A 262,919-nucleotide genomic window follows, 5' to 3' on the forward strand; every position below is an offset into this window, starting at 1 on the left:
CGCCGCTCTGGCTGTGTGCAGTCTCCCCGGGGCAGGACCTGGCGGTGGATCACCTGATGCAGTCACCTGACGCATCAGCTGATCGTAATTCTCGCGGTGTCGCCCGGCCGGCTATCAGCTGATCCTGCCGTCAGGAGACTTCATCAGCTGATTACCGGCAGCTCCGGCAGCGATGGGACAGGATCAGACTCTCATCCGATCGCTCCAGGAGCTGCCGGTAATCAGCACATAAGTGAGTATATATTTTTTTTTTTTATTTATTTATTTTTTTTTTTTGCACCGATGCATCAGCTGATTGTATAATCGGCTTTTATACAATCAGCTGATGTGTGATGTGCTTCAGCCCCTTGAACCTGACACATCATCTGATCGCTTTGCCTTCCAGCAAACCGATCAGATGATATTGGATCCGGATTGGAAGGCGCGGGACCCTTGACCCAGGATTACTGCGGAGGGGGGTTCTATATTTTAATAAAGATGGAGTCACTAATTGTGTTGTGTTGTATTTAAAATAAAAATATTTTTCTGTGTTGTGTTTTTTTTTTATCTTTACTAGAAATTCATGGTGGCCATGTCTAAAATTGGCGTGACACCATGAATTTCGGGCTTAGGGCCAGCTATTCAGCTAGCCCTAACCCCATTATTACCCAGCGAGCCACCCGGCATCAGGGCAGCTGGAAGAGTTGGATACAGCGCCAGAAGATGGCGCTTCTATGAAAGCGCCATTTTCTGGGGTGGCTGCGGGACTGCAATTCACAGCGGGGGTGCCCAGAAAGCATGGGCACCCTGCACTGTGGATTCCAATCCCCAGCTGTCTAGTTGTACCTGGCTGGACTCAAAAATTGGGCGAAGCTCACGTCATTTTTTTTTTTAAATTATTTCATGAAATTCATGAAATAATTAAAAAAAAAGGGCTTCCCTATATTTTTGGTTCCCAGCCGGGTACAAATAGGCAGCTGGGGGTTGGGGCAGCCCGTACCTGCCTGCTGTACCCGGCTAGCATACAAAAATGTGGCGAAGCCCACGTCATTTTTTTTGTTTGGGGGGGGGCAAAGAAATCCTGCATACAGTCCTGGAAGGAGGATGCTGAGCCTTGTAGTTCTGCAGCTGCTGTCTGCTCTCCTGCATACACTAGTTCTGCAGCTGTCTGCTCTCCTGCATACAATGAACATTTTGAAGAAGGAAATGACATCAGAGCTTTTTTTTTTTCATCAACAATCTTTAATGGCATTGTGCACTGATTAAAAACGCAGTGAGCAAAAACGCAGCAAAAAACGCACCAAATCGCGGTAAAAACGCATTCGTTTTTTAGCCGCGGGTGCGTTTTTTTTAGCCGCGGGTGCGTTTTTTGAGACAAAAACGCACATAAAAACGCAGCGTGAAAAAAACGCCTAGTGCGCACATACCCTAAAGCCACAACTGGACTGAAACAATGGTAATTAGCAGTAAAAAAATCAAATAAATAACTTACATTGTGAACTTGCGATGCATGACATCAGTCCAGCAGTCTGGCTTCTTCTTTTTCCTGCGCATGACTGGAAGCTGGCATTCTTCCCACCTGATGTTGAGAGAATGCCAGCTTTGAGGCATTCGCAGAAGAAAGAAGCTGGAATATTGGACATGTCACACAACGCATTGTCAGTTATGTCAATTATCTATTTTATTATTTTACAGCGAATTATTGTTTAGGTCCAGCGGTGGCTTAGTGCAGCAGAGAGGAACACTCCTTTGTGTACTAAGTGACCGCTGGAGCAATTGTATCTGTCAGTGGCCCAGACACCCTGCTTCCCATACAGCCTGCACCCCCCATATCACACACACACACTGCTCCCCATACAGCCTGCACCCCCCATATCCCACACACTACACCCCCATATGTCGCATACCCTGCTCCCCATACAGCCTGCACCCCCCATATCACACACACACACTGCTCCCCATACAGCCTGCACCCCCCATATCCCACACACTACACCCCCATATGTCGCATACCCTGCTCCCCATACAGCCTGCACCCCCCATATCCCACACACTACACCCCCATATGTCGCATACCCTGCTCCCCATACAGCCTGCACCCCCCATATCACACACACACACACACTGCTCCCCATACGGCCTGCACCCCCCATATCACACACAATACACCCCCATATCTCACACACCCTGCTCACATATCTCACCCTGCCTGTACCCCAACTTACCCCTTTCAAACACTCTGCACCCCTTCACATGCTTCTGTCACAGTCTGCAGCCCTCATATGCCCCTCACCCTGCAGCCCCCCTCACCCTCATGTCCCCTCTTTTCTTATTACCAGTCATGTGTCCAAATCTCCTTCAGGATTCAGTTCTCTTGCTTTCTGCCGGCCTCCTGTGTCTCCTCCCACACAGTCATATGGGCGTGACATCATCACAGGTCCTGCAGGATGGAGATTCCGTCTGCTGTGCAGGTCAGGACTAGCACTCCTGCAGCTCAGACATGGCTGGTGGCCTCTCCAGGTCAGGGGCCCCTCTACTGACACTGGGCTCCCCTGACTCACAGTTCGGCCACTACACAGCAGCACTACACATAGACGCAGAGCGGCTGCCGGGCCCCTATGTGTACTAGTGCCGCTGTGTAGTGGCCGGCCTGTGAGTCAGGGGAGCCCAGTGTCAGTAGAGGGGCGGCTCACTTCTCGTTCCCCCGCTGATCCGGTCTCCTCGGCGCATCGTCCATTACTGTCGCTCGCTGACCTCTCAGCAGGCGCGCAGTGATGACGTCACCGCGCTCGCTGCAGAGCTGTCAGAAGAACGCCGACAGTCACAGCGGGGAGAATGATAAGAGAGAGAGCGCGCCGCTCACTCTCATCATTGCTCTCAATTGTATCGGCACCTGCGATGCCGATGCAATTGAAAGCTCGATCCTCGGCGGGGGGCGGTGACAGCGCGGCCACCGGGCCCCCCTGAGTAGCGGTGCGCCACTCCTGCCACCGCGAGTGGGCCCCCCCGGCAGCTGACCGGGTTTGCCGGGTGCTGGCGCCGGCCCTGATCCTTCCCATAGACAGGTAGGAGCCCTGTCTGCGAGCCAGATACGGCCATCAAAAGAGCCATATCTGGCTCGCGAGCCATAGGTTCCCGACCCCTGTCTTGGTGCCTCCATAGGATTCAGAGGTGCTTAGCTGGCTCCAGTTCCTTTTCTTCAATCGTTCCTCCTGACTAGTGGATCCCGGTAGGAATCATTGTACTAAACTACATATTTGTGTTAGAATATGTGTACAGTTGTTATGTAGGCACTGTGAAGTAACAGTGGCTCTACTCAGATTACATAGGCTGTGATACATGCAGAGCAGGTGCAGGACAGCATCAGCAGTGTAAGGCTATGTGCGCACGTCGCGTAAAAACATGCAGTTACGCTGCGCTTTGTAGCGCAGCGTAACTGCATGCGTCCTGCCTCCCCTGCACAGTCTATGGAGATTGTGCAGGGGCCGTGCGCACGTGGCATTTAAGAGCGCAGCGCTTCGGCTACTGCCGAAGCGCTGCGCAAAAAGAAGTGACATGTCACTTCTTTCCTGCGCTTTGCCGGCAGCTCCTACTCTGTCTATGGCAGGAGCTGCAGGCAGAGCGCATGGAATCGGCGCTCACTACGGACATTTCTGCAGCGATCTAAAGCGCACATGCGCAACGTGCGCACATAGCCTTAATGTTGTATTCAGTCATATGCATTGCTCTCTATGTTATGCAGATTCTGTAAATACCAGTACTACTATGTATGTCATTCTGTTATTTGTGATATGCCTGTACTGATTTGGATTTGTATCCTTTGTTATAGTTTTTACCAATCAATCATCCATTTCTTATGATCATCCACCTATCCATCATCATTTAATAAATAAAGACTTAAAGGCAACACAGTCTGTTTATTGAAACATTGGATGAAGGTTAGCTGTATGCCGGAGTCCACACAGCTCACACGTGGACGAAGGCAGAACACCGCTCATCACTAGTTACCAGTACTGAGTACCCGAGCATGGTAGTGCCCACTCATCACTAGTTACCAGTACTGAGCACCCGAGCATGGTAGTGCCCACTCATCACTAGTTACCAGTACTGAGCACCCGAGCATGGTAGTGCCCACTCATCACTAGTTACCAGTACTGAGCACTCGAGCATGGTAGTGCCCGCTCATCACTAGTTACCAGTACTGAGTACCCGAGCATGGTAGTGCCCGCTCATCACTAGTTACCAGTACTGAGCACCCGAGCATGGTAGTGCCCGCTCATCACTAGTTACCAGTACTGAGTACCCAAGCATGGTAGTGCCCACTCATCACTAGTTACCAGTACTGAGCACCCGAGCATGGTAGAGCCCACTCATCACTAGTTACCAGTACTGAGTACCCGAGCATGGTAGTGCCCGCTCATCACTAGTTACCAGTACTGAGCACCCGAGCATGGTAGTGCCCGCTCATCACTAGTTACCAGTACTGAGTACCCGAGCATGGTAGTGCCCGCTCATCACTAGTTACCAGTACTGAGCACCCGAGCATGGTAGTGCCCGCTCATCACTAGTTACCAGTACTGAGTACCCGAGCATGGTAGTGCCCGCTCATCACTAGTTACCAGTACTGAGCACCCGAGCATGGTAGTGCCCGCTCATCACTAGTTACCAGTACTGAGTACCCGAGCATGGTAGTGCCCACTCATCACTAGTTACCAGTACTGAGTACCCGAGCATGGTAGTGCCCACTCATCACTAGTTACCAGTACTGAGTACCCGAGCATGGTAGTGCCCACTCATCACTAGTTACCACTACTGAGCACCCGAGCATGGTAGTGCCCGCTCATCACTAGTTACCAGTACTGAGTACCCGAGCATGGTAGTGCCCGCTCATCACTAGTTACCAGTACTGAGCACCCGAGCATGGTAGTGCCCGCTCATCACTAGTTACCAGTACTGAGCACCCGAGCATGGTAGTGCCCGCTCATCACTAGTTACCAGTACTGAGCACCCGAGCATGGTAGTGCCCGCTCATCACTAGTTACCAGTACCGAACACCTGAGCATAAGATTATGTCAGCACAGGAACATTTTTTTTTTAACACATCCAATTGTGATTATTATTTTTACAAACTCTATTGATTAAAATTAACTTTGCTTGTATGAAAACCTCTTTAATAATGCACAAAGTTTATTCACAGTCAGTGTTGTTGACTTTGGCATATAATCGTATCTATACTTTATTGAAAAATCATCATGAACACACAAAGCAGGTACAAGATACCAGAAAGTACAATGCACAGAGAACGAGACTCTTAATTCACCGGTAAGTGAGATATTTCTATTACTGTAATATAGTACAATTAAGCACTTTAGTAGAGTTTACAGCTCCTACGCAGATCTTTGTGTCTCCAAGGTTGTATGCTACAAGCAAATTACCATTGTCGTCAACTTTCTTTGGGACATTTAATTCTCAACCCCTTTAGTGATCCCCCCCCCCTCCACCCCTCCCAGGATTACCTTCGGCCATCCCAGGGTATACGTAATTCGTGGCCCATGTGTCCCGGTAAATGCAAGTAATATGGTAGGAAGCTATAAATTTATAATCTGAAGACTTTTCCTGGAATTGATTTTTTTCTAACTGCATAAAGGGAATTTGTCAGCAGGTTTTATGGTGTAATTTGAGAGCAGCATGATGTAGAGGCTGAGAGCCTGATTCCAGCCATGTGTCACTTACTGAGCTGTTTGCTGTCATTTTGGTACAATCACTATTTTCTCTGCTGCAGATCTAGCAAAATGTATAATGCCAAGCTCTGTATCACTCCGGGAAGCTGATAATCAGTGGTTTGGCTGAGGTTACACAGAGTAGGAGGGCTAGGAGGCAGGAGAGACTAAAGGGGGCTTTACACGCTACGACATCGCTAATGCGGAGTCGTTGGGGTCACGGAATTTGTGACGCACATCCGGCCGCATTAGCGATGTTGCTGCGTGTGACACCGATGAGCGATTTTGCATCGTTGCAAAAACGTGCAAAATCGCTCATTGGTGACATGGGGGTCCATTCTCGATTATCGTTACTGCAGCAGTAACGATATAGTTCGTCGCTCCTGCGGCAGCACACATCGCTATGTGAGACGCCGCAGGAACGAGGAAGCTCTCCTTACCTGGCTCCCGGCCGCTATGAGGAAGGAAGGAGGTGGGCGGGATGTTACGTCCCGCTCATCTCCGCCCCTCCGCTGCTATTGGGCGGCCGCTCAGTGACGTCGCTGTGACGCCGCACGGACCTCCCCCTTAGAAAGGAGGCGGATCGCCGGTCACAGGGACGTCGCCGGGCAGGTAAGTACGTGTGACGGGTCTGGGCGATGTTGTGCGGCACGGGCAGCGATTTGCCCGTGTCGCGCAACAGATGGGGGCGGGTACCCACACTAGCGATATCGGGACAGATATCGCAGTGTGTAAAGTAGCCTTTAGTCCTGTAGTGATAATCTCCTGATAAAATACTGATTTTATTGAAACAACAAAACAATGCGCAGTAATTGACACTGCTGGAATCAGGGTCTCTTTCCCTATATTATGCAGTTCTCTGATTACTCATCGAAAACCCACAGATTCCCTTACGGTAAAAAAAAATGCCCCAAGGGTGTCCAGATCTTTGTAAATATTTTGTGAAAGATGCCGGGGAAATTTATTTTGATCTAGTTAGTATGTATTGATGCGTTTTCTTTTCTTGATGTAAGTGCCTTTATCTTCCCAATTGCTTTCCTTTTAATCTCGCTTGCCACCCCCCTGAGTTTAGAATTACTTCTAATAAGTACAATCCCAAATATCGGTGCGTATAATCGAGAAAGAACCTCACAGAGAACTGAGCCGAGATCTCCTGCGGGAAACACCTCCTTCACAATGATAATGGATGTCACAAAGTGCATAAGGATTAACGCGAGTAAAGACAGGACTGTATAGGTGGTACGTCGGTGGGCTTCTAGAAGGACGCCATGCTTGTTCTCCATGGTACTTCGCATCCTCTTCATGTGCTTCACAAGAGATGTTAATATACAACAAGCCGAAAGTAAACTCATCATCACAGGACATGTATACCCAAAGGACATAATAAACATTTTATATACTTCAAAATATGATTCTATTCGTATCTCATACAAGTTGGAGGAATCACTTATGTTAAGGGACATAGCGTCTGAGCCGGTGGATGGTTCCAGCCTTTTAATCCAGAATAGTGGTAACCCCAAGACGAGGCATAAAACAAGGAAGCGACAGGTGATAAATCTGTACGATTGACCATATATTCGTCTTACAATCTGCATTAGCCAGTTGTTGAACATCACAATTTTGGAACAAAAAAACACACACATGGCCCCAGACAATATGAGGCTAAAATGAGTGGAAATCATCGTCAAGACAAAGTTTATGCGGCAAAAGTTGTCGTAATGCCAGTCGTTATCACAGAGCCAAGCGAATCCCAACCACAACTGGAGAGAGAGATTGGATAAGGCAATACTGCATATAAAATAATCGGAGGCTTTCAGATCACCTCCAAATTTCCAGTCCCGTAGATTGACTCCAATGGCAAAACCATTAATGGATATTCCCCAGAAAGAGGCAGCAGAAAGAATGAAATGAAGAGCTGCATGCATCATGGAGATTGGTGTGAAAATGGAGTCAAAGTAGGTAGAAGATGGATTGATGGATGCAAAGTACCGGAGCATTGAGTTACCTCTGTCACCAATTGCTTTACATGACAATTTTAAAAGAGGGAGGGTAAAGGAGAAAAAAAAAATCACTATGGTGATAAGCTTGTTTCCTTAGAAAAGTCATACATACCTTATAAAAGTATAAGAAATTGATCTGGAAAACTCAAAGTTCTAATGCTAGCAAACGTAGCAAAATTAATAGGCTGTGATAACATTGCTACTCAACTTTAGACACCATCGTTGTGCCAATGTAATGGTGCAATTTGTGGAAAGCTTAAAGATGTATTCCTATTCCCATCGTCAAGATCCAATCCCAATATGTTGTATTAAGGGGAAAAAAATCTGCGATGCAAATCATTCAAGTGAAGTAAAGCGCTGACGACAACAGCGGCGGTCCCGTGTACCGGCCACAAAAACACTGAGGGGTCTATGTGCCTGTGGTCTGCAAGAAGTAGGTAAGAGAGCACCGTGGGAATGGAGGACAGGCGCATATTGGTCAGATGTATGGGCCTTTGTAGCAAGCTACAGTCCTGCTCATCATTATTGGTACCCATGAAGTTTAACTGCATAATGTGGAATATCTCCTGAAAAAAATGAATCCAGTGAAACCGCTTTTCTGTATAGAGCACTCGTGTTAAATATAAAAGAGCAAATGATAAACAACAATTTTAAACAAAAATAAAAAAATATAAAAACCTAAAGCTGCGGTGACTTTGGTATTGGCACCCTTTACATTACATTAGTATGGAAAATTAACAAGAGATGTCTTTGATGATTGGTGCGAATAGCGTAAAAAAACGAACGTCAAACATCCAAAAACCTGAAGGCGAACCTGGAACAGTCTGAGGCCATGTTTTCAACCGCACACTAAACCAAGCAGAGCTTTATGGGCAAAAGCCAAGAAAGAAATCATTGCTGAAGAAAGGGCATAACAAGGAACAACTGATCTTTGCCAAAGAGTACTTGACAAACCACAATCCTAGGAAAATGTTCTGCAGACAGATGAAACAAAAATAGACCTTTCTGGCAATGCTAAGCAACAGTTTGTTTACAGACGGCGTAATGAAGCTTATAAGTAAAAGAATACCCTACCAACAGTTAAGCATGGTGGAGGATCCATAATGCTGGTGGGGTTGCTTTGTTGCATCCGGTACTGAAGGAACTTTCCTGTATCACAAGAATCATGAAATCAGAGAATTATCAAGAGATTTTAGAGCAAAATGTCCTACCAAGTGTCAGAAAACTTGGTTTGAGTCAAAGATCATGGGTCTTCAAGCAAGACAATGACCCAAAGCACACCTCCAAAAGTACAAAGGAATGGTAGGCCAGAAATGAGTCCTGATCTCAATGAGCTGAAATTTGCCATTGGAAAAAAGAATCCTGCAAACATTCAAGAGCGGAAACAATCTGCAACGGAACAGTGGGAGAAAATACCAGCGGCGAAGTGCAAGAAGCTTATAGATGGCTACAAGAAACGTTTGGAGGCAGTCATCAATGCCAAAGGGTGTGCAACCAAGTATTAATTAGGGGCCTTTATTGCTGCACATGCTGTTTATTTAGTTTCTTCTTTGAAATTGTGACATGTAAGTTAACAAACAGTGTTTTATTGTTGTATAACTTTGGAACACAAATTAAAAGAGGGTCCTGAGTATATAACTTTGGTACATTTCCATTTATTTCTGAAGCTATGGTATAATCCATAAAAAAACTGAAGGGTTGTCAATAATGGTGGGCAACACTGTAAATCCTATTAAGACATACGAGTTGTCCCCTCCCCCTTTGTTATCTAGTAATATCTTCCATGATGTACTAATGTCCCCCATCCTACGCCACTTCCTGGTAAATATGTCCCTAATCCTGATTTTTGTCCCCATCCTGGTATTATGCCCTGCATCCTGGTAAATAAATTTCTGATCCTGGTATATATGTCACCCATCATGTTCCCCGTCCTGTTATATATGTTCCCTATCTCGGTATATACTTTATGCCTCCCTTCATGGTATATATATCCTTTATTATCCTGATATATACAGTATGTCCCCCATCCTGGTATATATGTTATACTTGGGTACTCAAGTTGCACTCATCCGAGCATTACCTGCTCTTTACGATTACAGAGTACCCGACCATGGGTTGTAGTGCTCGCTCATCAATCTTTTGGAAAAATGCTTGAGTTCCTCATTAACTTCAAATATATTTGAGTCTTGACCATCCGAGCATTGACTGCTTGTTAGGACTATCAAGCACCTGAGCATGGTAGTGCTCGCTCATCACTGGATGTCAGCACCGCTGGCAGCACATGTAGACCGGTAGGGACTCCACTTTTTGCTACTTTACCAGCTTCCACTCATTCTGGGAAGTCTTTCTACAACATTTTGGGTATCTTGAGGAATTTGCACAACTTTTGTTTTAGTCAGACCCTGATGTTTGCGATTTGACCCAAAATGTCATTTATAATTTCTTTATTACAGTTTTACTGCGTTTTCCACACAAAATCCCCATATAAACGACACTGAAAACCACACATTTTAAAATAGGTTTACTGCTGTTGTTTCTCATTAATAAGATAATGCATAAAAAACGCTACATGTGAACATATTTTATTCTCGTGAAAAATATATTTGTAATTAAAGGGATTTTCCCACAAAGTTAATTTTAATCCATAGATTTTATAAAAATAATAATAATTTTCACAATTGGATAGGTTTAAAAATGTTCTTGTGCTGAGATAATCGTATATATGTGTCCCTGCTGTGTACTGTGTAATGGCCGTGTCTGACCATACAGGGACATGGTCTGATCATACCATATCTCCTGGGTCGATGAGGAAGGAAAAGAGTATATAGACATTACAGATTAAAGCATGGGATAATAGGTAATTGTTTTTGTGAGGTAAAACATTTCCCTTTCTGTTTTCTTTTTAAATATTTTACCTCAAAGCAGGGCTGAGGAGTCGGTAAGCCAAACCTCTGACTCCTCAATTTCCCTAATTCCGACTCCCTCATATGTGACTCATGTTTGTGATAAATTTACTGTAGTAAAATGGTAACATCAGGCGTTTAATCATTATTATGATACAATAATCAAGCTGTTTAGATAGAACATAAAATATATTTATTGGAATACAAGTTTAGAACACAAAAAACCTTAATAAATTGTAACTGCAATACACTATGCAGTAAGTGGGGAAAAAACAAAAATGTACGGAATAACGTTTGTGCAGTCTATCAATTTGTTCGGAGAAATAGTATCACCTCCATCAGAGCCTCCTTCATAGATGACCTAAAATCTGACCTAATTATTTTAAAGCTAGAGAACAACCTCTCTACAGTAACTTGGGTTGGTGGTAAAGCGATGACCACATGGACAACATCTCTAACAATCTCAGGATATAAAGGAATTGCCTCATGCAGTCAGTTTTAATGAGCGGTTGAACTCTTCTACTTCTTTGAGAGCAAGTGACCAGATTTCAGCAAAATTTTTCAATCTGTTTGCTATGGGAGTGGAATATTTTTCCCTGCAGCAACACTTTGCCTACTCCTTGTCATCCAAATACTTTTCGAAATTAAACTCCTCATCTGATGAGGCTGAAGATACAGCAGCAGTAGCATTGGCAGGATCCAAGTCCTTTTTGCTCTTGGCTGTCCTGTAGCCACTTATCCTAACTGCTACCTTTTATCAGTGCTTCTTTTCTATTACTAAGCTTGATCAACAATTGCTCCTTTTCCAGCACGTCTCCAAGATGGAATCAATTTTGGGGGTTCTGGCAGCAATAACCAATTTCCTCACTTTGCCAATCAGAGTTCCAGCAGTTCTCTCTTGCAGACTATCTCTTATTGCCAGCTGCAGCGTGTGCACAACACATGTGATAAATAGGAGAGAGATGTGAAGCTTCTTCAACAATATCATCTAATTGTAAAAGATGATTTTGCTTTTTTATTGAAAGCTTAGCCTTGCTTTAATAAATACTTACCTTAATCCTACTTTCCTGTTCACTCTAGAGTCTCTAGCATGTAACTGAAGTGCATAACAGATTAATCTCAACTGAAAGCCTAGATTCTTTGATAAGGATTAGAACAGAAATTTATATGACATTAAATAACTTTCACAAATTCTTATTAAGAAATATTAATCACATACTGCACTGAATTGCTGTTCACAATTTATTATATATTTTAGGAGTCGTAGTCTGTCTATTTTATACCGACTCCACAGCCCTGCCTCAAAGTAATAATAATTTCTGATCCCATGCTGTATTATCTTCGTACTGTTTTGTGTCCTCCCCGTCCCAGGAGACGTGGTATGATCAGACCATGTCCCTGTACGGTCAGACACGGCCATTACACAGTACATAGCAGGGGCACATATATAAGATTATCTCAGCACAGGAACATTTTTTTAAACACATCGAGTTGTGGAAATTATTATTCCAAGAGCTATTGATTAAAATCAACTTTGCTTGTAGGATAACCTCTTTAATAATGCACAAAGTTTATTCACATTCAATGTTATTGATGTTCATAAAATAGTATTTGTCCTTTATTGAAAAATCATCATGAACACACAAGGTACAAGATATTCCAGAAAGTACAATACACAGAGATCGAGTCTCCTTAATTCACCGGTAAGTAATATATTTCTAGTACTCTAATGTAGTACAGTTAAGAACTTTAGCAGTGTTTACAGCTCCTATACAGATTTATGTGTCTCCAAGGTTGTATACTACAAGCAAATTACCATAATTGTCAACTTTCTTTTGAGACTTTTAATAATCTCAACCCCTCTAGTGATCATCCTCACCTCTCCCAGGATTACTCCTGGTCGACCCAGGGTATACGTAATTATTGGCCCATGTGTCCCGGTAAATGCAAGTATGTAATATAGTAGGAATGTAGAAATTTATAATTTGAAGACTTTTCCAGGAGTTGTTTTTTTCTAACTGTCCAAATACATAACTAATTATTAGCTTAAAGTTCATACACATAAAGAGAATCTATCAGCAGGTTTTATGGTGTAATCTGAGAGGCTGAGAGCCTTATTCCAGTGATGTCACTAGCTGTCATTTTGATACAATCACTGTTTTCTCTGCTGCACATCTAGCAAAACACATAATGCCAAGCTCTGTATAACTCTGGGAAGCTGATAGTGGTTTTGTCAGGGTTACACAGAGCAGGAGGACTTGGAAGCACACCTAGTTCTGTAGTGATAATCTGCTGCTGATAAAATACTGATTTTATTGAAACAACAAAATAATGTGGAGTAATTGGGTCTCTTCCCCTGTATTATGCTGCTCTTACATAGCAAAAACCTGCAGAAAGATTCCCATAAAGTAAAAATAAATCCCTAAAGGTGTCCAGATCTTGTAACTAACAAGCCAGCAAAGTTTATTTTTATCTAATTAATATGTATTGACGCGTTTTCTCTTCTTGATGTAAGTGCTTTTATCTTCTCAATTGCTTTAGTTTTAATCTCGCCTGCCACCCCCCTGAGTTTAGAATTACTTCTAATAAGTACAATCCCAAATATCGGTGGGTATAATCGAGACAGAACCTCACAGAGAACTGAGCCGAGATCTCCTGCAGGAAACACCTCCTTCACAATGATAATGGATGTCACAAAGTGCATAAGGATTAACGCGAGTAAAGACAGGACTGTATAGGCGGTACGTCGGTGGGCTTCTAGAAGGACGCCATGCTTGTTCTCCATGGTGCTTCGCATCCTCTTCATGTGCTTCACAAGAGATGTTAATATACAACAAGCCGAAACTAAACTCATCATCACAGGACATGTATACCCAAAGGACATAATAAACATTTTATAAACCTCAAAATATGTTTCTATTTGTATCTCATACAAGTTGGAGGAATCACTTATGTTAAGGGACATAAAGTCTGAGCCGGTGGATGGTTCCAGCCTTTTAATCCAGAATAACGGTAACCCCAAGACGAGGCATAAAACAAAGATGCGACAGGTGACAAATTTGTACGATTTACCGTGCATTTGTCTTAATATCTGCATTACCCAGTTGTTGAACATCACAATTTTGGAACAAAAAAACACACACATGGCCCCAGACAATACAAGGCTAAAATGAGTGGAAATCATCGTCAAGACAAAGTTTATGCGGCAAAAGGTGTCGTAATGCCAGTCGTTATCACAGAGCCAAGCGAATCCCAACCACAACTGGAGAGAGAGATTGGATAAGGCAATGCTACAGATATAATAATCGGGGGCTTTCAGATCATCTCCATATTTCCATTCCCATAGATTGACTCCAACGGCAAAACCATTAATGGATATTCCCCCGAAAGAGGCAGCGGAAAGAATGAAATGAAGAGCTGCATGCATCATGGAGATTGGTGTGAAAATGGAGTCAAAGTAGGTAGAAGATGGATTGATGGATGCAAAGTACTGTAGCATTGAGTTACGTCTGCCACCAGTTGCTTAACATGACAATTTTAGAAGAGGGAGGGTGAAGTAGGAAAAAAAAATCTGTGCCACAAATCTTTCAAGTGAAGTAAACCGCTGATTACAACAGTGGCGGTCCCGTGTACCAGCCATGAACACCGAGGGGTCTATGTGCCTGAGGGCCGCAAGACATAGTAAGAGGGCACTGTGGGAACGGAGGACAGTGAGAATAATTTTTGTGGGACCCTCATTCAAGTATAAACCGATGGGACGTTTTCAGTATAAAAAAAGGGCCTGAAAAACTCAGCTTTACTCGAGTATATACGGTAAAGGGGGTTTTACACGCAGTGACATCGCTAGCGATGTCGCTCGTGAAGGCACCCGCCCCCGTCGTTCGTGTGTCATGGGCAAATCGCTGGCCGTGGCGCACAATATCGCTAGTCCCCGTCACACATACTTACCTGCCTAACGATGTCGCTGTGGCTGGCGAACTGCCTCTTTTCTAAGGGGGCGGTTCGTGCGGCGTCACAGCGACGTCACACGGCAGCCGTCCAATTGAAGTGGAGGGGCGGAGAGCAGCCACAGGAAAGTGACGCCCACCTTGTTGCCGGAGGACGCAGGTACGGTGTTGTTCGTCGTTCCCGAGGTGTCACACGTAGTGATGTGTGCTGCCTCAGGAACGACGAACAACCTACGTCCAGCACCATCAACGATATTTGGGATTTGAACGACATGTCAACGATTAGGTGAGTATTTGTGATCGTTAGCGGTTGTTCGTACGTGTCACACGCAACGACGTCGCTAATGAGGCCGGATGTGCGTCACGAATTCCATGACCCCGACGACATCTCGTTAGTGATGTTGTTGCGTGTAACAGGGCCTTAAAGCCTGCTTTACATGGTACGATCGATTGTGCGATTTCACAATCAATCGTACCCGCCCCCGTCATTTCTGCGTCACGGGAAAATCGCTGCCCGTGTCGCACAAAGTCAGTAACCCCCGTCACACATACTTACCTCTCGTGCGACCTCGCTGTGGGCGGCGAACGTCCACTTCCTGAAGTGGGAGGGACGTTCGGCGTCACAGCGACGTCACACGGCCGCCGGCCAATAGAAGCGGAGGGGCGGAGATGAGCAGGATGTAAACATCCCGCCCACCTCCTTCCTTCCACATAGAGCCGGCGGTGGCCGCGGGAGGCAGGTGAGCTGGTCATCGTTCCCGTGGTGTCACACGGAGCGGCGTGTGCTACCACGGAAACGATGATCAACCAAATTAAACCATATTATGGAACCTAGCGAGCAGTACCCGACTCACGATTTGTGAGCGATACTGCGTCGCTAGGAGGTGTCACACAGGCCGGCATCGCCAGCGATGCCGGATGTGCGTCACAAAAACCGTGACCCCCGACGATCTATCGCACGATAGATTGTCTGTTGTAAAGCAGCCTTTAGTTCACGTTGAGTTTCGCTGCCTGTTCATTAGCTTCAGTCAGATTACCAGAGAAAAGCGATTGATTTTAACCTCTTCACGACATATGAGGTACTGGGTATGTCATGGATCGTGTGAGGTTAATCCCTGCAGGCTGCCGTGGGCAGTCCGTGGCGATCCACACACATATCAGCTGATTTCAGCGGCTGACATGTGAGCGTGCCAGGCGCGAGTGCAATCACGTTCCACCCACACCTATAAACCCCTTACATCTCGCTGTCAAATTCTGACAGTGAGATGTATCAGCGCGCCGGCATAAGGATAATTTACCCACCCCTACGGAAGTCACGTGACGGTGGTTGCAATGATAGCACAGGGTCATGTTATGACTCCTGTAGCTATCATAGGTCACTTTCTCTCACTGCCGGCAGACTGCCGTGTGTGAGAGAAAAGCAGCTTCTCTCCAGATCTCAGCTGTGCAGCTCTGATCTGGAGAAATGGAAGAGCGATCAGACTGCTGATCGTTATAGTCCCCTAGGGGAACTAGTAAAATAAAAAAAAATGTTGAAAAAAATTAAACAAAACTAAAAAAACTTAAAGTTCAAATCACCCCCCATTTGGCCCATTGAAAATTAAAGGGTTAAAAAAATAAAAAATATACACATTTGGTATTGCCACGTTCAGAAACACCCAATCTATCAAAATATAAAATCCATTAATCCGATCAGTAAACAGTGTAGCAGCAAAAAAAATTCCAAACGCCAAAATTATGTTTTTTGGTCACCGCAAATTTTACGCAAAATGCAATAACAGGCGATGAAAACGTAGCATCTGTGCAAAAATGGTATTGTTAAAAACGTCAGCCTGAGACGCAAAAAATAAGCCATCACTGAGCCATAGATCCCGAAAAATGAGAACGGTACGAGTTTCGGAAAATGGCACAAAAAATCCGCCACTTGTTTTGGACAAACGTGTGAATTTTTTTTAACCCCTTAGATAAAAGTAATCAATTATGTGCCTTTATTGCTGCACATGCTGTTTATTTGGTTTGTTCTTTGAAATTTCCACATGTTTGGTGTCTACAAACTCGTGCCGACCTGAGGCATCACACTGACACATCAGTTTTATCATATAGTGAACATGGTGAATAAAATATCCCAAAAACTATTGTGCGATCACACTTTTTTGCTATTTTTTTATCCTTGAAATTGTTTTGCTTTTTTCCAGTACACTATATGGTAAAACTTATCATATCATTTAAAAGTACAGCTCGTCCCGCAAAAAAAAAGCCCTTATATGGCATGATTGACAGAAAAATAAAAACGCTTCGGCTCTCGGAGGAAGGGGAGCAAAAAAACCCCCAAAAAACTGAAAATCGCTCGGAGTTGAAGGGATTAATGAAACAAGGAGAGTGCAAAATATGGAACCTTGAACTCTGCTTGACCATCTTTCCATCCAGTGGCGTAACTAGAGCCTGATGGGCCCCGGTGTAATATTTGGGCCCTGGGTTCCGCCCTGCATATTGGGCAGATTTATGGGCCCTTGTAGCAATCTACAGTCCTGCTCATCATTATTGGGACCCATGAAGTTTAAGTACATAATGTGGAATATCTCCTGAAAAAAATGAATCAAGTGAAACAGCGTTTCTGTATAGAGCACTCATGTTAAATAAAAAAGAGCAAATGATAAACAACAATTTTATCCAAAAATAGAAAAACCCAAAGCTGCGGTGACGCTTGTATTGGCCCTTTTACATTACATTAGTATGGAAACGCATTTTAACTCACTTGTGGTAAGTAACAAATGAAAATCACTTGTGATAAATTGTCAGTGCCCATGTGACATGAATTTGCCAATGAATGTTGACTTTAGAGTTTTAAAAACCACATGGTTGTCACAATGGTGAATACAAAGGAGGTGTTTGAGGACATCAGAATTGCAATTAGTAGTAAACCCAAGACTGCCAAAGGGTATTGGGCCATCTCCAAAGACCTTGGTATCCCAGTTTCAACAGTGTGCAAAGAAGTTTGCCAAGCATGGAACTGTCAAGAACCTCCCTGGTTGTGAGGGAATGAGGAAAATTGACAAGAGATGTCTTTGATGATTGGTGCGAATGGTGTAAAAAAACACCACGTCAAACATCCAAAGAGCTGTAGGCCAACCTGGAACAGTCTGAGGTCATAGTTTCAACAAGTACCATACATCACAGACTAAGGCTACTTTCACACTTGCGTTGGACGGCTTCCGTTGCTATCCGCAGCCTTGAGGAATTACGGTAACCATTGCAGGAATCCGTTATATTCCTCATAGACTTCTATTAGCTACGGATAGCAACGGATGGTCTTGCATTGCATCCGTCCCGCGGCGCATCAGTTGTTTTGACGCTGACCGCGAGTGACCGTCGGGCGGATGGAACGCTGCATGTAGCGTTTTTCTGTTCTTGGCGGAGTGTCAAAAAAACGCAACCTGCAGGAATCCGTTGGTGTCCGTTGTTTTTATAATGGATGCCTATGGTGGCGGATTCCGTTAGAATCCGTCATTTGATGGATTCCGTTAACGCAACCATCTTTACACAACAGCGCATGCTCAGATGTGTAAAGTCAAGGAAAAAAAACCTATAGCGGATTGCGTTATTTTGTACGATCTGTAGCATCCATTATGCCACTATATGCAACGCATCCGTTGCATCCATCACAACGCAATGCAACGGATGCCGTTCAACGCAAGTGTGAAAGTAGCCTAAATTAAGCAGAGCTTTATGAGCAAAGGCCAAGGAAAAAAACGTTGCTGAAGAAAAGACATAACAAGAAACAACTGATCTTTGCCCAAGAGTACTTCACAAACCATAAAACGTCTGTGAAAATGTCCTGTGGACAGATGAAACAAAAATAGACTTTTCTAGCAATGCAAAGCAACAGTTTTTTTACAGATGGCGTAATGAAGCTTATAAGGAAAAGAACACCATACCAACAGTTAAGCATGGTAGAGGATCCATAATGCTCAGGGGTTGCTTTACTGTGTCCGGCACTGGAGGACTTGCCAGTATCACAGGAATAATGAAATGAGAGAATTATCAAGAGATTTTGAAGCGAAATGTCCTACCCAGCGTAAGAAAACTTTGTTTGAGTCGAAGATCATGGGTCCTCCAGCAAGACAATGACCCAAAGTAGACATCCAAAAATAAACAGGAATGGTTGAAATGGTTGAAAAAGAAAACATGAACTATTTTGAAATGGCCAACAATGAGTCCTGACTTCAATCCCATTGAAAATCTTTGGGGTGAGCGGAAATCTGCCATTGGGAAAAAGAATCCTGTAAACATTCAAGAGCTTGAACAAACCGCAAAGGAAGAGTGGGAGAAAATACCAGCGGAGAAGAGCAAGAAGCTTATAGATGGCTACAAGAAACGTTTGGAGTCTGTCATCAGTGCAAAAGGGTGCGCAACCAAGTATTAATTAGGTGTGCAAACAAGTATTAATTAGGGGGGCAACAAAGTATCAATTAGGTGCCTTTATTGATGTACATGCTGTTTGTTTGGTTTGTTCTTTGAAATTTCCATATGTAAGTTGACAAACAATGTTTTATTGTTGTATTACATTGGACCACTAATTAACAAGTCCTCAGTATATAACTTTGGTACATTTTCAGTTCTTTCTGAAGATATTGTACAATCCATGAGAAAAAAAAATGGGTGCCAATAATGGTGAGCAACACTGTAAATCCTATAAACACATACGAGTTGCCCCCTCCCCCGTTCGTAATATAGTAATGTCTTCAATCCTGTACTAATGTCCCCCATCCTAGGCCAATCCTTATAAATATCTTCCTCATCTTGATATATTTGTCCCCATACTGGTATTATGTCCCCCATCCTGGTATATAAATTTCCAATCCTGATATACAGTGCCTTGCGAAAGTATTCTGCCCCCTTGAATTTTTCAACATTTTCCCACATTTCAGGCATCAAACATAAAGATAAAAATTTTAATGTTATGGTGAGGAATCAACAACAAGTGGGACACAATTGTGAAATTGAACGAAATTTATTGTTAATTTTATACTTTTGTAAAAAATAACTGAAAATTGGGGCGTGTAATATTATTCATCCCCTTTAAGTTAATACTTTGTAGTGCCACCTTTTGCTGCGATTACAGCTGCAGGTCGCTTGGGGTATGTCTCTATCAGTTTTGCACATCAAGAGACTGAAATTCTCGCCCATTCTTCCTTTGTAAACAGCTGGAGCTGAGTGAGGTTGGATGGAGGCGTTTGTGAACAGCAGTTTTCAGCTCTTTCCACAGATTCTTGATTGGGTTCAGGTCTGGACTGTGACTTGGCCATTCTAATATCTGGATAGATTTATTTTTGAACCATTCCATTGTAGATTTTGCTTTATATTTTGGATCATTGTCTTGTTGAAAGACAAATCTCTGTCCCAGTCTCAGTTCTTTTGCAGAATCCAACAGGTTTTCTTCAAGAATGGTCCTGTATTTGGCTCCATCCATCCATCCATCTTCCCATCAATATTAACCACCTTCCCTGTCCCTGCTGTCCCTGCTGAAGAAAAGCAGGCCCAAACCATGATTCTGCCGCCACCATGTTTGACAGTTGGGATGGTATGTTCAGGGTGATGAGCTGTGTTGCTTTTACGGCAAACATATTATTTGGCATTGTGCCCAAAAAGTTCGATTTTGGTTTCATCTGACCAGAGCACCTTCTTCCACATGTTTGGTGTCTCCCAGGTGGCTTTAAACAACACCTTTTTGTGGATATCTTTGAGAAATGGCTTTCTTCTTGCCACTCTTCCATAAAGGCCAGATTTGTGCAGTGTACGACTGATTGTTGTCCTATGGACAGACTCTCCCACCTCAGCTGTAGATCTCTGCAGATCATCCAGAGTGATCATGGGCCTCTTGGCTGCATCTCTGATCAGTCTTCTCCTTGTCTGAGATGAAAGTTTGGATAGACGGTCGGGTCTTGGTAGATTTGCAGTGGTATGATACTCCTTCCATTTCAATATGATCGCTTGCACAGGGCTTCTTGGGATGGTTAAAGTTTTGGAAATCGTTTTGTAACCAAATCCGGCTTTAAACTTCCCCACAACAGTATCACGGACCTGCCTGTTGTGTTCCTTGGTCTTCATGATGCTCTCTGTGCTTTATACAGAAGACTGAGACTATCACAGAGCAGGGGCATTATACGGAGACTTGATTACACACAGGGGATTATATTTATCATCATCAGTAATTTAGGACAACATTGCATTATTCAGAGATCCTCAATCAACCTCTGGAGTGAGTTTGCTGCACTGAAAGTAAAGAGGATGAATAATTTTGCACGTCCCACTTTTCAGGGGTTTTTTTATAAACATTTAAAATAAGCAATACATTTTGTTCAACTTTACAATTGTGTCCACTTGTTGATTCTTCACCATAAAATGTAATTTTTTTTATCTTTATATTTGAAGCCTGGTATGTGGGAAAAGGTTAAGAAATTCAAGGGGGCCAAATACTTTTGCAAGGCACTGTATATGTCACCCATCCTTGTCCCCATCCTGGTAAATATGTTCACCATCTTGGTATAAATGCTCCCCGTCCTGGTATATATATTCTCCATCGTGGTATATATGTCCCTATCCTGGTATATACTGCCCCCCTTCCTGGTAAATATATCCCTTGTCCTCACATATATGTCCCCCATCCTGGTACATATCTTAATGCTCGGATAGGTGCGACTTGAGTAACCAAGCATAACTGCTCTTTAAGAGTACTGAGCACTTGACCATGAGTTGTAGTGCTTGCTTATCAATCTTTTGGGAAAATGCTTGAGTTTCCCATTAACTTCAATTATACTCGACCATCCAAGCATTAACTGCTTGTTACAACTTTCGAGAACCTGAGCATAGTAGTGCTCACTCATCACTGGACGTCAGCACTGCAGCCAGCCCACATAGACCGATAGGGACTCCAGTTTTTGCTTCTTTACCAGCTTCCACTCATTCGGGGAGGTCTTTCTACAACATTTCAGGTGTCTTGAGGAATTTGCACAACTTTTTTTTAAAGTCAGACCCTGATGTTTCAGGAGATGTGACCAAAAATGTAATTTCTTCTTTATTGCAGTTTTACTGCGTTTTCCCACACAAAATCCCCATATGAAAACCACACATTTTAAAATCGGTTTACTGCTCTTATTTCTCATCAATAAGATATTGCATCAAAAACGCTACATGTGAACATACTCTTATTATCTGTGGTTTGATCAGACATGTCCCTGCACGGTTTGATACGGTCATTACAAGTACAGAGCAGGGACACATATGTAAGATTATCTCAGCACAGGAAAAAAAATTAAGCACATCCAATTGTGGAAATTATTATTATAAGATCTATTAATTAAAATGTACTTTGCTTGTGGGAAAACCCTTTTAATAGTGCACAAAGTTTATTCACATTCAATGTTGTTGACTTTCGCATATAATCATATCTGTACTTTATTGAATAATCATCATGAATACACAAAGCAGGTACAAGATATTCCAGAAAGTACAATGCACCGAGAACGAGTCTCTTAATTCACCGGTAAGTGAGATATTTCTATTACTGTAATGTAGTAAAATTAGGCACTTTAGCAGTGTTTACAGCTCCTACGCAGATTTATGTGTCTCCAAGGTTGTATGCTACAAGCAAATTACCATAGTTGTCAACTTTCTTTGGGACATTTAATTACTTCTGAACCCCTTCAGGGATCACCCCTTCACCTCTCCCAGAATTACCCCTGGCCAACCCAGAGTATACATAATTCTTGGTCCAGGTGTCCCAGTAAATGCAAGAATGTAATATATATTTTCCAGGAGTTGATTTTTTTTTTTTAACTGTTCAAATGCTTAACTAATTATTAGACTAAAGTACAATGAACATAAAGAGAATCTGTCAGCAGGTTTCATGGTGTAATCTGAGAGCATTAAGATATAGGGGCTGAGAGCCTGATTACAGCGATGTACCACTTGCTGTGATTTTGATACAGTCACTGTTTTCTCTGCTGCAGATCTAGCAGAACCTGTAATTCTGAGCTGTGTATAACTCCGGGAAGCTGGGAGTTACACAGAGCAGGAGGACTAGGAGGCACGAGACACCTAGTCCTGTAGTGAGAATCTCCTGCTGATAATAAAATACTGATTTTATTGAAACAACAAAACACTGCGGAGTACGTGACACAGCACTGGAATCTGGATCTCGTCCCCTATGTTATGCTGCTTTCAGATTACAATACAAAAACCAGCAGAAAAGATTCCAGTAAAGTAAAAAAAAAAAATGCCCTAACGGTGTCCACATCCTGTAAATATTTTCTGAAACATGCCGGGGAAGTTTTTTATTTAATTAATAGGGCCTGACACATTTTCTCTACTCGATGTAAGTGCCTTTATCTTTCCAATTGCCTTGCTTTTAATCTCGCTTGCCACCCCCCTGAGTTTAGCATTACTTCTAATAAGTACAATTCCAAACATCGGTGTATATAATCGAGAAAGAACCTCACAGAGAACTGAGCCGAGATCTCCTGAGGGAAACACTTCCTTCACAATGATAATGGATGTCACAAAGTGCATAAGGATTAACGCGAGTAAAGACAGGACTGTATAGGTGGTACGTCGGTGGGCTTCTAGAAGGACGCCATGCTTGTCCTCCATGGTGCTTCGCATCCTCTTCATGTGCTTCAGAAGAGATGTTAATATACAACAAGCCGCAACTAAACTCATCATCACAGGAAATGTATACCCACAGGACAAAATAAACATTTTATAACCTTCCAAATATGTTTCTATTTGTATCTCATTCAAGTTGGAGGAATCACTTATGTTAAGGGACATAAAGTCTGAGCCGGTGGATGGTTCTAGCTTTTTAATCCAAAATAACGGTAACCCCAAGATGAAGCAGAGAATGAAGACACGACAGATGATAACTCTGTATGATTTACTGTATAATCTCCTTACAATCTGCATTGCCCAGTTGTTGAACATCACAATTTTGGAAAAAATAAACACACACATGGACCCAGACAATACGAGGCTAAAATGAGTGGAAATCATCGTCAAGACAAAGTTTATGCGGCAAAAGGTGTCGTAATGCCAGGCGTTATCACAGAGCCAAGCAAATCCCAACCACAACTGGAGAGAGAGATTGGATAAGGCAATGCTACATATAAAATAATCAGAGGCTTTCAGATCATCTCCATATTTCCAGTCCCATAGATTAACTCCAATGGAAAAACCATTAATGGATATTCCCCAGAAAGAGGCAGCCGAAAGAATGAAATAAAGAGCTGCATGCATCATGGAGATTGGTGTGAAAATGGAGTCAAAGTAGGTAGAAGATGGATTGATGGATGCAAAGTACCATAGCATTGAGTTACCTCAGCCAACGATTGCTTTACATGCCAATTTTAAAAGAGGGAGGGTAAAGGAGAAAAAAAAATCTGCGCCACAAATCATTCAGGTGACAACAGTGGTGGCCCTGTGTACTGGTCGTGATCATCGAGGGGGTCTATGTGCCTGCGGTCTGCTAGAAGTAGGTAAGAGGGCACCGCGGGAATGGAGGGCAGGTGAGAATAATTTTTGTGGGACCCGCACTCGAGTATAAGACGATGGGGACATTTTCAGCATAAAAAAATGGCCTTAAAAACTCGTTTTATACTCAAGTATACACAGTAAGTTCACATTGGGTTTCGCTGCCTGTTCATAAGCTTCAATCTGATTACCAGAGAAAAGCCATTGATTTTAATGAAACAAGAGAATCCAAAATATGGAACCTTGGACTCTGCTTGACCTTCTTTCTGTCAAGTGGGACCCCAGTGTAATTTTTGGGCCTTGGGTTCCCCCGTGCATGTTGGTCAGATATATTGGCCCTTATAGCAATCTAAAGCCTGCTTTACACGATCTCGTATGCGATGTGACACGCCCCCATCGTATGTGCGGCACTGTCAATTTGTTGACCGTGTCTCTCAAACGATTATTTCCCATCACACGTACTTACCCTTCCATATGACCTCGATGTGGGCGTCGAACATCCACTTCCTGGAGTGGGAGGGACGTTCGGCGTCACAGCGACGTCACACGGCAGCCGGCCAATAGAAGCGGAGGGGCGGAGATGAGCGGGACGTAAACATCCCGCCCACCTTCTTCCTTCCGCATTGCTGGCGGGATCCGCGGGACGCAGGTAAGCTGCTGTTCATCGTTCCCGGGGTGTCACACACAGCGATGTATGCTACCCTGGGTACAATGAACAACCAATTTTTAGTAATTGAACGACGTGCGTGCGATCAACGTTTTTGCGTTCAATCGCACGTAGGTTTCACATGCTACAATATCACTAACGATGCCGGATGTGCGTCACGACGTGACCCCGCCGACACATCGTTAGATTTATTGTAGTGTGTAAAGCCTGCTTAAGTCTTATAAATACAGTGCTGGCCAAAAAAATTGGCACCCTTGCAATTCTGTCAGATAATACTCATTTTCTTCTTGAAAATGATTGCAATCACAAATTCTTTGGTATTATTATCTTCATTTAATTTGTCTTCAATGAAAAAAAAAGAAAAAATTTGTCATAAAGCCAAATTGGATATAATTCCACACCAAACATAAAAAGGGGGGTGGACAAAAGTATTGGCACTGTTTGAAAAATCATGTGATGCTTCTCTAATTTGTGTAACTAACAGCACCTGTAACTTACCTGTGGCACCTAACAGGTGTTGGCAATAAGTAAATCACACTTGCAGCAGTTGACATGGATTAAAGTTGACTCAACCTCTGTCCTGTGTCCTTGTGTGCACCACATTGAGCATGGAGAAAAGAAAGAAGACCAAAGAACTGTCTGAGGACTTAAGACTCCAAATTGTGAGGAAGCATGAGCAATGTCAAGGCTACAAGTCCATCTCCAAAGACCTGAAAGTTCCTGTGTCTACGGTGTGCAGTGTCATCAAGAGGTTTAAAGCCCATGGCACTGTGGCTAACCTCCCTAGATGTGGAAGGAAAAGAAAAATTGACGAAAGATTTCAATGCAAGATTGTGCGGATGGTGGATAAAGAACCTCGACTAACATCCAAACAAATTCAAGCTGCCCTGCAGTCCAAGGATACAACAGTGTCGCCAGGTGACTAGTCGCAAAGGTGTTACTACCCTTGGCTAGTCGGCCCCCTTAGCATGTAAGCATGCTCCTGTGGGCGTGCTAACATGCTAATGAATGCACAGCATCATAGGCATGGTCGCTCTCACCTCTCTGCTGCCACCGGTGGTTTTCAGATCAGTGCGGTTGATCAGAAATTCCCCAGGTGTACGCGTCCTGGCTTCAAACTGGTATAGTGCCCTGGGTTCCACCCTGCATGTTAGTCAGATGTATGGGTCCTTGTAGCAATCAAAATCCTATAAAGACATACAAGTTGCCCCCCTCCCCCTTCATTATAGTGTAATATCTTTCATCCTGTACTAATGGTCCCCATCCTAGGCAACTTCCTGGTAAATACATTTCCGATCCTGGTATATATGTCACCCATCCTAGTCCCCATCTTGGTAAATCTGTTTGGCATCCTGGTATAAATGTTCCCCATCCTAGTATAAATGTTCCCTATCTTGGTATATATGTCCCCATCCTGGTATATACTGCCCCCCTTCCTGGTGTATATGTCCCTCATCTTGGGCCCAGCCTGGTATACACACATGGTCAAAATTGTTGGTACCAATTGTTTAATGAAAGAAAACCCCCACAATGGTCACAGAAATAACTTGAATCTGACAAAAGTAATAATAATTAAATAATCTATGAAAATGAAAGTCAGACATTGCTGCTTTTCTGCTTCCACAGAATTTTTTAAAAAATGCAACTCATGAAATCAGCCTGGAAAGAAATGATGGCGCCCTCCTCCTCCTTCACTTAATATTTTGTTGCACAAGCTTTTCAGGCAATCACTACAATCAAACGATTCCTGTAACTGTCAATGAGACTTCTGCTCCTCTCGACAGGTATTTTGGCCGCTCCTCAAGAGCAAACTGCTCCAGTTGTCTCTTGTTTGAAGGTTGCCTTTTCCAGATGGCATGTGTCAGCTCTTTCCAAAGATGCTCAATAGGATTTAGGTCAGGGCTCATAGATGGCCACTTCAGAATAATCCAATATTTTCCTCTTAGCCATTCTTGGGTGTTTTTAGCTGTGTGTTTTGGATCAATATCCTGTTGCAAGACCCATGATCAGCAATTGAGACCAAGCTTTCTGACACTGGGCAGCTCATTTCTCCCTAGAATCTATTGATAGTCTTCAGATTTCATTGTACCCTGCACAGATTCAGACACCCTGTGCCGGATGCAGCAAAGCAGCCCCAGAACATAACAGAGCCTCCTCCATGTTTCACAGTAGGGACAGTGTTCTTTTCTTGATATACTTCATATTTCCGTCTGTGAACATAGAGCTGATGTGCCTTGCTAAAAAGTTCCATTTTTGTCTCATCTGTCTATAGGACATTCTGCCAGAAGCTTTGTGGCTTGTCAACATGTAGTTTGACAAATTCCAGTCTGGCTTTTTTATGATTTTTTTTCAACAATGGTGTCCTTCTTGGTCGTCTCCCATGAAGTCTATTTTGGCTCAAACAACGATGGATGGTGCGATCTGACACTCATGTTCCTTGAGATCGAAGTTCACCTTTAATCTCTTTAGAAGTTTTTCTGGGCTCTTTTTTTTATCATTCATATTATCCGTCTCTTTGATTTGTCATCAATTTTCCTCCTGTGGCCACGTCCAGGGAAGTTGGCTACAGTCCCATGGATCTTAAATTTCTGAATAATATGTGCAGCTGTAGTCACAGGAACATCAAGCTGCTTGGAGTTGGTCTAATAACCATTACCTTTAACATGCTTGTCTATAATTTTCTTTCCAATCTCCTGAGACACCTTTTTCCTTTGCTTCCTCTGGTCCATGTTGAGTGTGATACACATCATGTCACCAAACAGCACAGCACTCTATACAGGCCCACTGACTGATTACAAGATTGTAGACACCTGTGATGCTACTTATTGGAACACCTTGATTTAACAAGTCCCTTTTGTCACATTATTTTCAGGGGTGCCATCATTCCTGTCCAGGCCTGTTTCATTTTCAGTTTTATTTATTTATTTATTTATTTATTTATTTATTTTAAAATTCTGTGGAAGCATGGTTGAAAAGTAATGTCTGACTTTCATTTGTACATTTTCATAGATTTTTAATTTATTATTACTTTTGTCAGACTCAAGTTATTTCTGTAAATATTGTGGGTTTTTCTTTCATTAAACACGTGGCACCAACGATTTTGACCACATGTGTAAATGTTCCCCATCTATATATAGTACAGACCAAACGTTTGGACACACCTTTTCATTCAAAGAGTTTTCTTTATTTTCATTACTCTGAAAATTGTAGATTCACATTGAAGGCATCAAAACTATGAATTAACACATGTGGAGTGAAATACTTAATTTCAGTTGTTTCACACTTTTTTGTTATGTCTTATATTCTAGGTTCTTGACAGTAGCCACCTTTTGATTTGATTACTGCTTTGCACACTCTTGGCATTCTCTTGATGAGCTTCAAGAGGTAGTCACCGGAAATGGTCTTCCAATAGTCTTGAAGGAGTTCCCAGAGATGCTTAGCACTTGGCCCTTTTGCCTTCACTCTGCGGTCCAGATCACCCCATACCGTCTCGATTGGGTTCAGGTCTGGTGACTGTGGAGGCCAGGTTATCTGGTGTAGCACCCCATCATTCTCCTTCTTAGTCAAATAGCCCTTACACAAATTGGAGGTGTGTTTGGGGTCATTGTCCTGTTGAAAAATAAATGATGGTCCAACAATCCGGATAGAATGGCATGCTGCTGCAGGATGCTGTGGTAGCCATGCTGGTTCAGTATGCCTTTAATTTTGAATAAATCCCCAAGTATCACCAGCAAAGCACCCCCACACCATCACCACCATCACACCTCCTCCTCCATGCTTCACGGTGGGAACCAAGCATGTAAAGTCCATTTGTTCACCTTTTCTGCATCGCACAAAGACACAGTGGTTGGATCCAAAGATCTCAAATTTGGACTCAAAGCACAGATTTCCACTGGTCTATTGTTCATTCTATGTGTTCTTTAGCTCAAACAAGTCTCTTCTGCATGTTGCCTGTCCTTAGCAGTGGTTTCCTAGCAGCTATTTTACCATGAAGCCTGCTGCACAAAGTCTCCTCTTAACAGTAGTTCTAGAGATGTGTCTGCTGCTAGAACTCTGTGTGGCATTGACCTGGTCTCTAATCTGAACTGCTGTTAACCTGCGATTTCTGAGGCTGGTGACTCGGATAAACTTATCCTCCGCAGCAGAGGTGACTCTTGGTCTTCCTTTTCTGGGGCGGTCCTCATGTGAGCCAGTTTCTTTGTAGTGTTTGATGGTTTTTGCCACTGCACTTGGGGACACTTTCAAAGTTTTCCCAATTTTTGTTCGGACTGACTGCCCTTTATTTCTTAAAGTAATGATGGCCACTCGTTTTTCTTTACTTAGCTGCTTTTTTCTTGCCATAATACAAATTCTAACAGTCTATTCAGTAGGACTATCAGCTGTGTATCCACCAGACGTTTGCACAACACAACTGATGGTCCCAACCCCATTTATAAGGCAAGAAATCCCACGTATTAAACCTGACAGGGCACACCTGTGAAGTGAGAACCATTTCCGGTGACTACCTCTTGAAGCTCATCAAGAGAATGGCAAGAGTGCGCAAAGCAGTAATCAAAGCAAAAGGTGGCGACTGAAGAACCTAGAATATAAGACATTTTCAGTTGTTTCACACTTTTTTGTTAAGTATTTCATTCCACATGTGTTAATTCATAGTTTTGATGCCTTCAATGTGAAGCTACAATTTCCAGAGTCATGAAAATAAAGAAAACTCTTTGAATGAGAAGATGTGTCCAAACTTTTGAATAATTAAACCAAAATATCCCAATAAAGCTATAGATTTATTAAAAAAGTTTCTTTATTGATGGCATATTAAAAACATAAATTCTTATTTTATTCACGTCCATTATCACTGTGGTCACTTGCTTGTAATTTGTACATCCCTTTTTATATTAATTGTTGATTCACATTCACTCCCCTACTTTTGTGAAGATAATAATTTTTACACAATAATAATAAAATTGTTCACTTTCTTTTATATATATATATATATATGTATATATATATATATATTCTGTATTAATTATTCATTTTTATTATATGTTCATATATAATTGTGTAAAATTTTAATTCTGTGTGTATGTGATTTGTTGTTCTGCTTGTATGGATATATGGTGTGGTATGGTTGTGTAAATGGTTTTGTGAGGTATAGTTATGTATGTTCCATGTATTTTGCCCCTTGGACTTTGTCATCTGCCATATGTTAAGTGCTCTCCATCTGACGTCCTGTGGTTTGCTGGGGGGCGCTTCCCCCCCGTTCATGTCATCATGTGCCTGTGTATTTGGTGGCGTGGATCGGGGCGGCGCGCCTCTTTGTTTCCTTTCAGGGCGGGCTTACAATGCGATCATGTGACCTGACTAAACATGTGATTTACCTCATACCGTGCGCCGCTTGTTTGCGTCCTGGCGGTTGCTAGGGGACGCGTCTCCCTCGCGTCATCGCATGCCTTGCTCGCATGCGCAGTGACGTGATTGACGGTGATGCGGTCCCGGACTTCCGGTCGGGGCACTTGCATGGTGGCGCCACATAGGAAAGTATGGGGAATTTAATTAAACAACAAGTGTGTCAGTCTTATATAAGAATGCTCACTGCTTACCTCCACATCACTCCCTGAGGAAGCGATGTGAAACGCGCGTTGGAGTGGTTGGCGGGGGAACAGTACTACACCACTAATATGGCAGCAGGTCTGATATCCAATATATGAGCAGAGTGATATAGTGGGCATTCATTTATGCAGGTTATTGCTGGTATTTTACCAATATAGGGACATTGTAAACTGCATGTGTGTTTTATATGCTCTTGGTAACTCTAATATATATTATTGGGTTTGTTATTTGGCCTGCCAGGACTTAGAAATTTCATTTGTAATGAGTTTTATGATACATGCTCTGATATATATGGTGTAATACGTGCTACCCTTGCCTCTATTTTTGGCTAATTAATTTTAATCTGTTTGTGTTTATGTTTTTAATATGCCATCAATAAAGAAACTTTTTTAATAAATCTATAGCTTTATTGGGATATTTTGGTTTAATTAACTTGTTGGTATATCCCAGGAGGATATTTTTTGGTGACTTATGGTCAAGTCTTCTAATTTTGGGTTTATATGTCCAAACTTTTGGTCTGTACTGTATATATGTCCCCCATCCTGATATACAGCTCTGGCAAAAATTAAGAGACCATTGCAAAATTTTCATTTATTTTTTATTTTTCTCTTTATATGTATATTTTTGAGTGAAATGCAATTGTTCTTTTATTCTATAAACTACTGACAATGTCTCCGAATTTCCAAGCAATAAATTTTGTATTTATTGTCTAAAAATGAGAAATGTTCAAAATAACAAAACAATGCATAGTGCTTTCATACCTCAATTAAAGCAAAAAGAAAACAAGTTCATAATCATTTAGAAACAACAATACTAATGTTTTAACTCAAGAAGAGTTCAGAAATCAATATTTTGTGGAATAACCATGATTTTTAATTACAGCTTTCATGCATCGTGGCATGCTTTCCTCCAGTCTTTCACACTGCTTTTGGGTGACCTTATGCCACTTCTGGTGCAAAAATTAAAGCAGTTCTTCTTTGTCTGATGGCTTGTGACTATCCATCTTCTTCTTGATTACATTCCAGAGGTTTTTAATGGGGTTCAGGTCTGGAGATTGGGCTTGCCATGACAGGGTTTTGATGTGGTGGTTCTTCATCCACACACTGATTGACCTAGTTGTGTGGCATGGCACATTGTCCTGCTGTAAAAACCAGTCCTCAGAGTTGGGGAACATTTCCTGAGCAGACGGAAACAGCAGTTTTTCCAGAATAACCTTGTATGCAGCTTGATTCATACATCCTTCGCAAAGTTTAATCTGCCCATTCCAGCCTTGCTGAAGCATCCCCAGATTATCACTGATCCTTCACCAAATTTCACAGTGAGTGCAAGACATTGTGGCTTTTATGCCTCTCCAGGTCTCCGTCTAACCATTAGACAACCAGGTGTTGGGCAAAGCTGAAAATTAGACTCATCAGAGAAGATTACCTTACTCCAGTCCTCTATGGTCCAATCCGTATGGTTTTTGGCAAACTTCAGCCTGGCTCTCCTTTGCTTTTCATTGATGAAAGGGTTTTTTTCTAGCTTTACATGACTTGAGCCCTGCCTCTAGGAGCCTGTTACCAACTGTTCTTGCCGTGAACTTCACCCCAGCTGCCATCTGCCATTCCTTTTGTAGGTCACTTGATGTCATCCTGAGGTTGCTGAGTGACATTCGAATAAGATGACGGTCATCCCGGTTAGTGAGAGTTGCTTAGTGCCCTCTGCCAGTCTGCACTCTGGTTGGAATTCAACTGACACGGAAATGGAATCGCTGCCAGACATGTAGAGAAGCTGATTATTATAAAAATGAGCTGTATATGTTATACTCAGGTACTCAAGTCATGTCTATCCGAGCATTAATTGCTCTTAACGAGTACTGAGTACCTGCGCATGGGTCGTAGTGTTCACTCATCAGTCTTTCGGAAAAATGCTTGAGTTTCCCATTAGCTACAATTATACTCAATTTATGACCATCCAAGCATTAACTGCTCGTTAGGACTATCAAGCACCCGAGCATGGTAGTGCTCGCTCATCAGTGGACGGCAGCACACAAGACCGGTAGGGACTCCACTTTTTGCTCCTTTACCAGCTTCCGCTCATTCTGGGAATTCTTTCTACAACATTTCGGGTATCTTGAGGAATTTGCATGACTTTTTTTTTTAGTCAGACCCTGATGTTTGAGATTTGACCCAAAATGTCATTTATAATAATAATAATAATTTTTTATTACAATTTTACTGCGTTTTTCACACAAAATCACCACATAAACTGCACTGAAAACCACACATTTTAAAATAGGTTTACTGCTGTTGTTTCTCATCGATAAGATAATGCATAAAAAATGCTACATGTGAACATACTTTTATTCTCTTGAAAGCTATACTTGTAATTAAAGGGATTTTCCCACAAAGTTGATTTTAATCAATAGATTTTATAATAATAATTTCCACAATTGGATGTGTTTAAAAATGTTCCTGTGCTGATATAATCTTATATATGTGTCCCTGCTATGTACCGTGTTATAGTCGTGTCTGACCGTACAGGGGCATGGTCATACCACATCTCTTGGGCCGGGGAGGAAGGAAAAGAAACTATTCAGACATTAGATCATTGGATCATAGATGATTGCTTTTGTGAGGTATAACATTTCCCTTTCTCTTTTCTTTTTAAATATTTTAAAAGCAGGGCTGAGTAGTCAGTAAACCAAACCTCCGACTCCTCAATTTCCCTGATTCCGACTCTGACTCCCTCATACGTGACTCATGTTTGTGATAAATTTTCTGTAGTAAAATGCTAACATCAGGCTTTTAATCATTATTATGATGCAATAATCAAGTTGTTTCGATAGAACATGAAACATATTTATTGGAATATAAGTTTAGAACAAAAAAAAACTAATGAATTGTAAATATTCAGTAAGTGGGGAAAAAACAGTTTTCAACAAAAATGTACGGAATAACATTTGTGCATCTATCAGTTTGTTCTGAGAAATAGTATCCCCTCCATCAGATCCTCCTTCATAGATTACCTCAATTTACTTCAAATATTAAAATGTTTAATCCTTGATGAGAGTTATTTGTCTAGTTTTAGGGGTAATATAGATGAATTCTTCTGTTTATTTATTTTGAGATTATATTTTGCCGTTTTAGAGTTAGACAAGTTGTATGTACAAAAATACAAGCGAATTTGAGAACTCCTTTTTCTACACAATTCTCCTCCCTTTTTGTTTTTTTGTTTTCTTTCCTTTCCTCGCCTCATCCTTCACGCTCCCTAGTTAAAATGTTAAACTTATATAGCCTCGACTATAATTTGTTACTTATTTTGCATGTTGTCAGCATAACTTGTAAAAACTGTATTTCACTTTGTTATAAAAATCAATACAGTATACATAGATGACCTCAAATCTGACCTAATAAGGCTAAAGAATGATCTCTCTATACAAACTTGGGTTGGTGGTAAAGCGATGACAATACTGGCAGCATCTCTAACAATTTCAGAGTATAAAGGAATTGCCTCATGCAGTCAGTTTTGATGAACAGTTGAACTCTTCTACTTCTTTGAGAGCAAGTGAAAAATTTTGCTGAAATCTGGTCAATCTGTTTGCTATGGGAGTGGAATCTTTTTCCCTGCAGCAATGCTTTGCCTGCTCCTTGTCCAAATACTTTTCAAAAGTTAACTCCTCATCTGTTGAGGCTGAAGATACGGCAGCAGTAGCACTGGCAGGATCCAAGTCCTCTTGCTTTTGGCCTCCTTGTAGCTGCTTATCCTAACTGCCACCTGTTTCAGAGCTTCTTTTCCTTTACTAAGCTTGATCAACAATTGCCCCTTTTCCAGCACGTCTCGTCAAGATGGAATCAATTTTGGGGGTTCTGGCAGCAATAACCAATTTCCTCACTTTGCCAATCAGAGTTCCAGCAGGTCTCTCTTGCAGACTTTAGGGTGCTTTACAAGCTGCTACATTGCTAGCACCCGCCCCTGTCGTTCATGCAACATGTGATCGCTGCCGTAACGAACAATATCGCTACGGCAGCATCACACGCACATACCTGTTCAGCGGCGTCGCTGTGGCCGTTGAACAATCCGTCCTTCAAGGAGGAGGTGCGTTCGGCATCACAGCGGCGTCACAAAACAGCCGCCCAATAGAAGAGGAGGGGAGGAGATGAGCGGCCGGAACATGCCGCCCACCTCCTTCCTTCCTCCTTTCCAGTGGACACAGGTAGGATGATGTTCATCGTTCCTGCGGTGTCACACACAGCGATGTGTGGTACCACAGGAACGACGAACAACCTGCGGAATGAAACACCAATGACATTATGATTAGGAGCGACGTGTCAACGATCAACGATTTTTGCCTTTTTGCGATCGTTGCTCCTAGCTGTCACATGCTGCGATGTTGCTAACGACGCCGGATGTGCGTCACAAACACCGTGACCCCGACGATATATCGTTAGCGATGTCGTAGCGTGTAAAGCAGCCTTATCTCTTATTGCCAGCTGCAGCATGTGCACAAGACAGCACATGTGATAAATCGGAGAGAGATGTGAAGCAGCATCAACAAGATCATCTAATTGTAAAGGATGATTTTGCTGTTTATTGAAAACTTAGCCTTACTTTAATAAATAGTCACTTATTTATTAAAAATTATTTATTTTATATATTTGTGTCTTTGTATTTACCCTGTAGAGGAAGAGCTACACTACTTATATCATGTAGCTGAAGTGCAGAACAGATTCATCTCAACTAAAAACCTAGATTCTTTGATCAGGAATAGAACCAACATTTATAGGACATTTCATAACTTTCCCAAATTCTTATGGAAAAATATTCACATACTGCACTGAATCGCTGTTCCCAATTTATTATATAGTTTTGAAGTCGGAGTCTGTCCATTTTATACCGACTTCATGACTCCGACTCCACTGCCCTGCATCAAAGTAAGAATAATTTGTGATCCCGTGCTGTAATATCTTCATACTGTTTTGTGTCCTCCCCATCCCAGGAGCTGTGGTATGATCAGAAAATGTCCCTATATAGTCAGACACGGCCATTACACAGTACACAGCAGGGGCACATATATAAGATTATCTCAGCACAAGAACATTTTTTTAAACACATCCAATTGTGGAAATTATTAATATTCCAAGCTCTATTGATTAAAATCAACTTTGCTCGTGGGAAAACTCCTTTAATAATGCATAAAGTTTATTCATTTAATGTTGTTGATGTTCACCAAATAACATTTGTACGTGATTGAAAAATCTTCATGAACACACAAAGCAGGTACAAGATATTCCAGAAAGTACGATACACAGAGATAGAGTCTCCCTAATTCACTGGTGAGATATTTCTATTACTATAATATAGTACAATTAAGCACTTTAGCAGTGTTTACCGCCTCTACGCAGATTTATGTGTCTCCAAGGTTGTATGCTACAAGCAAATTACCATAGTCGTCAACTTTCTTTGGGACATTTATTTCTCAACCCCACTAGTGATCATTTTCCCCCTCCTACCTCTCCCAGAATTACCCTCGGCCAACCCAGGGTATACGTAATGCTTGACCCATGTGTCCCGGTAAATGCAAGTATGTCATATAGGAGGAAGCTATGAATTTATAATCTAAAGGCTTTTCCAGTAGTTGATTTTTTTTAACTGTCCAACTTCATAATTAATTTGTTAGCCTAAAGTACATGCACATCAAGGGAATCTGTCAGCAGGTTTTATGGTATAATCTCAGAGCAGTATGACATTGAGACTGAGAGCCTGATTCCAGCCATGTGTCAGTTACTGAGCTGTTTGCTGTCATTTTGGTACAATCACTGTTTTGTCTGCTACAGATCTAGCAAAACTCGTAATGCCAAGCTCTGTATAACTCTGGGGAGCTGATGATCAGTGGTATAGCCAGGGTTACACAGAGCAGGAGGACTAGGAGGCAGGAGACAACTAGTCCTGTAGTGATAATCTCCTGCTGATAAGATACTGATTTTATTAAAACAACAAAACAATGCAGAGTAATTGACACTGCTGGAATCAGGGTCTCTTCCCCTATATTATGCTGTTCTGATTACATAGCAAAAACCTGCAGAAAGAATCCCTTAAAGTAAAAACAAAAAAATGCCCCAAAGGTGTCCAGATCCTGTAAATATTTTGAAAAACATGCCGGGGAAATTTATTTTTATCTAATATGTACTGGCGCGTTTTGTCTACTTGATGTAAGTGCTTTTATCTTCCCAATTGCTTTCCTTTTAATCTCGCTTGCCACCCTCCTGAGTTTAGAATTACTTCTAATAAGTACAATCCCAAACATTGGTGGGTATAATTGAGAGAGAGCCTCACAGAAAACTGAGCCGAGATCTCCCGCGGGAAACACCTCCTTCACAATGATAATGGATGTCACAAAGTGCATAAGGATTAACGATAGTAAAGACAGGACTGTACAGGCGGTACGTCGGTGGGCTTCTAGAAGGACCCCATGCTTGTTCTCCATGGTGCTTTGCATCCTCTTCACGTGCTTCACAAGAGATATTATTATACAACAAGCCGCAATTAAACTCATCATCACAGGACATGTATACCCAAAGTACAAAATAAACATTTTATAACCTTCCAAATATGTTTCTATTCGTATCTCATACATATTGGAGGAATTACTTTTATTAAGTGACATAAAGTCTGATCCGGTAGATGGCTCCAGCCTTTTAATCCAGAATAGCGGTAACCCCAAGATGATGCAGAAAACGAAGACGCGACAGATGATAATTGTGTACTGTATACTGTACATTTGTCTTACAATCTGCATTAACAAGTTGTTGAACGTCACGATTTTGGAATAAAAAAACATACACATGACCCCAGACAATACGAGACTAAAATGAGTAGAAATCATCGTCAAGACAAAGTTTATGCGGCAAAAGGTGTCATAATGCCAGTCGTTATCACAGAGCCAAGCAAATCCCAACCACAACTGGAGAGAGAGATTGGATAAGGCAATACTGCATATAAAATAATCAGAGGCTTTCAGATCACCTCCAAACTTCCAGTCCCATAGGTTGACTCCAACGGCAAAACCATTAATGGATATTCCCCAGATAGAGGCAGCAGAAAGAATGAAATGAAGAGCTGCATGCATCATGGAGATTGATGTGAAAATGGAGTCAAAGTAGGTAGAAAATGGACTGATGGATGCAAAGTACCAGAGCATTGCGTTACGTCTGCCACCAATTGCTTTACATGCTAATTTTAGAAAAGGGAGGGTAAAGGAGAAAAAAAATCACTGTGGTGATAAGCTTGTTTCCTTAGAAAAGTCAGACATACTTTATAAAAGTATTAGAAATTGCTCTGGAAAACTCAAAGTTCTAATGCTAGCAAAAGAAGTAGCAAAATTAGTAGGCTGTGATAACATTACAACTACTCAACTTTAGACACCACCGTTGTGCCAATGTAATGGTGCAATTTGTGAAAAGCATAAAGGGGTATTCGTATTCCCATCATCAAGGTCCGATCCCAATATGTTATAATCAAGTATATACGGTACCTTAACCCCTTAATGACCTTTGACGTACTGAGTACGTCATGGTGACATGGTGCTAAACGACCCATGACGTACTCAGTACGTCATGGCGAAATCGCGGTCCCGGAGCCCCGGGGAGTGAAATTTGTTTACTTAAACGGTAGATTCGGGAAGGAGGGGACCTCTGCCTGACCTCAGGAGGGGTGGTGCCTCCTCCCCGAACCTACAGAGGCTGTGATTGGCTGACGAACGCCGCTCAGCCAATTACAGCCACTGTAATGTTCCAGCCATTGAAAATGGCTGGAACATTGAAATCCAGCCCTGATCAGTGCTGCTGTAGCACTGGCCATTGGCTAGAGCTGGGTGATCGATGCTTCACCCACCCCCAGCTCTGATTGGAGAGACCGGTCTTGTGACCGCTCTCTCCAATCAATGTGGATCTGCGGCCTGTGACCGTCCCTGGAAGCCGAGGAGAGCGGTAAGTTGCTGTCCCCGCCGCCCGCCCCTGTCCCCGATCGCCCCGCCGCTGCTCCCGATCCACCGCTGTCCCCGGCGCCACGCTCCTGATCCACCGCTGTCCCCGGCGTCATGCTCCCGCTCCACCGCTGTCCCCGCCTCTGCTCCCGATGCACCGCTGTCCCCGCCTCTGTCTCCGATCGCCCCGCCATGCTCCCGCTCCACCGCTGTCCCCGCCGCTGTCTCCGATCGCCCCGGCGCCATGCTCCCGCTCCACCACTGTCCCCGCCGCTGTCTCCGATCGCCCCGGCGCCATGCTCCCGCTCCACCGCTGTCCCCGCCGCTGTCTCCGATCGCCCCGGCGCCATGCTCCCGCTCCACCGCTGTCCCCGCCGCTGTCTCCGATCGCCCCGCCATGCTCCCGCTCCACCGCTGTCCCCGCCGCTGTCTCCGTTCGCCCCGGCGCCATGCTCCCGCTCCACCGCTGTCCCCGCCGCTGCTCCCGATGCACCGCTGTCCCTGCCGCTGTCTCCGATCGCCCCGCCGCTGCTCCCGCTCCACCGCTGTCCCCGCCGCCGCTCCTGATCCACCGCTGTCCCCGGCACCATGCTCCCGCTCCACCGCTGTCCCCGCCGCCACTCCCGATCCACCGCTGTCCACGCCGTCATGCTCGCCACTGTCCCCGCCGCCGTCGCACCCACCTTTTTCAGCTGCTGCTGCCCACGAATCGGCCCCCACTGTTCCCGATCGGCAGCCGCCGCCGCCTCCTTCATCGGCTGCCCCTTCTCCATCGCCACACCTCCTATCCCTCCATGTGCTGCAAGCCACCCTCCCCCAACGTGGGGGGAGGGTGGCTTGCAGCACATGTGGGGGGAGGGTGGCTTGCAGCACATGTGGGGGGAGGGTGGCTGGCTTGCAGCACATGTGGGGGGAGGGTGGCTGGCTTGCAGCACATGTGGGGGGAGGGTGGCTGGCTTGCAGCACATGTGCTGCAAGCCACCCTCCCCCCACATGTGCTGCAAGCCAGCCACCCTCCCCCCACATGTGCTGCAAGCCAGCCACCCTCCCCCCACATGTGCTGCAAGCCACCCTCCCCCTACATGTGTTGCAAGCCACCCTCCCCCTACATGTGCTGCAAGCCACCCTCCCCCCGGGGCCCCCCCTCCTCCATGTGCCATCTCTCTCCCATCAGACTCTGCCCCCCTCCCCGATCTGCTGCCTGCTCTCTCCCATTTTCCATCTACTGCCCCCTCTCACCCTCCTCGATCTGTTGCCTCCTTCATCTGCTGCCTCTTCTGTCTGCTGTGATCCTGCTGCCTAGATCCATCCTGTAAGGTAGGTATCCCCATCTCACCTCCCCCCCCCCATCCTCTGCCGCTCCTCCATCCGCTGTGCCATTTCCCATCCATCCGCTGCGCCATTTCCCATCATCCATCCTCTGCGCCCTTTCCCATCCTCTGCCGCTCCTCCACTCGCTGCGCCCTTTCCCATCTTCCATCCGCTGCGCCCTTTCTCATCTGCCGCCCCGCCCTCTCGCATCGCATTATCCAGCGCAGTTGCTCGCTTCCAGACTGCAGTGGATGATGCGATGCGAGACTCGTGCATTGCTCTCACGTTTGGCACTGGTCTTAGTGGCAGGCGCTCATTTTTTATTTTTTTTTTCTTACTGATGTCTGTATTTTTTATTTCGCCAAACTAATTTTTTTTGTATGGGGGGGTCTAGTTTCCAAAATGGGATCACATGTGGGGGAGCTCCATTGTTTAGGCACCTCAGGTGGTCTCCAAATGAAACATGGCGTCTGCTAATAATTCCAATCAATTTTACTGTGAAATGGCGCTCCTTCTCTTCTGAGCCCCGCCGTACGCCCAAACAATTGATTTCCACCACATATGAGGTATCGTCGTACTCAGGAGAAATTGCACAATACATTTTATGGTGCATTTTTTCCTGATACCCTTGTGGAAAAAAAAGCTACCTGTTTGAAAAAACAATTTTGTGGTAAAAAAAAGAATAAAATATTTTCACGGCTGAACATTACAAACGTTTGTGAAGCCTCCAGGGGTTCAAAGTGCTCACTAAACAGCTAGATAAATTCCATGAGGGGTCTAGTTTCCAAAATGGGGTCAATTGTGGGGGAGCTCCATTGTTTAGGCACTTCATGGGGGTCTCCAAACGCAACATGGCGTCTGCTAATAATTCCAACCAATTTTGCTGTGAAATGGCGCTCCTTGCCTTCCGAGTCCTGCCGTGCGCCCAAACATTTGATTTCCACCACATATGGGGTATCTGCGTACTCAGGAGAAAATGCACAATACATTTTATGGTGCATTTTTTCCTGATACCCTTGTGATAAAAAAAGCTACCTGGTTGAAGCAACAGTTTTGTGGTAAAAAAAAATTTTTTTCTTTTCACGGCTCAACGTTATAAACTTCTGTGAAGCCCCCAGGGGTTCAAAGTGCACATCAAACATCTAGAAAAAATATTTGAGGGCTCTAGTTTCCAAAATGGGGTCACTTATGGGGGAGCTCCATTGTTTAGGCACCTCGGGGAGTCTTCAAACCCGACATGGCGTCCGCTAATGAGTGCAGCTAATTTTGCACTCAAAAATTCAAATGGCGCTCCTTGCCTTCCGAGTCCTGCTGTGTGCCCAAACATTTGATTACCACCACATATGGGGTATCTGCGTACTCAGGAGAAAATGCACAATACATTTTATGGTGCATTTTTTCCTGATACCCTTGTGATAAAAAAAGCTACCTGGTTGAAGCAACAGTTTTGTGGTAAAAAAAATTTTTTTTCTTTTCACGGCTCAACGTTATAAACTTCTGTGAAGCCCCCAGGGGTTCAAAGTGCACATCAAACATCTAGAAAAAATATTTGAGGGCTCTAGTTTCCAAAATGGGGTCATTTGTGGGGGAGCTCCATTGTTTAGGCACCTCAGGGAGTCTTCAAACCCGACATGGTGTTCGCTAATGAGTGCAGCTAATTTTGCACTCAAAAATTCAAATGGCGCTCCTTGCCTTCCGAGTCCTGCTGTGTGCCCAAACATTTGATTACCACCACTTATGGGGTATCTGTGTACTCAGGAGAAAATGCACGATACATTTTATGATGCATTTTTCCTGATACCCTTGTGAAAATACTAATTTTTATGGCTAAAGTAACATTTTTGTGTTAAAAAAGTAAAATTTTCATTTTTTCGTCTACATTGCTTTGGTTGCTGTGAAGCTCCTAAAGGGTTAATAAACTTCTTGGATGTGGTTTTGAGCAGAGTGAGGGGTGCCGATTTTAGAATTGGGTCACTTTTGGGTATTTTCTGTCGCCTAGGTTTCTCACATCACTCCAAATGTGATGTGGTACCTAAAAAAATTTTTTTTGTAAATTTTGTTGGAAAAATGAGAAATTGGTGATGAACTTTGAACCCTTCTAACTTCCTAACGGAATTTTTTTTTTTTCAAAAATTGCGCTGGTGTAAAGTAGACATGTGGGAAATGTTATTTAGTAACTTTTTTGTGTGACATATCTCTCAGATTTATGGGCATAAAATTTCAAATTTTGAAAATTGCAAAATTTTCAAAATTTTCGCCAAATTTCCGAAATTTTCACAAATAAACGCAAAACATATCGGCCTAAATTTACCACTGACATGAAGTACAATATGTCACGAAAAAACAATCTCAGAATCGCCAGGATCCGTTGAAGTGTTCCAGGGTTATAACCTGTCAAAGTGACACTGGTCAAAATTGCAAAAAATGGCCGGGTCTTTAAGGTGAAAACAGGCTGGGGGCTGAAGGGGTTAATCTATAAGTCTACCTGCGTATAAGCTGAGGCACCTAATTTTACCACAAAAAAACTGTGAAGACTTATTGACTTGAGTATAAGCCTAGGGTGGCAAATGCAGCAGCTACAGGTTGCATACCTCCCAACCGTCCTTTATTCAACGGGATTGTCCTGATTTGAGGGCTCCCACAGTACCACTGATAACAGCTATTGTCTTGAGCCTGCAGTGCTTTGGACGCGTTTGATTGTCTTAATAAATGCTTCGCATCAGCTCCAGTACTTATACAACCCGACGTGTCGCTTCCTTTTACTGTGGAGGTGGACGTGTTTGGGTTAGGGGCTGTATTGTCTCTGGGTCCGTCACTTGGTAAACTCTGTCCTTGTGCCTTTTTTTCTAGGAAGTTGTCGTCAGCTGAATGAAACTACGATATTGGTAATAGGGAGTTACTTGCCATCAAGTTGGTGTTTGAGGAATGGGGGCACGTCCTGGAGGGGGCTGTCCACCCGGTTGTTGTCATCACAAACCATAAGTACTTTTTGTATCTTGAGTCAGCCAAGCAACTGTCTCTGAGACAGGCTCGGTGGTCCTTGTTTTTCAATAGGTTTAACGTTAACATCACCTACCACCTTGGGTCTAACAGCACCAAAACGGATGCATTATCCAGGTGTTTTCAGGGTGGAGAACCCCAGGAAGAAACGGTGCCCATCCTGCAGAAAGGAGTTGTAGTGTTGGCTCTCAGAACTGAGGTGGAGTCTGAGATTGCTGAGGCTCAGGATAAGGCACCATCCAGGGTTCTTGCTAATAAGTCATTTGTTCCTTTGAACCTTCTTCTTAAGGTGTTGAGGGAGAATCATGATTCAGTTATGGCTGTACATCCATGGGTGAAGAGTACTCTGGACCTCCTGTTGTGTCGTTTTTGGTGGCCTAAGATATGTAAGGATGTTGTCTCTTATGTATTTGCATGTACCATCTGTGTGCGATCTAAACCATCGCTCTCCTGTCCTTCTGGGTGTTTGCTATCACTGTCCATTCCTAGCAAACCATGGACAGATATCTCGATATATTTAATTACTGATCTGCCCTCCTCTGCTGGTAATATGGTGATTTTAGTGGTGTTTGACAGATTTTGCAAAATGACCCATTTTGTTGCTTTGCCTTCTCTGCTTAATGCCGAAACATTAGCTCAGGTATTCATACGGGAGGTTGTCGTCAGGATCCATGGTGTTCTGTCTGATATTGTCTCTGATAGGGTTACACAATTCATTGCAAATTTTTGGAAGGCATTCTGCTCTCTGCTCTCACTTGGACACTAAATTGTCGCATTCATCTGCTTTCCACCCACAATCTAATGGTCAGACGGAACATATGAATCAAAATCTGGAACAATATTTACATTGCTTTGACTCGGACAATCAGGAGGAGTGGTCAGCATTCCTTCCTCTGGCTGAGTTTGCCATTAACAACCGCCATCATGAGTCCTCCAGTGTGTCACCGTTTTTCTGTGTTTATGGTGAACATCCTCATTTTTGTACATTACGTAAGGGTCACTCTTCAGGATACCGAAGGAGGATCACCTAGGATCTGTACTGGCGTCCACTTGGAGTAATGTTCAGCGACATTTGCTTAGCATGGGGACTAAATATAATCATGTGGCTGACTGTGGATGTGTGCTAGGCCGGGACCTGTGTGTTGGTGATTGGGTGTGTCTGTCCACTAGAAACATCAAGCTTAAATTACGTTTGTTGAAGCTGGGACCGCGTTTCAGCGATCCTTTTCAGATTTCTGCCATCATCAATCCGCTTGATTTGCGGTTAGTGTTACTGGATGTCTACAAGATCCATAATGTATTCCATAAATCGCTTTTAAAGAGATTTATGGGTTCGGTAACCTCTTTCCCCTCCCCTCAACTTCCGGTTTTGGTTTGGTTTTTCGGTTCCTGTGGTTATCCAGGTCTATGGTGATCTACAAGTTGCGGTTCTGTGTGGTGTGTGTGAGTTCTCTAGTTGTTCATTTAGACCCCTTTAAATTTTTCACTCTTTGTTTCATTGCAGCGATTAGGTAAATTTAAAAAAGTTACATTTTTTCTTATTAATGTACACTTTGCACCCACGGAAAAAAAAACAAAAATGTAGACATTTTTGCAACTTTTTCAACTAAGTATTCAGACCCTTTGCATACTCACTGTATGTCCCCATCCTGGTATACACACGTGGTCAAAATTGTTGGTACCCCTCGTTTAATGAAAAACCCACAATGGTCACAGAAATAACTTGAATCTGAGGAAAGTACTAATAAATAAAAAACCTATGAAAATGAACAAGTGAAAGTCAGACATTGCTTTTCAACCATGCTTCCACAGAATTTTTTAAAAAATTAAACAGGCCTGGACAGAAATGCTGGTACCCTTTAAAATAATGTGACAAAAGGGACATGTTAAATCAAGGTGTGTCCACTAATTAGCATCACAGGTGTATACAATCTTGTAATCAGTCAGTGGGCCTGTATATAGGGCTACAGAACTCACTGTGCTGTTTGGTGACATGGTGTGTACCACACTCAACATGGACCACAGGAAGCAAAGGAAAGAAAGAGTTTTCTCAGGAGATTAGAAATTTAAGATCCATGGGACTGTAGCCAACCTCCCTGGACGTGGGCGCAGGTGGAAAATTGATGACAAATCAAAGAGACTGATAATACAAATGGTAGCAAAAGATCCCAGAAAACTTCTAAAGAGATTAAAGGTGAACTTCAAGCTCAAGGAACATCAGTGTCAGATCGCACCATCCGTCGTTGTTTGAACCAAATTGGACTTCATGGGAAATAACCAAGAAGGACACCATTGTTGAAAAAGAAAAAAAAAACAGACTGCAGGAAACACCTCCTTCATAATGATAATGGATGTCACAAAGTGCATAAAGATTAACGCGAGTAAAGACAGCACTGTATAGGCGGTTGTTGGTGGGCTTCTAGAAGGACGCCATGCTTGTTCTCCATGGTGCTTCGCATCCTCTTCACATGCTTCAGAAGACATGTTAATATACAACAAGCCAAAACTAAACTCATCATCACAGGAAATGTATACCCAAAGTACAAAATAAACATTTTATAACATTCGAGATATGTTTCTATTTGTATCTCATACAAGTTGGAGGAATCACTGATGTTAAGGGGCATAGCGTCTGAGCCGGTGGATGGTTCCAGCCTTTTAATCCAGAGAAGTGGTGACCCCAAGATGATGCAGAAAACGAAGAAGCGACAAATAAATCTGAACAATTAATCGTACATTCGTCTTCCAATCTGCCTTAAGCAGTTGTTGAATATTACAATTTTGGGAGAAAAAAAACACACACATGGACCCAGATAATAAGAAGAGGCTAAAATGTGTAGAAATCATCATCAAGACACAGTTTATGCGGCAATAGATAGCGTAAAGACATACGATTTGCCTCCCTCCCCCTTCGTTACAAAACAATGAGAGTCCAAAATATGGAACCTTACACTCCGCTTGACCATCTTTCCATCCACTGGCGTAATTAGAACCAGATCGGCCTCGGTGTAGTTTTTGGGCCCTGGGTTCCCCCTGCATGTTGGTCAGATGTATGAGCCCTTATAGCAATCTAAATCTTATAAAGACATACAACTCCTCTTCTTTATATAGTAATATCTTCCATCCTGTACTAATGTCCCCCATCCTAGGCAACTTCCTGGTAACTATGTCCCTAATCCTGGTATATTTGGTATTGTATCCCCCATCCTGATATATAAATTTCCGATCGTGATATATATGTCACTCATCCTAGTCTCCATCCTGGTAAACATGTTTGCCATCCTGGTATAAATTTTTCCCCATCATGGTATATACAGTGCCTACAGGTAGTATTCAACCCCCTGCAGATTTAGCAGGTTTACACATTCGGAATTAACTTGGCATTGTGACATTTGGACTGTAGATCAGCCTGGAAGTGGGAAATGCACTGCAGCAAAAAAGAATGTTATTTATTTTTTTATTTTTTTTTAAATTGTGAAAAGTTTATTCAGAGGGTCATTTATTATTCAACCCCTCAAACCACAAGAATTCTGTTTGGTTCCCCTAAAGTATTAAGAAGTATTTCAGGCACAAAGAACAATGAGCTTCACATGTTTGGATTAATTATCTCTTTTTCCAGCCTTTTCTGACTAATTAAGACCCTCCCCAAACTTGTGAACAGCACTCATACTTGGTCAACATGGGAAAGACAAAGGAGCATTCCAAGGCCATCAGAGACAAGATCGTGGAGGGTCACAAGGCTGGCAAGGGGTACAAAACCCTTTCCAAGGAGTTGGGCCTACCTGTCTCCACTGTTGGGAGCATCATCCGGAAGTGGAAGGCTTATGGAACTACTGTTAGCCTTCCACGGCCTGGACAGCCTTTGAAAGTTTCCACCCGTGCCGAGGCCAGGCTTGTCCGAAGAGTCAAGGCTAACCCAAGGACAACAAGGAAGGAGCTCCGGGAAGATCTCATGGCAGTGGGGACATTGGTTTCAGTCAATACCATAAGTAACGTACTCCACCACAATGGTCTCCGTTCCAGACGAGCCCATAAGGTACCTTTACTTTCAAAGCGTCATGTCAAGGCTCGTCTACAGTTTGCTCATGATCACTTGGAGGACTCTGAGACAGACTGGTTCAAGGTTCTCTGGTCTGATGAGACCAAGATCGAGATCTTTGGTGCCAACCACACACGTGACGTTTGGAGACTGGATGGCACTGCATACGACCCCAAGAATACCATCCCTACAGTCAAGCATGGTGGTGGCAGCATCATGCTGTGGGGCTGTTTCTCAGCCAAGGGGCCTGGCCATCTGGTCCGCATCCATGGGAAGATGGATAACACAGCCTACCTGGAGATTTTGGCCAAGAACCTCCGCTCCTCCATCAAGGATCTTAAGATGGGTCGTCATTTCATCTTCCAACAAGACAACAACCCAAAGCACACAGCCAAGAAAACCAAGGCCTGGTTCAAGAGGGAAAAAATCAAGGTGTTGCAGTGGCCTAGTCAGTCTCCTGACCTTAACCCAATTGAAAACTTGTGGAAGGAGCTCAAGATTAAAGTCCACATGAGACACCCAAAGAACCTAGATAACTTGGAGAAGATCTGCATGGAGGAGTGGGCCAAGATAACTCCGGAGACCTGTGCCGGCCTGATCAGGTCTTATAAAAGACAATTATTAGCTGTAATTGCAAACAAGGGTTATTCCACAACATATTAAACCTAGGGGTTGAATAATAATTGACCCACACTTTTATGTTGAAAATGTATTAAAATTTAACTGAGCAACATAACTTGTTGGTTTGTAAGATTTATGCATCTGTTAATAAATCCTGCTCTTGTTTGAAGTTTGCAGGCTCTAACTTATTTGCATCTTATCAAACCTGCTAAATCTGCAGGGGGTTGAATACTACTTGTAGGCACTGTATGTTCCCTGTCGTGGTATATATGTCCCCATTCTGTTATATACTGCTCTCCTCCTAGTATATATATATCCCTCATCCTCATATATCCGCAATCCTAGTATATATGTTATACTTGGGTACTCAAGTCGCACCCAGTATTAACTGCTGTTTGCAAGTAATGAGTACCCGAGCATGGGTCTTAGTGCTCACTCATCAATCTTTTGGAATAGTGCTCAAGTTCTGCATTAACTTCAGTTACACTGGAGTCGTGACCATCCGAGCAGTAACTGCTTGTTAGGACTATTGAGCACCTGAGTGTGGTAGTGCTCGCTCTTCAACGTCAGCGCTGCAGCCAGCACACATAAACCGGCAGGGTCTGTGGAGGTGGCCTGAGCTATAGCTTGTTTGTTCAAACATAATAAGAGTATCTGTGTATGTAAATAATCAAAATATAGATGTAGTTGCATAATTATCTGTATGTCTATATAGCAATTGCACAGATCTATAAAATGATTCTAAGCTATATAGTCAGGAAGCGGTTACCAAGAATAAGTGAACAGATGTACAAACAATAGAAGTTTTCATAATGATGAGTACAAGTCTTATCAGTAGTTTTCACACAGAAAGAATGTATAACGAACAGAGATGTATTTCATAACATGCTGGGAGAAATTGGGGAGTGGAATACTCTCTAGACTCTGTGTACTAGTGTCAAGGTTAAAGATGCATACTGTATAATTGAATCTATCCAATACACGAGGTTCAGTTGGTGACGCTGGCTCAAAGAGAGAACATGTCTCATATGTTCATTGTCTGATTCATTAATATCTGCACTGATATACAGCTAATACGGCATCGGTCTCTGGATACCTTGTATGATGACTCCATTAGCAATCTTACCCAAATTTCTCCCTTTACAGTTTGGCGCACCAGCATGGAGCCCTTCCAAGGACGCATTGCCGACCTGGAAATACCGATGGTTTGGAAGTCACGGACTGAGACCTCCCTCCGCTCCAATTAGACTGATCATTTCCAGCCGGGTAAGTGTTACATACTGTGTATTCACTGCTGTTGTGGTTGGTTTGGAGAGGAGGGAGTGACGGGCTGTGTATCCTTATCGGTGTTAAAAGGTACCTGATTGTGACTCAGGGGTGATGCCCGCTGGGGCTCAGTAGCACGATGTCAGCCCTGAGGTGTGGATCGAGAGTGTCACACGGGATCCAGAGGGTGGTTGTTAGGGCAGGAAAGACAGTGGTGGCCGGATATAGCTAGTTAGACTGACCCGGTCTGTAATTAAAGACCCGGGGGGGTTCCCGTGACCGAAGATAGGGATTAGAACTGGTACAGACCAGTGGGACAGACCATACTTGAGAACTGGTACAGACCGATGGGACAGACCAACTGGGAAGAGTTGGTACAGACCACTGGGACAGACCAGTTAGGACGTTAAAATTGGTACAGCTGACCAAGTCCGGAGGCCGGGACATTCTTGTATATGCATGTACATTTTTGTACGTCCTCCTTTCATGAGACAGATCCTCAGTGAAAGAAGATAGGGATTAGTACAATAAAAAATATTGGAGCAGCTGATCAAGTCCGGAGGGAATACATTTTGTACCCCTCCTCCGTGACACCGGGATACCCTTATTATTACTATATAGCTGAGGAAGCGGCTAGTATAGAGGTGGAGCCTTAGGTGCCAAAGAAAAGTGGGGTAACTCCGGCACACTACTAATTTCCCGTAAGAATCAAGGAGACATAGTAAATTGAAAAAACCTTTTTTCTTTTATTTTGCTTGTGAGATAGTGAAAGAAGTGCTGTACATAAAGCTGGGTTCACACATAGCGACAATGACATCGCTGTTACGTCACCATTTTCTGTGACGTGACAGCGACCTTGTAAGTCGCTGTTATGATCGCTGCTTAGCTGTCAAACACAGCGACGCAGCAGCGATCATAACATCGCTACATGTGCAGAGAGCAGGGAGCCGCACACACTGCTTAGCGCTGGCTCCTTGCTCTCCTAGCTACAGTACACATCGGGTTAATTAACCCGATGTGTACTGCAGCTACATGTCACAGTGCAGAGAGCAGGGAGCCGCGCACACTGCTTAGCGCTGGCTCCTTGCTCTCCTAGCTACAGTACACATCGGGTTAATTAACCCGATGTGTACTGCAGCTACATGTCACAGTGCAGAGAGCAGGGATCCGCGCACACTGCTTAGCGCTGGCTCCTTGCTCTCCTAGCTACAGTACACATAGGGTTAATTACCCGCTGCGTACTGCAGCTACATGTGCACAGAGCAGGAGCCGGCACTAGCAGCAAGAGCGGCGGAGGCTGGTAACGAAGGTAAATATCGGTTAACCAGGGAAAGGTCTTCCCTTGGTTACCCGATGTTTACAGTGGTTACAGCTTTCCGCAGCTGCCAGACGCCGGCTCCCGCTCCCTGCTCACTTAATTTCGTCGCTCTCTCGCTGTCACACACAGCGATGTGTGCTTCACAGCGGGAGAGCGACGACGAAAAAATGAAGCAGGACATTCAGCAACGAGCAACGACCTCACAGCAGGGGCCAGCTCGTTGCTGGATGTCACACACAGCGACAGCGACGGGACGTCACTGCAACGTCATAGAAAATGGTGACGTAGCAGCGACGTCGTTGTCGTCGTCGCTGTGTGTGACACCACCTTAAGTCCGCCGACGTTTCGGCCAATCGGCCTTCTTCAGGTCGGACAAACTGGAGAGCAGCAGGAGATGAAGGAGTAGAAATAAAAGTAGATGTACTAGACCATATGTTTAAACAGCGGGGTGAATGCTGATATACACAGGAAAACCTATGTAGTACTAGTGTTGAGTAGTGGGTCACTCTCTTGTCAGGAGGGCAAAATGAATATAATGTTCCTCTGGTAGCCGCAATGTGACAACCGGAAATTAGATGTAGGGGGTCACTAAGTTTCGTCAATCATGACAAAGGACCTGTGTTGAGGCAAGCTTCCAGCACGCTTTAGTGTACAGAGATAATTATGCTTCCATATTCTATGTATACCGTCAGTACTCTTAAGTGCTCAGGAATCCTGTTATTCCAAGGCGGCTGTAGCTCCAGTGATTGTTCTAGGACAGGAGCTGGAGAACAAAATGTGGTCAAGGGGTATGTAGAACAAGGCAGGACCTGACCCAGGTAGTAGCCTATGGCTCCAGTGGTTAAGCATAGGAGAAGATCCAGGAAGGTGAAGGGAGTCCGGGCGACTACTGGCGGGTATCAGAGGTGCTGGGAGACTGAACCGCGCGTCCTGTTATTTAACCCACGGATATGTTCAGTTGCTTGCTACGCCTGGAGGGGCTCAGATTTTGTTTAGGATAGGGACAGGAAATTTGTTGACACAGGAGACAGGGGTGTATGTTAATCCGGCTAATTCAAATTTGCATCATGCTTGGGGCGTGGCCCGGCAAATGGTTTTGCAGGGTGGTCAGATAATTCAGGAAGAATCGGATGAATATGTCAGACAGCATGGTTGTGTTGAACCTGATCATATTGGTGTAACTCGAGGAAGTGCCCTTCCGGCAGCCTATATTGTTCATGCTGTAGGCCCTCGGTTTGATCCCAATGCTTCCCCAGGATTCTGAAAATGTTCTCAGGGACTGTGTAAACCGTTCAATTGTTTATGTCTCTAATCTGGATGTTACCTTGCTGACCCGAAGAAGTGTTTCATTGCCTTTGATATCTGCTGGTTTATTTGGTTTTTCTGTAGAGAGGACTGCAAGGGTGATTGTTGAAAGCATCATGTCTACAATCAGAGGATGTAATCTGCATCTGGAGGTGGTCAGGTTAGTGTTGGACGGAGAACTTTCTGTCTATCATGCAGTAGCAACAGCTCAACGGGAGGACTCGGTTCCCTTGCCAACAGCACCTCATGTGTCAGTCAAGACTGACACAGAAAGCCGTTTGGAGTATTCAGTAGACTCCGAACCTGACGAGGAAAAGCTCACACCCAAATATGTCCCCTTCAACCCCACCCAGTCAGCGGCATTAATCCACTGCCTGCCAGATCCTGAAATTAACCCTATGCAATTTTATAGGGAAATGCTACAGGTCCACCAGTTATATTCAGCTGCTCAAAAGGACCTGGTTAATCTCACCAAGGTAAAAGCAGGAGACAGTTTTTAGCCCTTAATGGAACCCCATCTCACAATTCCCCCAGTCACTGATGACACCACTTTCCACAGTGGACAACAGTATTGTGCAGCTTTAAAAAGATGGGCTCAAGATCAATTGTTGGAACAAGCCACTAATCTGAAGGATGTTGTGCAGGAGAAAGGGGAATCCGCTGAAACATATTATGCCAGGCTCCAACGAGTCTTTTTAGATCTCGGGTTCACTACGACCAATAAGTTACAAGCCACCCTTCTAACCACCTCCTTTATTGAAGGTCTGCAAACAGATCTTAAGGACATGGTGATGTCCACTCGACCCGAGATCATAAATCTTCCTGCCAAAGATGCTATCCTGGTTGTTAAAAGTTTCCAGAAAAGTCTGGTAAAGCATCCAGCCCCTAAATCCAAAAGGAACACCCCAGTATTGGTGCAGCCCCCACCACAGCCCATGCCCCAATAGGGCCCAAACCCTGTATACGTAGCTTCCAATCAACAAAACCAGCAGAGCCAGCGATGTAATTGTTGGCGTTGTGGTCAGCCCGGGCATTTCCGGAGAGGATGCCGTGTCCAACCATCCCAGTCTCCTGTCCAAAGCCCCAAAACCAAAGCCAACCTTCCCTAATGAAACAGAGGGGAGCCCCGGACTGCTTGCTTTTTTTGTTGCAGTGATTTCCAGTCCCAAGCCACCTAATGATGCTTTCCATTCCACCCCATCAATCTTAAAGCTTCTGTAATATATGTTTCTGTAGTGGTTTTATCTCTACTGGCTAACACAGTACAAAGATATATTTTATATGTTTCTGTAATGAAAGTTCTGTCCATGGCCCCTCTTGTATCTGTTTCTCCCCACCAGCCATTCTGATACCCCCGCCACTGCTCTGGCTGCCTGCAGCCAGACGTAGGAGTGACAGGGAAAGGTGGGGGCTAAGTCTACTCCAAAAAAAAAAAAAAACTGACGAAGTAGAGAAAAGAAAAAAAAATGGCTTCTGCAGAAATTTGCAGAACTGCATGTGTTTCATTCCTTACTGATAAGTACTTTTCGCGGCTGGTAGGGTGGGTTTTGTTTAACCCTCAGAGTTCAAAATTTCACAGGAGATTACCAATAGTATCCTGCTAATACCTAAATAATTAAATTAATTTTGCAGGGAAAATTATATTTCTTAAAATATACAAATTAGTTTTTTGGGTTTTTTTATGGTTAGTTTTTGTTTTGTATTTTTGCATATAGACTGTCAATATTTTATTAATTAGTTTTTTATTTCTTTTGTAGATACAGAATACATACGAACCGTGTTGTTTATTGTAAAGTTTCAAAATTCCCCAGTAGTGTATACGTTTTATTCATTAGTTAATAATATTGTTTAATCATATCGTCTGCTGTTATAAAACTATAAATTTTGCCAAAGTAGTACATAAAAACAAAAATAAGGGGGGGAAGATGATATCTATTATATTTTTCCAGTATTAGAAGGTGCAGCAGACATATTGGATAGGCTTTAAAGATAGCCTTTCTTTTGCAACAGTCATGTCATGTCTATTAGGCTACTACTATAAAATATGTCTGTTATAATAATGATCTAATGCATATTTCTTTTAGTTTTTGTTTTTATAGATTAAATCAGATGCTGGGCGATTCTACACTGGATATGCTAAGGTTTGCACAATATGAGGTAGTCTAAATTTGAACCACTCCCTCCCCTCCTATCGGTACAGGAGGAAGTGACGTATTAATGCCTCTCTAAATGGGTGGAGCAGTAGTAGGTAAGAGTCAAAATGTGTATGTAGGAGGTGGATCTTTCCCGGTGTCAAATGAGTTAGGTATGCTGAAGAGAGAGTCTAGATCTGAGCTGACGGAATCGGATGGAGATCCCCGCACAGGTGCAGCTGACCAAGAAGCAGTGAACGGGCCTAGAGTTGAGGATTCCTTTACCAATGCAAACCAGGAACATACCTCGGCGGCACCTGTCACGTCAGTGACTTCTGCCACTCCTTGTGTTCTTAAATCCCTACAGGAACAAGCGAATCAACAAGGAGTGGAGTGTGAAACGCAGGGAGCCAGCTGACTGAGGAAGGTCTGTGGATAAAGGGCGGTAAGCTTTCTCTGCCATGAGATCTCTTCTAAATGATGGCCCAAGTAACATGGACTAAAATCTGTGAAAGCCGGATATCAGTGTGCACTTTGGTGACACCAAGGTTCAGTACCCAGGTAGGCAAACTCACCCAGTCTTGTAAAACACGTTCTTGAAACAATGAATCAAAACTGTAAAGAGTCCGCAGAAACACTCTGCACCTGCTCTACCCATTTTTAGAGACTGAAAACTGATTATAGATGTATATCATGAGCACGTTGTATGCAAGTCTGTGCGTGTTGTGTAGATTAATTTCCAAGTTTGGTCAGAGGCATTCCAGTGCGCAAAAAGGACGTCATTGCTGAAAATCCGCATAATGCAAGTGGTATGTAAAAAAAAAATAAATAACAAGTTGTGAACCAATGTGTGTTTTGTTTTTCTTTAGCAACAAACAGGTCTCTATGTAAAATGTTTTTTTTTGGTCTAGCACTAAGCACGTACAATTTTTATTTGATTAACTAAATAGTGAAATAAACAAGTGTATTTTCTAATTCCAGATCCTAAATCAGAGTTAGTAGTATATGGTTTTCAGTCAGGAGACTGATTGATCCTAAAAGGACAAGCGAGAAAAAGCCACGAATCAAGATTAGATGAGCTGATCCAGCTTCTCCCAACCACAGAAAGTTCGATAACTGCTCAACAGCAGACCAACATGGATTCATGCCTCGCATTGCAGAAGGGTCGATCCACCGGAGCTGCACTGAGCGTCCTGCTCATATTTATCTTCTTCAAAAAAAGACCTGTACAGTCTCAGACCATCATTGCCAAAACAGAAGATAGGACTTAAGGCCCTGTCACACACACAGATAAATCTTTGGCAGATCTGTGGTTGCAGTGAAATCATGGACATATTGTTCTATTTGTACACAGCCACAAACCTGGCACTGATTGTCCACAATTTCACTGCAACTAAAGATCTGCCGCAGCTTTATCTGTGTGTGTGACAGGGCCTTTAGAGAGCCTTGAGACATGGAAAAGTCCAACTACAAAGGGTAAGGACCTAGGGGTCCTTGGTCTCAAATCGGTGAAGAAACCCCTTTCCCCTCTCCACCCATGCCTCAATGTTCAGTTAGGTAGGATTTCCCAACAGATCTTTCTTCCTCTTTTCCTAAGGGAACACAGTACCCTTAGTATTTGGAAATGGCAGAAGTGAGTCTAAGGGGGGGACTGTTGAGGGTACGAATTGAGTAATCTAAAATACTTAATTCAGCCATTTCATAGACCCAAAAATGGGGTTTAGTTAATGTAGCCTAACAATTTATAAATGTTTTTGTCTCCTACTAACTCATATATGAATATATTCAGTGATTTTCCTTAATACAAAATGGTAGCTATGGACTCTCTTATCTTGGGAAAAGTTTTGGAGGAGCCTATCCCATCAGGCTGATATCTCCATAGCCTAGTCTGCTGAGCACTGGCAGTGACACGCGAGTTAACGTCACATCTCAGAAACCAACAGACCTGAAACAACCGAAGCAGAAAGCGGCTGCTATTCTACCCATTATTCCAGAAGGTTTTTCCAAGTCAGCGCCACAAAATGTTTACATGAAGTCTCATCATGTTTTGTTTTGTTTTTTTTTATCAAAAACAGATTATCCAGGTTCACAAAGTGGCCCCAACTAGACTAGCACTGACCAAGCATCCTTCTTTTTGTTTCATATCCAGAAAGAAAAACCATAGACAATTTGTAGCAAATGGTTTGGTTTTTTTTTGGTTATGTGCTGATTTTAGGATAAAGTCTAGATTCAATTTTCTTTAGTCAAGATAATGTACCCTAATAAAAGTAATAACGCCAATTCTAATAGCCCCGATAAATTATAAAGTTATTTTTAATAAATAGAATAAGTACTTAAGGGGGGAGCTAAAGCCTGTAGTGTTAAATTAAACAATAATCTAATGGAAGGCCCATATACACATATATATATATATATATACATATATATTTATATATTTTGTAACGATGTGGGGCCCCGAGTGTATGGGGGCCACACGTCAGGTATCGGGATTAACGCACACCAGAACAATTTGTCTCTTTAACAGACCATATGGTTTATTAACAGCTCAAATAAACCATGCTGGGTCCCATAACAGAAAGATGCCATGCCTTGGCTTTATCCTCAAAGTCCAACACATAACATAAAGTCCACACGCTCTTGGACTTCCTCACACGTGTCACTGACCCTTGTCAGTACTTGGCTTTATCCTTAAAGTCCAAACACGTGTCACTGACCCTTGTCAGTACTTGGCTTTATCCTCAAAGTCCAACATATAATATACAGTCCACACACTCTTGGACTTCCTCACACGTGTCACTGACCCTTGTCAGTACTTGGCTTTATCCTTAAACTCCAAACACGTGTCACTGACCCTTGTCAGTACTTGGCTTTATCCTCAAAGTCCAACATATAATATACAGTCCACACACTCTTGGACTTCCTCACACGTGTCACTGACCCTTGTCAGTACTTGGCTTTATCCTTAAAGTCCAATCCGGGTTACCTTCCTCTGAAGGCGGCTAGTGTCCTTACCAAGTTCCCCCTGGCTCCAGCCAGGCTTTGCACATGGACCTAAAAGCACCTTCCTTCAGGAGAAGGTGTCCTGAGCAGAGCAAAACACCCTGCTTCTGCTCTCCCCGTTTCCAGCACACACACTGGAAGTCTAGAGCCAGTCTCTATCTAGACTGCCCTAGACACACTCCACCTAGGTTCAGAGACAGGATTGCTTTAACCCCTGGAGCCACACCCACAGGTGGTAAGGAGTGTGTAATCAGCATCACACACCCTTCCATGGCTCTGCATGTAATGCAATCCTGTGGAACCACAGGTCCCAGCCAACTTCACATTGCAGAGCACCCATACTTCTGCAAAACAGACTGGCCCTTTGTAATACAGCCGGTTGATACGTCACAATATATATATATATATATATATATAATCTGCAATTAGAGTCCCAAAGGGAGTAGGTCGCAAATAAGTTTCAAATAAAATATATCTAAATGGGGAAAATTTTAAAATTTATGTTGACAACATTCACAGATATCTTATTAAGGGGGGGGACTGTGGATGTTCCCTGAGCTATAGCTTGTTTGTTCAAACGTAATAAGAATATCTGTGTATGCAAATAATCAAAATATAGATGTAGTTGCATAATTATCTGTATGTCTATATAGCAATTGCACAGATCTATAATATGATTCTAAGCTATATAGTCATGAAGGGGTTACCAAGAATAAGTGAACAGATGTACAAACAATAGAAGTTTTCATAATGATGAGTACAAGTCTTATCAGTAGTTTTCACACAGAAAGAATGTATAACGAACAGAGATGTATTTCATAACATGCTGGGAGAAATTGGGGAGTGGAATACTCCCTATACTCTGTGTTCTAGTTTCAAGGTTAAAGATGCATACTGTATAATTGAATCTATCCAATAACACGAGGTTCATTTGGTGACGCTGGCTCAAAGAGAGAACATGTCTCATCTGTTCATTGTCTGATTCATTAATATCGGCACTGATATACAGCTAATATGGCACCGGTCTCTGGATACCCTGTATGAAGACTCCATTAGCAGTCTTACCCAAATTTCTCCCTTGACAGGCCTCCACTTTTTGCTGCCTTACCAGCTGCCACTCATTCTGGGAAGTCTTTCTACAACATTTCAGATGTCTTGAGTAATTTGCACAACTTTTTTTTTTTTAACGCAGACCCTGATGTTTGAGGAGATGTGACCAAAAATCTAATTTATAATAATAGTAATTATTTCTTCTTTACTGCAGTTTTACTGCATTTTCCACACAAAATCCCCATATAAACTGCATTGAAAACCACACATTTTAAAATAGGTTTACTGCTCTTATTTCTCATCGATAAGATAATGCATCAAAAATGCTACATGGGAACATACTCGTATTCTCGTGGAAGATATACTTGTAATTAAAGAGATTTTCCCTCAAAGTTAACTTTAATCAATAGATTTCATAATAATAATTTCCACAATTGGATATGTTTAAAAATGTTCCTGTGCTGAGATAATATTATATTAATATGTGCCCCTGCTGTGTACTGTGTAATGGCCGTGTCTGCCAATACAGGGACATGGTCTGTTCGTACCACAGTTCCTGGGGAGGGGAGAAAGTAAAAGAGTATACAGATAATACAGCATCGGATCATCGATAATTGTTTTTGTGAGGTAAAACATTTCTCTTTCTGTTTTCTTTTTAAATATTTTACCTCAAAGCAGGGCTGAGGAGTCAGTAAGCCAAACCTCCGACTCCTCGATTTCCCTGATTCCGACTCTGACTCCCTCACACATGACTCGTGTTTGTGATAAATTTACTGTAGTAACATGGTAACATCAGGCTTTTAATCATTATTATGATACAATAATCAAGCTGTTTAGATAGAACACAAAATATATTTATTGGAATACAAGTTTAAAACACAAACAACTTTAATAACTACAAGGAATGGAGGCGCCCGTATGATGAGAGGTTGAAAAAGTTAGATATGTTTAGCTTAGAAAAAAGACGTCTCAGAGGAGATCTCATTTATATGTATAAATACATGTGTGGTCAATATAAAGGACTGGCACATGACTTATTTCTTCCAAACACAATACTAAGGACCAGTGGGCATATACTGCGAGGGCAAGAAAAGCGATTACGGCAGCTAAATAGGAAAGGGTTCTTTACAGTTAGAGCAGTCAGACTGTGGAATACCCTACCACAAAAGGTAGTAATGGCAGATAGTATAACAGCTTTAAAAAAAAAGGCTGGATGATTTCCTCAGTACACATAACATTGTTGGTTATAAGTGACTTAAGGGCGCTTTACACGCTACAATATATCTTACGATGTGTCGGCGGGGTCACGTCGTAAGTAACGCACATCCGGCATCGTAAGTTACATTGTAGCATGTAACAGCTACGTGCGATTGCGATTGAACGGTAAAACGTTCATCGCATGCACGTTGTTCAATTCCTAAAAATTGAACGTCAGGTTGTTCATCGTACCCGGGGTAGCACACATCTCAGTGTGACACACCCTGGGAACGATGAACAGATCTTACCTGCGTCCCGCGGCTCCCGCCAGCAATGTGGAAGGAAGGAGGTGGGCGGGATGTTTACGTCCCGCTCATCTCCGCCCCTCCGCTTCTATTGGCCGGCTGCCGCGTGACGTCGATGTGACGCCGAACGTCCCTCCCACTCCAGGAAGTGGATGTTTGCCGCCCACATCGAGGTCGTATGGAAGGTAAGTACATGTGACGGGGGTTACTCGTTTGTGCGACACGTTTAACAAATTGAACGTGCCGCACATACGATGGGGGCGGTTACAATCGCATAAGATATCGTATGCTAAATCGTAACATGTAAAGCAAGCTTTAGTGACAAAATGTAGAATTGGTGGAGGAAGGTTGAACTAGAGGGACCTAGGTCTTTTTTCAACCTATGTAACTATGTAAATTGTAAATATGCAATAAACTGTGCAGTAAGTGGGGAAAAAACAGTTTTGAACAAAAATGTACGGAATAACATTTGTGCAGTCTATGAATTTGTTCTGAGAAATAGTATCGCCCCCTTCAGATCATTCTTCATAGATGACCTCAAATCTGGCCTAATTATTTTAAGGCCGGATAACAACGTCTCTACACAAACCTTGGCTTGGTGGCAAAGCGGTGACCACATTGGCAGCATCTTTATAACAATTTCAGGGTATAAAGGAATTGCCTCATGCAGTCAGTTTTGATGAACAATTTTGCTGAAATCTAGTCAATCTGTTTGCTATGGGAGTGGAATATTTTTCCATGCAGCAATGCATTGCCTATTCCTTGTTGTCCTAATACTTTTTAAAATGAAATTCCTAATCTGATGAGGCTGAAGATACGGCAGCAGTAGCACTGGCAGGATCCATGTCCTCTTGCTCTTGGCAGTCCTGCAGCCGCTTATCCTAACTTCTACGTCTGTCAGAGCTTGTTTACTTTAAGTTAGCTTGATCAACAATTTCCCCTTTTCCAGCACGTCTCTTCAAGATGAAATCAATTTTGGGGGCTCTGGCAGCAATAGCCAATTTCCTGACTTTGCAATTAGAGTTCCAGCAGTTCTCTCTTGCAGACTATCTCTTATTGCCAACAACACAGCACATGTGATAAATAGGAGAGAGATGTGAAGCAGCTTCAACAATATCATCTAATTGTAAAGGATGATTATACTGTTTATTGAAAGTTTAGCCTTGCTTTAATAAATATTTACCTTAATCCTACTTTCCTGTTCACTGTAGAGTCTCTAGCAGGTCTGAGATGATTGCAGGCATTCTTTGTGTCTTTGTTTTATCCCTTATCTGTAGAGGAAGAGCTACACTACTTATATCATGTAGCTGAAGTGCAGAACAGATTTATCTCAACTAAAAGCCTAGATTCTTTGATTAGGAATAGAACCGACATTTATAGGATATTTCATAACTTTCCCAAATTCTTCTGAAAAAATATTAATCATATACTGCACTGAATTGCCGTTGCTAATTTAGGATATATTTAAGGAGTCAGAGTCTGTCCGTTTTATACCAACCACATCAAAATGGACAATGACACTGACTCCACAGCCCTGCCTCAAAGTAAGAATAATTTGTGATCCCGTGCTGTAAAATCTTCATACTGTTTTGTGTCCTCCCCGTCCCAGGAACTGTGGTATGATCAGACCATGTCCCTGTACTGTCAGACACAGCCATTACACAGTACACAGCAGGGGCACATATATAAGATTATCTCAACACAGGGACATTTTTTTTAAACACATCCAATTGTGGAAATTATTATTCCCAGATCTATTGATTAAAATCATCTTTGCTCGTGGTAAAACCTCTTTAATAATGAACAAAGTTTATTCACATTCAATGTTGTTGATGTTCACAAAATAATATCTGTACTTTATTGAAAAATCATCATGAACACACAAAGCAGAAAATACGATACACAGAGATCGAGTCTCCTTATTTCACCGGTAAGTGAGATATTTCTATTACTATAATGTAGTACAATTAAACATTTTAGCAGTGTTTACAGCTCCTATGCAGATTTATGCGTCTCCAAGGTTGTATGCTACAAACAAATTACCATAATTGTCAACTTTCTTTGCAACATTTAATTCTCAACCTCTCTAGATATCACCCACCTCCTCCTACCGCTCCCAGAATTACCCTCGGTCAACCCAGGGTATAATTAATGCTTGGCCCATATGTCCCGGTAAATGCAAGTATGTAATATAGGAGGAAGCTATAAATTTATAATCTGAAGGCTTTTCCAGGAGTTGATTTTTTTTTTAACTGTACAAATGCATAAATAATTATTAGCCTAAAGAACATACACATAAAGTGAATCTATCATATCAGCAGGTTTTATGGTGTAATCTGAGAGCAGCATAATGTAGAGGCGGAGAGCCTGATTCCAGCGATGTGTCACTTACTGAGCTGTTTGTTGACATTTTGGTACAATCACTGTTTTTTCTGCTACAGATCTAGCAAAACTCGTAATGCCAAGCTCCGTATAACTTCGGGGAGCTGATAATCAGTGGTTTAGCCGGCGTTACACAGAGCAGGAGGACTAGTCCTGTAGTGATAATCTCCTGCGGATAAAATACTGACTTTATTGAAACAACAAAACAATGCAGAGTAATTGACACTGCTGGAATCAGGGTCTTTTCCCCTATATTATGCCGTTCTCTAATTACATAGCAAAAACCTGCAGAAAGATTCCCTTTAAAGGAAACAAAATGCCCCAAGGGTGTCCAGATCCTGTAAATATTTTGTGAAACATGCCGGGGACATTTATTTTTATCTAATATGTACTGACGCGTTTTCTCTTCTTGATGTAAGTGCTTTTATCTTCCCAATTACTTTCCTTCTAATCTCGCTTGCCACCCTCCTGAGTTTAGAATTACTTCTAATAAGTACAATCCCAAACATTGATGGGTATAATTGAGAGAAAACCTCACAGAGAACTGAGCCGAGATCTCCCGCGGGAAACACCTCCTTCACAATGATAATGGATGTCGCAAAGTGCATAAGGATTAACAATAGTAAAGACAGGACTGTATAGGTGGTACGTCGGTGGGCTTCTAGAAGGACGCCATGCTTGTCCTCCATGGTGCTTCGCATCCTCTTCACGTGCTTCACAAGAGATATTATTATACAACAAGCCGCAACGAAACTTATCATCACAGGATATGTATACCCAAAGTACAAAATAAACATTTTATAACCTTCCAAATATGTTTCTATTCGTATCTCATACAAGTTGGAGGAACCACTTTTATTAAGCGACATAAAGTCTGAGCCGGTGGATGGCTCCAGCCTTTTAATCCAGAATAGGGGTAACCCGAAGATGATGCAGAAAACGAAGACACGACAGATGATAACTCTGTACGATTTACTGTGCAGTTGTCTTACAATCTGCATTAACCCATTGTTGATCATCACAATTTTGGAATAAAAAAACATACACATGGACCCAGACAATACGAGGCTAAAATGAGTGGAAATCATGGTCAAGACAAAATTTATGCAGCAAAAGGTGTCGTAATGCCAGGCGTTATCACAGAGCCAAGCGAATCCCAACCACAACTGGAGAGAGAGATTAGATAAGGCAATGCTACAGATATAATAATCGGGGGCTTTCAGATCACCTCCAAACTTCCAGTCCCATAGATTGACTCCAACGGCAAAACCATTAATGGATATTCCCCAGAAAGAGGCAGCAGAAAGAATGAAATGAAGAGCTGCGTGCATCATGGAGATTGGTGTGAAAATGGAGTCAAAGTAGGTAGAAGATGGATTGATGGATGCAAAGTGCCGGAGCATTGCGTTACGTCTGCCACCAATTGCTTTACATGCCAATTTTAGAAGAGGGAGGGTAGAAGAAAAAAATTCACTGTGGTGATAAGCTTGTTTCCTTAGAAAAGTCATACATACCTTATAAAAGTATAAGAAATTGGTCTGGAAAACTCAAAGTTCTAATGCTAGCAAACGAAGGAGCAAAATTAATAGGCTGTGATAACATTGCTACTCAACTTTAGACACCACCGTTGTGCCAATGTAATGGTGCAATTTGTCAAAAACATAAAGGGGTATTTGTATTCCCATCATCAAAAAAATGCTAAAAAAAGGCAGCAAAAACGCCCTGTGTGAACATAGACTTATTATTCCAAGAAGTATTTATTCAAATGAACTTTGCTTGTGGGAAAACCCATTTAAAAATGCACAAAGTTTATTCACATTAAATGTTGTTGACGTTCACGTGAAACCATATCTTTACTTTATTGAATAATCATCATGAAGAAACAAAGCAGGTACAAGATATTCCAGAAAGTACAATGCACAGAGATTGAGTCTCTTAATTCACCGGTAAGTGAGATATTTCTATTACTGTAATGTAGTAGAATTAAGCACTTTAGCAGTGTATACAGCCTCTATGCAGATCTATGTGTCTCCAAGGTTGTATGCTACAAGCAAATTACCGTAGTTATCAACTTTCTTTTGGACATTTAATTCTCAACCCCTCTAGTGATCACCCCCTCCTACCGCTCCCAGGATTACCCTCATCCAACCCAGGGTATATGTAATTCTTGGCCCATGTGTCCCAGTAAATGCAAGTATGTAATATAGGAGAAAACTATACATTTCTAATCTGAAGGCTTTTCCAGGAGTTGATTTTTTTTTTTAACTGTCCAAATGCATAACTGATTACCCTAAAGTACATGCACATACAGGGAATCTGGGGCTGAGAGCCTGATTTCAGCCTTGTGTCACTTTCTGAGCTGTTTGCTGTCATTTTGGTACAGTCACTGTTTTTTCTGCTGGAGATCTAGCAAAACTCGTAATGCCAAGCTGTGTATTACTCCGGGGAGCTGATAATCAGTGGTTTGGCCGGGGTTACATAGAGCATAAGGACTAGGAGGCCAGAGAGACTTAAGGAGGCTTTACACGCTACGAAAGCGATCTCGTTGGGGTCACGGATTTTGTGACGCACATCCGGCCGCATTAGCGATGTCGTTGCGTGTAACACCTATTAGCGATTTTGAATCGTTGCAAAAACGTTCAAAATCGCTAATCGGTGACATGCCCCCCTGATATCGATTATCGTTGCTGCTGCAGTAACGATGTAGTTCGTCGTTCCTGCGGCAGCACACATCGCTACGTGTGACACCGCAGGAACGAGGAATCTCTCCTTACCTGCGTCCCGCCCGCAATGAGGAAGGAAGAAGGTGGGTGGGATGTTACGTCCCGATCATCTCCGCCCCTCCGCTTCTATTGGGCGGCCGCTTAGTGACATCGCTGTGAGAAAGGAGGCAGTTCGCCGGTCACAGCGACGTCGCTAGGCAGGTAAGTAGTGTGACGGTTCTGAGCGATGTGGTGCGCCACGGGCAGCGATTTGCCCGTGTTGCACAACCGATGGGGGCGGGTACGCACGCTAGCGACATCGGTAACGATATCACAGCTTGTAAAGCGGCCTTTAGTCCTGTAGTGATAATCTCCTGCTAATGATAAAATACTGATTTTATTGAAACAACAAAACACTGCGGAGTAATTGACACTGCTGGAATCTCTTTCCCCTATATTATGCTGCTCTCAGATTACATAGGAAAAAACTATAGAAAGATCCCCTGCAAAAAAAAAATGCCCCAAAGGTGTCCAGGTTCACTAACAGTTTGTGAAACATCCCGGGGAAGTTCATTTTTATCTAATTAATATGTACTGACGCGTTTTCTCTACTCAATGTAAGTGCCTTTATCTTCCCAATTGCTTTCCTTATAATCTCGCTTGCCACCCTCCTGAGTTTAGAATTACTTCTAAAATGTACAATCCCAAATATCGGTGGGTATAATCGAGAGAGAACCTCACAGAGGACTGAGCCGAGATCTCCTGCGGGAAACACCTCATTTACAATGATAATGAATGTCACAAAGTGCATAAGGATTAACGCGAGTAAAGACAGGACTGTATAGGTGGTACGTCGGTGGGCTTCTAGAAGGACGCCATGCTTGTTCTCCATGGTGCTTCGCATCCTCTTCATGTGCTTCACAAGAGATGTTATTATACAACAAGCCGAAACCAAACTCATCATCACAGGAAATGTATACCCAAAGGACAAAATAAATATTTTATAACATTCGAGATATGTTTCTATTTGTATCTCATAAAAGTTGGAGGAATCACTTATGTTAAGGGACATAGCGTCTGAGCCGGTGGATGGTCCCAGCCTTTTAATCCAGAATAGTGGTAACCCGAAGACGAAGCATAAAACAAAGAAGCGACAGGTGATAAATCTGTACGATTGACTGTACGTTCGTCTTACAATCTGCATTAACCTGTTGTTGAACATCACAATTTTGGAACAAAAAAAAGCACACATGGCTGCAGACAATAAGAGGCTAAAATGAGTGGAAAGCATCGTCAAGACAAAGTTTATGCGGCAAAAGGTGTCGTAATGCCAGGCGTTATCACAGAGCCAAGCAAATCCCAACCACAACTGGAGAGAGAGATTGGATAAGGCAATACTGCATATATAATAATCAGGGGCTTTCAGATCACCTCCGTATTTCCAGTCCCATAGATTGACTCCAGCGGCAAAACCATTAATGGATATTCCCCAGAAAGAGGCAGCAGAAAGAATGAAATGAAGAGCTGCGTGCATCATGGAGATTGGTGTGAAAATGGAGTCAAAGTCGGTAGAAGATGGGTTGATGGATGCAAAGTACCGGAGCATTGAATTACCTCTGCCACCAATTGCTTTACATGACAATTTTAGAAGAGGGATGTGGTGATGAGCTTGTTTTTTTTTTTTAGAAAATTCATTCATACATACGTATAAGAAATTAGTCTGGAAAACTCAAAGTTCTAATACTAGCAAAAAAACTAGCATATTAGTAGGCTGTGATATACTACATTTCTAATTTAAGATATTTTCTAACATTTTTATTATTACACCTACCACATATTGGGATAAGATCTTTAGATGTGAATCATAAAGGTAAGTTTACATTGAGTTTGGCTGCCCATTCATAAGCTTCATGAATGAGCAACCAGGGAAAGAGGTGCCAGAGAAAAGCCATTTTCTTTAATGAAACAAAGTTCAAAATATGAAACCTCAGACTCCGCTTGACCATATTTCTGTCCAGTGGCATATCTAGAACCTGGTGCAAAGTTTGGGCCCAACTTGTTGGTCAGATATATGGGCCCTTGTAGCAATGTAAATCCTATAAAGACATACAAGGTTCCCCCCTCCCCCTTACTTATGGTACATATGTCCCCATCCTGGTATGTATGTCCCCATACTGGTGTATACTCACTCCCATCCTGGGCCCATCATGGTATAAATGTCCCCATCCTGGTGTATATGTTCTCATCCGAGGCCCATCTTGATATGTTTGTCACCCATCCTGATATATATGTCTTCATCCTGGGCCCTTCCTGGTATATCTGTCCTCGTCCCATCCTGATATATACGTTCCCAACCTGGGTCGATCCTGATATGTATATCCTTATCCTGACTCCTGGTCTATACAGTCCCCGTCTCTAATGCATAAAAAAACAACTAAAATACATTCTCACCTCCCATATCACATCGCGTCCTTTGTAGCAAAAGTTCAGTGCCAGCAACTAACATCGCCATGCGCACCATGGCAAATGACGTCACTGTCATGCACCCCCAGAGACGTGCACGTCGATATCACTGTTTGGCTGGTAGCTTGTATTTCAGCACAGGGGCCTAACGAATCTCTGTGCTGCAATTCAATTCAGCTGGATATGTGCCCTCGAACAAACATCCAGCAGGTGCTGGAGCCGGTGGGCCGCTGTACCTCCACTCGCGTTGGCGACCTCTGTGACCGTGATTGTTACGCTCCTGTTTCTGTCAATGATTGGCCGTTTAGTTGGAAACAAAACATAGTCTTCCTGATAGGGTTATCAAGGCGGAACCAAGATGTGTGATGTGTAGCCAGCCTAAGAAGGTGTGTAGTAGCAATATCGGACATTGATTTGAAACCAGCTAAATCCTGACCACGTACCATAACTGGAAAAATCTTAGCGGTAAACACATCACTGCAGAACGATCCCGTAGATCCACCACTGGTGGCTAAACCGAAGAAGTCTGTACAGAAGTAAGAGCTCAGGCAATGGCTGAATTTGCGATGGAAAAACATGAGAAAATAAGGTCAAAATAGACTATGTGAGCACATACAGTTTGTTTATAGTAACAACAATTTAAGAGGAAGAAAGGAGGACCTGCTTTATTACAATTTTTTTCTCATCTTCCACAAAAGGTGATAAAATAAAATAAATAAATAAGAAATGGAATAAATAAAATAAAATCAGAAAATACTTTGGCCAAAGAAGTCGTAGTTTCCAACAACATCAAAGAACCAAAAGAATCGTGATCGCAACGGAAAACAGATTTGATAAGGCAGCAGTTTGTATTTGATAGCCAGTAGTGGACATAGATTGCTTTATTTCTAGTTCCGTAGTTTGACCATCACTACAAAGTCACCATCAAAGACTACAGAATGAGAATACATAATGGAGACGAATATGGAAAAAAAGAGTAGAGGCAAACAGATGCAAAGTATAAGAGCATTGGGTTACCTTCTCCACCAGAGTTTCCATGGCCTTCACACGTCAGCTTTAGACAATTCAGGGTGGAGAGCATGACATCCATATTTGTTTTATAGGTGTTGTGTAAGAAAATTGAATGCTCTAATATACAGGTATGTCTTAATTATAATCACTGCCAACTTCTTTATGAGGGCTCTTGCTGCCTTTCGTAGTTTAATGTTTCCTTTAATCATTATAAAACCATGTACAGTGGAGTAGAGCATTGGTGCTAAATAAGAAGCGTGTAAGAATGGACTGTCCTGAGGAACCACGTCTGTTAAAAGCAATACAGATATCACAAAGTATACACTAAACAAGAGGAGCAAAGACAGCACTGTGCATCCGGCTTGTATGTGGGCCTCCATGCGAATTTCATGTCCCTTTCTCATATTCATGTGCATTCGTCTTATATGATGTACCAGCGACCAAAGTATAAGACCAGCCGACAGTATGACATAAAAAAGTGGAATTGCGTACCCAAAAAGCATTATTACTGAGCGATATATCAATGTGTAAGACGGTTCGTTGAGCGTTTGGTTACATGGAGCTGATGATATAATGCATGATGTGTTTTTGTACACATCAGTGGTCCATGCCAAAGGTAGACCCATCGCTACGCAAAAAAGAACCGACACTATGATCAGATATTGGTACTTGTGGATGACGTGTTTTTGCACCCATCGAAAAAAACAGCACCGGAAGACGACAATCCTGCTGCAGTAGAACATACACAGAGACGCGGTCAACAGTAGACTGCAAGAACTGGAGGTCATCTTAAGGGCGTTCCTTAAGCTGCAGATGAAGTCGTTCTCTTGGCCATTGTTACATATCCATTTGGCTGTAGTCCAGATATGGAGAGAAAGGTTGGTTATTGCCAAATAGCACATGTAGAAGTCTGATTTAGTCAAAGGGACTGATTGTTTTTGGTTCCAAATGTTGACTCCAAGGACAAAACCATTGGTGATCAATCCGCAGAGGAAAGCCAAGATGTGGACTGCACTAAAAACCCTTATAATAGTAGAAGACATGGTGATACTGAGCGAGAAAGGTGTAAAATGTAGATATGTAATCAGAGGACGATGCAAATATGACAGGGATTGCTTTACCTTTTTGAAGACAATCCCCATTCCTAGTGACGTATAACTACTGTACCTCTTAGGTAATTTGAGCAATACATGCGTTTTCAAGCTCAATACCATAGGAAGTCATCTAAATTAAGGGAAAAGACAAAAGTACAAGTCTACTGTAACACCTGTATAATTGCATATGGTGGGCTGTCCTGTCTAATGGACATCTCATTACATGATTATATGGATACAAAACGTTTTAGCTGTCCATGGAACTATTTTGGATCTTCACTATTGATCAAGTTATTGGCGATGAGTGAATTTTGATGCCCAAGTACGGTTTCACGAGTCGTGCCTCGGCTTAAAGTTTTGCTACCCATAAGAATGTATTACCAGAACAAGAAGTTATGACTAAGATCCTCTTTTGGAAATTGTAGTTATATAATAGACACCATGGTATTCTAAAGTTGGCATATGTCTGCATTAAAGGGAATCTGTCAGCAGGTTTTCCTATGTAATTTGATGTCAGCATGATGAAGGCTGAGACCCTGATTACAGAGATGTCTTATTTGCTGGGCTGTATTCTGATATTTTGATACAATCATTGTTTTTCTCTGTTGCAGATCGATAAGTGCTCAGAATACTGAGCCCTATCACCCCACCCACACCACTAATTTGTAGCTTTTTGTGTACACTGTGCGTGAGCAGAAATCTGCCAATCACTGGTGGTGGCAGGGTTACACAGAGCAGTTGAATAGGATGCACGAGACACCAAGTCCTGAAGTGAAAATGTCCTGCTGATTAAAACACTGATTTTATTGAAATAGCAGTACACAGCCTAGTAACTGATACATCACTGAAATCAGGGTCTGAGCCACTGCATCATGCTGCTTTCAGATTAGATAGCAAAAATCTGGTGATAGATTCCCTTTTACCAGGGGGGGGAGTTGTAACAATGTAGAGTCAGTATGGGTAAATGTACATGTGGAGGGGATAAATGGAAAGCTACTAATTGGAGTTTGCTATAAGAATCCTAACATACCTGTAGAGGTAGAGGGTGAAATGCTGCAACAAATTGAAAAGTCAGCAAATAATAATCAGGTTCTTATTATGGGAGATTTCAAGTATCCAGACATTCAGTGGGACATAGAATCTTCTGGTTGTGCTAAACGTTGTAAGTTCTTACCTACTATTCAAGACAATTACCTCTCTCAGATTGTAGATGAACCGATGAGGGGAGATAATTTGCTAGATCTGGTCCTGTCAAATAGACCAGATACAATTTCAGATCTACAGGTCCGGGAGCACTTGGACACCAGCGATCATAATATGGTAAGCTTCAAAGTAATATTCAATAGAACATTTAAAAGAGGAAATGCTAAAATCTGGAATTTTAGGAAAGCTGATTTCAACAAATTAAGGGAAAAACTTAATTGTGTAGATTGGGACAATGTCATGTAACTGGGGATACCGAACATAAATGGGGTAAGTTTAAGGATTTTCTCATAGAGTCCTGTAAAAAAACGTATACCCTCTGGTAATAAAATGTCCAGGAATAAAAAGAAACCACTATGGATAAATAAGACTGTACAAAGTATAATAAAACAAAAACAAAGAGTGTTCAAAATCTTGAAGGCTGAGAATACAGAAATAGCATTTCAGAAGTATAAAGATCGCAATAGGAAATGTAAAAAGAAATCAAGCAAGCAAAATTAGCTACTGAAACAAAAATCATCAAAGACCTTAAAATAAATCCCAAAACTTTTTATAAATACATTAATGTGAAAAGGAAAACAAAGAATGGTATCGGCCCCTTAAAATATAATAAGTTAATTATAGAGGACAAAGAAAAGGCTGAGATATTAAACATGCACTTCTCATCCGTGTTCGGTCCTCTTGTAACAGGGCTAGTACCTCAGGATTGGAGAATGGCTGACGTGCTATCGATATTTAAGAAAGATAAAAGGGTGGATCTAGGCAACTACCATCCAGTAAATCTGACATTACAGGTGTGCAAAGTTTTTGAGGACATTTTAAGAGCTTACATGCAAAAATATATTGCAGGAATAATACAACTGACAGGCAGCATGGAAACGAAAGATAAGTTATGTCTAACCAACATGTTGGGGCTCTATGAGGAGGTAAGTGCAAACCTGGATATTGGTAATGCAGCTGATGTTATTTATTTGGACTTTGCAAAGGCATTTGATACTGTACCACATAATAGCCTTATACTGAAGCTCCAGAAGCAAGGACTAGGGGAAACTATATGCAACTGGGTAAGGAATTAGCTAAAAGATAGGAAACAAAGTCTAGTCATAAATAGTATATTCTCTAAATGGGCTATAGTCAGCAGTGGGCGGGGATCTGTATTGGGAGCAGTGGGGACCGCAGGGATCTGTACTAGGACTTATTCTTTTTATTCTCTTAATTAGTGACCTTGTGGATGGGATTGATAGTAAAGTGTCAGTCTTTGCTAATGATATCAAACTATGTAGGGTATTAAAAACTGACCTTGATAGTACAATATTACAAAACGATCCAGATAAGATGTCAGAATGGGCGGATACTTGGCAAATGAGATATAGTGTTCATAAATGTGAAGTAATGCACCTAGGACGGAATAATCCTATTGCGAAATATAAATTAAATAGAAGTAAACTCGGAACTACAGAACAGGAGAAGGACCGGGGGATTCTGGTTACAAACAAGCTAAGAAGCAACACTCAATGTCAATATTTTATGGTGTATTAAAAGGGAGATTAAATCCCATGAGCCAAACGTATTGTTACCCCTCTATAAGTCACTTGTGAGGCCCCATCTAGAATACGGGATCCAGTTTTGGGCTCCACATTTTAAAAAGGAAATTCAGAAGTTAGAGTCAGTTCAAAGGCGGCAGCTAGATTATTACAAGGAATGGAGGCGCCCGTATGATAAGAGGTTGAAAAAAGTTGAATGTTTAGCTTACAAAAAAAGACGTCTCAGAAGAGATCTCATTTATATGTATAAATACATGTGTGGTCAAAACAAAGGACTTGAACATGACTTATTCCTTCCAAGGACAAAACTAAGGACCTGGGGGCATTCACTGCAAGTGGAAGAAAGGCGATTTCGGCAGCTAAAAAGGAAAGGGTTCTTTACAGTTAGAGCAGTCAGACTGTAGAATGCCAACCACAAGAGGCTGGATGATTTTCTCAGTACAGTAATAACTCGGTTTTCGTTGACATTGGTTATCGCCGATTTCGGATTTCATAGATTTTTTTTGGGTGGAACATTTGTCTCGCTTATCGTCGGTGACGTCGGATTTAGTCTGCATGCCCACGTGACCACGCTGCTAAGTTTACTACTGCAAAGGGCTAATCGTGCGTTGTCCTGCTCGGAGAGGCGTTGTGTGAGCATCATCCTGCATTTCAAAATGTAAGTAACGTCCCTGTATTTGTGTCCCTTGCTAATCAGTTGGCTAATTATTTAACGCCTTTCTTGTACTGTAGCTCCATCATGGGACCAAAGAAAGTCTTCAGGGCCAGCAGCCCTTTGAAGAAGGAGGCCAGGAACACCAAAGAGTTGAAGAAAGAAATTATTGGAAAATATGAGAGTGGTATTAAGATTGCTGAACTAGGCCGCATGTATGGGAAGCAATAAAGGAGGCTAATGTAGCGAAAGGCGTGAATATGCTACCAAAACAGAGATTACAAACAATTGAAGAGGTTGAACAGTTATTATTAATCTGGATCAATCAAAAATAGTGAGATGGCAATTCTGTTTTGCAGGCCATCATACGAGAAAAGGCCAGACTGTTATATGCTGATCTTATTAAGAAAAAGCCTGGGACAAGTGCTAGTGCACTTAGTGATTTTAAGGCCAGCAGAGGCTGGTTCGATATATGTGTGACGCCCATTGCCTATCAGGTCGTCACAGGGTATTGTGCAATCTGCCCTTCTGCATATTATCCGCATCCTCCTTGGTTACGGATCCCTGTTCTTTGGTGTTGCTAAGATCAGAGCCAGTCAAAACCCTAGGAACACTTTGCACCACACCCACCATTGGGTGGCCTGAAGGGAATAGGGCCACCCACTTGGGGGGTTGGAAAAGGGAAAGGGAGAAGTGTCAGTAGAAGAGAAGTGTGAGGAGAAGAGAAGAGAGAGGAGGTCAGGAGCAGGGCTCCTTGTAGAATACTAGGTGTCAGACATTGGTCTGGGCCTGGTAGGAGCTGGAACCCCGGTCGCAGGAGATCATGTCAAGGGGTACAGATCTGCCAAGGAGGGCAGCCGGCGGCCTTGAGCCATCTCCGCGCAGGGGCCAGGGCACGACGGGGCACGTGGACCCTACGCCGGGAAGTAGCTTCAAACGTCCTGGTAATTTACCCAACGGGGGTGAAGTCTTTAAGATTCATTCCTCACTCGCTCCAAAATTGGGGTACTAGCGCACCAAACACAGTACAGAAAATCCCAAGCGTGAACCCTGAGAGCAAGCTCACTCCGTTAGCCATACAGGTGAGCGGGACCCGACTAGTTCCACACTACAGGGTCCTAATAGTGAAGAAGGTGTCACGGAAAAGGTCACAGGCTAACAAGCAACACCAGGGCACGGAACCAAGCGTGCCCCCCCTCCTTGCTGCAGAGGTGCTCAGAATTCTGTTTTACAAGCTGTCGGTGTCAGTATTCTTGGGGAGGAAAGGGTTTTTGCGTACTCAGTCCAACGGCACCCCTTCACCACCATCACCGGGCCCCTGCGGCAAAACCCCCTACCCACGGAGGGGTTAAACACCTTGCTGCCATACCACCGCCACCGGGCACTCCCAAAAGCAGCGGTGATACACCATCTTAACACGCACCGTGGGTGGCATCACGAACTTCCAATCCCCCTTGTACATATCTTCCCCTTTTCAATTCGAGCGTCCGCGCGACCCCCAACACCCGGGTCCGGAGACCCCTCGAGCCACTGCGGTTCCGGATCCGAGCGGCTTGGCCGCTGACACTGGGGCGGTACATGTGCAAGAGGTGCACTGGCATACACAGTTTTACTAGGCATGGCAAAGCTGCGAGTTAGAACAAGTCTGGGGCAGAAAAATTTGTGACTGGATTCAAATATTACATAGAGGATGAAGGATTCATCCCTCAACAAGTCTTCAACTGGGATGAAACTGGCCTCTTTTGGAAAAAATGCCAAAGATGACGTTCTTTACACAGGAGGAAAAAGCACTGCCAGGGCATAAGCCTATGAAAGATAGGCTAACTCTTCTGTGTTGTGCTAATGCTAGTGGTGATTGCAAAGTGAAGCCATTACTGGTGTACCATTCAGAAACTCCTAGAGTATTTAGCAGAAACAATATGATTAAAAGTAAATTGTGTGTGATGTGGAGGGCAAACAAGAAGGCATGGGTCACAAGGGCAATTTTCATTGAGTAAGTGTTTGGCCCAAGTGTGAAAAATACCTCCAGGATAATCAGTTGCCCCTTAAGTGCCTCCTGCTCATGGACAATGCTCCTGCTCATCCTCCTGGTTTGGAAGACACATTGTTGGAGGAATACAGTTTCATCACAGTGAAGTTCTTGCCCCCTGATACCACACCTCTCATCCAGCCCATGGACCAGAATGTTATTTCAAATTTCAAGAAACTGTACACAAAAGCAATGTTTCAAAGGTGCTTTGAGGTGACATCAGATACAAAATTCGGGGGTTCTGGAAAAAAAAACCATTTCAACATTCTCAACTGCATTAGCCTCATACATAAGGCTTGGCAGGGAGTGACATCAAGGACCTTGAGATCTGCCTGGAAGAAGTTATGGCCAGGATGTGTCCCTGAGAGAGATTTTGAAGTGTTTGAGCCTTCCTCTGATGACCCTACACATGTGGTGCAGTCAGTTGTTGATTTGGGGACATCCATGAGTTTTGAGGTAAAGGGTGAGGATGTGGAAGAGTTAGTGAATGACCACAGTGAAGAACTCACCACTGAAGAGCTTCAAGACCTTCAACTAGAAGTGCAACAGACAGCAGATGAAGAAGTTGCTTCAGATGAAGAGGGAGAGACAGGGAGAATGTGCCTTCTTCAGAGATTAAGGACATCTTCTCCATGTGAAGCACGGTTCAGGGGTTTGGGGAGAAAAATCACCCTCACAAAGTTGTTGCAGGCCGTGTCTGAAATTTGTTTAATGATAATGTCTTGCCCCCTTTTAGGCAAATCTTAAAGACGCATAGAGAAAAAAGATTCCGGTCTTTGTGAGCGCTAGTAATAGATCTTTGGTCTTTGATCTTTTAAGAAATTTGGCTTTATTATTAATAACATAAAGCTCTTGTATTAACACAACGCGTTTCAGCAAGATACACTTGCCATCCTCAGGTGTAAAAATACCTTTTACACCTGAGGATGGCAAGTGTATCTTGCTGAAACGCGTTGTGTTAATACAAGAGCTTTATGTTATTAATAATAAAGCCAAATTTCTTAAAAGATCAAAGACCAAAGATCTATTACTAGCGCTCACAAAGACCGGAATCTTTTTTCTATATGCCTACTCCCATAAGGGAATCCGGGTAGAGCTGCTGTGAGTAATAGAATCCATCAGATCATTTGAACTAACAGCGGGAGGACACAGGTCCGCACAGAGCTCCAGGATTCAAAAAGTCAGTCAATCTGAAGCCAGCAGCGGCAACAAACCTGGATCCACCCAGCAAAACAACGGATAACGCCAGCTGAGACAGTCCCTCATCCCCCAGAGGAATTATACATCTAACACCGGGGTTGTGCGAGGGCGCACAACCTAACCAGGTGAGCAATTCTATAATATAAATATACAGAAATCACTCCACGGGTGCTTCTCATATGCACTATATTTTTATCTCTACAGTAATCTTAAAGACGCGGCAGAGACAGACTTATTTGGACAGCTTTCTTGTGCATCGGAGGTCCACTGACTCTGAATCTGGTCCTAGTGCCCCAAAACATTGTTACCAGTTTGCTCTTCAGTATATATCCCAGTCATTCTCAGATTTTTTTTTTTTGTGACACATTGTACTTTATTTTAGTCTTAAATTTAGGTATATATGATTTGCGTTTATTTATAAAAAATATCTAAAATTAGACATGAAAATGAAATTTTTTTAACTTTTAATTTTTATGATCTTAAAATAGACAGTCATTTCTCACAAAATAGTTAATAACACTTACCATGCCTATGTTATGTCAGCATCATTTTTCTAAAAACATCTTTTCATTAGGTTAGCATGTTAGAAGGATTAAAACTTTAAATATTGCTTTAGCCCCAAGTGTTTCATTTTCACAGGGGTAACCGGAGCAAATGGATGTCACAATTTGATGTGCAATATCCCCAGAGTACAACGATACAATATATGTGGTCACAAACTACTGAATTAGCAAACTGTGCAGTCCGGAAGGGAAGAAGTGCTATTGACTTTTGGGTTGCTATTTTGGCTGAACCAGATAATGGACACAATGTCACATGTAAAAAGCCCCTGAGGGGTCAAAAGACGCACAAGTGACCACGTTTTGGAAATTGCACTGTGCCGCCCCCATGCCAGCAGCCAGTGCTGCTTGGATCCGGATCAACGGTACGGCTCGAGGGGTTCTCCGGACCCGGGGGTCGCGCGGACACTCTGAATAAAGGGGGACGTATTTATACGGAATTGGTTGTAAAATGTCTGTGACACCACCCACGGTGTGTGGTGAGATGCAGCACCACCGCTGCCGTTGCGGGGCTCCCGGGGACGCTGAGCTGGCAGCTGGATGTTAACCCCTCCGTGGGTAGGGATGGATGTCCCGGGGCCCAGTGTCTCTATGCTGAGGATGGTGATTGCAGGGGCCGGCGCACCCGGCCAGGCCGGGGATGTTACGGTCGAATAAAGCACACAAGTCTTGTGGTAAATAAAGGTGATGGTTTTCCGGCTGCCGCAGACGGGTGTATCAGGTCCCACATCTGGGCTGGTAGTCAAAGTCTCTCTCCTCTGCACTCAGTGTGTTGTAGGTAGGACTTCCCGGTTTGAAACACGGGAGTCCGCTTCCAGTCCTTTGGTTGGTAGCCGTGCCCGTCTGACGCTGACCCTTGGGATCTACGGGCCCTGGCGGTTGCCCTATCCCTCTCGGTGGGTGGTTGTCTACTTTTCGGGACTTAGGTTGGGACAGGACCTAAAATCCTGCCCTCAATTGATTAATTAGCTAGGCCGTTGGTGCTGGTCCTGGCTTCAGGGTCCAAGTACCCCCTATGTGCACACGGTTTCTGGGTCGGTTCTCCGGTGTCGGTACCGGCGGGCTCCAACCCTGCCCCGGTCCACCTCGGATCTCCGGCAGCCGTCTTCCCGTCTCCTGCAGACTCTGGCTACCGTCTGCCACCTAGCCAAGGTGTCAGGGCTCCGACCCTGGCACCTCCACTCCAACTTCAACGTGGATGTAAACTCCACTGACTGTTTTCCCGCCCCGGGCTCTCTAGATCCCTAGGTGGGCGTTCCCTATCCACCTGGTCCCACCCACTGGTGTGTCTGTCCTTCCCTGGGGGGTGACTAGGGTTTCAGGTCGGCTGATTTAACCCTATGTGGGATAGGTGTTATGCGGGGGCCTATGTGTACATCTACCTGGTTTTCCAGGGCACTACAGCACCCTTTAAAGAATTCACTAACTAGCGAGGTACTTAACATATTGTAACCACAGGTGCTTCACAAAGCAGTGGACCATGAAAATTAAACATATTTTTTCCATTAAAATGTACTTTAGGCTCAATTTTTTTTCACGAAGGGTAGTAGGAAAAATTGCATTACCACATATATTGTCAGAAACAGCTCTTCAGACTTACTGCAAACCTCAGAAGGGAAGGAGCCCCATTTTGGAGTTTTAGGTCACAGTTGCAGAAGCCCTGAGATGCCAGAACGGCAAAACCCCAGCAGAAGGGACCCCAAAAGTGAGCCCTCTGTGTGGCTGCAGGAGCAAAATTCTCAAGGTGATCACACCTGGCAGCTCCTGTGCCCACACAATCAGCTGGACATTCCCATATGACCATTTGCATGAGCGCCATGGAAAGTAAGATGTACCGGTAGGTCCAGTGTTAGGGTCAGGAAAGGTATAAAAAACAGATTCCAGTGTTAGGGTCAGGAAAGGTATAACAACCAGATTCCAGTGTTAGGGTCAGGAAAGGGATAGCAACCAGATTCCAGTGTTAGGGTCAGGAAAGGGATAACAACCAGATTCCAGTGTTAGGGTCAGGAAAGGTATAACAACCAGATTCCAGTGTTAGGGTCAGGAAAGGTATAACAATCAGATTCCAGTGTTAGGGTCAGGAAAGGTATAACAACCAGATTCCAGTGTTAGGGTCAGGAAAGGGATAGCAACCAGATTCCAGTGTTAGGGTCAGGAAAGGGATAGCAACCAGATTCCAGTGTTCGGGTCAGGAAAGGTATAACAACCAGATTCCAGTGTCAGGGTCAGGAAAGGGATAACAACCAGATTCCAGTGTCAGGGTCAGGAAAGGGCTAACAACCAGATTTCAGTGTCAGGGTCAGGAAAGGTATAATAACCAGATTCCAGTTTCAGGGTCAGGAAAGGTATAACAACCAGATTTCAGGGTCAGGAAAGGGATAACAACCAGATTCCAGTGTCAGGGTCAGGAAAGGGATAACAACCAGATTCCAGTGTCAGGGTCAGGAAAGGGATAACAACCAGATTCCAGTGTCAGGGTCAGGAAAGGGATAACAACCAGAATCCAGTGTCAGGGTCAGGAGAGGGATAACAACCAGAATCCAGTGTTAGGGTCAGGAAAGGGATAACAACCAGATTCCAGTGTCAGGGTCAGGAAAGGGATAACAACCAGATTCCAGTGTCAGGGTCAGGAAAGGGATAACAACCAGATTCCAGTGTCAGGGTCAGGAAAGGGATAACAACCAGATTCCAGGGTCAGGAAAGGGATAACAACCAGATTCCAGTGTCAGGGTCAGGAAAGCTATAACAACCAGATTCCAGTGTCAGGGTCAGGAAAGGGATAACAACCAGATTCCAGTGTCAGGGTCAGGAAAGGGATAACAACCAGATTCCAGTTTCAGGGTCAGGAAAGGGATAACAACCAGATTCCAGTGTCAGGGTCAGGAAAGGTATAACAACCAGATTCCAGTGTTAGGGTCAGGAAAGGGATAACAACCAGATTCCAGTGTCAGGGTCAGGAAAGGTATAACAACCAGATTCCAGTGTCAGGGTCAGGAAAGGTATAACAACCAGATTCCAGTGTCAGGGTCAGGAAAGGTATAATAACCAGATTCCAGTGTTAGGGTCAGGAAAGGTATAATAACCAGATTCCAGTGTTAGGGTCAGGAAAGGTATAATAGCCAGATTCCAGTGTCAGGGTCAGGAAAGGGATAGCAACCATATTCCAGTGTCAGGGTCAGGAAAGGTATAACAACCATATTCCAGTGTCAGGGTCAGGAAAGGTATAACAACCAGATTCCAGTGTCAGGGTCAGGAAAGGTATAATAACCAGATTCCAGTGTTAGGGTCAGGAAAGGTATAATAGCCAGATTCCAGTGTCAGGGTCAGGAAAGGTATAACAACCAGATTCCAGTGTCAGGGTCAGGAAAGGTATAACAACCAGATTCCAGTGTCCGGGTCAGGAAAGGTATAATAGCCAGATTCCAGTGTCAGGGTCAGGAAAGGGATAACAACCAGATTCCAGTGTCAGGGTCAGGAAAGGGATAACAACCAGATTCCAGTGTCAGGGTCAGGAAAGGGATAGCAACCAGATTCCAGTGTCAGGGTCAGGAAAGGTATAACAACCAGATTCCAGTGTCCGGGTCAGGAAAGGTATAATAGCCAGATTCCAGTGTCAGGATCAGGAAAGGGATAACCATATTCCAGTGTCAGGGTCAGGAAAGGTATAACAACCAGATTCCTGTGTCAGGGTCAGGAAAGGGATAACAACCAGATTCCAGTGTCAGGGTCAGGAAAGGGATAACAACCAGATTCCAGTGTCAGGGTCAGGAAAGGTATAACAACCAGATTCCAGTGTCAGGGTCAGGAAAGGTATAACAACCAGATTCCAGTGTCAGGGTCAGGAAAGGGATAACAACCAGATTCCAGTGTCAGGGTCAGGAAAGGGATAACAACCAGATTCCAGTGTCAGGGTCAGGAAAGGTATAACAACCAGATTCCAGTGTCAGGGTCAGGAAAGGTATAACAACCAGATTCCGCTGCAGCATTTCCACAACAGAAATGTTGCTTGTGCAGCATTTTTTCCGCAAGGGTCTGCACCAAAATATGCCATAGTTATCTGCACTGTTTATTGCATTTTTATTGGATGTTTCCTCTTTTTTGATACTTTTTTGGGGTGCTTAATACTTCAGACGCACTGTAATTTTGCAAATAAAAATGCAATTTTAAATGGCCCTTTGTAGAACTGTATGGGAAAAAAATCCACAGTTCTGCAAACTCTTTTATTGCAGATTTTTTTAGCCACTGGAATTCATTATTACTTTTATGACAGTGGGTTTTTATTCACAATGGAAATTTGTAAGATACCTTACAATGAAAGTGAATGAGATTTCTCTAAGCCCTGGAATGTCTTCTTATCCATCGCCGATTTCCAACACAAAAATAAGAATCTCATTGCAACTCTTTGTGACAAGGTGGATGAGAAGAGCTTGGAGCATCGAGCTGTTATACTACAGTATCAACTTCTTCAGACCAAAAGGTCCCGGATGTTACATGTTTAATATTGTGTAGTCAGTGATGGAATGGAAGCGTCATCTCCTGTCACACACCCCATATAACATAATGGATGTGTAATCCAATGCCAAAAGTGGAAGTTGTCAAATGCCATATCTAAGGTCCCCAAAATATGGTAGGTGGAGAATGACTGTCCTAGATTTATGCTGTGTACCTCCACATACAGTATAAACACATTTAGAAATAGTGCACGGAAATTATTTTCTTGGGGGAAGGACCATATGATTAACCCCCTAAAAACTGGGTATTTTTTCATTTTTGTACTTTCATTTTTTTCTGCCCTTTATTCCAAAAGCCATAACTTTTTTTTTTCCAGTTAATATAGCCATGTGAGGGCTTATATTTTGCGGGTTGAGTTTTACTTTTGAATCACACTATTAATTTTATCATAAGATATAATGGTAAGCGGGATAAAAATTCCAATTGTGGCGAATAGCAAAAAAAGTGAAATTCTGAAATTGTTTTTGGGGACTTTATTTACAGCATTCATTTTACCATAAAACTGACCTGGCAGTATGATTCTCCAGGTCAGTATGATTATTGACACTGGATGTGAGGGGATAACAGGGGACAGTGGCTCATAGACTGACCCTCAGGCTAGGGGACCCTCGCAATCCCTAATCCCAAAGTTACCTCTGATGGTGAGGATATCTGAGCCACCTTCCTTGCCCTGCTCCTGACCAGCCCTGATCTTATACCCCCAACCCCCAACCACTGGGGAAGGAGTGATAAAACTAACAGAAAAAGACAAACAGGGGAAACCAAAACTCTATCTCACAGAACACACACAGAGGTATAAAACAAAAAGAGCTTAGGAGGCAACTTAGAGCGGGGAGGAAACAACAAGTCAACGGAAGAACTCCACGCAGAAAGTACTACAATCACCAGCAAGACTGGGCTACAATAGCTCACAAACTGGTTTAGAAAAAGCTATAGTCGACATGGGAAGACAGACTCCACCATCTTAAAAAGGCAAGGAGTGACTGTGATAGGTCTCCCACAACATGTGATCCAAGAGGTAACCATCAGGCTAGCAGAGATTAACTCCTGTAAACCCAGTCACTAATGAGATCACAGCTAGTTGTTGCCTGAGCCTGCCTGTCTGTAATGAAGAAGCATAGTGGAGGCATAGTGAGGAGTGTCAGATGCTGCCATGACAATCAGAGAGTTTAGAGCCAAACACCGTGAGACAATTATGTAGATATCAAACGTATAGTTTTTGTTTTATTTATGCTGTGAAAAAAAATCTGCAATTTTGAAAAACATTTTTTAAAATCTTGCTTGTGTCACAACTTTCCAAGAGCCGTAACGTTTTACATTTTTGGCATATGGAGCTGCATGGGGGCTTATTTATTATTTGCGCCCGTGCTGATATCTTTAGTTAGATTATTTTGGGGTATATATGATATTTTGAACTTCTGGTATTCCATTTCTTTCTTTTATTGCGGTAGCCTAAAAACTGCAATTCTGGCATTTTTATTTCTTCTCATTATGCTGTTTACTGATCGAATTAATTCATTCTGTATTTTGATAGATCAGAATTTTACAAGCACAACGATATGAAATATGTGTATTTTTATTTATTTATTTTATTTATTAATTTTTAATGTGGTTAAAGGTGGGTGATTTTAACTTTTATAAATACTTTTCCATCCAGAAGACAACAACAGCGCAGAAAAACATGTCACCCCCCCACGCCCTTTTTTAAGAATGATTCAGCCTTCATCTGCAGGTAAAGATGCAGACTTGGCCTCTGAGCCTGCATCAAAGGCAGGGAAACGACATATGATGTGCATAGATGTAAAGGCGCTAAAATGCAATTTTAATGGCTTTGTATTGATGACTTTTCAGAACTGATGTAGAATGTATGGACACAAGTATTGGTACATCTACACATTGCACGTCTAGAAGCTTTTCTGACCTCCTATTCTACATCTATAGAACTTAATATAGAGTCATCCTCTGCAGATATAACGGCTTCCGCTCTTCTGGGAAGGATTTCTAGAAGATTTTGGCGGTATCTGTTGGCATTTTTGCCTCTTCATCCAGAAGAGTCTTTGTGAGGTGACACTGATGTTGTGGGAGGCCGGGCTCACAGTCTATAGTATAGGTGTAGGATGGGGCTGGGGTCCGGGCTTTGTGCGGCTTGCCATGTTCTCGCCCCTCTATGTCTGTATGGCCCTTGTGTACTGGGCACAGTCATGTTGAACAGAAAATGCCCCCTCCCCCAAGTCTGATCCGTCACTGCATAGAACATGTCTCCTCCAGAGTCCAGTGGTGACGGCTTTACATGGCTCCATCCAACGCGAATTTTGTGCTTGGTGATGTACGGCTCGAAATTGTGCTTGGTGATGTATGGAGGCAGTACCTGCTCAGCCATGAAGATCCTGGCAAACCCAGTATTTGCGCTGATGTTACCAGAGGTCTGGACTCTACAATTACAGTATCTTGAAAAATTATTCATACCCTGTGAACTTTTTCACATTTTTTTTACATTACAGCCACAAACGTAAATGTATTTTATTGGCATTTTATGTGATTTACCAACACTAAGTAGCAACTATTTGTGATGTGCAAAGGAAATGGTACATTGTTTTCTAAATATTTTTAAAAAAAAATAAATCTGAAAATTGTGATTTGCATTTATATTCAGTTCCCCTTATTCGATATTTTGTAGAACCAACTTTTGCTGCCTTTAATGCCTCAGTCTTTTGGAGTTTGTCTTCACCAGCTTTGCACATTTAGAGGTGACAGTTTCCCCTTCCTCTTTGCATGAGTTCCGGATCAGTGAGATTGGATGGAGACTGTCAGATATCATCCGAGTGCTGCCCAATGATTTGCACGCACCCATAGACTTGAATGGGTGTGCACCGTCCAATTTGCTCGGCCACTCGCAGCATGCGTGGCTATTTTTTCTCATACTGAATCTGCATGAAAATCCCCCGCTGATCAGCACAGCTCCATAGACTAACAATAGTCCAAGTGCTCAAGGATACAACATTGGACAGTGCTCGTCTGAGTTATACGGTGGTGTGAGCGAGCTGTAATAGTCGTCCTGTGGACAAATTCTCCCCCCTGAGCTGTGATCTCTGCGGCTCCTCCAATGACTCTGGGCCTCTCTCCTTGCCACTGATGCCAGTCCCGGATCTCTTCTGCAGGCGTCCTCTCACCCCACATTGTGATCCTGTCACCCCTTCACCCACGAGCATACCCTGCAAAAACGTGTGGAACCTTGCCATTATTTGCAAACCCCCGGTTGTCCTTCGAGACCCGTGGTTCCTTACTCTGACCAGTGATGCAACAACCTTGAGAAAGGCTCTATGCCGAAACGTTGGTGCTGTTGCTCTGGTTAGGTTCCTTTTGCAGTGTATCAATAAATTCACTTTTGCATAATTACCCCCTTGTCTTCAATTTGAGTGCTGGGATTCTCTTTACTATATGGGCCGGATATTATACACTGGGAGCAAGGGGGCCGGATATTATACACTAGTGGGCGAGGGGCCGGATGTTATACATCGGGAGCGATGGGCCAGATATTATACACTGGGGGTGACGAGAAGGATGTTATACATCAGGGAGTGAGGTTCCAGATGTTATACACCGGGGGGCGAGGGATCGACTGTTATAGTCCAGGGGCGAGGGGTCGGGTATTATATTCCAGGGGTGAGGGGCTGTAGGTTATACACTAGGGGTGAGGGACGGAGGTTATACACCGGGGGCAAGGGGCTAGATGTTATACACCAGGGGGTGAGTGGCCGGATGTTATACTCTGGGAGCGCAGGGCCAGATGTTGTGCACCAGAGGCGATGGGCAGGATGCTATACACCAGGAGTGAAGGGGCCGATGTTATACACACTTTGGGGGGCGAAGAGTTCGATGTTATACACCGGGAAGCGAGGGGCCAGATGTTTTACATCGGGGAAAGAGAGGATTGATGTGGTACACCGGGGGGGGAGGGGGGGGGCTGGAGACGGCTGTTATAGTCCGGGTGCAAGAGGCCGGAGGTTATACACAGGGAGGGGAACAAGGGGCTAGAGGTTATACACCGGGGGAGCGAGGGGCCGAAGGTTATATACCACGGCGAGATACTGAAGGGAAAAATTGTAATTTTTCTCCCTATAGTGTATATTATCTTAACATTATATTCTTCCAGACAGTCCTTGCAAGTATGGTATATACACCAATTAAGAGGAAACACACGTCACCTTGATTTCCATATATCAACCATAATTTATTTCTTCAGAACCTTATTATAAACTTGCCCAGGGGCTGGCATGGGAAAAGGATCTCATATGAAGCCTAAAATGATCTGTTACCCAGGTGATTTTATGGAGATTGTCAAGGTCATGTACATCAAGGACATATTAAGATTTACTGCCAGACTATTAACACCAGACATGAGCAGAATGAAAAACTGTCACTTTTTTTTTTTAATTATCTTATGTTTTTTTCAGTTCCTTCACGGGAATGTTTTTTTTTTTTTACTCAAATAATACATTTTTGGTTAAAAATAATTTTTGCAATTGGATTTCATTGAAAAAGCTGCACTATTTTTTTTTATTCTTTGTATTGCAAAGGATAGAACATGCAGAAGCATCTGCAGCATAGACATGCTCCGGATCTCAAAACCTAACCTCCTGTCCAGTTTTCAGTGCAGATATATTTCTTAAAGCGCACCGATCACCAGGATTTTCCCATATAACCTAATGCCAGTGCTATACTGGCACTATCAGGCTGAGTTTATACATACCTTTAGTTGTCAGCTAGAATGTATAGGTTTTGAAACACAAGCAAGTAACGTTTGTAAAATGCGCAGCTTTTTGATTGGAAGCAGCTGCCGATCAGCTGATAGCTGGGGTTTGACAGTGATTCCCACCCTTCTGCTTGTTGTTCCTCCCCGTTATTTATGCCAATTCTATTATAAAATCATTTTACTAAGTGGCTAGAAGGACCTGTGCTGATGTCATACCCATGTGACCAGAAGGGGCAGGACCTCAGCCAACAGAAAAATAATGTTGCTTCCTGGTATCAGCTATGTTGGCTGAGGCCCTGCCCCTTCTGGTCACATGGGTATCCCATCAGCACAGGTCCTTCTAGCCACTTAATAAGACGATTCTATAATAGAATTAGCATAAATAACGGATGGGGAGGAACAACAGGCAGGGGGGAAGGCATCACTATAAATACCCGCCCCAGCTATCAGTTGATCAGCGACTCTGCCATTCAAAAAGCTGCTCATTTTACAAAGTTTACTTGCTTATGTTTCAAAACCTATACATCCGAGCTGACCACTACAGGTATGTATAGAATCAACCCGATAGTGCCAGTATAGCACTGACTTTAGGTTATATAGGAAAATCCTCATGATTGGTGCCCTTTAATATCTCATGCACGATGCCTGCGCTGTTAAATGCAGCGGATTTTCCACAAGCGGAAAAACTGCTGTGTTCTCGCACCGTAGGAGCGAAGCCTCACCTTCCTTTTTGTGGGCTCCTCATAACCGATTTATGGCCACCAAATTCAAATTTCTTTTTTGGGCATTCACATGAGCTATCAATAACTTGATCATTTCATTTCTTGGGTTATTTGAAACGGGTTTTTTTTTTCTTTACTCCCCAAAACCATAACATTTTTGTTTTTTAGCAATGCTGGTAAATAAGAGCTTGTTTTCGCATTTTAAACACACTTGGCGGGGACCAAATCAAATCAATTGATCGCAAATTTAAAGTTACGTGGGGAGGACTACAGAAAGGGAAAAATTAATGACAATAATAAAAATATATTAACCCCTTAAAGACCGCCGATACGCCTTTTAACGGCGACAAATTAGGGTACTTCTTCCAAACCGCCGCTTTTTAACGGCGGTCGGAAAAAAGGGTCTAGCGCCCCCCAGAGTCAGAAAATTTCCGGGGTCTCAGCTGCCGGGGGTAGCTGAGACCCTGGAGATCATGATTCTGGCCGTTGTTTACGGTCCCCGCTCACCTGATGACCGGTATACACCGTATATCGATGATCAGGTTACAGTAAATGACCGCGCCGGTAAAAAATCATTTATCTCCCATCTGGCATGATCAAACATGCCAGAAGGGAGATAAATCTCTTTCCCGGTTCCCTCCGGTCCCCTCGGTATCCCCAAAGTGCCCCCTCCGACCCCCAACCCCCTCCCGAAAATCCAAGATGGCCGCGCGCACCGGCGAGCACAGCAGCGCGCCGGCCGCATTTACACTGTTCCTATGGTTTCTGTCGTATGTGCCATAACACATGCGACAGAAACCTGCTCCCTAGGCCCTGCCGGGTCCCCCCCCTATCCCCCCAGGTGTTCCCCGGTGTCATACATACCTGTCGGAGCGCTGATCCCCCGCGGCCCCCTCCTCCGGTTCCTTCACAGCAGACGCCGGTCACATGTGCAGAGCGCGGCTGTCAGCTTCCTGTGTTCAGGACGCTGGCTGCTGCTGCTGCTCGGCACACTGCAGCTGTGACCCAGGGAGGGTGGGTGCAGATTCTTTGCACCCACTCTCCTCAAATGGAGGGTCTGCCCTCCTAGAAAATGGGGGATACGTTCCCTGAACGTGTCCCCCATATTCTAGAAGGTCCAGAGTCGACGTGGGACGTCCAAATGGATTACAGTGGATTTTTTTTTTCTTTTCTTTTCAATAAATTGGTCAATCAGGGAATGTTTTGGGGAGTGTTTTTTCAAATAAATTTTTTTTTGTTGTCAATTTTTTTTTTTATTACTGTCAATTAGTTATGTCGGGTATCTGATAGACGCCGTGACATAACTAATTGCTGGGCTTGATGCCAGGTGACATTACACACCTGGTATCAACCCCATTCATTACCCCGTTAGCCAACGCACCAGGGCGCGGGATGAGCTGGGGCGAAGCGCCAGAATTGGCGCATCTAATGGATGCGCCACTTCTGGGGCGGCTGCGGCCTGCTATTTTTAGGCTGGGAAGAATCCAATAACCATGGCTCTTCCCACCCTGAGAATACCAGACCCCAGCTGTCAGCTTCACCTTGGCTGGTGATCTAATTTGGGGGGACCCTATGTTTGTTTTTTTTTTTTAATTATTTAGTTATAAATAATTAAAAAAAAAAAAACAGCTTGGGGAGCCCTCCAAATTGATTACCAGCCAAGGTGAAGCTGTCAGCTGTGGTTTGCAGGCTACAGCTGTCTGCTTTACCCTAGCTGGCTATCAAAAATAGGGGGGACCCCACGTCATTTATTTTAATTATTTTTTTTTTCTTTTTGGGCTAAATACAAGGCTAGGCACCCTTTAGTGCCACATGAAAGGCACTAAAGGGCGCCAGCTTAGAATATGCAGGGGGGTGGCACGTTATATATGTTTGACATCTATCCATTCATCCATTGTAGCATTTTAGGCTATGTGCCCACAATCAGGGTTTGCAGCATTTTGGGCGCAGAGTGTTTTCCCTGCGTCCATAACGCTGCGTTGTGCAGTAGAAGCACAGTTGAAGGATTTTTAGAAATCCCGTGCCTACTGTGCTTCTTTTCTCCGCAGCATAAACCGACCTGTGGCGCAGCTTCCCGAGCCTCAGCATGTCAATTTATGCTGCGGAGATGAGTGTGCTCTGCAGGTAGCATAGAGCTCCACAGCAGCCTGAACCCAAATTGTGGGCATGGGCAGCTGCGTTCTCCCGTGGACAACACTCACATCTCTGCAGGAAGGCTGACACTGTGTACTAGACGCCGTGTCGCTGGATCACGGCCACATAGCCTAACAGTGAGAATATTGTTGCTACAGCAACATTTTGGGTGAAGTAGCTGTGGATTCAAAATGCTTACTATACTCCTTAATAAAATCCTTGAGGGGTCCAGTTTCCAAAATGGAGTCACTTGTGGGGGGTTTCTAATATATAGGTACCCAACAGGCCCTGCTAATGTGACATGGGGCGCGCAATTTATTTCAACTTTTCCAAAATTCAAATGGTGCTCCTTCCATTCCAAGCCCTGCCATATATCCAAACAGAGGTTTTTGGCCACATATGGGGTATCCCTGCGCTCACAAGAAATTGGATAACAACCTGTGGGGTCCACGTTTTGTTGTTGCCTCTTGAAAAAGTGAGAAATGTGATGCTAAAGAAACATTTTTGTGAAAAAAAATGAAAATTTTCAATATGGCAACCTAAGCTTATCAAATTCTGTGAAGTATTCGTGGATTCAAAATGTTCAATATACACCTACATAAAAGCCTTGAGGTTTCTTGATTCCAGAATGGGGTCACTTGTGGGAAACCTCCACTGTTTAGGCACTTTAGGGGCTTTCCAAATGCGACATAGCGTCCACTAATTATTCCAGCCAAATGTTCAGTCAAATTGCACTCCTTCCCTTCCAAGACCTGCCGTGTGCCCAAACAGTTGATTTCCACCACATATAAGATATCACCAAACTCAGGAGAAATTGCAGAATACATTTCATGGTGATTTTTTTCCTGTTACCCCTGTGAAAAAAAAAGCTACCTGGTTGAAGTAACAATTTTGTGGTAAAATTTTATTTTTTTATTTTCATGGCTCAACGTTATAAACTTCTGTGAAGCACCTGGGGGTTCAGGGTACTCACCAAACATCAAGATAAATTCCTTGAGAGGCCTAGTTTCCAATATGGGGTCACTTGTGGTGGTTTTTTGCTGTTTACGTACCTTAGGGGTCCTCCAAATGCAACATGGTGCCCGCAATCTTTTTCAGCCAAATTTACTTTGCAAAATTCAAATATTGCTCCTTTCGTTCCAAGCCCTCCCATTTGTCCAAACAAAGGTTTCAGACCACATGTGATGTATCACCGCGCTCATAAAAAAGTGGGTAACAAACATTTGGGTCAAATTTTTGGAATTACCTCTTGAAAAAGTGAGAGAATTGATGCTAAAGCAACATTTTTGAGAAAAAAAATTACAATTTTCAATATGACAAAGTAACGTTATCAAAATCTGTGAAGTACCTGTGGGTCCAAAATGCTCAGTATACCCCTCGATAGAAGCCTTAAGGGGTCTAGTTTCCAAAATGGGGTCACTTGAGGGGGGTTCCTGCTGTTTAGGTACCTTAGGGGATCTGTAAAAGCAACATGGTGCCCGCAATCTGTTTCAGCCAACTTTGCTTTCCAAAATTCAAATATTGCTCCTTTCATTCCGAGCTCTCCCATTTACGCAAACAAAGGTTTCTGACCACATGTGGAGTTTCGGCGCACTCATAAGAAAGTGGGTAACAAAGTGTGAGGTCCAATTTTTGGTGTTACCTCTTGAAAAAGTAAGAAAATTAGTGCTAAAGTAACATTTTTAGGTAAAATGTTAATTTTTATTTTTTTTCATTCCATATTACTTTAGTTCCTGTGAAGCACCTGAAGGGTTAATAAACTTCTTGAATGTGGTTTTGAGTACCTTGAGGGGTGCAGGTTTTAGAATAGTGTCACTTTTGGGTATTTTCTGTCACCCAGGCCTCTCAAAGTCACATCAAATGTGATGTGGTCCCTGAAAAAATGGGAAATTGCTGATGAACTTTGAACCCTTCTAACTTCCTAACCCCAAAAAATTTTGTTTCAAAAATTGCGCTGATCTAAAGTAGACAAGTGGGAAATGTTATTTATTAACTATTTTGTGTGACATAACTCTCCGGTTTATGGGCATAAAAATTAAAAGTTTGAAACTTGCAAAATTTTTAATTTTTTTGTCAAATTTCAGATTTTTTCACAAATAAAATAAAAAAATATCATCCTAAATTTACCTCTAACATGAAGCCCAATATGTCACGAAAAAACAATCTCAGAATCACCGGGATCCATTGAAGCGTTCCAGAGTTATAACCTTATAAAGTGACACTGGTCAAAATTGCAAAAAATGGCCTGGGCATTAAGTACAAATCTAGCTTCGTCCTTAAGGGGTTAAATTACATCACATTTAATTAAAAAGTCAAGAAATTTAAAAAAGGTAAACAGATTTGGTATTTCCATATCCTAAAAAGTCCAATCAAATTTTAAAATGTTAAAAAGTCGACAAGAAAAAAAAGAAAATGTTTTTTTTTCTATATTGCTGCACTCCTTTCAGAAAGTGCAAGAAAAAGCAGAGAAACCGCTAATAAAAACAGCAGCTCACCGCATAAAACACGAACCCCCATACAGCTCCACAGGAAAAAAAACCATTGATTTTCAGGCTGTGTATACACGGTGTGTTTTTGAGGCTTTTTTGTGCATTTTGTGGCCCAAATCTGCATGTCTATCCTTATGCCAGCAGTCACAATGTATTCTGAAGTGCTGTGTGCGCACGTTGCTTCTTTTTTTACTTGCAGATTTGGTGCAGAAAATAATCTGCAGCATGTGAATTGTTGGTGCATTTTTTCCTGCGTGTTTTTGGTTTTTTTAGCCCTTCCACCCATTGATTTCATTAAAAAAAAAAAAAAAAAAAAAGCACATGGCACAAAAATGCACTTTGTTTTTCTGCCAGAAGGTGCAGATTTCATGCAAAAAATTTTTGTACCAAATCTGCCGCATGTGCACATAGCCTCACAAATCAGGTTTTTTTCTTTTACAAAGTCATGATTTTTTTTTAACCGGTACTGCTAATAAAAATAATTATAAAGGCAATGTGTGCACACTTTTGGTTGCAGAAATTTATGCACCAAATCTGCATTTCTTGGCAGAAAAAAAAAAAAAAAAAAGTGCATTTTTGCCACTATTTGATGCATTTTTCCCATGTGTTTTCTATGCATTCTGGGGTGGAAAAATGCTGCAACGACGCTGAAAGAATTCACATGCAGCAGATTTATTTCTGCACCAAATCTACAAAGGGCAAAAAAAAAAAAGTAACGTGCACAAAACTTCAGAATGCTCAGATATTGCTGGCATAAGGACTTTCTTGCAGTTTTGTGACAAAACTGCACTAAAAAAAAAACATAATAAGGCTGTGTTCACACACTGCGTTTTTGGTCCGTTTTTGCTGCAGAAATTTCTTGAGAAATTCTTGTAACCTTTCTGCAGACATTCCCCAGCAAAACCTATGGCAAAAAAATTAGCTGTGCACACTGCGTTTTTTTCTTAAGAAAATCTACTGAAAGAATTTTCTTAAGAAAAAGAATGAGCATGTCACTTCTTTTCTGCAGCTAACTGCGTTTTTTGCCATATATAATTGGCACAATAACGCAGGGAGCAACCAGTGGTAAAAACGCACCGAAAACGCGGCAAAAACGCAGGTGCGTTTTTTAACACAGGTGCACTCTTAAGAAATTTCTTCAGAAATTTTCTTAAGAAAAATCATTTTTCTAGTGTGAACATAGCCTAAAAATGCACTGCGTGCACACAGCCTAAAAGTCTGGTATCACCATAATCGGACTGACTTGGAGAATCATTTCTTCAGGTTATTACCGCACAAATGAAACCTTAAAAACCAATTGCAGAATTTTATTTTTTTTCCACCATTTCACATCATTTGGATTTTTTTCCCCCATTTTTCAGGACATTATAAGGTAAACAGAATAGTCATTAAAAACTACAAATAGTCCAGGGAAAAAAAAAAAAAAAAAGCCTTATTTTCTATGTGCGCTTGTTGCGTTTTTTTTTCCATGTGTTTAAAACTGCAGCGTAAATGCATGCATTCTGCGTCCCCAACAAAGTGTATGAGAACTTAGCAAATTCCATGCGCACATTGCGTTTTAAAACACCGCGATTTGCATGCCAAATTTTTTACAAAATCGATGCGTTCTAAAAAGCAACATGTCACTTTGTCGCGTTTTGGATGCTTTTTCCACTCTGTCTATGGTAAAGCAAGCATCCAGAGCGCATGAATTCTGCATTCAATATACATCAAAAACGCACATGCAGGGACAAAACGCTGCAGAATATTTGTCACAGCAGAACGCAGACGTGCGCATAGCCTTCTAGCTCTTGAAAAGAGGAAAAAAGTAAACCACAAAAAAAAATGTCCTGGTCTTGAGATAGTTAAGGGTTAGGCTAGCGTTTTGGATGTATTTTGAATGCAGAATAGGTGCAGAATTCGTGCGTTCTGGAAAAAAAATTGGCATTTAAAACGCAACGTGCGCATGGAATTTGCTAAATTGTCAGACTCTGCTGGGGACACAGAACAAATGCATTTACGCTGCAGTTTAAAAACTGCGTAAATGCATGAAAACACGCAACGTGCGCACACAGCCTTAATCTGGAAAGGGTCAGTCTCATCGATGTGTTTGGCTTCACAAATCGGTCAGCCATACAGTGAAGAGTGGCCGCATCACAGAAACCACAGCCTTATTACCAGCGACCGGCACACATACTGGGATGAGAAATCATTTCCTCCCAGTATGCTCCTCTCAACATGTCAGGGGCTTCCATAGCAACAGTCTGGAGGTAGCTGATAACAGGCGTGACATGAGGCAGACAGGTTGCTAAGGACATCCTGCCCGACAACCACATACATAAGGCCTACATGTAGATGTTCACTTGTCTCCATAGCAACTAGTCTGTCCCGAAGGACCAGCGCTCAGGCCCTGCCGTCACTAGATTTCTGTTTCTTGTCACAAATGCACATCTCTATCCGGTTTTAAACCCAAATTGAGTCCGGACGGCAGCCGCTCCCAAACATTTAGCTTGCGGGCAGCAATGGCTGATTTTGGGGTACAGATACAGCAGTTGTGCCTCAGAATCTGCTTTCTGTCACGAACATGGAGCAGGATCCTATAGTTATAAATATCAAGAAAACGTGACACTCTGGAGCAACCTAAAATCCTACAACGCCGATCCAAGGGAGGGCAAAACCCCAACGAGCAGACATCACAACCAGTACTATAAATCACCTCATGTGTAGCCTCTCTCCTGGTCAGATAAAGTCAGGACCAGGTTCATGAGAACCATGTAAAATGCTGACAGCGAGAGCGACAGGACCCTGCACATTACAGGCAGAGGGTCAGCAGGGAGAGCAACCGGACCCCCGCACATTACAGGTGGAGCGACAGGACCCTGCACATTACAGGTGGAGGGTCAGCAGGGAGAGCGACAGGACCCCGCACATTACAGGCAGAGGGTCAGCAGGGAGAGAGCGACAGGACCCCGCACATTACAGGCAGAGGGTCAGCAGGGAGAGCGACAGGACCCCGCACATTACAGGCAGAGGGTCAGCAGGGAGAGAGCGACAGGACCCCGCACATTACAGGCAGAGGGTCAGCAGGGAGAGCAACCGGACCCCCGCACATTACACGTGGAGCGACAGGACCCTGCACATTACAGGCAGAGGGTCAGCAGGAAAGAGGATCCCTCACATCACAGATGGAGGGTCAGTAGGGAGAGAGCGACAGGACCCCGCACATTACAGGCAGAGGGTCAGCAGGAAAGAGGATCCCTCACATCACAGATGGAGGGTCAGTAGGGAGAGAGCGACAGGACCCCGCACATTATAGGCGGAGGGTCAGCAGGGAGAGAGCGACAGGACCCCGCACATTACAGGCAGAGGGTCAGCAGGGAGAGAGCGACAGGACCCCGCACATTACAGGCAGAGGGTCAGCAGGGAGAGCAACCGGACCCCCGCACATTACACGTGGAGCGACAGGACCCTGCACATTACAGGCAGAGGGTCAGCAGGAAAGAGGATCCCTCACATCACAGATGGAGGGTCAGTAGGGAGAGAGCGACAGGACCCCGCACATTACAGGCAGAGGGTCAGCAGGAAAGAGGATCCCTCACATCACAGATGGAGGGTCAGTAGGGAGAGAGCGACAGGACCCCGCACATTATAGGCGGAGGGTCAGCAGGGAGAGAGCGACAGGACCCCGCACATTACAGGCAGAGGGTCAGCAGGGAGAGAGCGACAGAACCCCGCACATTACAGGCAGAGGGTCAGCAGGGAGAGCGACAGGACCCCGCACATTACAGGCAGAGTGTCAGCAGAGAGAGCGACAGGACCCCGCACATTACAGGCGGAGGGTCAGCAGGGAGAGAGCGACAGGACCCCGCACATTACAGGCGGAGGGTCAGCAGGGAGAGAGCGACAGGACCCTGCACATTACAGGTAGAGGGTCAGCAGGGAGAGCGACAGGACCCCCACACATTACAGGCAGAGGGTCAGCAGGGAGAGCGACAGAATCCTACACATTACAGGCAGAGGGTCAGCAGGGAGAAAGACAGGATCCCGCACATTACAGGCAGAGGGTCAGCAGGGAGAGCGCGACAGGACCCCGCACATTACAGGCAGAGGGTCAGCAGGGAGAGCGAGACAGGACCCCGCACATTACAGGTGGAGGGTCAGCAGGGACAAAGACAGGACCCTGCACATTACAGGTGGAGGGTCAGCAGGGAGAGCGACAGGATCCCGCACATTACAGGTGGAGGGTCAGCAGGGAGAGAGCGACAGGACCCCGCACATTACAGGCAGAGGGTCAGCAGGGAGAGAGCGACAGGACCCCGCACATTACAGGTGGAGGGTCAGCAGGGAGAGCGACAGGATCCCGCACATCACAGATGGAGGGTCAGCAGGGACAAAGACAGGATCCCGCACATTACAGGTGGAGGGTCAGCAGGGACAAAGACAGGACCCTGCACATTACAGGTGGAGCGACAGGACCCCACCCAGTATATTCAGAGCTCAGGCGTTTCTCTCCTATTTCTGTAGTGCGGACACAGGACATGAGCTGAGGGCAGTTGGAGGAGAAAATATGTAGCTATTAATATCCCTCCATACTGCATTATGTCATGTATTATTAGGATTGTGGTTACATTATATATGTATAGAACATATGAAAGACCATCTGCGTTCTCTTTAGCTGCAGAGCTACAGTTCCCAAAATGCAAAGTAAATAGGACATGCTCTCACGTATGGTTCCACAACAGAAGTAGTTAGATTAAAGAGTTGTGATGAGCGGGCACTACCATGCTCGTAACTAGTGATGAGTGAGCACTACTATGGCCGGCTGCTGGGTACACATAATGAGCAGTCGGATGCTCGGACGATAGACTCAAGCACCGAAGTATAATGGAAGCCAATGGGAAATCTTCAGAAATAATGCTCAAGTTCCCCATTAATTTCCATTATACTTGGGTACTCGAGTCACTCCCACCCAGGCTTCTAACTGCTCATTACAAGTACCCGAGCATGGTAGTGCCCGCTCATCACTAGTTACGAGTACTGAGCACCCGAGCATGGTATCACTAGTTACGAGTACCGAGCATGGTAGTGCCCGCTCATCACGACTAGTCACAAAACCTCTGAGTGCAATCACCATTTTGGCTGGGATGTTATGGATAAAGTTGGAGTCGGCAGTATAGAGGTAATGTACTTGTATGGACCGGCTGCTCACGGATTTCCGGCTGTCATGCATGAGCAGACTAATGCCCAATATCCAATTGAGAAGTTGAGACCTGGATGAAATCCTCTATTTCCATCATCGGACCAAGTCTACATGTAAACACATCAGCCCAGTATTGGGAGAGGTGATGAGAAGAACATGGCACTATTACATGGCATTATTTCAACAATCTCCTTTGTCATTAAGAAGAATTTACAGCCTCTGCATAATGCAACAAGAGAAAACCAAAATAAAAAAAAAACAAAAAAAAAAAAAACACCTAACGACAGAGGACAGAAATGTCGCCATTTTATTACAGATCAGCCACCTGGGGAGAGGCGGCTGACACCAAGGACTACCGGACATGTACATGGGGACGCACAGCACTGCTAAACCGTTAATGAGATGTGAATAGTGGGAGGACGGGATGGATTAACATTTAGCATTGATGATTTCAATGAATTCAGGCTTCAGGGACGCTCCTCCGACCAGGAAGCCATCAATATCTTGCTGTGATGCCAGCTCCTTGCAGGTACCGCCAGTGACTGACCCTAAAAAACAGAAATTCCGTAAGAAAGGAGCAGGGGTGCGGCAACCCAAAAGTATTATACTCCAGAGCTGCACTCACTATTCTGCTGGTGCAGGCACTGTGTACATACATTACTGATCCTGTGTTACATCCTGTATTATACTCCAGAGCTGCACTCACTATTCCTCTGGTGGAGTCACTGTGTGCATACATTACTGATCTTGTACTGATCCTGAGTTACCTCCTGTATTATACTCCAGAGCTGCACTCACTATTCCTCTGGTGGAGTCACTGTGTGCATATATTACTGATCTTGTACTGATCCTGAGTTACCTCCTGTATTATACTCCAGAGCTGCACTCACTATTCCTCTGGTGCAGGCACTGTGTACATACATTACTGATCCTGTGTTACATCCTGTATTATACTCCAGAGCTGCACTCACTATTCCTCTGGTGGAGTCACTGTGTGCATACATTACTGATCTTGTACTGATCCTGAGTTACCTCCTGTATTATACTCCAGAGCTGCACTCACTATTCTGCTAGTAGTAACTGGAAACCGTCAGCAAGGCTTATCAATCACTCCGCTATCAGAACACGTGCTTTTCCTGGTAAGACTTTACCTCCATAGATGATGCGGACGGACTGGGCGACCTGTTCAGAGACGTTGCTCTTTATCCAGTCGCGGAGCTTTATATGAACCTCCTGAGCCTGGATAAAAGACAGATTAAGACATGTGAGGAATGTTCTATTATGGGGCCCTCATATTCAGGGAATTATTAGAAGAGAAGAAGCAATGGCCAGAATTAAACAAAGTCACAGAACATACAAGTTTTGCACAGAAGAGCAGAATCTGCACCGGGTCCCCGACACCCACCATGTGCGGTTTATCATCCTGGGGGCTCGTGTGACCCGGGCACTGGTGCACCTGGTAGCGCTGCTCCTCCAGTGGCTTCACCCCTGATTCTATGTATATACGGCAGCAGATTTTTCTATTTAATGAACATGCTGTCGAGACGCTGCTGGTCCTTACTTTGCAGTTCACTTGACAGCTCAAGGTCCAGACAGAGCTCAGACCTCCAACTGGAGACCCCAAAACAAGAGCCACAATGCAGGAATTTCCAGGGAGCACACAACTCCCACTGAATGAGAGTAACCCCACTACTGCACTGAGACCCTGTAATCATCTGCGAGCCCCCAACTGTACAGCCGACCCAATAAGACTGGGTCAGCAGAACATTTTTCTGGCAGCCATCTTTTACCTATTAATAGACAAGGATCTGCACCTGCTAGTGGGGGGCAGTACTCACTTGTTGGGGTGTTGCAGTCTTTCCAGTGCCAATGGCCCAGACGGGTTCATACGCCAGGACAACCTTGCTCCAGTCCTTCACGTTATCTGCCGAGGAGAAGGGTTTACATCGATTATCAATCCCAATGACAACTGGGGTCGGTTAGATTTCCATCATTTTTAAAGAAGATTAGTGCCGCTATGACCACACAGTAAATACACACAGTACACAGTGAGGGGGAATAAAGGGACCCCCCCAATCCAGATCATTGGGACCCAAATTGTTGGGACCCCAAATTGCAAGAACCCTTCTGCCAATTGTAGGGACTCCCAAATTGCAAGGACCCTTCTTCCAATTGTAGGGACCCCCAAATTGCAAGGACCCTTCTTCCAATTGTAGGGACCCCCAAAATGCAAGGACCCTTCTTCCAATTGTAGGGACCCCCAAATTGCAAGGACCCTTCTTCCAATTGTAGGGACCCCCAAATTGCAAGGACCCTTCTTCCAATTGTAGGGACCCCCAAATTGCAAGGACCCTTCTTCCAATTGTAGGGACCCCCAAATTGCAAGGACCCTTCTTCCAATTGTAGGGACCCCCAAATTGCAAGGACCCTTCTTCCAATTGTAGGACCCCCAAATTGCTAGGACCCTTAACCCAATTGTAGGACCCCCAAATTGCAAGGACCTTTAACCCAATTGTAGGACCCCCAAATTGCAAGGACCTTTAACCCAATTGTAGGGACCCCCAATTGCAAGGACCCTTAACCCAATTGTAGGGACCCCCAATTGCAAGGACCCTTAACCCAATTGTAGGGACCCCCAATTGCAAGGACCCTTAACCCAATTGTAGGGACCCCCAATTGCAAGGACCCCTATCACATTATAGGGACCCCAATCATAAGGAGCCCAATTGTAGAGACCCTGATCCCAATCGTAGGGACCCCTGATTGTGCAGAACACCCACCTGCGATGAATTTCGTCTGCTCAAACACGACCTTCTCTGTAATTCCAGCCTCGCGCTGATCCAGCTTCTCTCCGATGCAGGCGATCACCCCGATGTTCTCAGACAGCGCGTGCGCCACCTTCTGGCCGATCAGCTGCAGAGCAGAGAATGCAGAATAGAAACTCGAACTACAACAGTCACCCGGCCCTCGTATCAAATGGGAGGGAAAAAGCATAAACCGGGAACAAAACCCTCCCAGAAATGATGGGAATGTTACTCCATAACTGCAAGCGAGTCACAGGACTAAGTTCATCAATACCGGGCGAGGATCTCACCTCGTCAGATTCCCCGAAAACATGTCGCCTCTCGGAATGTCCCAAGATCACCCAGGTGACGCCAATGTCTTTGATCATGGCAGGGCTGGAAGATAAGACAGTGTTACAGACTGGTGCAGCCCCGTATACAGCGTACGGAGGCATCAGAGAGACGCCCGCACCTGATCTCTCCGGTGAACGCTCCCTTCGACACTTTGTAACAATTCTGTGCGGCGACTGCAAATTTGGCGTCAAGTTTCTGCCGGGCAAAGTCCAGGTAAATGGAGGGAGCGCCGCAGATAACCTCTAGAAGAAAAGGAAAAGTGTTTGAGTCATATGAAATGCAATTAAAGGAGACCATCACAAAACATCCACAGAGTGAGGAGGCCGCTAAATAACACAACATCCAGTGAGGAGGCCGCTAAATAACACAACATCCACAGTGAGGAGGCCGCTATATAACACCACATCCACAGTGAGGAGGCCGCTATATAACACCACATCCACAGTGAGGAGGCCGCTAAATAACACAACATCCACAGTGAGGAGGCCGCTATATAACACCACATCCACAGTGAGGAGGCCGCTAAATAACACAACATCCACAGTGAGGAGGCCGCTATATAACACCACATCCACAGTGAGGAGGCCGCTAAATAACACCACATCCACAGTGAGGAGGCCGCTAAATAACACCACATCCACAGTGAGGAGGCCGCTAAATAACACAACATCCACAGTGAGGAGGCCGCTAAATAACACAACATCCACAGTGAGGAGGCCGCTATATAACACCACATCCACAGTGAGGAGGCCGCTAAATAACACAACATCCACAGTGAGGAGGCCGCTAAATAACAACATCCACAGTGAGGAGGCCGCTAAATAACAACATCCACAGTGAGGAGGCCGCTATATAACACCACATCCACAGTGAGGAGGCCGCTAAATAACACCACATCCACAGTGAGGAGGCCGCTAAATAACACATCCACAGTGAGGAGGCCGCTAAATAACACACAACATCCACAGTGAGGAGGCCGCTATATAACACCACATCCACAGTGAGGAGGCCGCTAAATAACACCACATCCACAGTGAGGAGGCCGCTAAATAACACCACATCCACAGTGAGGAGGCCGCTAAATAACACCACATCCACAGTGAGGAGGCCGCTAAATAACACCACATCCACAGTGAGGAGGCCGCTAAATAACACAACATCCACAGTGAGGAGGCCGCTATATAACACCACATCCACAGTGAGGAGGCCGCTAAATAACACCACATCCACAGTGAGGAGGCCGCTAAATAACACCACATCCACAGTGAGGAGGCCGCTAAATAACACCACATCCACAGTGAGGAGGCCGCTAAATAACACCACATCCACAGTGAGGAGGCCGCTAAATAACACCACATCCACAGTGAGGAGGCCGCTAAATAACACCACATCCACAGTGAGGAGGCCGCTAAATAACACAACATCCACAGTGAGGAGGCCGCTAAATAACACAACATCCACAGTGAGGAGGCCGCTAAATAACACCGCATCCACAGTGAGGAGGCCGCTAAATAACACACAACATCCACAGTGAGGAGGCCGCTATATAACACAACATCCACAGTGAGGAGACCGCTAAATAACACAACATCCACAGTGAGGAGGCCGCTAAATAACACAACATCCACAGTGAGGAGGCCGCTAAATAACACACAACATCCACAGTGAGGAGGCCGCTATATAACACCACATCCACAGTGAGGAGGCCGCTAAATAACACAACATCCACAGTGAGGAGGCCGCTAAATAACACACAACATCCACAGTGAGGAGGCCGCTATATAACACCACATCCACAGTGAGGAGGCCGCTAAATAACACCACATCCACAGTGAGGAGACCGCTATATAACACCACATCCACAGTGAGGGGGCCGCTATATAAACACCACATCCACAGTGAGGAGACCGCTATATAACAACATCCACAGTGAGGAGGCCGCTAAATAACACACAACATCCACAGTGAGGAGGCCGCTATATAACAACATCCACAGTGAGGAGGCCGCTAAATAACACACAACATCCACAGTGAGGAGGCCGCTATATAACACCACATCCACAGTGAGGAGGCCGCTATATAAACACCACATCCACAGTGAGGAGGCCGCTATATAAACACCACATCCACAGTGAGGAGGCCGCTATATAAACACCACATCCACAGTGAGGAGGCCGCTAAATAACACCACATCCACAGTGAGGAGGCCGCTATATAACACCACATCCACAGTGAGGAGGCCGCTAAATAACACCACATCCACAGTGAGGAGGCCGCTATATAAACACCACATCCACAGTGAGGAGGCCGCTATATAACACCACATCCACAGTGAGGAGGCCGCTAAATAACACCACATCCACAGTGAGGAGGCCGCTAAATAACACATCCACAGTGAGGAGGCCGCTAAATAACACCACATCCACAGTGAGGAGGCCGCTAAATAACACCACATCCACAGTGAGGAGGCCGTGATAGCAAAAACTGTTCCAAACATTTCTGTCAGGTGAAAAATTACTTTTAGAGTAGGGATGGGTGAACCCGGACTGTAAAAGTCTGGATCCATACGGGTCAAAAAGAACCAAAGGACTGACCTCGGGCCCAGAGTTCTCAGGGAAATCTGGGTAATGGTCTAGATTTGGAAACATGTTAACCCCTTCAGCCCCGGGGCACTTTCCGTTTTTTGCTCCCCTTCTTCCGAGAGCCGTAACTTTTTTATTTTTCCGTCAATCTTGCCATATGAGGGCTAGTTTTTTGCGGGACAAGTTGTACTTTTAAATGAAACCATAAGTTTTACCATATGGTGTACTGGAAAGCAGCAAAAAAATTCCAAGTGTGGAAAAATTGCAAAAAAAGTGTGATGGCACAATAGTTTTTGGGATGTTTTATTCACGGTGTTCACTATATGGTAAAACTGATGTGTGGGTATGATGCCTGAGGTCGGTGCGAGTTTGTAGACACCAAACATGTATAGGTTTACTTGTATTTAAGGGGTTAAAAAAATTCACAAGCTTGTCCAATAAAAGTGGCATACGTTTTGCGCCATTTTCCGAAACCCGTAGAGTTCTCATTTTTTGGGATCTATGGCTCAGTGACTGCTTATTTTTTGCGTCTCGAGCTGATGTTTCTAATGGTAGCATTTTTGCGCAGATGCTAAGTTTTGATCGCCTGTTATTGCATTTTGCGTAAAACTTGCGGCGACCAAAAAACGTAATTTTGGCGTTTGGAATTTTTTTGCCACTACGCCGTTTACCAATCAGATTAATTGATTTTATATTTTGATAGATCGGGCATTTCTGAACGCGGCGATACCAAATATGTGTATATTTTATTTTTTTTTAACCCTTTAATTTTCAATGGGGGGAAAGGGGGGTGATTTGAACTTTTAGGTTTTGGTTTTTTTTTAAAAAATTTTTAAAACTTTTTTCTACTTTTATTTTATTTTATTTTACTAGTCCCCCTAGGGGGCTATAGCGATCAGCAATCCGATCGCTGATCGCTATCTGCTGATCACAGCTATACCGCTGTAAACAGCAGAAATAGTCACTTTCTTTTTTCCTCTGCTCCGTGCCGAGGAAAAAGGAAAGTGAAACTTCTTAGCAGCAGGCGTCATCACATGACCCTGTGCTACGATGGCAACCACCGAACGTCACGTGATCACTCATGTGACGTCCGGAGGGGGCGGCGGTAAGTAGAAAACATGGCCGCGCGCATATAGATCTCGCTGCCAGACTTTGGCAGCGAGATCTAAGGGGTTAATGTTCCGGGTGGAATGCGATTCCACTCGGAACATGTAGGCACACGTCAGCTGTTGAAAACAGCTGATGTGTGCCGATCCACGCCACCTGCCCGCGGCAGGGCTTACCGGGACACGATCCATGACAGAAAGATCCGTCCATGGTCGTGAAGGGGTAAAAAAAAAAAAAAAAAAAAAAAAAGGATAAGCATGTGTCTTATACTTACCGGTCTCCTGCGCAGCTGTAACTGCTTCTGGGGCCTCTTAATCTACTTCTGAGGCTGCTCATTACCCTAATGCATATTCACTGCTTTCCCCGCCCACCGGCGGTCCTGGTGTCGCTGATTGGCTGCAGTCACAGTGCCCCCAGCCTGTCTGACTGCAACCAATCACAAACACATTGTATGCCTCTATATTGGTGTAAAAATACATTTAAAAATCTGGCGTAGAGTCCCCCTATATGATTATTATTACACCATGATGATAGGGACACAGAGCACTTGTGATTGCAAGCAGTCAGATACGCTGTCACACAGGCTGGGGGCGCTGTCTGACTGCAGCCAATCACAGGCACCGGGACTGTCGGTGGGCAGGGAAAGCAGTGCATATGTATGAAGTATAATGAGCGGCCCCGGAAGTAAAGTTAAAGTTGTGAAGAAGACTTGAGTATAACGTGCCTGCTCCAATCCCCCTTTCCCTTCTACCACCATTTTAAAGCGTCAGATTTGAGTCCTCAGACTCATGGGAATCTGCATCCGGGCAGATATCCGGGATCAATACCGGGCCCAATTTGTTTTTTTGTTTTTTAAAAAAAACCTGGTTGGACTCGCCGATCCTTGATATCTGCAAGTCCGCCCATCCCTACAATTATCTGCTTCACCTCACACCCTGTGACTTGCCGGTACCATGCGGCACAGACAGGAGAATAAGGTTATCAGATCTTGGCTCCAGTCTTTGTACTAGTAATGTACTTACTGTAATTACATGGCTAGCAATCAGAGCTAGGTGGAAAGAGGACACCACTAACCACATCAGTGCTGGGCCCAAAATAGTCAGATCGATCATTTTTGATACTAAACCCATTGTTGACTCCTGGCTGCCATGTCTGGTCTACTTGTTCCTGTTCGAAATAGCAGAAAGGAACTGTGGAAAGGAAGGGAAAGCATCCAAAGCTTCAGGGAGGGCAGATCACAGTGTGGAGAGGGAGGGAAGCATCCAAAGCTTCAGGGAAGGCAGATCACAGTATAGAGAGGGAGGGAAGCATCCAAAGCTTCAGGGAGGGCAGATCACAGTGTGGAGAGGGAGGGAAGCATCCAAAGCTTCAGGGAGGGCAGATCACAGTGTGGAGAGGGAGGGAAGCATCCAAAGCTTCAGGGAGGGCAGATCACAGTGTGGAGAGGGAGGGAAGCATCCAAAGCTTCAGGGAGGGCAGATCACAGTGTGGAGAGGGAGGGAAGCATCCAAAGCTTCAGGGAGGGCAGATCACAGTGTGGAGAGGGAGGGAAGCATCCAAAGCTTCAGGGAGTATGCAAATCATAAAAGGTCCTTTGAGCCTCTGTTAGGAGTCTCGACACAGAAAATAGCCAGATATCCCTCTGGGAAGGACCTAGCCAAGGAGTGGCTCTTTTTAAGGAGACCACCATAACCACTACATTAAGTGGCCCTGTTAGTCAATATCCAACTCTTTGACGAGTTTAAACCTATGACAATGGAAATACCAAGACCAGGTATCCATCCAGTGGGGCAATGCACCTAGGATTTCACTGTGTTGAGCGCCTTTGCTGGCTGCCGGCAGTGTTTTCTCTGGCTGGTCTCCCTGAGATCAGCGATTGTTTTGTCTTGCTGGTCTACTAGGCATTGCTCCCACCTAGCCAGAATCCTACTCCACACTGTTGAGGGGCAATACCCCGGAACAGCTGTCTGGATGGATACCTGGCCTTGGTATTTCCCTTGTCATTTCTTTAAACTCAAAGAGTTGGATATTGACTAAAAGGGCCACTTAATATGGGGGTTATGGTGGTCTCCTTAAAAAGAGCCACTCCTTGGCTGGATCCTTCCCGGAGGGATATCTGGCTATTTTCTGTGTTGAGACTCCTAACAGAGGCTCCACTGACCTTTTTTGATTTGCATAGTTCCCAGGGGGAAAATTTAACTGTGTTGAGCGCCTTTGCTGGCAGTGTTTTCTCTGGCTGGTCTCCCCGAAATCAGTGATTGTTTTGTCAAAGCTTCAGGGAGGGCAGATCACTGTGTGGAGAGGAAGGAAAGCATCCAAAGCTTCAGGGAGGGCAGATCACAATGTGGAGCGGGAGGACACCTCCAAAGCTTTAGGGAGAGTTGCACACAAGCTGACCAGTATCACAGTGTAGTACATAGGGAAGTGGACATGGCAGTCTGCTGAGGGCGAGAACCACAAGATGAAACAAATAAGTATAGATAAGGAATCATACCAAAGCAATCAACAGGGACCAAATCAGACAAGCTGTACAGTATGGGTATGGACAGGGAGGAAAAAGACTGGTCTGCAGGGGTTGAAAAATAAAAAGTATTCAGAGAAATAGACGCTACAGGAGGAGGAAGAGGAGAAACTACACTCCTGTGAGTTCAAGCAAGATATGCGAGCCTTTGTTATCTGTGGAAGGAGGAAATCAGTCCAGGAACGAAGCTGTACTGATAGAGGAGAACTAGTGAAAACAGCAGCATCCCGGACACATCCAGCATGTATTACTGAGAGAGACAATCACAAAAGGAAAGATTGAAACTAAGACTTCAAATTTCATATCAGGGACTGAAATGAAGGAATGAAGCTTGTAAATAGAAAAGTAGAAGGTATGGACTTATGTAAAAATAATTTAAAAAGGTGTCCATTGCCTTTATATCTGATCGTAGATTTGGCAGCATCGGGCAAGAGGCCTTTTATTTGGCCATTACAGGAGGATCCCACCCGAAATCCGCATCTTAGACGAGTAAGGCTACTTTCACACTTGCGTTGAACGGTATCCGTTGCATTGCGTTGTGTAACGGATGCAACGGATGTGTTGCATATAGTGACACAACGGATGCAACGGATGCTGCAAAACAACGCAATTCGTTTTGATTTTTTTTTTTTTTTTTCCCGGTTTTACCAGCGGCAGACTATAGTGAACGATCAGCTGATTGCTCCCAGTAGCCGGCCGCCGGGTGATCAGCTGATCGCTCCCTGCAGCCGGCCGCCGGGTGATCAGCTGATCGCTCCCTGCAGCCGGCCGCCGGGTGATCAGCTGATCGCTCCCTGCAGCCGGCCGCCGGGTGATCAGCTGATCGCTCCCTGCAGCCGGCCGCCGGGTGATCAGCTGATCGCTCCCTGCAGCCGGCCGCCGGGTGATCAGCTGATCGCTCCCTGCAGCCGGCCGCCGGGTGATCAGCTGATCGCTCCCTGCAGCCGGCCGCCGGGTGATCAGCTGATCGCTGTCACTTGCCGGCGCCCGGGCATGCCGGCCGCCGGGTGATCAGCTGATCGCTGTCACTTGCCGGCGCCCGGGCATGCCGGCGGGCGGGCGCTCAGCTGAGCGCTGTGACTTGCCGGCGGCCGGGCATGCTGGTGGCCGGTCATTCAGCTGAGCGCTGTCGCTTGCCGACGGCCGGGCGCTCAGCTGAACGTTCGGCCACCGCGAGCCAAAATAAAGTTTGATTTAAAAAAAAAAAAAAAAAAAAAAAAAAAAAAAAAAGAGCATGCGCAGTGAAATCCAGAGGATTCCGCTGCTCAAAATAACGTTACATGCTGCGTTCCTCCCGCTGGGCGGAAGCAACGGAGCGTCGCCCAGCGGAAGCAACGCAGCTCCTTTTGGTACAATCCGTCAACCATACAAGTCTATGGGAAACAGCGGAATCCGTTAACGGATTCCGCTGTTTCCCAAAAGGGCGGATTGTAACGGAAGGAAAATAACGCAAGTGTGAAAGTACCCTAAGTGAATTCACACAGTGTGTATTGGTGTGAATCTACATGGAATTACCTGCAGAAAATCTGTTTCAGCGAAGTAGAAAACATTGTAAGATTTTTTTCCTGCACATTGCAGATATTTTCAGCCTGTAAATCCATCTGCAGAATTACAAAACCAGAAGAGACTTCATTCTGATGATTTTGCGTTACAAATTCAGCCTTTTGGAAAGTAGAAGGTGAAATGACAAATCTGCAGCAATGCATAGATTCTGCTGCGGAAAATATGTATTAAATCCGCAAAGTGTGCAAGTATATACCGTATTTTTCGGACTATAAGTCGCACCCTGGTTTTAGAGGAGGAAAATAGGAAAATAAAATTAAGCAAAAATTGTGGTCATGACACTGTTATGGGGCGAGGATCTGCTGCTGACACTGTTATGGGGGTAATGTCCCCAAATTCTCTACTAATGTACCCGATCCTGGTAATAATCCTCCTGCCTTGTGTATAATCCCCATCCTTCTATATCTATATAGCCCCATCCTGCTATATACCGTACTCCCCAAAAACGGCATCATCAGGGTCTAGAAGCCTCAATATGTCAGACGATGGGGTCCGGTGGGTTTGCCTTTAAGAGGGAAAATCATCGGAGATAGAAATAAGGAGCATTCTAGATCTGTATTTGCAGAAAGCGCATAAGGGATACAGTTTGGAAACTTTACTGTAAAAGTATCCGGACATTAGCGGCGCTGACCTATACAGCGGGGTAACCTGAGGTGGGGCAGCAGGTGCCAGCTCCGCACACTGCCAGCTGGCTCCACACAGGGCCCTGAAGGCCGGCTCAGGTCTTACTGATATCCAAACAGCTCCTTGGCCACATGAATGCTATTCATGCAATTCTCTTATGATCCTGAGTAAATGGCCACCATTTTTTTTTTAATCTTTTTGTATAGTGTACCAGCATTGTCCTCCGCAGGCAGACTTGTAAAGTTACATTATGCGCAATGGCACCACTAGGTGGCGATCTATTTATAAGCTTTCTATGGCTCCTAGTGGTGTGAGCTGCAGATATACTGCCACCTAGTGGCCACAATGAATTGGAGAATTTTACAAGTTAGTGATGGCCAGTGCTGAACAAATGGAAGTGCACAGTTAGGCCATGTTCACACTTCCGTTGTTTTAAATCCGTCAGGTCCGTCATTGCAATGACGGATCCGTCATTTTTTAGATGTCAACGGATGTGTTATTTCACAGGATTCCGTTCACAGGAATCCTGTGCAAAAAACTGATCCGTCGCATCCGTTACATCCGCTGTGCGTCCGTTTAACGGATCTGTCGTGATCAGTTTATGTTTGGGACAGCCCAATGGGTGTGCCAGGCACACTGGGCATGCTCAGTAGAGCATGACGGAATCCAGCACCATAGACAGCCATTATAGCTCTTGATTGATTGCGACAGAATCCTGCGGAGTGCGGTTTTTTTTTTGCAGCTCCAAAAAACATTACATTGTGCGTTCATACCGCCCGATGGTCAATCACTCCACGACTGATCCGTTGCACAGCGGATGCAACGCAAGACCATCCATCGTTAAAACAAGGTAATATGGGGAAAAAACGGATTCCTGCAAAATATTATGCAGGATACCGCAATTGCTCAAGGTGAAAGATGCAAAACAGCGGAAGTGTGAAAGCAGCCTTAAAGGAAACCGCTAAAATCAATGAAATGAAGCCATTCATCTGCTCCTTATTGTATTGATGTTTCCAATCTCATGGAATAAAGCTTAGGCTAGTTTCACACTTTCGTTGAACAGTATCCGTTGCATTGCGTTGTCTGACGGATGCAACGGATGTGTTGCATATAGTGGCACAACGGACGCTACGGATCGTACAAAACAACGGAATCTGCTTTTTGTTTTCTTTACAGTTTTACCGGCGGCAGACTATTGTGAACGATCAGCTGATCAGCCGGCCGCCGGGTGATCAGCTGATCGCTCACAGCAGCCGGCCGCCGGGTGATCAGCTGATCGCTCACAGCAGCCGGCCGCCGGGTGATCAGCTGATCGCTCACAGCAGCCGGGTGATCAGCTGATCATTCGGCCGCCGAGAATGTGTGCGGGGGCGGAGTGCGGGGTGGGTGGAGCAGAGCGGGGCCATGGCGCTGAGGACGTGAGTGCCAGGAACATGTACGCGTGCGTGTGTGCGCGCCCCCGTGTGTGTGCATACATGCGGAGTGGAGTGCGGGAGGGGGCGGAGCCGAGCGGGGAAGTGTCAGGCTCCCTGCACACGTAGCCAGGGTAAATATCGGGTAACTAAGCAAAGCACTTTGCTTTGTTACCCGATATTTACCTTGGTTACCAGGGTACACCGCTTAGCGCTGGCTCCTTGCACACGTAGCCAGGGTAAATATCGGGTAACTAGGCAAAGCGCTTTGCTTAGTATCCCAATGTGTACCCTGGTTACGTGTGCAAGGAGCCAGAGAGCATGCGCAGTGAAATCCTAAGGATTCCGCTGCTCAAAAAACGTTACATGCTGTGTTCTTTCCGCCCGGCGGAAGCAACGCCGGCCAGCGGAAGCAACGCAGGTCCATCAGTTGCAATCCGTCGTCCATACAAGTCTATGGGAAGCAGCGGAATCTGTTAACGGATTCCGCTGTTTTCCAAAACAGCGGATTGCGACTGAAGGAAAGCAACGCAAGTGTGAAACTAGCCTGAGTTGTACATAGAACAATAAATGCAGAAAGTTACAGAATTCCAAATCTGTTCTAAGTTTTCAGGATCTCTGCAGCGGTCATTGAATAGGAAAAGTCATTGCCGACCTCCATCACTCCTGGGCGTGTGAAAATGCCGGATACGATCCCTGCACAGACCCGCGCCCCTGACATGGCCAGGGGAGAGATTTACACCCTCTGCACACAAACACTGATCCTATTCAATGACAGCGAGCAGAGGTCTTGAGAACCAGTAGCAATTACTAAATATTAAAAAAAATTGCTAATATGTTATGGAATTTGATTCATTTTATTTTTTTTGCTACATATTTTCTAAATTTCCATGGTGCAGTCCCATTCTGTGGCGCAGTACAACGATCCTCCTCATCAGTCTCCATGAAATGAGGACATTTTGGAAAAACTGCAGGTTTGATGGAGATCAGACAAATCGATATCCTGGATTTGGGGGTCCTACAAATGACCACCGTGTAGGGTGGAGCCGCCCCGGACTCATGGTCAGATTGATCATTCATTCCAGTGGTTGTTTTATTTTTGGGCTACCTAATCTAAGCCAACATTTGAAAGACCTCGGCCTCCTGTCAGTGAATGGAGACCACATGCAAAGGCTGAAAACCTAAAGATACCAGATTGTAGGACATTCACACAGAGCCCGGAGCCCAGGCCCCTCATCATCATCATTATCACCGCCCTCATCATCATCACCACAGCCCCCTCCCCTCATCACTGCTGCCCCCACCCCTCTCCCTCCATTCTGCTATTTTTGGATGGTCTCTCAGTTTATTTTGGGCCAACGAAAAGGTTAAAAGTCACGACCTTCACATTAGACCGAGCGCAGAGCGGCTGAAAGGTCAGAGCTGTTTTTAGTCCTCTCTATACCCAGCTGCTGAAAGGCGTGAAGGGTTAAAGGTCAAAGCCAGGGACCAGATCCTTATTCTTTGTAGCCGCACCCCGGAGGCAAAAGAGAAAAGAAGGCGAAATAATGGCAAATGGTTCTGCAAAGCGCGAGGAATCAGATCGCTGCAGCTGCCGGCATATTAGGGTACTGTCCCTTTAAGGAGTGACACTGCAGAGGAGGAAGAGTACGTGCATGAGAGCACAGAGTCAGGCGGATGCAGCAAAGGGCCAGAAAGTGCAGTAACGCATCCACCCCATATACATAGAGTGCGCCCTGCACTGTCCTCCTGGGATTTGTAGTTCTAGGTCAGCCCCTCCCCCATGGCTACGGTGAATGGTCAGGGCTGGCATCTGGGTGATGGAGCGAGCCCAGTCTATGCCACCTTCTCTGTATTCTGGGCTCCACCCCTGCATCCATCACTGTTCAAGGACAACAGGTCAGAAACGATGGGGGGAGAGGAGGCCCAAACCAGCCAGCACTGCCTCCCACCCCCATACACAGCGACCTCCCACCCCCATACACAGCGACCCCCCTACCCCCATACACAGCGACCCCCCTACCCCCATACACAGCGACCCCCCCACCCCCATACACAGCGACCCCCCCACCCCCATACACAGCGACCCCCCCTACCCCCATACACAGCGACCCCCCCCACCCCCATACACAGCGACCCCCCCACCCCCATACACAGCGACCCCCCCACCCCCATACACAGCGACCCCCCCACCCCCATACACAGCGACCCCCCACCCCCATACACAGCGACCCCCCACCCCCATACACAGCGACCCCCCATACACAGCGACCCCCCATACACAGCGACCCCCCTACCCCATACACAGCGACCCCCCTACCCCCATACACAGCGACCCCCCTACCCCCATACACAGCGACCCCCCTACCCCCATACACAGCGACCCCCCTACCCCCATACACAGCGACCCCCCTACCCCCATACACAGCGACCCCCCTACCCCCATACACAGCGACCCCCCACCCCCATACACAGCGACCCCCCACCCCCATACACAGCGACCCCCCACCCCCATACACAGCGACCCCCCTACCCCCATACACAGCGACCCCCCCACCCCCATACACAGCGACCCCCCACCCCCATACACAGCGACCCCCCACCCCCATACACAGCGACCCCCCACCCCCATACACAGCGACCCCCCACCCCCATACACAGCGACCCCCCACCCCCATACACAGCGACCCCCCACCCCCATACACAGCGCACCCTGCAGGAGACACCAGTTCATGGGGGGCAGATACCAGGCAATGGTTTGCCCCATAGTCATAGGATATTAAATGCCAGGGGGTCACATTAACCCCTTCACTTTATGGCACACACCCACCAGCCATTAAACCTTGTGCCATCTGCCCAATTTATGCTGCGCTGTCCGGGCATGCTGGGGGTTGTAGTGTCCCGGAGCCGGATGCAGATCTATAGGATGATGGCAGAAGGTCAATCGCCCATCATCATCCTCCTCCCTCCAGGGTCAATACGAGGAGCCTGTTAATAATTTAATAATCTCGCGCCCTTGGACGATGCAGAATTTGACCTTTCATCGATGAATGGAGAAAAATACTAAAGATGGAGGTCGGCAATTAAAGGGTTATTAGTGGGGTCTACACTCAGGACCAATCCTGGCTGGGGGCGAAGTCCGGGTGCAAAGTCCGGCTCCGGAGAGGCAAATGGAGGCTGAAGCATTATGTATTATATTTTCTCAGGGCTCACAATCGTTCTGCAATCTGATCGGTCAGATCTGATCGATTAAACGATGTGATCGCAGAGGATTTTCGCAATGTGCACAGATAACGGCCGAGGCTCAGGCCACCGTGTATGTGTATGGCGCCCACATCCGGGCACTGACCGCACTGGGGTGGTATAATGAGGTAAGGACCCGCTGCAGGGACCCCCGGGTATTAACCCCTTCCCCGCCGCTCATGCCCGCTGCTCTTCCCCGCCCCCACACCTGTCTCCGCGTTGGTCTTGGCGCCGTTCAGGGTCTTGATCAGCTCCTCCAGACTCTTCTTGTCACCGTTCATCTTCCAGTTTCCTCCCACGAAAAACTTCCTTGGAGACATGTCTGCGGCGGCGGCGGCGGCGGCGGGGAGCGAGGTCCGGAGGATGAATCGGGCGAGGCGGTGACAAGCGCTGCTTCTCTGCGCGGCGCCTTTAAATAAGCACTGAGGACGCGCCCACTCCCGGCCAAAGGTTCTAATGACCACGCCCACCGACGGTTTGACAGCTGCTGAACGTGTCCAGGCTGTGGGCGCCATGTTAAGTGTGGGCAAAAGCCCTCTCTGCCCATTTAAAGGGGAAAGCCACATTTAAAATATTCTTATGGAAAAAGGGACAACTAATTTATTTCCACGATACAAACACTTATTTGTTTCCATAGTTCTCCCTGTTCAGTAGCTTTGGCCCCTGATCACTGAGCGCCTCTGTTCCACAATCAATGGATCACGGTGCTGGGCCCATAACTCCAAGAGCTCCTATACAGCGCCACCTAATGCATGTGTATAAATTATTGTATATAGCATTCACAGGGTCATAATAATATATTTCTTGCAAAAAAATGGATTACAAGGAAGAAATCCATTCCACAAACATCTTACCCTCTGCTGCATATTAATCACTTTTAGCCTCAGACAGAATTGGCTCCACCTCCATATGCAAATCAACGAGTAAGTGCAATGAGGGAGTGGCAATGCACTTAGCTGCTTCCAAATACACACCCACTATGCACTCACAGCCTGATTTGCATATGGCTCATACATTACATTTCTCCTGACCCAGTAATGCCACTAGATATAGAAATATATAGATTATATTACATATCTAGATATTTTTTGTAATAACGAGTGAAATTGCAAAGTTGCTTTTACCACTGTAATAAGATGCAGGATTTGCCTTATCTTCCCCAGTCTTAAGAATAAAAGGATTTGCGTTTCTGCTGTGCTCTGCTCGTTGCCTTGGTTACCGGCCACCTTAGTAGATGTTCAGAGGTGGACAGTTGCCTAGGTGAATAGTTCAGCGCCGAGAGGCTATGATGCTGGATCCGGTCACTTCATAGTTACATAGGTTGAAAAAAAAGCCCCCGGTCGATCTAGTTCCTCCTTCCTCCACCAGTTCTACATTTGGTCACTAAGTCAGTTATAATCAACAATGTTGTGTACTGAGGAAATCATCCGCCCTGATATAAAGCTGTTATAGTATCTGCCATTACTACCTCTTGTGGTCGCATTCCACAGTCTGACTGCTCTAACTGTAAAGAACCCTTTCCTATTTAGCTGTCGGAATCGCTTTTCTTCCATTCGCAGTGTATGCCTCCTGGTCCTTAGTACTGTCTTTGGAAGGAATAAGTCATGTGCCAGTCCTTTATATTGACCACACATGTATTTATACATATAAATGAGATCTCCTCTGAGACGTCTTTTTTCTAAGCTAAACATATCTAACTTTTCCACCTCTCATCATACGGGCGGCCTCCATTCCTCATCATACGGGCGGCCTCCATTCCTCATCATACGGGCGTCCTCCATTCCTCATCATACGGGCGGCCTCCATTCCTCATCATACGGGCGGCCTCCATTCCTCATCATACGGGCGGCCTCCATTACTCATCATACGGGCGGCCTCCATTACTCATCATACGGGCGGCCTCCATTACTCATCATACGGGCGGCCTCCATTACTCATCATACGGGCGGCCTCCATTCCTCATCATACGGGAGGCCTCCATTCCTCATCATACGGGCGGCCTCCATTCCTCATCATACGGGCGGCCTCCATTACTCATCATACGGGCTGCCTCCATTACTTATCATACGGGCGGCCTCCATTCCTCATCATACGGGAGGCCTCCATTCCTCATCATACGGGCTGCCTCCATTACTTATCCTACGGGCGGCCTCCATTCCTCATCATACGGGAGGCCTCCATTCCTCATCATACGGGCGGCCTCCATTACTCATCATACGGGCGGCCTCCATTCCTCATCATACGGGCGGCCTCCATTCCTTGTAGTAATCTAGTTGTCGCCTTTAGGGTACGCTCACACGAGCGTATAACTCGCATGAGTATCGGACCGCATCACCCGGCGCGCCTAGCTTCTCTGCTGACAGGAGCGGCTCAGCTGCATGTATTTCTATGCGGCTGACATGCTCCTGTCCGGAGAGTGTGCGGCCACACCGAGTGATGCGGTCCGATACTCATGCGAGTTATACGCTCGTGTGAGCATACCCTTAAACTGATTCTAACTTCTGTATGTCCTTTTTAAAATGCGGAGCCCCAGAAATTCTGCAGAGACGAAGGGGGGGATGTTATCGGCGCTACTCACCTCCGGGCGCGGCCGTTATCGGCGCTGCTCACCTCCGGGCGCGGCCGTTATCGGCGCTGCTCACCTCCGGGCGCGGCAGTTATCGGCGCTGCTCACCTCCGGGCGCGGCAGTTATCGGCGCTGCTCACCTCCGGGCGCGGCAGTTATCGGCGCTGCTCACCTCCGGGCGCGGCAGTTATCGGCGCTGCTCACCTCCGGGCGCGGCAGTTATCGGCGCTGCTCACCTCCGGGCGCGGCAGTTATCGGCGCTGCTCACCTCCGGGCGCGGCAGTTATCGGCGCTGCTCACCTCCGGGCGTGGCAGTTATCGGCGCTGCTCACCTCCGGGCGTGGCAGTTATCGGCACTGCACACCTCCGGGCGTAGCAGTTATCGGCACTGCACAACCATTTAGGAGTAAGTTCTAGGCTGCTGCCCCTTGGCGCTTACATTGACCTAACATTGAAGGGTTTCTCCTAGATTTTAAAGCTCTCAGACAAAGACAAAGAAACTGAAGTATGGGGAGAAAAAAAAACCTTTATTCACACGGTTTTGGGAAAACATAAACCAGCCTACTACTGCGAGAGGAACCCCTGTACCCCGAGACAGAGCACACAGATCCCTGCATCGGATCTCCGCCCCTGCAGGCTTGCCGAGTCCTGTCCCCAGTGCAGAAGCAGATGCAGCCCGGCCTCTCCTGTGCCAGACCCGTCCTCTGCTGAACATATTGGGGAAGTGCAGTGATGGGACCGGAAGGTTGGGAGGATCCAAGGACAGGAACGTCTTGTAGCAATAACCCAGGAATAAAGCCGCCCCAAGCCTTGAAGATGTGAACCAGAAAACTCTCTATCCCATAATCCTCACCAAGGAGGTACATAGAACACATAATAGCGGAGGGGGGAGATTAGCTCTGCACGCGCTGGTAGAAGTAGATGTAACCAAGGTCTTTTGGAGGCTTCTCAGATGCGCAAACCTTCTGGTCATTGTAGATCACCCACCTGCAGAAGAGAAAAACAAGGGGACAGTGGTCAGACACAACGGCCGGGGAGGGAGGCCAGGAGCTGGAGGGCCGGGGAGGGAGGCCAGGAGCTGGAGGGCCGGGGAGGGAGGCCAGGAGCTGGAGGGCCGGGGAGGGAGGCCAGGAGCTGGAGGGCCGGGGAGGGAGGCCAGGAGCTGGAGGGCCGGGGAGGGAGGCCAGGAGCTGGAGGGCCGGGGAGGGAGGCCAGGAGCTGGAGGGCCGGGGAGGGAGGCCAGGAGCTGGAGGGCCGGGGAGGGAGGCCAGGAGCTGGAGGGCCGGGGAGGGAGGCCAGGAGCTGGAGGGCCGGGGAGGGAGGCCAGGAGCTGGAGGGCCGGGGAGGGAGGCCAGGAGCTGGAGGGCCGGGGAGGGAGGCCAGGAGCTGGAGGGCCGGGGAGGGAGGCCAGGAGCTGGAGGGCCGGGGAGGGAGGCCAGGAGCTGGAGGGCCGGGGAGGGAGGCCAGGAGCTGGAGGGCCGGGGAGGGAGGCCAGGAGCTGGAGGGCCGGGGAGGGAGGCCAGGAGCTGGAGGGCCGGGGAGGGAGGCCAGGAGCTGGAGGGCCGGGGAGGGAGGCCAGGAGCTGGAGGGCCGGGGAGGGAGGCCAGGAGCTGGAGGGCCGGGGAGGGAGGCCAGGAGCTGGAGGGCCGGGGAGGGAGGCCAGGAGCTGGAGGGCCGGGGAGGGAGGCCAGGAGCTGGAGGGCCGGGGAGGGAGGCCAGGAGCTGGAGGGCCGGGGAGGGAGGCCAGGAGCTGGAGGGCCGGGGAGGGAGGCCAGGAGCTGGAGGGCCGGGGAGGGAGGCCAGGAGCTGGAGGGCCGGGGAGGGAGGCCAGGAGCTGGAGGGCCGGGGAGGGAGGCCAGGAGCTGGAGGGCCGGGGAGGGAGGCCAGGAGCTGGAGGGCCGGGGAGGGAGGCCAGGAGCTGGAGGGCCGGGGAGGGAGGCCAGGAGCTGGAGGGCCGGGGAGGGAGGCCAGGAGCTGGAGGGCCGGGGAGGGAGGCCAGGAGCTGGAGGGCCGGGGAGGGAGGCCAGGAGCTGGAGGGCCGGGGAGGGAGGCGAGTAACGAGGGAGACGAGCAACGAAGGAGGCAGAGAAAGCAAGCATACACACGTTCATTCCGCAAAAATAAAAAAAATAAAGTATAGAAAGAAGAATGAGCTAGTTCTATGAGGCGACACGATGTCAGGCACACAAAGATCTCACCGTCCGTCTTTCTTTATATGACACACGTAGTGACCGCACATGGTGGACGTTCCCATGTGACTGATGAATGCGAACAGCTCATATCCTGTAAGGAGAAAAAAAAATAAATAAATACAAAACATAAAATAACATCCCCATTATGTGATTATGTGTCACCCACAGAGGAGACCTGAATGTAGAGGCCGGTGACAAGAAGCATCTGCATAGAAAATGCGTTCAGAGACCCTGCGCCTAAGGCTGGTCATGCACGTCAAATGGCCATTCCCCTGACCCCTCATACATGTGCATGCTGGGCATGGCCGAGCATGCAGGTGATCTCAATGGGGAGACAGGAGAAAGTTGCTGCCAGCTGCCCTATCAAAATAAAAGCGACCTTCTCCGGATCCTTCTCTCCCACGAGTCGGTGAGGAATCCTGCAGATTTCTGGGAGCGGCTCTGCGATGGCTTCGCTCCATTCATGGTGTATGGGACGGTGGCTCTGCCATCTCCAGCAGTCCTGTGCACAATGAATGTAGCGGAGGTAGACAATGTAATGTCAGCACCGGTGGAGCCGTGCAGCAGTCAGCAGCTTATCACATAAGGTTGTCGTTCTAGTTTTCTCAGATCCTCTCACATCTCTGCTTGCTGTCGCTGTAGGACACTTCATATTTCACTGCTCCGGTCATTACACGTCTGCATTTTATTACGTCAGGCCCCTCGGTGTTTGTTACATAAACAGCTCAGATTTTTTTCAGCTGGAAATAAATATTGAAGGTTCTCATTGATTGTCAGCAGAGGTCTTCAAGAGTTAAATTTGTGAAATTCATTGAACTTTTTTTGTTTGTGCAACTTTTCATTACACAATGTAGAAGTTATTGGCTGACGCTGGAATATCCCTTTAAGAGGCGTCTACCAATGATAGAATACAAATAGAAATGGAGATATATTCAGGTTGAAAATCCATTATCAAGGGGCACGAGCCACCGGGACGGATTCTCCTTCCATCAGCCGAGAGGCACCAAGTGCTGAAGGAGAATAATGGGGGCGCTCACCCTGCAGAAGCCCCCGTGCCTCTCCCTGTATTTAGCGCCTCGCCTGCTCACGTGTCAAATACTTACGCCCATTCCCATCTTTGACCCGAGGTCCGGCAGCGGGGAGGCTCTCTGACACGGATTCTGCCGCCGATCGTCCTTCTGACAGGTCCATGGCCGCCTCCGCGTCTAGGTCATCGATGTGAGAGAAGATCCAGTCCACGGCTCGCTCCAGACTGTTGTTCTATAAGGGTTAGAAATCAAGTTATTGGGGTTTACCCCCTCACATGATGAGATACCCTCCCCAGTTTATCCCCTTCCCAATGGATTACCTATATATAACTCTCACGTCAGGTGCTGGTGTATTTTCTGAGCCATCTCCACAAATGGCAGGTGGCGGCTGTGTTATACAGCCAGCACCTGCCTCAATCAGCAGTGATCAGAGCTAGATCCAATCACTGCTGTGAATTCCTTAAATACCATGATCAATCTTGATAGCGCCATTTAAGGAGCACAATCTGGGTTGCGATTGTGGGGGGCTAAAGGATTTCCAGATTAAGGCCCCCATGGCTGCTCAGTTCTCTATAGCAGACCACCATTTTACCTATATGCTGCAATATTATAGTAATGAATCATATAGAAGGCTTAAGGGACTAAAAAATAAAAGTAAAAAATAACTAAATGTCAAACAGCAAATCAAAACACCACAATCTCTGTTTTTCGGAATGTCACATGTCCAAAAATGCAATAAAAGGCAATCGTAAGGATCCAAAATGACGTTAATAAAAGTGTCAGCTCTCTGTACAAGAAACTAGCCCTCACCGAGCTCTATGGAAGGAAAAATAAAGAGCATACAGGTCTCAGGTGGAGAACTCACCGTAGAGCGGAGCGCCCGCACTGCTTGGTCCTGGGAGAAGCCCATGGAAATAATGGTGGCTATGTGCTCCTCAGACGGGGGGTCTCCTCCTGTGGGGACTGAGGGTGGAGCGCTGACCCCGGATAATACTAAAGGATGAGCAAAGTCTGCGGAGAGAAGGAAGCAGCATGGTGAGATTATTACAGGTGCCCCCCCTATCCTGGCGCTCTGAGGTCTGTGCAGGCTTTTTTTTGGATCTGGAAGTCTAGAACCATTTTCCCGTTCATCGATAACGGAGAGCTTGAAAATAAGGAATAAAGTGCAAAAAATATGAAGGTGCAGAACTTTCCATCATATCGTCATTAACGGGTTAAAACCCATCTGATGTGATGTGATGGAATATCAGCAGGATAAGCCTCCGCTTTATAATATGTGGGGGGGGGGGGGGGGCAACGTCTGGGACCCCGAAAAATCTCAAGAGTCCCGGAGGTGCAGCACTGGTTTACCTCCTGCAATGACGTCCCGTGACTCCCGCTGTGCAGGGGCACTGCAGCAGAGCACTTGGCCTGGGGAGGGGGGGTGGTCTGTGCAGGGGCCACATACACTAATCAACACCCGTGCCCCATTTATTTTCTGGAACACCTCTTTAAGCCTACCTTTAGGTCCCAGTTTTTTATGCTTTTTTTAGGTGCACTTTGTTGCCCTAAACTTCATGCAATTCCTTCCCCAGCAAAGTCTATGAGAATTCAGAAGGTTGTGCGGACGCTGCTTCTTTTTTTCCTTGCAGTTTTGGTTGCAGAAAAAAGCAGCAGCGTGTCACTTCTTTCTGACTTTTTGACATGCGTTTTTCCATTAAGTAAAAAAAAAAAAAAAAGCCACATATGCAAAAACGCACCAAAAAATATGTAAAAAACGCATGCATTTTTTTAATGCAGTTTCTGGCCAAAAGGTGAGGTTTTCGCCGAGGAATTAAAACTGTAGAGTGCGCACATAGCCTAAGGCTTTGTGGCCATGGGACTCTGTACCTGCGGATTTTTCAGTGGAAGACCTGCAGGTTTATCTGGATTTTCTAGATAAAATCGGCAGGTTTTAGCATGTACAGACACTCCCCATGTTATCCTATGGGACATGGGGAGTGCTGTGTCCATGCTGCGGAATATGCTGCGGAGATCCCGGCCCTCCACTATGGAGATAGAGGCCGGCACTTCCGCAGGTAAGTCGCATGGATGTCCGCAGGTTTTCCACAGATATTTCGCTGGAATCCTGCAGCTATGTATAGCTGCAGATTCCAGGGATCAGCTGCGGGAAACCTGCGGATATATCTGTAGATGCGATCTCCCGTGGGCACATAGCCGTATAGTGCCACTTATTACCTGGGTCGTCCATGTGTGACATCACCCATGTCATGGCAGCTTCTGCGCCGCTGTTGCCGGTGTAGTAGACGGCTTTGCGGCACGCTTCGGTCGGGAATCCCATCTCCACCAGCTGCGTGACCACCGACTCGTCCAGCATGGGAGCTGTGCCGACAGGGAGAGGCAGGGGAGTGAATTGAGAAGAGCCAGCATGTGAATTTCTACAAATAATGGGGTTCAGAGACCTCCCCCAAAGGGAAAGAGCAAGGGGAAAACAAAAAAGAGGAGACAGAGGAAGAAATCCCAGGAGCAGGGAGCCCAGAGGCCGACCCTCCTCCCCCGAAACAGTCACACATGTCATGCACGGCCGTCCGCACCTCCGGTAACAGGCACTGGAGCCCCCCCATAGGACACCGGACTGTGGGGGGACAGCGGCTGCTCTCCTTCTCCGAGGTTCTAGCTGACTGCTTGCTCTGAGCATCTTGGGATTAGCACAAATTTTCCAAACAGAACCACAAGTATCTGGAGCTGCAATACCACTCAACAAACTTAACGGAGGGTGGCGCTGTGTCTATAGGAAAATAAGCATGGCTTTCTAACCCTGGACAACCCCTTTAATACAAGCCAAACTGTAAACTTGCAGAAACTGCCTCTGTGCCTGCGGGTGGCTGGAATAAAAAAAAAAAAAAAAAAAAAACAAACCCAAAAACGAAGCAGCGGCTCCGTTACAATGTGTCCGGATCTTATACAGAGGGAATATGGATTTTAAGGGGATTATTTTAATTTATTATATATAGAATATTTAGATTTAATTTACTTATTTATTTTTTTAAAGAAAATTCCTGCAACAGACCCAGTAGCCTCTTGTGGAGACCGGCAGGACCACTCCCTGCAAAAGAGAAGGGTCCAAAGCGCCAGCAATCGCCCACTCAGAAGGGGCACATGGCCGCCAGATGGCTTTGCTATCTATAAAGCTAAAAAGGTTCTTCTGTTCTTCCATTTCCCAAAGCTTTACTTGCTGTCAGTGAATGGAAACATTGCTCATGTCCACGACATCTTTTTGGATGTGCAGCTATGTGATGCTACTCCGGTGGCCACAAATGGTGCTTTGCTTACTCTGCTGCGATGGTGGTGGTGATTTACCCAAGTGACCACTGCAGCCAATCGGCCCCTGAGATGATCAAGGAGGGGATGGCACGAGACTGTGACTGGCTGCATTGCTCAATCCGGGCAGAATGCACATGACAAATGTAGGCCAAAGGCAAGAGAACGCTTATGTAAAGTAACGCCTTAAAGGGGTATTCCGGTGCCGCTAACTTCCACATTCATTAAAAACAGACGGGTGCGCGGCATCCGTAGAAGTACCATTCCGACTTGTGACTGGAGCCAGAATACCCCTTTTAAGCCTAATATTTGTTGATTCTGTAATCCCCCTTTAAATTTTAGTTACACAAAATATAATGTGAGATGCGGCAGAATTATCTGGAAATTGACATTACAGCCATAAAGAGGGGCGCTGCTCGGAGAAGGACGTACAACGGAGGAGCAGTGCCGGACCCCCGACGTCACACATCCGCTCACCCGACATTCACATGTCCCACAAGAGTCAGAAACACTAACATGTCGGAGAGGAGAAGTGAGGGGAGCAGTACGAGTCGTCATCATCGTTGCCATAGAAACCAAGGCTACCTTTGGGCTCATCTGGGGTCACCAACGGGGGAGCCACATCCGGGAGCTCTTCTTCATCCCCTTGCAGACCCCCGCCCCGAAACTGAGACAGGTCCAGCTCCTCCGGGACATCGATGGAGACGTCTGCGGAAAGTCAGATGCAGAGAAGATGAAAGCGAGCCGGGGGAAACGTAACGTTACCTCCCGCAGTGCGGCAGCCACCAGGACTGAAGGGGTTAAGAGGACTTTTAGACCCTTCTAAAAAGCCAATTTTAACTTTTGCTCTTCCTTGTAGGAGCTGGGACTTTTTATCTTTATGTCCATGGATGCAGGCTCTTTTGCTTTTTTATATTATCTCTCTATGTTTTTAATTTGGCAAAAGGGGACTAGTCAAAGTTATGTATATACATATACATACATACATATATATATATAAGAAAATGAAAATCATTTAAAGAAAGAAAATAGAAAAAAATATAGATCTATCTATATCTCTAATATATATATATATAAATGGCGCTATAATAATAAATAATAATAATAATAATATATATATATATATATTATATATATATATATATATATATATATATCTCACTAATATATATATATATATATATATATATATACTAGAAGGTGGCCCGATTCTACGCATCGGGTATTCTAGAATTTACGTATTGTGTAGTTCATGTATGATTTTTGTTATATATATATATAGATGTTGTTGTGTGTAGTTACTAAGTGTTTGTGTAGGGCGCTGTACATGTCGCGGGGGGTGAGAGCGGTGTTGTATGTGTGTTGCGTTGTTTGTGGAGCGCTGTGTGTCTGTAGCGTTGTGTGTGTGTGTTGTGCGGTTTGTGTGGGTGTGGTGTGTTTTGGGGGGAGGTATGTTTTGAGCAATGTGTGTGTTGTGCAGTATGTGCGTATATTTGTGTGTGCAGCGTTGTCTGTGTGTGTGGGTGTCTGCGTAGGGCGTTGTTTGTGATTCCTAGTGTGTGTGTGTTGTGCAGTGCGCGTGTGTGTGTGTGTTGGGGGGAGGTGTGCACCTCCCATCGTGCTCCATCCCCCATGCTGCGCACCCCCCATCGTGCTGCATCCCTCATGCTGCGCACTCCCAAACGTGCTCCATCCGCCATGCTGCGCACTCCCAAACGTGGTCCATCCGCCATGCTGCGCACTCCCAAACGTGCTCCATCCGCCATACTGCGCACTCCCCATCGTGCTGCATCCCCCATGCTGCGCACTCCCAAACGTGCTCCATCCGCCATGCTGCGCACTCCCCATCGTGCTCTATCCGCCATGCTGCACACTCCCAAACGTGCTCCACCCGCCATGCTGCGCACTCCCAAACGTGCTCCATCCGCCATGCTGCGCACTCCCAAACGTGGTCCATCCGCCATGCTGCGCACTCCCAAACGTGCTCCATCCGCCATGCTGCGCACTCCCAAACGTGCTCCATCCGCCATACTGCGCACTCCCCATCGTGCACCATCCGGCATGCTGCGCACTCCCAAACGTGCTCCATCCGCCATGCTGCGCACTCCCAAACGTGCTCCATCCGCCATGCTGCGCACTCCCAAACGTGCTCCATCCGCCATGCTGCGCACTCCCAAACGTGCTCCATCCGCCATGCTGCGCACTCCCAAACGTGCTCCATCCGCCATGCTGCGCACTCCCAAACGTGCTCCATCCGCCATACTGCGCACTCCCAAACGTGCTCCATCCGCCATACTGCGCACTCCCCATCGTGCACCATCCGGCATGCTGTGCACTCCCAAACGTGCTCCATCCGTCATGCTGCGCACTCCCAAACGTGGTCCATCCGCCATGCTGCGCACTCCCAAACGTGCTCCATCCGCCATACTGCGCACTCCCCATCGTGCTGCATCCCCCATGCTGCGCACTCCCAAACGTGCTCCATCCGCCATGCTGCGCACTCCCAAACGTGGTCCATCCGCCATGCTGCGCACTCCCAAACGTGCTCCATCCGCCATACTGCGCACTCCCCATCGTGCTGCATCCCCCATGCTGCGCACTCCCAAACGTGCTCCATCCGCCATGCTGCGCACTCCCCATCGTGCTCTATCCGCCATGCTGCACACTCCCAAACGTGCTCCATCCGCCATGCTGCGCACTCCCAAACGTGCTCCATCCGCCATGCTGCGCACCCCCTATCATGCTCCATCCGCCATGCTGCGCACTCCCAAACGTGCTCCACCCGCCATGCTGCGCACTCCCAAACGTGCTCCATCCGCCATGCTGCGCACTCCCAAACGTGCTCCATCCGCCATGCTGCGCACTCCCAAACGTGCTCCATCCGCCATGCTGCGCACTCCCAAACGTGCTCCATCCGCCATACTGCGCACTCCCCATCGTGCACCATCCGGCATGCTGCGCACTCCCAAACGTGCTCCATCCGCCATGCTGCGCACTCCCAAACGTGCTCCATCCGCCATGCTGCGCACTCCCAAACGTGCTCCATCCGCCATGCTGCGCACTCCCAAACGTGCTCCATCCGCCATGCTGCGCACTCCCAAACGTGCTCCATCCGCCATGCTGCGCACTCCCAAACGTGGTCCATCCGCCATGCTGCGCACTCCCAAACGTGCTCCATCCGCCATACTGCGCACTCCCCATCGTGCTGCATCCCCCATGCTGCGCACTCCCAAACGTGCTCCATCCGCCATGCTGCGCACTCCCCATCGTGCTCTATCCGCCATGCTGCACACTCCCAAACGTGCTCCATCCGCCATGCTGCGCACTCCCAAACGTGCTCCATCCGCCATGCTGCGCACCCCCTATCATGCTCCATCCGCCATGCTGCGCACTCCCAAACGTGCTCCACCCGCCATGCTGCGCACTCACAAAACGTGCTCCATCCGCCATGCTGCGCACTCCCAAACGTGCTCCATCTGCCATGCTGCGCACTCCCAAACGTGGTCCATCCGCCATGCTGCGCACTCCCAAACGTGGTCCATCCGCCATGCTGCGCACTCCCAAACGTGCTCCATCCGCCATGCTGCGCACTCCCAAACGTGCTCCATCCGCCATACTGCGCACTCCCCATCGTGCACCATCCGGCATGCTGCGCACTCCCAAACGTGCTCCATCCGCCATGCTGCGCACTCCCAAACGTGCTCCATCCGCCATGCTGCGCACTCCCAAACGTGCTCCATCCGCCATGCTGCGCACTCCCAAACGTGCTCCATCCGCCATGCTGCGCACTCCCAAACGTGCTCCATCCGCCATGCTGCGCACTCCCAAACGTGCTCCATCCGCCATGCTGCGCACTCCCAAACGTGCTCCATCCGCCATACTGCGCACTCCCAAACGTGCTCCATCCGCCATACTGCGCACTCCCAAACGTGCTCCATCCGCCATACTGCGCACTCCCCATCGTGCACCATCCGGCATGCTGCGCACTCCCAAACGTGCTCCATCCGTCATGCTGCGCACTCCCAAACGTGCTCCATCCGTCATGCTGCGCACTCCCAAACGTGCTCCATCCGCCATGCTGCGCACTCCCAAACGTGCTCCATCCGCCATGCTGCGCACCCCCCATCATGCTCCATCCGCTTGGGAGTGCGCAGCATGCCGGATGGTGCACGATGGGGAGTGCGCAGTATGGCGGATGGAGCACGTTTGGGAGTGCGCAGTATGGCGGATGGAGCACGTTTGGGAGTGCGCAGCATGGCGGATGGACCACGTTTGGGAGTGCGCAGCATGGCGGATGGACCACGTTTGGGAGTGCGCAGCATGGCGGATGGAATACGTTTGGGAGTGCGCAGCATGGGGGATGCAGCACGATGGGGAGTGCGCAGTATGGCGGATGGAGCACGTTTGCTCAGCCTCTCTCCTTCCAGCCTCCCTCAGCATCAGCCTCCCCCTCCCAGCCTTCCCCAAGATCAGCCTCTCTGCTCCCAGCCTCCTCCAGCACGCCGTGCTCCTCTGCCGACACTCACCCACACCCGATCGCATCCACTCACCCACACAACCGATCGCATCCACTCACCCACACAACCGATCGCATCCACTCACACACACAGACACTGACGATATTGCACATACGCGCTGATACTCACAACATCCGGGGATATCACATGCTTCTGGCCATGTGATCCTCCCGCAGGTCCTGGAAGCTCACAGCACAATATCGCCGCCGAGAAGCAAGCGATATCCCAGGATGTTGTGAGTATTTGGATGCGATGTGATGTGTGAGGTGTGTGTGAGTGTGATCTGATTTGTGTGTGTGTGTGCTGTTATGTGTGTGCTGTTATGTGTGTGCTGTTATGTTATGTATGTTCCGCAGCTGCAGGACCTTGATGTGTGGATGCGATGTGATGTGTGTGTGAGGTGTGTGTGAGAGTGAGTGGGAGCCGGTGTACACTGGTAACTATGATACACATCGGGTAACTAAGGGACCTTAGTTACCCGATGTGTATAATGGTTACCAGCTTTCACGGCCTCCGTTAAGATCCCAGCATCGCAAGGTTATGTCTGGCGCTGCCGGGATCCTGACGGAGCCGGTGTAGAAGCAAGTGATATCCCAGCATGTTGTGAGTGTGTGGATGTGATGTGTGAGGTGTGTGTGAGAGTGAGTGTGATGTGATGTGTGTGTACTCACCTGGGAATCGGAGCCCCGTGTCGGTTGGGCCAGAGCGAGCGTGTATTGCGTGAGGGGGGCGGGGCCTACAGAGAGCCGGGGCGAGAGGCCAATCCGTGTGGGGGGGCGGGGCCATGGCGAACCCAGCGGCCAATCAGCTTTGTGTCACCGTAAGGACATGTCACGGTGACACAATTTTGGAGCATGACAGACAGACAGACAGAATAAGGCAATTATATATATACTAGAAGGTGGCCCGATTCTACGCATCGGGTATTCTAGAATTTACGTATTGTGTAGTTCATGTATGATTTTTGTTATATATATATATATATATATATATATATATATATATAGAGAGATGTTGTTGTCTGTAGTTACCAAGTGTTTGTGTAGGCGCTGTACATGTTCTGGGTGTTGTTTGGGTGTGACGGGGGGTGAGAGCGGTGTTGTATGTGTGTTGCGTTGTTTGTGGAGCGCTGTGTGTCTGTAGCGTTGTGTGTGTGTTGCGCGGTTTGTGTGTGTGTGGTGTGTTTTGGGGGGAGGTATGTTTTGAGCAATGTGTGTGTTGTGCGGTATGTGCGTATATTTGTGTGTGCCGCGGTGTTTGTGTGTGCAGCGTTGTCTGTGTGTGCAGCGTTGTCTGTATGTGTGGGTGTCTGTGTAGGGCAGTTGTTTGTGGTTCCCAGTGTGTGTGTGTGTGTGTGTGGTGTGTTGTGCAGTGCGCGCGCGCGTGTGTGTGTGTGTGTGTGTGTGTGTGTGCATCAGCCTCTCTTCTCTCAGCCTACCTCTCCCAGCCTCCCTCCTCCCAGCCTCCCTCAGCATCAGCCTCCCTCTCCCAGCCTCCCCAGCATCAGCCTCCGCCAGCATCAGCCTCTCTCCTTCCAGCCTCCTCCAGCATCAGCCTCCCTCTCCCAGCCTTCCCAGGATCAGCCTCTCTCCTCCCAGCCTCCGTCCTCCCAGCCTTCCCCAGCATCAGCTTTCCCCTCCCAGCCTCCCTCAGCATCAGCCTTCCCCAGCATCAGCCTCTCTCCTCCCAGCCTCAGCCTCTCTCCTTCCAGCCTCCCCCAGCATCAGCCTCTCTCCTTCCAGCTTCCCTCAGCATCAGCCTCCCCTTCCCAGCCTTCCCTAGGATCAGCCTCTCTCCTCCCAGCCTCCTTCCTCCCAGCCTCCCTCAGCATCAGCCTTCTGCTCCCAGTCTCCCCCAGCATCAGCCTCCCCATGCATCAGCCTCCACCAGCATCAGCCTCTCTCCTTCCAGCCTCCCCCAGCATCAGCCTCCCCTTCCCAGCCTTCCCCAGGATCAGCCTCTCTCCTCCCAGCCTCCTTCCTCCCAGCCTCCCTCTCCCAGCCTCCCTCAGCATCAGCCTTCCGCTCCCAGTCTCCCCCAGCATCAGCCTCCCCAAGCATCAGCCTCCACCAGCATCAGCCTCTCTCCTTCCAGCCTCCCCCAGCATCAGCCTCTCTCCTTCCAGCCTCCCTCAGCATCAGCCTCCCGTTCCCAGTCTTCCCCAGGATCAGCCTCTCTCCTCCCAGCCTCCTTCCTCCCAGCCTCCCTCAGCATCAGCCTTCCCCTCCCAGTCTCCCCCAGCATCAGCCTCCCCAAGCATCAGCCTCCACCAGCATTAGCCTCTCTCCTTCCAGCCTCCCCCAGCATCAGCCTCCCCATGCATCAGCCTCTCTCCTTCCAGCCTCTCTCCTTCCAGCCTCCCCCAGCATCAGCCTCCCCTTCCCAGCCTTCCCCAGGATCAGCCTCTCTCCTCCCAGCCTCCTTCCTCCCAGCCTCCCTCTCCCAGCCTCCCTCAGCATCAGCCTTCCGCTCCCAGCCTCCCCAAGCATCAGCCTCCACCAGCATCAGCCTCCCTCGTCCCAGCCTCCCCCACCATCAGCCTCTCTCCTCCCAGCCTTCCCCATGATCAGCCTCTCTGCTCCCAGCCTCCTCCAGCACGCCGTGCTCCTCTGCCAACACTCACACACCCGATCGCATCCACTCACACACACCCGATCGCATCCACTCACACACACCCGATCGCATCCACTCACACACACCCGATCGCATCCACTCACACACACCCGATCGCATCCACTCACACACACCCGATCGCATCCACTCACACACACCCGATCGCATACACTCACACACACCCGATCGCATACACTCACACACACAGACACTGACGATATCGCACATACGCGCTTATACTCACAACATCCGGGGATATCACATGCTTCTGGCCATGTGATCCTCCGGCAGGTCCTGGAAGATCACAACAGCACAGTATCGAGGCCGAGAAGCAAGCGATATCCCAGGATGTTGTGAGTATGTGGATGCGATGTGATGTGTGTGTGTGTGAGTGTGATCTGATTTGTGTGTGTGTGTGTGTGTGTGTGTGTGTGTGTGTGTGTGTGCTGTTATGTGTCTGTATTTTCCGCAGCTGCAGGACCTTGATGTGTGGATGCGATGTGATGTGTGTGTGATGTGTGTGAGCCGGTGTACACTGGTAACTATGATACACATCGGGTAACTAAGGGACCTTAGTTACCCGATGTGTATAATGGTTACCAGCTTTCACGGCCTCCGTGAAGATCCCAGCATCGCAAGGTTATGTCTGGCGCTGCTGGGATCCTGACGGAGCCGGTGTAGAAGCAAGCGATATCCCAGCATGTTGTGATGTGTGAGGTGTGTGTGAGAGTGAGTGTGATCTGATGTGTGTGTGTGTACTCACCTGGGAATCGGGGCTCCGTGTCAGTTGGGCCAGAGCGAGCGTGGATTGCGTGAGGGGGGCGGGGCCTGCAGAGAGCCGGGGCGAGAGGCCAATCCGTGTGGGGGGGCGGGGCCATGGCGAGCCCAGCGGCCAATCAGCTTTGTGTCACCGTAAGGACACAATTTCGGAGCATGACAGACAGACAGACAGACAGACAGACAGACAGACAGACAGACAGACAGACAGACAGACAGACAGACAGACAGACAGACAGACAGACAGACAGACAGACAGACAGACAGACAGACAGAATAAGGCAATTATATATATAGACTAGAAGGTGGCCCGATTCTACGCATCGGGTATTCTAGAATTTACGTATTGTGTAGTTCATGTATGATTTTTGTTATATATATATATATATATATATATATATATATATATATATAGAGAGATGTTGTTGTGTGTAGTTACCAAGTGTTTGTGTAGGCGCTGTACATGTTCTGGGTGTTGTCTGGGTGTGGCGGGGGGTGAGAGCGGTGTTGTATGTGTGTTGCGTTGTTTGTGGAGCGCTGTGTGTCTGTAGCGTTGTGTGTGTGTGTTGCGCGGTTTGTGTGTGTGGTGTGTTTTGGGGGGAGGTATGTTTTGTGCAATGTGTGTGTTGTGCGGTATGTGCGTATATTTGTGTGTGCCGCGGTGTTTGTGTGTTGGGTGTTGTGTGTGTGCAGCGTTGTCTGTGTGTGTGGGTGTCTGTGTAGGGCAGTTGTTTGTGGTTCCCAGTGTGTGTGTGTGTGTGTGGTGTGTTGTGCAGTGCGCGTGTGTGTGTGTGTGTGTGTGCGCGCATCAGCCTCTCTTCTCTCAGCCTACCTCTCCCAGCCTCCCTCCTCCCAGCCTCCCTCAGCATCAGCCTCCCTCTCCCAGCCTCCCCAAGCATCAGCCTCCACCAGCATCAGCCTCTCTCCTTCCAGCCTCCCCCAGCATCAGCCTCCGCCAGCATCAGCCTCTCTCCTTCCAGCCTCCTCCAGCATCAGCCTCCCTCTCCCAGCCTTCCCCAGGATCAGCCTCTCTCCTCCCAGCCTCCGTCCTCCCAGCCTTCCCCAGCATCAGCTTTCCCCTCCCAGCCTCCCTCAGCATCAGCCTTCCCCAGCATCAGCCTCTCTCCTCCCAGACTCAGCCTCTCTCCTTCCAGCCTCCCCCAGCATCAGCCTCTCTCCTTCCAGCTTCCCTCAGCATCAGCCTCCCCTTCCCAGCCTTCCCCAGGATCAGCCTCTCTCCTCCCAGCCTCCTTCCTCCCAGCCTCCCCCTCCCAGCCTCCCTCAGCATCAGCCTTCCGCTCCCAGTCTCCCCCAGCATCAGCCTCCCCAAGCATCAGCCTCCACCAGCATCAGCCTCTCTCCTTCCAGCCTCCCTCAGCATCAGCCTCCCGTTCCCAGCCTTCCCCAGGATCAGCCTCTCTCCTCCCAGCCTCCTTCCTCCCAGCCTCCCTCAGCATTAGCCTTCCCCTCCCAGTCTCCCCCAGCATCAGCCTCCCCAAGCATCAGCCTCCACCAGCATTAGCCTCCACCAGCATTAGCCTCTCTCCTTCCAGCCTCCCCCAGCATCAGCCTCCCCAAGCATCAGCCTCCACCAGCATCAGCCTCCCTCGTCCCAGCCTCCCCCTCCCAGCCTCCCCCCTCCCAGCCTTCCCCATGATCAGCCTCTCTGCTCCCAGCCTCCTCCAGCACGCCGTGCTCCTTTGCCGACACTCACACACCCGATCGCATCCACTCACACACACCCGATCGCATCCACTCACACACACCCGATCGCATCCACTCACACACACCCGATCGCATCCACTCACACACACCCGATCGCATCCACTCACACACACCCGATCGCATCCACTCACACACACCCGATCGCATCCACTCACACACACAGACACTGACGATATCGCACATACGCGCTTATACTCACAACATCCGGAGGTATCACATGCTTCTGGCCATGTGATCCTCCCGCAGGTCCTGGAAGCTAACAGCACAGTACCGCCGCCGAGAAGCAAGCGATATCCCAGGATGTTGTGAGTATTTGGATGCGATGTGATGTGTGTGTGTGATCTGATTTGTGTGTGTGTATGTGTGTGCTGTTATGTGTGTGTGTGTATGTGTGTGCTGTTATGTGTGTGCTGTTATGTGTGTGCTGTTATGTGTGTGCTGTTATGTGTGTGCTGTTATGTGTGTGCTGTTATGTGTGTGCTGTTATGTGTGTGCTGTTATGTGTGTGCTGTTATGTGTGTGCTGTTATGTGTGTGCTGTTATGTGTGTGCTGTTATGTGTCTGTATTTTCCGGCGCTGCAGGACCTTGATGTGTGGATGCGATGTGATGTGTGTGTGAGGTGTGTGTGAGAGTGAGTGTGAGCCGGTGTACACTGGTAACTATGATACACATCGGGTAACTAAGGGACCTTAGTTACCCGATGTGTATAATGGTTACCAGCTTTCACGGCCTCCGTCAAGATCCCAGCATCGCAAGGTTATGTCTGGCGCTGCCGGGATCCTGACGGAGCCGGTGTAGAAGCAAGCGATATCCCAGCATGTTGTGATGTGTAAGGTGTGTGTGAGAGTGAGTGTGAGAGTGAGTGTGATCTGATGTGTGTGTGTACTCACCTGGGAGTCGCGGCTCCGTGTCAGTTGGGCCAGAGCGAGCGTGCATTGCGTGAGGGGGGCGGGGCCTGCAGAGAGCCGGGGCGAGAGGCCAATCCGTGTGGGGGGGCGGGGCCATGGCGAGCCCAGCGGCCAATCAGCTTTGTGTCACCGTAAGGACACAATTTCGGAGCATGACAGACAGACAGATAGACAGACAGACAGACAGACAGAATAAGGCAATTATATATATAGATATATATATATATATATATATATATATATATATATATATATATATGTTGTGTGTAGTTACCAAGTGTTTGTGTAGGGGCTGTACATGTTCTGGGTGTTGTCTGGGTGTGGCGGGGGGTGAGAGCGGTGTTTGTGTGTTGCGTTGTTTGTGGAGCGCTGTGTGTCTGTAGCATTGTGTGCGTGTTGCGCGGTTTGTGTGTGTGTGGTGTGTTTTGGGGGGAGGTATGTTTTGTGCAATGTGTGTGTTGTGCGGTATGTGCGTATATTTGTGTGTGCCGCGATGTTTGTGTGTTGGGTGTTGTGTGTGTGCAGCGTTGTCTGTGTGTGTGGGTGTCTGTGTAGGGCAGTTGTTTGTGGTTCCCAGTGTGTGTGTGTGTGTGGTGTGTGGTGTGTTGTGCAGTGCGCACGTGTGTGTGTGTGTTGGGGGGAGGTGCGCACTCCCCATCGTGCTCCATCCCCCATGCAGCGCACTCCCCATCGTGCTCCATCCCCCATGCTGCGCACCCCCCATCGTGCTCCATCTCCCATGCTGCGCACTCCCAAACGTGCTCCATCCGCCATGCTGCGCACTCCCAAACGTGCTCCATCCGCCATGCTGCGCACTCCCAAACGTGCTCCATCCGCCATGCTGCGCACTCCCAAACGTGCTCCATCCGCCATGCTGCGCACTCCCAAACGTGCTCCATCCGCCATGCTGCGCACTCCCAAACGTGCTCCATCCGCCATGCTGCGCACTCCCAAACGTGCTCCATCCGCCATGCTGCGCACTCCCAAACGTGCTCCATCCGCCATGCTGCGCACTCCCAAACGTGCTCCATCCGCCATGCTGCGCACTTCCAAACGTGCTCCATCCGCCATGCTGCGCACTCCCAAACGTGCTCCATCCGCCATGCTGCGCACTCCCAAACGTGCTCCATCCGCCATGCTGCGCACTCCCAAACGTGCTCCATCCCCCATTGTGCTCCATCCCCATGCTGCACCAGCATCAGCCTCTCTCCTCCCAGCATCAGCCTCTCTCCTCCCAGCATCAGCCTCTCTCCTCCCAGCATCAGCCTCTCTCCTCCCAGCATCAGCCTCTCTCCTCCCAGCATCAGCCTCTCTCCTCCCAGCATCAGCCTCTCTCCTCCCAGCATCAGCCTCTCTCCTCCCAGCATCAGCCTCTCTCCTCCCAGCATCAGCCTCTCTCCTCCCAGCATCAGCCTCTCTCCTCCCAGCATCAGCCTCTCTGTCCCCAGCATCAGCCTCTCTGTCCCCAGCATCAGCCTCTCTGTCCCCAGCATCAGCCTCTCTGTCCCCAGCATCAGCCTCTCTGTCCCCAGCATCAGCCTCTCTGTCCCCAGCATCAGCCTCTCTGTCCCCAGCATCAGCCTCTCTGTCCCCAGCATCAGCCTCTCTGTCCCCAGCATCAGCCTCTCTGTCCCCAGCATCAGCCTCTCTCCTCCCAGCATCAGCCTCTCTCCTCCCAGCATCAGCCTCTCTCCTCCCAGCATCAGCCTCTCTCCTCCCAGCATCAGCCTCTCTCCTCCCAGCATCAGCCTCTCTCCTCCCAGCATCAGCCTCTCTCCTCCCAGCATCAGCCTCTCTCCTCCCAGCATCAGCCTCTCTCCTCCCAGCATCAGCCTCTCTCCTCCCAGCATCAGCCTTTTCTGTCCCCAGCATCAGCCTTTTCTGTCCCCAGCATCAGCCTCTCTCCTCCCAGCCTACCCCAGCCTCAGCCTCCCCCAGCATCAGCCTCTCTCCTTCCAGCATCAGCCTCTCTCTTCCCAGCCTACCCCAGCCTCAGCCTCCCCCAGCATCAGCCTCTCTCCTCCCAGCCTACCCCAGCCTCAGCCTCCCCCAGCATCAGCCTCTCTCCTCCCAGCATCAGCCTCTCTCTTCCCAGCCTACCCCAGCCTCAGCCTCCCCCAGCATCAGCCTCTCTCCTCCCAGCATCAGCCTCTCTCCTCCCAGCCTCCCCCAGCATCAGCCTCTCTCCTCCCAGCATCAGCCTTTTCGGTCCCCAGCATCAGCCTCTCTCCTCCCAGCCTACCCCAGCCTCAGCCTCCCCCAGCCTCAGCCTCCCCCAACATCAGCCTATCTCCTCCCAGCATCAGCCTCTCTCTTCCCAGCCTACCCCAGCATCAGCCTCTCTCCTCCCAGCCTACCCCAGCCTCAGCCTCCCCCAGCATCAGCCTCTCTCCTCCCAGCATCAGCCTTTTCGGTCCCCAGCATCAGCCTCTCTCCTCCCAGCCTCCCCCAGCATCAGCCTCTCTTCTCTCAGCCTCCCCATCCCAGCCTTCCCCAGGATCAGCCTCTCTCCTCCCAGCCTCCTCCAGCACGCCGTGCTCCTCTGCCGACACTCACAGATCCGATCGCATACACTCACACACACCCGATCGCATACACTCACACACACCCGATCGCATACACTCACACACACACACATTGACGATATTGCACATACGCGCTCATACTCACAACATCCGGAGATACCACATGCTTCTGGCCATGTGATCCTCCGGCAGGTCCTGGAAGCTCACAGCACAGTATCGCCGCCGAGAAGCAAGCGATATCCCAGGATGTTGTGAGCGTGTGGATGCGATGTGATGTGTGTGTGAGAGTGAGTGTGATCTGATGTGTGTGTGTGTGTACGTGTGTGTGTGTGCTGTTATGTGTGTACGTGTGTGTATTTTCTGCCGCTGCAGGACCTTGATGCGCTGGTAACTATGCTACCATGGTTACCAGCGTATCTCGTCCCCGCTCGCACGGGAGCCCACACCAGCATACGCCGGCAAGCCCCAGCAATGCGAGGGTATGTGTCGGCTGGTTTGGCGGCGTACGCTGATGTGGGCTCCCAGGGGTACAGTACTCACCTGGTAGTCGTGGCTCCGTGACCGTGTCGGTTCGGGGAATGCGTGGGGGGTGCGGGGCCAGAGCTAGCGTGCATTGCGTGAGGGGGGCGGGGCGTGGCCGAGTTGCCAATGCCTGCAGGGTGCCGGGGCGAGAGGCCAATCTGTGGGGGGGCGAAGCCTGGGCGAGCGGCCGGCCAATCCGTGTGGGGGCGCAGCTTGGGCGAGCGGCCAATCCGTGCGGGGGGGCGGGGCCATGGCAAGCCCAGCGGCCAATCAGCTTTGTGTCACCGTAAGGACACAATTTTGGAGCAAGACAGACAGAGACAGAATAAGGCAAATATATATATATATATATATATATATATATATATATATGTATTTATTTTTTTTTAATAATTGTTTTTATTTCTTTAGTCCTTTCTCCCAGAGACCAGACCTTCTGATAACTTTAGTATTGCAGTATATATAGAGATTAACATTCTCCTATGAAGCCCAATCATATGGCCGTAGGATGTCGCTGTAGTCCTCAGACAATCCACGGCATGCAGGCCTGGCAGAAACATTTAATTGCTGCAATAAGAGATTGACAGCAGTATCTAAATGGTTAAACAGTAGGAAGCAGAGCTAGGTCAGGCTGTTATAAGAGGCAGGTGTCGGCTGTATCACACAGCCAGCATCTGCTGGGTATTATTTATTTTGCATTGCTTACATAGCGCTATCATATTGTGACCGGAGCCAGAATACCCCTTTTAAACCTAATATTTGTTGATTCTGTAACACCCCTTTAAATTTTGGTTACATGAAATATTCTGATACAGGTAAAATATATCTTTGCACCGTGTTAGCCAGTAGAGATAAAGAAGGGAATTTTGTTTACTTACCGTAAATTCCTTTTCTTCTAGCTCCAATTGGGAGACCCAGACAATTGGGTGTATAGCTATGCCTCCGGAGGCCACACAAAGTATTACACTAAAAGTGTAACGCCCCTCCCCTTCAGCCTATACACCCCCCGTGCTGCCACGGGCTCATCAGTTTTGGTGCAAAAGCCCGAAGGAGGAAAAAATTATAAACTGGTTTAAAGTAAATTCAATCCGAAGGAATATCGGAGAACTGAAACCATTTAACATGAACAACATGTGTATACAAAAACAGGGGCGGGTGCTGGGTCTCCCAATTGGAGCTAGAAGAAAAGGAATTTACGGTAAGTAAACAAAATTCCCTTCTTCTTTGTCGCTCCTTATTGGGAGACCCAGACAATTGGGACGTCCAAAAGCAGTCCCTGGGTGGGTAAATAATACCTCATAATAGAGCCGTAACGGCTCCGTCCTACAGGTGGGCAACTGCCGCCTGAAGGACTCGCCTACCTAGGCTGGCATCTGCCGAAGCATAGGTATGCACCTGATAGTGTTTCGTGAAAGTGTGCAGGCTCGACCAGGTAGCTGCCTGACACACCTGCTGAGCCGTAGCCTGGTGTCGCAAGTCCCAGGACGCTCCCACGGCCCTGATAGAATGGGCCTTCAGTCCTGAGGGAACCGGAAGCCCCGAGGAACGGTAAGCTTCGAGAATTGGTTCCTTGATCCACCGAGCCAGGGTTGACTTGGAAGCTTGTGTCCCTTTACGCTGGCCAGCGACAAGGACAAAGAGTGCATCCGAGCGGCGCAGGGGCGCCGTACGAGTCCACGTCCTGTGGTAGATCTTGGCGGACGTTGGTTTCCTAGCCTGTCTCATAGTGGCAATGACCTCTTGAGATAATCCTGAAGACGCTAGGATCCAGGACTCAATGGCCACACAGTCAGGTTGAGGGCCGCAGAATTCAGATGGAAAAACGGCCCTTGAGACAGCAAATCTGGTCGGTCTGGCAGTGCCCACGGTTCGCCGACCGTGAGATGCCATAGATCCGGGTACCACGACCTCCTCGGCCAGTCTGGAGCGACGAGGATGACGCGGCGGCAGTCGGCCCTGATCTTGCGTAACACTCTGGGCAACAGTGCCAGAGGAGGAAACACATAAGGAAGCCGAAACTGCGACCAATCCTGAACTAAGGCGTCTGCCGCCAGAGCTCTGTGATCTTGAGATCGAGCCATGAATGTTGGGACCTTGTTGTTGTGCCGTGACGCCATTAGGTCGACGTCCGGCATCCCCCAGCGGCAACAGATCTCCTGAAACACGTCCGGGTGAAGGGACCATTCCCCTGTGTCCATGCCCTGGCGACTGAGAAAGTCTGCTTCCCAGTTTTCTACGCCCGGGATGTGAACTGCGGATATGGTGGATGCTGTGGCTTCCACCCACAGCAGAATCCGCCGGACTTCCTGGAAGGCTTGCCGACTGCGTGTCCCACCTTGGTGGTTGATGTAAGCCACCGCTGTGGAGTTGTCCGACTGAATTCGGATCTGCTTGCCTTCCAGCCACTGCTGGAACGCTTTTAGGGCAAGATACACTGCCCTGATCTCCAGAACATTGATCTGAAGTGAGGACTCTTGCTGAGTCCACGTACCCTGAGCCCTGTGGTGGAGAAAAACTGCTCCCCACCCTGACAGACTCGCGTCCGTCGTGACCACCGCCCAGGATGGGGGTAGGAAGGATTTCCCCTTCGATAATGAGGTGGGAAGAAGCCACCACCGAAGGGAAGCTTTGGTTGCCTGAGAGAGGGAGACGTTCCTGTCTAGGGACGTTGGCATCCTGTCCCACTTGCGTAGGCTGTCCCATTGAAGTGGACGCAGGTGAAACTGCGCGAAAGGGACTGCTTCCATTGCTGCCACCATCTTCCCCAGGAAGTGCATGAGGCGCCTCAAGGGGTGTGACCGACCTTGAAGGAGAGATTGCACCCCTGTCTGTAGTGAACGCTGTTTGTCCAGCGGAAGCTTCACTATCGCTGGAAGAGTATGAAACTCCATGCCAAGATATGTCAGCGATTGGACCGGTGTCAGATTTGACTTTGGAAAATTGATGATCCACCCGAAACTCTGGAGAATCTCCAGAGTAACGTTGATGCTGTGTTGGCATGCCTCTTGAGAGGGTGCCTTGACCAGCAGATCGTCTAAGTAAGGTATCACTGAGTGACCCTGAGAGTGGAGGACCGCAACTACTGTAGCCATGACCTTGGTGAAAACCCTTGGGGCTGTCGCCAGGCCGAACGGCAGTGCCGCGAACTGAAGGTGTTCGTCTCCTATGGCGAAGCGCAAGAAGCGCTGATGCTCTGGAGCAATTGGTACGTGGAGATAAGCATCCTTGATATCGATCGATGCTAGGAAATCTCCTTGGGACATTGAGGCGATGACGGAGCGGAGGGATTCCATCCGGAACCGCCTGGTCCTTACGTGTTTGTTGAGCAGTTTTAGGTCCAAAACAGGACGGAAGGACCCGTCCTTCTTTGGAACCACAAACAGGTTGGAGTAGAAACCGTGACCCTGTTGCTGAAGAGGAACCGGGACCACCACTCCTTCTGCCTTCAGAATGCCCACCGCCTGCAGAAGAGCCTCGGCTCGCTCGGGAGGCGGAGATGTTCTGAAGAATCGAGTCGGAGGACGAGAGCTGAACTCTATCCTGTAACCGTGAGACAAAATGTCTCTCACCCAACGGTCTTTTACTTGTGGCAGCCAGGTGTCGCAAAAGCGGGAGAGCCTGCCACCGACCGAGGAATAAGCGCGGTCGGCGCGGAAGTCCCCGGCGCACTAACAGTCCCAGCCGCGCCGCAGTGATAACCATGGCAGCGGCGGTCAGCGCGGCAGTCCCCCTACACGAACACACTCAGCGATGCTGAAGTGTGTAATGGCACAAACGCAGCCAGCGCTGCTGTCCCCGGTGCACTAGCACACCCAGCAATGCTGGAGTGTTGCTGTGCGCGGTCCCCACGGGGACACAGAGTACCTCAAAGTAGCAGGGCCATGTCCCTGAACGATACTCGGCTCCTATCCAGCAGAGTCCTCAGGAGCTGTGGATGGAGCACGGTCTCCTGTGCCTGGAGACCGATGGGATCCCACTTCACCCAGAGCCCTAATTGAGGGATGGGGAAAGAAAGCAGCATGTGGGCTCCAGCCTCTGTACCCGCAATGGATACCTCAACCTTAACAACACCGCCGACAAGAGTGGGGTGAGAAGGGAGCATGCTGGGGGCCCTGTTATGGGCCCTCTTTTCTTCCATCCGACATAGTCAGCAGCTGCTGCTGACTAAGCTGTGGAGCTATGCGTGCATGTCTGACCTCCTTCGCACAAAGCATAAAAACTGATGAGCCCGTGGCAGCACGGGGGGTGTATAGGCTGAAGGGGAGGGGCGTTACACTTTTAGTGTAATACTTTGTGTGGCCTCCGGAGGCATAGCTATACACCCAATTGTCTGGGTCTCCCAATAAGGAGCGACAAAGAAGAAGGGAATTTTGTTACTTACCGTAAATTCCTTTTCTTCTAGCTCCAATTGGGAGACCCAGACGATTGGGTGTATAGCTACTGCCTCCGGAGGCCACACAAAGCATTACACTAAAAAGTGTAAGGCCCCTCCCCTTCTGGCTATACACCCCCCGTGGGATCACGGGCTGCTCAGTTTTAGTGCTAAAGCAAGAAGGAGGAAAGCCAATAACTGGTTTAAACAAATTCAATCCGAAGTAACATCGGAGAACTGAAACCGTTCAACATGAACAACATGTGTACCCGAAAAAAACAAAAATCCCGAAGGAAACAGGGCGGGTGCTGGGTCTCCCAATTGGAGCTAGAAGAAAAGGAATTTACGGTAAGTAACAAAATTCCCTTCTTCGGCGCTCCATTGGGAGACCCAGACGATTGGGACGTCCAAAAGCAGTCCCTGGGTGGGTAAATTAATACCTCAAGTTAGAGCTGCAAAACAGCCCTCCCCTACGAGGAGGCAACCGCCGCCTGCAGGACTCTTCTACCTAGGCTGGCGTCCGCCGAAGCGTAGGTATGCACCTGATAATGTTTGGTGAAAGTGTGCAGACTCGACCAGGTAGCTGCCTGGCACACCTGTTGAGCCGTAGCCTGGTGTCGTAATGCCCAGGACGCACCCACGGCTCTGGTAGAATGGGCCTTCAGCCCTGATGGAACCGGAAGCCCAGCAGAACGGTAGGCTTCAAGAATTGGTTCCTTGATCCATCGAGCCAGGGTGGATTTGGAAGCCTGCGATCCTTTGCGCTTACCAGCGACAAGGACAAAGAGTGCATCCGAGCGGCGCAGGGGCGCCGTGCGGGAAATGTAGATTCTGAGTGCTCTCACGAGATCCAACAAATGCAAATCCTTTTCATACCGATGAACTGGATGAGGACAAAAGGAAGGTAAGGAGATATCCTGATTGAGATGAAAAGAGGATACCACCTTAGGGAGAAACTCCTGAATCGGGCGCAGCACTACCTTGTCCTGGTGAAAAACCAGGAAGGGAGCTTTGGATGACAGCGCTGCCAGCTCGGATACCCTCCGAAGAGACGTGACCGCTACCAGAAAGGCCACTTTCTGTGAGAGTCGAGAAAGTGAAACATCCCTCAGAGGCTCGAAGGGCGGCTTCTGGAGAGCAACTAGTACCCTGTTCAGATCCCATGGATCTAACGGCCGTTTGTACGGAGGGACGATGTGACAAACCCCCTGCAGGAACGTGCGTACCTGAGGAAGTCGTGCTAGACGCTTTTGAAAAAGTACCGATAGCGCTGAGACTTGCCCTTTAAGGGAGCCGAGCGATGAAGGGAATTTTGTTACTTACCGTAAATTCCTTTTCTTCTAGCTCTTATTGGGAGACCCAGACGATTGGGTGTATAGTACTGCCTCCGGAGGCCACACAAAGCATTACACTAAAAAGTGTAAGGCCCCTCCCCTTCTGGCTATACACCCCCAGTGGGATCACTGGCTCACCAGTTTTAGTGCAAAAGCAAGAAGGAGGAAAGCCAATAACTGGTTTAAACAAATTCACTCCGAAGTAACATCGGAGAACTGAAAACCATTCAACATGAACAACATGTGTACCCGAAAAACAACCAAAAATCCCGAAGGACAACAGGGCGGGTGCTGGGTCTCCCAATAGGAGCTAGAAGAAAAGGAATTTACGGTAAGTAACAAAATTCCCTTCTTCTTCGGCGCTCCATTGGGAGACCCAGACGATTGGGACGTCCAAAAGCTGTCCCTGGGTGGGTAAAGAAATACCTCATGTTAGAGCTGCAAAGACAGCCCTCCCCTACGGGGAGGCAACTGCCGCCTGCAGGACTCTTCTACCTAGGCTGGCGTCCGCCGAAGCATAGGTATGCACCTGATAATGTTTGGTGAAAGTGTGCAGACTCGACCAGGTAGCTGCCTGCCACACCTGTTGAGCCGTAGCCTGGTGTCGTAATGCCCAGGACGCACCCACGGCTCTGGTAGAATGGGCCTTCAGCCCTGATGGAACCGGAAGCCCAGCAGAACGGTAGGCTTCAAGAATTGGTTCTTTGATCCATCGAGCCAGGGTGGCTTTGGAAGCCTGCGACCCTTTGCGCTTACCAGCGACAAGGACAAAGAGTGCATCCGAGCGGCGCAGGGGCGCCGTGCGGGAAATGTAGATTCTGAGTGCTCTCACCAGATCCAACAAATGTAAATCCTTTTCATACCGATGAACTGCATGCGGATAAAAGGAAGGCAAGGAGATATCCTGATTAAGATGAAAAGAGGATACCACCTTAGGGAGAAACTCCTGAATGGGGCGCAGCACTACCTTGTCCTGGTGGAACACCAGGAAAGGAGCTTTGGATGACAGCGCTGCTAGTTCAGACACTCTCCGAAGAGACGTGACCGCTACCAGAAAGGCCACTTTCTGTGAGAGTCGAGAAAGTGACACATCCCTCAGAGGCTCGAAGGGCGGCTTCTGGAGAGCAACAAGGACCTTGTTTAGATCCCACGGATCTAACGGCCGCCTGTACGGAGGTACGATATGACAAACCCCCTGCAGGAACGTGCGCACCTGAGAAAATCGTGCTAGACGCTTCTGAAAAAACACGGATAGTGCCGAGACTTGCCCTTTAAGGGAGCCGAGCGACAAGCCCTTTTCCAACCCAGATTGCAGGAAGGAAAGAACGACAGGTAACGCGAATGGCCAGGGGGATACTCCTTGTGCAGAGCACCAGGATAAGAAAATCTTCCACGTTCTGTGGTAGATCTTAGCAGAAGTGGACTTCCTAGCCTGTCTCATGGTGGCCACGACCCCTTGGGGTAATCCTGAAGACGCTAGGATCCAGGACTCAATGGCCACACAGTCAGGTTCAGGGCCGCAGAATTCCGATGGAAAAACGGCCCTTGGGACAGTAAGTCTGGACGGTCTGGTAGTGCCCACGGTTGGCCGACCGTGAGATGCCACAGATCCGGGTACCACGACCTCCTCGGCCAGTCTGGGGCGACGAGTATGACGCGGCCGCAATCGGATCTGATCTTGCGTAACACTCTGGGCAAGAGTGCCAGAGGTGGAAACACATAAGGGAGCCGGAACTGCGACCAATCTTGCACTAAGGCGTCTGCCGCCAGAGCTCTTTGATCGCGAGACCGCGCTATGAAGGTCGGGACCTTGTTGTTGTGCCGAGACGCCATTAGGTCGACGTCCGGCACCCCCCAGCGGCGGCAGATTTCCTGAAACACGTCCGGGTGAAGGGACCATTCCCCTGCGTCCATGCCCTGGCGACTGAGGAAGTCTGCTTCCCAGTTTTCTACGCCCGGGATGTGAACTGCTGATATGGTGGATGCTCTTTCCTCCACCCACATCAGAATCCGCCTGACTTCCTGGAAGGCTTGCCGACTGCGTGTCCCTCCTTGGTGGTTGATGTATGCCACCGCTGTGGAGTTGTCCGACTGGATTCGGATCTGCTTTCCTTCCAGCCACTGCTGGAAGGCTAATAGGGCAAGATACACTGCCCTGATTTCCAGAACATTGATCTGAAGGGTGGACTCCTGCTGAGTCCACGTCCCTTGAGCCCTGTGGTGGAGAAAAACTGCTCCCCACCCTGACAGACTCGCGTCTGTCGTGACCACTGCCCAGGATGGGGGCAGGAATGATCTTCCCTGTGATAATGAGGTGGGAAGAAGCCACCATTGCAGAGAGTCCTTGGCCGTCTGAGAAAGGGAGACTTTCCTGTCTAGGGAAGTTGTCTTCCCGTCCCATTGGCGGAGAATGTCCCATTGAAGTGGGCGCAGATGAAACTGCGCGAACGGGACTGCCTCCATTGCTGCCACCATCTTCCCTAGGAAGTGCATGAGGCGCCTTAAGGGGTGCGACTGACCCTGAAGGAGAGACTGCACCCCTGTCTGTAGTGACCGCTGCTTGTCCAGCGGAAGCTTCACTATCGCTGAGAGAGTATGAAACTCCATGCCAAGATACGTTAGTGATTGAGTCGGTGCCAGGTTTGACTTTGAAAAGTTGATGATCCACCCGAAAGTCTGGAGAGTCTCCAGCGCAACATTCAGGCTGTGTTGGCATGCCTCTTGAGAGGGTGCTTTGACAAGTAGATCGTCTAAGTAAGGGATCACCGAATGTCCCTGAGAATGCAAGACTGCTACCACTGCCGCCATGACCTTGGTGAAAACCCGTGGGGCTGTCGCCAGACCAAATGGCAGAGCTACGAACTGGAGATGGTCGTCTCCTATCACGAAACGTAGAAAACGTTGGTGCTCTGTAGCAATCGGCACGTGGAGATAAGCATCTTTGATGTCTATTGATGCAAGGAAATCTCCTTGAGACATTGAGGCAATGACGGAGCGGAGGGATTCCATCCGGAACCGCCTGGCGTTCACATGCTTGTTGAGCAGCTTTAGGTCCAGAACAGGACGAAACGAGCCGTCCTTTTTTGGCACCACAAACAGATTGGAGTAAAAACCTTGACCTCTTTCCTGAAGAGGAACAGGGATCACCACTCCCTCTGCCCTTAGAGAGCACACCGCTTGCAGAAGAGCATCGGCTCGGTCGGGATGTGGGGAAGTTCTGAAGAACCGAGGCGGAGGACGAGAACTGAACTCTATCCGGTACCCGTGAGACAAAATGTCTGTTACCCACCGGTCTTTGACCTGTGGCAGCCAAATGTCGCAAAAGCGGGAGAGCCTGCCACCGACCGAGGATGCGGAGGGATGAGGCCGAAAGTCATGAGGCAGCCGCCTTGGAAGCGGTTCCTCCGGTTGCTTTCTTGGGGCGTGAGTGAGCCCGCCAGGAATCTGAGCTCCTTTGCTCCTTCTGAGTCCCTTTGGACGAGGAGAATTGGGTCTTGCCGGAGCCTCGAAAGGACCGAAACCTCGACTGCCACTTCCTCTGTTGAGGTTTGCTTGATCTGGGCTGGGGTAAGGAGGAGTCTTTACCCTTGGATTGTTTAATGATTTCAGCCAATTGTTCACCAAACAGTCTATCTACAGATAGTGGCAAGCTGGTTAAACATTTTTTGGAAGCAGAATCCGCTTTCCATTCCTTTAACCACAAGGCTCTGCGCAAAACCACAGAGTTGGCAGACGCCATTGAGGTACGGCTTGTAGAGTCCAGGACAGCGTTGATAGCGTAAGTCGCAAACGCAGACATTTGCGAGGTTAGGGACGCTACTCGCGGCACTGCTGGACGTATGATAGAGTCCACCTGTGCCAGACCAGCTGAAATAGCTTGGAGTGCCCACACGGCCGCGAATGCTGGAGCAAACGACGCGCCGATAGCTTCATAGACAGACTTTAACCAAAGGTCCATCTGTCTGTCATTGGCATCTTTAAGTGAAGCCCCATCCTCCACTGCAACTATGGATCTAGCCGCAAGCCTGGAGATTGGGGGGTCCACCTTTGGACACTGGGTCCAGCGTTTGACCACGTCAGGGGGAAAGGGATAACGTGTATCCTTAAGACGTTTGGAGAAACGCTTGTCTGGGTAAGCATGGTGTTTCTGGACTGATTCTCTGAAGTCAGCGTGGTCCAGAAAAGTACTCAGTTTACGCTTGGGATACCTGAAATGGAACTTCTCCTGCTGTGCAGCTGCCTCCTCTGCAGAAGGGGCAGGGGGAGAAATTTCCAATAGACTATTGATGGCCGCTATAAGGTCATTTACCATGGCGTCACCATCAGGAGTATCCAGATTGAGAGCGGTTTCAGGATTAGACTCCTGATCACCCTCCTCTGTCTCATCATGTAGAGACTCTTCTCGCTGAGACCCTGATCCGCGTGATGACGTGGAGGGTCTCTCCCAGCGAGCACGCTTAGGCTGCCTGGGACTGTCATCTGAATCAGAGCCGTCAGGCTGAGATGCCTGGGACCCCCTTGAATCACGGATTAACTCCAACTGAGGGGGACCAGGGAACGTTGCCGCAGCAGTGTCCATGGTCTGAGTAACTGGCCTGGCCTGCAAGGTCTCTAGTATCTTTGTCATAGTGACAGACATCTTGTCAGCAAAAACTGCAAACTCTGTCCCCGTCACCGGGAGAGGGTTCACCGGCGACTCTGCCTGGGCCACTACCACCATAGACTCCGGCTAACGAAGTGGCACAGGGACCGAACATTGCACACAATGGGGGTCATTGTAACCTGCCGGTAGATCAGCCCCACAAGCGGCACAAGCAGCGCTTACAGCCTGTGTCTTGGCACCCTTGCGTTTTGCGGATGACATGTTGTCGTCTCCTCAGAGCAATTGGGGTATACAGCCAAGAAGCGACCTTACAGTGCAATATATATATACATATATATATGGTATAGAGAAAAAAGGTACACCAAAATAACACTGTGGCACTAGTGGGGCCAGCACTAAAGTGCTGCTTACCGCCCGCTTAACGCGGGTGTGTGGTCGCCAGAAATCCCTTGTCTGGGTCTCCCAGAGCCTGTGTCCGTTCTCCAGCCAGACTGCATGTAGGAATGGCTGCCGGCGTCCTATGGAGAGGGGCGGGCCCTGGGCGTGTGCAGACAAAGAGCGGGAAACCTGCGTCCCCCTGTGCTCAGTGAGAGGGCTGGAGCATGTAAATAAGACTCCAGCCCTCGGCGCTGATTAATCGTACAGCGTCTCTCCCTTGCCCTGATTGACAGGGTGGGGGCGGGAACGAAGCGGAGCTAGGCCGCAGAAGCCGGGGACTAAATTTATAAGCGACGCCGTCGTAAAAGCACGGTCGGCGCTAAGTCCCCGGCGCACTACAAGTCGCAGCCGCGCCGCCGCTCCAGGGGCGGCCGGCGCGGCAGTCCCCAACACATAAAGTCACTCAGAAAAACTGTAGTGACTGTAACCCCAGCGCGCAGCGCTACTGTCCCCGGCGCACTAGCACACCCAGCAAGTCTGGAATGTGCGCGGCCTGTTTGGGACACAGAGTACCTTAATGTCGCAGGGCCTTGTCCCTGAACGGTACCCAGCTCCGTATCCAGCAGGTTCCATGGGTCTGTGGATGGAGCCCGGCCTCAGGGCTTGGGGGCCGGTAAGATCCCACTTCCTCAGAGCCCCTCAGGGGGATGGGGAAGGAAAACAGCATGTGGGCTCCAGCCTCCGTACCCACAATGGGTACCTCAACCTTAACAAACACCGCCGACATAAAGTGGGGTGAGAAGGGAGCATGCTGGGGGCCCTAGTATGGGCCCTCTTTTCTTCCATCCGACATAGTCAGCAGCTGCTGCTGACTAAACAGTGGAGCTATGCGTGGATGTCTGACCTCCTTCGCACAAAGCAGAAAACTGGTGAGCCAGTGATCCCACTGGGGGTGTATAGCCAGAAGGGGAGGGGCCTTACACTTTTTAGTGTAATGCTTTGTGTGGCCTCCGGAGGCAGTACTATACACCCAATCGTCTGGGTCTGCCAATGGAGCGCCGAAGAAAAGCCTTTTTCCAAACCAGATTGCAGGAAGGAAAGAAAAGTAGGCAATGCAAATGGCCAGGGGGACACTCCCTGTGCCGAGCACCAGGATAAGAAAATCTTCCACGTTCTGTGGTAGATCTTAGCAGACGTGGGCTTCCTATCCTGTCTCATGGTGGCCACGACCCCTTGAGATAATCCTGAAGATGCTAGTATCCAGGACTCAATGGCCACACAGTCAGGTTCAGGGCCGTAGAATTCAGATGGAAAAACGGCCCTTGTGACAGTAAGTCTGGCCGGTCTGGTAGCGCCCACGGTTGGCCGACCGTGAGATGCCACAGATCCGGATACCACGACCTCCTCGGCCAGTCTGGGGCGACGAGCAGGACGCGGCGGCAATCGGACCTGATCTTGCGTAGCACTCTGGGCAAGAGTGCCAGAGGGGGAAACACATAGGGCAGCTGGAACTGCGACCAATCTTGCACTAAGGCGTCTGCCGCCAGAGCTCTGTGATCGCGAGACCGTGCCATGAAAGTTGGGACCTTGTTGTTGTGCCGGGACGCCATTAGGTCGACGTCCGGCCTTCCCCAGCGGCGACAGATTTCCTGAAACACGTCCGGGTGAAGGGACCATTCCCCTGCGTCCATACCCTGGCGACTGAGGAAGTCCGCTTCCCAGTTTTCTACGCCGGGGATGTGAACTGCGGATATGGTGGAGGCCGTGGCTTCCACCCACATCAGAATCCGCCGGACTTCCTGGAAGGCTTGCCGACTGCGTGTCCCGCCTTGGTGGTTGATGTATGCCACCGCTGTGGAGTTGTCCGACTGAATTCGGATCTGCTTTCCTTCCAGCCACTGCTGGAAGGCTTGTAGGGCAAGATACACTGCCCTGATTTCCAGAACATTGATCTGAAGGGTGGACTCCTGCTGAGTCCACGTACCCTGAGCCCTGTGGTGGAGAAAAACTGCTCCCCACCCTGACAGACTCGCGTCTGTCGTGACCACCGCCCAGGATGGGGGTAGGAAGGACCTTCCTTGTGATAATGAGGTGGGAAGAAGCCACCATTGAAGAGAGTCCTTGGCCGTCTGGGAAAGGGAGACTTTCCTGTCTAAGGACGTCGACTTCCCGTCCCATTGGCGGTGAATGTACCATTGAAGTGGGCGCAGATGAAACTGCGCAAACGGGACTGCCTCCATTGCTGCCACCATCTTCCCCAGGAAGTGCATGAGGCGTCTTAAGGGGTGCGACTGGCCTTGAAGGAGAGAATGCACCCCTGTCTGTAGTGAACGCTGCTTGTCCATCGGAAGCTTCACTATCGCTGAGAGAGTATGAAACTCCATGCCAAGATATGTTAGTGATTGGGTCGGTGACAGATTTGACTTTGAAAAGTTGATGATCCACCCGAAAGTCTGGAGAGTCTCCAGCGCAACGTTCAGGCTGTGTTGGCATGCCTCTTGAGAGGGTGCCTTGACAAGTAGATCGTCCAAGTAAGGGATCACCGAGTGTCCCTGAGAGTGCAAGACTGCTACCACTGCTGCCATGACCTTGGTGAAAACCCGTGGGGCTGTCGCCAGACCAAATGGCAGGGCTACGAACTGAAGGTGTTCGTCTCCTATAACGAAGCGTAGAAAACGCTGGTGCTCTGGAGCAATCGGCACGTGGAGATAAGCATCCTTGATGTCTATTGATGCTAGGAAATCTCCTTGAGACATCGAGGCAATGACGGAGCGGAGAGATTCCATCCGGAACCGCCTGGTTTTCACGTGCTTGTTGAGCAGTTTTAGGTCCAGAACAGGACGGAAAGAACCGTCCTTTTTTGGCACCACAAACAGATTGGAGTAAAAACCTTGACCTCGTTCCTGAAGAGGAACAGGGATCACCACTCCTTCTGCCCTTAGAGAGCACACCGCCTGCAGAAGAGCATCGGCTCGGTCGGGATGTGGGGAAGTTCTGAAGAACCGAAGAAAAAAGAGAGAAAAGATATACCAAAAAATGGGATCACCGAATCCAATGTTGTGATTATGAAAAAATATATTTTATTATACAAACAAAGTGGGAGGAGCAAGGTAACAAGGGCACATACACAATTGATTAAAAACAATTAAAAAGCCAAAATTGGCATGATTCCCCACCACGCCAGCCTCCAATATATAAATATATAAATATAATAGAGGGTACCCCTTACAAATACAGTAAATTTCCAAACAATGAATGGTAACTGCCCGGTACAGGTATAGAGCCACCGATGTATAGAGCAATGGTTTCACACATACATGAGTATAATAATGGAGAAAATCTCTAGCATATATATATAAACACAGATAGTAGAAGGTGATGACTTAGCATGGGTAAAAACCACTGATATACGAATGACCGACTTCAACATATGGGGTAGTGAGGGGTATACATAAGTTCAGGTCAAAATGCAAAGATACAAAAATAGTGAGTAGACCTTACACAATACCCCTGTCAAATACCCAGATAGTTAAATCACAGTGAAATAGGCATCCACAGTCTATATACCACACACACAGTACCCTGCGGGCACCGGTCAAAGGAAATCAGATTGGCAACATATGCCTGTGTTCACCAGAATAGGTGTAAGGATAAATAATGTGTACCTATGTTATTTAGGGTAAGTATAGATTATACAGGACATGGTCATCCAGTCCAGAGCATCGGCCTACCCATGGTCATGCCCTGGAAAAACGTAAAGCTGGAATAATCAACCACAGGCACAAGAAGCAGGATAATTCCAACACCAAGCCAGTGGGTATATACCTAGACTAGAATTTGCTGAGTCTGCAAGATAGCATACTCACACCTGATGGCACAGTGGGTACCAGGGGGGGAGGAGAAGGGGTACAACAGGGGGAGGCAGGAGGCGTGTGACCCCACGCGTATCGCCACCCGTCGTGTGGCTTCCTCAGGGGAGAAGAGTGTGCAAAGACAATCAGAGTGTGCCCTATATAAAAGCAGAAAAAATCATTAGGAAGTGATGACTCACCAGTCTCTTTGGTGTGGGACGCTAGCGATGGCGGCCGCCATATTGGAATAGTCACATGATTAAAGATCCGCCCTAACAGCGTACTGCGCATGCGCGGGTATACCCAGCGCTACTCAAATTGAGTAGCTCTTTACAAGAATTAGAGTAAATCCAACATAGAGCAGACGCGAACTACTGTGTCATGTGACTATTCCAATATGGCGGCCGCTCAGGTGTGCCATCAGGTGTGAGTATGCTATCTTGCAGACTCAGCAAATTCTAGTCTAGGTATATACCCACTGGCTTGGTGTTGGAATTATCCTGCTTCTTGTGCCTGTGGTTGATTATTCCAGCTTTACGTTTTTCCAGGGCATGACCATGGGTAGGCCGATGCTCTGGACTGGATGACCATGTCCTGTATAATCTATACTTACCCTAAATAACATAGGTACACATTATTTATCCTTACACCTATTCTGGTGAACACAGGCATATGTTGCCAATCTGATTTCCTTTGACCGGTGCCCGCAGGGTACTGTGTGTGTGGTATATAGACTGTGGATGCCTATTTCACTGTGATTTAACTATCTGGGTATTTGACAGGGGTATTGTGTAAGGTCTACTCACTATTTTTGTATCTTTGCATTTTGACCTGAACTTATGTATACCCCTCACTACCCCATATGTTGAAGTCGGTCATTCGTATATCAGTGGTTTTTACCCATGCTAAGTCATCACCTTCTACTATCTGTGTTTATATATATATGCTAGAGATTTTCTCCATTATTATACTCATGTATGTGTGAAACCATTGCTCTATACATCGGTGGCTCTATACCTGTACCGGGCAGTTACCATTCATTGTTTGGAAATTTACTGTATTTGTAAGGGGTACCCTCTATTATATTTATATATTTATATATTGGAGGCTGGCGTGGTGGGGAATCATGCCAATTTTGGCTTTTTAATTGTTTTTAATCAATTGTGTATGTGCCCTTGTTACCTTGCTCCTCCCACTTTGTTTGTATAATAAAATATATTTTTTCATAATCACAACATTGGATTCGGTGATCCCATTTTTTGGTATATCTTTTCTCTCTTTTTTCTTCTGATCTTCCATATACCAGGAGATCCCGACGGGTGGTGCCCTTCCAATCTTCTTGTTTGCTTCAGAAGTTCTGAAGAACCGAGGCGGAGGACGAGAACTGAACTCTATCCGGTACCCGTGAGACAAAATGTCTGTTACCCACCGGTCTTTGACCTGTGGCAGCCAAATGCCGCAAAAGCGGGAGAGCCTGCCACCGACCGAGGATGCGGAGAGAGGAGGCCGAAAGTCATGAGGCAGCCGGCTTGGAAGCGGTTCCTCCGGCTGCTTTCTTTGGGCGTGAGTGAGCCCGCCAGGAATCTGAGCTCCTCTGCTCCTTCTGAGTCCTTTTGGACGAGGAGAATTGGGCCCTGCCCGAACCTCGAAAGGACCGAAACCTCGACTGTCCCCTCCACTGTTGAGGTTTGCTTGATCTGGGCTGGGGTAAGGAAGAGTCCTTACCCTTGGACTGTTTAATGATTTCAGCCAATTGCTCACCAGTCTGTCTTGAGATAATGGCAAACTGGTTAAGCATTTTTTGGAAGCAGAATCTGCTTTCCATTCCTTTAACCATAAGGCTCTGCGTAAAACCACAGAGTTGGCGGACGCCATTGACGTACGGCTGGTAGAGTCCAAGACCGCATTGATAGCGTAAGTCGCAAACGCAGACATTTGCGAGGTCAAGGACGCCACTTGCGGCACTGATGGACGTATGACAGAGTCCACCTGCGCCAGTCCAGCTGAAATAGCTTGGAGTGCCCACACGGCTGCGAATGCTGGAGCAAACGACGCGCCGATAGCTTCATAGACAGATTTCAACCAAAGGTCCATCTGTCTGTCATTGGCATCTTTAAGTGAAGCCCCATCTTCCACTGCAACTATGGATCTAGCCGCAAGCCTGGAGATTGGGGGGTCCACCTTTGGACACTGGGTCCAGCGTTTGACCACGTCAGGGGGAAAGGGATAACGTGTATCCTTAAGACGTTTGGAGAAACGCTTATCTGGGTAAGCATGGTGTTTCTGGACTGCTTCTCTGAAGTCAGCGTGGTCCAGAAAAGTACTCAATTTACGTTTGGGATACCTGAAATGGAATTTCTCCTGCTGTGCTGCTGCCTCCTCCGCTGGAGGAGAAATATGCAGCAGTCTATTGATGGCCGCTATAAGATCATTCACCATGGCGTCACCATCAGGGGTATCCAGGTTGAGAGCGGTCTCAGGATTAGACTCATGATCACCTAGCTCTGTCTCATCATACAGAGAATCCTCTCGCTGAGACCCTGACCCGCGTGATGACGCCGAGGGTCTCTCCCAGCGAGCTCGCTTAGGCTGCCTGGGACTGTCGTCCGAGTCAGAGCCTTCAGCCTGTGATGCCTGGGACCCCCCTTGGAGCACGGATTAGTTCCAACTGAGGGGGACCGGGGAACATTGAGTCAGCAGTGCCCATGGTCTGAGTGACCGGCCTGGACTGCAAAGTTGCTAGAATTTTTGTCATAGTCACAGACATCTTATCAGCAAAAACTGCAAACTCTGTCCCCGTCACCGGGGCAGGGTTCACAGGCGTCTCTGCCTGGGCCACTACTAGCATAGACTCCGGCTGACGAAGTGGCACAGGGACCGAACATTGCACACAATGGGGGTCAGTGGAACCTGCCGGTAGATGAGCCCCACATGCGGTACAGGCAGCATATAAAGCCTGTGCCTTGGCACCCTTGCTTTTTGCGGATGACATGCTGTTGTCTCCTCAGAGCAATATAGGGGTATAAGCCAAGAAGCGACCGTACAGTGCAATATATAGGTACAGACAAAAGTACACAAAACAACACTGTGGCACTAGTGGGGTCAGCACCTAGGTGCTGCTTACCGCCCGCTTAACAGCGGGTGTGTGGTCGCCAGAATCCCCTGTCTGGGTCTCCCAGGGCTATGTCCGTTCTCCAGCTCAGACTGCGTGCAGGAATGGCTGCCGGCGTCCTGTGAAGAGGGGCGGGCCGTGGGCGTGCTGCAGACAAAGAGCGGGAAACTGGCGTCCCACTGTGCCCAGTGAGAGGGCTGGAGTATGTAAATAAGACTCCAGCCCTCGGCGCTGACTATTGTACAGCGTCTCTCCCCTTCCCTGACTGACAGGGCTGGGGGCGGGAACGAAACGTAATAAGGCCGCAGAAGCCGGGGACTAGATTTATAAGCGCTGCCGTCGTAAAAGCACGGTCGGCGCGAAGTCCCCGGCGCACCACAAGTCTCAGCCGCGCCGCAGTCTCCGGGGGCGGCCGGCGCGGTAGTTCCCCACACATAAACTCACTCAGCTAAGCTGCAGTGAGTATAACCCAAGCGCGCAGCGCTACTGTCCCCGGCGCACTAGAACACCCAGCAACGCTGGAGTGTGTCTGTGCCTGTCTGTACGGGGACACAGAGTACCTGAATGTTGCAGGGCCTTGTCCCTGACGGTACCCAGCTCCGTATCCAGCAGGATCTCCGGGTCTGTGGATGGAGCCCGGCCTCAGAGCCTGGAGGCCGGTAAGATCCCACTTCACCAGAGCCCTCAGGGGGATGGGGAAGGAAAACAGCATGTGGGCTCCAGCCTCCGTACCCGCAATGGGTACCTCAACCTTAACAAACACCGCCAACAAGAGTGGGGTGAGAAGGGAGCATGCTGGGGGCCCTTTAGCATGGGCCCTCTTTTCTTCCATCCGATATAGTCAGCAGCTACTGCTGACTAAACAGTGGAGCTATGCGTGGATGTCTGACCTCCTTCGCACAAAGCTTGAAAACTGAGCAGCCCGTGATCCCACGGGGGGTGTATAGCCAGAAGGGGAGGGGCCTTACACTTTTTAGTGTAATGCTTTGTGTGGCCTCCGGAGGCAGTAGCTATACACCCAATCGTCTGGGTCTCCCAATGGAGCGCCGAAGAAAAAATGTTTAAAAGAACTGAAGTCCTCAGTGGTTGATACCTTTTAATGGCTAACTGAAAAGATGGTAATAATAGCAAGCTTTCGAGACTACTCAGGTCTCTTCATCAGGCATTGGGTCTCACAATCTACATCCCCCATCAGTGTGATCATCACTGTCCCCAATGGGCCTCACAATTTATATCCCCTATCAGTGTGATCATCACTGTCCCCAATGGGTCTCATAATCTACATCCCCTATCATTATCTTTGGAGTGTTGGAGGAAACTGGAGAAAACCCTTGCAAACATATGGAGCAGGATCAGCTCCTGAGCCCGCTCAATATAGGACGTGCTGCTGCTGTCAACATTTGTGCACCCGATTTTAAGTCTCAGAATCCCCAAATCAATCTTATACATCAGTGGAAATGGTAAAACCAAAGAGCTCGGAGAGCACGGCCTGAATGTGGGTCCCTGCACCCCACATGCCGTCAGTAATGGAGGAGTTGGAGGCAGTCCTCCTATAAATAACCACCATGGGGAAATCTTCAGTCCTTACCCAATTTCTTTGGAACCCAGTCCAGCCCAAAGGTGAATTTCTTAATTTGGATGACCAAGTAATCAGGGAATGAGGCAAAGCGGGATGTCCTAGGACAAGGAGACAATGACATGAGTTTATATATATTTAAAGGGGTACTCCCATCTAATAATCTTTATTTCTATAGCGCCAATATATTCCACAGCACCTTACAATTCGGAGATCCCATCTCATACATACATGGTAAACCCACAGGATCTGCTATATATACAGTGTGTCACCCGCCATTAACTTGAGAACGGCAGCAACTATAGGCATAGAAGTGGTGTCTAGGTATAGTAAAGTAGCCATACATTACGCAATGAAACCACCTATAGCGCCACCTGGTGGAAAACAACGGAGTTAGAATTTTTATCCCGAAAACAGAACAAGATAGAGAAAAAGAAGGGAATTTTGTTTACTTACCGTAAATTCCTTTTCTTCTAGCTCCAATTGGGAGACCCAGACAATTGGGTGTATAGCTTCTGCCTCCGGAGGCCACACAAAGTATTACACTTAAAAGTGTAAAGCCCCTCCCCATCTGCCTATACACCCCCCCGTGTATCACGGGCTCCTCAGTTTTGGTGCAAAAGCAGGAAGGAGGAAACTTATAATTTGGTCTAAAGTAATTCAATCCGAAGGAAGTTCGGAAAACTGAAAACCATTCAACATGAACAACATGTGTACACAAAGAACAACAGCCCGAAGGGAACAGGGGCGGGTGCTGGGTCTCCCAATTGGAGCTAGAAGAAAGAAGGGAATTTTGTTACTTACCGTAAATTACTTTTCTTCTAGCTCCAATTGGGAGACCCAGACGATTGGGTGTATAGCTACTGCCTCCGGAGGCCACACAAAGCACTACACCAAAAAGTGTAAGGCCCCTCCCCTTCTGGCTGTACACCCCCCGTGGGATCACGGGCTGCTCAGTTTTAGTGCTAAAGCAAGAAGGAGGAAAGCCAATAACTGGTTTAAACAAATTCAATCCGAAGTAACATCGGAGAACTGAAACCGTTCAACATGAACAACATGTGTACCCGAAAAAACCAAAAATCCCGAAGGAAACAGGGCGGGTGCTGGGTCTCCCAATTGGAGCTAGAAGAAAAGGAATTTACGGTAAGTAACAAAATTCCCTTCTTCTTCGGCGCTCCATTGGGAGACCCAGACGATTGGGACGTCCAAAAGCAGTCCCTGGGTGGGTAAAAGAATACCTCAAGTTAGAGCTGCAAAACAGCCCTCTCCTACGAGGAGGCAACCGCCGCCTGCAGGACTCTTCTACCTAGGCTGGCGTCCGCCGAAGCGTAGGTATGCACCTGATAATGTTTGGTGAAAGTGTGCAGACTCGACCAGGTAGCTGCCTGGCACACCTGTTGAGCCGTAGCCTGGTGTCGTAATGCCCAGGACGCACCCACGGCTCTGGTAGAATGGGCCTTCAGCCCTGATGGAACCGGAAGCCCAGCAGAACGGTAGGCTTCAAGAATTGGTTCCTTGATCCATCGAGCCAGGGTGGATTTGGAAGCCTGCGATCCTTTGCGCTTACCAGCGACAAGGACAAAGAGTGCATCCGAGCGGCGCAGGGGCGCCGTGCGGGAAATGTAGATTCTGAGTGCTCTCACGAGATCCAACAAATGCAAATCCTTTTCATACCTATGAACTGGATGAGGACAAAAGGAAGGTAAGGAGATATCCTGATTGAGATGAAAAGAGGATACCACCTTAGGGAGAAACTCCTGAATCGGGCGCAGCACTACCTTGTCCTGGTGAAAAACCAGGAAGGGAGCTTTGGATGACAGCGCTGCCAGCTCGGATACCCTCCGAAGAGACGTGACCGCTACCAGAAAGGCCACTTTCTGTGAGAGCCGAGAAAGTCAAACATCCTTCAGAGGCTCGAAGGGCGGCTTCTGGAGAGTAACTAGTACCCTGTTCAGATCCCATGGATCTAACGGCCGTTTGTACGGAGGGACGATGTGACAAACCCCCTGCAGGAACGTGCGTACCTGAGGAAGTCGTGCTAGACGCTTTTGAAAAAATACCGATAGCGCTGAGACTTGCCCTTTAAGGGAGCCGAGCGATAAGCCTTTTTCCAAACCAGATTGCAGGAAGGAAAGAAAAGTAGGCAATGCAAATGGCCAGGGGGACACTCCCTGTGCCGAGCACCAGGATAAGAAAATCTTCCACGTTCTGTGGTAGATCTTAGCAGACGTGGGCTTCCTAGCCTGTCTCATGGTGGCCACGACCCTTTGAGATAATCCTGAAGATGCTAGTATCCAGGACTCAATGGCCACACAGTCAGGTTCAGGGCCGCAGAATTCAGATGGAAAAACGGCCCTTGTGACAGTAAGTCTGGCCGGTCTGGTAGCGCCCACGGTTGGCCGACCGTGAGATGCCACAGATCCGGATACCACGACCTTCTCGGCCAGTCTGGGGCGACGAGCAGGACGCGGCGGCAATCGGACCTGATCTTGCGTAGCACTCTGGGCAAGAGTGCCAGAGGGGGAAACACATAGGGCAGTTGGAACTGCGACCAATCTTGCACTAAGGCGTCTGCCGCCAGAGCTCTGTGATCGCGAGACCGTGCCATCAAAGTTGGGACCTTGTTGTTGTGCCGGGACGCCATTAGGTCGACGTCCGGCCTTCCCCAGCGGCGACAGATTTCCTGAAACACGTCCGGGTGAAGGGACCATTCCCCTGCGTCCATACCCTGGCGACTGAGGAAGTCCGCTTCCCAGTTTTCTACGCCGGGGATGTGAACTGCGGATATGGTGGAGGCCGTGGCTTCCACCCACATCAGAATCCGCCGGACTTCCTGGAAGGCTTGCCGACTGCGTGTCCCGCCTTGGTGGTTGATGTATGCCACCGCTGTGGAGTTGTCCGACTGAATTCGGATCTGCTTTCCTTTCAGCCACTGCTGAAAGGCTTGTAGGGCAAGATACACTGCCCTGATTTCCAGAACATTGATCTGAAGGGTGGACTCCTGCTGAGTCCACGTACCCTGAGCCCTGTGGTGGAGAAAAACTGCTCCCCACCCTGACAGACTCGCGTCTGTCGTGACCACCGCCCAGGATGGGGGTAGGAAGGACCTTCCTTGTGATAATGAGGTGGGAAGAAGCCACCATTGAAGAGAGTCCTTGGCCGTCAGGGAAAGGGAGACTTTCCTGTCTAAGGACGTCGGCTTCCCGTCCCATTGTCGGAGAATGTCCCATTGAAGTGGGCGCAGATGAAACTGCGCAAACGGGACTGCCTCCATTGCTGCCACCATCTTCCCCAGGAAGTGCATGAGGCGTCTTAAGGGGTGCGACTGGCCTTGAAGGAGAGAGTGCACCCCTGTCTGTAGTGAACGCTGCTTGTCCATCGGAAGCTTCACTGTCGCTGAGAGAGTATGAAACTCCATGCCAAGATATGTTAGTGATTGGGTCGGTGACAGATTTGACTTTGAAAAGTTGATGATCCACCCGAAAGTCTGGAGAGTCTCCAGCGCAACGTTCAGGCTGTGTTGGCATGCCTCTTGAGAGGGTGCCTTGACAAGTAGATCGTCCAAGTAAGGGATCACCGAGTGTCCCTGAGAGTGCAAGACTGCTACCACTGCTGCCATGACCTTGGTGAAAACCCGTGGGGCTGTCGCCAGACCAAATGGCAGGGCTACGAACTGAAGGTGTTCGTCTCCTATAACGAAGCGTAGAAAACGCTGGTGCTCTGGAGCAATCGGCACGTGGAGATAAGCATCTTTGATGTCTATTGATGCTAGGAAATCTCCTTGAGACAACGAGGCAATGACGGAGCGGAGGGATTCCATCCGGAACCGCCTGGTTTTCACGTGCTTGTTGAGCAGTTTTAGGTCCAGAACAGGACGGAAAGAGCCGTCCTTTTTTGGCACCACAAACAGATTGGAGTAAAAACCTTGACCTCTTTCCTGAAGAGGAACAGGGATCACCACTCCCTCTGCCCTTAGAGAGCACACCGCTTGCAGAAGAGCATCGGCTCGGTCGGGATGTGGGGAAGTTCTGAAGAACCGAGGCGGAGGACGAGAACTGAACTCTATCCGGTACCCGTGAGACAAAATGTCTGTTACCCACCGGTCTTTGACCTGTGGCAGCCAAATGCCGCAAAAGCGGGAGAGCCTGCCACCGACCGAGGATGCGGAGAGAGGAGGCCGAAAGTCATGAGGCAGCCGGCTTGGAAGCGGTTCCTCCGGCTGCTTTCTTTGGACGTGAGTGAGTCCGCCAGGAATCTGAGCTCCTCTGCTCCTTCTGAGTCCTTTTGGACGAGGAGAATTGGGTCCTGCCCGAACCTCGAAAGGACCGAAACCTCGACTGTCCCTTCCACTGTTGAGGTTTGCTTGATCTGGGCTGGGGTAAGGAAGAGTCCTTACCCTTGGACTGTTTAATGATTTCCGCCAATTGCTCACCAAACAGCCTGTCTTGAGATAATGGCAAACTGGTTAAGCATTTTTTGGAAGCAGAATCTGCTTTCCATTCCTTTAACCATAAGGCTCTGCGTAAAATCACCGAGTTGGCGGACGCCATTGACGTACGGCTGGTAGAGTCCAAGACCGCATTGATAGCGTAAGTCGCAAACGCAGACATTTGCGAGGTCAAGGACGCCACTTGCGGCACTGATGGACGTATGATAGAGTCCACCTGCGCCAGACCAGCTGAAATAGCTTGGAGTGCCCACACGGCTGCGAATGCTGGAGCAAACGACGCGCCGATAGCTTCATAGACAGATTTCAACCAAAGGTCCATCTGTCTGTCATTGGCATCTTTAAGTGAAGCCCCATCTTCCACTGCAACTATGGATCTAGCCGCAAGCCTGGAGATTGGGGGGTCCACCTTTGGACACTGGGTCCAGCGTTTGACCACGTCAGGGGGAAAGGGATAACGTGTATCCTTAAGACGTTTGGAGAAACGCTTATCTGGATAAGCATGGTGTTTCTGGACTGCTTCTCTGAAGTCCGCGTGGTCCAGAAAAGAGCTCAATTTACGTTTGGGATACCTAAAATGGAATTTCTCCTGCTGTGCTGCTGCCTCCTCCGCTAGAGGAGAAATATCCAGCAGTCTATTGATGGCCGCTATAAGATCATTCACCATGGCGTCACCATCAGGGGTATCCAGGTTGAGAGCAGTCTCAGGATTAGACTCCTGATCACCTAGTTCTGTCTCATCATACAGAGAATCCTCTCGCTGAGACCCTGACCAGCGTGATGACGCCGAGTGTCTCTCCCAGCGAGCTCGCTTAGGCTGCCTGGGACTGTCGTCCGAGTCAGAGCCTTCAGCCTGTGATGCCTGGGACCCCCTTGGAGCACGGATTAGTTCCAACTGAGGGGGACCGGGGAAGATTGAATCAGCAGTGCCCATGGTCTGAGTGACCGGCCTGGACTGCAAAGTTGCTAGAATTTTTGTCATAGTCACAGACATCTTATCAGCAAAGAAGGGAATTTTGTTACTTACCGTAAATTCCTTTTCTTCTAGCTCTTATTGGGAGACCCAGACGATTGGGTGTATAGCACTGCCTCCGGAGGCCACACAAAGCAATTACACTAAAAAGTGTAAGGCCCCTCCCCTTCTGGCTATACACCCCCAGTGGGATCACTGGCTCACCAGTTTTAGTGCAAAAGCAAGAAGGAGGAAAGCCAATAACAGGTTTAAACAAATTCTCTCCGAGTAACATCGGAGAACTGAAAACCGTTCAACATGAACAACATGTGTACCCGCAAACAAACCAACAATCCCGAAGGACAACAGGGCGGGTGCTGGGTCTCCCAATAAGAGCTAGAAGAAAAGGAATTTACGGTAAGTAACAAAATTCCCTTCTTCTTCGGCGCTCTATTGGGAGACCCAGACGATTGGGACGTCCAAAAGCTGTCCCTGGGTGGGTAAAGAAATACCTCATGTTAGAGCTGCAAGACAGCCCTCCCCTACGGGGAGGCAACTGCCGCCTGCAGGACTCTTCTACCTAGGCTGGCGTCCGCCGAAGCATAGGTATGCACCTGATAATGTTTGGTTAAAGTGTGCAGACTCGACCAGGTAGCTGCCTGGCACACCTGTTGAGCCGTAGCCTGGTGTCGTAATGCCCAGGATGCACCCACGGCTCTGGTAGAATGGGCCTTCAGCCCTGATGGAACCGGAAGCCCAGCAGAACGGTAGGCTTCAAGAATTGGTTCTTTGATCCATCGAGCCAGGGTGGCTTTAGAAGCCTGCGACCCTTTGCGCTTACCAGCGACAAGGACAAAGAGTGCATCCGAACGGCGCAAGGGCGCCGTGCGGGAAATGTAGATTCTGAGTGCTCTCACCAGATCTAACAAATGTAAATCCTTCTCATACCGATGAACTGCATGAGGACAAAACGAAGGCAAAGAGATATCCTGATTAAGATGAAAAGAGGATACCACCTTCGGGAGAAACTCCTGAATAGGACGCAGCACAACCTTGTCCTGGTGGAAGACCAGGAAGGGAGCCTTGGATGATAGTGCTGCCAGCTCAGACACTCTCCGAAGAGATGTGATCGCTACCAGAAAAGCCACTTTCTGTGATAGTCTAGAAAGTGAAACCTCCTTCAGAGGCTCGAAGGGCGGCTTCTGGAGGGCAACTAGTACCCTGTTCAGATCCCATGGATCTAACGGCCGCTTGTACGGGGGTACGATATGGCAAACCCCCTGTAGGAACGTGCGCACCTTAGGAAGGCGTGCCAAACGCCTCTGAAAAGAAGGGAATTTTGTTACTTACCGTAAATTCCTTTTCTTCTAGCTCTTATTGGGAGACCCAGACGATTGGGGTATAGCTACTGCCTCCGGAGGCCACACAAAGCACTACACCAAAAAGTGCAAGGCCCCTCCCCTTCTGGCTATACCCCCCCGTGGTATCACGGGTTCTCCAGTTTTAGTGCCAAAGCAAGAAGGAGGAAAGCCAATAACTGGTTTAAACAAATTAACTCCGAGTAACATCGGAGAACTGAAAAACCGTTCAACATGAACAACATGTGTACCCGCAAACCACAAAAAAATCCCGAAGGACAACAGGGCGGGTGCTGGGTCTCCCAATAAGAGCTAGAAGAAAAGGAATTTACGGTAAGTAACAAAATTCCCTTCTTCTTCAGCGCTCTATTGGGAGACCCAGACGATTGGGACGTCCAAAAGCTGTCCCTGGGTGGGTAAAGAAATACCTCATGTTAGAGCTGCAAAACAGCCCTCCCCTACGGGGGTGTCACTGCCGCCTGCAGGACTCTTCTACCTAAGCTGGCATCCGCCGAAGCATAGGTATGCACCTGATAATGCTTGGTGAAAGTGTGCAGACTCGACCAGGTAGCTGCCTGGCACACTTGTTGAGCCGAAGCCTGGTGTCGTAATGCCCAGGACGCACCCACGGCTCTGGTTGAGTGGGCTTTTAGCCCTGAAGGAACCGGAAGCCCCGCAGAACGGTAGGCCTCTAGAATTGGTTCTTTGATCCATCGAGCCAGGGTGGCTTTAGAAGCCTGCAACCCCTTGCGCGGACCAGCGACAAGGACAAAAAGTACATCGGAACGGCGCATGGGCGCCGTGCGGGAAATGTAGATTCTGAGTGCTCTCACCAGATCCAGCAAACGTAAGTCCTTTTCATACCGGTGAACCGGATGAGGACAAAAGGAAGGCAAGGATATATCCTGATTAAGATGAAACGAGGAGACGACCTTAGGGAGAAACTCCGGAATGGGGCGCAGCACTACCTTGTCCTGGTGGAACACCAGGAAGGGAGCCTTGGATGACAGAGCTGCCAGCTCCGACACTCGCCGAAGCGATGTGATCGCAACAAGAAACGCCACTTTCTGTGACAGGCGAGAAAAGGAAACTTCCTTCAGAGGCTCGAAAGGCGGCTTCTGGAGAGCAACTAGTACCCTGTTCAGATCCCATGGATCTAACGGCCGCCTGTACGGGGGCACAATATGACAGACCCCCTGCAGGAACGTGCGCACCTTAGGAAGACGTGCTAGACGCTTCTGAAAAAACACGGATATTGCCGATACTTGCCCTTTAAGGGAGCTGAGCGACAAGCCCTTTTCTAACCCCGATTGCAGGAAAGAAAGAAAAGTGGGCAATGCAAATGGCCAGGGAGACACTCCCTGAGCGGAACACCAGGATAAGAAAATCTTCCACGTTCTGTGGTAGATCTTAGCAGAAGTCGACTTTCTAGCCTGTCTCATTGTGGCTACAACTCCTTGGGATAATCCTGCAGACGCTAGGATCCAGGACTCAATGGCCACACAGTCAGGTTCAGGGCCGCAGAATTCTGATGGAAAAACGGCCCTTGGGACAGTAAGTCTGGTCGGTCTGGCAGTGACCACGGTCGACCGACCGTGAGATGCCACAGATCCGGATACCACGATCTCCTCGGCCAGTCTGGGGCGACGAGTATGACGCGGCTGCAATCGGATCTGATCTTGCGTAAGACTCTGGGCAAGAGTGCCAGAGGCGGGAATACGTATGGGAGCCGGAACTGCGACCAATCTTGTACTAAGGCGTCTGCCGCCAGAGCTCTTTGATCGCGCGACCTCGCCATAAATGCCGGGACCTTGTTGTTGTGCCGGGACGCCATTAGGTCGACGTCCGGCACTCCCCAGCGGCGACAGATTTCCTGAAACGCGTCCGGGTGAAGGGACCATTCCCCTGCGTCCATGCCCTGGCGACTGAGGAAGTCTGCTTCCCAGTTTTCGACGCCTGGGATGTGAACCGCGGATATGGTGGATGCTGTGTCTTCCACCCACATTAGAATGCGCCGGACTTCTTGGAAGGCTTGCCGACTGCGCGTCCCTCCTTGGTGGTTGATGTATGCCACCGCTGTGGAGTTGTCCGACTGGATTCGGATCTGCTTTCCTTCCAGCCACTGTTGGAAGGCTAGTAGTGCAAGATACACTGCCCTGATTTCCAGAACATTGATCTGAAGGGTGGACTCCTGCGGAGTCCACGTTCCCTGAGTCCTGTGGTGGAGAAAAACTGCTCCCCACCCTGACAGACTCGCATCTGTCGTGACCACTGCCCAGGATGGGGGCAGGAAGGATCTTCCCTGAGACAATGAGGTGGGAAGGAGCCACCATTGTAGAGAGTCCTTGGCCGTCTGGGAAAGGGAGACTTTCCTGTCTAGTGACGTTGACTTTCCGTCCCATTGGCGGAGAATGTCCCATTGAAGTGGGCGCAGATGAAACTGCGCAAATGGAACTGCTTCCATGGCTGCCACCATCTTCCCTAGGAAGTGCATGAGGCGCCGCAAGGGGTGCGACTGACCCTGAAGGAGAGATTGCACCCCTGTTTGTAGTGATCGCTGTTTGTTCAGCGGAAGCTTCACTATCGCTGCTAGAGTATGGAACTCCATGCCAAGATACGTGAGTGATTGGGTCGGTGACAGGATCGACTTTGGAAAGTTGATGATCCATCCGAAAGACTGTAGAGTCTCCAGCGTAGCATTCAGGCTGAGTTGGCATGTCTCTTGAGAGGGTGCCTTGACCAGTAGATCGTCTAGGTAAGGGATCACCGAGTGTCCCTGAGAGTGCAAGACTGCTACCACTGCCGCCATGACCTTGGTGAAGACCCGTGGGGCTGCCGCCAGACCGAATGGCAGAGCTACGAACTGAAGATGGTCGTCTCCTATCACAAAACGTAGAAAACGTTGATGTTCTGTAGCAATTGGCACGTGGAGATAAGCATCTTTGATGTCTATTGAGGCAAGGAAGTCTCCTCGAGACATTGAGGCAATGACAGATCGTAGGGTTTCCATCCGGAACCGCCTGGCGTGCACATGTTTGTTGAGCAGTTTTAGGTCCAGAACAGGACGGAATGAGCCGTCCTTTTTTGGAACCACAAAGAGATTGGAGTAAAACCCTCGACCCTGTTCCTGAGGAGGGACAGGGATCACTACTCCTTCCGCTCTTAGGGAGTCCACCGCCTGCCGCAGAGCATCTGCTCGGTCTGGATGTGGGGAGGTTCTGAAGAATCGGGCTGGAGGACGAGAACTGAACTCGATTCTGTACCCGCGAGACAAAATGTCTGTCACCCACCGGTCCTTGACCTGTGACAGCCAAATGTCGCAAAAGCGGGAGAGCCTGCCCCCGACCGGAGATTCGGCGGGAGGGGGCTGGAAGTCATGAGGTAGCCGCTTTGGAAGCGGTTCCTCCATTTGCTTTCTTGGGGCGTGCGTGAGCCCGCCAGGAATCTGAGTTTCTTTGCGTCCTCTGAGACCCTTTGGACGAGGTAAATGGTGTCTTGCCCGAACCTCGAAAGGACTGAAACCTCTGCTGCCACTTTTTCTGCTGAGGTTTGCTTGTTCTGGGCTGGGGTAAAGAAGAGTCTTTACCCTTGGACTGCTTAATGATGTCAGCCAATGGCTCGCCAAACAGTCTATCTCTAGATAAAGGCAAGCTGGTTAAACATTTTTTGGAACCAGCATCTGCCTTCCAGTCCCTTAACCACAAGGCTCTGCGCAAAACTACCGAATTGGCGGACGCCATTGAGGTGCGGCTGGTAGATTCTAGGACCGCATTGATAGCGTAAGACGCAAACGCAGACATCTGCGAGGTAAGGGACGCCACTTGTGGCACTGCTGGATGTATGATAGCATCCACTTTTGCTAAACCAGCTGAAATAGCCTGGAGAGCCCATACGGCTGCGAATGCCGGAGCAAACGACGCGCCGATAGCTTCATAGACAGATTTTAACCAAAGGTCCATCTGTCTGTCATTGGCATCCTTAAGTGAAGCGCCATCCTCCACTGCAACTATGGATCTAGCTGCAAGTTTGGAAATCGGGGGGTCAACTTTTGGACACTGGGTCCAGCGCTTGACCACATCAGGGGGGAAAGGAAAACGTGTATCCTTAGAACGTTTAGAGAAACGTCTTTCTGGGTGAGCGTCGTGTTTCTGGATTGATTCTCTGAAGTCAGAGTGATCCAACAAAGCACTCAATTTACGCTTGGGATAGAGGAAACGAAACTTCTCCTGCTCTGCAGCTGCCTCTTCTGCTGAAGGGGTTGGGGGAGAAATATCTAACAGCCTATTGATGGCTGAGATGAGGTCGTTTACCATGGCGTCCCCATCAGGGGTATCCAGGTTGAGAGGGGTTCCAGGAGTGGATTCCTGATCACTCTCTTCAGACACCTCACAGGGAGACTGATTGCGCTGAGACCCTGAGCAGTGTGATGACGTTGAGAGTCTTTCCCAGCGAGCTCGCTTAGGGTGGCTGGGGCTATCATCTGAGTCATAATCCTCAGCTTGTGAAGCCGGGGACCCCCTTGTAGTCTGGATTGGATCCAGCTGAGGGGGGCCAGAGGACAGAGACCTCGCCGAGTCCAAAGACTGAGCCCCAGACATGGATTGCAAAGTTTCAAGGATTTTTGTCATAGTCACAGACATTCTATCAGCAAAAACTGCAAAGTCTGTCCCTGGCGCCGGGGCAGAACTTACAAGCGTCTCAGCCTGGGTCACTACCTCTCCGGACTCCGGCTGGCGAAGCAGCACCGGATCGGAGCATTGCACACAATGGGGGTCATCGGAGCCTGCTGGTAGAGCAGCCCCACATGCAGCACACGCAGTGTACACAGCCCTAGCCTTGGCAGCCTTGCGTTTTGTGGATGACATGTTGCTGCTTCCTCAGAGCGATCTGGGTATCCAGCCAGGAAGCGACCTCACAGTGCAAGAAATAAATAAATATATATATCTGGTGACACAGTACACCAATACACACTGAGGCACTAGAGGGGCCAGCTGAAATGCCGCTTACCGCCCGCTTAAGAGCGGGTGTGTGGTCGCCAAAAGCCCCCTAGTCCAGGTCTCCCAGAGCCTTGCGTCCTTCCTCCAGCCAGACTGCATGTAATGGCTGCCGGCGTCCTGGGAGAGGAGGGGGGGCGGGCCCTGGGCGTTCCTGGCTAAGAGCGGGAAGCCTGCTTCCCTCTGTGCCTAGTGAGAGGGCTGGAGCATGTAAATCAGGCTCCAGCCCTCGTCGCTGCTGCGAAACAGCGTCTCTCCCCTACCCTGATTGACAGGGTGGGGGCGGGAACGAAGCGGAGCTAGGCCGCAAAAAGCCGGGGACTAAAGTTATAAACGCCGCCGCCGTAAAAGCGCGGTCGGCGTGTCCCCGGCGCACCACAAGTCACAGCAGCGCCGCCCGATCCAGTGGGGGTCGGCGCTGCGTTCCCACAACACAAAGTCCCCCAGTAAACTGTAGGAACACTAACTCCAACGTTACGGTCCCCGGCGCACTACAACACCCAGCCAGCCCGGAGTGTGTCTGTGCCTGCCGGGGACACAGAGTACCTGTATGATGCAGGGCCTTGTCCCTGATTGTACTCCTGCTCCATATCCATCAGGTTCAACTGGGTCTGTGGATGGAGCCCGGCGTCAGAGCTTAGAAGCCGGCAGGATCCCACTTCCACAGAGCCCTACAAGGGGATGTGGAAGGAAAGCAGCATGTGGGGCTCCAGCCTCTGTACCAGCAATAGGTACCTCAACCGTACAACACCATCCACGGGTGAGAAGGGAGCATGCTGGGGGCCCTATATGGGCCCTCTTTTCTTCCATCCGAAATAGTCAGCAGCTACTGCTGACTAAAATCTGTGGAGCTATGTATGGATGTCTGACCTCCTTCGCACAAAGCTTGAAAACTGGAGAACCCGTGATACCACGGGGGGGTATAGCCAGAAGGGGAGGGGCCTTGCACTTTTTGGTGTAGTGCTTTGTGTGGCCTCCGGAGGCAGTAGCTATACCCCAATCGTCTGGGTCTCCCAATAGAGCGCTGAAGAAAAGACGGATAGCGCCGAGACCTGACCTTTAAGGGAGCCGAGCGACAAACCTTTTTCTAACCCAGATTGCAGGAAAGAAAGCAAGGTAGGCAATGCAAATGGCCAGGGAGACACTCCCTGAGCAGAGCACCAGGATAAAAATATCCTCCACGTTCTGTGGTAGATCTTAGCAGACGTGGGCTTCCTAGCCTGTCTCATGGTGGCAACGACCCCTTGGGACAATCCTGAAGACGTTAGGATCCAGGACTCAATGGCCACACAGTCAGGTTCAGGGCCGCAGAATTCCGATGGAAAAACGGCCCTTGGGACAGTAAGTCTGGTCGGTCTGGGAGTGCCCACGGTTGGCCGACCGTGAGCTGCCACAGATCCGGATACCACGCCCTCCTCGGCCAGTCTGGGGCGACAAGAATGACGCGGCTGCAATCGGATCTGATCTTGCGTAGCACTCTGGGCAGGAGTGCCAGAGGTGGAAACACATAAGGGAGCCGGAACTGCGACCAATCTTGCACTAGGGCGTCTGCCGCCAGCGCTCTTTGATCGCGAGACCGTGCCATGAAGGTTGGGACCTTGTTGTTGTGCCGTGACGCCATTAGGTCGACGTCCGGCACCCCCCAGCGGCGACAGATTTCCTGAAACACGTCTGGGTGAAGGGACCATTCCCCTGCGTCCATGCCCTGGCGACTGAGGAAGTCTGCTTCCCAGTTTTCTACGCCGGGGATGTGAACCGCGGATATGGTGGAGGCTGTGGCTTCCACCCACATCAGAATCCGCCGGACTTCCTGGAAGGCTTGCCGACTGCGTGTCCCCCCTTGGTGGTTGATGTATGCCACCGCTGTGGAGTTGTCCGACTGAATTCGGATCTGCCTTCCTTCCAGCCACTGCTGGAAGGCTAGTAGGGCAAGATACACTGCTCTGATTTCCAGAACATTGATCTGAAGGGTGGACTCCTGCTGAGACCACGTACCCTGAGCCCTGTGGTGGAGAAAGACTGCTCCCCACCCTGACAGACTCGCATCTGTCGTGACCACCGCCCAAGACGGTGGTAGGAAGGATCTTCCCTGTGATAATGAGGTGGGAAGAAGCCACCACTGCAGAGAGTCTTTGTCCGTCTGGGAAAGGGAGACCTTCCTGTCCAGGGATGTTGACTTCCCGTCCCATTGGCGGAGAATGTCCCATTGAAGTGGACGCAGATGAAACTGCGCAAACGGAACCGCCTCTATTGCCGCCACCATCTTCCCGAGGAAGTGCATGAGGCGTCTTAAGGAATGCGGCTGACTTTGAAGGAGAGCCTGCACCCCAGTCTGTAGAGACCGCTGCTTGTCCAGCGGAAGCTTCACTATCGCTGAGAGAGTATGAAACTCCATGCCAAGATACGTTAGTGATTGGGTCGGTGACAGATTTGACTTTGGGAAGTTGATGATCCACCCGAACGCCTGGAGAGTCTCCAGTGCAACATTCAGGCTGAGCCGGCATGCCTCTTGAGAGGGTGCCTTGACCAGTAGATCGTCCAAGTAAGGGATCACAGAGTGTCCGTGAGAGTGCAAGACTGCTACCACTGCCGCCATGATCTTGGTGAACACCCGAGGGGCTGTCACCAGACCAAATGGCAGAGCTACGAACTGAAGATGGTCGTCTCCTATCACGAAGCGTAGAAAGCATTGGTGCTCTGTAGCAATCGGCACGTGGAGATAAGCATCTTTGATGTCTATTGATGCTAGGAAATCTCCTTGAGACATAGAGGCAATGACTGAGCGGAGGGATTCCATCCGGAACCGCCTGGCGTTCACATGCTTGTTGAGCAGTTTTAGGTCCAGAACAGGACGGAAGGAGCCGTCCTTTTTTGGAACCACAAAGAGATTGGAGTAAAATCCTCGCCCCCGTTCGAGAGGGGGGACAGGGATCACGACTCCTTCTGCTCTTAGAGAGTCCACCGCCTGCAGCAGGGCATCTGCTCGGTTGGGGTGTGGGGAGGTTCTGAAGAACCGAAGTGGAGGCCGAGAACTGAACTCGATTCTGTACCCGCGAGACAGAATGTCTGTTACCCACCGGTCTTTGACCTGTGACAGCCAAATGTCGCAAAAGCGGGAGAGCCTGCCACCGACCGAGGATGCGGAGGGAGGAGGCCGAAAGTCATGAGGTAGCCGCCTTGGAAGCGGTTCCTCCATTTGCTTTCTTGGGGCGTGAGTGAGCCCGCCAGGAATCTGAGCTCCCTTGTTCTTTCTGAGTCCTTTTGGACGAGGAGAATTGGGCCTTGCCGGAGCCTCGAAAGGACCGAAACCTCGACTGCCACTTTTTCTGTTGAGGTTTACTTGCTCTGGGCTGTGGTAAGGAAGAGTCCTTACCCTTGGACTGTTTTATGATTTCAGCCAATGGCTCACCAAACAGTCTGTCTCTAGATAATGGCAAGCTGGTTAAGCATTTTTTGGAACCAGCATCTGCTTTCCAGTCCTTTAACCACAAGGCTCTGCGCAAAACCACAGAATTGGCGGACGCCATAGCGGTACGGCTCGTAGATTCTAGGACAGCATTGATAGCATAGGTCGCAAACGCAGACATTTGCGAAGTTAGGGACGCCACTTGCGGCACTGCTGGATGTATGAAAGCATCCACCTGTGCTAAACCAGCTGAAATAGCTTGGAGTGCCCACACGGCCGCGAATGCTGGAGCAAACGACGCGCCGATAGATTCATAGACAGATTTCAACCAAAGGTCCATCTGTCTGTCGTTGGCATCTTTAAGTGAAGCGCCATCCTCTACTGCGACTATGGATCTAGCCGCAAGCTTGGAAATTGGGGGATCCACCTTTGGACACTGGGTCCAGCGTTTGGCCACCTCAGAGGGAAAAGGATAACGGGTATCCTTAGAACGTTTAGAGAAACGCTTGTCTGGATGAGCGTCGTGTTTCTGGATCGATTCTCTGAAATCAGAGTGATCTAACAAAGCACTTAATTTACGCTTGGGATATAGGAAATGGAACTTCTCCTGCTGTGCAGCTGCCTCCTCTGCTGAAGGGGCTGGGGGAGAAATATCCAACAGCCTATTAATTGCCGATATAAGGTCATTAACCATGGCGTCACCATCAGGGGCATCCAGATTGAGAGGGGCCTCAGGATTAGAATCCTGGTCACCGTCCTCAGTCTCATCACAGAGAGACTCTTCTCGCTGAGACCCTGAACAGTGTGAAGACGTGGAGGGTCTTTCCCAGCGAGCTCGCTTAGGCTGCCTGGGACTGTCATCTGAGTCAGAGACTTCAGCCTGTGATGCTTGAGACCCCCCTGAAGTACGGATTAGTTCCAACTGAGGGGGACCGGAGAGCATAGACACAGCAGTGTCCATGGCCTGAGCAACTGGCCTGGACTGCAAGGTCTCCAGGATTTTTGTCATAGTCACAGACATTTTATCAGCAAAAACTGCAAAGTCTGTCCCCGTCACCGGGGCAGGGTTCACAGGCGTCTCAGCCTGGGCTACCACCACATTAGGCTCTGGCTGACGAAGTGCCACTGGGACTGAACATTGCATACAATGTGAGTCTTTGGAGCCTGCCGGTAGATCAGCCCCACATGCAGTACAAACAGTGTACACAGCCTGTGCCTTGGCACCCTTGCGTTTTGCGGATGACATGTTGCTGCCTCAGAGCAGTACAGGGTGTCCAGCCAAGAAGCGACCTTACAGTGCAAATATATATATATATGGTACCAAGAAAAAAGTACGCTAATATATCACTGAGGCACAAGTGGGGCCAGCACTAAAGTGCAGCTTACCGCCCGCTTAGGAGCGGGTGTGTGGTCGCCGAAATTCCTTTAGTCTGGGTCTCCCAGAGCCTGCTGCCTTTCCCCAGCCAGACCGCATGTGTAATGGCTGCCGGCGTCCTTGTGGAGAGGGGGGGCGGGCCCTGGGCGTATACAGACGAAAAGCGGGAAGCCTGCTTCCCACTGTGCCTAGTGAGAGGGCTGGAGCATGTAAATAAAGCTCCAGCCCTCGGCGCTGCCTATTGAGCAGCGTCTCTCCCCTACCCTGATTGACAGGGTGGGGGCGGGAACGAAGCGGCGCTAGGCCGCAGAAGCCGGGGGCTAAAGTTAGAAGCGCCGCCGCCGTAAAAGCGCGGTCGGCGCAAAGTCCCCGGCGCACCACAAGTCGCAGCTGCGCCGCCGCTCCAGTAGCGGTCGGCGCAGTAGTTCCCAACATGTAACGTCACTCAGCAAAGCTGCAGTGACCTAACCCCAGCGCACAGCGCTACTGTCCCCGGCGCACTATAACGCTCAGCAAGCCTTGAGAGTGTCCGTGCCTGCCGGGGACACAGAGTACCTGAAAGTTGCAGGGCCTTGTCCCTGAACGGCACTCCCGCTCCAAATCCAGCAGGTTCTCTGGGTCTGTGGATGGAGCCCGGCCCCAGGGCTTGGGGGCCGGCAAGATCCCACTTCCACAGAGCCCTCCAGGGGATGTGGAAGGAAAACAGCATGTGGGCTCCAGCCTCTGTACCAGCAATAGGTACCTCAACCTTACAAGCACCACCGCGGGTGAGAAGGGAGCATGCTGGGGGCCCCATATGGGCCCTCTTTTCTTCCATCCGATATAGCCAGCAGCTACTGCTGACTACAAACAGTGGAGCTATGCGTGGATGTCTGACCTCCTTCGCACAAAGCAGAAAACTGGTGAGCCAGTGATCCCACTGGGGGTGTATAGCCAGAAGGGGAGGGGCCTTACACTTTTTAGTGTAATTGCTTTGTGTGGCCTCCGGAGGCAGTGCTATACACCCAATCGTCTGGGTCTCCCAATAGAGCGCCGAAGAAAACTGCAAACTCTGTCCCCGTCACCGGGGCAGGGTTCACAGGCGTCTCTGCCTGGGCCACTACTAGCATAGACTCCGGCTGACGAAGTGGCACAGGGACCGAACACTGCACACAATGGGGGTCAGTGGAACCTGCCGGTAGATCAGCCCCACATGCGGTACAGGCAGCATATGAAGCCCGTGCCTTGGCACCCTTGCTTTTTGCGGATGACATGCTGTTGTCTCCTCAGAGCAATATAGGGGTATAAGCCAAGAAGCGACCGTACAGTGCAATATATATATGTACAACAAAAGTACACAAAACAACACTGTGGCACTAGTGGGGTCAGCACTTAGGTGCTGCTTACCGCCCGCTTAACAGCGGTTGTGTGGTCGCCAGAATCCCCTGTCTGGGTCTCCCAGGGCTATGTCCGTTCTCCAGCTCAGACTGCGTGCAGGAATGGCTGCCGGCGTCCTGTGAAGAGGGGCGGGCCGTGGGCGTGTGCAGACAAAGAGCGGGAAACTGGCGTCCCACTGTGCCCAGTGAGAGGGCTGGAGTATGTAAATAAGACTCCAGCCCTCGGCGCTGACTATTGTACAGCGTCTCTCCCCTTCCCTGACTGACAGGGCTGGGGGCGGGAACGAAGCGTAACTAGGCCGCAGAAGCCGGGGACTAGATTTATCAGCGCTGCCGTCGTAAAAGCACGGTCGGCGCGAAGTCCCCGGCGCACCACAAGTCTCAGCCGCGCCGCAGTCTCCGTGGTGGCCGGCGCGGTAGTTCCCCACACATAAACTCACTCAGCTAAGCTGCAGTGAGTATAACCCAGGCGCGCAGCGCTACTGTCCCCGGCGCACTAGAACACCCAGCAACGCTGGAGTGTGTCTGTGCCTGTCTGTACGGGGACACAGAGTACCTGAATGTTGCAGGGCCTTGTCCCTGACGGTACCCAGCTCCGTATCCAGCAGGATCTCCGGGTCTGTGGATGGAGCCCGGCCTCAGAGCCTGGAGGCCGGTAAGATCCCACTTCACCAGAGCCCTCAGGGGGATGGGGAAGGAAAAACAGCATGTGGGCTCCAGCCTCCGTACCCGCAATGGGTACCTCAACCTTAACAAACACCGCCAACAAGAGTGGGGTGAGAAGGGAGCATGCTGGGGGCCCTTTAGCATGGGCCCTCTTTTCTTCCATCCGATATAGTCAGCAGCTACTGCTGACTAAACAGTGGAGCTATGCGTGGATGTCTGACCTCCTTCGCACAAAGCTTGAAAACTGAGCAGCCCGTGATCCCACGGGGGGTGTATAGCCAGAAGGGGAGGGGCCTTACACTTTTTGGTGTAGTGCTTTGTGTGGCCTCCGGAGGCAGTAGCTATACACCCAATCGTCTGGGTCTCCCAATGGAGCGCCGAAGAAAGGAATTTACGGTAAGTAAACAAAATTCCCTTCTTTGTCGCTCCATTGGGAGACCCAGACAATTGGGACGTCCAAAAGCAGTCCCTGGGTGGGTAAAATAATACCTCGTAATAGAGCCGTACCACGGCCCTTTCCTACAGGTGGGCAACCGCCGCCTGAAGGACTTGCCTACCTAGGCTGGCATCCGCCGAAGCATAGGTATGCACCCGATAGTGTTTCGTGAAAGTGTGCAGGCTCGACCAGGTAGCCGCCTGACACACCTGCTGAGCCGTAGCCTGGTGCCGCAAAGCCCAGGACGCACCCACGGCTCTGGTAGAATGGGCTTTCAGCCCAGAGGGAACCGGAAGCCCAGAAGATCGATAAGCTTCGAGAATTGGTTCCTTGATCCACCGAGCCAGGGTTGATTTCGAAGCCTGTGACCCTTTACGCTGGCCAGCGACAAGGACAAAGAGTGCATCCGAACGGCGCAGGGGCGCCGTACGAGAAGAAGGGAATTTTGTTACTTACCGTAAATTCCTTTTCTTCTAGCTCTTATTGGGAGACCCAGACGATTGGGGTATAGCTACTGCCCTCCGGAGGCCACACAAAGCACTACACTAAAAAGTGCAAGGCCCCTCCCCTTCTGGCTATACCCCCCCGTGGTATCACGGGTACTCCAGTTTTAGTGCCAAAGCAAGAAGGAGGAAGCCAATAACTGGTTTAAACAAATTAACTCCGAGAAACATCGGAGAACTGAAAAAACCGTTCAACATGAACAACATGTGTACCCGCAAACAACAAAAAAATCCCGAAGGACAACAGGGCGGGTGCTGGGTCTCCCAATAAGAGCTAGAAGAAAAGGAATTTACGGTAAGTAACAAAATTCCCTTCTTCTTCAGCGCTCTATTGGGAGACCCAGACGATTGGGACGTCCAAAAGCTGTCCCTGGGTGGGTAAAGAAATACCTCATGTTAGAGCTGCAAAAAAACAGCCCTCCCCTACGGGGATGTCACTGCCGCCTGCAGGACTCTTCTACCTAAGCTGGCATCCGCCGAAGCATAGGTATGCACCTGATAATGCTTGGTGAAAGTGTGCAGACTGGACCAGGTTGCTGCCTGGCACACCTGTTGAGCCGAAGCCTGGTGACGTAATGCCCAGGACGCACCCACGGCTCTGGTTGAGTGGGCTTTTAGCCCTGAAGGAACCGGAAGCCCCGCAGAGCGGTAGGCCTCTAGAATTGGTTCTTTGATCCATCGAGCCAGGGTGGCTTTAGAAGCCTGCAATCCCTTGCGCGGACCAGCGACAAGGACAAAAAGTGCATCGGAACAGCGTATGGGCGCCGTTCGGGAGATGTAGATTCTGAGTGCTCTCACCAGATCTAGCAAACGTAAGTCCTTTTCATACCGGTGAACCGGATGAGGGTAAAAGGAAGGCAAGGATATATCCTGATTAAGATGAAACGAGGATACGACCTTAGGGAGAAACTCCGGAATGGGGCGCAGCACTACCTTGTCCTGGTGGAACACCAGGAAAGGAGCCTTGGATGACAAAGCTGCCAGCTCAGACACTCGCCGAAGCGATGTGATCGCGACAAGAAACGCCACTTTCTGTGACAGTCGAGAAAAGGAAACGTCCTTTAGAGGCTCGAAGGGCGGCTTTTGCAGAGCAACAAGTACTCTGTTCAGATCCCATGGATCTAACGGCCGCTTGTACGGGGGCACAATATGACAGACCCCCTGTAGGAACGTGCGCACCTTAGGAAGACGTGCTAGACGCTTCTGAAAAAACACAGACAGTGCCGAGACTTGCCCTTTAAGGGAACTGAGCGACAAGCCCTTTTCCAACCCCGATTGCAGGAAGGAAAGAAAGGTGGGCAATGCAAATGGCCAAGGGGATACTCTCTGTGCAGAGCACCAAGATAAGAAAATCTTCCACGTCCTGTGGTAGATCTTAGCAGACGTTGACTTCCTAGCCTGTCTCATTGTGGCTACGACTCCTTGAGATAATCCTGCAGACGCTAGGATCCAGGACTCAATGGCCACACAGTCAGGTTCAGGGCCGCAGAATTCTGATGGAAAAACGGCCCTTGGGACAGTAAGTCTGGTCGGTCTGGCAGTGACCACGGTCGACCGACCGTGAGATGCCACAGATCCGGATACCACGATCTCCTCGGCCAGTCTGGGGCGACGAGTATGACGCGGCTGCAATCGGATCTGATCTTGCGTAACACTCTGGGCAAGAGTGCCAGAGGTGGGAAGACGTATGGGAGCCGGAACTGCGACCAATCTTGAACTAATGCGTCTGCCGCCAGAGCTCTTTGATCGCGCGACCTCGCCATGAATGCCGGGACCTTGTTGTTGTGCCGGGACGCCATTAGGTCGACGTCCGGCACTCCCCATCGGCGACAGATTTCCTGAAACACGTCCGGGTGAAGGGACCATTCCCCTGCGTCCATGCCCTGGCGACTGAGGAAGTCTGCTTCCCAGTTTTCTACGCCGGGGATGTGAACTGCGGATATGGTGGAGGCCGTGGCTTCCACCCACATCAGAATCCGCCGGACTTCCTGGAAGGCTTGCCGACTGCGTGTCCCCCCTTGGTGGTTGATGTATGCCACCGCTGTGGAGTTGTCCGACTGAATTCGGATCTGCCTTCCTTCCAGCCACTGCTGGAAGGCTAGTAGGGCAAGATACACTGCTCTGATTTCCAGAACATTGATCTGAAGGGTGGACTCCTGCGGAGTCCACGTCCCCTGAGCCCTGTGGTGGAGAAACACTGCTCCCCACCCTGACAGACTCGCATCTGTCGTGACCACTGCCCAGGATGGGGGCAGGAAGGATCTTCCCTGAGACAATGAGGTGGGAAGGAGCCACCATTGTAGAGAGTCCTTGGCCGTCTGGGAAAGAGAGACTTTCCTGTCCAGGGACGTTGACTTCCCGTCCCATTGGCGGAGAATGTCCCATTGAAGTGGGCGCAGATGAAACTGCGCAAAGGGAACTGCTTCCATGGCTGCCACCATCTTCCCGAGGAAGTGCATGAGGCGCCGTAAGGGGTGCGACTGGCCCTGAAGGAGGGATTGCACCCCTGTCTGTAGTGACCGCTGCTTGTTCAGCGGAAGCTTCACTCTCGCTGCTCGAGTATGGAACTCCATGCCAAGATACGTTAGTGACTGTGTCGGTGACAGATTTGACTTTGGAAAGTTGATGATCCATCCGAAAGTCTGTAGAGTCTCTAGCGTAGCATGTAGACTGAGTTGGCATGCCTCTTGAGAGGGTGCCTTGACAAGTAGATCGTCTAGGTAAGGGATCACCGAGTGTCCCTGAGAGTGCAAGACTGCTACCACTGCCGCCATGACCTTGGTGAAAACCCGTGGGGCTGTCGCCAGACCGAATGGCAGAGCTACGAACTGAAGATGTTCGTTTCCTATCACAAAACGTAGAAAACGTTGATGTTCTGTAGCAATTGGCACGTGGAGATAAGCATCCTTGATGTCTATTGAGGCAAGGAAGTCTCCTTGAGACATTGAGGCCACGACAGAGCGGAGGGTTTCCATCCGGAACCGCCTGGCGTGCACATGTTTGTTGAGCAGCTTTAGATCCAGAACAGGACGGAACGAGCCGTCCTTTTTTGGAACCACAAAGAGATTGGAGTAAAACCCTCGCCCTTGTTCCTGAGGCGGTACAGGAACCACTACTCCTTCCGCTCTTAGGGAGTCCACCGCCTGCAGCAGGGCATCTGCTCGGTCTGGATGTGGGGAGGTTCTGAAGAACCGAGCTGGAGGACGAGAACTGAACTCGATTCTGTACCCGCGCGACAAAATGTCTGTCACCCACCGGTCTTTGACCTGTGACATCCAAATGACGGAAAAGCGGGAGAGCCTGCCCCCGACCGGAGATGCGGAGGGGGGGAGCTGGAAGTCATGAGGTGGCCGCTTTGGAAGCGGTTCCCCCATTTGCTTTCTTGGGGCGCGCGTGAGCCCGCCAGGAATCTGAGCTTCTTTGCGTCCTCTGAGTCCCTTTGGACGAGGAGAATTGTGTCTTGCCCGAACCTCGAAAGGACTGAAACCTCTGCTGCCACTTTTTCTGCTGAGGTTTGCTTGTTCTGGGCTGGGGTAAAGAAGAGTCTTTACCCTTGGACTGTTTAATGATGTCAGCCAATGGTTCGCCAAACAGTCTATCTCTAGATAAAGGCAGGCTGGTTAAACATTTTTTGGAACCAGCATCTGCTTTCCAGTCCTTTAACCACAAGGCTCTGCGCAAAACTACCGAATTGGCGGACGCCATTGAGGTGCGGCTGGTAGATTCTAGGACCGCATTGATAGCGTAAGACGCGAACGCGGACATCTGCGAGGTAAGGGACGCCACTTGCGGCACCGCTGGATGTAAGATAGCATCCACTTTTGCTAAACCAGCTGAAATAGCTTGGAGTGCCCATACGGCTGCGAATGCTGGAGCAAACGACGCGCCGATAGCTTCATAGACAGATTTTAACCAAAGGTCCATCTGTCTGTCATTGGCATCCTTAAGTGAAGCGCCATCCTCCACTGCAACTATGGATCTAGCTGCAAGTTTGGAAATCGGGGGGTCAACTTTTGGACACTGGGTCCAGCGCTTGACCACATCAGGGGGAAAAGGAAAACGTGTATCCTTAGAACGTTTAGAGAAACGCCTTTCTGGATGAGCGTCGTGTTTCTGGATTGACTCTCTGAAGTCAGAGTGATCCAAGAAAGCACTTAATTTACGCTTGGGATAGAGGAAACGAAACTTCTCCTGCTCTGCAGCTGCCTCCTCTGCTGAAGGGGCTGGGGGAGAAATATCTAACAGTCTATTGATGGCTGAGATAAGATCGTTTACCATGGCGTCCCCATCCGGGGTATCCAGATTGAGAGGGGTTCCAGGATAAGACTCCTGATCACTCTCATCAGACGCATCACAGGGAGACTGATTGCGCTGAGACCCTGAGCAGTGTGATGACGTTGAGGGTCTTTCCCAGCGAGCTCGCTTAGGGTGGCTGGGGCTATCATCTGAGTCATAATACTCAGCCTGTGAAGCCGGGGACCCCCTTGCAGTCTGGATTAAATCCAACTGAGGGGGATTAGAGGACAGAGACCTCGCCGTGTCCATAGACTGAGCCCCAGGCATGGATTGCAAAGTTTCAAGGATTTTTGCCATAGCCACAGACATATTATCCGCAAAAACTGCAAAGTCTGTCCCTGACACCGGGGCAGGACTTACAGGCGTCTCAGCCTGGGTCACTATCTCTCCTGACTCCGGCTGGCGAAGCAGCACCGGATCTGAGCATTGCACACAATGGGGGTCCTTGGAGCCTGCTGGTAGAGCAGCCCCACATGCAGCACACGCAGTGAACACAGCCCTAGCCTTGGCAGCCTTGCGTTTTGCAGATGACATGTTGCTGCCTCCTCAGAGTGATCTGGGTATACAGCCAGGAAGCGACCTCACAGTGCAAGCAATAAGGAAATATATATATGTCCAGTGACACAGTACACTAATACACACTGAGGCACTAGAGGGGCCAGCTGAAAAGCCGCTTACCGCCCGCTTAAGAGCGGGTGTGTGATCTCCAAAGCCCCCTAGTCCAGGTCTCCCAGAGCCTTGCGTCCTTCCTCCAGCCAGACATGCATGTAATGGCTGCCGGCGTCCTGAGAGAGGAGGGGGGGCGGGCCCTGGGCGTTCCTGGCTAAGAGCGGGAAGCCTGCTTCCCTCTGTGCCTAGTGAGAGGGCTGGAGCATGTAAATCAGGCTCCAGCCCTCGTCGCTGCCGTGAAACAGCGTCTCTCCCCTACCCTGATTGACAGGGTGGGGGCGGGAACGAATCGGAGCTGCCGGCGTCCTAGGCCGCAAAAGCCGGGGACTAGATTTATAAACGCCACCGCCGTAAAAGCGCGGTCGGCGTGTCCCCGGCGAACTAAAAGTCACAGCAGCGCCGCCGGTCTAGCGGGGGTCGGCGCTGCGTTCCCACACACAGAAAAAAGTCCCCCAGTAAACTGTAGAGACTCTAGCTCTAGCGTTACGGTCCCCGGCGCACTACAACACCCAGCCAGCCCGGAGTGTGTCTGTGCCTGCCGGGGACACAGAGTACCTGTATGATGCAGGGCCATGTCCCTGATGGTACTCCTGCTCGGCATCCACCAGGTTCTATGGGTCTGTGGATGGAGCCCGGCGTCAGAGCTTTGAGGCCGGCAGGATCCCACTTCCACAGAGCCCTACAAGGGGATGTGGAAGGAAAACAGCATGTGGGGCTCCAGCCTCTGTACCAGCAATAGGTACCTCAACCTTACAACACCATCAACGGGTGAGAAGGGAGCATGCTGGGGGCCCTATATGGGCCCTCTTTTCTTCCATCCGAAATAGTCAGCAGCTACTGCTGACTAAAATCTGTGGAGCTATGCGTGGATGTCTGACCTCCTTCGCACAAAGCTTGAAAACTGGAGTACCCGTGATACCACGGGGGGGTATAGCCAGAAGGGGAGGGGCCTTGCACTTTTTAGTGTAGTGCTTTGTGTGGCCTCCGGAGGGCAGTAGCTATACCCCAATCGTCTGGGTCTCCCAATAGAGCGCTGAAGAAATGTAGAGTCTGAGTGCTCTCACCAGATCTAACAAGTGCAGATCCTTTTCACACTGGTGAACTGGATGAGGACAAAAAGAGGGTAAGGAGATATCCTGATTGAGATGAAAGGGGGATACCACCTTAGGTAGAAATTCCGGAACCGGACACAGAACCACCTTGTCCTGGTGAAACACCAGGAAAGGGGCTTTGCATGACAGCGCTGCTAGCTCAGACACTCTCCGAAGTGATGTGACTGCTACTAGGAAAACCACTTTCTGTGAAAGGCGTGAAAGAGAAATATCCTTCATTGGCTCGAAAGGTGGTTTCTGAAGAGCCATCAGTACCCTGTTCAGATCCCAGGGTTCTAACGGCCGCTTGTAAGGAGGGACTATGTGACAAACCCCCTGCAGGAACGTGCGTACCTGTGGAAGTCTGGCCAGGCGCTTCTGAAAAAACACAGAGAGCGCTGAGACTTGTCCCTTAAGAGAGCCGAGCGACAACCCTTTTTCCAATCCTCATTGAAGGAAGGAAAGAAAAGTGGGCAAGGCAAATGGCCAGGGAGAAAAACCCTGATCAGGCACCAAGATAGGAATATCCTCCACGTCCTGTGGTAGATCTTGGCGGACGTTGGTTTCCTGGCCTGTCTCATAGTGGCAATGACGTCTTGAGATAACCCTGAAGACGCTAGGATCCAGGACTCAATGGCCACACAGTCAGGTTGAGGGCCGCAGAATTCAGATGGAAAAACGGCCCTTGAGACAGCAAGTCTGGTCGGTCTGGTAGTGGCCACGGTTGACCCACCGTGAGATGCCACAGATCTGGGTACCACGACCTCCTCGGCCAGTCTGGCGCGACGAGGATGGCGCGGCGACAGTCGGACCTGATCTTGCGTAACACTCTGGGCAACAGTGCCAGAGGAGGAAACACATAAGGGAGCTGAAACTGCGACCAATCCTGAACTAAGGCGTCTGCCGCCAGAGCTCTGTGATCTTGAGACCGTGCCATGAATGTTGGGACCTTGTTGTTGTGCCGTGACGCCATTAGGTCGACGTCCGGCATCCCCCAGCGGCAACAGATCTCCTGAAACACGTCCGGGTGAAGGGACCATTCCCCTGCGTCCATGCCCTGGCGACTGAGAAAGTCTGCTTCCCAGTTTTCTACGCCCGGGATGTGAACTGCGGATATGGTGGAGGCCGTGGCTTCCACCCACATAAGAATCCGCCGGACTTCCTGGAAGGCTTGCGGACTGCGTGTTCCCCCTTGGTGGTTGATGTATGCCACCGCTGTGGAGTTGTCCGACTGAATTCGGATCTGCTTGCCTTCCAGCCACGGCTGGAACGCCTTTAGGGCAAGATACACTGCCCTTATCTCCAGAACACTGATCTGAAGGGAGGACTCTGTCGGAGTCCAGGTTCCCTGAGCCCTGTGGTGGAGAAAAACCGCTCCCCACCCTGACAGGCTCGCGTCCGTCGTGACCACAGCCCATGATGGGGGAAGGAAGGATTCCCCCCCCGACAGAGAAGTGGGGAGAAGCCACCACTGAAGGGAAGCCTTGGTTGCCCGTGAAAGGGAGACTGTCCTGTCGAGGGACGTCGACTTCCTGTCCCATTTTCGGAGAATGTCCCATTGAAGAGGACGCAGATGAAACTGCGCAAAAGGAACTGCCTCCATTGCTGCTACCATCTTCCCTAGGAAGTGCATGAGGCGCCTCAGAGGGTGTGACTGGCCTTGAAGGAGAGATTGTACCCCTGTCTGTAGTGAACGCTGTTTGTCCAGCGGAAGCTTCACTATCGCTGGAAGAGTATGAAACTCCATGCCAAGATATGTCAGAGATTGGGCCGGTGTCAGATTTGACTTTGGAAAATTGATGATCCACCCGAAACTCTGGAGAGTCTCCAGAGCAATGTTCAGGCTGTGTTGGCATGCCACTTGAGTGGGTGCCTTGACAAGCAGATCGTCTAAGTAAGGGATCACCGAGTGTCCCTGAGAGTGTAGGACTGCTACCACTGCTGCCATGACCTTGGTGAAGACCCGTGGGGCTGTCGCCAAGCCGAAAGGCAGTGCAACGAACTGAAGGTGTTCGTCCCCTATGGCGAAACGCAGGAAGCGCTGATGCTCTTGAGCAATCGGTACGTGGAGATAAGCATCTTTGATGTCGATTGATGCTAGGAAATCTCCCTGGGACATTGAGGCGATGACGGAGCAGAGCGATTCCATCCGGAACCGCCTGGTTTTTACATGTTTGTTGAGCAGCTTTAGGTCCAGAACAGGACGGAAGGATCCGTCCTTTTTCGGCACCACGAACAAGTTGGAGTAAAAACCGTGACCCCGTTGCTGAAAAGGAACAGGGATCACCACTCCTTCTGCCTTCAGAGTGCACACCGCCTGAAGAAGAGCATCGGCTCGCTCGGGGGGCGGAGATGTTCTGAAGAACCGAGTCGGAGGACGAGAGTTGAACTCTATCCTGTAACCGTGAGACAGAATGTCTCTCACCCAACGGTCTTTTACCTGTGGCAGCCAGGCGTCGCAAAAGCGGGAAAGCCTGCCACCGACCGAGGATGCGGTGTGAGGAGGCCGAAAGTCATGAGGAGGCCGCTTTGGGAGCGGTTCCCCCGGCGGTCTTTTTAGGACGTGACTTAGACCGCCATGAATCGGAGTTCCTCTGATCCTTCTGAGGCCTTTTGGACGAGGAGAATTGAGACCTGCCCGCGGACCAAAAGGACCGAAACCTCGATTGTACCTTCCGTGGTTGAGGTCTGTTTGGTTTGGACTGGGGTAAGGACGAGTCCTTTCCCTTGGATTGTTTAATGATTTCATCCAATCGCTCACCAAACAGACGGTCGCCAGAAAATGGCAAACCGGTTAAGAACTTTTTGGAAGCAGAGTCTGCCTTCCATTCACGTAGCCACATGGCCCTGCGGACTGCCACTGAATTGGCGGATGCTACCGCCGTACGGCTCGCAGAGTCCAGGACAGCATTAATGGCGTAGGACGCAAACGCCGACGCCTGAGAGGTTAAGGACACCACTTGCGGAGCAGACGTACGTGTGCCTGCTGAGACCCCGAACAGTGTGATGAAGTCGAGTGAATTTCCCAGCGAGCCCGCTTAGGCGGCCTGGGACTGCGGTCCGTGTCAGAGACCTCACCCTGGGACCTATGGGTCACCCCAGGAGCACTTTGCTGCTCCAACTGAGGGGGGCCTGGGGTCAATGATTCAACAGTGCCCGTGGCCTGAGTCACCGGTCTGGACTGTAAGGCTTCTAGTATCCTAGCAGACCATTTATCCATACTCTCAGACAGTTTGTCAGCAAATACTGCAAACTCCGTCCCTGTCACCTGGACAGTGGTAGCAGGTGGTTCCACCTGGGCCACCAGTAGCAGAGGCTCCGGCTGAGTAAGTGCCACAGGGGCCGAGCATTGCACACAATGAGGATCGGTGGAACCTGCCTGTAGTATAGCCGCACATGAGGTTCAGGTTGCAAAGTAAGCCTGTGCTTTGGCACCCTTGCTTTTTGCGGACGACATGCTGTTGTCTCCTCTGAGTACAATCCAGGAGGGTATATAGCCAAAAATCAACAGTGCGACCGTACAGTGTAAATGTATAGCATATAAGCATATATATATATGTACACTTCGGCACTCAGTGGGGCCAGCACCCAGGTGCTGCTTACCGACCGCTCAAAGCGGTTGTGTGATCACCAGATTCCCTGCCTGGGCCTCCCAGAGCCGTTGTCTCTCCTCTCCAGCGTCAGAAGTGCTGACAGGAATGGCTGCCGGCGTTCTGTGGGGAGGAGGGGGCCGTGGGCGTGCCCCAGAAAGTGCGGGAATCTGATGCCCCACTGTGCTGAGTGAGGGGGGAGGAGGATACAAAGTATGCTCCAGCCCTCAGCGCTGACGTCCTGTGCAGCGTCCCGCCCTTCCCCTGACTGGCAGGCCTGGGGGCGGGAATATGCGATACTAGGCCGCAAAAGCCGGGGACCAAAGTTATAAATAAGCGCGGCCGGCACGGTAGTCCCCGGCGCACTAACACACCCAGCAGTGCTGCAGTGTGTATGGCACAAGCGCTCCATGCGCGGTCCCCCAGGGGGACACAGAGTACCTCACAGTAGCAGGGCCTTGTCCCTGATGATACCCGGCTCCTGTCCAGCAGATTCCCCAGGGGCTGCGGAGGGAGCACGGTCCCAGTGCCTGGAGACCGATTAGGATCCCACTTCACCCAGAGCCCATTAAGGGATGGGGAAGGAAAGAAGGGAATTTTGTTTACTTACCGTAAATTCCTTTTCTTCTAGCTCTAATTGGGAGACCCAGACAATTGGGTGTATAGGCTATGCCTCCGGAGGCCGCACAAAGTATTACACTCAAAAGTGTTAAGCCCCTCCCCTTCTGCCTATACACCCCCCGTGCTCCCACGGGCTCCTCAGTTTTGGTGCAAAAGCAAGAAGGAGGAAAAAGAATTATAAACTGATTTAAAGTAACTTCAATCCGAAGGAATATCGGAGAACTGAAACCATTCAACATGAACAACATGTGTACACAAAAAAACAGGGGCGGGTGCTGGGTCTCCCAATTAGAGCTAGAAGAAAAGGAATTTACGGTAAGTAAACAAAATTCCCTTCTTCTTTGTCGCTCTATTGGGAGACCCAGACAATTGGGACGTCCAAAAGCAGTCCCTGGGTGGGTAAAATAATACCTCGTAAGAGAGCCGTAAAACGGCCTCTTCCTACATGTGGGCAACCGCCGCCTGAAGGACTCGTCTACCTAGGCTGGCATCCGCCGAAGCATAGGTATGCACCTGATAGTGCTTCGTGAAAGTGTGCAGGCTCGACCAGGTAGCCGCCTGACACACCTGCTGAGCCGTAGCCTGGTGCCTCAAAGCCCAGGATGCGCCCACGGCTCTGGTAGAATGGGCCTTCAGCCCTGAGGGAACCGGAAGCCCAGCCGAACGGTAGGCTTCGATAATTGGCTCCTTGATCCACCGAGCCAGGGTTGATTTGGAAGCCTGTGACCCTTTACGCTGGCCAGCGACAAGGACAAAGTGCATCCGAGCGGCGCAGGGGCGCCGTACGAGAAATGTAGAGTCTGAGTGCTCTCACCAGATCTAACAAGTGCAAATCCTTTTCACATTGGTGAACTGGATGAGGATAAAAAGAAGGTAAGGAGATATCCTGATTGAGATGAAAGGGGGATACCACCTTCGGGAGAAATTCCGGAACCGGACGCAGAACCACCTTGTCCTGGTGAAACACCAGGAAGGGAGCTTTGCATGACAGCGCTGCTAGCTCAGACACTCTGCGAAGTGAAGTGACTGCTACTAGAAAAACCACTTTCTGCGAAAGGCGTGAGAGAGAAATATCCCTCATTGGCTCGAATGGTGGTTTCTGAAGAACCATCAGCACCCTGTTCAGATCCCAGGGTTCTAGCGGCCGCTTGTAAGGAGGGACGATGTGACAAACCCCCTGCAGGAACGTGCGTACCTGTGGAAGTCTGGCTAGGCGCTTCTGGAAAAACACAGAGAGCGCTGAGACTTGTCCCTTAAGGGAGCCGAGCGACAAACCCTTTTCCAGTCCAGATTGAAGGAAGGACAGAAAAGTGGGCAAGGCAAATGGCCAGGGAGTAAAACCCTGAGCAGAGCACCATGACAGGAAAATTTTCCACGTCCTGTGGTAGATCTTGGCGGACGTTGGTTTCCTAGCTTGTCTCATAGTGGCAATGACGTCTTGAGATAACCCTGAGGACGCTAGGATCCAGGACTCAATGGCCACACAGTCAGGTTGAGGGCCGCAGAATTCAGATGGAAAAACGGCCCTTGAGATAGCAAGTCTGGTCGGTCTGGTAGTGCCCACGGTTGGCCGACCGTGAGATGCCACAGATCCGGGTACCACGAACCCCTCGGCCAGTCTGGAGCGACGAGGATGACGCGGAGGCAGTCGGCCCTGATCTTGCGTAACACTCTGGGCAACAGTGCCAGCGGAGGAAACACATAAGGGAGCTGAAACTGCGACCAATCCTGAACTAAGGCGTCTGCCGCCAGAGCTCTGGGATCTTGAGACCGTGCCATGAACGCCGGTACCTTGTTGTTGTGCCGGGACGCCATGAGGTCGACGTCCGGCACCCCCCAGCGGCAACAGATCTCCTGAAACACGTCCGGGTGAAGGGACCATTCCCCTGCGTCCATGCCCTGGCGACTGAGATAATCTGCTTCCCAGTTTTCCACGCCTGGAATGTGAACTGCGGAGATGGTGGAGGCCGTGGCTTCCACCCACAGCAGAATCCGCCGGACTTCCTGGAAGGCTTGCCGACTGCGTGTGCCGCCTTGGTGGTTGATGTATGCCACCGCTGTGGAATTGTCTGACTGAATTCTGATCTGCTTGCCTTCCAGCCACTGCTGGAACGCTTTCAGGGCAAGATACACTGCCCGTATTTCCACAACATTGATCTGAAGCGAGGACTCTTGCTGGGTCCACGTACCCTGAGCCCTGTGGTGGAGAAAAACCGCTCCCCACCCTGACAGACTCGCGTCCGTCGTGACCACCTCCCAGGATGGGGGTAGGAAGGATTTCCCTTTCGATAATGAAGTGGGAAGAAGCCACCACCGAAGGGAAGCTTTGGTCGCCTGCGAGAGGGAGACGTTCCTGTCGAGGGACGTCGGCTTCCTGTCCCATTTGCGTAGGATGTCCCATTGAAGAGGACGCAGGTGAAACTGCGCGAAAGGAACTGCCTCCATTGCTGCCACCATCTTCCCCAGGAAGTGCATGAGGCGCCTCAAGGTGTGTGACCGACCTTGAAGGAGAGATTGTACCCCTGTCTGTAGTGACCGCTGCTTGATCAGCGGAAGCTTCACTATCGCTGAGAGGGTATGAAACTCCATGCCAAGGTATGTCAGCGATTGGGCCGGTGTCAGATTTGACTTTGGAAAATTGATGATCCACCCGAAACTCTGGAGAGTCTCCAGGGTAGCGTCGAGGCTGTGTTGGCATGCCTCTAGAGAGGGTGCCTTGATCAACAGATCGTCCAAGTACGGGATCACCGAGTGACCCTGAGAGTGGAGGACCGCTACTACAGTAGCCATAACCTTGGTGAAAACCCGTGGGGCTGTTGCCAGGCCGAACGGCAGTGCCACGAACTGCAGGTGTTCGTTCCCTATGGCGAAGCGCAAGAAGCGCTGGTGCTCTGGAGCAATCGGTACGTGGAGATAAGCATCTTTGATATCGATCGATGCAAGGAAATCTCCCTGGGACATTGAGGCGATGACGGAGCGGAGGGATTCCATCCGGAACCGCCTGGTCTTTACGTGTTTGTTGAGAAGTTTCAGGTCCAGGACAGGTCGGAAAGACCCGTCCTTCTTTGGGACCACAAACAAGTTGGAGTAAAAACCGTGGCCCTGTTGCTGAAGAGGAACAGGGACCACCACTCCTTCTGCCTTCAGAATGCCCAGCGCCTGTAGAAGAGCCTCGGCTCGTTCGGGAGGCGGGGATGACCTGAAGAATCGAGTCGGGGGACGAGAGGTGAACTCTATCTTGTAACCGTGAGACAGAATGTCTCTCACCCAACGGTCTTTTACCCGTGGCAGCCAGGTGTCGCAAAAGCGGGAGAGCCTGCCACCGACCGAGGATGCGGAGTGAGGATGCCGAAAGTCATGAGGAAGCCGCTTTGGTAGCGGCACCTCCGGTGGTCTGTTTAGGACGTGACTTAGACCGCCATGCATCAGAGTTCCTTTGATCTTTCTGAGGCCTTTTGGACGAGGAGAATTGGGACCTGCCCGCGCCCCGAAAGGACCGAAACCTCGACTGCCCCTTCCTCTGTTGGGGTATGTTCGGTTTGGGCTGGGGTAAGGATGTATCCTTTCCCTTGGATTGTTTGATGATTTCATCCAAACGCTCGCCAAACAATCGTTCGCCAGAAATTGCCAAACTGGTTAAGCGCTTTTTGGAAACAGAATCTGCCTTCCATTCCCGTAGCCACAAGGCCCTGCGGAGTACCACCGAATTGGCGGCTGCAACCGCCGTACGGCTCGCAGAGTCCAGGATAGCATTAATAGCGTAAGACGCAAATGCCGACGTCTGAGTGGTTATGGACGCCACCTGTGGCGCGGACGTGCGTGTGGCTGCGTCAATTTGCGCTTGACCTGCTGAGATAGCTTGTAGCGCCCATACGGCTGCGAATGCTGGGGCAAAAGAAGCGCCGATTAGCTTCATAGATGGATTTCAACCAGAGCTCCATCTGCCTGTCAGTGGCATCTTTGAGTGAAGCCCCATCTTCCACTGCAAGTATGGATCTAGCTGCCAGTCTGGAGATTGGAGGATCCACTTTGGGACACTGAGTCCAACCCTTGACCACGTCAGGGGGAAAGGGATAACGTGCATCCTTAAGGCGCTTAGAAAAACGCTTATCTGGACAAGCATGGTGATTCTGGACTGCCTCTCTGAAATCAGAGTGGTCCAGAAACATACTCGGTGTACGCTTGGGAAACCTGAAACGGAATTTCTCCTGCTGGGAAGCCGACTCCTCCGCCGGAGGAGCTGAGGGAGAAATATCCAACATACGATTGATGGACGCAATAAGGTCGTTCACTATGGCGTCCCCGTCCGGAGCATCAAGATTGAGAGCGGCCTCAGGATCAGAATCCTGATCAGCTACTTCCGCGTCATCAACCAGCGATTCCCCCCGCTGAGACCCTGAACAATATGAGGATGTCGAGGGAAAATCTAAGCGAGCCCGCTTAGTCGGTCTGGGGCTGGGGTCTGTGTCAGAACCCTCAGCTTGGGATCCATGAGATACCCCGGGAGGACATTGTTGGTCCAGCTGAGGTGGGCCAGGGAACAAAGATTCAACAGAGTCCCTGTGCTGAGATACCGGTCTGGACTGCAAGGCTTCCAGTATCTTAGCCATAGTCTCAGAGAGTTTTGCAAACTCCGTCCCTGTCACCTGAACAGTGTTAGCAGGTGGCTCCCCCTGGGCCCCCCCTAGCAGAGGCTCTGGCTGAGTAAGTGCCACAGGGGCCGAACAGTGCCTACAATGAGGGTCAGTGGAACCTGCCAGTAGCGGGGTCGTACATGCGGCGCAGGCAACATAATAAGCCTGTGTTTTGGCACCCCTGCCTTTCGTGGGCGCCATGCTATTATCTTCCCTGAGCAACACAATAGGGTATATAGCCAGAAATCAACTGTGCACCATACAGTGTAAAATAAACATATAATGTTACACTACTGCACAATGGGGCTAGCACCACAGGTGCTGCTTACCACCCGCTTAAAGCGGTTGTGAGGCCACCAGAGTCCCTGCCTGGGTCTCCCAGATTTTGTCCCCCTCTGCAGCGTCCGAGGAGCTGACAGGAATGCGTCCTGAGGAGAGGAGAGAGCCCGTGGGCGTGACCCAGAAAGAGCGGGAACTGGTGCCTGCACTGTGCACAGTGAGGGGAGTGGCGTATGCAAAGCATGCTCCAGCCCTCAGTGCTGCTCGTTCTATGCAGCGTCCCGCCCTTCCCCTGCCTGTCAGGGCTATGGGCGGGAGGAAAGGAAACTAGGCCGCAAAAAGCCGGGGACTCTAGTAATAAACGCGGCCGCCGTAAAAGCGCGGCCGGCGTGGAAGTCCCCGGCGCACTACAAGTCCCAGCCGCGCCGCAGTTGGCAGCGGCGGTCAGTGCGGCAGTCCCTATACATAAACACACTCAGCAACGCTGAGTGTGTAATGGCACATATTAACCCGGTCAGCGCCGCGGTCCCCGGTGCACTAGCACACCCAGCAAAGCTGGAGTGTTGCTGTGCGCGGTCCCCACGGGGACACAGAGTACCTCCAAGTAGCAGGGCCATGTCCCTGAACGATACCCGGCTCCTATCCAGCAGGCTCCACAGGAGTTGTGGATGAAGCACGGTCTCCTGTGCCTGGAGACCGATAGGATCCCACTTCCACCAGAGCCCTGAGGGGGATGGGGAAGGAAAACAGCATGTGGGCCTCCAGCCTCCGTACCCGCAATGGATACCTCAACCTTACAACACCGCCGACAAGAGTGGGGTGAGAAGGGAGCATGCTGGGGGCCCTATATGGCCTCACTTTTCTTCCATCCGACATGGTCAGCAGCTGCTGCTGACCAATTCTGTGGAGCTGTGCGTGCGTGTCTGACCTCCTTCGCACAAAGCAAAAAACTGAGGAGCCCGTGGGAGCACAGGGGGTGTATAGGCAGAAGGGGAGGGGCTTAACACTTTTGAGTGTAATACTTTGTGCGGCCTCCGGAGGCATAGCCTATACACCCAATTGTCTGGGTCTCCCAATAGAGCGACAAAGAAACAGCATGTGGCTCCTGCCTATGTACCCGCAATGGGTACCTCAACCTTAACAGCACCGCCGACCAGAGTGGGGTGAGAAGGGAGCATGCTGGGGGCCCTGTTATGGGCCCACTTTTCTTCCATCCGACATAGTCAGCAGCTGCTGCTGACTAAGATGTGGAGCTATGCGTGGATGTCAGCCTCCTTCGCACAAAGCATAAAAACTGAGGAGCCCGTGAGGCACGGGGGGTGTATAGGCAGAAGGGGAGGGGCTTTACACTTTTAAGTGTAATACTTTGTGTGGCCTCCGGAGGCAGAAGCTATACACCCCAATTGTCTGGGTCTCCCAATGGAGCGACAAAGAAAAATGCTTTCATTCACCCACTGCAAGCAGAGGATGAAAAAAGCTTGAGTATATATAACCCAAAACATAAGAAAGCACGAGTGAGTATCATCAGACTAGACACTTTCTTACTTAAGTGCGGTGGACTTGGCCTGCAGAGCGGCGCTCCAGAATTCGTCCAGTTGCTCGGGAGCAGCAAAAGCTTCTAGACAAGATGTGAATGGGATCCGCGCCCCGGACGAGCTCGGGAGGGGGCCGGTGTTCTTGCTCTGATAGCTGTCGGGCCTGTTCATAGGCAGCAAGCTCCTCTGCACAACACACAAAGTAGAGGTCAGCTCAACAGACGACGCATCCCTCTACAACCCCCCGGCCTGCCCGTTCCTGACCTTTATTTAATGCGGCCTCCATGGGCACGGGCAGCTGCAGGATGTACTCCACCCTCTGCGTGTACTTCACTTTCTGGGACACCAGACATTTAATCTTCTCTTCCACCAAAAACCGGAAAACTTCATTAGGATTAGAAGAGCTGCGGCAATTTCTCTGCGGAGACGTAAAAGCGATGTCACCTCCGAAAACGTACACAGCTGCGGACAGCGATGTATATTACCGCCACTCACCTCCACCATGTTTATGAAGTGCAGGAAGAACTCCTGGGCGTCCTGCTGCCTGTTGGTGGAAAACTCCGGGTGTCCCTTCCCTATAAGTGCTTTAAACATGCGCGGTGCGATGCCGTCCTGTAAACCCTGAAAAATAGAGGGGGGTAAATGGAAAAACTGCCGCAAATATCAGGGAAACAAGATGAGAGCTACACGTTCTGCAACTTTCCAAATTCTCACCACTCACTATACATCTGCTTGCTCTCAGTGAACAGACCACCCTTCTTTACACTCAACCGCTGAAGACCCCTCCTCACATCTGATGTGCTAGTTACAATGTGTCAGCGTGACCAGGAGCCACTAGTTTAGGAAAGGTTCGCATTTAACAGCTATGTGATCGGAGAGACATATTCATCCCCTAAATGTAAATATCTGCATTTGTTGACAACAAGCAGAGATCTTTACCACAGCGAGGAATCTATATTATACAGTTGGGAACCAACCAACAGGATTTTCATATATAAAGTAAAGCCAGTGCCGTACTGAGGCTAGGATGCTGAATCTATGCATACAATTGTTATGAGATTGGATGTTTTATTTCAGAAATATGTGCAAGTAAAGTTCTAGCAATTCACTGCTATTTGATTGACAGGTGCTTTAGAAAGGAAATATGTGAGTCGGGTCTTGCTATCTTTTCCCGCCCCTGTCTGTCTGCCTGCGCCGGAAAAAGTTTGCCGGCGACAGGGGGAAGAACACCAGGAAGGCAAACAGACAGGGGCGGGAATAGATAGCAAGACCTGACCCACATATTTCATTTCTGTTGCACCTGTCAATCAAATAGCAGTGCATTGCTGGAACTTTACTTGCACATATTTCTTAAATAAAACATCCAGTCTGTGAAGAAAAGGCTTGGTTATATTCAGCCTCCTAGTTGCCAGGATAGCGCTGGCTTTACTTTATATATCAAATCCTGCTGGTTGGTTCCCTTTAATCAGGTTCAAAGGGGCGTCCAGACTATTAGGCTATGTGCCCACGGGACCTTGTACCTGCGGATATATCCGCAGGTTTCCCACAGCAGCTCCCCGGAATCCGCAGCTATCCATAGCTGCGGGATTCCATCGACCTATCTGTGGAAAACCTGCAGACATTCATGCAACTTACCTGCGGACGTCCCACCCTCTATCTCCATAGTGGAGGGCCGGGAATTCCGCAGGTAAATCCGCAGGAATAATTGACATGCAGTTACGTGCGGCTGCGGGACATCCACAGCATATTCCACAGCCGCACATAACGCAGCATGGACACAGCATTCTCCATGTCCCATAGGATAACATGGGGAGTGTCCGTTCTTGCTAAAACCTGCGGATTTATCTAGAAAATCCAGATAAATCCGCAGGCTTTCTGTGGCAAAATCCGCAGAAGCAAGCTCCCGTGGGCACATAGCCTTATTCTCCCCTCAGTCATGTCCTGAGGTCTATGGACAATTTAGTGATGGGATCAGTCTGGGATTTCCATTTTTTTTGCTCTTGTAGGAATGCAGACTCTCAGTATGTATTTATGTCCCAATCTGCAGCCTCACCTTCTGCTCCTCGCCCTCTTTTTCCGTCCCGGCTTTGAGTATTCACCAGACGACAGGCCGTTGCCGAGTTTGGCTCTGCGGAAACATCACCAAGAGTATTAATTTCATATCTTCAAACATAAATCAGATGGGGCAAGAAGGACCCCGCAGTCATGGTCCGCTGTACGGAGCAACGAATAATTATGGCGCCCCCTACCCTCCAAATCTAGGTGTATTCTCTACACACGATACTCACACTTGGGTGTTGAAATCCTGCGTGGGATCGGCCGGCGCCTTATGGAATATTTGCTCCATTCGTTCCACATACCTGTAAGCGATCAATGCTGAGTTACACTTCAATTTAACCCCTTTGGGGAGCAGATACAATTGCACATGTGGTATATAACACGTCAAACGAGCTCCACTGGCAGAGCTGGGTAGAGTTGGGGAGCAATGAGGCACCCCATCGCCTGCTTGAAAGGAGCCAGGGACATTGCCTCTGCCCCTATTCAGTATGGGCACTAAGAGTGTGCGTCCAAAAAGAAGACAGAAGTGGTTATAATCTTTCATCTTTTCAGGGAAGATCACACTATCTGCTCCCAATTACAGGGGGTTTACATGCCGTACATTTACACTGATGCCCAGGAGCACGCGCCCCGGACCACCAGGACACTTACTTGCGCTGGAAGGCAGGTATACTGAACACCACCTGCATAGTGGAGTTGAGATAGCAGCTGTTGCCCAGATTGCGGATCCCCGTGTAGCCGGGTCCATACAGGGGCTGCAGCTGTACCCCCGATTCCTGGATCAGCTCCCATTCTCCGATCCTCTGGTTCATATCGATTTCAAGCTCAGTCATGGTCTTGTCCGTCTAGGAAATGGGAAGAGGTGTTACACGTGTACGGGAGGGATCACCGGCCGGCAGGAATATCCCGATACGGCCTCGCTCACCTTCTGCATCTTCATCATGTCAATACCAAAGTGCGCTAGATGTTCGGCCAGATTGGGGTCCAGCACCATGTCGTCTTCATCGTAGGAGTAGACATCTGATGGGGGCAATAGGGGACAATGAGGAGCTAAAGTGTCAATTCTATAATATCGGAGGGGATAAATATGTCCATAAAATTATATTTCTTTTATTAGCTTCAATGAGTTAAAAAAAAAAAAACAAACAAAAATATACACACACATACATACATACATACATACATATACATTGTATATATACATATATCTATACATACATTAATATATATATATATATATTTTGATGGCTGAACTAAATGGACCTAGGTCTTTTTTCAACCTATGTAAATATACATATAAGGCGGGGCCAGGCCGAGGCCAATCCGTGGGGGGGAGGGCCAGGCCGAGGCGAGCAGCCAATCCGTGGGGGGGCGGAGCCAGGCCGAGCCCAGAGCGGCTAATACATGCGGAAGGCGGGGCCAGGCCGAGGCCAATCCGTGGGGGGGGGGGGGGGGGGGAGGGCCAGGCCGAGCCCAACGGCCAATCCGACAGTTGTCACTTTTATGACACTGTCACGGTGACACAATTTTGGAGCAAGACAGACAGGCAGACAGAATAAGGCAATTATATATATGTATAGATAGATAGAGATATATATATATATATATATATATATATATATATATAATCTCTATCTATATATATATATATATATATTTTATTTATTACACACACACACATACATATATATATTTACATTGGTTGAAAAGAAGGGAATTTTGTTACTTACCGTAAATTCCTTTTCTTCTAGCTCTTATTGGGAGACCCAGACGATTGGGGTATAGCTACTGCCCTCTGGAGGCCACACAAAGCACTACATCAAAAGTGCAAGGCCCCTCCTCCTCTGGCTATACCCCCCCCGTGGTATCACGGGTTCTCCAGTTTTAGTGCCAAAGCAAGAAGGAGGAAGCCAATAACTGGTTTAAACAAATTAACTCCGAATAACATCGTAGAACTGAAAAACCGTTCAACATGAACAACATGTGTACCCGCAATCAACAAAAAAACATCCCGAAGGACAACAGGGCGGGTGCTGGGTCTCCCAATAAGAGCTAGAAGAAAAGGAATTTACGGTAAGTAACAAAATTCCCTTCTTCTTCAGCGCTCTATTGGGAGACCCAGACGATTGGGACGTCCAAAAGCTGTCCCTGGGTGGGTAAAGAAATACCTCATGTTAGAGCTGCAAAAACAGCCCTCCCCTACGGGGGTGTCACTGCCTCCTGCAGGACTCTTCCACCTAAGCTGGCATCCGCCGAAGCATAGGTATGCACCTGATAATGCTTGGTGCAAGTGTGCAGGCTGGACCAGGTGGCTGCCTGGCACACTTGTTGAGCCGAAGCCTGGTGTCGCAATGCCCAGGACGCACCCACGGCTCTGGTAGGATGGGCCTTCAGCCTTGATGGAACCGGAAGCTCAGCAGAACGGTAGGCTTCAAGAATTGGTTCTTTGATCCATCGAGCCAGGGTGACCTTAGAAGCCTGCGACCCTTTGGGCTTACCAGCGACAAGGACAAAGAGTGCATCCGAACGGCGCAAGGGCGCCGTGCGGGAAATGTAGATTCTGAGTGCTCTCACCAGATCTAACAAAAGTAAATCCTTCTCATACCGATGAACTGCATGAGGACAAAACGAAGGCAAAGAGATATCCTGATTAAGATGAAAAAAGGATACCACCTTCGGGAGAAACTCCTGAATGGGGCGCAGCACTACCTTGTCCTGGTGGAAGACCAGGAAAGGAGCCTTGGATGACAGCGCTGCCAGCTCAGACACTCTCCGAAGAGATGTGATCGCTACCAGAAAAGCCACTTTCTGTGATAGTCTAGAAAGTGAAACCTCCCTCAGAAGCTCGAAGGGCGGCTTCTGGAGGACAACTAGTACCCTGTTCAGATCCCATGGATCTAACGGCCGCTTGTACGGGGGTACGATATGGCAAACCCCCTGTAGGAACGTGCGCACCTTAGGAAGGCGCGCCAAACGCCTCTGAAAAAAGACGGATAGCACCGAGACCTGACCTTTAAGGGGGCCGAGCGACAAACCTTTTTTCTAACCCAGATTGCAGGAAAGATAGAAAGGTAGGCAATGCAAATGGCCAGGGAGACACTCCCTGAGCAGAGCACCAGGATAAGAATATCCTCCACGTTCTGTGGTAGATCTTAGCAGACGTGGGCTTCCTAGCCTGTCTCATGGTGGCAACGACCCCTTGGGATAATCCTGAAGACGCTAGGATCCAGGACTCAATGGCCACACAGTCAGGTTCAGGGCCGCAGAATTCCGATGGAAAAACGGCCCTTGGAACAGTAAGTCTGGTCGGTCTGGTAGTGCCCACGGTTGGCCGACCGTGATATGCCACAGATCCGGATACCACGCCCTCCTCGGCCAGTCTGGGGCGACGAGTATGACGCGGCTGCAATCGGATCTGATCTTGCGTAGCACTCTGGGCAAGAGTGCCAGAGGTGGAAACACATAAGGGAGCCGGAACTGCGACCAATCTTGCACTAAGGCGTCTGCCGCCAGAGCTCTTTGATCGCGAGACCGTGCCATGAAGGTTGGGACCTTGTTGTTGTGCCGGGACGCCATTAGGTCGACGTCCGGCCTACTCCATCGGCGACAGATTTCCTGAAACACGTCCGGGTGAAGGGACCATTCCCCTGCGTCCATGCCCTGGCCACTGAGGAAGTCTGCTTCCCAATTTTCTACGCCGGGGATGTGAACTGCGGATATGGTGGAGGCCGTGGCGTCCACCCACATCAGAATCCGCCGGACTTCCTGGAAGGCTTGCCGACTGCGTGTCCCCCCTTGGTGGTTGACGTATGCCACCGCTGTGGAGTTGTCCGACTGAATTCGGATCTGCCTTCCTTCCAGCCACTGCTGGAAGGCTATAAGGGCAAGATACACTGCTCTGATTTCCAGAACATTGATCTGAAGGGTGGACTCCTGCTGAGTCCACGTACCCTGAGCCCTGTGGTGGAGAAAAAAACTGCTCCCCACCCTAACAGACTCGCATCTGTCGTGACCACCGCCCAAGACGGTGGTAGGAAGGATCTTCCCTGTGATAATGAGGTGGGAAGAAGCCACCATTACAGAGAGTCCTTGGCCGTCTGTGAAAGGGATACTTTCCTGTTCAGGGATGTTGACTTCCCGTCCCATTGGCGGAGAATGTCCCATTGAAGTGGACGCAGATGAAACTGCGTAAACGGAACCGCCTCCATTGCTCATCTTCCCGAGGAAGTGCATGAGGCGTCTTAAGGAGTGCGACTGACCTTGAAGGAGAGTCTGCACCCCAGTCTGTAGTGACCGCTGCTTGTCCAGCGGAAGCTTCACTAGCGCTGAGAGGGTATGAAAATCCTGCCAAGATACGTTAGTGATTGGGTCGGTGACAGGTTTGGCTTTGAGAAGTTGATGAGCCACCCAAACGTCTGGAGAGTCTCCAGCGCAACATTCAGGCTGAGTTGGCATGCCTCTTGAGAGGGTGCCTTGCCAAGTAGATCATCCAAGTAAGGGATCACAGAGTGTCCCTGTGAGTGCAAGACTGCTACCCCTGCCGCCATGACCTTGGTGAACACCCGTGGGGCTGTCGCCAGACCGAATGGCAGAGCTACGCACTGAAGATGGTCGTCACCTATCACGAAACGTAGAAAAGAAGGGAATTTTGTTTACTTACCGTAAATTCCTTTTCTTCTAGCTCCAATTGGGAGACCCAGACAATTGGGTGTATAGCTATTGCCTCTGGAGGCCACACAAAGTATTACACTTAAAAGTGTAAGGCCCCTCCCCTTCTGGCTATACACCCCCAGTGGGATCACTGGCTCACCAGTTTTAGTGCCAAAGCAAGAAGGAGGAAAGCCAATAACTGGTTTAAAGACCAATTCAATCCGAGGAAACATCGGAGAACTGAACCATACCACATGAACAACATGTGTACCCGAAAAAACAGAAAAACCCCGAGAAAACAGGGCGGGTGCTGGGTCTCCCAATTGGAGCTAGAAGAAAAGGAATTTACGGTAAGTAAACAAAATTCCCTTCTTCTTTGTCGCTCCATTGGGAGACCCAGACAATTGGGATGTCCAAAAGCAATCCCTGGGTGGGTAAAAGAATACCTCATGATAGGGCCGTCAAACGGCCCTCTCCTACAGGTGGCCAACCGCCGCCTGAATGACTTATCTACCTAGGCTGGCGTCTGCCGAAGCGTAGGTATGCATCTGATAATGCTTGGTAAAAGTAAGTAGACTCGACCAGGTGGGTGCCTGACACACCTGCTGAGCCGTAGCCTGGTGCCGTAATGCCCAGGATGCACCCACGGCTCTGGTAGAATGGGCCTTCGGCCTTGAGAGAACCAGAAGCCCAGTAGAACTGTAGGTTTCAAGAATTGGTTCCTCGAGCCCCCGAGCAAGGGTGGATCTGGAAGCTTGCGACTGTTTACGCCGACCAGCGACAAGGACAAAGAGTGCATCCGGGTGGCGCAGGAGCGCCATGCGGGAAGTAGAACCTGAGTGCTCTCACCAGAACCAACAGATGCAAATCTTTCTGAAATTGATGGACTGGACGAGGACACAAAGAAGGTGAGGTGATATCCTGATTGATATGAAAATGGGATACCACCTTAGGGAGAAATTCCGGAACCGGACGCAGAACTACCCTGTCCTGGTGAAGGACCAGGAAGGGAGTTTGTATGAGAGCGTTGCTAGCTCGGAAACTCTCCTAAGAGACGAGACCGTTACTAGAAGGCCACTTCCCGTGAAAAACGGGAAGGGAGACATCCTTCAAAGGCTCGAAAGGCGGCATCTGGAGAGCAATTAGAACCTTGTTCAGATCTCAGGGCTCTAACGGCCGCTTGTACGGAGTGCTGAGAAGACAAACTCCCCGTAGGAACGTGCGTACCTGAGGAAGTCGTCGTTTCTGAAAAAATACAGATAGCGCTGAGACTTGTCCCTAAAGGGAACTGAGCGACAACCCATTTTCCTACCTAGATTGCAGGAAGGAAGGAAACATAGACGATGCAACCGGCCAGGGAGAAACACCCTGCGCCGAGCACCGAGATAAGAACATCTTCCACGTCCTGTGGTCAATCTTGGCGGACGTTGGTATGCTAGCCTGTCTCATGGTGGCAACCACGTCCTGAGGTAATCCTGACGACACTAGGTTCCAGGACTCAATGCCACACCATCCGGTTGAGGGCCGTAGAATTCAAATGGAAGAATGGCCCTTGAGACAGCCAGTCTGATTGGTCTGGTAGTGCCCCCGGTTAGCCTACCGTGAGGCACCACAGAACCGAGTACCACAACATCCTCGGCCAATTTGTAGCGACGAGGATGGCGCGGCCGCAGTCGGTCTTGATCTAGCGCAGTACTCTGGGCAACAATGCCAGAGGTGGCACCTAAGGTAGCTGGAACTGCGACCAATGCTGAACTAAGGCGTTTGCCGCCAGAGCTCGATGATTGTGAAACCGTGCCATGAAGCTGGCACATTGTTGTTGTGCCGTGACGCCATTAGATCGACGTCCGGCCTCTGTCAGCGGCGCCCGATCTCCTGAAACCCGTCCGGGTGAGGAGACCATACTCTTTCGGCCACACCTCAGCGACTTAGGAAGTCAGCTTCCTAGTTTCCACACTTGGGATGTGAATTGTGGATATGGTGGATGCCGTGTCTTCCACCCACATCAGAACCTGCCGGACTTCCTGGAAGGCTTGCCGGTTGCGCGTTCTTCCTTGGTGGTTGATGTATGCCACCGCTGTGGAGCTGTCCGACTGAAGTCGGATATGCTTGCTTTCCAACCGCTGTTGGAAGGATTGTAGGGCAAGATACACTGCTCTGTGTTCAAGAACATTGATCTGAAGAGTGGACTCTTGCTGAGTCCACGTACCCTGAGCGCTGTAGTGGAGAAAAACTGCTCCCCACCCTGATAGACTCGCGTCTGTCGTAACTATCGCCCAGGACGGGGATAGGAAGGACCTTCTTTTTGACCAAGAGGTGAGAAGAAGCCACCACCGTAGAGATTCCTTGGCCGCCTGAGAAAGAACGACGACTCTGTTGAGGGACGTCGATTCCTCGTCCCATTGGCGGAGAATGTCCCATTGTAGTGGACGCAGTAAAACTGCGCGAAAGGAACTGCCTCCATTGCTACCATCTTACGTAGGAAGTGCATGAGGCGTCTCAATGTGTGCGACTGGTTCTTAAAGAAGAGCTTGCAGCCCGTAGTGAATGCTGTTTGTCTAGCGGCAGCTTCACTATCGCTGAGAGAGTAAGAAACTCTATGCCTAGATATGTTATCGATAGGGTCGGGGTCGGATCTGACTTTAAAAAGTTGATGATCCACCCAAAACTCTAGAGAGTCTCCAGCGCAACGTTCGGGCAGTGTTGGCATGTTTCCTAAGAGAGTGCCTTGACAAGTAGATCGTCTAAATACGGGACCACAGAGTGACCCTGAGAGTGCAGGACTGTGACTACTGCTGCCCTGACCTTGGCGAAGACCAGTTGGACTGTCGCTAGCCGGAAGGTAGAGCTACGAACAGAGGGTGTTCGTCTCCTATAACGAAGCGTAGAAACGCTAGTGCTCTGGATCAATCGGCACGTGTGGATAAGCATCCTTGATGCCTAATGATGCTAGGAAATATCCTTGGGACCTTGAGGCGATGACATGGCGGAGGGATTCCATCCGGAACCGCCTGGTGTCCACGAGCTTGCTGAGCATTTTTAGATCCAGAACGGGACGGAACGGCCCGTTGTTATAGGTACCGCAAAGAATTTGGGGTAAAAACCGTGACCTTGTTCCTGAAGAGGAACGGGGGTCATCACTCTTTCTGCCTATAGAGTGCACCCTGTTTGCAGAAGAGCAGCGGCCCGGCCGGGAGGTGGAGAAATTCTGAAGAATCGAGTTGGAGGACGAGAAGTGAGCTCTATCCTGTACCCGTGAGACAGAATGTCTCACACTCAATGGTCATTGACCTATGGCAGCTAAATATCGCCAAGGCGGGAGAGCCTGCTACGGACCGAGGCCGCAAGTCATGAGGAAGCCGCCTTGGAAGCGGGTTTTCAGACTGTCGCTTTTTTGGGCGAGACTGAGCCCGCTAAGAATCTTAGCTCCTCTGATCCTTTTGAGTCCACATTGGACGAGGAAAAATGGGACCTGCCCGAGCCTCGAAAAGGCCGAAAACCCCGACTGCCTCTTGCACTGTTGGGGTTTGTTGTGTCCGGGCTGAGGAAAGGATGAATCCTTACCCCTGGACTGTTTGATGGTTACATCCAACGCTCACCAAACAGTCGGTCAGCAGAAAAAGGCAACTGGTTAGGCAACCTTTTTTGGAAGCAGAATCTGCCTTCCATTCACTTAACGAGCAGACCAGGCTCTGCTTAAAAACACGGAGTAGCGGAGGCTACCGCCGCACGGTTCGCAGAGTCCAGGACAACCTGAATCGCGTAAGAAACAAATGCAGACATTTGAGAGGTTAAGGATGCCACCTGCGGCACAGATGTACGGGTAACCGTGTCAATCTGTGTAAGACAAGCTGAAATAGCTTGGAGTGCCCCAAGGGAGAGAATGCCGGAGCCAACGGTGCGCCGACAGCCTCATAGATGGCTTTCGACCAGAGATCCATCTGTCTGTCAGTGGCATCTTTGAGTTTGCAGTTCCATCTCCCACTGCAACTATGGATCTAGCTACAAGCCTGGAGATTGGAGGATGCCGCTCGGGACATTGGGTCCAGTCCTTGACCAAGTCAGGGGACAGGGATAACGTGTATCCTAAGCCGTTTGGAGAAGCGCATATCTGGATAAGCGTGGTGTTCCTGGACTGCCTCTCTGAAGGCAGAGTGGTCCAGAAAAATACGTGAAGCTGACTCCTCCACTGGAGGAGCTGTGAGAAATAACCCACATTCTATAGATGGACGCTATAAGATTATTTACTATGGCGTCACAATCAGGTGTATCCAGATTGAGAGCGGTCTCAGGATCAGAATCCTGAGCCGCTACTTCCGCCTCATTACACAGCGAGTCCTTCTGTTAGGACCCTGATGAAACCGAGGCCGCTCATAGCGAGCCCACTTAGGCTGTCTGGGACTGACGTCCGTGCAGAGCCGTGACTCTGGGATGCGTGTGACATTCCCGGAGCTGTTAGTTATTCACACTGAGGGGGGCCATGGATCAATGATTCAACAGTGCCCATATTGTGAGAGACATGTCCGGACTGCTAGGCTTCTAGTATCATAGCCATAGTCTCAGAAAAACTGTCAGTAAATACTGCAGACACCGTCCTCATCCCCTGGCCATTAGTGCATACAATGGGAGTCTATGTACCTGCCGGCCGTATAGCCCCTTTGTTTTACACAGAGAATATGCTGATAACTCCTCCGCATAATCCAGGAGGGTATATACAACGTGCGACCAAACAGTGCAATGTATATAGTACAAGCATATCTATAAGTGCACTTCTGCACTAGTGGGGTTAGCACCACAGGTGCTGCTTAACGCCTGTTGCAGCGATTGTGTGACTATCAGAATGCCAGGGTCTTCCACACTTGTCTCTGTATCGTACAGAAACTGACACTAATGGCTGCCGGTGTCCTTGTAGAGAAGGAAGCCGTGGGCGTGCCTGAGAAAGTGCGGGAATCCGGATTCACAGTGCACACAGTGAGAGGGGTGGAGTATGCAAAACATACTCCAGCTCTCAGCTCTGCTCTATGCAGCGTCACGCCCCTACCCTGACTGTCAGGGCTGTGGGCGGTAACGAAGGGAGACTAGGCCCAGAAGCCGGGGACTCGAGTTAACAGCGCGGCCGCCGTAAAAGCGCGGGCCGCGCTGAAGTCCCCGGCGCACCACAAGTGCCAGCCGCGCCGCAGTTCCAGCGGCCGGCGCGACCGATTCATAGAAGTGGCCAGCGTCCCGCCCCTCTCCTGACTGGCAGGTCTGGGGGCGGGAACGAACGGAAGCAGGCCGCAAAAGCCGGGGACTCTAGTTATCAGCGCGGCCGCCGTAAAAGCGCAGGCCGCGCTGAAGTCCCCGGCGCACTACAAGTGCCAGCCGCGCCGCAGTCCCAGCGGCCGGCGCGACCAATTCCCATAAGTGAGCCTGCTTCAGCAAAGCTGAATGAGGCCATGGCACAGGCGCCGCAGCGCTGATGTCCCCCGGCGCACTACAACACCCAGCATGCTGCGGTGTGAGCGCCAAATGCACGGGGACACAGAGTACCTTGAGGAAGCAGGGCCATGTCCCTGATGTACTCCGCTCCATCCAGCATCTTCTCCAGGGGCTGTAGATGGAGCACGGTCTCAGTGCCTGGAGACCGGTAAATCCCACTTCACCCAGAGCCCTGTAAAAAGGGATGGGGAAGGAATCAGCATGTGGGCTCCTGCCGCCGTACCCGCAATGGGTACCTCAACCTTACAAACACCTCCGACATACAGTGGGGTGAGAAGGGAGCATGCTGGGGACACTATATGTGTCCTCTTTTCTTCCATCCGACATAGTCAGCAGCTGCTGCTGACTAAAAAGTGGAGCTATGCGTGGATGTGTTGCCTCCTTCGCACAAAGCACAAAACTGGTGAGCCAGTGATCCCACTGGGGGTGTATAGCCAGAAGGGGAGGGGCCTTACACTTTTAAGTGTAATACTTTGTGTGGCCTCCAGAGGCAATAGCTATACACCCAATTGTCTGGGTCTCCCAATGGAGCGACAAAGAAACATTGGTGCTCTGTAGCAATCGGCACGTGGAGATAAGCATCTTTGATGTCTATTGATGCTAGGAAATTTCCTTGAGACATTGAGGCAATGGCGGAGCGGAGGGTTTCATCCGGAACCGCCTGGCCTCCACGTGCTTGTTGAGCAGTTTTAGGTCCAGAACGGAACGGAAAGAGCCATCCTTTTTTGGCACCACAACCAGATTGGAGAAAAACCGTGTCTTGTTCCTGAAGAGGAACAGGGATTACCACTCCTTCTGCCTGCAGAAGAGCATCGGCTCGGTGGGGAGGTGGGGACGGTCTGAAGAATCGAGTCGGAGGACGAGAACCGAACTCTGTCCTGTGCACGTGGGCACAATGTCCCTCACCCACCGGTCTGTGACCTGTGGCAGCTAAATGACGCCAAAGGCGAGCGAGTCTGCCATCAACCGTGGATGCGGAGAGATGAGAGAGCTGAGAGTCATGAGGAGACCGCCTTGGTAGCGGTTCCTCCGGCTGCCTTCCTTGGGCGTGATTGAGCCCGGCCGGAAGCTGAGCCCCTCTGAGGCTTTTCAGCCCTTTTGGACGAGGACAAGTGGGACCTGCCCGAGCTTGGGAAGGACCGAAACCTCGACTGTCCTTCCAGGACAGCATCAATAGGGTAAGTCGCAATGCAGACATTGCGAGGTTACGGACGCCCCTGCGGCATAGATGTACATATGCTCAAGACCAGCTGCGTCAAGAACAGCTGAAAGCTTAGGGTGCCCCTACGGCTGTGAATGCCGGAGCAACCGACACGCCGATAGCCTCATAGACAGATTTCAATCAGAGTCCATCTGTCAGTCAATGGCATCTTTAAGTGAAGTCCCATCTCCACTGCAACTATGGCTTTAGCCGCAAGCCTGGAGATTGGAGAATCCACCTTTGGACCCTGGGTCCAGCGCTTGACCACGTCAGGGGGAAGGGGATAACGTGTATCCTTAATACGTTTGGAGAAAACGCTTATCTGGTAAGCGTGGTGTTCCTGGACTGCTTCTCTGAATTCAGCGTGGCCAGAAAAATACTCAATATACGTTTGAGCTCCTGGAATGGGACTTCTCCTGCTGTGAAGCTGACTCCTCCGCTGGGGGAGCTGAGGGAGAAAGATCCAACATTCCATTGATGGACGCTATAGGATCATTCCTTATGGCGTCACCATCCGGTGTATCCGGATTGAGAGCGGTGTCAGGATCAAAGTCCTGATGAGCTACGTCTGCCTCACCATACAGAGAGTCCTCCTGGGACCCCCCCGGAGCACCGATTTTATTCCAAATGAGGGTGGCCAGGGAGCAATGAACCAGATTGCGCATGGCCTGTCTGATGACAATATATCAGCCAAAACTGCAACTCTGTCCCTGTCCTTGGACAGGGTTGACAGGTTGTTTCCTTTGGCCACATCTAGGAGAGACCCCGGCTGACCAAGTGCTACAGGAGAGCATTGCAGACAATGGGGGTCAGTGCCGTGGAACAGTATCACATGCAGTAAAAACAGCATTGAAAGCCTGTGTTGCTTATATGCTGCTGCCGACTAGCCATCTAGGATTATAGCGCCAAGAATGGCGACCGTACAGTGCAATGTATAGCATACCAGCACAAGTACAAATGACCACTGCAGCACATGCAATACAAGCAGCGTAGAAGCCTGTGCCGTGGCACCCCAGCTCTACTGCTGCTGTAGACTAGTCATCTAGGGGAATATGGCCCAGAAGAGTGACCATACAGTGCAATGTATAGCATACAAGCACCAGTACAAATGCACACTGCAGCCCATGCAAAACAAGCAGCATAGAAAAAAACCTGTGCCCCAGCACCCTTGGTTTTCTGCTGCTATAGTCTAGCCCTTCCAGGAGAATATAGCTAAGACTAGCGACTGTACAGTGGAATGTACAACACAAAAACACAAATGAGCATCTCAGTCTGCGATACAAGTAGCCTAGAAAGCCTGTGCCTTAGCACACCTGCTTTCCTGCTGCTAATGTGTCGCTCCCCAAGCGGGCATATAGCGACCTGTGCAGTTAAAGAAGGGAATTTTGTTTACTTACCGTAAATTCCTTTTCTTCTAGCTCCAATTGGGAGACCCAGACAATTGGGTGTATAGCTATTGCCTCTGGAGGCCACACAAAGTATTACACTTAAAAGTGTAAGGCCCCTCCCCTTCTGGCTATACACCCCCAGTGGGATCACTGGCTCACCAGTTTTAGTGCCAAAGCAAGAAGGAGGAAAGCCAATAACTGATTTAAAGACCAATTCAATCCGAGGAAACATCGGAGAACTGAACCATACCACATGAACAACATGTGTACCCGAAAAAACAGAAAAACCCCGAGAAAACAGGGCGGGTGCTGGGTCTCCCAATTGGAGCTAGAAGAAAAGGAATTTACGGTAAGTAAACAAAATTCCCTTCTTCTTTGTCGCTCCATTGGGAGACCCAGACAATTGGGATGTCCAAAAGCAATCCCTGGGTGGGTAAAAGAATACCTCATGATAGGGCCGTCAAACGGCCCTCTCCTACAGGTGGCCAACCGCCGCCTGAATGACTTATCTACCTAGGCTGGCGTCTGCCGAAGCGTAGGTATGCATCTGATAATGCTTGGTAAAAGTAAGTAGACTCGACCAGGTGGGTGCCTGACACACCTGCTGAGCCGTAGCCTGGTGCCGTAATGCCCAGGATGCACCCACGGCTCTGGTAGAATGGGCCTTCGGCCTTGAGAGAACCAGAAGCCCAGTAGAACTGTAGGTTTCAAGAATTGGTGCCTCGAGCCCCCGAGCAAGGGTGGATCTGGAAGCTTGCGACTGTTTACGCCGACCAGCGACAAGGACAAAGAGTGCATCCGGGTGGCGCAGGAGCGCCATGCGGGAAGTAGAACCTGAGTGCTCTCACCAGAACCAACAGATGCAAATCTTTCTGAAATTGATGGACTGGACGAGGACACAAAGAAGGTGAGGTGATATCCTGATTGATATGAAAATGGGATACCACCTTAGGGAGAAATTCCGGAACCGGACGCAGAACTACCCTGTCCTGGTGAAGGACCAGGAAGGGAGTTTGTATGAGAGCGTTGCTAGCTCGGAAACTCTCCTAAGAGACGAGACCGTTACTAGAAGGCCACTTCCCGTGAAAAACGGGAAGGGAGACATCCTTCAAAGGCTCGAAAGGCGGCATCTGGAGAGCAATTAGAACCTTGTTCAGATCTCAGGGCTCTAACGGCCGCTTGTACGGAGTGCTGAGAAGACAAACTCCCCGTAGGAACGTGCGTACCTGAGGAAGTCGTCGTTTCTAAAAAAATACAGATAGCGCTGAGACTTGTCCCTAAAGGGAACTGAGCGACAACCCATTTTCCTACCTAGATTGCAGGAAGGAAGGAAACATAGACGATGCAACCGGCCAGGGAGAAACACCCTGCGCCGAGCACCGAGATAAGAACATCTTCCACGTCCTGTGGTCAATCTTGGCGGACGTTGGTATGCTAGCCTGTCTCATGGTGGCAACCACGTCCTGAGGTAATCCTGAGGACACTAGGTTCCAAGACTCAATGCCACACCATCCGGTTGAGGGCCGTAGAATCCAAATGGAAGAATGGCCCTTGAGACAGCCAGTCTGATTGGTCTGGTAGTGCCCCCGGTTAGCCTACCGTGAGGCACCACAAAACCGAGTACCACACATCCTCGGCCAATTTGTAGCGACGAGGATGGTGCGGCCGCAGTCGGTCTTGATCTAGCGCAGTACTCTGGGCAACAATGCCAGAGGTGGCACCTAAGGTAGCTGGAACTGCGACCAATGCTGAACTAAGGCGTTTGCCGCCAGAGCTCGATGATTGTGAAATCGTGCCATGAAGCTGGCACATTGTTGTTGTGCCGTGACGCCATTAGATCGACGTCCGGCCTCTGTCAGCGGCGCCAGATCTCCTGAAACCCGTCCGGGTGAGGAGACCATACTCTTTCGGCCACACCTCAGCGACTTAGGAAGTCAGCTTCCTAGTTTCCACACTTGGGATGAATTGTGGATATGGTGGATGCCGTGTCTTCCACCCACATCAGAACCTGCCGGACTTCCTGGAAGGCTTGCCGGTTGAGCGTTCTTCCTTGGTGGTTGATGTATGCCACCGCTGTGGAGCTGTCCGACTGAAGTCGGATATGCTTGCTTTTCAGCCGCTGTTGGAAGGATTGTAGGGCAAGATACACTGCTCTGTGTTCAAGAACATTGATCTGAAGAGTGGACTCTTGCTGAGTCCACGTACCCTGAGCGCTGTAGTGGAGAAAAACTGCTCCCCACCCTGATAGACTCGCGTCTGTCGTAACTATCGCCCAGACGGGGATAGGAAGGACCTTCTTTTTGACCAAGAGGTGAGAAGAAGCCACCACCGTAGAGATTCCTTGGCCGCCTGAGAAGAACGACGACTCTGTTGAGGGACGTCGACTCCTCGTCCCATTGGCGGAGAATGTCCCATTGTAGTGGACGCAGTAAAACTGCGCGAAAGGAACTGCCTCCATTGCTACCATCTTACGTAGGAAGTGCATGAGGCGTGTCAATGTGTGCGACTGGTTCTTAAAGAAGAGCTTGCAGCCCGTAGTGAATGCTGTTTGTCTAGCGGCAGCTTCACTATCGCTGAGAGAGTAAGAAACTCTATGCCTAGATATGTTATCGATAGGGTCGGGGTCGGATCTGACTTTAAAAAGTTGATGATCCACCCAAAACTCTAGAGAGTCTCCAGCGCCACGTTCGGGCAGTGTTGGCATGTTTCCTAAGAGAGTGCCTTGACAAGTAGATCGTCTAAATACGGGACCACAGAGTGACCCTGAGAGTGCAGGACTGTGACTACTGCTGCCCTGACCTTGGCGAAGACCAGTTGGACTGTCGCTAGCCGGAAGGTAGAGCTACGAACAGAGGGTGTTCGTCTCCTATAACGAAGCGTAGAAACGCTAGTGCTCTGGATCAATCGGCACGTGTGGATAAGCATCCTTGATGCCTAATGATGCTAGGAAATATCCTTGGGACCTTGAGGCGATGACATGGCGGAGGGATTCCATCCGGAACCGCCTGGTGTCCACGAGCTTGCTGAGCATTTTTAGATCCAGAACGGGACGGAACGGCCCGTTGTTATAGGTACCGCAAAGAATTTGGGGTAAAAACCGTGACCTTGTTCCTGAAGAGGAACGGGGGTCATCACTCTTTCTGCCTATAGAGTGCACCCTGTTTGCAGAAGAGCAGCGGCCCGGCCGGGAGGTGGAGCAATTCTGAAGAATCGAGTTGGAGGACGAGAAGTGAGCTCTATCCTGTACCCGTGAGACAGAATGTCTCACACTCAATGGTCATTGACCTATGGCAGCTAAATATCGCCAAGGCGGGAGAGCCTGCTACGGACCGAGGCCGCAAGTCATGAGGAAGCCGCCTTGGAAGCGGGTTTTCCGACTGTCGCTTTTTTGGGCGAGACTGAGCCCGCTAAGAATCTTAGCTCCTCTGATCCTTTTGAGTCCACCTTGGACGAGGAAAAATGGGACCTGCCCGAGCCTCGAAAAGGCCGAAAACCCCGACTGCCTCTTGCTCTGTTGGGGTTTGTTGTGTCCGGGCTGAGGAAAGGATGAATCCTTACCCTTGGACTGTTTGATGGTTACATCCAACGCTCACCAAACAGTCGGTCAGCAGAAAAAGGCAACTGGTTAGGCAACCTTTTTTGGAAGCAGAATCTGCCTTCCATTAACTTAACGAGCAGACCAGGCTCTGCTTAAAAACACGGAGTAGCGGAGGCTACCGCCGCACGGTTCGCAGAGTCCAGGACAACCTGAATCGCGTAAGAAACAAATGCAGACATTTGAGAGGTTAAGGATGCCACCTGCGGCACAGATGTACGTGTAACCGTGTCAATCTGTGTAAGACAAGCTGAAATAGCTTGGAGTGCCCCAAGGGAGAGAATGCCGGAGCAACGGTGCGCCGACAGCCTCATAGATGGCTTTCGACCAGAGATCCATCTGTCTGTCAGTGGCATCTTTGAGTTTGCAGTTCCATCTCCCACTGCAACTATGGATCTAGCTACAAGCCTGGAGATTGGAGGATGCCGCTCTGGACATTGGGTCCAGTCCTTGACCAAGTCAGGGGACAGGGATAGCGTGTATCCTAAGCCGTTTGGAGAAGCGCATATCTGGATAAGCGTGGTGTTCCTGGACTGCCTCTCTGAAGGCAGAGTGGTCCAGAAAAATACGTGAAGCTGACTCCTCCACTGGAGGAGTTGTGAGAAATAACCCACATTCTATAGATGGACGCTATAAGATTATTTACTATGGCGTCACAATCAGGTGTATCCAGATTGAGAGCGGTCTCAGGATCAGAATCCTGAGCCGCTACTTCCGCCTCATTACACAGCGAGTCCTTCTGTTAGGACCCTGATGAAACCGAGGCCGCTCATAGCGAGCCCACTTAGGCTGTCTGGGACTGACGTCCGTGCAGAGCCGTGACTCTGGGATGCGTGTGACATTCCCGGAGCTGTTAGTTATTCACACTGAGGGGGGCCATGGATCAATGATTCAACAGTGCCCATATTGTGAGAGACATGTCCGGACTGCTAGGCTTCTAGTATCATAGCCATAGTCTCAGAAAAACTGTCAGTAAATACTGCAGACACCGTCCTCATCCCCTGGCCATTAGTGCATACAATGGGAGTCTATGTACCTGCCGGCCGTATAGCCGTACATGCTGTACCAGCTGTATAGAAAAACATGTGGTTCTGCACCTTTGTTTTACACAGAGAATATGCTGATAACTCCTCCGCATAATCCAGGAGGGTATATACAACGTGCGACCAAACAGTGCAATGTATATAGTACAAGCATATCTATAAGTGCACTTCTGCACTAGTGGGGTTAGCACCACAGGTGCTGCTTAACGCCTGTTACAGCGATTGTGTGACTATCAGAATGCCAGGGTCTTCCACACTTGTCTCTGTATCGTACAGAAACTGACACTAATGGCTGCCGGTGTCCTTGTAGAGAAGGAAGCCGTGGGCGTGCCTGAGAAAGTGCGGGAATTGCACACAGTGAGAGGGGTGGAGTATGCAAAACATACTCCAGCTCTCAGCTCTGCTCTATGCAGCGTCACGCCCCTACCCTGACTGTCAGGGCTGTGGGCGGTAACGAAGGGAGACTAGGCCCAGAAGCCGGGGACTCGAGTTAACAGCGCGGCCGCCGTAAAAGCGCGGGCCGCGCTGAAGTCCCCGGCGCACCACAAGTGCCAGCCGCGCCGCAGTCCCAGCGGCCGGCGCGACCGCCCTAGAAGTGGCCAGCGTCCCGCCCCTCTCCTGACTGGCAGGTCTGGGGGCGGGAACGAACTAAAGCAGGCCGCAAAAGCCGGGGACTCGAGTTATCAGCGCGGCCGCCGTAAAAGCGCGGGCCGCGCTGAAGTCCCCGGCGCACTACAAGTGCCAGCCGCGCCGCTGTTCCAGCGGCCGGCGCGCCCGAGTCCTAGACGTGGGCAGCGTCCCGCCCCTCTCCTGACTGGCAGGTCTGGGGGCGGGAACGAACGGAAGCAGGCCGCAAAAGCCGGGGACTGTAGTTATCAGCGCGGCCGCCGTAAAAGCGCAGGCCGCGCTGAAGTCCCCGGCGCACTACAAGTGCCAGCCGTGCCGCAGTCCCAGCGGCCGGCGCGGCCGAGTCCCATAAGTGTGCCTGCTTCAGCTAAGCTGAATGAGGCTATGGCACAGGCGCCGCAGCGCTGATGTCCCCCGGCGCACTACAACACCCAGCATGCTGCGGTGTGAGCGCCAAATGCACGGGGACACAGAGTACCTTGAGGAAGCAGGGCCATGTCCCTGATGTACTCCGCTCCATCCAGCATCTTCTCCAGGGGCTGTAGATGGAGCACGGTCTCAGTGCCTGGAGACCGGTAAATCCCACTTCACCCAGAGCCCTGTAAAAAGGGATGGGGAAGGAATCAGCATGTGGGCTCCTGCCGCCGTACCCGCAATGGGTACCTCAACCTTACAAACACCTCCGACATACAGTGGGGTGAGAAGGGAGCATGCTGGGGACACTATATGTGTCCTCTTTTCTTCCATCCGACATAGTCAGCAGCTGCTGCTGACTAAAAAGTGGAGCTATGCGTGGATGTGTTGCCTCCTTCGCACAAAGCACAAAACTGGTGAGCCAGTGATCCCACTGGGGGTGTATAGCCAGAAGGGGAGGGGCCTTACACTTTTAAGTGTAATACTTTGTGTGGCCTCCAGAGGCAATAGCTATACACCCAATTGTCTGGGTCTCCCAATGGAGCGACAAAGAAAACAGCACATGTACACACTGCATTTATCTGTGTTCAGCACTATGTGTGCCGCTTACCGCCCGCCTATCAGCGGGTGTATGATCGCCACCGTCCTGCCTGGTTGCTGAAAGTCCGAGCTCGGACTTCAGTAATGGCTGCCGGCTTCTTCCCCAGCTCATGTGAGGAGGGGCGGGCCGTGGGCGTGCCCCCAAGGCAGAGCGGGAATCCGGCGCCCGACAGTGTGCAGTGAGAGGGCTGGAGCATGTAAAAAGGCTCCAGCCCTCGGCGCTGCTGATTGCTCAGCGCCTGTCCCCTTCCCTGAGTGACAGGGAGGGGGCGGGAACGAAGCGGCCCTAGGCCGCAGAAGCCGGGGACTGTATTTATAAGCGCCGCCGCCGTAAAAGCGCGGTCGGCGCCCAGTCCCCGGCGAACTACAAGTCCCAGCCGCGCCGCCGCTCCCGGAGCGTCCGGCGCGGTAGTTCCCAAAACACAAAGTCACTCAGCAAAGCTGCAGTGACTGTAACCCATTACTGTCCCCGGCGCACTAGCACACCCAGCAAGCCTGGAGTGTGCTGTGCCTGTGTGTACGGGGACACAGAGTACCTGTAATGGTGCAGGGCCATGTCCCTGAACGGTACTCCAGCTCCGTATCCAACAGGTTCAAATGGGTCTGTGGATGGAGCCCGGCGTCAGAGCTTTGAGGCCGGCAGGATCCCACTTCCACAGAGCCTCTCAGGGGGATGTGGAAGGAAAGCAGCATGTGGGCTCCAGCCTCCGTACCAGCAATAGGTACCTCAACCTTACAACACCATCCAGGGGTGAGAAGGGAGCATGCTGGGGACACTATATGTGTCCTCTTTTCTTCCATCCGACATAGTCAGCAGCTACTGCTGACTAAAATCTGTGGAGCTATGCATGGAATGTCTGACCTCCTTCGCACACAAAGCTAAAACTGGAGAACCCGTGATACCACGGGGGGGGTATAGCCAGAGGAGGAGGGGCCTTGCACTTTTGATGTAGTGCTTTGTGTGGCCTCCAGAGGGCAGTAGCTATACCCCAATCGTCTGGGTCTCCCAATAGAGCGCTGAAGAAAAGACCTAGGTCCATTTAGTTCAGCCATCAAAATATCATAGATATATATATATATATATATTAAAACTTTGCAAATAATCAACATTACATATCACAGCATTAAGGCCGGGATCAGACTATTTTTTGGTGGTTTTAGCCTGACCTGAGCAGTCATACTATAATACAGGGTGCCGCATCCATATCAATGAAGAAACTCTGCACAGGAGGCGTCACTAATTATTTTCTACCGTTTTGTGTTCACAGCTTCTATGCAGATCTATGTATCAGTATGGTGGCGGAATAGTGATAAATGATTGAACGATGGGAAAATACATTTTCTTTGCACTCTGTTTTCTGAAGAGCCGTGTACACAAAACGGGAGAAGATATGTAATGAAGCCAATATGCAAAGTTTCTTCAGTTTGCCAATACGATTGTCCAAGTCTTCATATTCTGAGTTCGGCCTAAATCCTGACATGTGATGGACTGAGCTTGTCCTGGACTCACCGCCTCCGTCTGGAGTGATTGTGCCCAGTTTGACAGCCAGCGGGTACCCGGTCTCTCTGTAGTGCTGCACCGCGTGGTTATTCCCTCCGCTGCCGTCAAAGTATCGTCTGCCGCAGAGGATCGCGCCGTCTGTCATATTGAGCCACAGGTTCTCCCGCAGATCGCACACGCTGCACTTCCAACCACTGGTGGAAACAGTCAACAGGCAGGAAAGTGAATGAAGATGAATATTTTCAATCCTGACATTTACAATTTAACGGTTTTGTAAGAGAAGGGGCTAGAATAAAGAACTCTCTGATCTCATCTTTATATGTTATGGCCCCTGATCAGAGCTATGGACCTTCAAGGTCCCAGTCCGGAGACCACCAATAAATTTAACATTAAACTTACCGTATTTTTCGCTTTATAAGACGCACTTTTCCTCCCCAAAATTTGGGAGGAAAATGGGGGGTGCGTCTTATATAGCGATACATGGGGGGGGGCGTGTCTGAGGCGATCGGGCGGCTGGGTGCCTGTGGCTGCATGCAAGCGGCCGGGTACCTGTGCTTGCGTGCGGTGGCAGCCGGGTACCCGTGGCTGTGTGCAGTCGGGTGCCCGTGCGGGCGGCAGCCGGCTGCCGCCCTCACACAGGCACCCAGGTGCCGCCCGCACACAGGCACCCGAGCAGATGACTTGTCCGTGCCGCGCTCACATGTGCACAGACCAATCCCACAGATACCTACCTAATCAAGGAAGGGAGTAAATAAAAAAGCATCGTCCCTTTCTGATTATTGCGTCTTAATCAGAATGAAAATATCGGCTCCTAAAGTAAAATGGTAAGATCATATTAGGAGAGGATCACTTACCATGGAGGGATGCGCGGAGCCCCCTCGAGCTGCTGGAGACTGAATGCATGTTTGGAGACCTGCCGGACCTCCCCGTCCCACGCCTGAATCTCCTGCTTCCGGGACGCAGAGTCAGCGGCTAAGATGGCATCGATGGCAGAAGATACCTGAGAGATGCAGGAAAATGGAGTGAGATGAACAAGAAGACGACGACGGGCAACAGGAGAGGATGCAAAGCAACAACACCATCCCGAAGTATAAGGGTCACAGATCTGTCCCCCCCGCCCCACACACACACCTCAGATTACCCACCCGGTCCCTGACCATCTCTGGGAGTCCCAAGAGTCCATCCCGCTGAACCTCCAGGAACTCGGGCAGAACGACCAGCTTCACCTCTTCCTCATACTCACACTGCTCGTCACACATGTCAAATCCGCCCTCCATCCCTAAAGAAAGGAGAGAGACGCAGGGGATAAGGGAGATGGAGGACGTCGGGACACGCCTGTTAGTGCTTCGGACCACAAAGAAAAAAAAATGAATAGACGTGGATAAACCCTATAAAACTCTGCAACCAGATGATTCCTTCAAGGAGCTGTTCAGGAACAGCACCCGGCATCTGCTTGCAGCTCCTGTTACGGCTGGATATGCACAGTGCACTAAAATGGACCCATACACTGCCGTACACTATGTAATCTGCAGTTTTGGGTACTGGATCTACACTCCCATTGAAGTGAATGTGTCTGAACTGCAGTACCCAAGACGGCCACTACATGGTGCACAGAGCTGCGCTGTTCTAGGTCTGAAGTTAGAACCATCTTTACCTTGAAACGCCTAGATCTACATCGTTTTATGTGGATTTTTGTACATGACATTTGATATCTGAATTATAATCCTTGGATTTTCTATTAAACAAATGTTTCTGCACATCGCAGAGCTGGAATTTTGCCTTGTTTGCTATAGACAAACAATAAATATGTACTGGACCTGCCCACTTAAAAAAAACAAAAAACAAACATTTTTAGTTTGAGAAACCTCCCTCATACCCTAAAAAAAAAAAAAAAGTGCTTTGTTTACTCTCCCCAGGTCCGGCGCCGAGTCTATAAACACTGCTTCCGTCGTCCGCTATTCACTGGACCGCACTGCAACCAATCAACAAGCTCAGTGTCTTTGCATTGATATCAAGAGCTGCTGAGCTCAATGATTGGCTGCAGAGCTGTCAACGTGAATAAGAGACACCACACTGGACCTGAGGAGAATGAGTAAAGCACACAGTTTGTTTGTTTTTGAAATAAACTGTAGCCAGGAGATAGGAACATTCAGAAACCAAAAAAGAAGGATTTTTGTGTACTCACCGTAAAATCTCTTTCTCTGAGTCTTCATTGGGGGACACAGGACCATGGGTTATGCTGCTGTCACTAGGAGGCTGACACTAAGTAGACATGAAAAGTTAGCTCCTCCCTAGCAGTATACACCCCGAGCCGGAGGCGGGCTCAGATCAGTTTGTGCAGAAGCAGTAGGAGGAGTACCCGAATCACCATACATAAAACAAAGTTATAACTAAATTAATGCAGCCGTGCGAACAGGTGGTCTATGAACATAAGACCCTGAAAATGGCAGGCAAATGCAATGAAAACAACAAAAAAACCAAGCAGGGTGGGTGCTGTGTCCCCCAATGAAGACTCAGAGAAAGAGATTTTACGGTGAGTACACAAAAATCCTTCTTTCTCTATCGTTTCATTGGGGGACACAGGACCATGGGACGTCCAAAAGCAGTCCCTGGGTGGGAATACCGAAGCACCGCCGCAGGGAAGAAAAAAACAACGACCTCCCCCGGCGGGCCTACACTACGACTGAATGTTGTCACCCTATTACAGGTGCGCAACTGCCGCCTGCAAAACCTTTCTCCCAAAAGCCGCATCTGCCGATGCTTGAGTGTGAACTTGGTAGAATCTGGTAAAGGTGTGCAGACTAGACCAGGTGGCGGCCTTGCAGACCTGATCGGCCGACGCCTGATGCCTAATCGCCCAAGAGGCTCCCACCGCTCGGGTAGAGTGAGCCCTTACCCCCCGAGGCGGAGACTTGTCCCGAATCCGATAGGCCTCAGATATGGCGGAACGGATCCATCTGGCAATTGTGGCCTTGGATGCCGCCTCGCCCCTCTTGGGGCCCGAAGGAAGGACAAACAGACCATCCGACTTACGGAACGGCGCGGTCCTGGAGATGTAGATTCTAAGGGCGCGCACTAGGTCCAGGGTGTGCAGGGACCTCTCCAAGCTGTGGGAGGGTCTAGGACAAAAAGACGGAAGGACAATTTCTTCGTTTAGATGAAACGGGGAGACCACCTTCGGAAGGAAGGAGGGATCTGGCCGGAGAACCACTTTATCCTGGTGAAAAACCAGAAAGGGTGCACGACAAGAAAGAGCTGCCAGTTCTGACGTCCTTCGAATAGAAGTGACGGCAACGAGGAACACTACCTTCCAAGACAGGTGAGAAAGGGAAGAATCTCGCAGAGGCTCGAAAGGAGGACCCTGAAGGGACCCTAGGACTAGATTAAGGTCCCACGGATCTAGAGGGCGACGATAAGGCGGGGCTAGGTGGGCAACTCCTTGGATGAAGGTCTTAACCTGCGGGCGAGAGGCCAGTGGCTTCTGAAAAAGAATTGCCAAGGCCGAAATCTGGCCTTTCAGTGTGGCGAGCGAGAGACCCGCATCTAGGCCTGACTGTAAGAATGCCAATAGTGAAGGAAGAGAGAAGGCGAGGGGAGAAGAAACGTTGTTCTCTTCGCACCACCTGAAGAAGACTTTCCACGTGCGGTAATAAATCTTTGAAGAAGAAGGCTTCCTGGCCTTAATCATTGTTTGTATCACTCTTGGAGCGAAACCAGCCTGAGCTAGAACCCAGGATTCAATGGCCAGGCCGTCAAACTTAGAACCCTTGAATTCTGATGGAAAAGGGGTCCCTGCTGAAGAAGATCGTGACGGTCTGGAAGGCGCCAAGGAGTGTCTGCGAGGAGCTGAGTGAGTTCTGCGAACCATGCTCGCCTGGGCCAGTCCGGAGCCACCAGGATTACTGGTATTCCTTCCGCCTTGATCTTCTTGAGGACCCTCGGGATTAGAGGAAGTGGAGGGAAGATGTACGGGAGACTGAACTGGCCCCATGGAAGGGTGAGTGCGTCGACTCCTAAAGCCAAGCTGTCGCGGCACCGCGCTACGAATTGCGGTACCTGACGGTTGAACCTGGAGGCCATTAGGTCCACATCTGGCACGCCCCATCTGCCGCAGATCTGGTTGAAGACTTCTTGATTGAGAGACCATTCGCCGGACGCGAGGCCTTCCCTGCTGAGGAAGTCCGCCGCCCAATTGTCCACGCCCGGGATGTGGACCGCTGAGATCAGAGAGTGATGACGCTCTGCCCAATGCAAAATCTTCCTGACTTCTCGCATCGCCCCGGCACTTCTTGTGCCTCCTTGGTGGTTGATGTACGCCACCGCCGTCGCATTGTCCGACTGGATCCTGACCGGGTAACCCTGAACTAGGTGCCGAAACTGCTGCAAGGCTAGCCGAATGGCCCTTATCTCCAGAATGTTGATCGGGAGAGAGCTCTCCCGCGGCGTCCAACGGCCCTGAGCCGTGTGATGGCGGAACACGGCTCCCCAGCCCTGGAGACTGGCATCGGTGGTCACTATTTTCCAGTGGAGCGGAAGGAATGACCTTCCTGACGTGAGATTGCGTTGATTGCTCCACCAGCTGAGTGAGTGGCGGGTCTCTGGCGAAAGAAGGATCCTGCGGTCCAGGGAAAAGGGAGATCTGTCCCATTCCTTCAGCAAGGCCAGCTGGAGGGGCCGGAGGTGGAACTGCGCAAAGGGAACGGCTTCCATTGCCGCTACCATCCGCCCGAGGACTCGCATGCCGAACCTGATGGAAACTTGGCGCTGGCGCTGGAGAACGCGGATGCCTTGTTGCAGAGAGGAAATCTTCTCCTGTGTGAGGAAGACCCGACCTTGGGTGGTATCGAATACCATGCCTAAAAAGGTGATCCGCCGGCCCGGGGTCAGAGAGGACTTCTTTCGGTTGATCAGCCACCCTAACCGGGAGAGGGTGTCGATCGTGACCTGAACCCCCAGACGACAATCCTTGAACGACGAGCCTTTGATGAGCATATCGTCCAAGTACGGGATGACCATGACACCCCTGGAATGGAGGACGGACATGGCCGCCGCCATGATCTTCGTGAAGACCCTGGGAGCGGATGCGAGGCCGAAAGGAAGAGCCGTGAACTGGAAGTGATCCTCCGCTATCGCGAAGCGGAGGAACTGTTGGTGAGAGGTGGCTATAGGTATGTGAAGATAGGCGTCCCGAATATCCAGCGATGCCAGGAACTCGCCGATCTCCATGGACGCGATCACGGAGCGGAGTGACTCCATTCGAAACGGCCGCGACCTCACCGACCTGTTTAGCAGCTTTAGGTCGAGGACGGGGCGGGCGGACCCGTCTTTCTTGGGGACCACGAAAACGTTGGAATAGAACCCTCTGAAACGTTCCGCGGGGGGAACTGGCACCACGACTCCGGCTTGGAGGAGGGAGTCTATGGCGTGAAAAAACGCACGCGCTCGTGCGGGAGCTTCGGGAGGACGGGAGAGGAAAAAACGATTCGGCGGCCTTGAGTCGAATTCGATTTTGTAACCCGATGTGATGATCTCCCTGACCCAGGCATCCGCGGTCAGGGGGATCCACACATGCTGGAAGCGCAACAGACGTCCTCCCACTAGTCCGGCGCTGGAGCGCGCCGACCGCGAGTCACTTGGAGGAGCGTCGGCGGAAAGCAGAAGAAGACTTCGTGGGCTGGCGGGGGCGTGAACGCCAGCTTGGATTGGTCTTGAATGACGGGGTCCGCCTGTCTCTCGGGGGAGAGCGGCTTTTTCGGGCTTGGGGAGGGGAATTGAAACTGCGAAAGGGGCGAAAACGAGCGGCGGGGCGCCGATTTAGGATGCGCTTGGGGCGCAATTGGGGGAGAGATGTACTCTTTCCCCCCGTTGCATCGGAGATCAACTTGTCCAGTCTCTCTCCAAAAAGACGTTCCCCTAGGAAAGGCAGAGAAGTCAGCGACTTCTTAGAGGCCGCGTCCGCGTTCCAGGAACGGAGCCAGAGTGCTCGGCGGATGGCCACGTTGTTGCTGGCGGCCTGGGCCGCGCAATTGGCAGATGCCAGGGCTGCGTTGAGCAGGTACTCACCCGCGAGGGTAATCTGCGAGGAGATGAGGACCAGATCCGGATTGGCAGAAACTTCTCGGAGTCCGCAGCGTAGCGTGTCTGCCCAGGACATCAGTGCCTTCGCGACCCAAACCGAGGCAAAGGCTGGTGAGAGGGAGGTGCCCGCCGCCTCGAAGGCGGAACGGGCCAACCTGTCAATAGTACGGTCCGTGGGATCTCTGAGGGACGTACCGTCAGTGAGTGGAAGGACCGTGTGAGAGGATAGGCGGGAGATTGGGGGGTCGACCACAGGAGAGCCCGCCCAGTCCTTTTTAAGATCTTCTGGAAAAGGATAGTGTAGATTAATGTACCTGCTGCTGGTAAATACCTTGTCTGGCTGCTGTCTGTGGGTGCGCAGCAAGTCGGCAAATTCCGGGTGTCCGCTGAAAGTGCTCTGGGGCCGCTTCATCCGCTTAAACGAGACCTGGGTGCTCTGAGAGGAGACATGGTCCACTTGTACCTTTAGGGTCTGGTTCACTGCCTCCACCAGGCTATTCACCATACGCCGAATATCAGCCGCCTGCTCAGTGTCCAGCAGGGGAGCTGCATCGTCCTCATCATCGGAGCAGTCAGAAGGTTCCCGGGAGGAATGACGGGACGGACCTGGTGGTGAAGGTGAAACCTGCGAAGAGTCTGAAGACGAGACCTTACGGGTAAGCTTCTGCGCAGCCGAGGAGGTCCCTGCAACGGGGCTTACTTGCTCCGGCGGCGGTAGCGTCGGGTCTGCGGGCGTCTGAGTAAGCGACGGCAGCAGGCGCAGGGCTTGCGCGATGGTCCGAGAAGCCTCAGAGAGGGACTCTACGGACTGGGACAGTGACGCTAGCCATGCGGGGGGGGGCGGGACGCAGGGGCCTGTAGCATCTGGCGCTGCGGTCTCAGTAGCGTCGGCCGAGGGGTCCTGCAGGTGCTGCGCGTTATCAGAACAGACGGAGCATAGTGGCGCGTCCTGGCCTTGGGAAAACTTGGTTTTGCAGGAGGAGCATGCGAAGAATAAGGCAAAGGGGGCCTGCTTGGGACGGGTGGACTTAGTATTAGGCATGGTGAAAAGGATAAACTCTCCCTGGTGCTGCTAGGAAGGAGACAGGAGAGGGTTAACTCGTCCCTAATTAAGGGAAAAAACGCTGCCTAGTGAGGGCTACTCCTGAGGAGCAGAGCTTACCCCGGTCCTGTGTGCCGCCCACCAGTCCAGCAGAGGGATCCTGGAGGATGGAGCTACCAGAGATGCGGTGCAATATGGAAACGCCGGCGCTGCAGCTTCAGAGAAACAGCAATATGGCGAGGGGACGCTGGAGCAGGCTGGGGGAGGAGCGTCGATTCGGCGCGAAGAAACCGAAAGTAACCGCCTCCACCATCAGCCAGGGGGCTGCAGGGTGGGGGGAGGCTGGGCCAGACAAGCGGCGGTCACAGCGCTGCGGCGGGGGGCGTGGCTAAGGTGCAAGCGCGGCTAGGCCGAGACCGGGGACTAAAGTTAGGGGCCGGCCGAGGAGGAGGGCAGGGAGAGGGAACTGTCCTACCTGACTCGGCGGCGGAGGTCCAGCGATGGAAGCGGTGCAGGCAGGGCACCCAGCCCCTGCCTGTGAACAGTGCCCTCGCCCTGGGAGACGGCAGACTCCGGGAGAGAACGTGTACAAGGCAGGGAAGTGGACGTCATGATGGGGGAAGGAGCCCCCAGCAGCAGAGAGCAGCGGTGAGGGCCCGTCAAAACACAGCGCGCTGCCAATAATCCATCCCTGCTGAATGCCCCTGTAGGCCCATTGGGGTGATACCTCCGGGCGAATCAGGGGTGCCCACGACAAACCTGCCCACACGAACACCCCCGGGAGTGGTACCAGCGGGGGCGGACGGGGGAGAGGGCCCAAGATCTCAAACCCCTGCGACCCTGGGGAGTGGTACCGACAGGGCTGCGGAGTAAGAGTGACGAAAATACCTGCATAGAGAAAAAAGGACAGGTATGAGAGCGCTGAGCGGCGCCGAAATAAGAGAAAAAACGCAAAAAAGCAAGTGGCTGAGGGGGCCGAGACGGCCCACATCAGCCTCCTACGACACTAAGCTAAAAACTGATCTGAGCCCGCCTCCGGCTCGGGGTGTATACTGCTAGGGAGGAGCTAACTTTTCATGTCTACTTAGTGTCAGCCTCCTAGTGACAGCAGCATAACCCATGGTCCTGTGTCCCCCAATGAAACGATAGAGAAAATCCCTTTACTATTTTTAGTAAAATATTAAAAAACACTAAATACACAGTGCCTTGGCAGTTTTAGGGGTTTACTTTAGGGTCAATGGTGTTTTTTGTAAGGCCACATTCTCTGCTTATGCTGTTTTGTTGTAAGTTTTTCCATAGGACTGTGCAAAACACTACAAAGAAATATACCAGCAAGAACATGGGGGAACAGGATGAAAAAATGGTTAAAATCCACGAATTTTCACAAATATATATGTGAAGGCGACCCAAGTACCAGGAGTGGATCTGGAGTAGCCACAATGAGGGGAGTCATTACTTACAGGTAGAAGTTCTTACCTATAGCGAGACGGGTGGGCTTCTTACGAGGAGGGTCTCCTGTGTTAGAGCTGGAGTCTTCGGATTTCTATGGAAAACAGACAAGATTGGGGGATGATCCTGGGGTTCGGCTCTGCTCCCTGCCCATATCAACGGGGTAAATGGCGCACTATGCTACTATACATGGTGCAAGGTACAACTTTCTCAGTGTGAGGGGTGTTCACTAATTTATCTGCTGGAATATGAAAACAGAATGTTTGGAGAAAAAAAGAGAATTTTGTTTACTTACCGTAAATTCTTTTTCTTGTAGTTCCGACATGGGAGACCCAAACCATGGGTGTATAGCTTCTGCCTCCGGAGGACACACAAAGTACTACACTCAAACGTGTAGCTCCTCCCTCCAGGCTATATACACCCCCTGGATGACAATCTACCCAGTTCAGTGCAAAAGCTGAAGGAGGACATCCACCCATAAGTAGAGATAGAGTAAAACTCGGAATAACCGGAACTCTGACTACTAACAACAGCCGGTGAAACACACGGAACAAAAAAAACTGCCAACAGGCAACAGGGAGGGTGCTGGGTCTCCCATGTCGGAACTATAAGAAAGAAGGATTTTTGTGTACTCACCGTAAAATCTCTTTCTCTGAGTCTTCATTGGGGGACACAGGACCATGGGTTATGCTGCTGTCACTAGGAGGCTGACACTAAGTAAATAGAAAAAGTTAGCTCCTCCCCAGCAGTATAACCCCTGAGCCGGAGGCGGGCTCAATCAGTTTAGTGCACAAGCAGTAGGAGGAGAACCAAACAATCCTGGATAAAACAAGGTAAAAACTACGATCATCAGTCGTGTGACCAGTGGCATGGGAATATGGCCACTGGGGTAACCGGCAGGTAATATATAACAAGAAACACAAGCAGGGTGGGTGCTGTGTCCCCCAATGAAGACTCAGAGAAAGAGATTTTACGGTGAGTACACAAAAATCCTTCTTTCTCTAGCGTTTCATTGGGGGACACAGGACCATGGGACGTCCAAAAGCAGTCCCTGGGTGGGAAGAGAACCATCACCAGAGATAGGAAGGAGCCGCTTCCCCCTGTCGGGCTTGACCCAGACCTACAAGCACCTACCTTGATACAGGTGTGCGACTGCCGCCCGCAAACCTTACGCCAAGACTGGGCTCTACCAAAGCTTGGGTGTGACCCTGGTCAAAACTAGTAAAGGTATGCCGACTAGATCAGGTGGCGACCCAGGGGACCTGGCCAGTCGACGTCTGAAGTCCATCCGTCCAAGGGGTATCCCTTGCTCGGTAGACCGCGGCGGAAGTCCGTCCTTCGTGCGATAGCCTAACCATATGGAGGAATGGATCAATGTGAAATTCTGGCCCTTGGCGCCGGCATGCGCCTCTTGGGAACAGGTGGAAGGATGGACTGACTGTCGGTGTAACCGAAAAGTGGTGTCCTGCAGACCTAAAGACTGAGGGCTCGTACCAGCCCTGGAACGAACTAGGCCCTCATTTTGGCTGAGAGAGGAGACTAGAACCGAACACCGAACCCTAAACTCCTCTTCTGGAAGAAACAGCAAGCTGCCTTGGACAGAACGAAGGGTTCTGCCGGAGCACCCCCTTGTCCTGCTAGAGGAGCCGGAAAAGGGGGAAAAACGACAAGAGGGCTGTCCGCCCTGATGCCGTCCGTAACCAAAAGACGGCCACGAGGAGCCCACCTATCAAAACAGGTGGGAGCAGGGAAAAAAGAGTACCCTGAAGCGAAACCATCACTGGATTAAGGTCCCACGTTTCTAGTGACCGAAGATACCGCCGAGCCAGATGGACGCTTCCCTGAGTGGAGGCCGTGATCGAAGAACGGAAAGTGAGAGGACTCCGAAAACCCGAACAATCGAGCAGCCACCTAGTCGATACAGGGAAACGCGAGAGTGCCGCATCCAGAACTGACTGGAAGAAGGCCAGCAAGAAGGAGGGGAGGGAGAGAGAGGAGAAGGGAAGATGTGCTCCTCATACCACCGGGGGAGCTCTGTACGAGTGGAATTAAATCCTCGAGGAAACTGGACTCCCCAGCCCTCACCATTTGTCTGCAATCTTCTTGACAACAGACCTGACCGAGCCAGAACCCGGGATCCACTGGTGAGCCCGTTGGACTTGGGACTTCTGAGTCCTGGTAGAAGAGAGGGGCCCCGACACGGATGAACTGGGCGGTCTGGAAGGAGTCACGGGGCATCTGCGAGGAGTTGAGCAAGATATGTGAACTATGCTCACCTGGGCTACTCCAGAGCCTTCCTCTGCCCTGGTCCATCTTGAGAACCCTCAAGATCATGGGAAACCGCGGGAAGACGCACAAGAGCCTGAATAGGCTTCACGACCGGTCGAGGGCATCGTCACCTAGTCCAGAGCAGGTGGCACCCACGATGCCCCATTGACCTGAAAGTTGGATCGCAAGACCAATAGGACCACGACTGGAGATCTTCCTTCGCCGGGGAACCGGCTGGTGACTTCCCTGTTGAAGAGCCATTTGCCTAAGCGAGGTCCTTCTTGCCGAGAGAATCGGCCGTCCAAACGTCCACGCTAGGTATGTGGAGCCGAGATTAGCGAGTGAAGAGACCTGTCCCAGAGGAAGATCTTCTAGGCTACTTCCCTTGCCATGACACTCCCTGCATCACCCTGGAGGATGATGCACGTCACCGCTGTGGCATGGTCCGAGTGGAACCTGAATGGGCCACCCCGACCAAGAGAATAATTGTAAACCGGGCTAACCGGAGGGGATAAGGATACCCTAGCACGGGAGACTGGTGACGGTTGATAACACGCTCCCGAGGAGGAAAGGGGAGCTTCAAGGGACGGTTGTGAAAACTGGTCCGCAAGGAGGGGATTGACGAGTCCCCCACGAAGACGGAACCTTCCTGACTCCGTTCTTCAGAGTGGTCCGCTGGGGAGTCAAGGATGAATCTGGTAAGTGCACCGCCGCTATTCCCGCCACAGACTGCCGAGGGCTCGCATAGCAAAACTGATGGAAAAAAAAAAACGGGCGCGGGTGGCAAAGGGTACGCGGGACTCTGCGCCCGGTAGAAAACTACTCCTGCGTGAGGAGTAGCTACCCGTGGACGGGCTCGATACCGTGCCTAAGAGATGATCTACCGGGTAGGGATCTGAGAGGACTCCCTCCGGAAGCTCAGCTACCCTAGTAGCGAAAAGTGATGATGACGGTCTAAACCTCAAGCGCGGGCCCTTGAAGGGAGAACTCTGGTCCTCTAGGTCGTTTCTGGGCGGAGTGAACCTAGCAGCCCTGTAGCGTAGTATGCGCAGGGACAGTGATCCCTGCAAGCGCTCTCAAAAAAAACTGGAACGGCCCACTGTCCCGCGAGGCGGAGGGACTGTTGGAGGGATAGAGGCGCCCTGACGGGTGCGGCGTGAACGGACTGGGACCTAGCTGTAGGGGGACGATCCTGATGCGTCTGGCCAATGCCGGGAAGAGATGTACTCTTCCCTTACGTAGCCTAGGGGAGAGAAGTACTCTACCCTGACGTAGCCTAGGGGAGCAACTGGCCCCGCCCATCTCCGAAGGGCGTTCACGTACAGTCGGAAGGGAAGTCAGCGACTCTTTAGACGTCGATTCCAGTTCCTAATCCTGAGTCAGAGGTCTCGACGTGTGTACACACTGATACTAGAGGCTCAGGCCGAGCCGCAGTCAGACACCAGGTCTGTGAAGAGAGGGTACTCACGGAAGATGATAACCAGTCCAGGGTCGGCATAGGTGGAACGTGGTCCGCCGCGTAGGGTGTCCGCGGAGACCCTGCGGAGCGTCACGTTAGGGACGAGAAGCCAGAAGGAACCCAGGCGGGACGATTACAGGGTAGCGCGCCTCTTCCTTTCGGAGCCCCCCTTCGAGAAGGGGTAATGACAAGTAAAGGGACTTACCACTGGTAAACATCGTGCCCGGGACATAACCATGCTCACGCAGTCAGCACGGCGAACTCTGGATGTCCCCTGTAAGCCGCAGGGGCCCGCCACATTCGTCTCTTCAAGATGACATGCCCCCTCTCTCCGGAGCCCTTTGGGGGAATGATAATGGCAATAACACGACTTACCGCTGGAAACGCAGTGTCTAGTTGCTGTTCGTGATCAAACAGCGACTCCAGTGTAGCATGCCCATTTTGTCCGAAAACCCTCTTGGAGAAAGGCATAATGATACTGACAAGACTTACCGCTGGTAAACTTTGTGTCCGGTTGTTGTCAGTGATCACGCGGTAACTCGGCGAACTCTGGATGTCCACTGATTACATCAAGGGTCCGCTCCAAATGTCTTAAAGGAGACCTGCGTGCACAGAGAGAAGAGGGCTGTCCGTAGCCTTCCGGCTTGACTCACCATTCCTAGCAGGCTACTTGTCATGCGGCGAAAACATCCAGGTCCTGCTCGGAGTTCACCAGAGGTGAAACGCCTGGGCCATCACCCGAGAGGTCGAAAGGCTACCGAAGGACAGGCAGTCTGGACCTGGGGATTAAGGTGAAACCTGGGGGGCCGCAGAAGATGATACCTGGCGGGTCCGCTTCCGGCAGAGGAACCGGCCCCTGGTATGGGACTCACCTCCCCGAGGGGATTGCGCCAGTCCTGTGGATGATCTGACAGAGCGTCGGCCAGGGACGCAGCGCATGCGCACCAACCCGAGGAACGCCAGCGAGGGGATTTAGCCAAAACCAGGCGCCAACTATTCGGCAGGGGCGGGGAGCAGGGGCGTGCAGTGCCAGTGGCTGCGGTGGATGTAAAAAACAATTGAGGGAAACGTAGACCTGAGCTTACCGGTCTAAAAAAAAACAAATATCTCAAGCTGAGACCTGTAAGAGTTAATAAACTCAATCTACACATATAGTAATAACTCAACCCATGAACATAAAAAAAACCTACTATCGTTAAAAATTGTGGCTATTCTTGGGCCCATTTTTCCCTGATAAGGGATGCTGCAGCCTCAGCAATCCGCAGATCAGGAGTTTGCCCTGATCCTCTTTTTTTTTTTTTTTTTTTTTTTATTTAAAATGGACGCTGAGGGGGCTGGGGGCGGACCCAAGAGAGCGGGAAAAACTATCCACCACCCCCCTAGTGATGCCTGGAGCCGAGCGGAGGGCGGAGGCAGAGAGGCCGGCGGCCAATAGCGCTGCGCGGGAGGCGGGCCTGGGACGCCGAAGACAGGGCCGAAGCCGGGGACTAAATTTTGAAGCTGCGGCGGCGGCGCAGTAGCGATGCGGCGGCGGCGGAGTAGCGATGCGGATCCCCCCGACCTCGGATGTCGGCAGGGAGCTCCGCGGACGTGGCCCGGGTGCCAGGCGGCTAGGCCCAGACCGGGGACTAAATTTGGAAGCTGGCGCCGCGGGCAGAGGCAGCGCCGGCGGACCCACTCACGAAGCGGCGGCGGCGCAGCAGCGATGCGGACCCTCCCGACCTCGGATGTCGGCAGGGAGCTCCGCGGACGTGGCCGGGGTGCCAGGCGACTAGGCCCAGACCGGGGCCTAAATTTTAGCAGCCGCCCGATGACCGGATGGGGACGTGGGGGCGCCCGGTGAGTAGGCCCGGACCGGGGCCTAAAGATTGCATCCGCCCGGGAGAAGGTAGGAGAGGGTGTCCTACCTGAAGGGCGGCGTCGTATCTGCCAGTGTGCAGGCGTGGAGCTCTGCACCCGTGCCCCTGTGCTCCGCACACCGGATGACTGGCTGCGGCAGCAGGAGAAGAATGAGGCAGGCAGGCAGGCAGGCAGGGAGGTGGACGCCGGTGGGGGGAGGAAACCCCTCTGAAGTGTAGCAGCGCTGCGGGCCCCATCACACAATCCAGACGCGCTGCGAGGTCCAGTCCCTGCTGTATGCCCCTTGCACCCTTTGGGGTGATACCGCAGGGTGAATAGGGGGTGCTCAGTAAAGTTCAGCCCCGCGTGCCAACCCGGGAGTGGTACCGTGGAATTGGACGGGGGAGAGGGCCCGACGACTCAAGCCTCTGCGACCCAGGGGAGTGGTACCCACACGGGCTGCGAGAGCTGAGGTAGAGAAACGATACCTGTAGAAAAAGAGAATTACCACAGATGAGAGCGACGAGCGTCGCCGAGAGAAAAAATGAAAAAATAACGCAAAAAATAAAGTGGCTGAAGGGGGCCCAGTCGGCCCACATCAGCCTCCTACGACACTAAGCAAAAAACTGATTGAGCCCGCCTCCGGCTCAGGGGTTATACTGCTGGGGAGGAGCTAACTTTTTCTATTTACTTAGTGTCAGCCTCCTAGTGACAGCAGCATAACCCATGGTCCTGTGTCCCCCAATGAAACGCTAGAGAAAATGAATTTACGGTAAGTAAACAAAATTCTCTTTTTCTTTATCGTTCCTTATGGGAGACCCAAACCATGGGACGTTCCAAAGCAGTCCATGGGTGGGAATAAACCAAACTGAGAAGCAGGCAAAACCTAACTTCACAAATGGGCGACAGCCGCCTGAAGGATGCGTCTGCCCAAGCTCGCATCTGCCGAAGCATGAGCATGCACTTGGTAGTGCTTCGAAAAAGTGTGCAGACTGGACCACGTGGCAGCCTGACAGACCTGCTGAGCCGTAGCCTGTGCCTGAAAGCCCAGGAGGCACCGACAGCTCTGGTCGAGTGCGCCTTAATCCCTGGCGGGGGAGGCACCTGAGTACACTGGTAGGCATCGATGATAGCCGACCTGATCCAACGAGCTAGGGTCGGTTTAGAAGCAGCGAGACCCCTGCGCTGACCAGTGGTTAGCACAAAAAGTGAGGTGCACCGCCTAAAAACGGCGGTGCGTGACACATAGATTCGGAGCGCCCGCACCAAATCCAAGGTATGCAACGCCTTTTCAAAGCGATGCACAGGGGCCGGACAAAGAGAAGGCAATGAAATGTCCTGGTTAAGGTGGAAAGGAGACACCACCTTAGGGAGAAAGTCCGGAGACGGACGAAGAACCACCTTGTCTTGGTGAAACACCAAAAAGGGGGATTCCGAAGATAGCGCAGCCAAATCAGAAACTCTCCTGAGAGAAGTTATGGCTACTAGAAAAACAACTTTCTGTGAAAGTCTAAACAAGGGAACCTCCCTGAGAGGCTCAAAGGGGGGTTTCTGTAAGGCCGTGAGGACCAGATTAAGGTCCCAGGGATCCAAGGGCCGCCGGTAAGGAGGAATGATGTGAGATGCGCCCTGCATGAAGGTGCGCACCTGAGCCAGTCGGGCGATACGCCGCTGGAACAATACCGACAGAGCCGACACCTGTCCCTTGAGGGAATTGAGGGACAGTCCCAGCTGTAGACCGGACTGTAGAAAAGACAGGATGGTCGGCAAGGAGAACGGCCAAGGAGCATGGTCGGAAGAGCGACACCAGGACAGGAAAATCCTCCAAGTCCTGTGGTAAATCTTGGCCAAGGAAGACTTCCGAGCCTGAGTCATGGTGGAGATGACCTCAGAGGGAATGCCTGAAGCCGTCAGGATCCAAGACTCAAGAGCCACGCTGTCAATCTGAGAGCCGCAGAATTCTGGCGGAAGAACGGACCTTGAGAGAGAAGGTCTGGGCGGTCCGGGAGATGCCACGGCACCTCTACGGACAGACGGAGCAGGTCTGGGTACCAAGCTCGCCTGGGCCAGTCCGGAGCAATGAGTATGACTCGACGGCCCTCCATTCTGATTTTGCGCAGAACCCTGGGCAAGAGCGCTAGAGGGGGAAACACATAGGCCAGACGGAACTGAGACCAATCTTGAACCAGTGCGTCTGCTGCGAAGGCTTGAGGATCGTGGGAGCGAGCCACGTAAACCGGAACCTTGTTGTTGTGCCGGTATGCCATTAGATCCACTTCCGGAGTGCCCCACTTGCGGCAGATTGATCTGAACACTGACGGATGCAGGGCCCACTCGCCGCTGTCTACGGTTTGACGGCTGAGGTAATCGGCCTCCCAGTTTTCCACGCCTGGGATGTGGACTGCAGATATGGTGGACTTGGAGTCCTCCGTCCACTGGAGGATTCGTTGAACCTCCAACATCGCCAGACGGCTGTGAGTCCCGCCCTGGTGATTGATGTAGGCAACCGCTGTCGCGTTGTCCGACTGAACTCGAATGTGCCTGCCCGCCAACAGGTGGTGAAAGGCTAGGAGAGCTAGAAACACAGCTCTGATCTCCAGCACATTGATCGAGAGGGCTGATTCGGACGGAGTCCAAGTGCCCTGTGCTCGGTGATGGAGAAATACTGCTCCCCAACCGGAGAGGCTGGCATCCGTGGTGAGGATCACCCAGGACGGAGTCAGGAAGGAGCGTCCCTGAGACAGAGAGAGGGGCCAAAGCCACCACTGAAGGGAGCTCCTGGTCTGTGACGACAGAGCCACCAGCCTGTGCAAGGAAGATATCCGCTTGTCCCAACAGCGGAGAATGTCCAGCTGCAGGGGACGCAGATGGAACTGAGCAAAGGGCGGGCGGCACGGTGGCTCAGTGGTTAGCACTGCAGTCTTGCAGCGCTGGGGTCCTGGGTTCAAATCCCACTAAGGACACCATCTGCAAGGAGTTTGTATGTTCTCCCCGTGTTTGCGTGGGTTTCCTCCGGGTACTCCGGTTTCCTCCCACACTCCAAAGACATACAGATAGGGACTCTAGATTGTGAGCCCCAATGGGGACAGTATTGCCAATATGTGTAAAGCGCTATGGAATTAATAGCGCTATATAAATGAATAAAATTATTATTATTATTATTATTAAAGGGGACCGCTTCCATGGACGCCACCATCTGACCCAGCACCTGCATGAGGTGTCTGATGGAATGACGGCGGTGCCTCAGCAGAGAGCGCACCGCCAGACGAAGGGACTGCTGTTTGACTAAGGGCAACTTGACAAGTGCCGGCAGAGTCTCGAATTGCATCCCTAGGTAAAGAAGCACCTGGGTCGGGGTCAGAGTGGACTTGGGCAGGTTGACAAGCCACCCGAACTGAACTAGCGTGGCGAGAGTGAGAGAGACACTCCGCTGGCAGTCTGCACTGGATGAGGCCTTGACTAGAAGGTCGTCCAGGTAAGGAATCACTGCCAACCCCTGGAGGTGCAGGACCGCAACCACTGCTGCCATGACCTTGGTGAATACTCGAGGGGCCGTGGCTAAGCCGAAGGGGAGAGCCACGAATTGGAAATGTTCCTCTCCGATCGCAAAGCGTAGCCAACGCTGGTGTGAAACCGCAATAGGCACATGCAGATAGGCATCTCTGATGTCGATGGATGCCAGAAAATCTCCTTGGGTCATTGAGGCAATGACCGATCTCAGAGATTCCATGCGAAAATGCCGCACCTGAACATGCTTGTTGAGAAGCTTGAGATCCAGGATGGGCCGGAAGGAACCGTCCTTCTTGGGAACTAGAAAGAGGTTTGAGTAGAAACCGGAATAATTACCCCGTTGGCCTGCAGGGATGCCACGGCCTGAGAGAAGGCGGCGGCTTTGGAGCAGGGGGGGGGGGGGTGGACAGAAAAAATCTGTTTGGCGTGCTGGAAGAAAATTCTATCCTGTAGCCGTGGGAGATGATATCCCGCACCCACTGATCGGAGACGTGTTGCAACCACACGTCGCCAAAGTGGGAGAGCCTGCCACCGACCAAGGACGTTGCTGGCGCGGCCAGATAGTCACGAGGAGGCTGCCTTAGTGGCAGCGGCTCCTCCGGTCTTTTGAGGACGCGGCTTTGCGCGCCAGTTGGATTTACGATCCTTGGCAGCGGTAGTGGACGAGGCCGAGGGCTTAGAGGATGACCAGTTAGAGGAACGAAAGGAACGAAACCTCGATTGGTTCCTGCCCTGGACAGGTTTCTTGGCTTTAGTTTGTGGCAAGGAAGTACTCTTCCCGCCAGTAGCTTCCTTAATTATGTCATCCAGCTGTTCCCCGAACAGCCGGGACCCAACAAAGGGGAGACTCGCAAGGTACTTCTTAGAGGAAGCGTCTGCTTTCCACTCTCGAAGCCACAAGATCCTGCGGATCGCGAGGGAGTTAGCGGAGGCCACCGCCGTGCGGTGAGAAGCCTCCAGGATGGCAGACATGGCGTAGGATGCAAAAGCCGAAGCTTGAGAAGTTAAGGCACCCGTCTCAGGAATAGAGTCCCTGGAGAGGGAATGAATCTCCGCCAGAGAGGCAGAGACTGCCTTAAGAGCCCATACTGCCGCAAAAGACGGCGAGAACGAGGCTCCTGCCGCCTCATATACAGACTTGGCCAGAAGGTCAACCTGGCGGTCAGTGGGATCCTTAAGAGAAGTGCCATCAGCCACAGCTACGACTGTGCGGGCTGAGATTCTGGACACCGGAGGGTCTACCTTTGGGGACTGGGCCCAGTCCTTAACAACCTCTGGTGGAAAAGGAAAACGGTCATCTGAACTACGCTTCGGAAAACGTTTGTCAGGACAGGCCCTGGGCTTGTTGACAGTGGTGTGAAAGCTGGAGTGGTTAAAAAACATACTCCTAGGTTTCTTAGGAGAGGTAAACTGGTGTACCTCTACCAGAGAGGCTTGTTCCTCTGACTCTGGTGGATTGAGGTTCAGTACGGAGTTAATGGACGCAATCAAGTCACTAACATCCGCATCACCCTCAGACAAGTCAATGGGGTACATAGAAGTAGCGTCTGAGCCCACAGTAAACGAATCCTCCTCGCCCTGCACCTCGGCTCGTGAATCAGAGCCATGGGACGAGGAAGGAGAAGGTTCCCTGCGTCTCCGTTTAGGGGGACGGGGTCCTAGGACATGCTCTGAGTGCTCTGCAGAGCTCGGAGCCGCAGAGGCACCCTGAGAAGGGGGCTGATGCATGGACAGCAGTGTCCGGGACAGCTGCCCCATGGAGTCGGCAAAAGACTGGGAAATAGCTTGTGAAAAGGAAGCTACCCAAGCCGGGGGTTCAGCCACCGGGGCCGGAGCAGCCGGAGGGACCCCTGAGGAAGCTCCAGGCTGAGACACAAACATGTTAGCACAGGCATCACAATGTGGGTATGTGCTTGGCTCTGGCAGAAAGAGCTTACACGCAGTGCATATAGCGTACATGTTAGCAGCCTTGCTCCTAGTGACAGACATGCTGCTGAGGTGGAAGCTCTGCAGCAAGAATACACTCCTGTAGAATGCCCTGAGAGTGTAATAAAAGTCCACAACCGAAGGATGTGGCTTACCAGCCCGCTCTCTGTGTGCCCTCCGGATTCCACCGCTCAAAGACCCTGTGAAGCGTCAGCCTTCCTAACAGTATGCAGCTGCAGCATCCAGCGCCGTCCAGTGTAAGAACGCTGAGAAAATGGCGCTGGGAGAAGGAGGGGGGGCGTGTATAAGCCCAAGAGCGGGAAAAACGGAGGGCAGAGAGATACAGGGAGAGATACAGGGGAGGGAACATCTCCCCAGAGAGGAGTGCCCTCCCCTCTGCTGGTCGGGCGGTGGGCGGCGCTGTATGCAAAACATGCAGAGAAGCCGAAACCGAAACTAGGCCCAAACTGAAGCCGGGGCCTAGATTTTAAAATGCGGCCGACGAGCAGGCACCTTCGGCGCGGTTCTCAGGGGAAACCCCCAGAACCGGCCGGAATTTACAGTAACGCTAAAGCACATACTGTACCCCCCAATAAAAGTACCCGGGACCCCTGAGAAAACGTCTCAATACTTAGCTTTTGAGACGCAGGGCCATGTCCCTGAGTGGGGGTTAACGCTCCTTCCAGCAGGGACCAGACAGGGCTGCGGATGGAGACCGGCCTTCTGCAAGCAGAGAGGACCGTGGAGGCTCCCACTTCAAACAGAGCCTCGACAGAGGATGTGAAGGAGCGCGGCATGTGAAGGCTCCAGCCTTATAAAGTCAACCTTAACAGCACCCGACAGAGTGGGGTGTGAAGGGACATGCCGGGAGTCCAGACTGGACCCGCTTTTCTTCCAAATCTTTAAAATCAAAATAAAAAAATAATCAGAGAATGCAAGTGTGTGATCCTCCTGAAACACAAAGCATTGAACTGGGTAGATTGTCATCCAGGGGGTGTATATAGCCCGGAGGGAGGAGCTACACGTTTGAGTGTAGTACTTTGTGTGTCCTCCGGAGGCAGAAGCTATACACCCATGGTTTGGGTCTCCCATAAGGAACGATAAAGAAATGGGTCTTACTGCTTTACAATATAATCCTGCTGTAACTTTACAGCTCGGGCGTCTCCAGTAACCGTTGTCTTGTGTGGCAGGAATCCTAGTGATAAGACGCCTTCTCTGCGGCCGTCATCTCTCCAGCCGACAGGTGGACACATTTCTTCGGAGTTGGTGCTTCCATTACGTGGACTCTTGTTTGGTCTCAGGATCATGAGGGGAACAGGTATTTAATAATGATCCATTTAGGATCCAAAATGTTCGTCTCTTTTTGGTGAGCGGAGCCAAGTGATCCAGATCACCAAGAAGAGCCGGACCGCCGTTCGCTACATCACACTGGACGTCTGCTGTGTGCTGCGCTTCCAGACAGGTCTCAGGATGCAAAGAAAAGCGGAGCCCCCTAACACTGAGATCAGGCTGGGGTAGATAACTCACTGAACACCCCTCATATGTCAGGTGCAGGGAGGGTAAATGAACCCGTGCTATGGACTTAGGGGCTCACTTCTGCTGACACAAAAGCTCAGGGAGTTCAGTCAGTGTAAAATGACTGTTCAAACCAAACATAGGCGCACCCATCACGTAGCCAAAAAGGCCAATGCACCTTCACTCCAACTTGTGAGCCCTCTATCTCCAATCTCCCTTGAGCTATCAATCAAGGAAAATGGAGACATATGGAGAACATGTAAATGTGTACCATGCGCCTGTGCAAGGTTTGAACAGTCGTTTTGTGCTGGCAGGTTCCCTTTAAAAGACTTTGTCTGCACAAAATGACTGTTCAAACCAAGTGAAGGTGCTCGGTGCATTATGGCGGACAAACATTTCAATATAATTTACCACCCGTTTGCTTCTCATCTATCTCCTCCCTTTTCTGCCTCTATGAAGAGAGAGCTGTCAATCAAATAAGGGTGGGGAGATAGATGGAAAATAAACAGGTTAGAAGGTGCATTTAAAAGGGAACCCGACAGGTCCCCCGTGACCCCCAGAACCAGCAGCAGTTGTGCGCACTTATCTAAATTCCCTGCCTAACAGTCTCTTTATTAAATTGGACACATAAACAGATCTTTATAAGAAGTATTTCTAAAGTCCAAGTGACCCCTTTGACTGGTCAATGGGGGTTTAGTTTCCCCAGATCAGTCAGCCAACTTAGCATGTTATCACACCCCTGTTAGTCGGCGTCATCGCCAGCGCTGTACAGATCTCAGGCATGCGCGAGGCTTTGTTCCCTACCATCATTGAGCCTCTGAAGGAGGGGGTACGAGTCCCGGCTTCGTGATCGGAAGTGCAGGAGACGGCTCACATACACAGGAGAATCATCTTCACTTATGATCTTGCACAGTGCGCCCTCTGAAGCCATGATGCATACATACCGGCTTCATAGGCTCAATGATGTGAGGGAATAAAGCCGCGCGCATGCATGAGATCTGTATAGCACTGGCAATGACGCCGACTCACAGGGGCGTGATAACATGCTAAGTTGGCTGACTAATCTGGGGATACTAATACCCCATCAAGCAGGCAAAGGGGTCATTTGCATATTATAAATGAACTTTAGAAATACTTCTTATAAAGATCTGTTTGAGTGTCCAATATAATAAAGAGATTGTTAGGACAGAATTTAGATAGGCGCACACAGCTACTGCTGGTTCTGGGATCATGGGAGACCTGTAAGTTTCCCTTTAAATGTTTGGCCACGCCATGATGCCCAAGCGCCTGTGCTTGGTTTGAGCAGTCATTTCGTTCTGACAGAGTCCATGTAATACATTGCATAAATTAACTTTCTCTAAAGATGATGGATTCCCCTTTAAATGCAAGCACGCACTTCCATTACCGGTTTGGGGGTCCTCTTCAGGTGCAGGAATGCTCTCTGGCCGGTTTTCGCAAAGTGTTTTTCTACGTACGGTCTGCCGAACCCCAGGAAGGTATACATGCAGATATACAGTCCGCCATCCGTCTCCTGCAACACAAGAATCATCGTTATGGGGGCGATGTCATTTACCAGGGTTTATAAATCTTTACATGGGACTGCAAATATGCAAACACAACAAGAGAGAAAGACTGAAATGAAGTTATAAAAAAAAAAAAAAGAACATTAAGAAAAAAAAAAAAAAGTTTCTTCGTGCCCAGATCTATTTGCTGGCAGTTATGTGCCTGGCTGTGACATTGTGATGAGGTCAGGTCCGCATGTCAGGAAGATCTTGTGTAGATCCAAACTACCTTCATTGTCCACACAACAGCCAATAATAAGGCAGGCGGTACAGGGGGGGGGGGGAATGATGCGTGCATATACAATCTATTGCTCTCTCTTATCAGCACTTAATAGTTTTGCATATTTTGCAGTGCGCCCATGATTGCTGTGTCGTGTTTATATGAGCACTTTTGCAATTTACCGCTTATTAAACTTTCCAGTTGTTCTTGAGAAATTAAAGGGAACCTGTCAGGTCATTTATGTGTTCTAACCTAGTAGCAGTGTGATATGTGGCCTAGTAACCCCTTCCTGCCCATCCCTTTGCTGTATACTGTATAATGTGCATGTATAAAAATGTTTTATTACTTACGTGCTCCCTATGTAAATGAGCAGGGGCTCTAGCCTCATGGGCGTCGTATCGCCCCCTGTGGGCGTTCGCATGTTTTCGGTGGTATCACGCCCCTGTGGGCGTGATACCATGGATTTACATGAGCGACGTCACCGTCACTCCTTGAGATCCCGCATGTGCGCACTTACCATTCCCGCAGCCTTGTTATCTGGGTGCTTGCTTCTTGGCTTTAGGCCCGCTCTGCGCATGTTCAGAAGACTCCTGCGGTTCCAGTCATGCGCGGAGTGCGTCTGAAGACGAGACGCGAGCACCCGGATAACAAGGCTGCGGGAATGGTAAGTGCGCACACGCGGGATCCCAAGGAGCTGACAGTGACGTCGCTCATGTAAATCCATGGTATCACGCCCACAGGGGCATGATACCATGGAAAACATGCAAACGCCCACAGGGGGATGCGACGCCCATGAGGCTAGAGACCTGCTCATTTACATTGGGAAAATGTAAGTAATAAACCATATTTTTATACATTCACATTACACACTATAACAACACAGGGATGGGTAGGAAGGGGTTACTATGCCACACATCACACTGCTACTAGAACACAAATTATCTGACAGGTTGCCTTTAAGACTTTTCTTCTGCTTACAGCTCGTTGTCTTGGAGACTGACCACTAGACAGCAGAACATACGCAGTCTTTACCAGCTCTCTTTTATTGAGCTTGTATGCGCTGGTTTGAAGCTGCCCGGGATGGCTGCAGTGTGTGGTTACTTCAGTGCAGCAGTGGTCGGTCTCCTAGGCAACAAGCTTATTATTGCAAAAACGGCAGCAAATGTTAATAAGCAGCAAATCACAAGGGGCTCGTGTTTCCAAGAAGATGGGGGTGACCCTGTATGTTTGTGATCACAAGAAAGGGGGGGGGGGAGCCGGATTGTGATAGGGGCAGTTGCACGCAGGTGCGATCACCTATGGGGGTGTAGGGCTGGTGGTCGCACATGCGCACGACCGCCCCAGTTACAGTCGCCCCGTTCTTATGGGGTCGGACCCCTGTGGTCTTTACATATCAAATGTACAGTGTCCTCTCAGCCAATGAGAGGCGACTCTAAAGCGCCAACGCCCAGCGCAGAGGACATGGCGGCTGACTTGGGCCCCCAAAGAGCCCCCTCAGATCAGGGTGGGCCCCAAAACCCCCCATATTCATACAGAGGGGGCAACAGCCACTATGTGTTCTCTACTAATGGTGACAATGCACAGACACAAAGAAGGGAGGACCACACATACCGGTGTGTGGAAGGAGAAGGCGCACTCATCCTTGTGTACTCGGTCCCCAGCCCTGGGCAGCCGGATAGCCGGCAGGATAGACAGCAGCGTATCTTTCACATCCACCATGACTCCGGTTCCTGGAGGAGGAGGAGGAGGACAGTGACAAGGCTCCGTTTCCGCTTCCGGCGACGTTCTGTCCTACAGCCTCTCAGTCTCACTGGTAACGGAGCGAGAAAGGACAGAAGGCGCATGCGCGGGAAGCGATGCCAGAGCAAAGCCTTCGATTTGGCTACTGCGCAGGCGCCGTTCTGCTGCGGAAGACAGTCACGTGGCGGGCAACTTGTCGGCCATGATTGATGAGGGCAAAGGGTTTCATCTCTGTCAAAACAAATATTAAATAATCATTGCTGGATATAAGGGTTTATGGGAAATATCAGAACACGGAAAGAAAAATAAATCTGGTACCCATGGCAACCAATCACAGATTGGCTTTCTTAAAGAACAGAGCAGCATTTAGTGATTGGTTGCTATGGACAACCAAGAGATTTTTTATTTCTTTTTTACTTTTAAACAGTTTTATAAATCACCCAAATCTATAATGTGGCATAAATAATAAAGGCGTTAATTAACCTGCTTTGTAATTTAATCCACCCATCTTCAACAAAAGTCGTGCTTAAAGGGGTATTCGCATTTCCCAGATCCTATCCTAATATGTAGTAGGTGTAATAATAATAATAATAATAATAGCAAACACCTCCAATTAGTAATGTAGTATACTGTAGTTCTCCTGATTCACTATGTCACTTACCTCATGTTCAGGGCATTGCAGGACCTTAGGTATCCATGGTTACGAGCACATAGGGACAGTTAGTTGCTAGTGATCGTAACAATGGATCTCTAAGGTCCTGAAATGCCCTGCACAGGAGGTAAGTGACATAGTGACTCAGGAGAATAATACTACATTACTAATTGGAGGTATTTGCTAATATTATTATTATTATTATTATTATTATTATTATTACACCTACTGCATATTGGGATAGGATCTTGGAGATGGGAATACTCCTTTAAGTAGGATGTAACAAATGTATTTAAGCCTATGTGCACAGGTTGCATTCTATTCCGCAGCATGTAAGTCACTGCATGTGCGTCTCAGAATGCATCCCCAAAGACTTGCAGCAGAGCCGAGTGGGACCGCACTGTCAAAAAGAGCATGGCTGGCTGCGAGACAGAGCCGCGCGATCAGAATGAACTCGGATGAACTTTACTCGACTTCATTGTGATCGTGCAGCTCTGTGCATGTGCCGCGGATTGATTTGCGATCACAGGTGAAGGACTCACCGGTGACCGCAAATCTCCTGAGTGACTGAAATGAGCCGCGCGTTCCGCTGTGCTTTCACTCAGGTTACTCGCGGCCAGCTCGAGTCCTCCACCCGAGACCTGTGGCCGCGGGTAACCTGAGTGACGTCTCCGCTGACAGTGCGACTCACTTCAGTTTCTTCATGGAGCTTATGTGAAGCCCCACAAGTGCAGTGTCGGTGCATTACCTTCAGGGACTCCACGTAGCTGGATCTGGTCACAGGTAGGAGATCTTCTTCTTGTCGTGACGCCACTCTCAGAATTGCGGTCAGTGGGGACCGCCACTGCAGGTTGAGGGACGCCTGGGGCTGATGGTGAGTGCAGTTAGTTGGAATAGCCTCCTGAGAGTGAGGCAAGCCCCAGGGCCCTGTGTAGGTGTGTAGAACCACAAGGCGCAGAATAACTCCACACAGGCAGAATGTCTTTCAGGGTTTTTACTCACTTCAGGTGGCAGGGTGAGTAACCCGGGCGTAGCTGGGATGAACCAGGCGGGAACCAGGTATCCTTCAGGCTGACTTCTGATGGTGACTACCAACTCGCCTTCCTTAGCCCTTGGTGGTTTGGGGTGACCCCGACTTTTAGTCCCTATGGGGGTCACCCAGGGAAGTTGCTGAAGCCTCTCTCCCCTTCGTTTGCCGTTTGCTTGTTGCCTGGACCAGATCACTCCAGCTGCTTGCCTCCTGTGAACTATAGGCCCTAACTGTGGCTACGTGGCTGCGGCTTTTAGGTGTTGTGGTGTGGGCTTTGAGGGCCCCACACCGGCAGGTTTAGCGAGGAAAGGTGGATCTATCCCCGCTCCGGGATCTGCCGCCCGTTTGGGCCTGGTTCTCCCTAGCAGTCTCCTTACTTCCCACTCTGTGCTCTCTCTCTAGCTGGAGATGGGTTTCGGGTAGCCCTCCTAGGTGACCGTTCTCCCCCGTCGGTAGCCACTGCGCGGACGCTGTCAGACTCCAGCAGCCCAGGGGAAGGGGTCAGCTCTCCTCGGAGCTCCCTGGACTCTGCTCTGAACCGGCTCACATCTGGGACCTTCACTGCTGCTCCTGTCAGAGCTTCACTTTCCTGCTCCTCACTCCTCCACACTCTGCTGCAGACTCTTTACTCCTCCTTCTCTTTTCCCTTTTGTGCCTGCCTACGCCACCTAGCAACCAGATTCTCTTACCACACCCCTTGAGAGGAGATGGAGGCTTTTGGCCCCCTCCACTATTCCAGTGGAGGCGAAGGCTTTTCCCCCTCCTGGGATCCCCAGGGGTCCTCTCAAAGGTACATGTGTGAGACCTGATAACTATGCGCCTGTGTAGTCACACCTCGGTCAGCCTTCTGGATTACCTGTATTGTACTGTCCCCAGCATGGGTGCAGTACTCAGTGGTGCCTGACCAGGTCAGGGGCGCCACACTTACAGGAGCGGCAGTGTTCTATGGCTGCTCCTGTCAGCTTCAAGTAGCAGAGCTGGATGCGTCGTGGGAGCTCGTGAGGATTACGCCGGAGCTGGAGGGGTGTTTGGGGATTTTAATAAAGTGGTGAAAGAGGGTGTTTTTTGTCTTTTATTTCAAATAAAGGATTTTTTTGGTGTATGTGTTTATTTAGCTTTACTTACAGGTTAATCATTGGGGGTGTCTCATAGACGCCTGCAATGATTACCGTAGGACTTAGTGGCAGCTATGGGCTGCCATTAACTCCTTATTACCGAGATTGCCACCGCACCAGGGCAATTCTGAATGAGCCGGGTAGATTCCCGGGACTGTTGCATCTAATCGATGCCGCAATTCTGGGCGGCTGCTGGCTGATATTGTTAGGCTGGGGGGCTCCCCATAACGTGGGGCTCCCCATCCTGAGAATACCAGCCTTCAGCCGTGTGGCTTTATCTTGGCTGGTATCAAAATTGGGGGGACCACACGCCGTTTTTGTAAAATTATTTATTTATTTATTTTACTGCACTACATAGACTCGCCCACCGGTGGCTGTGATTGGTTGCAGTGAGACAGCTGTCACTCAGCATGGGGGCGTGTCTGAATGCAACCAATCATAGGCGCCGGTGGGCGGGGGAAGCAGTGAATACGAGATGGAATAATGAGCGGCTGACATTTTCAAAAGCTGGAGAAGCCGCCTCAGTTTGACAGCCGTGCAGCGCCGTGCCAGTGATCGGTCAGTGATCGGTGAGTATGAGAGAGGGGGGCAGAGGGATAGACCGACAGAGAGAGAGAGAGACCGACCGACAGGGAGACAGAGAGACCGACAGACAGACAGAGACCGACATTGACAGACAGAGAGAGAGAGAGAGAGTGGGTTGAAAATGCAACCAAAACGCACAAAAGAAGTGACATGTTGCTTTTTAGAATGCAGCGTCTTGGCAGAAGCCGAAACGCTGCATTCTAAAACACAATGTGCAGATGGAATTTGCACAATCTTCATATATTGTGCTGGGAACGCAGGACGCAGCGTAAAAGCATGATTGATAACACGCAACGTGAGCACATAGCCTAATAAATGACGCACATATCAGGGCCATCCATGTGCCACAGAACCTGAGACGTTCGCCAGATGTGATGTGGTGGAGATTAATGCCACAGTTTACGTGAATTACTGGACTAAATGATACCGGATCCGCCAGGACTTGGCTGAACACAGCCATCCTGCTAAACAATGCCCAGAAAAAGGCAACCAGAAATTCCCTCCATAACTGGGAATCTTTCTGCATTAGGAGCCCCACTAAGGCGATGTTCACACTGAGTTTTCTGAGGCGTTTCTTGGATTGTCATCTTCTCCAAAATCCTCCTCAGAAACTGCTTCAAGAACTCTTGGAAAACTCTTCTTATTCATTTCTATGGCAAATGCTGTTCAAATGAGCAGTTTATTGAGCTTTTTTTTCCTGAAGAGTTTTTGAAAAATTCCTGATGGACAAAAATGAAAGAATATGTCTCAGAAATGTGATGGAATTTGCTTTAAACTAAGGCTTTGTGCCCACGTGGCATTTTTTTTCTTGTTTTTTCTTGCTAATTTTAATCAATAAAAGCAAGGAAAAATCATCCCAGCAAAGTCTATAAGATTTCTGACTTGCTGTGCGCACGCTGCTTCTTTTTTCCTTGCAGATTTTGTTGCTGAAAGTAGCATGTCAATTCTTTCTGCATTTATTTAATGCGTTTCTATAATCCCCTGCAATGTTTTATCACTGGAAAGGATTATAGCGCAGCACTTCGCCTTACACACCGTGCATACAGCATGGTCTGTGAGGCTCTCTGTAGCTCAGTAACCCAGGGTCGTCATTGTGATGACCCAGGGTTACTATAGCAACGATCGGATCCCTGTGATCGCATTACAGGGACATGATCGCCAGGGAGAAGTAAGCAATCCCTCTCCCTGCCTCCTGAATGCTGCGATTGCACTGATCGAAGCATTCAGGGGGTTAAACTCCCGGAAGAAGTGTAGACATCGCTCCGGGCAGGGGTCCCGGCTGTAACATCAGCTGGAGACCTGATGGAGATCGCTGGGGTACAACACCTCAACTCCCCCGATCGCCATAACTAATGAACAGCACAAAAAGAAGCAGGAAAAAACGCAAGTGAAAAAAGGCGCAACAAGAAGGGAATATGTGGGTCGGGTCTTCCTATCTATTCCCGCCCCTGTCTGCTGCCTGGCCTTCCTCGCCCTGTCGCCGTCATAGACGTTCATTCCAATGCAGGAAGACAGACAGGGGCGGGAATAGATAGCAAGACCCGACCCCCATATTCCCTTCCTGTTGCACCTGTCAATCAAATAGCAGTGCATTGCTGAAACTTTACTTGCACATATTTCTGAAATCAAACATCCAATCTCAGAAAAGAAGGTATACTTACATTCAGCCTCCTAGCGCCGGTATAACATTGGCTTTACCTTGTATATGAAAATTTTGCTGGTTAGTTCCCTTTAATTGCATTTTTTTCTTGTTGGAAATGTGACGTCCAAAAACCAGCAAATGTCTATTATTAATAGGTATAAAAAGAGACAAATCTATTCTATGTATTTTTTTGCTTTATTATATTTTTATTTCTCTTAGGAAACCTCAACCTGCGATTGTTTCTTGTGTATTATTCAATACCGCAGTATTTTATAAATTCACAGGCATAATATGAAGCCCTGACCGCCATAGCCACTAATTGGCAACCTGCAATTGTATTATGGTGGAACTGATGGAAGCACTGAACGGCACGCGTCCCGAACCATGCGCCTTAAATGCTGCTGTCAGAAATTGACGGCGGCATTTAAAGGGGTTGTCCCTTTTAAAAAACCTTGGACCCCATGCTCACTTTTCTTTAAAGTATATAAAGAGAAGGGCTGCACACCAGTGACAGCGCAAGGGAAATAAATGTAAAGCAGAAACTGCTGTATGAATACTGACATGAACAATACAATAGCTATATGTAGAAATGAAAATGCCATGAACTTTAATAAGGAGAAATTTGGCTATTGAATTGATCAATTCAACAGAACCCCAACACCTCGTCACGGTATTCTCTACGTTGGGGTCCCTAGCTAATGTGTGTCCTCTCTTGCAGTTATAAATCTTACTGTGTATGGGAAGCTGAGACCCAGGCTATATACGCGTATAATGTGAACTGGTAATAGGTGTGAGTGGGGTCGGGTTAACAAACAAAAGACTACAAACTAATTAAGAAGTAACGATTGGATCACCATGAACCATCACTGTCTGAACTGGGAGCAAATACCCTAAAAAAACTATTATATTGTTCATGTCATAAAGGACTAAAATACAGGGGCCTAGGGTAATTCTCATGATACGTATAGGGCAACAACTTCAAAAGAATATGAGAACACAAGAAAGAAAAGAAGTCGCTCAATTTTGCCAAAGAGTAGAAATAATCATCTCATGAAGCCAATAATGAATGCTATATAAATATTTATTGTGACAATTGCTTCAGGACAATACAAATGATTAATTTCAAGACATATGGATAAAGTGCAGAGGGGGAATGGAAGGACCCCACATGCCCCTGGGTAATAATTTATAGATAAACAGGGTACCAGCGATCCCAACAACGATACAACCTGATGGGGATCGCTGGTAAGTTGCTAGGAGGTCGCTGGTGAGATGTCACACTAAGCGACGCTCCAGCGATCCCACCAGCAACCTGACCTGGCAGGGATCGCTGGAGCGTCGTGGCAGCGATGCTGCGCTTGGTAACTAAGGTAAATATCGGGTAACCAACCCGATATTTACCTTGGTTACCAGCGCACACCGCTTAGCGCTGGCTCCCTGCACTCCTAGCCACAGTACATATCGGGTTAATTACCCGATGTGTACTCTGCTATGTGTGCAGGGAGCCGGCTTCTACGGACACTGGTAACCACGGTAAACATCGGGTAACCAAGAAGCCCTTCCCTTGGTTACCCGATATTTACCTTCATTACCAGCGTCCGCCGCTCTCACACTGCCAGTGCCGGCTCCCTGTTCCCTGCACTCCTAGCCACAGTACACAACGGGTTAATTACCCGATGTGTACTCCAGCTACGTGTGCAGGGAGCAGGGAGCCGGCACTGACAGCTGAGAGGGACGGACGCTGGTAATGAAGGTAAATATCGGGTAACCAAGGTAAGGGCTTCTTGGTTACCTGATATTTAGATTGGTTACCAGCGTCCGCAGAAGCCGGCTCCTGCTGCCTGCACATTTAGTTGTTGCTCTGTCGCTGTCACACACAGCGATCTGTGCTTCACAGCGGGACAGCAACAACTAAAAAATGGGCCAGGACATTCAGCAACAACCGGCGACCTCACAGCAGGGGCCAGGTTGTTGCTGGATGTCACACACAGCAACATCGCTAGCAAGTTGTGCCTCAGCAGCCATGTTGCTTAGTGTGACGGTACCTTAAGTTGTTTAGTGTGACTGGGCCTTAAGTCATGCTATTCATAGATAAGGTAAAAAATAAGTGCAGAAAATATGCACTGAATAGTCATATCAAAACAATCAATCATTAGTATAAACACTCACCCATGCTAATGCAGTAAAAAACCCAGAGACTCTGCATAGAGCTGCTGAGCTCACGGATCGGTTAGAGCTCTGTTGATGTGATGCCATTACCACCACCAATGTCAGGAGCAGCGGCAGAGACTTAAGGGTTCTTTACACGCTGTGACATCGCTAACGATATATCGTCGGGGTCACGTCGTTAGTGACGTACATCCGGCGCCGGTAGTGACATCGCAGCGTGTGACACCAAAGAGCGACGTGCAACGATCGCAAAAATGTCTAAAATCGCTGATCGTTTGCACGTTGCTCCTTTTCATAATATCAGTGGCGGTGCATGCCACTGGTTGTTCGTCACTCCTGCGGCAGCATACATCGCTATGTGTGACGCCGCAGGAACGACGAACATCTCCTTACCTGCGTCCACCGGCAATGAGGAAGGAAGGAGGTGGGCGGCATGTTCCGGCCGCTCATCTCCGCCCCTCCTGTGCTATTGGGAGGTCGCTTAGTGACGCCGAACGCACCTCCCCCTTGAAGGAGGGATTGTGCGCCGGCCAGAGCGACGTCACTGATAAGGTATGTGCGTGTGACGCTGGCGTAGTGATAATGTTCGCTATGGCAGCGATCACCAAATGTCCTAGGAACGACGGGGGGCGGGTGCTATCGCTAGCGATGTCGCAGCGTGTAAAGCACCCTTTAGTGCTGGACCCCGAGAGAGTGAAAAAAATCTTTCCTTGTTTGCTTTTTTTTTTTTTATTTCATCGTTGGAGTGGCACTTTAAATGTAAGTCACCTGCCCCCAGTCTACTCTTCATCCACCAGCGTCTTCACCTTCTATCACCACCACTCTGGTCGGTCTCAGAGATGTGACCTGCTGGCAGCTTCAGTGTTTCATGGAACCAGAGGTCTCAACTTGATACAAGTTTACAAAAGCCTTGTTCTGGCCTCCTTCTGGCTCTCATAGATGTCAGCACCTGATTTGCGCCGTTAAAAAAAGGGAACGACTTAATCCTCCATTCTTGAGAAAAGAAAGGCGATCTTCAATTACATGTACATTGGAAGTTGCTATTTTTACAAGCACTTTGCCATTTTAACCATTAATGAACCAGTGGTCTTGGTACACATGGGAACAGATTGCACCTCATCTGTATGTAAATTCCTTGGTGTTTACACTGATTCTCACAAGAAAAGGTAAAAAGATGCTAAATAACAGAGAGAACAACATGGGCCCAATCCGCCATCGATGGAAGGGGCAGGAGCATCGTCTATACATATTGTATTCTCCTCTGTGATTGGGGTTCAGACTGTGCGACTTGAGAAAAGTGCAACCACCGCAGGGGGCAGAGAATAGGGGTCTGCACGAGGCACCAGGAACATCCGAGCTCCAGAACGTTCCCCGGCAGAATCTGCTGCTATTCCTGCATTTATAGTTTTGCTGTTTATTGCAATGTCTCGCCTATTACACAGACTGGATCTGTCACCAGGTCAGAGGTCAGAAGGTTTTGCTCTCACTTGTAAAGCGCCACAGAATAAATGGCACAATAATAAATAAATAAATAAATAATAATAATAATAATAATAATAATAATAATAATAATAATAATAATAATAATAATAATAATAATAATAATAATAATAATAATAATAATAATAATAATAATATGGCCTTTAGAGAAAAAAAAAAATCATCCTGGGGCTGCGCTGACACGTCCCAGAGCCTCAGATTGTGAGCACTTTTCGTTCTATAGATGGTATTAAAAAAAAACAAAACAAAAACATTCACTGACAGCAAGCAGAGTTCTTGAAAATAGGTGACAATTGAAACCCAGTCACATTCTATTTGCTGCAATGTGAAGGATTTTCCATAATCCCTGTGGAAATGAATAGAGAGGACAGAGCACTGTGTGCCCCAAATCCTGCCAGGTGCAGCCCCCTGGGGTCAGTCAGCTCCCCCCAATACTCACTACTCAGACTAAAGTAGTAAATAAAAACAGCTCTTTACTAGGAAAAATCATGTGACACTGTGCACGTGACCCGCTTTCGCTCGTAACGCAGTGTCCGCAGTGTAGGCGCCATTTTGTTGACCATCGCCTTAAAAAAACATAAATTATCGTCTCTAACAAAATGGCCGCTGCCTCCAGATCAAACGTCCGCGCGCTCTACATTATGTGAGCTGTCCGGAAATGCCTTACAGGCGACGAACATTGGAATTCGACCAATCATTTGTCACAGCTGTTGCCATGACATCGAAATGAACCAATCGTCTAGCTAAGCGAACATAACTGTTTGATTACGATTGGTGGAAATCAGGGGCGGGATTTAACTTCTTCCCAACCAATCGGCGATGGCGATGCCTGTGATTGGTCGCGGCGCTCAGTTTGAATGTTGCGGTTTGGTTGTTGTTGGTTCAGTAGGTGCTGTGCTGGTGACCGGGAGCACGGTGAGTGCGGAGCGGCGGGTACGGATGGAACGTGTGAGGACAGGCGGGGCCGGGAGCGCAGGGCATAGTCGTGTGGAGCAGGGAGATTGGGAGCCCCTTATACGGTGTTTCCATCAATATTTATGGGAGAAGTGGAGAAACGTTGCTTTGTATTATTGTATGGGGCGGTGTGTGGGGGATTTATACAGACAATACCAAACGTGGAACAGGTCACTTTTTTATATTAGAAAAGTGATCTAGATGGGTCTTCTGCACATGCGCAGTGTGGCCGGCCTGCAGGTCTACAAGAAAATGGAGGCAGCGCATGCACAGACCAAGATATCAGCTCAATCATCCCTTCATGAGGGAATCTGTCCCTAGATTTGTCCCCTATAATCTGCGGCCACCACCACTGGGCTCTTACAGTATATACAGTATTCTAACAGGCTGCTGTGTAGAACATAAACACTTTTTAATACCTTAACGGTCGCTGCAGTGGAGTTGGGTCATATGGGCGTCTCGGGTGTTGGCGCTTCGTCTTTCGACCATCTTTGTCCTCCTTCTGAAGCCTGGGTGCATGACGCGTCTTACTTCAGCCACACTTGCTGGCATTGAGGTCCTGAGCAGGTGCACTTTGATCTGCCCTGAGTAGGCAGATCAAAGTATTGTAGTGCGCCTGCGCGGGACCAGCGAGTGTGTATGACGTAAGACTCATCATGCACTCTGGCTTCAGAAGGAGGACAAAGATGGCAGAAATACGAGGCACCAACACCTGAGACGCCCATATGACCCAACTCCACTGCAGCAACCGTTTAGTTAAGTATTATAAAGTGACTCGTATGTTCTACATAGCGCCATGGGCTCCTATATACAGTATGTTAGAATACTGTATATAAGAGCGCACTGGTGGTCTTATATACAGCTTATAGGGGGCAAATCTGCTGATAGGTTCCCCTTAAAGGGAACCTGTCATCAGAAATTTAGCTATAAAGCTAAAAGTTCCCCCCTCTGCAGCTCCTGGGCTGCATTCTAGGAAGCTACCTATAGTTCTTGTGGCCCCTTTTATACCAAAATAAACACTTTATAAACTTGTACCTTTTCTTATGCAAATTTCTTTACTCGTCCATGGGGGCGGGCTGCCTGGGGTCCGTTGCTGTCGTCCTGCCGATTTACGCTGCCCCCGAGCGCTGAATTTCAAAGCTCAGGACGCCGCCCGTGGTCCCGCGCATGCGCTGTTCCACTGTAGCGGTGCCGTGCACTGTGTGCACGTGTGACCGCTGGTGACGCTTTGCGCGGGCACAAGGTTATGGGCGGCGCTGTGAGTGTCATGCTCTCCTGCTCCGTCCGCTCCTCCCATCTATTTCCTGCTGCTGAGCAGGATGGGAAGGAGGTGACGTCCGGTCATCGGGCCAGCGAGCGCTTGCGCATAACGCTGGAGTAATAGGGGAAAGTGCGGTCACGAGGTTATGGGCGGCACTTGCTGATGACACTCAGAGCGCCGCCCATAACCTCGTGCCCGCGCAAAGCGTCACCAGCGGTCACACGTGCACACAGTGCACGGCACCGCTACAGTGGAACAGCGCATGCGCGGGACCACGGGCACCCAGGGGCGGCGTCCTGAGCTTTGAAATTCAGCGTTCGGGGGGCGGCGTAAATCGGCAGGAGGACAGCAACGGACCCCAGGCAGCCCGCCCCCATGGAAGATTAAAGAAATTTGCATAAGAAAAGGTACAAGTTTATAAAGTGTTTATTTTGGTATAAAAGGGGCCACAAAAACTATAGGAAGCTTCCTAGAATGCAGCCCAGGAACTTCAGAGGGGGAAACATTTAGCTTTATAGCTAAATTTCTGATGACAGGTTCCCTTTAAAGCGCACCAATCACCAGGATTTTCCTATATAACCCAAATCCTGTGCTGTACTGGCGCTATCATGCTGAGTCTATACATACCTGTAGTGGGCAGCTCAGATGTTTAGGTTTTGAAATCCAAGAAAGTAAAGTTTATAAAATCGTCAGCTTCTTAAGTGACAGCAGCTGAGGAGCAGATAATATCTGGGGGGGGAATTCATAGTTATCCTCTCCCCCTGTTAGAATTAGCATTATACAATTAACCTAGCAGGACCTGTATGAGGTCATACCCATGTGACCAGAAAGGGTGGGGCCTCAGCCAACAACGCTGGATACCAGGTCACATGGAAATGACCTCCCACAGGTCCTGCTAGGTCGATTGTATAATACCTATGCTAATTTTAACAGGGGAGGGGATAATTATGAATATATTATCTGATCCTCAGCTTCTGTCACTCAAGAAGCTGCTGATTTTATAAACTTTACTTTCTTGGATTTCAAAGCTTAATTATCCGAGCTGAGCACTACAGGTCTGTATAGAATCAGCCTGATAGTGCCAGTATAGCACTGTATGTATAGAATCAGCCTGATAGTGTCAGTATAGCACTGTATGTATAGAATCAGCCTGATAGTGTCAGTATAGCACTGTATGTATAGAATCAGCCTGATAGTGCCAGTATAGCACTGTATGTATAGAATCAGCCTGATAGTGTCAGTATAGCACTGTATGTATAGAATCAGCCTGATAGTGCCAGTATAGCACTATATGTATAGAATCAGCCTGATAGTGCCAGTATAGCCCTGTATGTATAGAATCAGCCTGATAGTGCCAGTGTAGCACTGTATGTATAGAATCAGCCTGATAGTGCCAGTATAGCACTGTATGTATAGAATCAGCCTGATAGTGCCAGTATAGCACTGTATGTATAGAATCAGCCTGATAGTGCCGGTATAGCACTGTATGTATAGAATCAGCCTGATAGTGCCAGTATAGCACTGTATGTATAGAATCAGCCTGATAGTGCCAGTATAGCACTGTATGTATAGAATCAGCCTGATAGTGCCGGTATAGCACTGTATGTATAGAATCAGCCTGATAGTGCCGGTATAGCACTGTATGTATAGAATCAGCCTGATAGTGTCAGTATAGCACTGTATGTATAGAATCAGCCTGATAGTGTCAGTATAGCACTGTATGTATAGAATCAGCCTGATAGTGTCAGTATAGCACTGTATGTATAGAATCAGCCTGATAGTGTCAGTATAGCACTGTATGTATAGAATCAGCCTGATAGTGTCAGTATAGCACTGTATGTATAGAATCAGCCTGATAGTGTCAGTATAGCACTGTATGTATAGAATCAGCCTGATAGTGCCAGTATAGCACTGTATGTATAGAATCAGCCTGATAGTGCCAGTATAGCACTGTATGTATAGAATCAGCCTGATAGTGCCGGTATAGCACTGGATTTAGCTTATATACGAAAATCCTGGTGATTGGTGCGTTTTAAGCTGAAATCTAAATCTGCGCATGCGCCGCCTGAGCGACATTTTATTAAAGACAGTCTGTAGAATAACACTGCTCACGGTATTCAGTAAAATTGCACCAGGCGGGTGCATGTTCAGATTGAGATTTTGATTTTTAAAGCGATTGTCCACCACCAGGACAACCCCTTCTAATGCCCCTAGGTAAAATAATAAAGCGGTGCTGCAGTTCATGTTCCTGGGGCTCATGGGGGGGGGGGGGGGCTTCCTTCCTCCTGCCTTTGGACCAAACGAGCAGTCAACAGGAAGTGAGTGTGATCGCCATGACTTATCCCATAGGTTATGAAGGCGTTAAGTCTTATTATATAACGCACAACTTAAAGGGAACCTGTCAGGTCCCCTATGCCCATAATCACAGCAGCATAGATACCTGTATGTCCAAATTCCCTGCCTAACCAGCCCTGTATAATGCTCGAGATATATATATATATATATATATATATATATATATATATATATATATATATATATATATATATATATATATATATATATATATATATATATATATATATATATATATATATATATATATATATATATATATATATATAATATTATAAGCGCCCACAAAGACATGCCCCTGAGGATCCTGTGAGTACTAAATATAGAGGATCATATCTTTGCAGCGGTCCCCCCCTCTCTGCCCCCCCCTCCCGTATTTGAATGGTCAGGGGAGCATTGGGAGTTAAATGAGAGCAAAATTTGGTCACTTCAGATCTAGTGGCAAGCCCACATTAACGGGAACCTGTCAGGTCTTATATCCACCCAGATTCACGAGCAGTTCTGGGTGTATATTGCTAATTCCTGCCTAACCTTCCCTGTATACAGTAGCATAGATAGAGATATTTAGAAAAAGTATTTCTAAAGATCCTTTGATATGCTAATGAGCGAGGGGACTAGTCGCAAAGGCGTTTGTTCCCCAGACTAGTCCGCCTCTTAGCGTATTAGAACACCTACAGGGGTGCGCTTAACTTGCTATTCAATGCCCAGCGTAATTGGTGGTGACGTGCAAACCTGTATCTGTCTCAGACGCTGGGTTTAGGATCAGCGCGCATGATTAGAAGTCCCGGCACTTACAGTCATGAGCGCTAGACATCTCTGAAGCTGAGATGCGTACACTGGGCTTCATACTGCACATGACCGGAAGTGCTGGGACTTCTGATCATGTGCACTGACGTTAATCCCGGCATCTGAGATGGTGACAACGGACACAGGTACGTGCATCACTCATTTTAGTGACGAATCCTACTACAACGTGAACGTTGCACTGGGAAGGCGGCGGCCGCAGGGAGGAAGGCGGCGGCCGCAGGGAGGAAGGCGGCGGCCGCAGGGAGGAAGGCGGCGGCGGCAGGGAGGAAGGCGGCGGCGGCGGCAGGGAGGAAGGCGGCGGCGGCGGCAGGGAGGAAGGCGGCGGCGGCAGGGAGGAAGGCGGCGGCGGCAGGGAGGAAGGCGGCGGCGGCAGGGAGGAAGGCGGCGGCGGCAGGGAGGAAGGCGGCGGCGGCAGGGAGGAAGGCGGCGGCCGCAGGGAGGAAGGCGGCGGCCGCAGGGAGGAAGGCGGCGGCCGCAGGGAGGAAGGCGGCGGCCGCAGGGAGGAAGGCGGCGGCCATGGAACTAAACTTAAATAAAGGAGAGGAATAGATAATAAAAAGACCCCGATCACAAAGTCCAGCCGCAATGCTAATCATCACCACCCTGGTGTAGAACAGGTTTAATAGCGAGAATAGAATTGTGGGGGGTTTTTTTGGTTTTTTTTTCCCTCATTGTAGTTAGTTTTCAACCTCTTAGATGCCGCTGTCATCACGGAGGTTAGACAAGGAGGCTGGCTGAATGTTCCTGTGTCCGCTCTATACACTTCGTGTCATCTGCTTACTCCTATTTGAGTAGCAGATGAAACCTGGGTCACTTGTGCTGGTTCGCAAGGAGCTGACGATGGTCCAGCGAATCCTGCGGCAGCTCATTTTTTGTCTCTCATGCTGGTGGTCCCCGACGGTCTTTGCTCTTTTGGGTGCAGGGATTTGCAGTATACGCCTAGCATACACTTAAGGAAGGTCTGCGCTCCTTGGTAAGACATGGGGTACCTTATTGCACTGACTGTTGTGGTGAGGGTGATGGACTGACAGACCGTGGGGGGTACGGTGAGTTGGAGATGCCCTGGAGCTGCAGGGGGCGGGGGGGGGGGGGTTGGTGCGGTGAGTTGGGCGGCCCTGGAGCTGGGGGGGGGGGGGGGTGTTGGTACGGTGAATTGGAGGGGCCCTGGAGCTGTGGGGGGGGGGAGGGGAACGTGGTACAGTGAGCTGGAGGGGCGCTGGAGCTGCAAGGGGTGGTGTGGTGAGGGAGCGCTGGGGGCTGGGGGGGGGGAAGAAAAAAAAAAAAGTATGGAGAGTTAGAGGGGTATTGGAGTTGCTGGGGAGAGGCGTTGGAAGTGATGTATTATGGGGGCTGAGGAAGTGTGGGGTGCTGCAGAGATTGGGAGTTGTAATATTGTAATGCTCTTTCCCCTCAGATCAGTGATTGTTTTGTGGCTTTTCCAAGATGGGGGCAGCAGATTCCAGAGAGCAGCAGCAGCAGGCGACTCCATCTCGTCCACTCATAAACCGCCACTTGTTGCGTGTGATTGACCCCCGTTCCCCTTCCGTGGGGATCCCCAGGACGCCCATTGAGGTTGGTACATGTGACGCCCGGAGATTTCTACCTTCTCTCCCCGTGTGATGTCTGATCCCATCCTCTGTGCTCCGCGCAGGTGGTGGAGTCTCCGCAGAGCTCCCGTGTAACCGCACAAGAGGGAGGAACGGCTGAAGCCTCTGCTGTTGGTGACCCGCGCTCCCCCACACAGGGCATTGTGCGCACCCCTCTGCGCCCTTCTTTGCATGGTGAGTACATCTCTGTGCCAGACTCCCTGCTCATGGCACCCACCTATACCGATGCATTGAAACTTGCTGTTCGCATCCTAGTCCTGATGACACAGCTGCAATGTTTCCATTCACTGATGGCAAGCAGAGGGCATTTAATTTCCGGACATGTCACATCCTTATGTGTAAAGGGAGACTGTGATTAGCACAGAGTGATCATACCAGATCTGTCATTCAGGACTCTAGGAAAGCGCAGCCATGTGGCTCGTCACCCGGCTTTCCCATAGCACGATAACTAGGACACTTCCAAGCAGCGGAGGACGACTCGAGGACTTCTATTTTCAGGCATCAGTGTAGGTTAAGCTGCTATTAACCCTCTAATTGTCTTTTCTTTTCCAGCTTCCTTGAACCTTCTGGCTAAGCAGCTCAGCGAGGTGTTTGTCTCCGAGGATTCTGGGATTGAGGGCAGCCCAGAAGCCAATAAAGAAGCTCCAGACGACCAACCAGCGAGTGACGCGCTCCCCCCTCCAGCTGAGTCCCCAGACGACCAACCAGCGAGTGACGCGCTCCCCCCACCCGCCGAGGAAGAGAAGGAGCCGGCGTCTGCCGAGGAACCGGTGACGTCTCCTGAGCCCCCTCCGTCCACCGTGGAGAAGACAAGGGGCAAATCTCCACGTGCCGCAGGTGATGGCGCTTAACAAAGCTTTATCTGGGACCTCGGGACGACGTCACGGCTTTGTGTAGCTTCTACTGCACTCATTTAATGGCATATTTTCATTTATTAGGTACGAAGAACATTCGCCAGCGACCGAGGAAAGTGTTAGTCTCTCCTGCCCACGGCCGGTCACCATTGAAAATCCTGCAGGAGGATTGCTCACCCAGCATGGCCGTGCAAAACCGACAGGTACCGAAAAACTGCCCAAATCCAGGGGGTTATTCCCCTACACACACTGATGGGGTTTGCTTGAACCCCTCTGACCCTTACTCTGTGGTGCCCCATAATGGCGTGATGTGACATGGGAACAACCAGGGGTGGTATCAGGAGGCAGAGCTATTATCGAAGATGTCAAGATCGACAGCGCAGACCCCCACCTTATGGAGGTTGACCACTACTGTAACACTGTCAACCTATCCTTAGATCTGAAAATAAGGAGCGCTGATAGTGTAACACCAAAGGAGATCAGTGGGGTATACCTGGAGAATTATACACTCACCTGGATCAGTTGTGACAGTCACAACCACTAGTGCGCATGAGATAATGGCGTCTGCTGCAGCCCCACGTGGATGAGCATATAAGATAGGATAGAGAAGGGGTTAATGCCGCGCATCAGCCAAATGAAGACGTATAATGTTGATGAAGTTTTCTTTTATTCCATAGGTCTATGTGTTTCGAGGTAAAACCTCTTCCTCAGGACCAATGTATCAACAACAAGTACAGGTACTTGTTGTTGATACATTGGTCCTGAGGAAGAGGTTTTACCTCGAAAAGCGTAGACCTATGGAATAAAAGAAAACTTCATCAACATTATACGTCTTCATTTGGCTGATGCGCGGCATTAACCCCTTCTCTATCCTATCTTATAAACCTATCCTTAGGAAAGGTGATCCATGTGTGATCGGCCGGGGTCTGACACTCGGCACCTCCACTGATCAGCTGTTCCAGGCAGCTGGAAATGCTCAGTTCTAGAGTTGCCCTTGCTCCTGTTAGTGGCCGGGTACTGCACGTGCACCCCTCTATTGATTTTGAATGGGAGGCAGATGTGCAGTAGCCGCTGAAAAGATGGAGCTGAGCATTTCTTGCTGCCAGTGATGAGAACAGTTGATTGGTGGTGTGGGGTGTTGGACCCTGGCCAATCAAACGTTGATGACCTGTTCTAAAGATAGGACATCAATGCTAAAGTAGTGGACAACCCCTTTAAGTGCATGTGCCCAGCAGTTGTGGTCAAACAAAACTGGGGGCACATGAAGCTCCTAGCGATCACTTATCACCTAAGTGCTCTGCTTTTTCTTTGCCCCTATAAAGGACTTTTTTTTTTTTTTTTATTTTTCCTAAGATTTGAAAGTATCTAAAGGATATTCACGGTCTATTGGACTGTTAAGCCTCCAGCAGTCCTGTAGTGAATGGAGCGGAGGTGCGACTCCGCTCCGGCAGGGCATTCTGTTCTCTGTATCCCTCAGCAATCAACATTTTATACCCCAATTCATTGGATGGGGCATAATTTTTGTTCTTGGCCAAGTCCCCTTTTCATTTGACTTTTTGTCTACACCGTGGACAAAGCCGCTCTCTGCTTTTGCCTTGGGCTGCAAATCCTGGCATGCCCCCAATATCCAATTGCTGTGCTGTACATGGTGGGGGTCACCCATTTGGTGGGGGTCACCCATTTGGTGGGGGTCACCCATTTGGTGGGTCTCGCCGCCCAGTGGGGGGGGTGGGTGTCGCCGCACAGTGCAGAGGGGGGGGGGGGTGTCGCCGCACAGTGCAGAGGGGGGGGGGGGGGTGTCGCCGCACGGTGCAGAGGGGGGGGGGTGTCGCCGCACGGTGCAGAGGGGGGGGGGGGGGGGTCGCGGCACAGTGCAGAGGGGGGGGGGGGGGGTCGCGGCACAGTGCCGGGGGAGGGGGGGCAGTGTCGCGGCACAGTGCCGGGGGAGGGGGGGCAGTGTCGCGGCACAGTGCCGGGGGAGGGGGGAAGTGTCGCGGCACAGTGCCGGGGGAGGGGGGGAAGTGTCGCGGCACAGTGCCGGGGGAGGGGGGGGGTTTGTCGCGGCACAGTGCCGGGGGAGGGGGGGGTTTGTCGCGGCACAGTGCCGGGGGAGGGGGGTCGCGGCACAGTGCCAAGGGGGGGGGGGGGGGTGCAGCACGCTAGGATCAGTAACTGTGATTGCCTGGAGTCGGTACTCACCCAATCTATACCGGCGGGTGACAGGGGTAAAGTACAGCACACAGCATAGCTGTGAGCTCCACAATGATGGCGCTGATCTCCTCCCTCTGCTGTGATCTGGACATCCCAGGGGGCGCGTCCAATTTACAGCAGACGCCTTCTGTATGTGACTAGATGGGGTCTGATTCCGGCCACTGTCCTCTATGCCTTGGGGGCTGCCATAAAGGAGGTGAGTAACTGTCGTTACAAACACCAAATCCAAGATGGCCGCCCCCAGTGCTTCAGTAACACAAGAATTAAATAAAAACTAAATAAACAGTTTAATTTTGTATTAAAAATACTTGATTTCATAATCACTATTATTAATACAAAAATAAGAAACCGCGACACCTTCCCTTTAAGAAACACCCCCCCCTTCAGCATTTCTGCAGTGGGCACATGGCCTAAATGTCTGGGTGGGTCGATCAGACCTGCAGTTGGCTTAATAGATGGTCACATTGGACCAAAAAGTGAGGTGGGGTCTGAAGGGGTGATCTGCTGACCTTTGCTCCTCTTTCCTATTTGTAGGTGAAAATCCTCCCGTTCCAGTCTGATCAGCCCTCGTCTCTCCGGACCGTGAAGATCTCGCACTCCAGCTGGGAAATGTCCCATAATAAGGAGAACACACAGTACACGCAGAGCGAAGGCTGAGCCCCCCCCATGACTGAAGAAGAGTGTATATATGTGTGTACCCGGCATACTGTGCCCCTCGCACCCCCATACCCGCTGCTGCCGCTGTATCGTACACTACTCCTGTAAATATTTCTTATTCTGTCTGTAATGTTATATATTGGACCAAATAAATGTGACTTTTAGTAGTGATGTCTCAATGTAATGGATGTGGTCGTCTGACGGGGATCTTAAAGTGTGGCTATAAAACCCCTGAGGTTTTAAAGGGTTACACACGCATGCACAGTTCATCGCTGGATCCTGGGGATCAGACACCGGGACCCCCAGCAATTCAAAAATCCAGACTTTATTATTACCCCCTGAGCATGCAGCCCCATCCTGACCAGAGCACATGCGCAGCCTCCACTCTTCACTACTGCATTTGTCATATACATAGATGAGTAGAGACTGCGCATGCGCACCTCTGCTACATTTAGGATGACAACCTCGTTCTCAAGGTTCTAAAGCACCATTTGCTCAAGGTCCCAATCAGCAAGTTATGCCCTATCCTGCAGATAGCGGGGGAAACCATATTATTTTTAATTGTTTTGGAATGCATGGAGAGGCGTTATGACACTTTAAACCCACTATAAGGCTATGTTCACACATGGCATTCTTGCAGCATTTTTTAGCTGCGTATTTGCCTTGGTTTTATGCAAACACATGATAATACGCTGATTTTTACAGTCCCAGCAAAGTCTGAGATTTCTGAAGCACACACACACACACACACACACACACACACACACACACACACACACACACACACACACACACACACACACACACACACACACACACACACACACACACACACACACACACACACACACACACACACACACACGTTTTTTTCTTTGTCGCTCCATTGGGAGACCCAGACAATTGGGTGTATAGCTTCGCCTCCGGAGGCCACACAAAGTATTACACTTTAAAAAGTGTAGGCCCTCCCCTCTGCTATACACCCTCCCGTGCATCACGGGCCCATCAGTTTTTATGCTTTGTGTTGAAGGAGGCACACATGCACGCAAGCTCCACAAGTTAGTCGGCAGCAGCTGCTGACTATATCGGATGGAAGAAAAGAGGGCCCATTACAGGGCTCCCGGCATGCTCACTTCTCACCCCACTCTGAGTCGGCGGTGCTGTTAAGGTTGAGGTACCCATTGCGGGTACACAGGCAGGAGCCACATGCCGTTTTCCTTCCCCATCCCTTACAGGGCTCTGGGTGAAGTGGGATCCTTAAACGGTCACCAGGCACTGGGACCGCGCTCCCTCCGCAGCCCCTGGGGGAATCTGCTGGACAGGAGCCCGGGTATCGTCAGGGACATGGCCCTGCTACTCTGAGGTACTCTGTGTCCCCTTGGGGACGGCGCATAGAGCGCCTGTTTGGTACATGCTGCAGCAGCTGCTGGGTGTGTTGGTGCGCCGGGACTACCGCGCTGGCCGCGCTTGTTTGCCGGCCGCGCTTATAACTCGAGTCCCCGGCTTTTGCGGCCTAGTGCCGCATATTCCCGCCCCCGGGCCTGCCAGTCAGGGGTAAGGGCGGGACGCTGCACGGAACGTCAGCGCTGAGGGCTGGAGCATACTTTGTATCCTCCTCCCCCCTCACTGTGCACAGTGGGGCACCAGATTCCCGCACTTTTTAGTGCACGCCTACGGCTCCCTCTTCCTCACAGAACGCTAGCAGCCATTGCTAGCAGCACGGCTGACGCTGGGGATCTTCAGAGACGAGCTCCAACAGCTCTGGGAGCCCAGGCAGGGAATCTGGTGGTCACACAAACGCTGAGGGCGGTCGGTAAGCAGCACCTGTTACTAGGTGCTTGCTCCCCTGGGTGCAGAAGTGTATATTTATATCCTTATTTTGTATACATTTACTCTGTACGGCCCGCACTGTTGCCTTGGCTATATACCCTCTCTGATTGCTCTAAAAGGAGACAACAGCATGTCGTCCGAAAAAAGCAAGGGTGCCAGGGCACAGGTTTACTTTGCAACCTGTACCTCATGTGCGGCTATGCTACCTGCAGGTTCCACCTACCCTCATTGTGTGCAATGCTCGGCCCCTGTGACACTCACTCAGCCGGAGCCTTTGCCACTGGTGGGACCCTCGGCCCAGGTGGAACAATCGGCTGCCACTGTCCAGGTGACAGGGACAGAGTTTGCAGTATTTGCTGACAAACGTTCTGAGTCTATGGATAGATGGTCTGCTAAGATTCTAGAAGCTTTGCAGTCCAGACTAGTAACACAGACCCCGGGCACTGTTGAATCATTGTCCCCAGGCCCCCCTAGGTTGGAGCAGCAAAGTGCTCCTGGGGCGAGTCATAGCTCCCACGGTGAGGACTATGACACGGACCGCAGTCCCAGGCCAGCTAAGCGGGCTCGCTGGGAGCTTCCCTCGACTTCATCACAGTGTTCAGGGTCTCAGCATGAGGGATCTCTGGAAGATGAAGCGGAGGTGGCAGATCAGGGCTCTGATTCTGACGCCGCTCTCAACCTTGATACACCTGAAGGGGACGCCATAGTAAATGACCTTTATAGCGTCCATCAATCAGGTGTTAGATCTTTCTCCTCCAGCTCCTCAGATTGAGGAGTCAGCTTCTCAGCAGGAGAAATTCCATTTTAGGTTTCCTAAAGGAGCACGGAGTGCGTTTCTTGATCACTCCGACTTCAGAGATACAGTCCAGAAACACCGAGCTTTTCCAGATAAGCGCTTTACTAAGCGCCTTAATGACACACGTTATCCCTTTCCCCCTGACGTAGTCAAGGGTTGGGCTCAGTGTCCCAAGGTGGATCCTCCAGTCTCCAGACTGGCGGCTAGATCCATAGTTCCAGTGGCAGATGGTGCATCACTCAAGGATGCCACTGACAGGCAGATAGAGCTCCTGATGAAATCCATCTATGAGGCTATAGGCGCGTCTTTTGCTCCGGCATTTGCAGCCGTATGGGCACTCCAAGCTATCTCAGCTTGTCAGTCTGAGATTAATGCAGTTACACGTGCCTCTGCTCCACAGGTTGTGTCCTTAACCTCTCAGGCGTCGGCGTTTGCGTCCTACGCCATGAATGCTGTCCTGGACTCTGCGAGCCGTACAGCGGTAGCATCCGCCAATTCGGTGGCAGTCCGCAGGGCTATGTGGCTACGTGAATGGAAGGCAGACTCTGCTTCCAAAAAGTTCTTAACCGGTTTGCCATTTTCTGGCGACCGCCTGTTTGGCGAGCAATTGGATGAAATCATTAAACAATCCAAGGGAAAGGAATCGTCCTTGCCCCAGTCCAAACCCAACAGACCTCCACAACGGAAGGTACAATCGAGATTTCGGTCCTTTCGGACCTCAGCCAAGTCTCAATTCTCCTCATCCAACAGGCCACAGAAGGGTCAGAGGAACTCTGATTCATGGCGGTCTAAGTCACGTCCTAAAAAGACCGCCGGAGGAACCGCTCCCAAAGCGGCCCTCCTCATGACTTTCGGCCTCCCCAAACCGCATCCTCAGTCGGTGGCAGGCTCTCCCGCTTTTGCGACGCCTGGTTGCCACATGTCCAAGACCGATGGGTGAGAGACATTCTGTCTCACGGTTACAGGATAGAATTCCGCTCTCGTCCTCCGACTCGTTTCTTCAGAACATCTCCGCCCCCCGAGCGAGCCGATGCTCTTCTTCAGGCGGTGAGCACTCTGAAAACAGAAGGAGTGGTGATCCCGGTTCCCCTTCAGCAATGGGGTCAAGGTTTCTACCCCAACTTGTTTGTGGTGCCAAAAAAGGACGGATCTTTCCGTCCTGTCCTGGACCTCAAACTGCTCAACAAACATGTGAACGCCAGGCGGGTTCCGGATGGAATCCCTCCGCTCCGTCATCGCCTCGATGTCCCAAGGAGACTTCCTAGCATCAATCGACATCAGAGATGCTTATCTCCACGTGCCGATTGCACCAGAGCATCAGCGCTTCCTGCATTTCGCCATCGGGGACGAACACTTTCAGTTCGTGGCGCTGCCCTTTGGCCTGGCGACAGCCCCTCGGGTCTTCACCAAGGTCATGGCAACAGTGGTAGCGGTCCTGCACTCGCAGGGACACTCGGTGATCCCTTACTTAGACGATCTCCTTGTCAAGGCCCCCTCTCAGGTGGCATGCCAACACAGCCTGAACATTGCTCTGGAGACTCTCCAGAGATTCGGGTGGATCATCAATTTCCCAAAGTCAAAATTGACTCCGACCCAATCGCTGACATATCTCGGGATGGAGTTTCATACTCTCTCAGCGATAGTGAAACTTCCGCTGGACAAACAACGTTCACTACGGACAGGGGTGCAATCTCTCCTTCGAGCCCAGTCGCACCCCTTGAGACGCCTCATGCACTTCCTAGGGAAGATGGTGGCGGCAATGGAGGCAGTTCCATTTGCGCAGTTTCATCTGCGTCCACTTCAATGGGACATTCTCCGAAAATGGGACAGGAAGTCGACGTCCCTCGACAGAAACGTCTCCCTGTCTCGGACAGCCAAGGCCTCTCTTCAGTGGTGGCTTCTTCCCACGTCTTTGTCGAAGGGGAAATCATTTCTGCCCCCATCTTGGGCGGTGGTCACGACGGATGCGAGTCTGTCAGGGTGGGGAGCGGTCTTCCTCCACCACAGGGCTCAGGGTACCTGGACTCAGCCAGAGTCCTCCCTGCAGATCAATGTTCTGGAGATAAGGGCAGTGTATCTAGCCCTAAAGGCGTTCCAGCCGTGGCTGGAAGGCAGGCAGATCCGAATTCAGTCGGACAACGCCACGGCAGTGGCATACATCAACCACCAAGGCGGCACACGCAGTCGGCAAGCCTTCCAGGAAGTTCGGCGGATTCTGCTGTGGGTGGAGGAAAGAGCATCCACCATATCAGCAGTTCACATCCCGGGCGTAGAAAACTGGGAAGCAGACTTTCTCAGTCGCCAGGGCATGGATGCAGGGGAATGGTCTCTTCACCCAGAAGTGTTTCAAGAGATCTGTTGCCGCTGGGGGAAGCCGGACGTCGACCTGATGGCGTCCCGGCACAACAACAAGGTCCCGACATTCATGGCACGATCTCAAGATCACAAAGCTCTGGCAGCAGACGCGCTAGTTCAGGATTGGTCGCAGTTTCGACTGCCTTATGTATTTCCTCCTCTGGCACTACTGCCCAGAGTATTACGCAAGATCAGGTCCGACTGCCGCCGCGCCATCCTCATCGCCCCAGACTGGCCGAGGAGGTCGTGGTACCCAGATCTGTGGCATCTCACGGTGGGTCAACCGTGGGCACTACCAGACCGTCCAGACTTACTGTCTCAAGGGCCATTTTTCCATCTGAATTCTGCGGCCCTCAACCTGACTGTGTGGCCATTGAGTCCTGGATCCTAGCGTCTTCAGGGTTATCTCAAGAGGTCATTGCCACTATGAGACAGGCCAGGAAACCAACGTCCGCCAAGATCTACCACAGGACGTGGAGGATCTTCTTATCCTGGTGCTCTGATCAGGGTTTTTCTCCCTGGCCATTTGCCTTGCCCACTTTTCTGTCCTTCCTTCAATCCGGACTGGAAAAGGGTTTGTCTCTCGGCTCCCTTAAGGGACAAGTATCGGCGCTATCTGTGTTTTTTCAAAAGCGTCTAGCCAGGCTTCCGCAGGTCCGCACGTTCCTGCAGGGAGTTTGTCACATAGTCCCTCCTTACAAGCATCCGCTAGAACCGTGGGATCTGAACAGGGTGCTAACGGCTCTTCAGAAACCACCTTTCGAGCCAATGAGAGAGATTTCTCTTTCACGCCTTTCACAAAAGGTTGTCTTCCTAGTGGCAGTCACATCACTTCGGAGAGTGTCGGAGCTGGCTGCACTGTCATGCAAAGCCCCCTTCCTGGTGTTCCACCAGGACAAGGTGGTTCTGCGTCCGGTTCCGGAATTTCTCCCTAAGGTGGTATCCCCTTTTCATCTTAATCAGGATATCTCCTTACCTTCTTTTTGCCCTCATCCAGTTCACCAATGTAAAAAGGATTTGCACTTGTTAGATCTCGTGAGAGCACTCAGGCTCTACATTTCACGCACGGCGCCCCTGCGCCGTTCTGATGCGCTCTTTGTCCTTGTCGCGGGCCAGCGTAAGGGGTCGCAGGCTTCCAAGTCAACCTTGGCTAGATGGATCAAGGAACCGATTCTTGAAGCCTACCGTTCCTCTGGGCTTCCGATTCCTTCGGGGCTGAAAGCCCATTCTACCAGAGCCGTAGGTGCGTCCTGGGCATTGCGGCACCAGGCTACGGCTCAGCAGGTGTGTCAGGCGGCTACCTGGTCGAGTCTGCACACTTTTACAAAACACTATCAGGTGCATGCATATGCTTCGGCAGATGCCACCCTAGGTAGGCGAGTCCTTCAGGCGGCAGTTGCACACCTGTAAGAAGGGGCCGTTTTTTCGGCTCTTTTTATCGAGGTATTCTTTTACCCACCCAGGGATTGCTTTTGGACATCCCAATTGTCTGGGTCTCCCAATGGAGCGACAAAGAAGAAGGGAATTTTGTTTACTTACCGTAAATTCCTTTTCTTCTAGCTCCTATTGGGAGACCCAG

The 262,919-nt window shown here is 49.3% G+C and overlaps 5 protein-coding genes across 5 annotated transcripts; 1 reads left to right on the forward strand and 4 right to left on the reverse strand.

The window, feature by feature from the left end:
- Positions 1-6,670: 6,670 nt before the first annotated feature.
- On the reverse strand, positions 6,671-7,696 carry LOC142312585 (taste receptor type 2 member 64-like). Its single transcript, XM_075351574.1, has one exon. It carries the CDS (start codon positions 7,694-7,696, stop codon positions 6,671-6,673), a length of 1,026 nt encoding a protein of 341 aa, XP_075207689.1.
- Positions 7,697-13,075: 5,379 nt separating this feature from the next.
- On the reverse strand, positions 13,076-14,101 carry LOC142312586 (taste receptor type 2 member 9-like). The gene has a single exon (XM_075351575.1). The coding sequence runs from the start codon at positions 14,099-14,101 to the stop codon at positions 13,076-13,078; it is 1,026 nt and encodes a 341-aa protein (XP_075207690.1).
- Positions 14,102-95,769: 81,668 nt separating this feature from the next.
- Positions 95,770-112,075, reverse strand: TPI1 (triosephosphate isomerase 1). The gene is made up of 7 exons (XM_075348296.1): positions 111,878-112,075; positions 98,736-98,859; positions 98,575-98,659; positions 98,261-98,393; positions 97,319-97,404; positions 96,632-96,719; positions 95,770-96,028 (listed from the first exon to the last, which is right to left on the reverse strand). The coding sequence occupies exons 1-7, from the start codon at positions 111,987-111,989 to the stop codon at positions 95,910-95,912; spliced, it is 747 nt and encodes a 248-aa protein (XP_075204411.1). The 5' UTR covers positions 111,990-112,075; the 3' UTR covers positions 95,770-95,909.
- Positions 112,076-114,741: 2,666 nt separating this feature from the next.
- On the reverse strand, positions 114,742-237,007 carry USP5 (ubiquitin specific peptidase 5). Its single transcript, XM_075348291.1, is given in 22 exon segments — positions 114,742-115,222; positions 116,434-116,518; positions 117,531-117,687; positions 118,321-118,466; positions 119,673-119,816; positions 121,272-121,463; positions 153,582-153,670; positions 189,808-189,908; positions 189,910-189,983; positions 190,062-190,215; positions 190,293-190,418; positions 191,851-191,879; positions 191,882-191,925; positions 192,086-192,157; positions 192,507-192,700; positions 192,781-192,875; positions 212,362-212,546; positions 213,207-213,352; positions 213,498-213,631; positions 220,949-221,015; positions 234,844-234,969; positions 236,832-237,007. Coding segments are annotated over 22 exon segments (2,562 nt in total). The 5' UTR covers positions 236,940-237,007; the 3' UTR covers positions 114,742-115,128.
- Positions 237,008-246,494: 9,487 nt separating this feature from the next.
- CDCA3 (cell division cycle associated 3) lies at positions 246,495-256,513 on the forward strand. Its single transcript, XM_075348295.1, has 6 exons — positions 246,495-246,568; positions 252,445-252,602; positions 252,682-252,811; positions 253,190-253,474; positions 253,576-253,694; positions 256,237-256,513. The coding sequence occupies exons 2-6, from the start codon at positions 252,474-252,476 to the stop codon at positions 256,357-256,359; spliced, it is 786 nt and encodes a 261-aa protein (XP_075204410.1). The 5' UTR covers positions 246,495-246,568; positions 252,445-252,473; the 3' UTR covers positions 256,360-256,513.
- The last annotated feature ends 6,406 nt before the right edge of the window (positions 256,514-262,919 follow it).

The sequence above is a fragment of the Anomaloglossus baeobatrachus genome, chromosome 5 (genome assembly GCF_048569485.1).
Source record: "Anomaloglossus baeobatrachus isolate aAnoBae1 chromosome 5, aAnoBae1.hap1, whole genome shotgun sequence".
In the NCBI taxonomy this organism is placed as follows: domain Eukaryota; kingdom Metazoa; phylum Chordata; class Amphibia; order Anura; family Aromobatidae; genus Anomaloglossus; species Anomaloglossus baeobatrachus.

Coding starts and splice junctions, on each gene's coding strand:
- LOC142312585 (XM_075351574.1), bottom strand. CDS start 7,696: ATGCTCCGGTACTTTGCATCCATCAATCCATCTTCTACCTACTTTGAC.
- LOC142312586 (XM_075351575.1), bottom strand. CDS start 14,101: ATGCTACAGTACTTTGCATCCATCAATCCATCTTCTACCTACTTTGAC.
- TPI1 (XM_075348296.1), bottom strand. CDS start 111,989: ATGTCTCCAAGGAAGTTTTTCGTGGGAGGAAACTGGAAGATGAACGGT. Junction 98,860..111,877: donor CAAGACCAACGCGGAGACAG/GTGTGGGGGCGG, acceptor CTTTTCTTCTAG/AGGTTATCTGCGGCGCTCCC. Junction 98,660..98,735: donor GCGTTCACCGGAGAGATCAG/GTGCGGGCGTCT, acceptor CTTATCTTCCAG/CCCTGCCATGATCAAAGACA.
- CDCA3 (XM_075348295.1), top strand. CDS start 252,474: ATGGGGGCAGCAGATTCCAGAGAGCAGCAGCAGCAGGCGACTCCATCT. Junction 252,603..252,681: donor TCCCCAGGACGCCCATTGAG/GTTGGTACATGT, acceptor TGCTCCGCGCAG/GTGGTGGAGTCTCCGCAGAG. Junction 253,475..253,575: donor CAAATCTCCACGTGCCGCAG/GTGATGGCGCTT, acceptor TTCATTTATTAG/GTACGAAGAACATTCGCCAG.